Source organism: Melozone crissalis, unplaced genomic scaffold (genome assembly GCF_028551555.1).
Source record: "Melozone crissalis strain CALT ecotype California unplaced genomic scaffold, PUWL_Pcris_2 ptg000006l_1, whole genome shotgun sequence".
Classification (NCBI taxonomy): domain Eukaryota; kingdom Metazoa; phylum Chordata; class Aves; order Passeriformes; family Passerellidae; genus Melozone; species Melozone crissalis.
The window spans coordinates 10,944,597-11,190,327 of NW_026535784.1; the positions used below are offsets into that span (position 1 = coordinate 10,944,597).

General features: G+C 39.9%; 2 protein-coding genes across 3 annotated transcripts; one reads left to right on the forward strand and one right to left on the reverse strand.

The window, feature by feature from the left end:
- Positions 1 to 43,712: 43,712 nt before the first annotated feature.
- Positions 43,713 to 46,408, reverse strand: CYTL1 (cytokine like 1). The gene is made up of 4 exons (XM_054295737.1): positions 46,176 to 46,408; positions 46,025 to 46,069; positions 44,549 to 44,677; positions 43,713 to 44,343 (listed from the first exon to the last, which is right to left on the reverse strand). Exons 1-4 carry the CDS (start codon positions 46,389 to 46,391, stop codon positions 44,260 to 44,262), a joined length of 474 nt encoding a protein of 157 aa, XP_054151712.1. The 5' UTR covers positions 46,392 to 46,408; the 3' UTR covers positions 43,713 to 44,259.
- A 26,458-nt stretch (positions 46,409 to 72,866) lies between these two features.
- Positions 72,867 to 231,907, forward strand: STK32B (serine/threonine kinase 32B). Of its 2 annotated transcripts, XM_054294456.1 has the most exons (12): positions 72,867 to 72,942; positions 101,502 to 101,557; positions 109,310 to 109,461; positions 158,822 to 158,995; positions 181,889 to 181,926; positions 188,640 to 188,729; positions 199,949 to 200,052; positions 204,545 to 204,661; positions 205,784 to 205,909; positions 210,422 to 210,553; positions 211,322 to 211,386; positions 230,362 to 230,591. In XM_054294456.1, exons 1-12 carry the CDS (start codon positions 72,867 to 72,869, stop codon positions 230,498 to 230,500), a joined length of 1,269 nt encoding a protein of 422 aa, XP_054150431.1. In that variant the 3' UTR covers positions 230,501 to 230,591. The 2 variants fall into 2 exon arrangements, with proteins under 2 accessions (XP_054150431.1, XP_054150422.1); XM_054294447.1 differs by lacking the exon at positions 211,322 to 211,386 and having other exon boundaries at positions 230,362 to 231,907.
- Positions 231,908 to 245,731: the final 13,824 nt, after the last annotated feature.

Here is a 245,731-nt window from a genome sequence, read left to right on the forward strand (position 1 = left end):
GGTTCCAGGCTGAGAGCTGAGAACACGTAACAAGCAAATAGAAGTTTACGACATTATAATTGCAAATATTTTCTGCTTTGTTTTCATCTCAAGAAGGAGAATTTTGGAATGAAAGGAGATCAGAGGCTTGCCAGTGCGTGAAGTTTTATGGGCTTAAGTCCCAAAATTATAGCACCAGTCAGTGAGGAGCTACCTCAGTGCTTTGAATGCTGCTTAAAACCAAAGAAAATTCCAAATAAAAAGAATCTGTTTCTTTAGTAAATAGCTAGTACTAGAATAGATAATATCAGACTTGCCATTATTAACATCCTTGTAAAATGCAGAAGTGACAGAAATTAAAACTATATGGAATCTATCCTTCAGTAGAAATGTGAACATTTACATATGTGTCTAAAAGAACAGTCAAAAATTTGTTAAGTGAAACACTCAAAAATGAAAAAAGTCAGGTTGCCTATGACCTTCTAAGTATTCTCTAACTTTTTTTATTCACTTAACTGTAAATATAGTAGGTCAGAGTTTCAGCAACCCCTGAGGCAGATTGAGTTGCAAGCTATCCTGCTTTTGTCACAATCTTCTGTTTTTCTTTGAATTCCACATCTCACATATTAAAGTACTGCGTAAGAACTTCAGCTGTCTTTTTTCTCCTCCTATTGAATATGGATAAAATTTTTGGAGTTTGAACCCAAAAGTCTTTAAAACGCACAGGTTCATTACTTCAAATCCCTTTCTTATTTATAAGCCAGCTATTTGAGGCACAGCTTGCACCTTTGAAAGATGAATATCACCTTAAGCACGTGAAAATTAGATAGTAAATGCAGCAGGCACTATGTAGGCACCAGAATAGACGTGCTGGGTTTTCAACACCAGTTTTTCAGTGTGGTGAGAATTTGTAACTTCCATTAACTCAGTAAGCTCATAAAGGAAGCCTTAAACTATGTTTTTGTTTTAATGGAATACAGGTTGGTATCTTTATGTGGCAAGGCACATTAAATCTGTTTAATACTGAGACATTTTTAGTACTGAGATATCAAGACAGCTAACTGGAGAGTGGTAACCTTGTGAAAATACACCCAATATTTGCAGCAAGGGCAGATACAGTAAGGTCAAGATGGGAACCCAAAACTCCTGAAGCAGTAAACAAGGCTGCTTGCTATCAATTCAAGCTAAAACTTCCATGTTTTTGTCACTAGTCCATGAGGTGAAACTTCGCAAGCTGCCAAGTAAAATCTTTTCAAAGAAGCAACAAGTTAAGTTCAGAAGAACACAAATGATGTTTATTTTAAATGTCTGATAGCTTCAGTAACCTCAGAATAACTTAGTTTGCATTCTGGGATCACTTTTCTGCAAGGGGGCAAAGTTGCAAACAGTATAAATTAAAAGTGGTAAAAATATTTATTGGCAACCTAAGTTTTTAGGAGCACAGTTTTATATGTCTCTGTTTGCATAGCTTCAGCATAAATGGGGCAATATTAATACCACAAGAAGGTCTGTTTGCATGCTGCTCCAAGAATTTTCATGCAAAGGAAAAAACTTGCCTTTGCCATTATTCTTTATGACCAGAAATCCTGGTTAGCTTAAAAAAATAAAGGTTTTTTTGAAAATGTTTATGTGTTTTTTGGTTGTTTTTTTTTTTTTGAGATCATGGAAAGGAAAGATAATTACTTGGAACATCTGCTAAAGCTTCATATTAGGATAATCACATGAATCCTATTTATGTCTATAAAGGACATAATTCCTGAGCTCATTCTTTTTGTGGGACAGCACTTACCAAGTGTTACTATAAAACCAAAGCAAATTCCAAATAAAAATAATCAGTGCAGCTGTGGGGCTCCTCTAGGCAGAAGAAGGATGGGGCTGTCTCCTGTTTGGACACAAAACTTGCATTTGTCCTTGACCAGCTAGAAACAGCCTATCCACCTCAGTCAGCCCCTGTCTTGCATCTTTCTCCCAGATCCACTTTTCCTCGATGGTGTTCACCTCTTCAGCCAAACCCAGCTGGCAGAAAGCAGCACCCACCAGGCTCTGCCACCTTGTACCAAGCTGCGCACAGGGGCTGCTTGCACTGAGCCAGGTTCCAACTCCAACTCTTCAGCAACACCTAAGTTCAGACTATGTGAAAGCAGGCAGAGATATTTGCAAACTTTTGGTGAGAGTTCTCCTTCCTGTGCAGTACCAGTACAAAGAAATGTACTACAAAACAGGGCTGTTGGGTCAGGAAATTGTATTTTTTGCCCCTCCACATCAGCATCTGTTCAGAAGATGAAAGGATGGAAGAAGACTTACTGGCCCTTCTAATAGGCATGGTATTATCCATTCCCACAAGTGTTACCCAGTTTCCTGACATAAGGCTGTCACTACTTAGCCAGAAAATATCATAGTTTGGCTTTGCTAAGTGCTGAGAACACATCACTCAGTGATGCATCCAGACGAGCCTGTTGCAGCACTGATAATGAAACACACGCAGCTGCACTGGCTGCTTTCAAACTTTCACCTCACCCATTTCACTGGCACTAAAAAAAATTATTTCTTCAGAATACACCATCATGTGACCTGAAAATAAAACTGTTCCGTTAAATGGCATTAGGATGTTCTTGGGGTAAAAGGTTGTGACACACCTGAGAGAGAGAAGGCAGAAAGAACAGCTGATGACAGGAAGAAAAAATTGGGGTGAAAGCACAAAGGTAGAACAGAAGCTGGAGAAATTCTGGAGCAAAAGTGATACAATACCAGTGGCTGAGAAACAAAAGCAGAAAAAGTCTTTGGAGGGAATGTCTTTGAGATTGCTTTGAGTTCATTCAATGTGTATGGTGGGCTGAGAGCCACAGCTAGGCTGTGATACTGCCACTGTGCAGATGGACTCAGAAAAGGAAATTGTATTGTAATCTACTCTGTATTGTCAGAGTAGATCTACCATGAAGTCCCAGCCAACCACAAATCCATCACTCCTTGTCCTCTGTATGTCCTCATGGTGAGCCAGGGAGGAAACACAAATGGCATAGATACTTTCTTTGTTTTTGGAGCCCCTGTGTCTGAAATAAGGACAGGGAAAGGGGTGTTAATTAAGAAACTAAAAAAATAAAAGCATCTGTCTGGAAGGTTGTCTGATTTTTGACTAGATAAAATGTATAATGGCCAAGGTTTCAGGGCAATTTAGCCTGTAGGTGGAGGGTTGATGTTTTGCTTTTTGCCCTCTTTACTGTGTCGTGGCCAAGAAGTGAGATGATGGATTTTCCTGAGCAGTGGAGACTGTGAAAGACGGGACTATTAAAGATTAATGACTCATTCACCCATTTGCGGAGGTTCCAAGGTGCTTAACTGAGGCCAGGTTTGCATCCCTCCAAGGAGGAGGTGAGTTTTTGGGTGTGTAATGGCTGGTCTGCATAAGGCAGAGGGATGAACTATCCCTGCCTGGAGGCTGCAAACTTATTTGTCTTTGAGGTTGATAAGGAGAGAGGGGGAAGGTGCTTTTATCACGCTAATTGCTCTGCCTTGCACACTCACTGGGCTGAACACACCCCGGGAAGGTCTGATGGGGCATTGCAGGCTCAGCTGTGCCGAAGTGAGGGAGGCTGAGGAGGTGTCAGAAAGCACCAAAGAGCCCCCAAGCACCCCCTGACTCATTTCTGGAGCCTGCCACTACAGGACTGAAAGCTCCCACCCAGGTGCCTCCCTGGGGGCTCCCAGCCAGCCTGAGCCATATTTTAGCCCATCGGACTTTGTGTTTTGGGGGTTTCTTCTAATTCCAACAGATCAAGATGGATAAAAACCATCACTTTGACCAGTGGACATCTAAACTGCAACTACCAAGCCTCATCAAAGATGCACTGGTGGTGATTACGTATCTTTCTACTCTTACCCTTTCTTTCTTTTCTCTATCTTAAGTAATATTTTCATGCTTTCATATTCCTATATTACTGCAGATAATGCTAACTAAAACAGCTACATTCCTGCTTTCTATTGCAACCCTACATATACATTTTTACAAAAACACATCATTGGGTGTCTTTCCTCTCTAGTCCACCCCAAGGGATCTATTAACAAGAATTTGGGTTACTCCTGCCTCTGTGAAGGTGGATGGTCACAAGGCCAGCACTGTCCAAGGCTGGCTGATGGATACAGGGCAGTGCCATGATCCTTCCCCTGTGGATGCTGGGGAGGGCAGGTGGTAGGGAACTGGAGCCTCTGATCCACAGGATGATGAAAAGCCTTAAAGCTGCCTCTGACCTGGCTGCCAGGACCTTTGCTGGAGAAAACAGAGCTCAGATGCCAAAGAAATCATGCTGTGTGTCTATCCAGCTGTTTCTGTGTTATAGCAGCCATTTAATTCACTTCAGTTTTAAGGGTTTTAGGAGTGAAATTGCACAGGAAAAAATGGCATGGGAAGGATTATAGTTCTGACCAGTGAAGTTAACCTGTCATTACTCATACCCAAATAAATCAGACTGTTTTTCTATTGGTCACAAAAAGTAAGCTGTACCTACGATGCAGTTACTTTAGTTGTCTTAATGTGATCTGTGTGGATTTTTCTTAGAACTTAGAAAAAAAAAGTGACCCTGTTTTGCTTTGGTCAAGATAAATCAATAGCCTTGAAATTTGGAAACAATATATATTCGACCACACAAACTAATAAGGCACCAGTGTTTTAGCAGACATTATAAAACATAAAATTAGATGGAAAATTGCCTTAAGCCCCTGTAAATTAAAATTGCTCTTTTTATAGCAAAAATGAGCCTTATATAGCAACAAACAATTTTGTGATCTTCATTTAACTAGCCAATTTCATATGGCAAAGAGTTTTTATTCATCCTGCTCCAGTGACCTAACCAGCAATTTACAACGTGATGCCTTGCATATTTTCACAGCACTGTAAAAAAATGGGGTTCTGTAGATTTATTTGATCCCTGTTGAAAAATTATATTTTACCTCCTCCTAACCAGTGTAAACTGGAAATTGTTCTTAATGTAATTCTTTTGCTTACCATGCACTCATTAATCAGGAAACTAATTAGAGCCAGTTTGCTTACTCCAATTTGAAAAAGTGAAAGTAACATATGTTGACAGTTAATTTGGATTTTTTTTTGTTAACAAGCACACAAGGTTTTATAATGAAATAATATTTGATATTGATACAGAAGAACATGGCCTAATAAATTGCAACAGGCTGGGAAAATGCAGTATGTTAATCACTATGGGAATAATAACATAGATCATTTAGTGCTCCAGCTTTTCTGTTGACAATTTTCCATTTTAGCTATTTTTATATGGTATTACAGTGATTTGATTTGGAACTTCTCAAACACACGTCAATACAAGTTTGCAGCATTTTGGAAGTTTGTACAGGCCCAGTGCGATTTCTGAGACCGATTTACAAGAAAAATATTATGCATCTAGGCTCCATTTCAAAAACTTCTGTTGTCTTGGCTTTTTAAGAATGTCAATATGAATAAAAGGGTGCCAGCGACAGCCTGCAAGGGTCTCAGTTAAAGCTCAGTCTGAAGCCCACCCAGGTCATTTGCAGGCTTTGTCCTGAGCTGCTTTGTCACCAGGGCAGGTGACTGTCCACAGCACCATGAGCAATCCCATCTGAGCCACCTGTGAGCCAGGCACTGACCTTGACCCAGCTGTGTGGGAGCTTGTTTGAAGTACAGATGTCCCAACATGTGCAATCTTCAGCCTAGTGACAGCAGCACTGGTGACCTCACCCAGAGAAATCGGCCACCCCTCTGGAGGTCTCAAGGAATTATAGAGTTTATTCACAGCTCCCTGCCAATGCCCAGAAAACATAAACCAAGTAGGGGAAAGTGTGCTACAATGGCAACTGGTAGAGCTGGAAGAAGCAGAGACACTCTTGAGTGCAGCAGCTTCTCAGCTGCTTGACTTACAGTAATTACCTTCTCCTTAAGAACATTGCTTCTATCCTCAGACCATCAGAGCCACACCACTGTGCTGATTGTTGGTCCAGCTGGGCATCAGAACACTTTGAGCACAGGTAGGTTCTTTGTGGTTTATTCAAAAATAATTTTTTGAAGTGCTTCTCCAAGCTGAGCCAGCCTTTTTTTTCCTGCCCACAACACGCTTGATAATGTGCCTGGGCTCCCCTCTTGTGCCCCACACTCACACTCATGGCTGCAGTGATGGGAGCCATGGGCCCTGCTGAAGTACAAAAGGCAGACTGACCAAAAGCTCTCCACACAGGTATTTTCCAAAGAACAAAGGAAGTTTCAATGTAGACAGGTGGGGGTAGGTCTCTTCCACCGGGCAGCACTGACAGAACCAGAGGACACAGTCTCAAACTATGTCAGGGTTGGATATTAGGAAGAAATTTTTCACCAAAAGAGTAATTAAGTACTGGAACGCTCTTCCTAGGAAGGTGGCAGAATCACCATCTCTGGATGTGTTTAAAAAAGACTGGACATGGCACTGGATGTTACAGTCTAGTTGAGGTGTTAGGGCATGGATTGGACTTGTTGATCTTAGAGGTCTCTTCCAACCTCATTATTCTGTGATTCTCTGTGATTCTGTGATCTACAGGAAGAATAAATACCCCAAAATCTTCAAGCACTTGAGACATCCCCACACCAATGTTGGAAGGATGATGTGTTCATGGCAGACTCCTCTGCCTGGCTGTGGTGGGGTGGGTAAGAGGAGAAGGCCATGGAGGAGGGATCCCAGAGGCTTCACACTGTGGGCATCACACCCAGCAGGCAGGTGAGCGTTGGAAAGCCAGGCAATCCCGATGAGGGAGAAGAATGATGAAGAGGACTCCATCTTATCAGAAGGCTAATTAATAACTTTATCACACTATATTATTTTATACAATATTACACTATATTACATTACATCTAAATTGATTCTGCACAAGCACCCAACTGCACACACTGCACAGAATCTCATGACTGTCACCCAACAATCCTCACACACACACACACTTGGCCCTGATAGGCCAAGAAAAAAAAACACCCTCACTTTGGGTAAAAAATCTCCATATTGCATCCTACTTTTGCACAAACACAGGAGCAGCAAATGAGATAAGAATTGTTTTGATCATTCTTTTCTCTGCTTCTCTCAGGTTCAGAGAATGTGAATCCCACAGGTGGGGGCAGCAAGAGAGGAGGAGGTACAAGAGCCACTTTTGGCCTCACTTGGGTAGGAGATGAAGCTCTTCCCAAGGCAGTAAGGCAATTGGGGTTCCTCCTTAAGCAGAGCAGCTGTGAGTTGGTGCTCACACCATGCCCTTCCAGCCCTGTCCAGGACACATGCATGGACTTAACCAGCTGGGGCTTGGGATGGCTGCTTTAAAAAGCATAACTCCATTTCATTGTATGCTGAAAAACTGAGCTGTACCCGCTTGATCCAATAGGCCCAAGATAACACATGAGGCAGAGGTATAAATGTGCTACCAAATTAATAAATTATTCAGCACAGGTATTTTTAAAAGTATGTTTTCCAAAAAAGTATTTTAAAATGTGGAAAATGGAAATTTGCAGTTAAATTTTGCTTAAAAGGAACAAACATTTGAGTTTATCTTTTTTATCTTTCTTGTAAAACTCTAAGATGCTATCTGGAGGAGGCCTGGAATTGGCAAAGAAATGCATCAGGAAAAATGATACTTCCTAGAGAAATAGAGGAAAAAAGAATCTTTGAATCCATAATGAAGACTTAATCAGAAAAATGTGGTGATTTTTTTTCCTCTTGGAGATTTTCAACAACTTTAATTTTGACAAACAGCCACTAGAGGTCAGTTGTGCTTTTATTTTAGCAAAATTATTTCCATGTTCCATTCTGTTATTGCTGTATTTTTTTTTTTTGGTCAAAGCTAAACTCACAAACAAAATAATGACTGCCCTTCACTTTTGTAAATAAATCCAAGAGTCTACCATGTGAAGGAAAAGATAACAGGAGAATATTATAGTCAAACAAGTTCCTTTTACAGAGGTACTTTTCAACATTATGGTGGAAAATCTTCACAGCACAGTATGGCACACTGATGTAACTATTGATCAACTGGCAGATATTAGCACAGATCCATTCACTTCAAACACATGGCAGTAGTTGAAACTTTAACATGCAACACCAGTTTACTCTCTGCCAAGGATTTAGGTCTCTTTGAGGGTGACCTGGTTCTCTGACAAATCTTCAAATTTCAAATTTTTATATTCTTCCTTTAATTCTCTTAGTTGATGTTTTGAATGACCAGGTTTGAACATTTTAGGGCTTTCAGCTCAAACAAGATAAATTAATCCCCTTGCCTGCATTTCAAAGTCCAAGTGATTTCTCAGGTGTTTCACATGAATCCACAAACTGCCCATGCTTCCTCCCCCTACAAAAGTCTCCCTTGCATTCAGAGGCATGCAAGATTCCTTTCTTACTGAGTGGGAAATCAAGCCAGTACTGGGATGCTGGAGTGCTATCTATGTGGTTCTTTCCATTATTGCTTGTAAAGATTTATCTTTTTAGCTGTCCGTGCTGAAATCTCTTTTGAGTGCGTGCATGGCAGGGAAGCAAGTCAGGAGTTCCTAATGAGCTGGCATGTTTTTCAAAGGATGGAAATACTGCTTCCTCTCTAGCTGGGAAATGTGGGTTTTTATTTCAGAGCAGCATCAGAGGGACCCCACACTGTACCATGCAGCACTACTGTAGCTGACAATAGAATTTTGACTAAACTCTGTAAAATAAATTTTTACCATAATGTACTTTAATCCTGAGCTCTTTAGTGTTAAGCACAGCAAGGCAATGACTCAGCAAGGATTTAATGACAGCCTCCCTGGGAAGGGCAGGCAGGCAAGCCTGATACTGATTCATTTCCACTGGACACTGCTGTGTAACATCTTGCAAACAAAACTCGGGTGAATTACTGTACTTAGAATGGTTTGTGTAATTTATTCATTGCTCAGATGCATTACTCTGAATCTGTTCCCTGGCAGTTTTCCCAGGGAATTGGGCATGGCAGCAATTAGGATAACAGCACGTGCTCTCCTGCCTTCTTAGGCCAGAGAATTACCTGCCATTGCTGCCTTAATCCTCTGCTTTCCTACACTGGATGACAGATCCATGTTTCACAATGTGCTCATGTAATTTAGAGGCTCCAAAGGATAAGGGTTCAGCAGGACAAATATGTGTAACATGCCAGCAAAGGGAGCAATGGCACCATATGCACTTTCCATTTCAAATAATTCAACTTTGGTGAAGGTTTTGACTCCCTCAGCTTGCGCTACTCAGTGTGTGGGGCCAGAGATGATTGACTTGTTCATCAGTGACTTGGATGAAGGGGCAAATGCCTCCTCAGAAAGGTCACTGATGGCACAAAGCTCAGAGGAGCTTTGGGCTGATTGCCCTGAGTGCTGTGCAGCCCTTCAGAAGGATCTGGGCAGGCTGGAAAAGTAGGCAGATGTGAACCACCTGAAATCCAACAAAGGCAAATGCAGGCTCCTGCACCTGGGGAAGAATAACCCCAGGCTCCAGCTGGGGGCCGCCTGATGGAGAGCATCTCTGCCAAGAAGGACTTGGGCAACCTGGTGGACAGCAAGCTGCACCAGTGTTTTCAGCAAAAGATCCAATCTAAAAAGGGCAATTAACAGCAAAATTGAATATTTTTTTTTGTCTCAAAATCCTGAAGGGAGAACATAAAAGTCCTGGGAAAGCAGAAAAAAAGAAAATGAATCATTCACTTTTCTGCCTCCTCTGTGCCCCTATGTGCAATGCTGCATCCAAAGACAAGACACTAAACCAGATCCAAGCTGTTTTAATGCTTTTATGAAATTATTTTCTGACAAAAATTCCGGCCCAAGACTGGTGGAGTTTCAAGTGTGTGTGTTTTCCACATCCCTGGGATTCATATTGAGACTTAAGAAGAAATGGGGCTCTGTTCACTCCAGATACCCTGTAAGGACTGTGGTAAAATCATATGGCATGGAGTGCATTATTGTGGCGTGGTCAGCAGCAGCTTCAGCTGATAAAAGCTCAGGGACCAGGCTGTCTCTAGTTAAGGAGTGTCTGATCAAAGGGATCCTGTCACAATCACACAGTGCCGCTGCAGCAGGGGTTGGAAAAGTGTGAGTTCGAGGAAGGAGTAAGATATAGGTTGTTTTTTACCAGATAAGTTTGGTAGGACCCACAGTATCATCCATTAAAGCAAATGTGTTTTCACAACTCCTGTCTGAGCTTTTCTGGCAACTTTTTTCAAACTTCAAGGAGCTGAACTTTCCCAGCCAGAGCTGCTTTCCACTCATACTGTCCCCTTCAGTCCTAGCTTTGCTCAGGGCTGCTTTCCCATTTCCATTGGGTATGGCTGTGATGTAAGGTGAAAGGGCTGTAATTTGTTTGCCTCCAGAACAATCACTCTGCTGCTCATTATCTAACAGATGTTCATCCCAGACCTCAAATGTTTTTCTTCTGCTTAATCATTTCTCATGGCAGATTCAGTATCACAGAGCAGCTCATCTTCAGATGCACATTTTCAGCAGACAGATTAAGACATACTAGATTTTCAAACTATTTTCCTACCCAAGCATTGAAGCATGCAAAAGAAAGCAGCTTCTTTAATTTCCCAGTGAAGCTACCAATGGCAGGTTGGGCTACTCTCAGTCCATATCTCCCCTCTTCCTTTGTCATTCATTAAACTTTTTGTTTCATTTTGTTTAGAAGAGGTGGTGGTGGGTACTACAGATACCTGGCACCCAGAAAGTGGAGGGAGTTTTGTGGAGAAGTTCAGAGGAACTGAGGATATTGAGAAAAAATAGTTGATCAAACAGGATTAGGCTCCACAAATTCAATTGTTTCATGAAACCATTTCTAAGCCATAATTACATCCTCATCAGTTTCTATTACAGAGCAGGAGAAAGAAGAGCTTGTACAGAGTGATGGCTCATGCAGTATATTTAATACCCAAGGAAAAAGCAGAAGTGTGTACTGAGGTTGTGGGATAATGTCTCACTAGTGATTAGTGGCTGTTACAGTAGCAGATCAGGAGCCTGAACCCGTGTTTGAGAAATAACAGTGATCAAAATTTATGACAGATAATTCAATTTAAGAAGTCCTCATCTTTAAGACCTGACTAATAACTTAGTTCAATTAATGTCTGCTGCTTTTCAGATTATATATGTGGGATGACTTGTCTACAGGCAACCCAATTGTTCTTGTCAGTGCAATAAAGATGAGAATTCCAAACTGTATCACTTCATGATATTTAGCCATTGTTTTCTCCCTCTCTGAACTAGAGCCCAGAGGGGCTGTTCAGACACTCTTGCTGCTGGCAGTGCTTAGGCCCTGCAGTCACAGAGCAGAAACCATCTCCTCTGACACTAATCTTTTCTACTCTGAGGGTGACTGTGGACTGGCACAGAGTTGTTGTGGAATTCCTGTCCTTATTCAAAAGCCAGGACCTGGTCCTTGACAACCGGCGGGCCCTGCTTGACCAGAGAGCTTGAATGTGGTGATTTCCAGAGGTTCCTTCTAACCTTAGCCACTCTTTTGTTCTTCTCCTCCAACACAGTTGTTCCCTCAGGGAGCAATAACTAAGGCAGAGATAACTGTAATTTCTCTTCTACAATGTAACATCCCTTCCTAAGGAAGGTAAATTATCTTTTTAAACAACCCTTTTGTTTCATCTTCCATAATCATATGGGGCTAGACTCCCCCATTGGTCCAAAAGAAAATAATTCCTTCACAAACAGTGAAATGTAGAGTATATGAAGCACACTTTAGAATGGGTCTGTTTCAAGAAGTACATGCTTTTCACGTGTGCTGGCTATTTAAGGGGAATGAATATTTATAGGGTCACGGATTCTCTTGTCATAGCAGAGGCTTTTGCACTCTGAACATCTCTGCTATGACAAGAGAATCCCTGACCCTATAAGTGGGGTGAGATCTGCTGGCCCTTCCTCCCTGACCATGTGCAGCTGCACCACTAGATAGCAGTGTGCAGCAATGAATGCTGGCTCCAGAGGGGCCCCGGAGTGCTGGCTGAACAAACACAGCCTCTGCTCCCAAACTCAGGGCAGACACGGGGAAATGGCAGAAGGAGAAAGCAGAGAAAAGAATTCCCTATTACTTTAAAATCTCAGATGTTTCTCTCCTGTCTCAGTTTTCGGTTCATAAATGTTCCCTGCACTTGCTGAGAAACAAAGTGCTCTCAAAATCAGCCCACAAGGTAAAGGTAAAACTAAGTGTCTTTTGTTCTTTGCTTTTTCTTTTGGTGTAGAGAGGCTGCTCAGGTAGATCAGTACTTGCCCCAAAGGACACATGAGAGTTAACACTGATGCTGAATCCTACAATGGTTTAGTGAAAGAAGGTGTTGATGCTGGAGATGGCAGAAACTTCAAAGGCTGCTGGTGGTGGCTGTGGCTGTTGCCAACATCGCTGCTATGCCCTGACATCTGCTGTGGCCCTGCTTCACTGTTTCCTCTATGATAATCCCTTAAAGCTTGGTCCCCAGTGGAGAGAATGGAGCTGGTGTTTTTTAGATAAATACAGTGACTTGCATCAGATGTGCATCTATCTTAATTTACATGTGACTAATTCATCTCATGTGACTAATTCATCTTGGCTAGGGATCAGGTTAAATTGATTGGTGAAATTTATTTGTGTAGTGAAAATTGAGTGAGGATTTGAATTCAAAATGAAGTCAGTCTGTCAAAAGCTGCCAGACAGGGCAGCAACTAGTAAACAGCAGGACTGGTGAGTTGAAAAGCATGTCTTAAATCTAAGGAGGGAGACAAAGTGTGGTGCATGTAAGCTGATTATGTCTCTTTTTACAGAGGAAAAAAATCCTGTGTAAAGCTTGGAGGAAATAATTCAGAACTGTGCATGTGTTTTAAGTGCTCTTCCTGAGGGTAACCTTGTACAATACCTGATATTTGCTGCCTTGCTGTCATCTTAAAACCAAAAAATGTGGTTAACATGTTCTCTCTTAAATGCTCTCTTTCTTTTCAGAAATTTTGTATTTCTGCAGAGCTCTCTGCCCTGTAGGTCATGTGTTTAGAGAGGTGTTGAAATTAGGAAGGACAAAAAAGCCATGGAAGATGTGGGAATAAGTTGAGATATGGCTCTGCTTCGGATGTGTGGTGACATTGCAATGACCACCAAATTTCCTGGGAGGTGTCCCTTTCCCCCTGCTCCCTCTCCTGGGGGAATCCCTGTGTCCTTCCAGACATCCCAGAGACTGCAGAACATTCCTGTTCCTGTTCCACCCTGTCCTTGTGGCTGATCCTGGCAGCCCATGGAAGGGGAGGGCTGGATGTGATGCAGATCCCAAGTTATAGTTTTACATCTCCTGCTTGTCTGTTGGTGTGTCCTGAGGTTCTTACCTCTGTCAGGTGCCAGAGTGGGTAACCCTGCTCACTCACAGCACACGAGGGCACTGCTGGAGATCTTCCCTTGCCGCAGTGATGAGAGCATCCATCATACTGAGGCTGGGGGGATTCTGTAGTCCTTTGCTAAGAAGTGCATTACTCCATTCTTTTTCATAAGATTTTAGGTAATGGTTATGATGCTGAATTGATTTTGGCCTTTTTCCTTTATATATTCTTTATATTCTTCATACATTTATATTTGTAGCTCTGTAGCTCGTTATTGCATAACTACATAGATTTGTAGCTAGCATTTCTCTTACTCTATTGGACAGAAAGACAAATACATTCCCTAGAGCTCCAAGCCCCTGAGTTAAGTTTTCTGGGAATGAAGGTTAAAACCAGCTTCTTGAGACACTTCTTCACAAAGTTTAGTTTATGACTTTACTATCTAAAGGGGGAGTTTCAGAAAAAGGTCAAACCAGGGGAATTATCTAATCACCCCTGTCTCTGATTGGTGGTCCTCGTCAGTTATGCTAATTTGCTAAACATATTAAATGGTGCCCACTTTATGTCATGGTGTGCGTCTTTATTGCTTTTCAGCTGTATTCCAGCATGTTGTGCACCATAAAGATCCTTATAAAGGTAACTGCATTTTATCACCCAACTGTGTCTGGTTCATGATTCTTAGGACCAGGGAAAAAGGCATCTGTTACAAGAAACCTTTTCCTCTTTTATTTCCTCTCTGAGTGAAAAATATTTGATGGAAAAAATGCGGGGTTCTAGCATTTCTAGCATGTTTTATAGAATATGTAGATCCCACATGGATTATATTGTTAATTTCGCTAAGTATCTGGAAATTTGGCAGTGAGTTTAATAACTTTGTCAATGGAGATTTTGTAGACTTTTGGAGGAGGAACCACCAGGTTGCCCTGAGCTGGACTTAGACCCACACCACACAGTTCACATTCTTTATCTCTGTATGAACATGTCCAAGCTGTTGCTAGATGCTGTTCCAAAAGATAACAGTCCATGTCCTGGCCCTGACAAGATTTTAGCAGTCATCATGTAAGAGTCCTCCTTGTTTCTTGCTGTTTGCAGGGTGAGGAAGGACAAGGAAGCTGCTCCCCAGAAGGGACACTAAGGGTGGCTGGTGAGGGTTCCAGGTTCCAGCAGGTGTTGCTCAGGAGTGGGCAATGTAAAATCCTTCTTGACTGAGAGACACCAAAATTTGTGCCTTGCACAAGAATGCCCCCTTCTGTTCCAAGGAAGAGAGTGGTAGGAGCTGGAGGGTGAGGATGCAACTCTCCATGGATAGGCCAGGTTTTCTCTGGTTTTGGAACAGATAGAATCCTTCCCACGGGGGGAAATCCTGATTAATACTTATTTTTTTGCATTGTTCTGAGCTTGCCATCACAGGGAAGCAGGTGGAGTTTCCAGTTCCTAAAGATATCATCTCACATTATCTGCAAACTCAAGGAGATATCTTGGTACTGTATAGTAGAGGTGGCCTTTGAGTCCTAGTAAAATATCTATATTGTATTTGAATATCTGTATATAGTCCTTGCCCTGATAAGCCCCGGTTGCTCTTGATGGGCTGCAGCTGTGATGTCCTTAATTGGGCTGCAACTGTAGCTAGTGAAGATAACTGAGATAAAAGGGGGGTGGGCTTGGCCGGTTAGGGAGAGTCTGGAAGAAGCTCTGGCCAAGAAGAAGCAACAAGCAGAAGAAGTCTGTGCTGTGAAGAAGTGTCCCCAAGAAATATCACTGAGAAGGTATGGGACTCTAGAAATACGAATATAGCAAGTGGTGACTGTGGGATTTCTGAGCTGTTCAGATGGTCTGGGGAAAAGCCCAAAGATGGCCTTGGGCCCCCGGGTTCGAAAGGACGAGAGGAAGCTTCAGATTTGTTCTTGGTCTTGGTGTTTATTAATTGCTTATCTAAAAGATTTTCTCTTGGCCTGACAGAGTTCTGCTCAGCAGTCAGCCATGGGCACACACTGAAAGCCCCTGGGGCGGTCACCTATCTTTATACCCGGAGTTACGTATACAATATTTATCATTTTTCTCCAATACCCTCTACCCTTATTAACCAGTGTTCCCCTAGTAAGGTCCAATCCCGGAGTGCCAACATCACCACAGAAGATGGAGGTCTAGAGGAAGAAGAAGAAGGAGAAGGGCACGCCCCAATTTCTCCATCTTACTTCTCTAGACCCCCCTGTACAGAAATCTTAAGCCCTGTATCTCACACTCCAATTAACTTGTCCCTTCACCATTCACCCCAGTGAAATCCTCCCGTCCTCATACTGATGTCATCTCCCATGTGGGATCAAAGTCCAGCCACCAGACATCTCTGGCAGCATTCCAGGACTCCCGAGCCCCCCAGGGGGGGTCTTGTTCACCCTGCACCCCAGTTCTGAGAGACTGAGATCCCACATCTCCCCCTTCTGTTTGCACCAAAAGACACCCTTTTTTTTGCTTTTATGTGAAAACCCCCCAAAGTCCTTAGTTTCTTTTCATTTCTCTTCTGGGTCGTTTTTCGCAGCCCGAGTCTCGACTTCTGTCTGAGTACTCGTCTCTCTGCTTCTTGGATCAGCATTCTCGTGTTCTCGCGTTCGGAATGGTTTCACGTGCCGCGCTGACACCCACTTCAGACCTCGATCTGTGGAGATACAAGCAAAACCCTTTCCCCAAATGATTAGTTTGAAAGGACCCTCTATTTAACCTGTTTCTGGGTTTCTGATCAAAACCAAAGGATTTTCCCTTAGCTTTGCCTATGTGTTGTTTGAACATTTTTGAGCCTCCCAAAAGATGGGTATTTCGTGACATCAGCTTGCCACAACTGAAGACTTTGCAGCCCCCGCGGATTGATGGCCCCGGTAGAAGAAGGTGGCTGCACAAGCTGACAGTCTGGATAAGCACTAATGATCTCCCTCGCATCTGTAGCACTGTCCTCCTTGGGGGTTATTCTCTTCCTGCATTGCCGCGAGAATTTTGTTGATGTTTTCGTCCTGTTGATGAAGTAATTTTTCGAACATCTTCTCCAATGTCTTGTCCTCTGATTGCCCTTCTGAGCGTTCCTTTAGCTGTTTCTCCCATTCCTCTTTTAGTTCATCCTTTACAATCGCTGCGACGTGCTGAGGCGTCCCCACCTTGCTGCATGCCTCCACCATCTCTGCCAAGGATGGCCGTCCTGGCATGGTGCTAATCACCCGTTGACAATCCGGGTTGGCATTGCCGAAAGCTAAATTCTCCAAGAGAGGCCTCTTCACTTCTTCTGTTGTCACCTGTCGATCCACGGCTTGCGTGAGTCGGTCGATGAACGACATGAATGGCTCTGTGGGACCTTGCCTGATGCAAGAGAACGGGACATCCGGAGCTCCTGTCGGCGTAATTTGCATGATTGCCAATCGCGCTGCTTCTTTGATGTCGCTTAACACTCTCCGTGGAAGCCGCGCTGCTTGTTCCCCTGGATTGTCATCTGGAGGATCCCCTGCTAATTGCCCTTCTGTGAGGTTCGCATTCGGCCCACCTTGGTATCTGTTCCGCAACTCAGCAAGATATTTTCTCCACCTTTTTTCCCAGACAAGACTCTGTGTGTCAGTGAGGATCATTGCCACAATACTTCGAATGTCATATGGTGTGAGATCATACATAGAGAATGTCCCTCTTAATAGCTGTTTGAAGTATTGTGAGTTCAGCCCAAAAGTCTGAGCTGCCTTCCCTAGGTCTTTGAGTGTCTCATGACCCATCCTTTCCCACCTTGGATTCTGTCCCTGGGCATCATATGTCACTGGCATTGTCAAATCCCCTGATCCCGGGAATAAATGCTTTTCCTTTTCCAATGCTTTTCTGATTTGCCTCCAATCCATTGTCTTCACCGGCTCTTGAAACCCCTCTTCATCAGATTCCATTGGGATTTGCATGAATAATGGTGTTGTAGATGTCATCGGTGATTCATAGTGTCTCATTTTTTGCCTTGAGGTTTTTGGCCTTGCTCCTAAATCCGAAAAGGAAACTCGAGGATCCTGTTGATATTTCTTCTTTACTGCATCGAATGAATGCAAGAAGCTTTTTGCTGCTTCTGCTGCTGATAGCATCCATGTTGGGACACCTTCCGATGCTGTGATCCTTATGACATCTTCCCCTTGTAGCTGTTCTTCATCTGAGCTTTCATCATCTTCATGAAATCCCGAAGTGGATGGATAATCCCTTTGTCGTGTTAACATTGTTTTCTTCGAGGTGCTTTTCTTTTTATATATTGTTGGAAAAAATTGCTGCATTGTTGCAGTCTCGCCACGAGATGGCGCTGTGGCTCCGCCGAGCCGACCCGGCATGTCGTGCACTTCTGCCCTCCTGCCACTAGGTGGCGCTGTCACCGGCCTCCCTGGCTCGGATGACGAAGCAAGCTCGACTACCCTACTTCCTCTTCCGGCTCGGCGTCTCCCGTGAGGGGAAGGAACTGAAACTCCGAGGCTCGAGACTAAAGGCACCAGATCTGGAGACGGTGTGGAGCCGCGGGACGTAGAATCCCTAACACGGCCCCTCCTCACCCTCGACGTCGCAGGGGACCGGGCTCGGGCCCGCCCGCGTCTTACTCTCTGCGCGTGCGTGCTCTCTGAGCTACTTCCGGTGTCCCCCAGGGTGACGTCATCATCGTCTCCCCCCTGTTTCACCTCCGAAGTTCCCGCCCCTCGGTCTGTCCCAGAATCCGACCCCTCCTCCTCTGATGTTGTGTTCGCCTCCCCCGCCGGCACTCCGGCTCTACCCGCGATTCGAGCTGATCGTCGCACCGGCTCTGACATCACACCCGCGCGCCTCCTGCGTCCCGCCGCGGCGGCCCTCCGGGGCTGCGCGTTTTCCCTCAGCCCGCCTTGCGCGCTCGCCGCCCCCGCGCTGGTATGTGAGTCTATCCCCCGGTTTTTGCGAGTTTCGCCCTCCGCGGGCGTGTCCTCATCCTCACCGGCGCTGCTCGCGCCCGCCGCCGCCGCCGCGTCGCCGCTTTCGCCGCGAGCAGGCCCCCCCCCCGATCCCTTATCTTCCTGCTCCCCCCCTTCTGCTCCTGACTCCTCCACACTCTCTGGAGTTTCAGGACGCCCTTGGGGTTTGTTGCATTTTTTGATCGGGGGTTTTAATATTTTTTCCTGCTCTCTTTTTTCGAGAGCCTTTTCCCCCTGGCCTTTTAAAGCCAGAGCTAATTTTTTCCCGGAGCTCTGCCGCTCCGCCCCCTGCTCTGAGGGTGCCGCAGCTTCTCGCTGCTTTTCCAGCCTTTTGGACTGCACTAAAATACCTTGTAACATGATTCTTGCCGGCGAGAGTAGCTTTAACGCTGTCTCATCTTTTTTTGTTGCTAAAATATATAAATGCCTATTAATCTCTTGCCAAAACCCGACTTCGAACAACAGACAAGTCTCTGCAAGTGGGTAATTGAGCCTTGCCCATAATAACAGCTGTTTTAATTCTTTCTTTGGGATCCCTTCTGTATATAATTCTGCTACACTTTGTAAGGTGGATAAGATTTCCCGTTGTTCTTGGGAGAGTGTTGCCCCCATTATTTTTATTTTGGCCTTCTTACCGAATCTGTCGCCAGCGTGGTCTGGAGGCCCTTGTTCTCCGTCCAGCAGATTACGAGGGATGGATCAGAGGCGCCTTTCTGGTCCCAGTCCAGGCCGCTCTGCTACGAGCTGTCTTCAGCAGAAGCTGAGAGATGGGATTTCTCAGTGACTGCTGATTTTTGCAGCTTCTCCCGGCCGGTTTTTTCTTTTTCTTCTTTCTTTCTTCAGGCTTCCCTCCTCTGGAGTTATCAGTGCTGTTCTCTTGGCTCTTCAGCTCTTCAGGGCTTTCCCCCCCCCGAAAGGTTTGGTGGGAGATTGCCCGCACAGCAGACGCCAGTTGTGGGATTTCTGAGCTGTTCAGATGGTCTGGGGAAAAGCCCAAAGATGGCCTTGGGCCCCCGGGTTCGAAAGGACGAGAGGAAGCTTCAGATTTGTTCTTGGTCTTGGTGTTTATTAATTGCTTATCTAAAAGATTTTCTCTTGGCCTGACAGAGTTCTGCTCAGCAGTCAGCCATGGGCACACACTGAAAGCCCCTGGGGCGGTCACCTATCTTTATACCCGGAGTTACGTATACAATATTTATCATTTTTCTCCAATACCCTCTACCCTTATTAACCAGTGTTCCCCTAGTAAGGTCCAATCCCGGAGTGCCAACATCACCACAGAAGATGGAGGTCTAGAGGAAGAAGAAGAAGGAGAAGGGCACGCCCCAATTTCTCCATCTTACTTCTCTAGACCCCCCTGTACAGAAATCTTAAGCCCTGTATCTCACACTCCAATTAACTTGTCCCTTCACCATTCACCCCAGTGAAATCCTCCCGTCCTCATACTGATGTCATCTCCCATGTGGGATCAAAGTCCAGCCACCAGACATCTCTGGCAGCATTCCAGGACTCCCGAGCCCCCCAGGGGGGGTCTTGTTCACCCTGCACCCCAGTTCTGAGAGACTGAGATCCCACAGGTGACCCCGATGTGATAGGAGATAGGGCAGCCGAGAGCTGTGGCAGCCTGAGAGCTGTGGCGGTTAAGACAGCCAAGAGCTGTTAGGAATATGGCCTTTGAGCAAGGAGCTGTGTGTGTTGTACGTGGCCTTTGAGTCATGGGAAAATGTGTGTATTGTAATATGGCCTTTGAGTCATAAGTAAAATATATGTATTGAGTTGGGGAAATATAGGTGGCCTTTGAGTCACAGTGAAAAGTATGTATTGTAGAATATGTAAATATGTCTATGTAAAATCTGTTCCTGTAAGTAAATGAAAATGGGGGAATATAGTAGAGGTGGCCTTTGAGTCCTAGTAAAATATCTGTATTGTATTTGAATATCTGTATATGAGCCTTGCCCTGATAAGCCCTGGTTGTTCTTGATGGGCTGCAGCTGTGATGTCCTTAATTGGAGCTGCAGTTATAGCTAGAGAAGGTAACTGAGATGTCCTTAATTGCAGCTGTGATGTCCTTAATTGGAGCTGCAGTTATAGCTAGAGAAGGTAACTGAGATAAAAGGGGGTGGGCTTGGCCAGTCAGGGAGAGCTTGGAAGGAGCCCTGACTAAGAGCAGCAACAAGCAGAATAAGAAGTCTGTGCTGTGAAGAACTGCCCCCAAGAAATATCATCGAGAAGGTACGGGACTCTAGAAATATGAACACAACAGTACTGCTTAGCCTTTTACACTTTTGCTGGGTACTAAGATACTAAGATCTGGGATCTTGAGCCCATGTCTGTATTGCTGATGGTTTTACCTCTGTATGAGTTGCTGCATTACCATGTTTTCACTCTGGTCATAGTAATATGATTTCTAGCTAAGCAAGGATGAAAATGGGTTTTCCTATATTTTAACAAGTGGATTTAGGGGAAAAATATGTAGGGACACCTCAAATTCCCACAGTGCCCTCACATCTATGGCTGTTGAACATCCTGGTCTTTGGCTCATTGGAGATCCTGGCTGGCACGAGGAAAGGGTAGCAGCTGATGACAGGCAAAGCAGAAGTCAGATGAGGTTTGATGTTGTGACCCTGGTGGATTTTTAAAAAAACCCAAGGATTTAATCTCTGTGCAGCCAGGAAAATTGAACCCTTATGGAAAAAAGTTCTTGCACTCACACAGAACACTATCAGGCTGCCTTTCTGTTTTCTGCATTAAAGTATGACTTGTAAAACAGACTACATCTGGGTGGGACTGCTGTGGAATAAAGTGGTTGCTTGTTTCTGAAAAAGGCAGGAGAGGGATTGCAGGTCTGAATGAAGCAGCTTTGAGAAGAAATATTTCTCATAGATATTTCTGTGAGATGGATTTCTCTCCCACCCCACAGAGAAAGGACACCTGGGTGCTGCAGGATGCACTAACTGCATTGACTCAGTCATGTTGAAAACTGGGGATAGAGGCAGAGTCTCAGTTGTTACTTGTGGTCACCCTTCTGCCTGGGAGAGGAATTAATGACAGACCTTCTGTTTAGCATGGTCTCAGTAAGAGCAGCTTATTTATTTCACTTTAAGTTCCTTTTAGCCTTATGCAGTTTATGCCTGTCAGTTTGGGATAAACCTGAAGTACTGTTCCAAAGGTCATTTAATACCAAAGACATGAGATATACTTGTGTTTGGACAGCATGGAACAGCTTCATGAATTCAGGTCGACTCTTCTCAGGAGCATCTGTCTTCTTTGATTGCTGCTACCCCAGTGCATCAAGGAAGAAGAATTTCCTTAATAACTGAAGCAAAACTGTGCCACTGCTTTGTGGAGAACACTTGCTCTCAGCCCCATTATGGGCCCCTGATAGCTCTGGGGACAGTTATATGACATAGAAGCACCAGAAAAATCCTGCAGTTTTTAATTTATATCTTTCATATTTTTCCTCTTTCTCAGTCCTGAATCATCCCTATGGATGACAAAGGATTTGCTGTAGTACTGATCCTAGAGCTTGGCAGAAGTACAAGGTGATAATGATCCCTTCTACCCCTGGACAGGGCCAGGTTATCCAGCCCCTCCATCCTTGTCCTGGGGGTGCAGGCAGTCCCATCAACACTGCCCAGCATGGGAAGAAGGAGGGAATTCCCTGCTTCCATAATTTTTCAGTTATGGAGTTCACTTCTATTGTGCTTGTATAGACAGTTGTGATGTTTAAGCTGAGCTTTGAATATTTGAACAAAAGTATGGAGGGAAAGCCCCTTGGGCCAGATCTTTCTTCCATAGGCAAAGGAATGGACTTTTGTCTCCGGCTGCCTTCACAAGCCCTGACATCTGGCACATAAGATAAGACCTGATTCCTGAGATGGGAACAGTTTGTATTATCAAATGCAATGCCATTAATGCCAAAAGAAATAAAGAATGATAGACTGGCCCTAAGACAGCAAAAGGCATTTTATGTCTAAGCATCTGCCACACTAAAATCAACAGACATGGAAGTGTCAAAGGGAGAAATACAAGGCTGTTTGAGCATTAAGTGATTGTTTCTGTGTCTGGAGGTCTCTTCTATTTACAGCATTGTGGATGGCAATTCCTCTAAAGCGCAGGTTGAGAATTACCACCAAATGAAAGAGACCAGACCAGATGGACTAAAACTTAAACCAGTGTTTTAAATGTTTTGGTTGAAGTTTCCTAGGGTTGCTAATAAACAGTAGCTGCAACAGCGACTCTGTTACTTAAGAACTGTTCACTTGTGTTTAATTTGGGCCTCAAATATGTATCTGCTTTTCTACTGACATATTATCCTCAAACAAATTTGTAAACTTTGTTTGATGAGGTGAATTCCACTTTTCATTACTGGCAGTCTGCATGTAGTACACATGGTAGCAAAGCCAATGTGCTGGCTGAAGTACTATTTTAAGTAGTTCTGTGGGTTTTTTTTCTTGCTTGGCTTGATGAATGAATGAGCTATTGAGGAGAAAGGAAGTGAAAAACATGGGCAGACAAAACAGAAATTTGACTGTTTATTACCTTTCTGTAGTGAGTTCATTACAGTTCAAGTGATATGGAAGGGAGGACATCCTTGGGGAAAAATTTAGTCATAGCTATCAGGAATTTAGGTGGGATTCATGCAGATATGATCCCATCCACATCTTCTGCCTCAGGGGTTGCACAACTGCAAAAGTATCTAAATTCATACCTTCCTGGCCTGGTTAATTTCGTTACCCTCTGGAAATTCTCTTCCATGGAGAAAAACACGCTCAAAACAAAACCAAACCCTGCTATGAGATGAGAAGGCCAAAACTAAGAATTCTTCCTAAACAAGTGGTGTCAAACACCTAAAATGTGGAACAGTTAATGACTCAGTCACTTAAATTACTTTTTCAACATTGGGCCCATTTCAAAGAAGAAGAAATTACATTCTGAATGCAGAATTACTTCAAAATTTGTCACAAAAATATCAGTCGATTTATTTCTTATGGGACTTTCCAGTTATTATCTAATGCTTTTAAAGTCTTTGGCTCAAGAAGTTCTGAAAAGCAGAACTCTGTTTGTTGCATGTACCAGAGAGAATAACCCCTACCCTTCTGGAAAATGCTTTCTGTTCCTGTAGAGGCAGGAGGAAGATGAGTGGTGTTGTTCTTGTCCCTTGATCTCATGGATTTCTCTGTACAACCCTGGTGGGGTCTGTCTTAGGTCTTGTTTTACCCAGGGGTTCTGTACCCTCAGGATCCATCTGGGCAGGATGGAGGCATGACAATGGCTTGTTTGTCAGAAGGACCTGCTGAGTGGGTGCAGCTTGGACACCTAAAGCTGAGACATGAAAGCGCTTGGAGAGCAGGAGATGTGCTGTAAAAGGAAGGTACACTGGGGTATGTGTGCACCAGCTTTGGCAAGCAGCCTGAGGGTGCTCTACCAGAGTGGCACAATTGCCCTGACTGCACATCCTCATCTCCATTTGCTCAGCCTCAGTCAAGTCTCAATCTATTTTACCTTTCACTGGGGCTTGCTGCTGCCTCCTTAGTGCAGTTCCACATTTCCTGAGTAGAGGAAATTATCATGAATCATGATTTCCCAGCAGCTCATCCCAGTCTAGGTTGGACTCTTCTGCCCTCCAGAGGTGTGTGATTTTGCCTCCTACCCTGCCACTAGGACAGGCAATGGTGGGGTAAGGCAGTGCAGTAAAGGAGTTGTCTGAAAATCAACATCTTTTGTAAAGGATGGGGTGGGTGTGTGTGTCCAAGAGGAAAGCAAGAGTGTAGCAGCCCCACTAGATCTGCTGACATTGTTTTGAAACCTCTCATTTGTCTGAAATAGATGGAGAACATGGCTGCAGGGTATTTCTGCCTGCTCTGGCATGGTTGCAGGAGGAGTTGTGTACACCAATACAATTCTGACACCTAACCCTGGGGGTGAAGAAAGGATCATGTCTGTAGGACAGATATGTAAGGTGAGACAAATGACTTACCTTAGAGATTGATGCTGTGAGTTAAGCATTGAAAAAGCAATCTCTAAAGCATGTGATAGGGAGGGGAAATGACCTAGGCAGCCTGGCAGCTAGCCAGGAGGGTAGCCCCTGAATGAATCAAATATGCTTCAGCTTCTTGTTAAACACTGACCAGGTGGTGCTAAGTGCTGCCCTATAAATCCTTTCCCACAACAAAATCAACTCCAAGTGGAAGTACATGTTTGTGAAAGGGGACAATTGACAAGTCTGGCGCTCAGCTCCTGAATGGATGGGAAACACAGGAGGCAGGGGATTAACACATGGCTGTGTCAGCACCCACAGGGCTGCTGTCAATGAACCATGGGTGAAATGGTACCTGGTACCAGCAAGTAACCAGCCACTAGTCATATTCACCTCATATTCACTCGGATTTTAATAGCCCAGCTTCTGTGCTGTCACCTTATTCCCCAGAGCCTGACAAGGAGTTCAATTAGTGCATGTCGTAAAACAAGGCAAGGCACCATGTCTGAACTTCATACAGCATTCTTGCTCTAAGGTCTCAGAGTGGACTTGCATTCCTGTGGGGAATGTACTCCACAAAGGCTTCTGGAAAGCTTTTCTCAGCTGTGAGGCTGTGAATCAGTCTGTACTTCCTCTGGGTAAGGAAGTAGCTACTCTTGCATCGTCACCTTGCACCTCTGAGGAGGATTTTAGGAGTGCAATTTGCCACAGTTCACAAAGTGGGGCAGCGTGAACTTGAGCAGTACTTTCCTCTATCCCACCTAGGAAATCCTCATTCCTGCATTGCTTATCAAACAGATCAGATACCTCAGCTTTCCAAAACTGAAAAGCCAGCTGCCCATGTGAGCATCAAGGAGATATTAAATCCTGACACAAAGCTAAGAGTCTTGCACCTGAAATAATGTATCCATCCTTTGTGGCTGCATTTAATCTCCTTTTGTCCCCCACAGAAGGAAGAAAAAAGAAATTTTCATCTGCTAAATCTTTAACAAGCAGATTTATTGAGAAAAGAGGACAATATTAGAGTTACCACATAAACACTCCCATTGCCCACCCTAATATTCTTGCTGGGGCAAAAGAGATCCTTGAGAGAGGGAGAGGAAACAGCAGGAAGCCAAACATAGGTGCTTCACTTGTGTCTGGCTGCCTGTGCTGCCACAAGATGGAACAAGTCACTGGGTTTGAAGGAAAAAATGCTGGAGCTTTTTATATAAGAAGATCAAGTTTTCAATGGTATGTGCTACTGGTTGAAGATCTGAAATCCTAATTCCAAGGGAGCAGGAGTAAGAGACCTCTTTTACTTCACTGAGGCCTAAATATCGCCCCAACATTCACAAATATTGGAGAACTGCATTATTGTGAAGACACTGCCCTCTTTCCACACATTTCAAATAGAAGAGCTGAGGGGTTCTTGATGCTAAAGGTCTGCATAGCACTGATTTCCCTTGAATCCTGATACTGAAATTAGCCAGATACAAACTTTCTAACACAATTTTGAGTATTAGAAAGTAGGAATTGTTTACTGCAGCGTGCTGGTCACTCAGAGGATCCTTCCTCTAACTGAGTACCCCAAGCATCAGGTAAACAGAGTTTTGATCATACACACTGATTACATGTCTGTGCCCACTTACTTGATGTTTATATATTACTTTATTTTACACAGTTATGCCCCTTATTGGAAGTCCTTATTTCATTCTTTGGGATCCGTCTTCAAAGTCTGGTGCTCTTTTTAGGTGGCTGTTCCTTGACCACAACTTTTGAGTAAGCACAACATGGTGTTTTGTATAACTTCTGCTTTGTCAGCCTGGCAGAGCTGAGCTGGCGTCCTGCTTGTGTTTTGCATGACTCCTCTTTGCCTGAGTTACATCTTTATCTGCTGCTCCAAGGCTGTTCTGCTCTACTGTCCTCATCATCCTGCTCCAAACAAAGAAGTTCAGGGAAAGCTCAAATCCTTGCAATTTCAAAGAACTTTCTTCAAAGATTGAAAACTTAAGCTGTAAGAGGTGTGGGACAAGTACTGGGAACACAGAACTCCGAGCATCTTCAAAGATCAATTCAATAGGATGTAGTCATCAAACTGAAAAAATAAACACCCTTATGACTGAGAATGGAGTAGAATTTGTCTTTTATTTTTTTTCTTCATAATCTGAAGCCATCTTATGAATTGGAGAGTGCAGAAAGAACTGGATGTTCTTTGCAAGAGCTGGGTTAAACCTCAAAATAAGACTGGCTTGTGAATACAGCTAAAACAACTATTTCAGGTTTAATGGGATTCATTGCGTGTTTCCACATTTCTTTCTGGCCTGAATCCATTTTGAGAAAATGCAGTCTGAACCTAGTGATAACAGAAGGAAATAAATCTATTTTAATTAAAAATAGAATCACAATCCCCTAAAGCAAGATAATAAGCTGTTCTCTTGCACTGAAAATAAGCTGGCCAGATTTCTGAATGACAAATCTAGGGTATTGTGAAGCAGGTGCTATGATGTCTTATCAGAAACTGGAGGAAGAATGTTACACTGACAAGAGAAAAATTATTTTTATGGTTTTACATACAAGTAAGTACTAACTGAACACAGCATGGCTGTATGGTAAATAATTACATGTTTCTCTGATTGGAATTTTTATTGTTCCCCTTAGATTTTACAGTTTCCACACAAGTCTAGCCAAACAGCAATAGAAGCGTAGCTTATTTAGAGATCTATTATTATTAACAAGTTTGATATAACATGCCAAATAAAAATCACTGTGAAAGCCACCCATGGTGTTACATAATTTGGTGTGGTGGGAGTGTTGACAATGTATCCCAAGATAGAATCTCTCCAGTTTTAAAACTCCATTAAGCAGGAAGGGATGTGGCTATTGCCCAGGGTGACTGTGTCCAGATTTGATTTTTTCATATCAGTGTTTTGTAAATTATCCTACTTGTAGCTCAAATGTTTTTGTGCCTGCACAGGATATTTTTGCGGGGAATGCTCTTTTCAGAAAACTGTGGTGTGTGCTGATTTTGGCTGGGATAGAATTAATTTTCTTCACAGCAGCTAGTGTGTGGCTGTGTTTTGGATTTGTGATGGAAAGAGTGTTGGTAACACAGGGGTGCTGTAGCTGCTGCTGGGCAGTGCTTACACAGAGCCAAGGCCTTTCCCACCCCCATGAGGAGCTGGGGATGCACAGGGGGCTGGGAGGGGACACAGCCAGGGCAGCTGACCCCAACTGACCACAGGGATATTCCAGACCATATGGTCAGCAATAAACTGGGGGGTGAAGTGGGAAGGGGGATGTTTGCATCTTGGGGTCTCTAGCTGGTCAGAGTGACCCTGAGTTATTTTAAAATAAGTCTCTTTTCCCAGCCTGGTGATTGAAGAAGGAGTCAGAGCTCTTCATTTCTTGGTCTCAAGGTTGTTTATTGTCTCTTATCTATAAATTTTTTTCTCCTGACCTGCTGAGGTCTGCTCAGCAAGACAGTCAGAGGCACTCTGCCTGTCCCTGGGGCAGTGTTATTTTTTATAATAAAAACTATGTATACAATGTTTACAATTACTTTCCAATACCTATCACCTATGTTAGACAGTGAGCCTCTACTCTAAACCAGTCTGTAAGTGCCATCACAGCAGAAGATGGAGGCCCAGAAGAAGAAGGAGAAATGTTGGACATGCCCAGTTCCTCCATCTTGCCTCCTGAACCTCCATTCCAAAAAACTTCAAAATCTATTTTTTCACCCCATGATATCTTCACTATCATTCTACTTAAGCTGTTGTGACTTGCAGATCTTCATCTAAGGTTGGTCCCTTGCTCCATGGGTCATAATCAAAACCACAGGTGTCTTGGGCTCTGTGCCAGGGTCACTGAGCCCCCTAGCAGGGGTCTTGGCTGTCCAGGACAGCCAGAGGGATGTCCTGAATTCCAACATTTGGAGTGATGACTTTTGTCTTCCTAAGTCATTGTCATGTGTGATGGAGCCCTTCTTTCCCATTCATGAACACCAGCCTGCCCTTGGGATCAGAGGATGAACTCATTGTTTTGCTTTCCTTGCCTGCAAAGCTTTTGCTCTCCTATTAAACTGCTTTTATCTCAACCCACCACTTTTCTCACTTTTACTCTCTTTGATCTCTCCTCCATTCCAGTGGTGGGAAGTGAGTGAGTGGCTTTGTGGGGCTTTGTTGCCAGTTGGGGTTAAATCATGACAATATATCTGAAATATGACAATATATACAAATCATGACAATATATATGAAAAATGACAGGGAAATCTTGCCAACTCAGATGCTGAATAGGCATGTAGGTGTAGGGAGGTCTGTTCAACATCCTTCCTGCCTATCTACTGCTGGTGTTGTCACAACAGAACAAAGCAACCATGTGGTTTTACTCTTTCCACCCTTGAACTCTGACAACTTGTATTACATCCAGAGCTGCTCCTTGGCTGCCTTCAGCAGCTGGTGGAAGTGGGAATGCAGAGGTGTCAGGGTTGTTTGTGTTTGCTCTGGATCCAGTGGGCATTTGCACACGTACAGAAGTGTGGTTGGTGGGAAATCCCACCAAAATCAGTTGGATGCATGTGATTAAAATCCACCACAAGCACAAGTTCTCTCCCTTGGGACTGACACCGACTGATAAAAAAAAATGCATAAGTTCCATTACTACTAAATATCAGCATACAGAAGTTCTCCTTCCGGCATTCCTGGAGAGCTGGATAGTGCCTCTGTATTTGTTATTATTGTCCCTTGAGCATGGTTTCTCCTGCAGAGCCTGCATGGGTTGTGGTGCAAAGAGGAGGAATGTGGGGCTGGGATGGGGAGGTGCAGGACACCTTGCAGAGGATGCTTTTCCCTCCATCCTTGGAAGGAGAGATAAAATTGCTTCAGGCCCTACAAGACCTGAGTGACAGCTGAGCATCCCAAACACTTACAAACATGTGTGTCCTGCCTCTCCTCTCTGCAGGGGTAGTGGGAAATTTTGGTTCTCTCTATCAGTAGCGATTCCCTCGGCAGAAAAGGGATGACTAGAAAGTCAGGGAACAGATGGACGATTTCTCCCCACCATCCCTGGTGGCTGTGAACTAGCAGGAATTTGTGGCTGGATCTAAAATTAGCTCCAAGCAAGCCTGGAAGGGAAATACTGTTGAGAGTTGCATTTTTAATATGAATGGGTTTTTTAAAGATTTCATTCATAAAACATGAGGCAAAAGACAATGCTTTATGGGACCATGGAACTGGAGTCATCACATTCTAAGTGATTAAAGAACAGAAATTTTTGCATCAATTACTGTAAAAAATGTGGTTTTGCCTACATCCATGGGAGGTGCTTGAGGTAAGGAAGAAGAATTTTAAGGCTTTACAGCAACAGGGAGCAAAGCTGAAAAGGTCTGTGAAGAGATATGGAAGGGGAATGGGGTGGCATTTGGAGGCAGGAGGACACTTTTGCCCAGTTTGAGCAGGACTGAATCCTCAAAGGCTATTCAGGATCTGACTGATATCCACATGAGTTTTTCCACAGATCTTGCTGGCCTGAGTCAGTGTCACAAGAGGAGGCCAATGCTGGTCCATACGAGCCCATAAATGCCAGTAAGAGCATCTTCTGCTTTCTCCACAAACCAGGCAGAGAAGATTTGCAGACCCATTCCATGAAGGCCTGTCCATTTTCTGAGTTTAAACCTGTCGTGTTGGACAGATGATTGTTGGAATTGGTTCCCATCTCTCCTAATTTTTATTTTTAGAAAAGCCTTCCCTCTTCTCAATCTCAAGTTTTATCTCTATCACCCATTGCTTAGCACAAGGGTATTTCTAACACAACCTGCTCTGCTTTGCTTTGTCCAGCATTCGTCACTCTGAGCTACCCATAAATTACAGGTATTTTCCTTTTTCTGTCAGATCAGTGTATGTCAAAAAGTTTCACAAATGCAGCAAGTGAAGTCCTTAATGAATGTCTGATTTCACAAGATCAGTAATTGGAATGGGATAGTTCAAATCACACTTTGGTATAAGAATGAAAAGGAAACTTTAAGAGGCAGAACTATAGTAATTCAATAATCACTCTCTTTCCTAGAGTAGGATTTTCTATCTTGTCACTAATGTGCTGCCTCCAAAGCAGACTTAATCTCATCTTTATCTCAAGCCATAACCAATTAGTGGAGGCAAGAGTAATAGTTTAACAGGGGGCCTGTGTGGTTCACAGGATTCTGTGAACTGTTCTCACTTCAGTTGTTGCAACTGAAATTTTGCAGAGTTTATCCTTAATAATTAGATTTGACAGAACTTCAAGTTACTTAGTGTTACATGGATCAATTTGTTGGATTATAGGTCAAATATTTTTTCTTTCCTTTTTTTTTTTTTTTGTTTTTGTTGCAGTTTGCTTGCTTTGTTTTGCTTCATTTTACTTTGTTTTGATTTGCTTTGTTTTAATGGAGCTTCTAATTCTCTCCATCTAAGCCATGATATTGCCAGGCTCATTTAGACTTTGACCTGGTCTTACTGTGGAGCTTTGAACATTGAATACCAGACTCAAAGCAAACAGGAGCACTCCAGGTTTTGTGGGTATAAACATGATGGCCACAGGAGGACAGCTCTGAAATGAACTAAACAAGGTGGGGCTGCCCCCTGGCTGTGACTTTTCATTGGCCTGTGCAGGTCTCGCCTCCTGTGATGCTGAATAAAGCACATTTCTTTTCTGTTTTCTCTGCTGTGATAAGGCTTTATTTTCCTCTGTGATGTCTACCACAGGGAAAAAACCTGTATGAATCCTGGCTCATTGAGATGATTGGATGTTGTGTTTATGGTTAAAGTAACAAACGGCAGGTTTTGGAGGAAAAAAATTTAAAATGTACATATATGTAAGTATGCACATGTGTTCCTTGCAAAAGTTGGGCATTTATCAGCATCAATTAACTGAAACAAGTTTCTAGAGTGGGGGAAAGTTGAAGAGGGAGCAAAAACTGTTACACTTGTTCTTTAACAGCATTGAATTACCCTGTTCTTCTGGATGTGACCACACAAAGCTAGAATTTCTACTTTTCAGAAATCAAAGCTGTCTCAGAAATCTCTGAAATTGAAGCAAATATATCTGTTAGCTTTTTTTCTAGATATGTTATTTAGACCACAAGTAAATTTCATAGGCACAGCAGGACTCATCTCTGTTGGTGATTGCAGAAACTGTTTTATTTAGTAACAGTTGTGCAAACACCTTATTTCTTGCCTACACTTTTTTGCCTCAATGGTAGGACACATAATAGTGTCTAAATCTTTTTAAGCTTTTTCTATTCTTTTACAGTGGGTATCAATTTTATCCACACTTTCCTGACAGCTTCTATTACTGTGATACAACTCTTGAGATGCTTGTACCAATCTTGCTCAAGGTATTTGTGTGTTTAACCTTTGGAAAGTTTAGTGTAACTTTTCTGGGTAACTTTTCTCTTCAGAATAATCTCTTGAATTCAAAGGGATTGCTAAAATGACGTTTTTCATGCCCATATATCTGCAAAGTATGGTTCAGTTGCACGATTCCTCTAATTTATTGGTCTACAAGGTACTTCTAGAATTCATAAATGTTGACTTATTAATAGCTCCCTGGATGATCTCAACATTTATGTACTTGGAGAAAAGAGACTTTGATTTCCCTAGATACGAAAGGATTCATATAATTCAGGAGAACATATTATGTAACCTTGCTATTGTTATTCTCTTACTGGAACAGCATAAAGCATTAGTTTTAATAAGAAGATTATGTAAAATAGGCCCACCTTATATTGATGCATTGCCTGAGAACACATTTTCCTACAAAACTCTTCCAGTAATATCCATTTAGAAGTTCATTCTATGCTGTGTTTTAAAATCCATTCCAAATAAGCAGAACATTTAAGTATAGGTTTAATTAATAACTGTCTATCTAATTTGTTGTGCTGAGCCCACAGTCCTTAAACAAGGTAGTAACTTGTCACCAAGGTGAGAATTGGTGGCAAGTGTTTTTGGTGGGCGATCCAGCCCTTGTGCTCACTGTGGAACCACTTCAACACACTGTTCCTTTTATTGAGGGAAAGATACAGTCTGAGCTTTAGGGCCATCAGAAGGTTTTTCACATCTCTTCACATCATCCTATGCTGTCAAGAGGTGGTGATGGCTCTGCCTTTGATATCTTAAATCTCTTCTTTGTCAAGACTTGATTAGGAATTTAATTAAAAAAGGAGAGAAAAGGAAATAGTGTGTCCTCCCTAGAGGAATATTTCTAACACTGAGTATATGGTCAGAGAAAAGAAGGAAAGGGAAGTGATGGAGCATGGGAAGGCAGCAACTCATGGAATGAGCCCTGTCAAGTGCTACTCACCTCTCTGCTCTTGAAGAGTAATTGTGGGTTTTTTCAGTTTGTTTTTCTATTCTCAAGGAAGATTTCTGTCCTCCAAATAAAGACATCATTCAGGTCTCCCCACCCTCCTCTCTTCTATGACAGAAGCAACTGTTTCTGCTATTCCAAGCTGGACTTAACAGAAAGGTATTTGCAAGTGTAAAAACTAGCAAAGAGCTCTTGTAAATGGAAAATCCCACATGAGCTGTTTAAATAGATTAGACTGCTGCAACTATTCTTCTGACCAAGTCTATATTTAGTCCTTCTGTCAGAGAAACTAATAGTTTGAAGGAAAAGGTTCTAAGAAGAAAAGCTGCACTGGTGGAGTCTGTTATATAAACTACCTTTTAATGGAGTCCTTTCTCTGCTGAGAACAGAATAAACCTTTCAGATAGTTTTGGTAAAGATGCACTAACCCATATTCCTTAGAGATGCTCATCAGGAGCATGGGCCTGCAAAACCACATGGATGTCATTGCTGAATCACAGAAAGGTGCAGATTTGGGGAAAGTCTAATTCACCCCACATGCTCAAAGCAGAATCAGCTAGGACAGGTTTCTGAGGGCCCTGCCCAGTTACACTTCAAATATCCACAGAGACAGAAACTCTTCAGTCTCTCTGGTCAGCCTGTCCCAGTGTCTGGCCACCCTCAGTAGGAGTGAGTGGGGGAAGCAGAGGGGAAGGGTCACTTTCATCAGGCTGTTGGCAGCATTCCTTCCATTGCAGCCACAGCTGGGAATTGTTGGTGTGTGTATTTAATCTGGCGTCCAGCAGCATTTCCAGGTCCTTTTCTACAAAGCTTCTTTCTAGACTCTTGGTCTCTGCTCATGTTCCTGGGGTTGCTTCTCTCCAGGTGTGGACCTTGTACAACAGACCAAAACTGTTGGCCCCAGCATCAACCCTTGAGGTATGTCACTAGTGGCCAGCCTCTAGCAGGACTTCATTCTGCTAATAACAGCCCTTTGAACCTGACAATTTATCCACTTTTCAATCTATCTTATTGTTTATTTTTCTAGGCTGTGTGCCAGCTTGTTTTTGATGATATTAGGGGAAAGCCTTTTTGAGGTTGAGATAAACAGAATCCTCTGTTTTCCTCTCACCCACTGTTCTCATCAGCTGGTTGTAGAAGTCTGTCAGGCTGGTTAAACTTGATTTTCCCCTTCATTAATCCCAACCAACCATATCACCTACTTTCCCATTACATGTTTGGAAATAGTTTTCATGAGCACTTGCTCAGGGATGGAGGTTATGTTGACCAACCTGCAATTCCACAAATTCTTTTTACCTATTAAAAGATACAATTTTTGCTTTCTTCTGGTCCTTGGAGACCTCCCACAAACACCATTACTTTACAAAGATAACTGAGAGTGGCCTTGCAATGACACTAACCCTCAGCACTCATAAGTGCAACCCATCATGCTGCACAGACTTAGGTCGGTCCAGATCATCTAAATGTTCCTCACATAACTCCTGTATCCCCAGAGTAAGTCTTCTTTGCTTCAGATGCTCCTAATGGTCTCTGAGGCCTGACATTTCTGAAGTCTGATCTTACCAGAGAAGATGAAAAAGGCAGTGAGCACCTTTGCTCCAGCTTTGCCTCCTGCTGTTCCAGCAGTGACCCCATGCTGCTGTAGAATGTAGCTCCATGGACTGTAGGATCCCTTACAATCCCTTGCCAGATTCAGGACGAGCTTTGTCTTGCCCAGCCCTGTCTCTGACTGTTCAGGCAGTGCCTCTGTATTCCTCCTCAGTCTTCTGACCCCAATGTCAGCTCATGTGAGCTTTATTTTTATATTTGACTTTTGACAGGATCTCCTTGGTCATCCATGCAGGCCTTTAGGTGCTCTTGCTTTAGCATGGATGAAGATCCCCTCTTTGAAATGTGTGGAGCGCAGGGAATGTAATTTCAAGGGGAATAGATTTACAGTCTGCAACTTCCATTATATTATAGGATACTAATGAATCCCATTTTTGGGATTTTATTTATGGGAATTGACTGAAAGGATAAATGAACTCAGCTTTTATGAGATGCTCTGTTTTCAGCACATTTGGGACAAATTTATCTCTTGGAGTTCATGTGTCTTCTAGCAAAGAGAAATGAAATATGGCAATAAACTTTCCATGCTCCAGACTTACAGAGACATACCCAATCCTCATGCTTTCTTTTATTACAACAATCTTCCTCCAATTTGTCCAAAGCTATCTTCAGCATCAAGTAGCATCAGAATCTGTCTGGCTATTGTTAATAATAAACCCTGAGTCAGCTGTAGAGAGGCAGATTTCAAAATCAATGATGCTAAGTGGAGTGAAGAAGACAAAAACAGCCCATGCAGCAGCTATCTGACTTTGCAATCTGACTTGGTGAATTGAGTCATAAATTAACAGATGAAAAGCAAAAATGGTGAAATGCCAAAATCCTGATTGTTAAACCTGTTTGAACCGACCAGCATACTTAAAAACCAGCAAGGCTTTTAAGGGTGAGCTCAAGCTAAGGAAAAAACCAGAGTTGAAAGGTGTGAGTTATTATTGCTAACCTCACTGTTTTCACTGCAAATGTGCTGTTAAAACTTATGCAGCACTCAGTTTCAAGAGTTGGTAGGAGTGTTTCTGCTGTGTTTTTTTCTTTTGAGTCCAGCTCAGTGACTCAGATGATGAGACACAGCATCCATTTTCCGGACTGAACAGGCAATGAACAAAGGTTACTTACAACTCAACAGATTGACTGGCTTCAAGTAGCAGTAGTAGAAAGCTACAAAGATTTTTTTAACAAATCTTTGACCACTGCAGACCCTTTGTGCTCCTTGCTTAAGTTTTAGCATAGTGCCAGCTCATGAAGGGTTTGTGTGATGGAGAAAGGACAGGATGTTTGTGAGTACATCCCCTCCTGGGGGTCTTCTTGATGTTTGTGGGTGCATCCCCTCCTGGGGGTCTTCTTTTAGGTCCCATAGCAGCTGCAGTATGGCAGAACATCCCTTTAACTACACTGCATATTTGTGTAAGATGGTATTGATTACTCTGCACAGTTCATTAAAGGATATATTGCTGCCTGCTAGAGCTTCCTGTTTACTGGGATCCAGTACTTGATCTGATCTGATCTCTACCCTAAATTCCCAATAGCATATCATTACAGTCAGTACAAATCACACTTAAAATATTAGTGTTAACTTACAGTAACATAGTTAACACCTCTTGTATGTGTTGATTGCTTTCCCTCATTTTTTAAGAGGATTTGTCAACCCTGATCCTGACTGGACTCCTGACTTTCACCAGCTGTACAGTGGTATTGTATGAAATTGCATTTGATTGCCCAGGTAAAAGAGAGAAGAGGTGTCGGGCCTGTCTTGATGTCTGACTCCAAACATGCCATGTGTATGGAGACACATCATATGGTTTCAGTGGTGGAGGCTGCAGAATTGGCTTTTGAAGGCATTAATAATGAATTACTGTGCTTTTAGTGATCCGGCTTAAACAGTTTGTTATTGTTCTTCAGGATTTCAACATTTTTTAAGGAATCCGAGGCTGTTCTGAGGTTGTTGTTTGCTGCTGAATTCTGGACTTTGTTCTTTGCAAAAGGCAATTTGTAAAGTACGTTTTGCTGTGACCATCAGGTCTTTGTTTTTCAGTAGCATGAGTCCCATGCAAGTCACTGTGAGAGTATTACAGAGAACAGGCTGACCTTTCTTTGGCTTGAAAATAGTTTTAACATGGAGGAAATTTTTCTTCAAACTGGTTCTGGCACATATAATAATACATTTTAAATTTGGACCACAAACCTAACTTTGATCAAAAGCTTGCCAAGAACAATAAAATAGCAATTTGTTTGATTACCATGTAAAATACTGGTTGTGAGCCACACTCAGATGGTGTGAGGATGTGCTGGAGGAGAAAGCTCAAAAGGCATCTGTTTAATTTTTGTCACTGTCATCAATTTGCTGTCTGATTCTAGGCTAGCTGTTTGTGCTACAGTGTTCATGCACACATCCTCAAACCCACATTTAAATAACAAAATAAACTGTCTGTTTAGAAGCCTCAATGCCTCAATAATCTCTTTCTGAGTTGTGAGAGGTATTGTAAAATGTAATTAATGTAAATAAAACACTTTATGATCTTTTCTTCACCTGCCTACACCTCCATTCAGATTTTTATGCCATGCTGTTAAAAAATTCTAAGTTGAAAGCAATTACTGTGTGAATGAAGAGATAACTGAGAAAGCCTAATTGTATAATTATCCTTATCAATAGATTTTTTTGAAAGCAACTTTTTGTTGTCCTCCTTTGAAGACAGTGATGATTAGAAATGATTTTATTTGCATAATTTCTCTTCTGCATCAGCCTGCTTTATGAGGACATAAGTGATAAAATGCTATTACAGGAGACTGGAGCAAGACTGATGAATTTGCATTGATTGAAGAAAACAGTTTTGTGGAAATTTAAGTATCTTTCCTTGAAAAAACCAAGGAGGCAGGATATTATTTCCTAGTTTTTCTTCATTCCCATCCCCATTGTCTGCTCTCTGTTCAGCCAAAATGACCAAATGACCTTTAGGATCACGTGAAAATTTTTGACTCTGTAGGTCATGGCAAAATGACAAGGTTTATGTCAAGTTTGTCTCAGGCAGTTGGATCAGCCCATTTGTTCCCACAAGTGCTGAGCAGTGAGTGGGGTGTGGGAGAGGGGGAAGATGTGGCTCTGACCTTCTGTGTGCTCCTTATGGCCATGGTGGAAGTTTGCCCAGCCATCCTCCTGCAAACACTGATCCTGTATCATTCTTTCTTTCTCTTGTCTCACCTCATGGCATCTTTTACCTTTAATGCAGAAGATTTCAGGGATGCCATATGCACCCCATGCTCCACGTAATTTGGCTACAGACTTTCTCCTGGTATCTGTACAAGCCTGGGAAAGCTCAGAACACACAGCTAGGTTCTCCAGGGCTAGGATGGACTCCTAGGAGTTCTTCATCATGACACACTCAGATACTTAATGCAAATGAGACAGTAGTGGTTACAGGGAATAAAAGAAGGAAATGAAGAATGGTATGGCTTCCCCAGCTCTGAACCACACCAGCTGGATGTGGGTCAGGCCCAGGCTGTACAATCTGATGAGGGTAAAGGCTGAACAAAAGGTACCCAGGACATGTTTTAGTCAAGGACTGAGTTTGCAAAAAATTATTTAAAAAATCAGTTATGGCTGGTTATTAAGATTTCAAAGGAGGACACTAAGGCAAGCAATGTATTTCACAGCAACTAAGAGACAGATTGTTCTGCTTCAGGGCATCAAATGTAAAAAATTCCTGGATGTATGGCTAGTGACCTCTTCACTAGAAGAGGGAGGCTATAGAACAGCCTGAGTGTACGTCTTTTCTTCCTTGACCTGGCCTCTGTGTCCTGATCAAGGAAAAATTTTTGATAAACAACATACTTTCCAAACCCACATCTTCTAGCTGTCATAAGAAGACAGGAACAGCCAAGCACTTATGAACCTCAGAGAACTCACAGTGGGAAAAAACGTTTTAATTCTGCAATGGCAGAAAAAGATCCCTCTGTATTAAACAGTGAAACACAAACAAACAAAATAGGTTGTGATGTTCAAATAACTTTTTTTTTTCCTTTCTAAGTCATTAGTGTTCTGTCTGACCTTGGTTTGCTAAAAATGACATTCTTGCTTGCCTTTATCTCTCGGTAGGAGTAACACCTTTCTAACTCATTTATTTGGTACTTATCCAATGGCAAAGTCATCAGGAGACTGGGAAGATCTGGGGTCTGTTCCCTTCATTATTTCAGGGTTTGTGTTTGAGCTCAATAACAATATGAAATGCATTAACAATTTGAAAAGCATAGCTCTTCCCAGGAGAACAACTGTAACACTGTGCTCCAAAATCAGTTATTTATTTGCTCAGCGTCAGGAGCATTCCAGGTACTGAAGCATGCTTGGCTACTTGGAAATTGTTATAACAGTTCTGGGCACAGTTTTGACCTGGGGCAGATGTCACCGCTCCAAACAAGTTTTGGATGTGTTCTAGGGGATAGCATGGACCAGAGACCATTGCCAAGGAGCAGCCTGACTGCCGCCACTCTCATTAGGAAGACAAGTGTTTACTAGGTAGGACAGGACAGCAAAAAGAGCAGCCACTGTATTTCATTATCCACTGCTTTTGTTTGTCTCTTCCCCCAAGCATTTTCTTTTTTATGGAGCAGTGAGGACAACTTGTACTCTAACTTTTCATACTCATTTTAAAATTTAAATTAAAAAGTGAAAAATTGTCTCCTAATACTTGGAGTTAATTTTTCCTTTGTAATATACTGTTTTCATGGCAATACCAATAAATCTTTCTTTCTACACTACTTGACATTGATAAAGCCTCAGCTGGATATCTATATTTAATGTCAGGCACTGTGCCCTAAAAAGATGGGAAACAAGTGAATAGAGACAAAAGAAAGGCAACAAGAAGTATTTTCTAGACCTCTGATCAATGAAGAAAGATTGAAAGAATCTTATTTGTATAGGTAATAGGGAGAATAGGGAGAGAGAGATGGAAGTCTTTCAACTAACATCTGTTGTAAAGACAAGAAATAACAATACAATCCCCATTTCTGTGATAAATAAATCTGAAAGCAAAGGGTTTAAATTTTGAGAGGGTAAATTGGGTTCCAGGTAAAACTTAGTAACAAAAGCGGGGTCTAGAATGGATTGATTTGAACTTCTGTGGGCATTCTAGATCAACTGTTTCATAAAGTCTTTCATCCCAGCTGCTACCAGAAAAGACCTGTGATAGTCAGGCTAGTCTTGGGCTTAAGGGATGTAGTAGGAGAATCTTGAGTTTCTTTCTTGTTCTATGACTTTGGTTTTTCCTTCTATAAGGTTTGAGTATTAATGAAGTGATGCCAATATATTCCAATCTATTGCAAAACATCTTTGGAGAAATTTCTTTTCCCCCCAAATCAGTTTGGCTTCAAAATCCTCTTATCTGTCTGAACACATCCTCTTTACAGATCTGCAAATATGACACAAGATTTCAGGATTTATATCTATATAATTATTTATATTAGAAAAATAAATATTTTGATAGGTTTTCTGCTCATTGCTATATTATTCATCTCAGGATATCCATTTGCCCTATGCTGAGGAAACTTAGACTATGAAAAATCCCTTGATAATAAGACCATGACTCTTCTCTGGATGTTGTCTCTGAATTTTGACTTAGTTACCAAGAGCTCTCTTGCAGACAGGTTTATTTACTCTGGATGGCACAGGGTTCCTAGCCATAGCAAAAGAAAATTGTGAACCCAAAAGATTGCACAAATAAAGTTGCTGGAGCTTGCCCATTGCAATTTTCACTTGCAGTGCCATATGCTCCAAAAATGAGAAGATTTTAATGAGGATAAAAGTACTGGTCCAAGTACAGTGGTTAAATGTTCTTAAGGTTACATTATTTACCAGAATTTAACGTTGTAGCAAATTTTTGGAAAATCTAGGTCAAAATCTTCTTAAGGCAACCTGCAAACACCTCAAGCATTGGAAATGGTGCAATGGACAAATGGGCACTTCCAAATGTGGTGTTTGGACGAAGCAATGCTCTTCTCAAAGCGTACAGCCTAAAAGATCAAATTCCTCTCCAATGCTGCATTAATGCTTTCCCTTCTCATAACAAAAAAAAAAAGAAACAACAAAAAACCTCAACAAACAAACAAAACCAAACCAAACCAAACAAAAACCCCATAGTATTTGTACCACTTTAATTACTAGCAAATAACATTCTATCATCATCATCATGGAACTTCATCACCCTGAATGACCTAATTATTTGTTTGAAGTCTACCATCCTTCCTGATTTCACAAAACCCAGTGTATGAGGAGTTAAGTGATCAGAGTGCCCACTTAAGGAAAGCAAGTTTGACTGGGAAAAAAAGAGAAGGGAAAGGAGCTCGTTCCAGTAAAATTGATCTGTGAGTTTTTTGCAACGTGGAAATGGATATTTTTAATAGCTTTGCAAAGAGAGTACCCAGGATCTTGGGATTCCATATAATATAAGGGAGAGTTTAGCAGTCCTAGGGCAGGTCTTTAGTGAGGCTTCTTGCAGAGCCAGAGAAGTCTCCAAAAGAAAGCCTATTCCTAGGACTGACTGCTCCTTCCAGCAAACTTCCTTCAGCAGGCAAGAAAACAGAACAGATGCTTTGTCTTTCTACAGTTCTTCCCTAATCACTGTACAAACTGAGTGCACTTTCTTAATGATGTGCTTATAGTAAAATTCTGCAATAACTAGGCAAGCTGCCAGTTGGCACATTACAACAAATATGTCCTTCTTAATCCCTCCACAGTCTCCCTTGTTGGCCAGAGCCCTAATGAGTCTGGACTGCTGTGTTGCAGGAATAAATGCTCAGCTGCATGAATGGCTCCAATGCTCCTTATATACCTGGTGACTTAAAAAGTTGGTAAACTTAATGTTGTACTGAAAGGGAGGGGTGGATGTTTTCTTGCCAAATTACAAGTGTATTATATCTCTTTATCAGTGGGGTTTTTTTTGTCACTGGACTGTGAAAACAAAATACATTGTTCATAAAAAGGCTTCATCTAATCACAAATCTTATTAAGACAGTCTGAATGACAGGAGGTTACTGTGAACTGAAAGAGCTTTGCTCTCAGCACACTTTCCATTAAAAATGTCATATGAGATATAGAGAGAGTCACAGCATAAGCCATAGGGAATATACTTGTAAAAGCCCACCAACGACCAGAAAAACCTGATTCTGGGAATAAAATATACAACACCTGCAAACAGGGATAGGCTTTTAAAATCCTTTCAAATATGTACAGTCCCCAAAGCACCAACTTGCTCTTTGCAGCTTCTGCAGAACGAGGATGTACCAGGGCAGAGTAGAGCTGCTGGTAAGCAGCCATGCTGAGTGCACTGCAGAGTCTGTCCCTGTCAGTCATGAAAAAGCTAAACAGTGCAAATACAACAATGATTTCTGTTCTGTTTCCAATTCCAAAGATTTCTTGCAAGATATTTAGTACTAAAAAAAATTAGGTTACATTTTCTTCGCAGAAGTAATCAGCCTGAAACAGGTGAAAACATATTTGGAAGATGGTTGCAGGAATGGGAACATCATGGGAGAAATCTGGAGTTACGATCACACGTTTCATCAAAATGTCTAGGGAAGGCTTATTAGCCTCAATAAAGAAAAAGAGGAATTTTGAGAAGACCCATGAGAAAATCCCCATCAAATACTCAATTTCAGAGAGTGTGTGTCCCTGGGACAGGAAAGTGGCAGGAGCAGAAGTGCCACAGTCACCTGCACGTTCACCCAGGGTCTGTTCTGGGCACTATGGTATGAGCTTCTGCAGGAGAGGAAACACATCCTCCTCTGCAGTTTGCTTGCCAAGTGACAACACAAGCTTTACAATAGGCCAGTGTTTAAAACCTGTGACATCTGGAGGTGGAAAAAACAGCCCAAAATTAACAGCTTCTCCAGCCAGTTTCAGGCATGTGTACTGTCCAGTCCCTGGGTGAGCTCTGTAAGCACCACGGCCTGTGGTGACTGCACCACACTTTCTTGCAGGGTTCATCCATGGCTGGCTTTGTATAAAGATATGAAAAACAGAGGCTGTGATGTGGTTTTGGTACTTTTGTGGAAATGGATAGAACTTCATGTTATTCCAGCACTGCTTGCTTCCCCAGGAGGAATCTCACTCCCTGGTTAGAGGGAGCAAAAATATGAACGTGGAGTCTGACAGCAAATGGTTCAACTCTACCTTGATCCAGGGACCTGCCAGTGCTTACACACTCCTTCTGTGGGTACCAGGCTCCCTGCCAGCATGCTGAGGTGTCCTTATTGCAGAATGTGGCTGTTGTGGAAGGAGTTTGCCTTGGGCATATTCAGGTCATGCAGGAAAACAGGTATTGGTATCTCTAGAGTGTTGGGTGTTGTACAGAGGCTGTTGGCTTGGAGAGAAGGGTTCTGAAAGGCAAACCAAGCAATGATTTTCCTGATAGTAGGGCTGTCTGAGCTGTGTAAGTTTTTGAGTTCAGCCTGGTACTAGATCAGATTTGCTGAGTTGCTACTGTCTCTTACCAGATGCTTGCAGAGACACTGGAGTGAAACCACTGCAGGCAGAATGGCTCATCTGAAGGATTAGTAGGGTTAGCATTTGATGACTTAATCTTCAAGAGGGAATTACAAAGCCTGATAGGCATTTTCCTTGAATGTACACTTAAAATTGAAATGAACTGGAAAGAAAAGTCCTTGTTTACTTCTTCCCCCTGTACCTCTCCTGGGGTCAGATTTTCCCACCCTTATTCTATTCAAAGGCACAGTCAAAGTTTCTATTGCTAAAATCAGACTAGTAGTTTCAACAAAACAAGGTGATTCCATAATGAAGAAAAAACCCTTTCCTGCCCATCCCCAACACTCTTTTTGCTTTGAATTAATCTTGTTATTCACTTATTTACATAACAGTTGTCAAACATGTTGATTTGTACCGTCAGGATGTCAAATAGAGGAACTGTGATTGTTGTGCAAACACCCAGTTATGGAAGATGAGGTTTTTTTAAAATGTGGTGAGACCACTGACCAAGCCACCAGTGCTGGCAGTGCTGTAGATAAATGGTCAAATACTATTCTGGAGAGAGAGGAATTACTTGCACTGGGGGAAGGAAGGGATTCTCTGAGGTAACAGCAGCTGCTTCCAAGAATATGGGGAAGATATTTTCTATTCTTGACGCCAAAGAGCTATTGGTTGTGAAGGTCTCATGTGCTGCACATGCTGAAGACACCTATGACTTTGGAATTACTGTCTGGAAATTTTATTAATCCTGCTGGCTCAACTATATGGGTTATGTCTCAAAAAACCATCTGAAATTTTAATAGGCTTTCTGAGCCTCTGGCTCAGAATTTATCTCACAACCCAGAAATACTATTAAAAACAAAGCACTAATTTCATCAAACAAATTGTTTCTAGTATAGAAAAATTCTACTAGTAGAAACTTACTACTTGTGTCAAAGCATGCAGACACAACAAAGTTTGCATTGCTATGGAAACAAAGGTTATGCTGGGAAAAACAACTTGCAAGTGACTGTAAAAAGTAAGTTTATAAGAGTGACACTTTCAGCTTGATCTTGAAAGACATATTGCAACACAAGCACCTTGGATTAGAAGATTGTTTTTATTTAGTTTTCCACAGAGACATGTTTCTTTCACCTCTATTCTCACAAATCTGACATCAAAAACTATAAAGATATATATATATATACATATGAGCTATACAGGCAGAGAAATCAGTCAGTACAGCATTATTCTCCTTCTATCAAACATTCTAAGAAAAACAAATATGGTCCCTTCCATGCCCATCTAATACAAGAAAAACAGCTAAGTCAAGAGAGAATATATATATATGAGTCTAGTTATTCATAAAAGAGTAAAAATAAAAAAAATCTAGTTTCTGATGTTTAAACAAAACGTACTTTATACATTTGGCTGAGCTGAAATATTGTACCTTGCCAAACGAAAAACTGCTCCCTAATGGTAGGTTCCCTAGCAGCTCAGTAGGTATGCAAGGCATGCAATTCATTTCCTGCCAAGGCAGAGAAAAATGGGTAGGTCTGAGATTATATTGCTAGTGTGCTTGAAAAATATCTCAGTTGTTAATGCTATAGACTGCATATACATATTTTGATACTTTTGGTCTCCTTGAAACTTTCCCAGGTGCAACTTTTGGGTTAAGTGTCTTTTAGCTCTCAGTGATGGAGTGTTCAATGGGAGGTGAAATAGGAATTTCCAGAGCATTACAGTCGTCAGTGAGGAACACCAGGTCCTGGAGAAACAAAAAACAAAAAACCAAAACAAAACAAAAAAAAAAAAAAAAAAAAAAAAGAAAAGAAGGGTAAGATTTGTAAGGAGGAAGGCAGAAGACAGCACAGTGAGAAGCCAGGGCCTGAGCTTTGGTGGTCAGGGGACGGTGTGGAGACAGACAGGGCTAAAAGCAGGGACTCTGTCCCTGTTGGTGCATCTTGACCTACCCTTCTGCAGTAGGAGATCAGGATGGTGTACAGGCTCCGGGCTTTTTCCTTCAGCTCATTCACCTCAGGCACTCTGTCACAGCCAGGGTAGGCCACAAAGTCACGGAGCTTTGCCAGCACACAGTAATTCTGCAAAGCACGCAAAAGAGGTCTGTGTAACCCTGCACAAACACAGATTTATGTTAAGCCCACCACTTCCAAAATTCTTACTGCTGTGTGGGAACCTTGAATTCCTACCTCTATGTACATGTAATCTATGCAACCTTTAGTCAGGCAAATTAATCATTAGTATTTTATAACAAAGATGTTTGGTCCAAATAAGTGCTTGGAAAATTGCATGTATACGGTCTTAGTCTGCCAGCTAATTTCTCACATGCAGCAGCTCCAATGCAATCAAATCTGCTCCCATAGTAGGTGGAGTATTCTACAGAATAAGTGCACTCTCTCACTTTTTAGAGAGCATCTGATTTAGGAGATGAAGAGATTATCAAGGTCTCACGAACTGATTCCTCTGTTCCTGTACAATATGAGGAACCGTGACCAATCCTGATTTTTTCAAAGCAATTTTTACCTCAGACTTTGTGTTATCAAAATAAAACACAGACAACATGAATTTCACAATGTCCTTGTGAAGCAGGCAAATAAATATTCCAGCTTTTGCTTTAAAGCCAGGGAAACTGAGGCACTGGAATCACATTCCTTGGTCTTTGCCATGATGTGAGACACTGGCAGCTCTGGAACTGGGATCTAGAGAGTCCTGAATTACGAGACTTGGTGTAGTTGCTTATGAAAAAATGTGTCAGAAATTTGTTTTGTCTGATATTTTCTATTTTTTATCTACTCTGTTGAACACTGGAAAAAGAAGAAAAATGTATCAAATACCCCACTGCAGAATACTAGGATACTAACTGTGTGTGCAGGTTATTTTTTCTTAGCTGGGAGACAACTACTGGTTTGTTTTTTCCCTCAGTATCACACTTCCATATCCTCAGGCACACTTTTTCTTTCTGTATTTAACAAGTAGCTCTTTAAAAGAGAAAAAGCCAGCAAGGTATTCCTGCATTGCTTTTTATTAAAACTAACTGCCAAAAATCACTCAGGATATAAAATGATATAGATTTATTGAGTGAAGAAAGTTAATTCTAAATTTCTTCTTTTACACTATTATTCAAAGTTTTGTTTGCACTTACTTAACTTCTGAAAAGGCTCTGTCACAGTAAATTAATTGTGTGCATATGGTAATAACTTAAAAAACATTAATTTCCTAATTTTAAAATTTTTAATCAAGTAAAATCTCAGAAAGTCCATTGGGATAATAATAAGATTCAAACTTTTTTTTTGTTACTTATCTACCTAGTTAATTAAACTTTTAAATATCCTTTTAAATCACTCCTCTGAGGTATAATATTAAAAGTTATTCTCACTTTTCATTGACTGCTTTTCCCACACAGCAGTAAGAAAAGTGTGCAGACTTACGTGTATGTCCAAGTACAGCCTGGGCAGCGTCCCCACGCACGAGTCCTGCGGGAAGGAGGAAAAGCTCACTGAGATTTTGTTTGGAGAGAAATCGCTCTCAAAAGTGGCAACCTGCAGTGTCTGTGCAGGAGCAGTTTTGGGGTGGGCTCACCACGGTTGTGGAGGTCTGCAGCTCCCTGAAGGACTCAGTGATTTCCTTGCTCAGAGACAGCACCCTGGAGTAGCAGGTCGGAGGGGCTGCGCTGGCAGCGGAGAGCAGAGCAACCAGCAGCAGCAGCATCTTCATGGTGGGCAGCTTGTCCAAAGGAGGAGGAAGGGAGGGAGGGGAAAAATCACTCCCACTGGTTAGGTAGGTACTGCTGAGCATCAATGAGTAAGCTGGTCAAATCAGCCCTCAATTAAATAGTCTCCTGCATGAACAGGAAGAAAAGCCTGGGGGTGGTCCGAGCAGCGGCTCGCTGCCGTCTTGAATTTCCTGCCAGCCTGTGAGGCAGAGCTGCAAGAGCTTTCCTGCCCAGAGCAGGGAAAGAGGGAATGAGGGTAACCAAAACAAACACCACTGGCTCTTTTCTTTCCAGAAGGAAAACAACCTAGTGAGCACCTCAAACAACAGAAATACGTGTAAGGAAAAGCACTGGGTTCTCAAAGTGTCATAGGTGCAAATTCTGTCTCTTCCTTGAATTGGCTGCAGAATGAGAGAAATCCTTCCAAAAGGCAAACTTCCCCAGCACAGGAAGGATGGGGACCTGTTGCAGTGAGTCCAGAGGAGGCCATCAAGTTGATTAAAGGGATGGAGCAACTCTCCTATGAGGAAAGGCTAACAGAATTGGAATTTTTATGCCTGGAGAAGAGAAAACATCAGGGTGACCTAATTACAGCCTTCCAGCACTTGAAGGAAGCCTAGAAGAAATATAGAGAGGAACTTTTTACAAGGATAGGGAGTGACACAACAAGGAATGGCTTCAAACTGAAAATGAGTAGGTTTAGGCTAGATATTGGGAAGAAATTCTTTCGTGTGAGGTTGGTAAGACACTGGAACAGGTTACCTCTAGAATTTGTGGATGCCCCATCTGCAGAATTGTTGAAGGCTGGGTTGGGTTGCATTCTGAGCAAGCAACCTGGTCTGGTGAAAGGTGTCCCCATCTGTGACAGTGTGGTTGGAACAAGATGATTTTTAAAGTTCCTTCCAAAACAAGCCATTCTATGATTCTATTATTCCGAATTTGTCAATCAAACAGTAATGCTTGTGATGGCTGCTTGGGAAGACTCATGTACACATATATTTGTAGTCTCAAGCAAAGTGAATACTTCTCTATATGGCTTTGATAAAAGTATAAAAGTTATTTTGCTTTCTGGGTTGAATTTATGAGGCTTTGTTCTTTTATTAGATTCCAGACGGAGCTGAGAAATCCAGATGCTGGGATACAAGCCTGAAGCTGAACATATGTTGTTTTATATGTTAATTGTCCCGTAAAATGGAGGTGCCCTTGAATGAAGAACTGGTTATTTTGAAAGTTATGCCACGCCCAAATTTTTGAATTCAGATTTTAATAAGGTATTAACTAAAACAAAAAAAGTATCTGATGAAGTACTGCAGTCCCCTGACATTGTAGTACACCAGGAAGATTCGTTTTAAGGTGGTAAAACTAGTTTTGGAGAAAAGGACATACTCTATATGTTGCAGAGAATGAGTTAAATGCACCAAAACACCTGGGGGAAACAGAGAACAGGGCTGTATATTACTGTCTTTTTATGCACTTCTTTGCCTTCATAAAAACCAGCTGGTTTAGTAACAACATGTGCTCCTGAATGTTAAAGTGGTAGATCCTTGGAGAGGAAAGAAAAGCTGGGAGTCCTGGCTGTGGGAATTTTAGGAGTGCTGGATCCTATTTTTGGGAATAGTTGTCTGGACGAGTCAGTGAAGAGGCCAGAGGGAACAGGAAGCCTTTTGAGAGGGTCCCAAGCAGCCAGATCATCAATGTAAACATGTCCAAGGAAAGGATCCTACTGCCTGGGAGCCTTGCTGGGGAAGAAACAGACTCTTAATCACCATCTCATTGCTGTGATTGTAAAGAATAGCTGAAGGTAGGAGTGAAATATTATCCTTCTATCACAGTCATGTTTGGCAAGCTGCTGAAATGTTCTGCTCTGCCAGAGCAGCAGTTTTCTGAACAGCATAAATGGTCTCCCAGTACTACTAGTCAGCAACCCAGCTGCTGCCAAGGATGACTTAGGAAAGGAAAGACTGGATCCAGGCTTCACCAAAACACTTAATCAAATTTAAAAAATAAAAAATACCAACCAACCAACCAAACAACAACAAAAAAAAAAAAAAAAAGAAACCACCAAAAAAACCACCAAACCCCCCTGCCCAAAACCCAACCAAACCAAAAGCACCAACAAAACAAGCAAACAAAAAACCCAAAACAAACAAACAAACAAAAACCAAAACCAAACAAAAACACAAAAAACCCCCCACCCCACAACAAAACCCTACCCCAAATAGCTATTTTGTTAAGGGGAAAAATTGCTGAGACAGTTTGCTGTGAGAGTTTTGCTCAGCTACCCTCAGAAACAGTAGGTTTTTTTTTTTCCCCTGAAAAAACACAAAGTACTGGAATTTAATTTCCTCACTCACACCTTTTCCCTGGGCCAGATTTACTTGCATAGCTGACTCTGACCCAAATGAGTGTTATCCAATATCCAGTATCTCATCAGAACTACTGCCTATCTCAGCATGCAGAATCTGCAACTCAGTTAAACAAAGACAAATACTTTCTTCTCAGTTATTTCAGTAGCTTCTCAGTTATTTGTAGCTCATCAGCAAGATTATCCTTGATCTCTGAGTGCATTCCATTTATGGTCCAGGTATGAGTAAATAATTTCTTCTTTCTCTAAGAAGCTCAGTGGTGTCTTCAGGAGAACTTGTAAGTGACACCAGGCACTGGGAGTCCTTTCAGTCTGGGGCATCTGGCACATCTGTGAGCCAGATACACAGCTACCAAAGTCCTCCAGAATCTTTTCAGTGACTGTTTTTATCCCCTCACTTATGCAAAGCCACTTATTAATTCTGGTGCGTTCCCTGCCTTGGGCAGAGAAGGTCTTTAACAGGGAAACACAAGCTGTTCTTCACAAAGGCTAATAGCCTCTTACAGGCAATATTCAAATGGACATGGAAATGGAATTTAGAGCTACAGGGGGGGAAGAGGGAAAGGATCAAAATATATTATAGTCAAAATTTGCCTAAGGATTGCCTCTATGGAGAAGTTGCTGTTTACAGCCCTTCCAGTCTGTGGGGCAGTGCTCAGGCTGGCATTAGTGGGGAGCACAGCAGGAATCAATCAGTGTCTCCATATTTGTTACAACCATCACTCTGGGGATATCTCCAGCACAGACACATCTTTATCATGCTCTTCTTTCAATGAGCAAGGGGCTTCAAGGGCTCGGGACCACTCTCACAGTTTTGCATTAACTCTTAAGAATGATGATGTCACCATATCTCTGAGTGCTCTTCACAGTGCACTTATTTACTCTTATATCAGGAATATTCCATAGCAAAAGCAGACACATGGGCTGAGAAGAAACTTAGAAGCCTACAATGACATAACTATCTTTTTATTAAAAATGACATATTTTTATTAAAAGAAAAATTTGACTATATTGTCTTTTTGCTTCCAATTTACTGAAAACTCAACCAATAATATTTTTCTAAAAGTCTAGGGACTCACTATGCAGCCAGAAATTCCTCCCATGTTTGAGCAATCTACCAGGGTGTCCGCCAACTTTTGATAGAAGCCCTTGCAAGTTGCTGATTTCTTAATACCAAAATCCAACTGCTTAATGAAAATGTCGATTTTAAGATTGTTGGAGGCTGTCATGAGACACCTCATGAAATGAATTTCTGATTATATTGAAAAATAGGAAAGGTAGAACATAAAAAGAGTAAAAGAGAGAAAGCCCTGTGTATTTAAGCAGCACCTCAAAGCCCAAAGTGACTCAGCTGTTTGCTGTGGTGAAGGTGTCACTTCTTGCTTCAGAGCAGGGATTAACTGCTCTGCAAGCTTCCAGCTCAGGACAAGACTTTTTGGAAAACTTGGTCTTTTGGTAAGGTCTCATCTGTTTGTCATGTTTTTCCTTGCTGTACAACAGAACACTTTGCTGAGGCTTTCCATAAACATCCGCTGGAATTCAGTGCAGAGGTTTTGCAATCTCACATTTTCCTGAATGTGGGGGTGCTGGTGCACAGCACTGGCACTTTCCTGGCACAGAGGGAAGCCTGATGTGGCAGCACTGTGGGCCTGCATTTGAAGCTGGGGTTAATCCCATCCATTGTTTTGTTTTCTCTTCCTTGACAGCAGTAAGATTCTGCTGGTGATCTGTGTGGTGTGGCCAAGCAGTGAGCAGTGGGCAAGGCAGGATCTCAGAGCTGTCTCTGGGCTGGTGCTGCAATGCCCTTTCCCCATGATAATTAAGCAAAAGTCCTTTTTGCTTACTCAGTGGCACAGGCTTCTTTTTTCTTTCCTGTTATTGTTATTTTAAAAAATTTATATATATATTGAGGAAACTAATGCTACTGCCCAATAGCCTTTTCTTACATAAAATAGTTATAGAAGCAGGTAAAGCCATCTGGGTCAGAAAAAGAAAGTAGGTGTCCTGAAATCTGTTGGTCTTGCTAGCACAAACCTTGCACTGGGTAATTTCCCTGAAGGAAAACATCACTGATGTGGAAGGAAATGAGGAGTCCTGTGGGCCAGGGCAGAGACAGGACAGCCCAGCAGAGCTGAGAACAGGAATCACTTCCCTGTGCTGCCTCAGACCGGTTACATTTGCACTGTCTGTGCTGACCAGCCCACTCTGCAGGCAGTGCCCAGCCCACATTTGCAGCTGAGCAGGGGCTTGGGCAGCAGCAGCACCCAGAGGGCACGGGTGCTCTGGAGGATGGCAGAGCCCAGGACAGCACAGAGATGTCCACACCAGTGTCTGTCACTGCAGTGCAGGCATTGCCTGGCCTGTCTCTGTGCTGGCTGCTGTCTCCATGATGGGATAATGGTATTTCGCAGAGACACTGTGGGAACTCGGCCATCAGCACCAGGGAGATGGAGATTATGTGGTTTAGCCTTGTCAGGGATACTCTTTTCAGTGACTGCAAGGCCTATTGATTCAAGTAATGCAGGATTTAGAGGCTTAAGCCTTCACCGCCTCGCTAAGAAAAGTCAATTTTAGCTTGGAGTAACTTGCAGACCTCTCCAGTGAAATAACAGTGGTGCTTTCAGCCTGCCTCCCCCCTGGCCATGGCACAGGCAGAGCTGCCTTGTCCCAGGAACACACAAGTGCCTTGTCTGGGCCCTGCCTGGGCTTTGGGACCACTCCTGTGTGAGTTACCCCAAGCTAACACCATTCTTTATTAACACTGCAGTCAGGGTTACAATAGCAGGGTTTCAAGGAGGGAGCCTTGCTCATGTTTACAGCAGCAGTATTTCAAGTTATTCACACTTCCCTGCTGTGCCTTGCTTTCCATCCTCCTCTCTCTCTCACAAGCAAATGTGGCAGATAGCTCCAGGTCTTATCATTGCTGGTCAGCTTCCCACCCTCCCTGATTACCCTCCTGATGAAAAATTATGTCAGCCACCAAGGAGTGTACTGGAGGTGATAGAAATGTATTCATCTACCAAATTTGTCCCTGGTACGAGCCCTCTGGGGAATTCAGATGTTGAAAAATGCAGAGTCTAAGCTCTCTGCTGTCCCTCCAAGGAGCTCTTGTCTGCACTGTGGTTAATATGCAAGGAGATGAGGGACTATAATTTTTAGGACTGGTGTTGCAGCACCTTTCAGAACAATTATGCCGCTGAAGGAAAAAATTGATGAGACTGAAAGTGCAGCTCTGTATAACAATCCAATCCAAGCCAAACAAGAATCCAAAGAGACTTTGCTGAACCACTGCCTACACAAGAGCTTTTTAGTAGCTGCTTAGCATGCTAGCAGGCAGAGTTTTCTACCTTTTCTTGCCTAGAAAACTGCAAATGTCATAGCTTGTGTTGTTGTGTGTATTTCTGGATACAAACAGTACTCCCAGCAATTGCAAGGTAACATAAATTCTCGTCTCAGCTGGCTGAGAAGGCAAAATACAAGTCCACACAATACATCAGGTTTCCTAGTTCTGCTTTCTTCCTGAACATGGCTTTCAGGTTTTATAACTAAGCATAGTGGAAGAAATCCTGCCATCTCTGAAATCAGTAACACAAGTCACAGACTCCTGTGGATCCACATTCTCACTTTAGATTAAAACTTGTTCAGTTCAGTTGGCCCTAGCAGCACAAAAGCCCTGAAGCCAAAGTAAGAGTAAATCAGTCACAATTTTTCTTGTTTCTCACAGAGAAGCCTTTGGAGTCCTGTGAGTTGGTGACACAACACAGATTCAGAGCTTTGTCAGTCCCTTGAAACCAAATGATGTGACAAATATCTTGTACAGCTAAAATACTCTTCTAAGGAATATGAATGTATAAAATAGAGGGGGATAGCTGAGGATCTATTCTACTTGCTAATATCCAGAAGTGATGAAAATGAATGGAGGTTCATTTTATTAAAAAAGAAACCCATAAACTTAGTAATTGTATTTTTGTTCTGCCAGCTTGCCTTGAAACAAATGAAAAATAAATACCAGACAGTGTCAGAAACTGGTGTTAACAACAGACTGTGTTTCAGATGCGATTGCCACCTAAACCTGAACAGCATTTCTGTTTTAAATTCTTTTGATAAAAACAAAACAGAAAAAGGATCTCTTTTGCTTCTGAATCACATATTGACTAAGCGTCCCTACAAGTATGGTTTTAGTTTGGTTTTGTTGAAGTGGGATGACTAAAGAGAGAATGAGTTGAGGATACAAGGAGTGTAGCTGCATACATACATGGTACAGCTGATAGTTTGCTATGAGAATAAGACTGCAGCTTGTGGTGGGTCTTGCTGGAGATTGTGGTGGGTACACCCAGAGATTGCCCTGTGTCTTGGTTTGGAAAGACAGGAGTCTGCTAAGGAAGGCAGGAGCCTCCCCTGAAATGGAGAATGTAAACCCTCCACATCCCTCCACATTGCTATGAATTTTAAATTAAGGGGCTCTCAGGCAAAAAATATGAGAGCAGAAAATAACTGTTCTTTAATAGGGAAAAGAAAAAAAATAAAGGATAAAATAAAACCTAAAATAAAATAAAAATTAAAATAAAATACTCCTCTGGGGAATCCAGTGGAGAAAAGCCAATGTGGACGTCTCAAAAACCTCTGGATTATATCTGGGTAGCAATGCTTGGCTCTCCCTCTGGGTGGAGCATCTCACAATGAGAAGTTAGATCTTATCAGTCAGGCAGTGACATTCAATAGTCTGTTATCAGATGTCCCCTCCCAAGGGAGGAGTGATTGTGGTCACTCAAAGAGAGAGATAAGGCAAACTGCCCACTTGGCAAAGGTAATCTGCCATACAGATGGTAATTGAAAACATCTTGCATTACAATCTTCAACACCCTGTCATCCTCACAGGTAGTTTTGAGAACATTTGCAGGGATGAGGCGCTGGACAGGCCCCTCCTACCTGCAGGGCTGTTCTCAGGCAGCTTCCCAGAGAGAGCCCAGCTCTGGGTTAAGCCAGCCCTGGGATGAGCAGTGCCATGGGGAGCCCAGGGCAGCAGGTGCCAGGCCAGGGATGTGTGCCCATGGTCACCAGCTGGGGGGTGGCAGAGCCAAGGCTGCCTCAGGGGCCTTCCTCAGCAGAAGTGGCTACTTACTCTCACAGTTTTATAAACTTTTGGTTTATAATTGTTCCCGAAAGAAATAAGAAGTAGTGACACAAGAGTGAGACGACATTACAGCTGGCTAGTGTAGTGAGGAAAGCACTGAGGGATGGCACAAAGAGAAATATTTTGAATGAAGAATCACTCTAGTTGGAGAGACAAATCTTTCATGTGTAGAACCAGCCAAAGTCTTAAACATCTACACCTTTAATTTTGGACCATTAAGCTAATTTCCATTGGAAGGCTAATCAAATTAACATTTATTTTCCTCCTTTCTATTTGGCTGCAGCTTTTCTTGTTTTGTTTTGTTTGTTTGTTTGATGTTTTGGAAGGGTTGTGGCTGGGGAAGAGAGAACTTGGCCTGATTTAAGATGTAAATGCAATTCTATCAATCTTCCCCTTTGCTAATGGTCTGCCTGGGCATTTTAAGGGCATATAGTGAAAAGGAAATTGTGACTGCTAAAGAAAAGCTACCCCCTGCTGTTCCTGTTCATATTTATTTCACAATCAGCCCATTGAAATGGTGTGATTCACACTCTGATGCTGTCGTTGTCTAGCTGGCAAAGTCACTGGAGAATTTAAAGAAGTTTCCCAAGCTGAAAACTAGGCAAATTGCATTTGGGCAAAAAGCAATCTTATCAGGAATAAGAGTTAGTTATATCACTGCAGTGATCTCTCTTGCTGAGAGCTGAGGCTACCCTTGCAAATGAGAAGCTCTCTTGAAATAAGCAGCTGTCTTCAAAAAACTGAGAACTGTTGCTTTTGAAATGTAAAGTATCCTTCTGATATACATATATATAGAATACACAAGAGTTAAGTCACGCTAAAGTCTGCAGGGAAAATTTAAATGTTCTTTGTTTCTCAAATAAATAGCCCAAAAAGGGTAAAAGCATGAGTGAGTTCACTCATGAGGGAAAGAGCATTCCCAATTCCCCAGTAATCTTGAGGAAATACTAAAGGAAAACCATGTCTGTTTATCTTAAATTATCCAGACTTAATGTACTCATCACCTTGTAACCAAGCAGCTTGTATGAAATAATGACTTCCTGGTAACACAAAGACACACAGCTGAAGTTTTAATCTGTATTACTCACAATCTATCTTTGTGGCAAGTATAACCATACACCCTTCCACTGACCTAATGTCAACATTTAGGAGTCTGTATCAACATAAATGATCAGAAATAAAAAGCAGATAGTTAGAGACTGGATTAATGGAAAGAATCAAATCCAATAACACTATGTGTTTGTCTATGAGATTTCACATAAAATTTCTACTGTAGTGCAAGAACTCATTATATGTTGACTATGGAGGATGTAAAAAAAAAGGTTAATTACTACAAGTTAATTACTACATACTTGCTCATTAATCATGGGATAAATGCTAGTCACTCGTTAGAATTGCCATGAAATAGGTGAATTTAATCTTAGGATGTGTCAGAGGAGTTACAGCCAGCAGGGACAAAGAGATACTGGTGTCAGTATAAATGCAGGGATCTGCTCATCTGGCATGTTGGCCACTTTTGGCCACCCATAGCTATGGAGGATGAATTCAGGTTGTGTGGGGCGCAGAAAGAAACAGTGAGAACATTCAGTGTATGGGAAAGTTGGGATAACACATCCATATTTCCCTTCTACCTCTCTTTCCTTGTCACCCCAGTTACTCTTCCATCAGCTGGGTCCTTGCCCTGCTCTCCTGCCAAGGCCAGCTCTGAGCACTGGCCCAGCAAGGCCCATCAGAGCCTGCCTTGCTCACAATCCATTTTGCCATGGCTGCTGCTGGGAATTCTGTAGTAGGGGATGGAAAGGGAGGTGTTCCTGCAGCCCACTATGCACATACATCCCAGCCTCCCAAGGTCAGGCACACTGAGGCTGTAGAGCCCAGGCAAAGCTGGAACTCTGCCTCTGTGCCTTGGTGGCTGACCAGCAACTCTCACTTTGTCTGAGGTGAGAATTGAAGCTGCAGAGGCACAGGACAATGGTCCATGGCTTTCTAGGAGAGAGCTCACAGCTGCCTGAAATAGAAGCTGGAGGCCTTGGAGTCCAGCCCAGAGAAGGATGTGACAATGCCCTGGCCAGAGGAGGACAGTTGTCCCACCTGCTCTGAATGGAGCATTTTCAGTGCTGTGCCAGCAGCGCTGTGCAGCTACAGGGTGCTCTCAGAAAGGCTGGTTCTGCTCCTGGGGAACATGAAAAGCACATGTACAGGCAGCAAAGCAGCTGCTACACACACAACATCAACCCCTTTTACTCATTAAATATAGGCTAACAAAAAAGATTGGCGTCAACTTTGTTGACATCAAAAAGATACAGTTCCAATCCTCCCTACTGCATAATTTAGGTACATGAGCTTCTGTAATAATGCAACGGGCAGAGAATGATAGCATTGTCCACACCATTGTCTCTCTGACACCAAAGAGAAATGAAGCAAATGGAGTCAAAGAAACCAAACACATTCAGGAAAGTATCAAAGTGATCAAAGCAGACTCTTTGATTCTGCTTTACTCACACTTTTCAAAGAAGTGTTACATTTCCAAACACACTCTGTCCGTTCTTGATGCCAATAAACCAGCTCTGTTTAGCTTTATGCTTTGATAGGAGTAGGAACAAAAAAACTCTTCAGTGAGCAGCATTTTCTAAGCCTTTCCATCAAATGTTGAACTTGCTAGGAAAAGGCTAAATGTATTTGTTGTTCTTTGAGGAAGCTGAACCTTCGTTGAGGGAGACCTGGTGTCAGGCCTGAGTAGCCCTATAGACAAATCAGCATTTGCAAGCACGAGGAAAAGCTCTGAGCAGATTTTTTGTTCATCTGTATTTAATACACCTCTTTGTTAGCAGACTAAGCCTCAGGGGAAAAAAAAAAAGCCAAACTTACAAGGCATATAAGAGCATTTTGGAAAAGGTGTCTGACCATAGTCCTTTTATAGCTGGAAAATATTGATTATTTTTATGTATCTATCTCCCATTATTTTCCCAAAGACATAGACAAGGTTTCAAGGCACCTGATCTAAATGCACTGAAGGAATATACTATTTTTTCGATGTTATCATTTGACCATTAATGATGTCAAGCATGACATTTTCTTATACCCTGGCAGGATGTACTCCATTTCTGTCTTTGTAAAATCAAATTTTCTCTCTGTGCTGCAGCGACCGTGAAGCCCAAGCTGCCCCCAGGGAGGTATTTTGTTTAGCTGTGTGGACACATTCCTCCAGGAAATATTGAAGCCAAACCACACACACACACACACACACACACACACACAGGCCCTCTATTAGAAGAATTCAAAGCTTGAAGAGAAAACAAACCAGTCCTGGGTCTGGAATCTGAACTTCAGCTCATGTTGAATTGTGTTTTCACATTCTTTGTTTTTACCAGCTGGGCTGTGGACCAACATAGGCATTTTCTGAACACAGGCAGCACTGTCCAAGGACAGCCCTACATCCTCTGGTCATGTCAGAGTGGGAAAAAGAAAAAAACCAACATGGAAAAAAATATTTGCATATCCAGCACTAACATGTTTCTGCCATGTGTGAGACAGACACGGAGAGTGGTGATTGTTGTCATGAGTCAGAGTTGGCTGCACAGTATGTGGTTCTGAAGGAGAATCATTCAAGCCAGGAGGTAATCATACATATATGTATGTATGATTACTCTTTCATGCATTCTTCTCTTTTCACTCACCCAAGGCAGAGCTATGAGGAAAATCAAGTTCCATTTTATTCTTGAGTGGAGCCAGATGCTGGCATCCACCTTGGCAGCTGGTGTCAGGAACTGGACAACTGATACAGTAACTTGATTTAAACTATCAGGGTCTCGCCCTCACTTAGGGCTTGGCTTCAGCCCTGAAACAGAGCAGCTATTAGGCCAGAGCCTCTCTGAAATTCTATTATATTCTAGGGCTTTAATTTTTGGTTTATTTAACACTCTCTCTCACGTGCTATTAATTGAATTTTATTTATCAAGATTTTTATTATTTAACTTTTTTTTTTGGGTAGATTCTGATCGCAGGAACTAAAGTCACCAGGGATTTGTGGGCTGCTTGTATATGGTTCAGATGACCAAGCATGAGGACAAACCATGAGGTATGCTTGTCCTGCCAGACCCAGGCAAAGTCCCAGAGGACCACAGCCCCTCATGGCGCTGAGTTCAAGGACTCTCTCTCCTGGGGCTCCCTCCATTACAGCTTCCCCAAGTGCAGCAGTGGAAGAGTCAGAAGCTGCATGGTCCTGTCTTAGGTGAACAAAGGCTAAGAGATGCCAGATGCTGCAGTGATACAGAAAAAATACTCCACTCATGGTGAAAACGTCACAAGCTCTGGAATGGATGTTGCAGCTTCTTTTACTAAAAATCACTGGCATAAAGTTAGATAGGCATAGAGTTTTTATAAGTATTTTGGGCAGTGTTGAACACACCATCATTTATTAGCAAATGAGTTTATTAGAATTCTATAAGTAATTAGAAAGCAGATACTTAAAAACTAGGAAAAGACTAAAGTAAATGAGGGTGTTCCTTTCCCCTTCAAATTATTCTGGTGCTTAAGCTAACGTTAAACAGTAGATGTGACAACTATATTTTTAGAAGAAATACAAAATAATTTTGGGTTAGGCTGCTGACCTTTAGAGATTCTTGGCACAGAATTAGTGTATAAATTACTTGAATTCCCAGTGCAATCGCTGAAAGACCTTCAGCTGTGTTAGAGACCAGCATCAGATGCTGACCTTTTTTTCAAAGAGAGCACTGATTAAAAGATGATGGTGTTCTTTTTGGGGCACACCTCGAGGCTCACAGCCTGCTGGTGAATTCAGTAAGGGCACCCTCTGACTTAAAACTGTGTGCATGTGTGTGCCAAGAGCATAAAAAACACCTAGAAAAAGTTATGGACAAAGACTTGTGTACAACTACCTACTCAAGTGAGGAATGCTTAGGTGGACTCTGTGCCGGAGCTTTTAATGCATAATGCAGAATCTTCTTTAATAAATCATGTGGCCATTGTTCCTTCTGAAGCATAGGTGCCTTAGGGACTATAATGATTTCTCACTTTTTTTTTTGTTTATGTGTGCTTTTTAAAAAAATTCCTTTTGCCTGTTGGCTCACAGCCTCCAGTGAGGGAATGAAATCTGCTGTTAGGATAACTAGAGAATATCTGAAGCACAGAATAAGAAGACACTACATGTCATTATCTACTACACTGCTGAGGGTTGGAGACCAATTTCCAGATGACATATGCTGTTAGCACTGCTGTATGGATTACAGCTTAGGGGGCAAAGCCATAGATCAGGACTCCCACTGAGCTAGAAGCTGTGTAAACATGTGGTGAAAAGATGATCCCTGGGTCACAGAACTTTGCTGTAACCTCTGCACACTTCTGTGTTTAACCTACTGCCGTTTTTCTCCACAGGTTGTTTCCCTACAATCCATTAGTAATGATGTATTTTCTTGTCTGGCAATTGCATGCCTGCTTAGCATTTGTTTCATGAAATCAATACATGAAAAATGTGTGTGTTAATATGGTGGATTTCTCACTGTTGTGTCTACTGGCATCAATGAATCATTCCCTCTTGAGGTAGCACACTGAGAAGGTTCTCCAATTTCTCTCCCTTCCAAGAGCACACACATCCATCTGAAAAAGTCTGTAACTGATTTGGGGGTTTTGTGTACATGGGATTTTCACACTGGCCAGCTCCTCCTCCAACAGTTCTCCCTAGAAGAAGAAATGCTGCTTTTGGAGTTTATTTCATCTAGCAATATTTGGGATGAATAGCACATTGACTATGTCAGTCTTTGTAAATAGTTTCTTCTGTTTGGGTTTAAACCCAAAAAGCAAACCCTTCCTTTGTGCTAGCACATCACAGAGCAGAGAGCTTTCACAACACCAAGAACTTGGCTGTCCTGCTCCAGCTTGTGTATTCAGCTTCAGAAAGCCTCAGCTCAATTCCTGTCATTTTAATGTCCATAGTTCTCTAATGGAGGCTCATTTGGCACTGGACAGAGGAGTCCAGTGCCAGCCACTGGGCTGTGTGTGCCACGTGCTTGAAAGTTGTTTGCTTCTCTGTGGTGGCTTCAATCTCGGTGACGCTGAGGGCTGAAAATGAAGTATTGTGAGCTGGTGTCTGTCTGGGAGTGAGGATGAAAACCCTGAGGGCATGGGAAGTGGGAGAGCACAGAATGAACCATGGACAAGCAATCATGGTGGTAAATGACCAGCGAGTTCTGCACTGAATAAAGCAAGAGAGCAAACACAACTTGTGTGTTCAAGCAAGCATGAGCTGTGTGTTCAATGCTGCCTAAAAATAATTTCTGGTCTTTTTTGGCAAGAAAGTAAATGTTTTCACAAAATATAGGAAGAAAACACACATTCAGATGAGTTTCAAGGATATACAATGCCACTGGCTTGGAATGTATCTATTCACTAGCTGAACATACCACACCTCTTTAGGTACAGGTAGCATGTAAATCAAAACCAAGAAATAAATTCACAGATTGTTTCACCATATTTCACTCCAACTTTTACAAATTTTCCTCCTTTTCTTTCCTGTGTAATATTCAATTTCAAAAGCAGCTTTTAAAGAACGTTTAAAAATTGGGTTACTGAATGCTTGAGTAACTACACACACATAGAGTCCACACACTAGAATAGATATTGCTGGAGACTCATTTTTCCCTTGGTCAGTGCTGTACAGGAGTTGTAGTCTGACTCCTCTGCACATACTATCTTCTAAACAGTCCTGTAATTCTTAAGAAAATGAGATGTTTTCTGGTCTATTAATTTTCAGTGATCAACTGAAACCAAATTGCTTTGAAACGAGCAAGAGCACATATTTACTCCCACATTGCTGCCATGCCCACGGGCCACAGCAGATCAGCATGAGCTAGGGTGTTTGGCCCCTAGCACTCTCATCCCATTCTTGGGAGATGACTCACAAGAAACTGCCTGGATTTCTGGAAAATCCTCATTAGCGAGCACACTCTCAAATACTTTCTCCTGGAACAAGCTCCAGCACCCTGTGTGAGAAAAGGTCACTTTTGGGCTCATAGCAGGAACAGTTAATAACAACAAACTTCACCACCAACATAATTTTACATCAACATTTTCCTTTCTGTGTTTTTTATCCCCCTCCAAGGGCTGTTGGTTGGTCTATTGAAGATTCCTGTAATTTTACCAATAAGGCACAGCAGGCTCCTTTCAATCAATAGCAGCAGCGTCGCAGCAAGAAACAGTAACACATTTCCCTCCAAGTACGCACACTCTGACTTCATTCAGGCACACAAATGTGCTCCAAATCACAAATCACCCTCTCCCAGCCCAGCAAGACAAAGGCTACAAACAGAGTTGAAACAAAACACATAAGCAAGATAAAACATTTTCCTTCTGCAGAAAAAAGAACTCAACTATTTGCACTTTGCCTACCTGCAGGAGCTTCTGTTCCTTCCCATGGTCTTGCTGCAGTTTCGCCTCTCCAGGCTGAGGGGTAAAGCCCTTTGCAGGGTGAGCATCACAGTTCTTTGACCTGAAAAGTTCTCATGCTTTTCAGGAGACATGAGGTGACTCCTGCTTTTGGGAACTGTGTTACCAAATTAAACAATTTTCACAAACTGCCTTCAGTGACACTAATCAGATTTTGGCTTCAGAGAAATGGAAGCAGTAGCCATGTTTTCTTCAGCTTCTTTAATTATCAGTTCACCATTTGCGTCACTACTTTAGGCTCATTTTCCATCTTGAAGATGCAGTGGGGCTTTCCTTATGGAAAATACACACAAAGGCAGAAGCATGGATGTGGCATGTGGCAGTCACTGCTGAGCATCGACATTTGTAACTCTGCTCACAAATGTTTGTTCAGAAGCAGATGAGACAAACACCTTTATATGCACATAAAAAAAGCATCCTTCTGGAAGCTTTATCCATTTTTAAGGTTCTAACAGGAATGATAATTGTCTATAAATGTCACGATTCCCACAAATGTACTCTAAAGCTATTTTAAAACATCCTTAAAGGGAGGTAAAAATCATAAAACTCATATAAGAACCACATCTTGTGTCACCAGTTGTAGAAAATTTTGTGTGTTTGTTACTGTACTATTTCCTCTCTCTATTCCCTTTCATGAAAGAGTCCAGGAAGATAAAAAAGAATTCAGAAAAGATATAAAATAAACAGGCTTGAAGGGTGAAGAGCGCTGAAGGTTACAGTAGGTCTGAAAGGCCTTAAAATCTAGACCAAGTTGTCATAAATCTCATTTCTGTATCAGGACAGAAGAAGTTGGATCTCCATTCAGTGTTGGTTGTCTTTTTTCTCTTCTTTCCTGAGTGATGGTGTCCAGAAAAGTCAGAAAAACATCAGACATATAAAATGACACTAATAGATCTATACCTATTGAAAAGTTTAATTAATTTTTAATTACAAAATTATTTTTAAGGCATAAAAAGGCTAAAATTAAGCTATTTTAAAAGTATAATTTTACTGTAAATTTAACCTTTGACAGAAGTTTCTTTCCTGAATTTAACTATGCCATCACACAGATTTTTTCCAGAGGAAAACAGTGCTATAATATCTGAATAAAATAGACATGCAGAATAATAAGGAACTTCTTCACACTATAAGGACTCACAACTGCATCAAATCGATGGCATCTACAGAGCTGCATATACTTGGAATCCTGGAAGACCCCAGAGAGCATGAGCAGAGCAAATTTTCCCCTTCTGCCCTGACTAGTCTGTGTAGAAAGAGCTCCTTCCCCTTCCTAACCAAGCATGACTGAACCAAACTGGGTGTCCAATTCTACTTTAACAAGAAAAAAATTGCTGCTGTGAATGTGTGTTATCCTGCAGGATTCCCCCAGGAGCCAAACTCATTTCTCACATCTGACTGGCTCCCAGGGACAGCTGATGTGTCTGCCTGTGGTCTGCTCATCCCCTGCACCCATGCACGGTTCTGAGGACTCTAAATAGGCTGCCTCTCCTGGTACATTTGCACATTTTTCTCCTTCAATCATTGTTTGAATGTAAATTGAGATAAACTGGAGTGCAACAGGGAACTAAATGCTGTTGTGACTGTACATAACAAAAGAGCTTTATTCACCACTATTTTCCATAAGATGCATTTTCACATTCTTTTCCTTTTTTTAGAGAAAGAATGAAGAAAGAAAGAATAGATAAACTCTGCAATCGGTCTGATGTATTGCTTCATGTTCATGATAATGACAGAAACATTGGGAGTGGGGGTTTGGAAGGGCCCAGGGAGGCAAAACAGTAATGAAACAGGGGCTATAACATTTAGAGGCCTGGAATTGTCTTCTCTATCTATATTAGCAGTCAGATCGGTGCTGTTGGACCAGATCTGGAGTGGGAAAGGTTGGTGCTGAGGCAGTAATATCCATACTGTGCGTGTGTTTTGGGGTTCACTTGGATGACCTCCCTTCTGGTGCCCAGTACCACCAGGCTGCACAGGCTGCACTCCTGCAAGGCACCTTCGGGGTCTGGTGCCCCCCAAAGGAGTCCAGGCTTGGACTGACTCAGCTGTGAGGTTTGCTTGAAAAGTGCACTCCTGCGTCAAACCAAACCAGCAATGTCAATGCAGCCAGTGCTGGGGGATAAAAATGCATGTGGTCACAGTCCTAGGGACGTGTTTGTCCAGGACATCTGCAGCAGTTTCACCCGAGGGAAATACTAGGGCTGGGAAGACAAAGATACATTCCATGAAAGCTTTATTAGTCTCATTATTTTCATTGAACTAATGCATGACTGGGGGGTAAAGGAGCTCAGTGTGTTCATGGATGTATATTTTAGAGGGATTGGAGATGACTTTGCCTCTATAACAAGGTTTTGACAGAGAGCTGGGCTCTTGTGTTAATTGGATATGATTCCAGTAAATGTAATAGCAATGAGCAGCAGAATGCTTTCCCATGCTTATGTGTGACCAAAGGTAAATTGCAAGGTGTCAATACATAATTCCTGCTATTATTTATAAGGTGCAATTGCATAGCTCTAACTTTCCAAACCCATGTACTTCTCAAGCACCACTGAGCCTCACTTGCACAGCACACTTAAGCCTATCCCTCCTCCTACTTTGCCTCTTCCACAATCCTGTTGCACAGATTAGAGTCTTGTATGCATGTACTGAATGTACATGCAGCAAATCTCTTTATGAGACAAGGGAAAAGAGAGATTTGATTAAATCTGAAGCAGAGTAAAGCAAACAAATCAGAGAAAAATATAGATATCTTTCTTAGGACTACTGTGTTGTTCTTCAGCTTTTTGTCCTGAAAATTATCAGCAAGTATTTATTTTCTACCCTCTAAGCAATTAAAGTAGTGCAAAATAATAAAATTGCTAATTGCAAGAACACTTATAAAATCTTAGATTCTCATTTATTTTTTCAGCAGACGTGTGAAAACCTTTAAATTTTGTTCACTTGCTCTGTAAATTATAATGTGAATTTTCCCCTCCCTGCTGCAAACTTGAACAATTCATTAATGCATCTATCTAGGCTTTACTCTGACACATTTTAGCAAATGGAATGTGTTATTCAGCAACTAATGTTTTCCTTTATTTTATACATCCAATTATTGTTGATAACAGTTCATCCAGGTGCCACTTTTGTGAACAGTTGATTTTTCTTTTTCATTTCTCAGCTACCTGTGTTCAAAACCATCATGGTTCCTCAACTTGCATGGTTTTATCTTGTGACTTCAGCAGGGGACTTCAGTTTTCAAATAGCAATCTTTTATTTTCTTATCTCTGAGATGAGAATACACGTCTTGAGCAACTTTGGATTTTCATGTCCAAATTAAAAACCAAAGCAACACAAAACTAAAATGAGAAGGTGTAGCTACACTCCTGAGAAGAAAAGAAACAAGAGGTGTAAGTCATCCTGGCACGCCTATTTAAGTGTTTTGCTTTAATAGCCCAAATGTAATAGCTCTAAAAGAGCAGCCTCTTAACTATTCTTCTAAGTAGGGGCTCTTCATCACTTGAGCTACTTTATGAGTTCTTGAAAGACACAGTGCAGGCTAGGAAAGATTGGGAAGTCTATAATTTTCCATCAATCAATGCCGCTGATAAATTACTAGTCACAAGAAAGGACGTGACAAAACACAATAGGACAAGTTATTAATGGAGAATCCCCAGTGCTCCTGATACAGCTACATTGCTCGAAGAGAGGGAGGGAGAAATCGTTAAGCAATAAAGCTTATTAAACAGCTGAGATTGAGGGGAGCATAAAGCACACAGGGCTGGTGCAGGCTGTGAGGGAGAAGGGCAATGGCAGCACTGCTGAGCAGCAGAACAGCAGAGCAGCCTGCCCTGGGAAGCACAGATCCAGTGTGACCTCCTTTGGAATACCCAGCTGTGGGGAGGGGCAGGAGCTGTGTTAGGTGCTGGAACCAGTTTCTCTCTCTAAAGCAAGGAAAGGAGCTCCAGACGTTTTCATTTGCCCCTTCCCTAGGTTGCAAAAAGCCTACTTCAAAAATATACTGTGTACATGAAAACACCTTGTGAAAAGACAAAGAAGAGTGCAGTGGTCACAGAGCATGAGCACTGGAACAGGGGGATCCCAAGTCACAGTTTCATGCCCAAGCTGAATATGCTGAAGTACATGGTGTTGCAGAGCACTGTCCTGTGGTGTCCCAAGTCTTTTGTCCTACACCTGTTTGGACAACTTCAGAAGGCATAGAAAAATTCCTTTTTAACATCCCAAACACAAAACCAAAGGCTATGACCAAAACTTGTACAAGCAGAAGATATTTTGTCCATGCTTCCTGTTCACGTTCCTGCATGGAATAAAGACCAATCTCTTGACTTTTTTGTTATACTTTTTTTTGATCTTACATCACTTGACTCTGTTCCACCACAGCTGTTTCAGACCAGAGTATTACCAGGGATCTTAAGAGGACAACCACACACAATCCTGCAGAGAGATGACACCAAGTTTCTCACCTTCCAGCTGTACCATTGGGGTTTGCTTTCTCACACCCTGGACTCCAAAACTTCAGCCATATCAAGGAAGGTACTTAGGAAAATCTCTCACAAGTTTTCCATGCTCTTTCTGTGGGGAGAGAAATAAATAGCGCATACCACATTGAATTCCAGAGAAAACAGGTAAAAGCTGCAAAGGAACAAAATGCTCTCTGTTTTAAAGTGATTTCTGCTATATACTGCAGTGAAAATTGCTTAGGATTTATCAATCTGAGATTCAGTGTAAGAGTGTCAAATCACAAGATGGGCATAATGGACCTGATCAGGCTGTGACTGAAGCCAATTGCAAAACCACAGCTCAATAGTGATATGTCCAAACTGGGGCCAGCAATTCTGGACCTGTAATTACTTTTGATCTTAGATTCTGGTAACCATTTTCTTTTCACTCCTTGAAGAGGCACAGAAAGCTGACTTTCTTACTTTAGACAATCAGCTTCTGATGGACTCCAGTGGGTTGGAGACTCTTTTAAGAGAGCCAGTACTGGAATGGTGTTTGCTGTGCAAGCAGGCAATTTAATCTCATTTGAATACTTGGCTGGCATCCCACTATTGTACAGATAAAGTATATATGACAAATAAGACTAGAATTTAACTAGAAGCCCAGCCCTAAACCTACTGTTATTAAGACCCCAGTGCATTTGATATAGTACAGAACTGACTTCCCCCTCTTAACCTGTTTAGGATCTGTACAAACAAATTTTTCCAGTTTTGCTCTAATATATAGCTTACTCAGGTGTCCTTGTTCTTCTTGTCCTTTATGTCCTTTTAAAGGTGGTAAATTTTTCCTATGGTTTCCTAAGCTTACCTGTGATTAATCATTTTCTTTTTCTCCTGAAAGAAGGCTGAAGATACAGCAGGTCTGAGTAAATGGTCACTGTTGTGGTGTTGTGTTCACACTGATACAATGAAAATGCAGGATCTAGCTGACAGCCTTTTATAAATAACCCTTAGTGAAATCTGTCAGCCTTCCTGTAAAATGGATGGTGGGAAAAGCAACACTCACATTCTAACCATGAGATTTGGTTGTGCAGGACTTGTCCATGAATTTATTCCATACTCCATTATCTTAGCAATAGATGCTTGTAGCCTCACACAAATCCATGCCTGGTCACCCATACTGGGATTAGTCCAAAAGTCTGTTATGCTTTAAACTGGTGGGACTGTTTGGGGAATAGAGATGGGACTGCTGGGGAAGGAGCAGTTAGGAGAGCAGGTTGTGAAGCCAAACTAAGCCACTCTTTCCCAGCATTGTCTTAATCTTGGAAAAGGAAAGGAAACTTTGGTCTGTGCTTGGATCCTTTGTTGGACACTTTGATCTGACCTATGCTTCAACTTGTACTCTGTCTCTCACATGGATATGCCAGACAATGCCAGTTAGACTCACTGCTTTTCACAGTAAATCTCAATAAAACTCCAGGGGTTTAACACTATTTTGATAGAGTCTTAGGAGAAACAGTTTTCTCTAAAATCATCAGGAGTGAAATAGGAGTCAGTCAATTTGCAGAGTCTCTGGCCTTTCCTGGGAACAGCAAGCACTTGTGCCTGATGAGAGAATAGAAGACTGTCAGACTGTACTTCAGGTTCTTGCTTGGTTCTTTAGCAAATACTCCCAATGCATAAGTTCTCTAAAACAAAAATAAATATGAGCAGAGGCCATGCTCTGAGAGCAAACCATGGAAAGACAAAGTTTTTCTTCTGATTTCAGCATGTTCTGCCTTTAGCACATCCTACTGATCTGAAAGGGGTCAGAGGATAGTATATGTGCTTTGGAAACAGGGTTTGAGCAGATTTACCACTGCTTCAGCTGACATAGTGAACAGCCAAAGTGAGCTTACTGCAGTCCTGTGCAAAGTTTAGAATAGAATAGAATAGAATAGAATAGAATAGAATAGGTGACCCTACTGGTTTCCAAAAAGGGGACTTTATAACCCATCATCTTTCCTTTTAAAGTAGTCATAATCATAAAGTCAAAAGATGCTATTTTAATATCTTCTTTGTTAACTCCAGGATAGTATTCAAACACAAAAATGTCAGTGTAAACAGTCTGCAATTTAAAAATATTAGCATATCAACAAGGTGTGCTGTGAAATCAAGAATTGTAAGGTCACCCTCACCCCGTAAGTCTCATCAGAAGCATTTTAATACAAAAGCTGTAATCATAGAATTACTGGCTTTAAATCGCTGAATTCCCTGAGGGAAGTTTTATAATGCAAAGGATTGTAATCATATTTGATTTCTTTATAGCTAACGCTGCATGGAGATCTGAAAAAAAATCACTGTTAATCTAAGCCAGACAACATAGGCCTTAAATGAAAATGTAAAACCATATCTCAAAATGATGTTCATGCTGATTGCAGGAGGAAGGGAGAAAGAAAAGAGAGGGAAGAAAAGATCTCTATTTGACTGTCCTTTTTCCTTGCTGTGTTTTCTGCATAGGCTATGCAGCAGATACCTGCTAAAAATAAAATGTGTTTTTAAGCTTAGAACTTTGTTTATCTCAAGCAAAACCTGACTGTCTTTTCAGGGAAAGTATAAGCATGAGAAGTTTGATTTGGTTTTGGTATTGCAAGACTTAGAAACTGCTTTTAGCTTAGAAATCTCTGTCCCAGAAGAACATTAATTGTTCTGAGAATTCTCAGGCTTCAGAGAGCTGTACTGATATGCATGATGTTATGATAAAGAATTTCAGACTTATTTCTGGTTGACAAAAGCAATTGGAAAAACATATGAGTAATTGTTCTTGAAGAGTTGTTGCTAAATTTGAAGCAGACGCAATGGAATTCAGATTGTTCTGAGTATTTTTAAGAAAAAAGATGCTGGAGTTATACCTCTGTTCAGAGTTTAGCATGCATTCAGGGTTGCAAAGGACAAAGGGGAGCCCAGGACCATGTGAATAAGCAGCCCATGTGTCCAAGGCTGGACATTACTCATGTCAAAGGCACTGGAAACTGCCACTGGTTTCCTTGAGGCTTGGCTGGGCTCTGAGCACACATCCAAGCTTAGCACCATTGGACACCATTATAAACAACTTCTGATTTACTTGCAGAAACACTGATGCTCCCAGGAAGATGATGAGTATCATACAAACACATCTTAGTTCAGAGCACAGACACTGATGCAAAGAATACATTACATTGCTTTCAGAACAGCAAACCAAACAATTCTTGTCAGATCATCTTTTTTTTTTTTGTCTATTTCAACAGAAAATTACTGTGAAGGATAATGTCTGGCACTACTCAAGTGCAAGCATTATAGAGGAATATAATGTTATCAATTAAAAATAATATCTCATTAATACTTTATTACTAAATGTTAATTTTTCACATTTCATATGAACACAGAATGCCATTTGTCTTAACATCTTAGCTATGCTGACGTTTAAACATAAACCTGCACAAATCAAGGGCAGATTTATTGCAAAGCTGTCAAAAAGGAGTCAAAATGATTCACCAGTCTATTTGGAGTGGTTAATTAATGGATAGATACAACTCATTGTTCTGTTAATTGTTGGAACTGCTGTGGTTCATGATGGGCCTTGTCATATGAAATCAAGAAAGTAATCTCAGGAAACTTGTTAGTCTTATGGTCTATGTGAAGGAAGTCAGGCACAAAAAAGAAATGGAACAACTCTTGGAGGCAGTTTTGAGTAGTTTTCAATGAATTTGTATTTTCTGCATGCAGTGGGATACCAAACTGCTCCTGCTCATCCCTCATATCTATGTTCTATGGATGAGCTTCTCCTGTGTAAAATGATCAGCCTGGGGGCAAACCAGTTCCTCACGTTACTTGGAAGGCCACTTTGAAACACTTCCACGTGAATTGAAGCAGTTAGATTGACTGGATGTAAGCCCTTAGCTCAGGCAGAAGGTAACTCTTGTCAGCTGAAACCTGAGTGCAGTCCTCCTTGTTCCTGCTAAAGAAAATGGATTAACATCAAGCACCGCGTTGGTTAGGTAACCCAAAAGAGAGCTGAAGCTCTGTGATTTCTGAGTATTATTGCTGTCTTCTGGCTGAAGGAACACAAACTCAGTAACATGACGTTATTTCTGCTCCTGATTGGATGACTAAATCTTTGAATGGGTGAGTAATAAACAAAAGAATGACAAAGAGTAAGTCATGCTTTCCAGACTCCATTTTAGAAGAATAAGCACTGGTCAAAGTTTTGAAAGCTTCCCTATTTTGCAAATGTTTTCACATGGAAGTAATGATAACCCAAATAATTTAAGTAAAGGACGTCAGCAGGTGATACAATCTGTCCATGTCTACTTATGGAAAAAATATCACCATGTCTGAATTTATCAATTTTCTGGGTTTGTAGAGGCTGTAAGCTCTGAGTTGTCAGCCACACAGCTCAGGATCTTACTCACTTCATTTAAGTCTAATCAGCCTTTCCCAGAGAGGTTACAGCAGCATTACATAGGGTTCAAAGACAGGTCATGAGAGTAACTACGGCAGGTAAAAGTCATATACAAAGAGACTGAAAGTTCTTCTGCTTTGTAGTATTTGCTCCTGGGCTTTTCTAAACAGCTATACTGAAAGAAGGGTGATAAATATTATAGGAGAATGGTAAAGCCTTTCTGCCTCTATATGGAAATACATGTACCCTGTTTCTGCCTTCTCTTCCTTCTCCCTCTTCTCCCCATGTAACAGTGAAGAAGCAAAAATGCAACTTTCATTTGATTTTCTTTTCTGTCTGCAGGTTTCCTCTGGAGCAACTGCAAAGGCTTTGACCTGGATACAGCATTAATATAGATATTTAGTTTTTTTATCTGTTTCCCTTTGGAGGAAGTGCTGAACACAATTGTTTCTACTTCACTCAGAGGTTGCTAACGGTAGAATTTTTGTAAGGGAGCGATACAGCTATTTCTGTCTATAAATATCAACAGCAAGCCTAGAAAGCTCTCATTGTTTGCTACATGGCAGGTGATCCGTGTAATCCCTTTCCAGTGCTGGCAGTTTTAGCTAATGCACTTTTAGAGGGGAGAGATTTCCAGACACACACGTGTATGCATTTACATGGACACATATTTACCCATGTCCACCTCCATCTCACACATATGTGTATGCATGCACACCTGTTTACCTGTGTCCATCTCCATCTCCACACACACACACACACACACACACACACACGTGTATACATGCACACATATTTACCCTGTCCATCTCCACACACACACACATGTATATACATGCACACATATTTGCCGTGTCCATCTCTGTACACACACATGTGTACACGTGCACACATATATACTGTGTCCATCTCCACACTCACACCCACTCACATGTGTACACACACATCTTTACCCTGTCCCTCTCCACACTCACATGCACTCACACATGTGCATACATGCACACATATTCACCCTGTCCCTCTGCACACTCACACACATGCATACATGCACACACACACTCACACACATACACACACATTCATTCACCCTGTCCCTCTCCACACTCACACACACGTTTATACACACACATTCACCTGTCCCCCTCCGTGCTCACACACAGATGTGCATACACACACACATAGACCCTGTCCCTCTCCACACTCACTCACACGCATTCACCCTGTCCCTCTCCATACTCACACACACATGTGCATACACACACACACATTCACCCTGTCCCTGTCCACACTAACACACACACATGTGTATATACACATATCTTTACCCTGTCCATCTCCACACTCTCACACTCACACACATGCATACACACATACATTCACCCTGTCCCTCTCCACACACACACACACACACATTCACCTGTCCCTCTCCACATACACACACACACACACACATTCACTCTGTCCCTCTCCACACACACACACATTCACCTGTCCCTCTGCACACTCACTCACACACACACACAAGCACATTCACCTGTCCCTCTGCACACTCACACACACACGCACACACATTCACCCTGTCCCTCTGCACACTCACACACACACACTCTCACACTCACACACACACACCCCCACCCACACACACACATTCACCTGTCCCCCTCTGCACACACACACATACACACACACATTCACCTGTCCCTCTGCACACTCACACACACACATACACACACTCTCACACTCACACTCACACACACACGCACACACACACACGCTCACACACACACACTCACTCACTCACACACACACACACGCACATTCACCTGTCCCTCTCCACACACACACACACACACACACACACACACGTTTACACTCACACACATTCACCTGTCCCTCTGCCGTCCCCCCCGCCCCGCAGGAGCCGCTCCCTCCCGGTGCCCGCAGCCGCCCCGGGTCGGGGCTGCCCGGCGCGGCCGGCAGGTGGCGCTGCGGGGCCGCGCTCCCGGGGCCGCTCCGCCCGGGGAACGGGGGAGCGGGAGGGAGCGGGAGGGAAGGGAGCAGCTCCCTTTGGTTCTTTTTGCCGCTTCGTAAACTCAGCGAACTTCGGTCGGCCGGCCGCGTCCCTCCGGGCTGCAGGCGATGAACGCCCCCTCGCAGTCGGGAGGCAAAACAAAACCATCTGGAACCAGGGCAGTGCTCGTCCTCCCGCCTCTGCCGCGCCCCGGGAGCGATGGCCCCCGTGCTGCCAGCGCGGCCGGGCGGCAGGAGCGGCTCTGCACCCACTGCCCATCAGACACCGCCGCCGGGGGCCGGGCAGGGCAGGGCAGGGCAGGGCGCGGGGCCGGGGCAGGAGCGGGCGCTCCGCGCTCCCCAGTGGAGGTCTGGGAGGAGGGAAAGCTGAGGAGGGAGGATCCGCGAGGATCCAGGTAGATCCAGCTTTTACCGCTTACCAAAAGCCACCGGCAGCAGGACCTCCGCCTCCTCCTCCCTCCCCCTCCATCCCTCCCTCCTCCCCTAACTCCGTCCCTCCCTCCCTCCCTGCCCCTCCGCGATGAGAGAAGGGCCAAGTCGGTCTCTGCCAGGCAGCAGCGGTCTCTGCCAGGGGCAGACGGATCGCTTCCATGTCGCAGGGTGACTGCTAGCCCTGCGGAGCTCCCCCGGCCGGGCCGGGCCGGGCGGGCCGGGCGGGCAGGCGGCGGGCGGGCAGTGCCCCGCTCGGGGGGATGCTGGCGGCGGGGGATGCGGAGCCGGCCGCGGAATAACATGGGGGGCGGCCACTCCCACAGGGCGCCCGTCTTCGACGAGAATGAGGACGGTGAGTGCGGAGCTGTCCGCGGTACCGAGCCGCGCCTCTCCCGGCGCCGCGGCGGCCCCGGGCGGGTCCGGCCCCGCTCCGTGCGGGAGCCGCGGGCGCGGAGCCTCCCCGCGGGCTGCGGGTGCGGGTGCGCTGCCCGCCTTTGTCCTGCCGTCCGCACCGGCAGAGCGGGAGGCTCGCGTCTAGCACATCGCCAGCCGGGCTTTAAGCACATGGCAGGTAGCTTCGAACCCGCGCTTATGAATGGGCATCGCGAGTGAGATGGATGCCCACGCTTTTGGTTTTGTTTATAGTTGTCGCTTTGCCCACCTGCCTGTTTTAAATGGTGATGTCTCTCATACTCTATACTTATTCCATCACCTTTACTGTCTGAAACTTTTTTTTAGCGTGTTCCTTTTACTACGAGGTTCTACTCCCTACCTAGATAATGTGTCATAAGAAAGTATATCTTATAAAGTTTGTGGAAGGCAATGGAAAAGTTTGCCTAAAATGTGGTGTTTCTTTGCTCTTTATGCATTTCAGTGTAATTTTCCAATGTAGACTGTATTTAATTAGAATTATGTGAGTGCATTTCAGTTAAAATAATTTTGGGTCTTGAAGCAGAGAGAACACAGCACTCTCAGAGAGCAGATATTTGTACATTAATGTAGAAATGTTTTTAATGTTACTTATGGGATGGATGTTGCTGCCTATCTAGGCAATGAGTGCTTAATTTTGAGGAACTTCCCTGGAAGTTCCCAATATATTTTATTAGGAAGTGATTGTGCCCTAATAGACTCACATTGGTTTTCTGGGTTTCATAACAAGTCAAAACATGTATGTTCTGCCCTGTATGTTCAGGGCACATGGAGATACTCATATTGTTTTCCTAGTAGGGGGGAAATGTCTTAAATGCATGTAAAGTGCTTGAAAGGGTGACTGCATCTTGCATTTAAGATGAGATTACCATTTCCTATTCCTTGGCAAAGCGTGGTGAGGTGTGGTTTACAACATTCCATTGTTTGTGTGGGGAGTGGGAGAGATCGTGTACAATTTGTGTGTTGTGGAGCCATAGCTGCCATTTCCTTGTACTGATAGAAAATTTCAGACCTTTACCACAGGTCATGCTGTGCAAGCATACAAGTGGGAAAGAGCCCCCCTCACCTCCCCCCAGGCAAAGTCTCAACCATGCTCAGGTGGGGCTGCAAACCTTGAGGAAACTCGCTGAGAAATACTCCAGAGTGAAAGTATGAAAAGTTAATCTTGTCCAGACACCCTAAGGTAAAAAGATACCCACACTCCTGCCTTTGAAGACTTCTAATTGGGCTCTCTGAGTTAGCAGTTTCCATGAACTATTACCACGTTTATTTTTTTCCCCATGCTACAAAACTGTGATCAGTTTTTGAACAAAATCAACAAAGTTCAATAGTAAATTATTGCAGAAAAGCCTTCAAGGCACTTAGTTCTCTTTCTATCCAGAAAGCATTTCTGCAATGCAGCCATTATTAACAGCTAATAAAAAAAAGAGCACATGAAATATTTATGGATTTCAATTAGGCCATTATATTTATTCTTTGCATGGTTCTGTTTTGTTCTGAGGTGGTTTTCCCCATTATGAATGTTGCTAACATAATCTTTCAGTCCTCTTAATATATTTTGCTTGGCACAACCATCTAGTTCAGAAGAGTCCATTGCTCTTGAAACAATAACCAATTTCCAATAGTACTTACAAAATATTATTCAGAATGGCATTTTCCCAAGTACCTAAACAATATGGGGAAATATCTCCTGTTTGAAATTGTATCTAACAGGATTTAATGCAAAATTAAGCTGTTTTTTCTTATTCCCACTAGTAGCTATAAAAGTCACCATTTCCCACAATATTGGACTCAGCATATAATAATAATAATAAAAAAAAGCTAATGAAAAGTATAACAAGAAAAAGTGGATTTGTTTCTTGAAATGGTGTAATTGCTCAAGAAGAACAATCAATTCATAGAGAACTGAATAAGTAAGTTGTGTATGAATAGGAAGATGTAGGAATATTATAAACTAATCTATTTAGTGTATTGTGTAAAATGTCACAGCTGCCTCTTAAAATTATAAAAATGAACAGTAAAAAAGTATTGCCATTTTATATCCATGCATGTTTATGATGAGCTTGGAATAAAACATGAATTTTGGAAGTAGAGGTTTAAAGCCATTTTTCATCACTCTGGAAATCATAGAAAAAAGTTACTTAGTGTATTAGTTAATAAATAAATATATGAAAATAGTGTATACAGAGCACCCAGGCGCTGCCTGACAAGCTTATGGGGTTTCTGTTCCAGAGTTACATCCTGCTTTCTGATGAGAACAGTTATTGAGCCCCTGAGCAGATCTAAAACCTGTAAGCTGAATGTAGACTCCCCTCCATGCTCAGAATAATAGAAAAAATATTCTGGAGAACCAGAAGCCTGAACTTCATGCTGTTAGTTCCCAGTTATTAGAGCCAGTACAACACATCATTATCATACACGAATCTTTTTAAAGGCAGTGATGCATACCATTTTTACCAGCTACATTAGTTCTCTGTGTTCCAGTTTTATTAGAAAGATCTTCCAGAACTTCACTCTTTGAATGGTCGGAAGTATCTGTTTTCGTGACTAGGCTTCTTCACCTACTTACAAGATTTGTGTTGAATTCAAGTTTTGTTGGTTTAAAATGCTCTCCCCCTCCAGGATTATTCTGGGGCTTTGATAGACAGCAAAAATGTCCCCTCTCACTCTTTGATTTGCAGGGAAACCTTTCATAATTTTCTATTATTTCTACTGCTTTCTCATTTCCTGTGCCCTGCATCTGTCTGCATTTGAACCTGTCTTGGTTTCACACAGATAACCCAAATTATCCACAGAATTGTAGCTGAGTTTTCCCCAGGACCATGTGTTGGAAAGAATACATCCTGTTCTGTACTGGAAGTAAGTTCTAGCACAGTGTATAATTCCATGTGCCCTTTCCATGGATGTACCATGTGAATACTTCTGTCACCCTGGGGTCAGTGCCCTCTCAGTAACTTCCACTGATGAACTCCAATCCACATTAGAAGATTTTGGTGTTCATTTTGTTTGTACACCGCCTTTTGCAGGACTGAATTTTGGTCCACTTCTATTATTCATAGTCTCAAAGATGATCACTTACTTCTTTCCTTGCAACACTCTGATTCTTTTCAATACAATGTTTTAAATTATGACCACACAGTTCATGTCAGTTATCAAGACCACTGAACACTTTGTGTGAGTATTCAGCTGAATCGTATCCAGACTCAATCTGCTTTGCTTTTAACCCCTGACAGCCTCATATTTCCCTTTTCTAAATAATATTTTTCCTTTGTTACTACCATGGTTTAACCCAAGCAGCAACTCACTCACCCCCACACAGCCACTTGCTCACTCCCCAGGTGGGATGAGGGAGAGGATCAGAGGAACAAAAGTTACATGGGTTGAAATAAAGACAGTTTAATAGGGACAGCAAAAGCTGTGCACCCAAACAGTGCAAAACAAGGAATTTCTTCACTGCTTCCCAGGGGCAGGAAGTGCTCAGCCATAGCCAGGAGAGCAGGGCCCATCATGGGTGATGGTGACTTGGGAAGACAAATGGCATCACACTGAATGTTTCCCCCTTCCTTCATTATCCAACTTTACATACTGAGCACGAAGCCATAGGGATGAGGTATGGGATGTGGGATATCCCTGGGTCAGCTGTCCTGGCTGTGTCCCCTCCCAGCCCCTTGTGCACCCCCAGCCTCCTCTCTGCAGGGGTGGGATGATGGACAGGAAAGGCCTTGGCTCTGTGGAAGGGCTGCTCAGCAATAGCTAAAATATCCCTGAGCTACCAGCTCTGCTTCCAGCACAAACCCCAAACACTGCCCCACACTTGCTGCTCTCAGAAAATTAACTCTATTCCAGCCAAAACCAGCACAGCTCCCCACCTTGCCTTTTGTCAGTTTATTCTGACCTTATTCAGCTTTGCTTATACCTTCTTACGTGTCATGCCACAGAAACTGAGAAAAATTAAATTTAAGCCAACTCTACCATCTACAAAATAAGTTTGTCATCAATGAAAAATGTCTGGTTACTCATGTGCAAAAAAACTTCTGGTAAAACCATGTTGTATTTATCTAATTTTCTCTTCTTAGCCTAGGATAAGGCACAAGAACAGCTAGGAATAATCCAGAGAACAGAGCCCTTTGTTTGCCTAGACCTTGTACTCTGCCTAAAGATATAGAAAAATATGTTTCATTTCTTGATTTTTATTGCTGTATAGGTTGCATAGAGAACTACATCTGGTGTTATGCAGCACCACCACCCCTTACCAAAGCAAGACCCTTATATGGTGTGGAATTATAACATTTTTTCAGGCATTTTAAAGGAGCTTTAAGCAAGATTCTACACAAATTATGTAGTCAATTCAGGTAAAAGGAAAACAGTTTTACTTTGGTTAATACCACTGAAGCAAAGCAACTTGACTCTCTCCACCTTGAATATTTCCTATTCCCATAACAACTACCCTCTCCTGCATATGGATATCCAGTGCTACTATCAGGAGAGCAAAGAAGTAAATTTTTCCTCATGTTCAACTCTTCAAAACCAGCAATATTCTCACAAGAATGGCAATAGAAGTGTAAGGCTAATATTCACTATTGGTAAATTCTCCTTGCAAATTCTCAGTAAATATCACAAGTAATGAATATATTAGCAATAACCTAGTGACTGTAAAGAGTGTCTTTCATGCTGGATTTGCTTGACTGTGTTCAGTTAAAATTTCAATCATATTCGAAGTGTGAAAATTAAATAGTCAAAAAGAATAATTTAGAAAAGAGCTGACTCAGGAGAGATATTACTACTATCAAACAGGAATAATGTATTCCATTACACTATTGTATTCTATTACCACTACATTGTGGTGGAAGATACAGAGGAAAGGATAAGAAACAAAGGGTTAGAAGATAGAAGCTGGTCCTGCCAAGTGATATGGCAGTTGGATTTGATTATTTGGGGCTTTAAAAATCAACTTTGCTACAGTTACTTTTAGAAATAAGTATTCTGAACTTTTAAAGAGCTTGTTTTTGCTTTTGGTGTACATGACTTTACATTTAAGGTAAATATGTATTTCCAGTGAGCATCCTGAAGGTGCAGAGCTGGAGCACCCCTCTGTGGAGGTCACTGTGACAGCTGTGCCTCAGCAGGGTGGTCCTGTCTGTAGGGAATGAGGCACAGCCCTGGCTTATTCTCCACGGCCAGAGCCTGATTCACTGTAGTGCTTTTTTATCTACTTCAGGGAAGTGCTCAAGTCCCACTTCCCTGCCTGAGCCACCAGGCTTTGTTCTGCTGCAGTGCCAGAGCTGCAGAGCTCAATGGAAATCTTATGTACTAGAGAATATAGCATCCATCCTCTGGAGTTAAACTTCCAATTTGAAGTTGTAATTTAAAATTGATTTCTACCTCTCCTCTGCAGAAAAGCCTTCAGCTTAAATGAAGGATTTAAAATTGTTGGTGAGTGTCAGAAAACATCGTTATTAAATGGCCAGCTGCTGCAAAGACTTGTACTAAAAACCTAAAACCCAGATAAAGAGCCTAAGAAAAATGCCTGAAATTGGTATGGATTCAGGTAGCTAAATTCTGAACATAATGGCTGAGTTTATGTATAAGAGCAGTGAAAGCAGAAGAACCATAAAGAGACATAGGGAAAAATGACAAACAAGAGTTTTACTTAGAACCAATTTAAAGCAATGATTAGATGTCAAAGTGAGTCAGATTGAGAACAGAGCATTCAGTGTCCAGTCATTGTCAGTGATCTGATGGTGCTCATCATCCTGCTGGCACACAGCTGTGATGGACAGTGCCTGATGCAGCCACAGAGCTGCTGCACAACACTCAGATCATGAGGATAATAACACACTCTTTTCTAACTACTTGTTTCACAAGATACAGCCCTAAAGAACAGTAAAATAAAAGATTGGAACCTAAATACCTTCTGTTAGAGAGAGCAGCAAACATCATGTGGGATCAATATTTCTTCTGGATTTTTATTTGTTCATGGAAGTTCTGAGGTATGTTACATTGCATTTTATTTTTTCCCTTGCAAAGATGAATATTCCAGTTCCCTTTAGAATTGAATTGGATAAGAATACCAAAATGTGGTGTAAAAACTGCTCAAAGGCAGTTCTGTTGAAAACCACAGCTGTCAAAGGCATTATTTTATGCTGAATATCAATATTTTGGATAGATTAGATACAGACCATTGGATTTTCTAATACTTTGTTTTATGACCGTGTTGAATTTTATACAATTTTAGTTTGCATTTATTGAACTTTAGACAGGAATTCATCATTATGTGAAGTGAAAAACACTTCAGAAACCCTAATACCAGTGTCTGTACAATCACAGAGCAAAATAGATCAGTGTTGAGCTTACACTTACAGCATAATACACTTACAGCATAATATGAGACAGTGGGAGAATATAGACAAAAAGGAGAGCACAGAGCAATGTGATCATCTCAGGTAGCCACAGTGGTACTAAATGCCAAACTGTTGTTCACAGTTTACATGGTCTGGGTCCAAGGAGGTTCAGAAGGAATATTGTGATATTGCAACCACCATCAGCCCTTATCTTCCCAGCCTGGGCTTTGGTACAATGCACACAAGTAAAATGTGCACCTCTTCAGGCACTAAATGATAATTGGAGGTGAAGTTTAATACTATATCAGTTTACCTTTTTTACAGGGAGCTCTAAAGATGAATCTGGCACTTTCATCTTAGCTTCTTGCTGTCTCAAATGAGCTGCATCGCTGTTCCATTTGAATATCCTAAAAAAGTTGTACAATATCAGATTTACATCACACTGTCAGAATTAGAACAAAGATCCTTTCCAGGGACAGCTAAATCAATTGTAGTTAACTTTACATCATCCAGATTCAACAAAATCTCTGCCAGCAATATCTTAGAGATGATCCAGATAAATTTTCAAGGTCCTTCCTAACAATATTTACTACATTTCCAAGATTTAGTTCTTCAGTGGAAACATCCTTGTCAGGACCTCCATCTTAAACAAAGGCACCACGGAAATCATTGCTGCTGCATTTGTAGACTTCCAAAATTTGCAGAAGTGGTCGACATGACACCTAACTCTAAGAGTGTGAAGGAATTTCTTGTTGGCTTGTTGTGAGGAAGTGCTCAGGAGAGGTAACATTTACTCTTGTTGCAATATGTGTTATGTGGTGTGCCTGGATATCAAGATAGGCTTTTTGTGAGTAAGTAAGTATAAATAATTCAAAGTTAACCAAGCATTGAGCAAGGTAAACTTAGAGACTTCTCTTCAAGATCAAGGAAAAATTTGTGAAATAAACTCAGAAAACAAGATTATTGTCTCAATCTCAACACCATTGCTTTTACAATCCCTCCTTCACAAATTCAGCCATTGTCTCCCATCCCTGCCCACAGCTGTTGCTTGAAGTGAAAAGGCTTTGCTCCCTCAGGTGTGCTGTTGTTGTTTTCTGTGCCAAAGAGCAGACTTTCAGAGAGCTGGGCTCTGAAGGACTGGAAAAGCTGAATGGTGGAAGAGGTATCAACCTGAGAAGTAAATTTATGGTTGTATCTCAGGACAAATGGTTTTCAAATGTACAGAGATATTAAACTGACTCTACTGCTCAATACTGGTTTCACTTCCAGTAGAGTTCAAAAGATCTGACAGCTTCCCATAGAACAAGGGGGAACAGATCTACCTCACCCCACCTGGCAGCAGTGGGACAGACACTGAGCCCTGGACATGAAAGTGAAGGAGCTCCTTGATGTGGATGTGTGAATGTGGGTTACAAGGCCAGCAGTACCTACTAGGGGGCTTTTTGTGAACCTGGGGTACCACACTGTCCAATGAATGAAGTTCAGCCTAGAATCAAATGTTGTACCTGACTGAATTAGAAAATTTTTGGGAAATAAACATGGTAAGGAATTATGGTCTTGTTCATAGATCCTCAGAGAACTGCCTCACCAGAACTGTCTTTGTACAGTACTTTCTAAATGTGTGCATCAATCCAAAGAAGGCAGGGTTTTGTTGGCCAAGCACAAGACTCACTCTTTTCTGCATTTCTCATTAAAAAAGCAAGTTTGAGAAGGCAGAAGTTGAAATCATCCTGAAGCAAAACCTGGTGGGCAGTGACACCTGTGACTAAACACTGAAGGGTGAGATAGAGGAAAGAATGTCAAGTTATTTTGGTGGTTTCACAACATTTTGACTTAGCCAGGGTGAGCTGATGGGAAAGGTGTGGAAGAGAAAAGGTTGCTACTGAGATCAATCAATACAAAATAAAAATTCTTAGACAGTATTCAATTAAAAAGGAAAACTTCCAGTTCAGTCTGGTAGAGGAGCTCCACAGCATCCTGTCAGGGTAAAACATGTGAGGGGAAGGAACAAGAGGTACAGGACACCCACCAAACTCAGCAGGAAAAGCCTGGACTTTTTTGGAGGGGGAAGAGCAGCAGCAGTAAGCAGAGTGCACATCAAGGGTGTTATATCTCTCTTGAGCACAGTTCCACTTAGTTTCATGAGCTAGTTAAATTGATTACCTTGAATGACATTTCTTACTGCCTAATGTAGGCCTATGCTGAGCTGTTGCCTAATTTGCTGTTGTACTTTTGAATACTGTGTATGTAAGATTCCCTGCAACAGGAAAAAGATGATTATTATATAAACATGAAAAACTGAATAGATCAATAAAAGTTATTTTCTTAACTAAATCATATTCTGAGTTTCCTTGGACTCAATCAAAATCCAGCATGAGTGGCAAATACAGGGTCTTAGAAAAAACTAACAGGCAAATGTCTTCTTTTCCCCCTGTGGTTAAGGAAGAACAAAGTTGGTTTGCTTTCTAGGGTCCAGTGTCTAATACACTAAATGTTTTGAAGAATAACACTGGTTTTTATTTGGCTGCACTTGATCCCAGGAAACTATTTTCTTTATCAGAAATGTGTGTTCAAACCACACTGTATCTGCAGATGAGCACTGGTGGGGCCCAAGATGCCTCCACCTTCTCAGTACAAGAGGATGTTGAGCATAAATATGTTCATCAGGACTTAGAACTGATTCTCTTAATGCAGTATTTGATGGAACATCCTTGTATTTCATTTTAGAGCCTTAGAAATTAACATTATACTGTTTCAATTTTACAGTACATGTATACAGTACAGTTTTATAGTTAGGCCAAAATAGACTATTTACATGCTACAATATAGTACTGTACCTTTATAAAACACACATTTCTGGAGGAAAGAGGAGAGAAAGAAGGCATCTGTTCATTGTGAGTACTACCAGGCTTTCCCTTTCAGATTCCTCACTTCCTAAAATCTGACAAATAGAATGAAAGCACTGCCTGGGATGTGTGTTCAGCTTGTCCTCAAGAAAACCTGAATGTTATACGCTGGTCTGTTCCCTTAGGCAGTCAGCATTCACCTCAAATATCCATCAACAAGGGGATGAGGAGGGTTGTACTTTGTATCACAGAAATGAGGCCTTCTTTCCTTTTGCTCCTAAATAAGTTATTTTCCACTCCAATAATTAGAAGACTTATTTACATGCAGCTCTCATATGCTCAGTTTGACCTCATCTTTAACTCCTTAATTTCCACTTTGACTCTCATCTACCTGTATTTTAATAAGGAAATGAAACAGTCTGAATGGAAAGGCTAGGATTCGTGAAGTCACTGGACAGGTCTGGTTTTAATCACTGGAAATTGGAACTCTGCAAAAAGGTGTTTGTAAAAGTGTTCTTAGTTCATCACCTCCCTTCTAAAGACTATCAGCTTTCTGTATTTTCCAACCTGGCAAGGAAAGCTTACAGGAGATTGGGGCCTTATGGACATGGTTTAGTGGTGGAATTGGCAGCGTTATGTTTATGGTTGGGCCTAAAGATCTTAAATGCCTTTTCCAACATAAAAAACATTGTATGATTCTTTGGTTTCAGTTTATTTTACTGGTAGTCAGTGCCTCAAGGTTCTTCCCATTTTGCATATGATTTATTTCTGCTATACCTAATGGAGGATTCTTTATAATCAGTTTCTCTCCCACACCCTTTTTCTATGATTGCTGTCACAGGTCTTGACACAAAAGTATCAAACACTGCAATGCTTTTGTTCTTAGAAATGTTGTATTGTATTTTCTGATATGGATATTCAGTACAATGTAGACACCTAAGTTTCATTCTTCCTATAATTAAGACAGAGATATTTTCCTATTAAATTGAAGGATGCTTCTTAGAAAGATTTACCAGGGTTGGCAGCAGCTTATTTAAACAGGTTTTTGAGGCTCTAATGACAACTGAACATAGTTGATGAATCTGAAATTTAGTTCCCAAATCTTATATTCCCATAAATCTTTTCTTTATAATATCACAACATAATATAAAATCTTCTGTTCTATACTTAATTAAACTTTTTCTATTTTGGTCTATTTTGCAAAAAGCTTGTTTAGATATATTAATGAAATCTACTCTACAGTTTGTTTATCTGACTGAAAATATTTTTAAATCAATGCTTTTAACTTTTATCTGGTAATATTTTATTGATTTTATGTTATTCCCACTTTCTTTCTCATTTTCTATCTTTTCTTGTTCTTTAAGAAATAAATATCAATTCTAGTTCTTTGAAATTTAGAAACATTTAGATAAGTTCTACACCTGATGTATTTTTCTGCCCTATCATTTTTTTGCTTGGTATGATCCTGAACAAAAAAGAGCAGTGATTTCATCATTCTATTGTTAACACTGTTCTGTGTAAGAAGGACTAAGTTGTATTTAGTAAGGTAAATACAGTACAAGGCAACCTGCTGCAGTGCACAAAAAATACTTTCCTTCTTTTTCCTATTTTTGCAGCGATAAGGGAATGCCTTCTGTTCCTTATTTAAGATATAAAATGCAAACTGAGTTAATCCTTCCAGTAATTATAATTTCCTTTTGAGATTGTTCCACCTCCCTTGCTGAGCAATGAGAACTGTTCTTAGCTCCCTTGTTAAAACAAAGATGCAATATAATCACAAAATCACTGTCAGCCTCCTGAGTGTCCTTCACACCTTTCTGAAACTATCTTCCACTTCCCCTGGACTGCTTTCACATTATGTTAGGAAGATTGATTTTGTGCCTTTTGGGGTGAGGTTTAGATAAATCTCTTTCCAAGCTGTAAAGCCTGCAAATGCTTTTGGGGCAATACCACATCTTAAGGACTGTGAACTGCTACACAAAGCTTGAAGTCAAACAACAAGAGGTCATCAAAAGATCACTTTGAGAAGTAGGAAAAGTCATTCTCTGAAGCCCAGATCATATTAGACTGTTTTAGCATGTGAAAACTACAGAAATACAATCTTATGTGTGGGGAATTGCTGTAAAACCAAGTTAGCTTTTATTGAGATTGGTTTGGACATAACATGAGGAACAGATTTGCCAGAAGTTTTATGCAGATTCATGAGATTCTTCTCTGCCCAGTCTTTTCATGTGATTTGTCAGTAACTGCATGCCAATTATGCCCTTATTGCCACATCTTTTCCTGCCCAGTGAGATGTCTTTAAGATCTCTTGCTCAAGTTTTTGAGCTAAGTTATTAAACTAGAGGTTTTTTGTATGGTGCAAATAATAATAGCAGATGAAAAGTACTTTAGAAAGAGAAATATATTTTTAGTGTGAAATTCTCCATAAAAATCTCAGTATTGAAAGACTTTCTGGAAGGATTTATTGACCTTTATTGAACAAAATTGTCAGCACTAAGCGCTGTACAATTTTGCTGGAAAGGGCTCATAGTGTCGTTAACACTTGCTGTCTATCCAAATGTTCAGCAGGGCAATAATTTTTCTTTTTCTTTTGGATTTAGTGAGCTCTCTGTTGATAACAGGGGAAGAGAACAGCTACAGTAAAGTTGCCTGGGCAGCTTCAAAATAGCAAAACAAACTTATTTACAATCATCCAGTCTATTTTGTCCTTTTTTTCCTTTTTTATTTTAAATCATAGTTTGGGAAAAGGACTGGTCGTCAGGTTCACAGGTGTTGGCTGTGGCTGTGGGAGGCAGCACATCCAGGTAGAGGCAAATTCCAGCTGTTGCTGGGATAACATCTGCTCTCTGAATGGCTTCCACAACGCTTTTCTGAGAGTGAGAAGAGGTTCTGTCTGCTGTTTAGAAAGGATTGAGTAGTGTGTGGCAGCGCAGAGACATTTTGGTTTCAGTGGTTTCAAGCACTTAGGCTGAGTGCTGCCTTGACTTCAGCTCCTTGACGCTCCCGAGCCAGGAGCCGTCGGTCTGTCCCAGCGGTGTCAGATGAAGCCCAGTCATGGATTCTAAAATGCCATAACAGAAAGCAGCTCTTTCACTGTTGTAGCTGTCCATTTCAGAGAAAAGATTGTGGCATTCAGGTTTCTCACTTGTGAGATGCAGAGAATTTTAAGTGCTTCCCTGAGCGTACAAATACTTGAGAGTAACTGCAGGCTGCTCTCAGCCCTCTAACCTTCCTCTGCTGCTGGTGCATACACATCCTGTGATCCACAGACATATGTGGATCAATGATATCCTGGATTTTTGAATGACAGGATGTCCTGGATATTGTAAAAATCTTCCTGAAGCACTGCATTCCAATTTGTAAAAGAAGAATACACCCCAGCAGATCACCCAAAAAATATTGCTGGCAACTGTTGTATACGACATGTTTCTTCTAGTCTTTAATGATATGATTTCCAGTCCTTTTCACAACCTGTAAATAAAAAAAAAAGCCGTGATATCTATTTTTTTGCTATGTTGTAAGTTTTCCATTCTGTACTGTGAAGAAGCCGAGGTTGTTTAATGTTATTTTCATAGATAACCAGAAGAAGCTCTGATATATGGTTTGCCATTTTATTCTAGTTAAGAAAATATAATATAAACACACATATATTTTAGAGGCTATCTCTCTCTCTCCCTCTTTTTCTCTACATATACACAGAGGTTTTTTTATATACTTTACTCTCATCAAAACAAACCCAGTGTATGCAGTAGGAAACTCTAGAACTGAGTCACCAGTATTCATTATTTTCATCTAACATCTATAATTAAACTCATTTGAGGTTCTATTTCTGTGATTATACAGAACTGGTATGGCACATTTAGTGCCACTGAATGTTTTAGGCACTAAGCCTTCTGCTACATTGAGCAATGTTATCCTCTGCAGCTCACTATTTGTTTGAGCTTTGCACCTAATAACTTCTGTAGTTAAAATTAGAACTTGTGTTCTCTACATTAATATCTATCAGGTCCCCAACCTGCTTGCCAAGTGAATAGTTTTATTTTTGCCTGTTGTGAGATGATATGAGGTAAATCTAAGTTGTAGCTTAGAGTCTAATGACCTGCTGCTAATGCCAACACCCAGCCATAACCTGGGAATAGTTGCTGGTCTGAAGTCTTCCTTCTCTCCTCAGTCACCTCTGTACCAGCTGACCTGACGGGGATTTGGTTTGTTTCCCAAGTGTATCTATGTTTGCTTCGCTTGAAGTCTTTAATATTTCACTTCAGTTGTGGTTTTAATCTCAGATGGCAACAAAATACCACACACCTCCTTGCTCACTCTGCCCCCCTTCCCAGCTGGATAGAGAGGAGAATCAGAATAAGGCAAAACACGTGGGTTGAGATAAGAATATAATTGAAATAAAGTAAATTATAGTAATGATTATAGCAATAATAATAAACAACACTATAATAGATACAAAAAGAAAATTAACTCTATTCCAGCTGAAACAAGGACAACTCCTTATCTTAGCAGTGGGTAGATAAGATAAAGTGCCTGCTTTCTTTATTCATATTTACTCTTTTCTGCAGTGAACAGTCCTATCAGCTTTGGTGTAATTGATTGTGGAGTGTAAATAAGCATATTTATAAATAACTTGTAAATAAGTGTACAAGTCTTTCCCAGAGGTAAAAAGCACAATGATGAGAAAATAAATCATCAGCACCAAGTATAAAAACTTCTACAGTTAGATGGTCATTTTATGTAGTCAGCCCATTTTTTCAGTCTTCATAGAAAAATTACCCATTCCATCATCAAATATTCATCTGTAAACACTGATATGAAGAAATATGTCTTGCACTGAAATGATGGAATTTTTTATGAATTAAATATAGCTGTTATAATCGGTTTTCCCCCCTACCCTTTCTATACCACCCTGAATAGAAACAACCACAAAAAAGTGATGTATACAAAGGTGTTAATGATTATTAATAGGGCAGGATATCGCTTCATCTGAAGCTGGAAAAAATTGATCATATTTGATCAACAATAATTTAGTCTGGAGCATGTAGGTAAAAAAAAAAATCTTTTGTGAGACCTGCTTTCTTCCAAAATGGCAGAGAAGGTGGAGTGATTCTTTTGCAAGTAGATGATTCACACAGAGAAATATTATGAACCCTAGTAGAATCAAAAAGAAGCCTCTTCCTGGCTCCAGATAACTCTAAAAATCAGAACTGCCAAGATGAGTTCAGGTCAGTGCCTTTACAACCTCAGAGGCTGGGATTTGAGGTTCCATCTCTAAAATGGATTTTATTTTTCTAAGAAATATAACTTGGCTTGAAACACTTGGAACACCTACGAATAAAATGCAACTTGGGCACTGAAGTACATAGTGAAAGTCATTTAACTGCAGAGGATGGATAACTAAGGGTAGGCTAACAGATAGAATTGATGGAGGAGGTCAGCCCTCTTAAAAGTGTGCTGTGTCTTTTATTTAAACAGTCAATAGAAATCTGGCCAGTTTAAGCGGTGTCTAGTGTCTGCTGGACTCTGAGGTGCTACTTTGTGGTCAGCCAGTAATGGAATACTTGAAATTTTCTTTAATTTTCCTCTACTGGAGATCTGGCCCTTCAATGTACTCACTAGGTGTGCTGTGTATTTAATGAAATACTGCTTTTTTCCATGATGAGGAGCAGTTTTCCTGTTCACAATCCCCATTGTATCCACATCTAACGCTGTGTGACCCCACTGCCTGCAGCTGGATGCCCAGGCTGTGGCTGGGATGTGCCACAGCAGTGGAGCAGGCAGGGACACCCCAGACACACTTCTGCTGCCAGCTAGAACTGGTGTCATGTATTTGAAGCCCATGGTGATGGGTTTGGTTTAAAATCACCAAATGGGAAGCAATCCCAATTGAAATGGGAATAATTCTGATCTTTAGTGTCCTTTCCCACCCCAAGTGTTTAATTTGTAGTTGTGGTTAAAAATAGAAAAGATAATTTTTCAATATTCAGCTCTGGAGAGAGACTCCTCATGTCTTGGGTTCTGAATTCATAAGAGAAAGAGAACAGCTCATACTGTCTCTAGGTGTTTGAGTAAAATCTTCTTCAGGTGGGTCCCCAGCCTCCCATTAACACAGCACCAAGACTCATTTTATCTTCAAGAACAATTCCTTCAAAGGCACTGCCCGCAGGAGCTGAGGGCAAAGAGGTTTATTCACTTCCTCTGGCATGCTTGGAATTACAGAGACCTTTGCATGGATAAGATTGATGGATGTCTCACTCAGGATTTTGTTGTTAACTTAATTTAAAGAATTTTCCTTCACCTGGGGATCACTCTGATAAATTTTATTGCAGGAGAAAACAGTTTGGTACACTGATATTTGACATTTTATTCCCATAGCAACTTCCCTCAGAGAGCCTTCCAGTTCAGTTATTAATGAGGTTATTTTCATAGAAACTCTGAGGGAGGTGAATATTCCCACTTTCCAGCTGAAAAAGATGCTTCATAGTCCATTATGTGTATCCTGATCTCACAGGGAAGTCTATTACAGTAAAGTGAAATTTAGATTTTCTATATTGTAGCAATACATTTTCTCAAGGATTATCTTTTCTGCTGCTTATAGCTGTCAACCTGTTTCTCCTTGCAATGATTTCAGAGATTGTTTTTGTCAGCTCATCCATAAGAGAGCAACACGGTCGATCAGAATCTCTCTTTTCTCAACAAAAGGGTGCTGTGTTTTATCACTTAACAGAGGTCTTACATTTTATGTTGGAGCAGCTCCTGAAACTTTTCTCCTTAGTGTCAATGTCTTTTGAAAGAGCTATGAAAAGCATGGAGACTCTCACAGGCTTCCCTGCTATTCAGTGGCTGTGATAAGGGCCAGGACATCAATCCAGCTGGTCCTTGATGACTTCTGATGTTTCCAGTGGTGCTGCTAAATTAACAGCTTTTCTGCACCAAATCTCTGTCCTGTCACAAAACAGAACTGTTTTGATGGCAGCAAAAAGGGATCTTTAATTCACACTTTCACTGATATTAAAAAGTAATTCACTGACTTGTGGGTTTATAATAGCAAAATTTTGTAGATTGCTGGCTATAGTAGGATACATGGATGAGAAGTTCCAATTACTTTCCACTGAGCCAAATGAGTCAATGAAAAGAAACCTTTCTACTGGAAAATAGGTTACCTGAATGTTATATGCTAACAGAACACAGAAGCAGCCGAAACAGCTCTGTTATGACAAGCTAACCTCTGGTCATACTGAAGATTTGACACTGCCTGAGTAAATCCTGTTTGTTTCTGCTGTGTGACAGTGAGGTCAGGACCATGGACTCTGTTAGACAATGCATCAAACCTTATTATAACCTAATAATTCCAGTTATTCATGTCACTTAGCTTCAGTGCCAGCCAAAATAGAGAGAGAATCATGTTCTTTCATCGAATCATAGAATGGTGTGGCCATTTTCACTGGCCAGCTCCAGTGACCAGTGACACTGAGTCCTGTGCACAAGAAGTGAACACATCTGCCATGCTGTGTGCTGCTTTCAACTACTAGCAAATCTTTTCTAACTTCAGAAAAGTGTTAACCAGGCTTTGGTCATTTCCAGACATCAATATCAGTTATTTAGCAAAGGTGAGGATTGTTACCTTATTTCAGTCCATCCAGAGGAGCATCTGACCTCTCATGACATTTTTCATAGCCCTGAGTTATACACCAATATGTAAAATCCCTGATCAACTGCTACAGGCTTTTCACAACAATCTAGTGCTTGTTGAAAAAGTCATAGATTTGGTACTCAAATTCCTTTTGCTTTTCTGTTAAATCTAATAGTAAAAGCCTATGTGTTTGAAGTCCAATTGTTTTGGGTTTTTTTTTTAGCTCAATTTATGGATGTTTAACCAGACATCATAACAGAAGATAATGAGATGTTGAAAAGGTCTGCTTTAAAATTATGTTTCTGAAGGATTACAGCAAACTGACCCACACAATCAAGATCATCTGGGCTGACAGCCTATCACAAACATTCAAATTCTCATTCTCCATGGTATCACATTGTCAGACTGATCAGATCAGTGACCCTCCACCTCCACGGGCATGGAAGTAATATTAAAAGAGTGTTATTAGTGGTTGCCCTGCACAGGGTCAGCTCTGCACAGATCTCTCTTCTTAGTCACAGTCTGAGTCCTTCCCACTTTGTGCCTTCACTATGTGCTAGTTCTATCCCTTTCTGAACTTGCCTTTCAATTGATGACATCCTGGGACAGGAATTATTATAAATTTAATTGACTTTTTGCAGTATTATCCTCCATTCATGCTTGCCACTGTTGTATTTTGTCTCTTTTTCCTTTTAAGCCATCTCAGCTGCTGCTGGTTTAAATCTGAAGTATTTGTCAAGGGAGCTTCACCTTGGTAATTGCCTGCTCCATTAGTCATCATCAAGCTTTCTGAAGATCCTGCATTATCCCAAAAAAAGACAACTAAAACACATCATTGCTTGTGTTAATTTTTTTGCAGCTGACATCATCAGTGGTGATGTTACACAGTCAGTCATTCTTCCCTGTTTTGTACTGCACTGCCAATGAGGACATGCTATGAATTTAAGCTTGAGTCCTACTAGATGGTCCAGATTACTTTTTGCCATGATAACACATATTTCATGTTCCTTGTATCTTCTGCCAAGCTCTGACAGCAATATTTGACCTCCTTTTTGTTGTTGTTTATTAATAAGAAACAATTTAAAATTTATTAATTATTTGCCTTCAAATAGTAGCAATTGAACTCTATATTAGCTTAAATTTTCTGACATAGGATGTTTACTACCATTCTTTCTTATTTCCTGAAAATTAATTTGTTGCCTTGCTGGAATTGCCATCAAAGTCAAAAGACATGCTCAGCAGATAGTTTTAAGCTTGTCTTTATTGCCTGTGCTCACTTACATGTGAGGGAGAATTGGTGTCAGGGTGTATTAACATGGCAGGGATCAGAGTTTGATCTCTACTTTGATATAAAGCAATTCCTGTTAAAGTAAAATACACAAGTTCTATACTGATAGGCATTATAACTTCCCTGTGTAGGTGACCTTTCATTTCACTGCCCTTGCAGCCAGACTTGTAACCAAATCAGCATCACAGGTGTGTCACAGGGTGTCACAATCAGCTTAATCTAGTCCAAGCACCCATCCTGCCATCAAAAGGGATGTGCTTGTACTCTGCTCTGTTCCTGCTGCTGCAGCACACCAGACATGGTGTCTCTCTGACTGCCTGATTTTCTTCTCAGTTTTTCAAAGAACAAGTCTTTTCCTGGATGATGGTGTGCTCTCATCATAGCATCACATGAAAAGGTTCATTAAAAGGGTTAAAATACAGTGGGTGAAATGGACTGTGAGAGATCTTTGGTGTGGTGTAGGGCCCAAAGCATATGTTTCTGATGGTGGGAAATATAAATATTTTCTACTTCTCCTCATTTCAGGCTGTATGAAAATAGAAATCTTTCCTGTGAAAAGCCAAAAGCAAATAGAAAAGGAGAATTTCTTCAAATGTTCTCATTTTAGAAAAAAAAAAGATCAAAAATGCACTCACTCTAAATGGACACAGCAGTAATAGTGAAGCAGAAATCATCATGAGTCAATAGTCAGAAATTTTTCATTTCAGCTGAGATCAGTGAAGACCATTTGATTTTGTAGTTCTTTCTATTCCTTCTCCAATAAAAAAGATGAAAACGGAAACAAGGCACAAAGCAAAAATATGAGAAAGACTCCAAAACTAGGTAACTTTCTGTTTGCTTTCATTGGAGCTGAAGTCACTCATAGGGACAGAACTTTCATATTGCTTTGTGTCCTTCAGATTGAGATTATTTATTTATAATAATAGTTTTTTTCCCTCACCTCCTCCTGGATTTGCTCACACAAACCATCACAAGCAAGAATTGGCTTTTCATTTTCTCTATTTTCCCCCCAGCCACCTGAGAGTCCTGTTGTATGCCTCTGAAACAGAGTAACCTGTCTGAAGATGGAGGCAGTGCACTAAAATCTCCAATGAGGAATTATTAGGGTAAAAATTTGGTCTAGTTTTAAAGAGGCATAAAGATAAAAAAAAAAACACTTTATTTTTTAATCTATTGCTCCCAAGAAACACCATGGGAGAGAGATGCAGACACAAGAGCTCTTCTGATCAGTATAACTAATCTTTGCCAGTAAACACCTATCTGTGCTCAATCCTTCAGAAAGAACAGCTAATTTCATCCAATTTGTGCTAAAATTCTTGTGGAGCAAAGCATCAGCTAAACATCCCCACACCTTCCACAGAACAAGAAACTTTGATTTTTCCACAGGATAATGATAACAGCAGCCCCTCGAGTCACTGGTGCTGCTGGTGAAGCCTTTACTGGGCTACCATAGGGCAACCTGTCAGTAGATTTTAGGCAAAAACTGATTATTGTGTTCTTAGACCAAAACCCACCAATGCAGGATGATCCCATCATGGTGAATAATGTGCTCTGACTCCATGGTTTCAGAAGGCTGAAGAAATGCTTTATTAGATATATTATATTAGACTGATACTATACCAGAACTGTACTAAAGAGATCCCAGACAAAATCCCATGACTGTCTGAGGACAGCCACGACCCAGCTCTGGCCCAACTGGCCTGTGAATCCAAACAAGGCCCACCTTCAGTAAACAATCCCCATAACACATTCCACATGTGCCAAACAACAGCAGCAGCAAGTGGAGATAAGAATTGTTTTTTCTTCTCCCTCTGGGCTGCCTTCCCCAGGAAAAATCCTGGGAGAGAGAATTATGTCTCTCTCTGTTCAGAGAATGTGATGCCACAAAATCCTACTGCAGTTTACAGCAGTAAGGCTCTGTCCTGACTCCAGTGGCTGGACAGACAAATCCCTCCCTGTGGCTCACAGAGGTTGACACCCACGTCCCTGAAAGCAGCAGATGTCCTTTCTTGATTTTTGGTTTGGTGATAGACCTCCAGTTTCCTACTCAAGGTCTGGAGATTGTGGGGTGGCACTCAGGAGTTTCAGTTTAAACTTCCTTCAGAGAAAAGCTGTAACAATTTGCAGTCTGTTCTACTTTGTCCAAGGACCAAACTTTATTTTACAGGCTTCAGGTAGCTGCCTTATATGTTTTTCAGTATAGATGTATTTAATGGCAGTATCATTTTAATTTGGCTTATTGGCTTATTTAATAAGCAGCTCTGGAAAGACATTTTCGTTTGATCCTAGGTTCAAACAGATTCTTGTTTACCAAAGACTCACAGTTTCCTTGTGAATGCAAAATCTCATCTTATCTTTTTTTTTTTTAGCTTTTATAGAATAGCATTAGAAATACAATTATGTTCTTTTACAGAGTTAAAAAGGAAGAAGAGTTTTGAGAATCAGTACTTAGATCTTTTTTACTTAGCAGCTTGGTTACTTTCAAATGCTAATTTTCTTTAGAATTGCAATTTTACTTCTGGTTGTGGCAACACATGCCTGTTCTGTAACAGTGTAAATTATTAGCTGATTCACCAAATTCTTCCAGTCTGTTTTTATAGCATTTTGAAAAATGGAAGGCTCTTTTAGTTCTTTCCAGTATTCATTTTAACTAACACATTCAGAAAATTTCCCAGCCATTTAGGGAAAACCCCACTCATTTTAATGATGTGATGTGAGGTGGATTTCACTAATTACAGTGTAGAACCCCATGATGCTGGCACTGCTTTGGATGAACAAAACATGCATGGTCTAAATATTCTGTGAATTTTATCAAATGTGTACCTAAATTGCATGTGAAGTACTGCCTTGTAGGAGGATTGACATAAGGAAATCAGAATGTGTGTAATGCATCACAGCAGATGTTCTTTAGCCCACTCTTTTATCTATGGTATCAGCTATTTATTTATAGAATATAGAAATAAGAGAGGTATAAATAGAATCACATTGCTGCTTTTCCAACACCCTGGTACTGAGATTTTCTCCCCATTTTAATAAGGGAAAAGGTTACTTCTCCTATGTCTTGTTTGAAATGTGACATAGATGGAAGATAAGAAGAACCCTGTCATCCTGTTTTCTTTTTTCCTTTGAATCTGACTTTTCCTCTGAAAACAATTTTAATGGATAATTGAACTTGTTGCCAAATTAAAATGCTGTTACTTTCCCAGATAAAAATGAAGCCTTATGTTGGGAAAATAAAACCGGTTTTGAAAGCTTGAATGGAATTCAAGTTTACCTTTTCAGATCTCCTTCTGGCCCAGTTCAAAGCTGGACTACATTTCTGTGATGTGACACCTCTTCAAAGGCGTTGGGATCTGATCCTTGCATCCCTTGTGCAGACCCAGCCCCTGTTCACAGCTCCTGAGCCCAGCACCGCCAGCCCAGGGCAGCAGACCCAGGCCATGCCCAGGACAGCTCTGACAGGGACAGGCAGTCCAGCCACACACCCCAGCCTGCAGGTGCAAAATACAGAAATGAACTGTTGTGAAAAAGCCACTTTCATTTCAGAGCTCTTGGCTGATCCAAAGTCTTTTGACAGTACAGAAATGTTTCGCTTCCACTGAAGAAAGCGAAGTATGCAAACATGATCGGACTGAAATGCGTTGTACAGTTCAAAACAAAATTAGCTGAATTCTAAATGAAATTTTTTTGCATACAAAGATCTAAAATTCTTTATAATTGCAAATAAATTCTGAACAATTATAAAACATATTAACATAATTAGTTTATATTGAGACTAAAACACATATTAATAATGAAGAATTGAGACATTGTAATGCAATTTAAATACAAAGGCCCTAAATATGATTGGAAACATCATGATTCATCATTAGTGAGATAAAACCCTCTCTGAAACTTCTTTTTGATTATGTATCTCTATCTAACTAGTAAGTTTCCCAGTCAAATAATGTATAGCAATGCCCTATTTTACTCAGAAACCTGTGGAGCTATGCAGATTTGTACTCTTTATTCACTTCAAAGGCATGCCTGGCTTTATCATTCTGTCAGCAGAAATTCATTTCTTCCTTTATTTAAGCAGAGTTTTTCTTCACTAATGCACTTATCATGAACAGAGCATGATGGGATGTGACTCCTCATGACTGCCCAAACCATTTTATCATCCTTAATTTAATTTTTAGTCTCTGTTCATGTTTCTCCTATCTATGTTCATTCAAGCAGGGGATTTTATTAGCAGTATTGAATATGTATGTCTGCATATACTTGGTTACTCCTCCTATGTGTTTTGTGTGGAAGGACAGCAACAATTTTAACAAGATCTGATAGCTGCTAGGATCTACTGAGGTTCTGTCAGCACAGCCTCTGGCTCTCCCTGGAAAAGGCTGGAGCATCTGAAAAGCAGACAGACATGGGAAGAGGACTGCAGAACTAGTTTGAGATCCTAACAGCAGAGCTATCCAATGAGTCTCAGGTCAAGCCATACAGGCCAAATATAGAAGGAAATTTGGTTTAGTTATTATTCTGTTTTCCTGATTCACAGAACAGGAAGCATTAATCCACCCCAAAACAGACCTGCAAGACAGGGGTCAGACTTAAATAAAAATCTATTTTCTTGGCTAATGGCCACATCATATCTCCTTGTTTCTATTTTCTCTTGAGATCAGTGAAAATGAATATCAATGTGTTGAAAAGCTCATTGTGTTAAAAACATGGCTTTACTGTACACCTCCTAAAGCCTTAGTGCTCATGTCTGGTTTTGGCTACTCCCAGACAGTCCAAATAAATCAGTAGGACTCAACCAGGGAAGGAGAGTCTGAATTTAGCTTATCAAGTACTTCCAGAAAGGCACCTACTTCATTTTTCATTCTGCAAAGCATGTGCTTTGGCCACATTCAGTTGGATATTTTCTCTAGGGGAAATAAAGTTCTTTCAGGTAATGGTTATTGTGTATTTGGACTAATCACATATACATACAATAATTAGTCCTCAGGTGCAGTGAGAAAACAGATATCAGCTCTACCTAGAATCCACCCAATATTCATATTGCCTCTTTAGCTAGATGTAATTTACACTTGAACAACTATTGTACAACATGAGAATATTTTGAACAGTAAAACTGCAAGTGAAAGGGTCAAAATCTTATATTCCTTTGTAAGATCATAAATCAAACACATAATACATAATGGTGTGTTGCTGATGTAACTTCTTTGGGGTTTTTTTGGTTCCAGAAAATATGGTATTTGTGAATAATACAGCAGAGGTGAATGCATACACTTCATTGTTTTATTATGTGTATATCATTATGTATATAGTGCTGATTAAAAAAAAGAATAGGCATTTCCACTAAAACGATGCAATGTTTTTGCAGTGTGGTTATAAAAAAACAAGTCTGCGGTGTGAATATTTTCTCCAAATTATACTTTATCCTCAGGGAGCAGCGGAGAAAGAAATAAGTATTTTATCTTTCACTAGAAAGTTTGATACCAAATACCTACACCACCAGGGCTTGTGCAGTTTGGAGGATGTGCATGAGAAGGTGTGGAGTGGAATCTGGGTTCTGTTCTCAGCTCTGCCACAACCTCATGTGTGGGGTTTGAATCAATCCTCTGATCCCTGTACCTCTGCTTCCATGGTGGTGTAGACTCCTCACACTTCAAAAATGGCTTTCAGTGTTCATGGTGCTTTTATGAAGCACTATCAGCTGAATTGGCTTTCACTGCTCTCCCAATTACTTGTGTGTCTGAGCTCTAAGGTGCTTTCCATACCTAATTTTACAGCTGCCTGGAGATGTAATAATTCAGTTTTCCACAGAGAGCAGCAGAAGAATTTGGAGCACTCACCTAAGGTCACGTGAGAAGACTGTGGCAGCAGAGATGCTCTTGTGTATAACTCAGTCACAAACCCCAGCACCATCCTTCTGGATACTCCTGAGAGTTTTTGAGTACACTAATATATTTGACCAACTATCTAAAATGGTTAGGACCACATTTTTTTGCTTTTCATGGCAAGCAGGATGAAACCTTTAATTCAGTTGTGAATCCTGTTGCCATCATCTGGCTCTTATTTGTTCAAGATCAAATTACAGGAAAATGCTCTATATGGGGTTAATTTGAAAATATCTGATATTCTAATCCAAGTAAAGTATACTTGCATTAATAATTATTAATAGACAGTTGAATCTGTGCAAAGGAATGAATTGAAGGTTTATTTGAATATGACTAAATGGAAAGAAACACAATATTTATATGTATATATACAACACATTGCTGAAATTAACAGGCATCCATTGCTCTAATACCATAACATGAAAGAGGTGTCATAAATGCTGATCTGTTTTCTCTCTTAGTTAGCAAAATATCTGGTTTATTCCATATTCCCTCTTAGTTTTGAATCAATGGCGACATTTTAAGGGATGAAGGTGGGAGATGAGGGAGGGCAAATTATAATACTTGATTTTTCCAAACTGATTTTTCCATACTGATTTTCCAAACTGATTTTTCCAAATCAAAGAAACTGGAAAGAAACTCTCTCATGGTGTTGTTAATAAGTTTAACCGTGGGTTTACTTGCATGAAAAATTACCTGAGGACAATATAAACAAATTTTGTTTTCTGAAAATAGTTCATATTCCTATACTCAAATTCTGACACAATTATATTTCCAAAGTATGGTAATAAAATGAAAGAAGTGCTCAAAGAGTTGGAAAATATTTTTTTTTCTCTGTAAAAGAAAGTATTCTCTTGAGAATTGAACTATTTTCTCTTGAGTAAAGGAAACTATTTTCAAAAGAGTAATAGTCATATTACTGACACTGAAGAAAATGTCCTTCTGCCAGCCATACCATTATCTCAGTGGGGCTTTGCACTAGAAAAATGTCATTAGCTACAACACCAGGCACCACAAGAACAAGACATGCCATGTTTTGGAGGACAAGAATTTAATACTCCTGATGTCCTTGTTGCACAGAGGAAATGGCAGTGTTTGAACTTGATGATATTTTCAACATTGGAAAATGACAGAGGTCATGATGAGGTGTAATTCTTCTCAGAGTAAGTGGTGATATTTTGGCATTGAATTTTCACCAGAAAAGACACAAAAAGCACATACAGAACATGAAAAAAAAATTGAGATGAACAAAATTAGCCCCAAATTTTGAGAGTGTGAGATTAAAAACCTCTGAGGAAAACAGCTGGGGTGTATGGCTAACGTAGTACCAAGGTGACAGTGAACTCAGCTCAGCCTTTCACTGTTATCAGGGAGGTGCTGCTCTGTCCTAGATGGGAATGCTGCTTGAAGCACCTTAGTTTTACTCAGTGAATTTGGTATTAGTCTCAGCTGCAAAGTAGCCCACTTTTTATTCTGTCCTAGTATTCCAAAGGAAGAACTTCCTCAGTTTGTGAATCTGCAATGTTGGGAGTATGTTTGAATGATCAAAAGAGACTGAATTGTCTCTCTTCAGTGAATTATCCCTTTCCAGAGAGCCACAGTGGCTGCAAGCCTTGCTCATTTAGATGCAGGCTCAGGCATGTTTACATATTTCCTCAGTAATTTAAAATTGGCTTTATTTTCTCTTGCAAAAAATGCATTACAATAATTGTACCTTAATTTAAATAAGGCTCATGGGACTGTTAGTTATAGAAAAAAAAATGGGTTTTTTTAAATGAAGATGTGAAAATGTAACATCTCACTTTCTATTCAAGTTAAACATAGAAATTAAGAAAATTTGATCAATTGTTGCATGTATGATTTTTAACCACTTATTTAGTTTACTAGTAATCCATCTTCAACTCCATGTTCCAGTGCTTCATTTGATAATATCATTTGTATGGAAGTCAAATTTACAAATAATCTAATTAAAAAATTAAGTTGTTCTAGTCATCCAGAGCAATAAACACAGGAAAGATGAAGTGTAGAGAAATACAAGTTATGTGGACAATAAAAAATATCTTTTACATAGCTACAGATAAATGCTTAATCTTAGTTTTACAAAAACAAAATCATTCTTCAAACTCATGTGTTTCAAAACATGTCAGATTTCAGAATATAATATAGGCAAATATTACTGAAATGTGACTTGACTCAAATTGAGATAATTACAGACTCATTCTACAATTTCTCACTTGTTTTGGCAACTGGACTCAGCTGAATGACTGCAAGGTAAAGAACAAATTCAAAATAAGTTTTTTTAAGGAAGATTCATGTTAAGTCTTTAGCAAAATAAGCAGAAACATGAGAAAGTTTGAAAACAGAGGAGTGACACAAAAACCACCAGCATGCTGTGCTGAACTTTTAGGATTATTTTTTTCCCATCAAAGAAATTAATGAGATTAACATGTTGTTTAGGATATTTTCTACACTGTATTGAATTCCTACCTAAATTAAGGGTCATCTTAGACAGCCCAGTCATGCATTTGGGAGGGATGAGTGGTAGGCACAGGATTTAAATGGATGTAAGTTCGTGTGGAAGGGGATTTTGCTAAACTGGCTATCTTGTTCATCTGACCTGTACTGGCCAGCAAGAACTACAAGGGATTTTACACTGGTCTCAGCAGAGACCCCAGCTGCAGGTTGCTGGCAGCAATCCTGCTTCTCAAACATCTGGGCAGCCCCAACTCTCACAGGATTCAGCTCAAAATTTTATTCCAAATTTCCAGTTTCCAAACAGGTTATAAATCCTTTCCAAAGTTATAGATTTTTATTTCAGTATCCGAATCCTAAAGCTGCTTTATTCACCATCTTTGTTTCCTGCAGAACAGAGTCTGCTGCTCTCAGCCCTGTCAGCTCTGGGCTTGATTTGTCTCCAGCAATTACCAGGAAGGTGGTTGCTATGCTGCACTAATGAAAGGAGCAACCATGTTTCCTTGAAGGCAGTATAAGCAAGCATAAATAAACAAATTCTTTGTGGTGTTAATAGTGTAAATGAGATATTATTGCAACAGAGCAAGTAAGATATTAACCCATTTTAGAGGCTTGATAGCTATCAACCTTTCAACTTTCTATGCAGAGCTTAGCTTGAGATGGATAACTCTTTTCAGTAAATAATTATATTATGAGTTTTATAGAATTTTCTCCTCCATCTTGATGTGTCACATTTTTGCTGTGTTTGTTCTTGTTACCACATTTTTGGGTGGACATGGCCCAGGTTGCCCAGGGGGGCTGTGGCTGCCCCATCCCTGGAGAGCTCAGGGCCAGGCTGGATGAGGCTTTGAGAAACTGCTCCAGGAAAAGTGGCCCTGCCCATGGCAGGGGGGTTGGAATGAGATAATCTTTAAGGTCCCTTCCAACCCAAACCATTGTATGGTTCTTTGATTTTTCCAGTGATAGTCTGTCTCCACAATTTTGCTAGTTACTGTTACATCTATGACAGGTGCATAGGTGAAGGTCCATGGCCAAAGCCAGGAACATAAGTATTAATTTAAAAAAATCCTGTTATGTTGCACTGAACCTTGTCTTCTCTGGTTCACTGAATTTAGCTCTAAGTGTGACTTTTTTTGAGAAGTGACTGTAAAAACTGTATCACACATTGTAGTGTTTGTATTTCATGACTTTGCATCAATTTTGTTCAGGATGTTAGAATTTTTTTAAAAACACCAGATATACCAATGAAGATTTGAAGGTCATGCTGTGTTTAAACTCATGTAACACTAATAAAAATGGCATTTCTGAGAAGTGAAATCTCATTCACCCTACCAGCAAAGCACTTCAGTGTCTAGAGCAGGCTGTGCTGTCAAATCTTCCTGAAGTGCAAGTAAATCCATTCCACTTCCAACCTAAAATGCAATCTCTCAAAACAAACTTATGCTAAAATTATGAAATAGTCTTACAATATTAGCATTATGTATTGCATTAAGGTGGGAAACTTTGGTGATCATACTACCTCATCATGGGACAAATTTCCATCACTGTAACAAAATATAGGAATTATTCTGAACAGTGATAATATAAAAATACTAACCATATGTCATTACATATCTGTAGGTAGAGGGTGTTACTTACTTGAATTATTCAGTGTCCTTTTAATAGATCTCAATATTACTGGAAAATGCTGAGCAGTTATTGCTACTGGCTGAAAATGCTAACTTTTGTTTTGTTACTTGGTTAGGACAGAGATATATTTCTGTTTGGAGATGCTGGGCACTGAAGACATTGGTCCAAGTTCAATTGGGGAACAAAATGAATGCAACATATTTTAAAGCAAACCTCATTTTTGCTAGTTATTAAGTATATTTGGTGTTTTAAGAGGAAAAATGGAATACCACATTGTAAAAAGACATTAGTTGGACACACTGTAATTTCTTTTCTTATATGATGTCTGATTCTGACTTAGCACACTACAAACTATTTTACTTTTCTTCTCTCCTTTATTTTGCAGTTAACTTTGACCACTTTCAAATATTGCGGGCTATTGGGAAAGGGAGTTTTGGAAAGGTAAGAATCAATTTATTTTGAGCAGTTAAATGTCTAATAGGGAATACCTTTGTGTTTTGCTGGCTTGATTATGGTAAAAGAACATAGGTTTTGTAGCCTTTTCCTTCTTAAGGACATCTGACCACCAGTATGAACTGTCTCTTCATTAAATTATTTCTATTATAATCTATTCACAAAAATTAATTGAGCAAAAGTTATTATAATAATTAATTATCCCAAATGGAGATTAACAGAATTTAGAAATCTCTCCTAGAATCAAAAATCAACAAAAAGGTAGGAGCAGACTACTTCTTTAGACAGTCCACCAAAGTGATCTTGTTCTTAACTCCCTGAGCTTATTTGCGTCTTTAAAATAATTGCAGTATTTTAAAGGTATTTTACATAGAATAAATCCTCTTGGCACTGTGTAAACTGACATACAATATAATTATGATCACTGAGTAAATGTTTGTTCAATTCAACAGGATTTTTCTGAAACAGAGAAGATTAATGGTTTGTTTACACTTGAGTAGACAACATTTCTTTCCTATAAATAGTGATTATAACAAGGTTTTACATTCATAATACAAAGCCACATAGCCACATAATATACAAATACAAAGCTACAAAGAGAAAATACTATTTAAAAAAACTATTAGAAACCATTTCTCACAGGAATAGATCTGAGGGTGAAATATAACTGATAGTTAATCAGGTGACTGATGGAACAACAGCTGTCTAAATCTTGATTTCAATGATTCCTGAGTAAATGCCAGGTCAGTGCTGGTGAGGCACTTCTGTAGCCATGCATTAAGAGCACACAAAGGATTTCGCTGGTTCTTGGCCTCCGTGCAGAACAATGACTTTAATTTTAGAGAGGCCAGAAATACTTCTTGCAGAACAGCATGGTCCCTCATGGCACAGTCCTTATTCAATTCAGTAGTTTTCAGCAGAAACTGTCTTTGAGGTCAATAGGAGTATATCCCGCTCGGGCAAAAAAGTGCTTATAAACCCCTTAAAATCAGGGCAGCAGAGATCTGTGATTGTTTATTATCACAGTACAGAGGTGGAATACTAAGTCAAACTAAATGAAGGTCAAGACTGCAAGTTATGTACAGGAAAAAAAGTTAAAGACATATCCCAGTCATGTTGACCCTCACAAAGGAAAAGCTACTTAGACCAGAGTTCAGCATTTTTGGTTTCAAATTGCCTACTTCTGAATTCACTTGGCAAATTTTTAATATACAAATAAAACTTGTTTCATCAGAATTTATAACTTGGCTTCTTCCAATGGACATGGAATCACTAGTAACTGGAATATGCTAAGCATAACTAGTGTAAAGTTCTTCCACAAACAAACAAACAAACAAACAATAAATGAAAAATAAATCAAACAAACAAACAAACAAGCAATTTCCTGGTATTTATGAAGACCAAAGCATAAGCAAAGAGCTGCCTTCACCTACTTGGCAAAGCAAGGTCACTGAAGCCGGAAGGGCTCCTTTTAGAGTACCTGCACCTCACTTGGGTACCACTGATCCCTGCCCTGTGTGTGCCCCTTTGGGAGTGTAGCAGACAATGCACCAGCTCTGTGCCAGGTGTGTCTGCACAGGTAATGCCCCAGGCAGGTGTGTGTGTGCCCAGCAGTGTGGGAGCTGCTCCATGAGTGGCCACAAATGTTCTACTGCAGCTTGCCCATCACTTGGCTTGAGCAGAAGAACAGCCAGCTCACACAGAAGCTGTGGCTGAGATGGTCCTGGCAGACTCAGACCTCACCTCCTTCATCTACCCCTAAAAAGGGGAACCTGAGCTCTCGAAGGACACCTTTGGAATGACCAAAGGTGCTCTTTGTTTCCAGAAAAAGGAGCATGCTGGTGGTTTCTCTTCTCTCCACAAGCATTTCCTACCCTCCTCAAAACTGCTGTGGTGTATCTTTTCCCGAAAAATATTCAACAGTGTCTAGGAGACAGTACCTGCTGTTAAGGTGTCCCTAAGAAGGCTTGGGTACAGAGGCAGCAGCTGGAAGCAGGTGGCCACTTAGAAAAGACAAGAACTTGAGATGCAAAGTATTTGGTACCAAATGGCCCAGGAGTTCCTGTGACAGAAAATGTTGTGACTGTGGATTGAAAAGGCCAAAGGCAAGGCAGGGAGCTGATTTCTGACACCAACTGTGGGGACAGATCCCAGGTGCTGAGGCAGCCAGCCCCAGTGGAGCAGCTGAGGTGCTGAGCATCACCTTGAGCTCTGTGCACACGAGGGAGCTGAGCAGCACAGGGGCTCTGCCATACCAGAATCCTCCTGCAGCAATGCCCTGCTCAGGTTGCTGCGGCAACCAGAGTAATTTAAGAAATATTGAGAGAGAGAGACACAGGAATATTGTACCAAGAGCAATAAAATAAAAAAATAGAGCATGTCTTAAAACATCCTATTTCTCTCAGAAAACAGAAAAGGCCACAGAGGAGCCATAAAGGAAGCAGGCAGTTTAGGAAAGCGTGGCACTGAACTTGGTGTTATACACTGCAAGATGCTAAAGCACAGCAGACCCCGAGCAATAAACACCCTGCAATAGATTAACAGCCTTGCATCCTTTTTGGACATTTTCTGCTGCCAGGTACTTCCAGAAGGACAATAACAGGAAAAGTTGCCAGCAACGAGGCTTCTAAATGAACAATAAAGGCAGGACTGACTCACAGAGACAGACATTTGAAATGGTGACTGATTTACCATGTTGTGCTTTTGGCTGTGTTATAATAGGTCATTTTAAAATGGGCTTCTTTCTTTCCCTTGCCCATGGAAGGAAAAACAAGGTGATTTGTCAGAAGCCTGTACTCATTTGGGAAAAAGAAACCTGTTACACCAAGAGACTTTCCTGTTGCATTTGACAACTCTAAAAAAGGATTTAAGTTTAGAGGGAACTCATACTTTAAACATTTTCTCTCTCATACAACTCCATTTTCACCAATACAGATTCCCCAAAGCAGGGAACCATACTCATATAAACCTGAACCTTATAAACAAGAACCATACTCATATAAACCTGTAAAAAACTAGATATTTCTAGAAATATCATAGAAACATTCACCAGTTTCCTGAGTGCCATGGAGAAGAGTGGATCAAAATCAACCAAGCCTTCATAAAACAGACTTGTTTTATTTTCCTGCATGATGTGAAAGGCTGAGGACTCTTTTGCAATGGCAGAGACAGTAGAAACAGGGACATATGATATGTTAGAAGTGCTGTGTCCTGCTTAATCTGGCTATTTTTTTTTCAATATTGTTATCTGTAGAGCTATCACTCTTCTCAAACAAAATATTGCAAAAAATTATATATTTGAAGATCATCCAATAAGTACAAAGCCAATAAGGATTGAAATACAAGAATTCTCATTGTCTTTTACTGCAACAATAACCACATAATTGCAGGGTTACTGCTGCACAATAATTTGTATTCAGGTGCAACAACTAGTTCTCAGACATATTATAGTACCAATTTTCTCTGACTTCTCTGTTCACGGGGGCAGTTACGTTAAACAATCTCACATCCTTAAATTGAATTCAAATTATAATTTCAAGGTACAAACTCTCTCCTGTTTGTCTAAGATGCTGAGACACAAGACTTAGTTCTGATGAATTTGGTTGAATAAAACAGTGACTTCCTGTGTTGAAGTAAAATTGAAATTACAGTGGTGTAAACCAGATGGGAGCCCAGAATCATGTTAGCACTGATTGAGGGTACTTTAGTAAATAGTATGCAAAATACTTCAGAAAAAAATATGCTTCTACCCTAAAAGCAACATAACACACCACTGCAGAATATTAATATTGTTTGACAGTATTATGACCTGTTTTTTAGCTTGAGTTAATATGAAAGGATACTAAGCAGATGCTTTGGCTGCTCCAGATGTCATGCTTTGCTCAGGGTAATCTGGGAATGAATCTCCCTATTTAAAGGAAACCCCCTGGCAGCCTAAAGACATCCATCCTCCAGCCTCTTTGAGTAAATCTTGCCAGCTCTTCTTGCAGGCTAAGACTATGAGAACCAATTTTTCAGAGCACATGGGTAGGACATTCAAGGGAGCAATATTTCCGGCAGATGCTCCACAGCAGGTTCATCAATTCCCATCTGGAGTGTATCTGATTTCTGCCTTGTAGCCCTCTGTGTTGGGTGAGTGCCACAGCCCCTCTGCTGGGCTGGGGCTCCTCATGGCAGCCAAAGCTGCCCCATCTCATCCATGGTGTGAGATGTAAAATACCGTACAGCAGCATGGGTGAGGGAGCACCCCAGCTGCCAGCTCTCCACCCAGCAGTGGCCTCATGCAAAAGTTCTTCTGGCTGTGGGTTTGCCTCCCTCCTCTTTTATCACCTGTTGTGAAACCGCATCTTGTGTCAGTCTGAGAGGTCTAAGTACTCCTGTGCCAAATTTAGACCAGAATTGACGCTAAGTGCACCTTGTTTTTTCCACACCATGCACACAGCAGCTGTAAGTCTCTTCTAGTGGGAAGCAGGAAAAATCTGTGTTTTGCAGCAAGTCTGATATTTCAGCCATCACCATCTTTAGGAAGAACTTTGTTGAAGCTACCCATGGTTGCTCTCTGCCAACACAGCATGATACAGCTTCCTTCAGCAAGCTTCTCTGTTTTCTGCATGTGAAATCAGAGGAAATCCAAGAAGGTAGTTTAGAAATGGGCCACAGCACATGTTGCTCTTGAAAAATGAAGCTTAGCCCTGCAGCCATAATCTATTGGTTTCCTTCCCCAGATTCTGAGGAAAAGTGGCCCCAAGTCACTCTCTGGTCAAATTTCTTCTAACCTGATAGGTTTTAAGGCAACTCACTGTTACCTTCTACCAGGAATAACAAAAGACACCACCCTGTGATAAGAACTAAGTTACATTAAAAAAAACCCTTTAGAAAGGGAAGTGAGATTTTTAAAAATAGCACTATACCATTCCAGAGAAAATTAATGGGGTTCATAATGCCTGCCTTTAAACTTGTACCACACAGATGCCTATATCCAAGCTGGTAATCTACAGCCTCTTTAGGGGACATTAGAGGGAAACCATTCCAGGTACAGAGATAGTCCCCTGTACCTCTTTAGATCCACACTTTATGGAGGTGGCTGCTGTCCTTCTCTACTGACTATGAAGCAGGATAGTTGAGTTCAGAACACATATTTGCTCTGAATCATCACACTGTCTGGCCTTTGGTAAATGATATTCACAGAAAAATGGAAAGAGTGTGAGTGTCACAGGCTTCCATACTGATACATGTAAATAAGACATTTCTGCACAGAATTTCATCATAATGAGTCATCACAGAATTTTTTTGTTGAGGTTCCAGAGCACCTGTTTATCCCTATTTTAAATTGCTCCTTTGGAACAAAACACCCCCCAGCTTAAACATTTCCCATTCAGACTGTACATATGAGAAGGGCTCAAGGGCTTTTCCTTTCTTTCTTGCTTTAATGGAAAGTTTCAATCCATTGCTGTCCTGCTCAGGAGAAGAGCTGAGAGCCAGCAGGTAGAAGTGCCAGGGAGGATCTCCAATACCACCCAGTGCTGTCATAGCAATGTCAGGCATTTTTCACAATAACATCAACACGGATGCAGGTTGTGTTTCCTGATTTTTAGTAGGAAGTAGCTCCATTACATTCATTAAAACCCTATTGATTTTGTAACCATGTTAAAGGATTTGTGTAGGTACACATTGCTAGAAAATGTTTACTATCATTCTGCTCTGAAGCTGTGTGTTAGGCAAGCTTCTACCAACAACAGAAGGTCTGTTTCAGCTGTGCTGAACACCCTTGTCTTTACTGCCAGGTAAGGGAGCTGAGTGCCTTCTGGAGTCCCAGCAGCATTGCAAAACTGGTTTACATTGCATATTTTGGTGCTGCATATGATCTTGATTTGCCACATTGGTCAAAGGTGTAATTCTCAAACCCATTCTCTCCACAGTCTCTCACATCAATCCTTCAATAGGGAGGCTTTTAATGTAATGGACTAGGAGGTTTCTGCAAACACCTAACTCTTGGCCAAGTTGTACATGAAAATCATGGTGTTAACTAATGTACATGGCCTAATTTATGGACTTAGGTTCTGAGCTAAAATCCCCAAATGTTGCACTTTACAATGTGACTTGCTAAATTGGACTCTCCACATATTCTAAGACAGGATGTCAGGATTTGCCCCTGAAAATTCTTCTTATGCTTTTGAAGGACCTGTGGAAGCTTGAACAATTCATTTTCATCCCTACTTTTCCCACTTAATTTCAGCTCAATCCCATTTGCTGCTTTTTCTTCCCCCAAAAGGGGGGAATTCCCCATTGTTCCACAGCCAGGCTTCTTTCCATATAAATGTGAACCTTTAGTTATCTTAAGAGCATCAACAATTTTCACATCTTTCGTTACAGTCCAAGGTGAAAAATGAAACAAAACTTCTGTACTCAGCATTGTGCAACAATTAATGGGCTCAAAACAAAATGTTACCATCCCTGATTTCCTTAATAGCAGAACATCTCCTGATAGTAGGAAAGGTAATTAGAAACACTGCTTAATCATGCCTTATCATTATAGGTTAAAGGTACTCTATTAACTCCTCTATTTGCAGTAGATTTGTGCTCAAGGACACACTTTAGGAAAATAGAGTTTCAGAGAAATAAACATGGTTTGACTTCACTGGCCTTGTTCCTCCCAGTTTCAGCTGTGGGAAGTTGCCTTAGTTACTCCAGATTGTTCCTAAATATTGGGTGCATAAATTTCTTAAACTTTTGTCAGTCACAAAGGATTTCTTTTTGGCTGCCACTGTGTTGTAATCTGATCTCATAACATGAATTTATGAGGGCATAGTATAATTTTTTGTGTGTAAAATATGGGAGCATGTATGTGTATGTATTTAAATATACAAATAAAAAAAATAATGCCCAGACCAAGTGAATCCAGAATACCTTTGAACTTAGACACTGCAGACCTGGGGTACCTAAACCAGATGTTTCCAGTACATTCAGAACAATTGTGCATTTCTCTGCTTCCAAAAATTGTACTTAACATGATACTTGGTTGTGCCAGTCTCCAGCTCCATTCTCAAGATAAAATACCATGACAAAAAGAAATCCAGAATTCCTATGGAAGTTCTCTTGACTAAGATTTTCTTTATGCATTTGCATTATTTGGCTTTTGACAAAAAAATTATAAAGTAAAAGCATAGACATTTACTGCCAGAGACTAAATCATTGTAATGGTCTCTTGTGAATTCAGAAATATTATGATGAATACCTGTATAAAAATTCTTTTCCTTTCAACAGTAATTAAGGGAGCATAATTCTGATATTTAGATGAAATATTGAGCCTTGGGAACACAGGCAAGGTTTATGATGCAATAATCAAGATGTGAGTATTGACTTGTGGGAATGAGGACAATGACTGAGCATTTTCCTAGGCAGGAGGCAGTAATTTCTCTGAATAATTAAATAGCCTGTGATTTCAGCCATTGCAGCATATTACTCTCAGCTTTACCATGTAAGTTCTGAAAGTTGTGGTGTTTTTCTGGGTCCCCATTTCCTCTTATACAGGGTTGGGTTGGGTTTTTGTTAATTTTTAATTAGAATCTATTACAAAGAATCCTGCAGAGCTGTGAAGTGAACTTACTGAATGTGTTACTCAGTTGTAATATCCAGATCTGAATTATTGAAATATCATTAAAGACCTCTTTTTTCCAAAGTCACAATTGAATTCACTTTCTCAAGGTGTCAAAATCTTTCTTTTACTTTGCTGCCAATTAGGTGTGCATTGTACAGAAGAGAGACACCAAGAAAATGTATGCCATGAAGTACATGAATAAACAGAAATGCATTGAGAGAGATGAAGTCCGCAATGTTTTCCGGGAGTTGCAGATAATGCAAGGCCTGGAACATCCCTTCCTGGTCAATCTGTGGTAAGAAAATCATTAAAATGCTTTCATAGAGCTCTCATTTTCTCCTTGTTGCTGAATCAGTTCAGAATATGGAAGGCTAGAAAGCTGAAAACAACAAAAGATTTTTGGTGACTTCCTTTGTTAAAGGTATTAGGTTTCACAGGGAGTTTTATTTTTTCATTAATATTTTTAAAGTGTCTTTTTTAATTGAAATATTTAAATATCATATTCATCTGTTAATTTCTGCTTTGGTTTCTCTCCAAATTGTTACAATATTGTGTTGAAATGTGTTGTCCTGTCCCATTTGTTTTTGACAATACCTGGACTAAACCTCTCTAATAAAGCTGTGGAATAGCAAATACAACAATTTCTTTTTTAAGTCGATTCAGAGAAAATTCAAAACTCAATTACTTTCTAAAAATTACTGTCACAGGACAACAGAAAAGTGCCTTTTTGTCACCTGGAATTTCCCTTATCTTCTCCATGCTAGACACTGAATCTTTTGGTCACACACGATTGTGAGAAAATGCTGGTCAAAAAATGACTGGCTTCAACTACACCAGCAGCTTAAAATATTTGCTGGCTCTTATGCAGTGTGACAATACTTGCTGCCTTCTGTAGTGATAATAGTAATGGGATGCAGAGTTTTGCTCCTTATCTAATGACCTGCATCATTCAGAAAATGAAAAGGTGGAGGGGAAATAAACCATTACAATATGAAAATTATTCAGTCTGTGAATAGCTTGATTGGCTGCAGATGGTTACAGTGCCCATTGATCTTGTGTTTTGTGAGTTTTAGCTGTCTTACTTGAGGTCACTGCCCAACTACAGTGTTCTGCCCATCCCTTAGCTCACTCCTGGTGCCAGGTTAGCACCTTTCACAAATTAAAAGCCAAATTATGTTCTGTCTTGAGCAAAAACAGCTTTAGTATAATTGCACTCTGATAGAAAGCATTTAAACCCAAGATTGATTCCAGATTAGGTCCAAAAGGACCTAATTATATAAATACATATGTGCTCTTCACTTTATATGCATGATCTGAGCTAATCTAATACCTTGTTGAAGGCTTTAAAAAATACATCATTGTAACTGCAATACAAAACTTTCCCAGTATATTTTCCAAGGTTCCACCAAGCTGTAGTCTTGGGATTTCTTTACCAAAGATATGGTGTGTGTATATATATATGTGTGTGTATATATATATATATCTGTGCTTAGGAGGCTGTGGAGTTCTCTGTTATGTATTTATCTACCTTTTTTGAAATCCCACAAACTTTTATTCTTTATCAGGAACTGTGGAAGTTTCCACTGTGTAACTAGACACTGCACAGAAACAGTCATAGGTTAATGTGATCTGAGAGATAAACATAGCAGTGCTGAAAGACTGAAGATCAAATATTTATTGTGAAACAAAAAGAATGCTAGATTCCCATTACTGAGTAATACTCAGATGATAAATATTCTTTTACCTTTTCTTTTTCTATGCCAAAGATTAAACTTGAAATAAGCAATACCTTAAAATGCACTGGGCATTATGATGCCTTTTATCTTTCCTACACTTCTAAGATACCATCACAGGATATCAAGACTCAAATGTTATATTATATGTGTGTATGAGAAATGCAGAAAATGAAAGAGAAATATAGTACTCTAGAGTTACAAAACATTTCAGGCAAACAGGACACTATTCAAGAGGCTTCGGTGAAATATACAAAACAATGTTTTATATTTGATGTCTCTAGCAATGGTTGTAGTTGACCAATCCATCTACAAGCTCTGATCTCTTCACTCTCCTGACTGGGGACAGGACTTGAGGAAATGGCCTGGAGTTGTGTCAGGGGAGGTTGAGGTTGGGTATCAGGAAAAGGTTCCTCACCCAGAGGCTGGTTGGGCACTGGAACAGCTCCCCAGGGAAGGGCTCACAGCTCCAGCCTGACAGAGCTCAAGAAGCATTTGGACAATGCTCTCAGGCACATGGTGTGACTCTTGGGGATGTCCTGTGTAGGGGCAGGAGTTAAACTCAATGATCTCTGTGGGTCCCTTCCTACGCAGGGTGTTCAGTGGTTCTGTGATTTTGTATGAGGCTCTACTGACATTCAGGAACTCGATACAATTTGAATTGTAGAAATTTTAAAAAAATACTTTCATTGACCCTTATTATTTTGACCTGAAGTGCTCACCTCAAACATTTCATATTCAAATGTCTGGTGATTCAAAGATCGGACTCCAGAGTGAGCTACTGAACTGCTGGAGAATCTGTATTTCACCCAGGGAGAGCAAAGGGAAATCTTGAGCCCGAACCTTCCCAAAATGAATCTAGTCTACCCTGAATAACTCTTTCCTAGTATCAGGCTTAAAATATGTTTCTATAAAAAATTAACCTGGAACAATCCTAAATTAATTTAAATTAATTTGTGATATACTTCTGGAGTGTCTACACTTGCAGGCTACAGGAGAATTTTCCAGACCTCTGACTTCTCTGTCTCAAATTTCAGCTGAATTTCAGGATATTCTACACATTATCTTCAAATAATGACTTTTGTTATTGAGCTGCAACAAAGGCAACGAACAAAAATTATAAATGATCCATGAATAATGGTCACATCTGTTCAAGCCATATGAAGCTTTTAAACATATTAATTATATTTCATTTATTTAATATTTGAAACTAAATTTTTATTTCTACCATGGGAAAAGGAACACTGCAAGTATGAATGGAATAGTCATTAAATATGTTGTTCCCAGAAATAATTTCTTAAAATAACATTTTCATTGATTGTTGGTGAACTAGAAATCTGTTACTGTATTTCTACTTGCAGTTTAGATACAATAATGATTTGCATCAAAGTACATTGTATTTACAAGTTATATTAGATGATTGGCATGAATATATGAATTTTCCTTCTAAGAGTCAATTCCTGACACACTAATGGAAGGAAACAGTTGAATCTGCATTTCTTCTGTAGTAGTTGCAGCTAAATTAGTTTCATTTTTCAGAGTTGGATTTTGCTGTTTTGTTGATTGCACTGTAAATGTAACAGTGACTGTAACAGGAATGACTAAGCCTGGATCGCTTCAGAAAGTGGAATATCAATCTAAGAAGGACCAGTATTGTCATGGTGTATGGGGAATATGACAACTTCAGCTTGTTTAAATGCCAAAGGTCTTTTGGCCTAGTCTCTCTCTTTCCAGGCTCTATCACACTCTCTTAGGGTTCATATCAGTTTTTAGAAATCCTAAAATGGTGACTAAAATCCTGAAATTAAAATATTTTTATTTTTCATGAAGTATCATTTTCTGTAAGAAAAAATTTCAGTGTCCTATTTTTTTCATTGTGGTGTTTCTGCAGTGATGAATTGAAATTAAACCCTACATCTTTCAATTTAAAATGTCAAATCCTAAATCAATATTGAAAAGTATATTTGGAGGAAATTCCATCATGACAAGCTTTCCATGAGTTTGTGGTACTTTCCCTGATGTGAGCAGCTGATTTGCAAAAGTTTATAATCTGGATTTCAAAATAAAATTAAAATAGTAATAAATATCCTAACAACTCCTTGAACATATTAATCTTTCTTTGAGAAATTACATCACCAAAAATAAAAGCTGGCAGTTTAAGAAACAAACGAATACTGGAAAGTCCTTTCATTTTTCATGATGACTGAAGAAAGTAATGAGATGTGTGTATACAACCCTTCATCAGTTAAATTCTAGTGGAGAGAAAAAGAAGAGGAAAGAAGGTAAATGTTCTGTGGTGGGTGGTTCTGCTGCATCTATCACTGACCACAGCTTACACAAGAATACAGAGAAGCTCATATAAAACAAGGGTAGCATCTCAACTCTGAAAGGTCTCTATTAAGCCTTTTGAGGCTCATGCATCTTCTCTGAGCTTTATTAAATTTAACTTCACAATCTCAACTTATAAATCACATTATTTGAAGTATGAACTGTCTTTCATAACATCTGACACAGAAGGAATCATTCCTCTGTAAATGCTCATAAAAGCTTGGAGGATAACAGTGTTTTTCAGGAAGGGTTTTGGGTTGATTTATAATCTCCATTTTAGAAATGAAATTGTATAAATGCTTAAAGCCACTTTTATCACCATTAGAGGCATTTCTGATAACAGAGAAGATTAATGGGCTGCAGAAATGTCAGCTGCCAACTTGGTCCCACCTTGAGTCTGTTCCTCTCTAATATTCAGCACTTTCTCCATGTTCATCCTTCCCCAGATATCTGAGTGTCCCCTGGCCAAGATGAGTGATGTTTCTGAACATATTCATCTTTTAAATACATTTCTTACAATATGCATTAGGACTGAGCCAGGAGCCAGGTTACTTGCCAGGTACCAGTGCAGGCAGATTTGGCATTATGTGGCTTGTCCTCAATCATGGAGAGATATTTGAAGCATCCCCTGGCTGCTCTGAAAACAACATGGCTTACCACAAAAAACAGCTTTTTCGTTTCTCAAAAAAATCATGTATCAAAGGGGTTTCTAAGCTGATGAGGACCTGAAAAAAATGAAAAAAAAATTTCAACCCTTTCTCAAAAGTTTTGAAACATTGATCTTATTTTTAATAGCCTTGCAAATTTTTTTTTAACTTGCCAGAACATTTTCTAAAGCAATGGAGGGAGACGGATAACCATTTTCTTTTTTCAGCTTATAGGTAATTTTCCTGGTATAGACAAAATAGTATGTTTGATTTATTTAACAAGCCGTGAAGAAGTTTTAGTTGCATTCTCTGAGTGGCTATATACTGTGATGTATTTTTCTTTTCACTTATCAGTCTGTGGAAACTGCATGTGTTCCATGACAGAAGTACATTACTGTTGCAGCTACAGTAAGACTAAGTCTCAAATCCAGTGAAAACTGAAGAACACACATTGCAGCAAAAACGTTCATGCACTTCTCAGTTCATCTAATACCCCAACATATCTTCAAAAGAAAGAGGAAGTTAAAAAAAAAAAAGGATTCTGGGGTCAAGAAATTCTTTGTTCCGTCTCAAGTGTTGGGTGGGTTGCTCAATGTACATGTATATACAGACACACAACTGGAAATTAGCACTTGCCTGTGAAAGGTGCTCTTTCTAGAGTATTTTAGGAGTAAGATCACCTTGGACTGACCCATTGCATGGCTTTTCTTCTCAGGCTGGTATCAAAATGTGCATAAATCTACAAACTTAGGGAAACAAGAACTCCTCACCAAGTGTGCTGGGTGGAAATGAAGATGAAGATGACCAACCAAGGAACACCAATTACCTATCAGAGACCAAGGCAATGAGAGGAGGTGGTTTAGGTCCATCTCACGTGACCTTGTTTAGTGGCTGTGGTCTTGCGGCTGCTTAACTTGCCTTGATATAGGTGGTCTAAAGACTTTATGAGGGGTTTGAAAATTTCTTTTCTGACATGTGTTGTGACTGGTTTTCTGACTTCATGAGACATCACAATAATGGCTGTGACTAAAGTTCATGATCTAACAGAATAATTGCACTGTTTTTGGAAGGGAAGAGTTGTGTTCTTCGGGCTAGACCAGGCTGGGTGTTTGCAATTGGCCTGACAGCCCTGTGAGCAGTAAGAAATTCTGATGAAAAGGAAAGGTAAACTGTACTGATGTCCATCTGTCCCTGTCATATTTTCTGAAAAATCCCTTTGCCAGGATTTCTTCTCCTGGGAAGATGAGAAGCCTCAGGGAAAAATCAATATTATCTCATTTGCTTCTCCCTGGTTTGCTGCTTTGGAATGTGGCTGGAGATTGTTTACCAACAGGTGCATGTTTGATTGGTTTCATGGGAATTGTTTTTACTTAATGACCAATCACCATCAGCTGTGTCGGATTCTGAGGAGTCAGGCACGAGTTTTTCATGATCACTCTTGTTAAGTCTTCTGATGTATCATTTATCTTTCTTTAGTATAGTTTTAATAGAATAGAATAGAATAGAATAGAATAGAATAGAATAGAATAGATCAGCCTTCTGAGAACATGGAGTCAGATTCACTCATCTCTCACCTCATCCTGGGGACCTCACAAACTCAACATCTGTCTTCATAGTATGTGGTGGATTCAAAAAATTCCTGACTCACATTTTCAGTGTTCCTGGAGAATAATGAAGGTGCTTAATGATCTTTGCTCTCTGGTTTATGACTTGGAGCAGCTGGGTACAACCAGAGAGCAAAGACTTCAGTGTCATCCTCATTGGCTGCGTCTTTACCAGTAACTTAAAACTAGGTGTCCTCTCTGGGCTCTCTAACCCAATATTTCACATTACAAAGTGTTTCTAGGCTCACTCCCTGCCTCGCTGTGGATTGGGGCATCAGCACCATCCCAGAGGAGCCCAGGTGCAGCCAGGCTGTTCCCAGAAAGTGGGAAACCTGCACACCCTGTGCCTGGGTTTGGGAGCTGACCAGGAGCAGAATTTTCTGTGCCGTTTGGTCTCAGTGCATTTAGGCAACAGCCACTGCTGTGTTTAGTGAAGCAATGTGTGTTTCTTACTTTTGTGAATTTAGCTGAGGTCATGAATGCCAGGCTTGTAATCCTGGTCCTTTCCAGATATTTGACAGTGCCTAAGTTTCTTTTCCAGCCAAGAAAAGATTGTAAATCAAGGGGGGAAGATATATTTAGCATCTTGCACAGATCTTAGATGGGTGAATTATTTTTGCTAGAGATGAAGCAAAGGGTGAGTAGCTTTCTCAAATAGCTAGATTAATTCATCACTACATTAATGGAAATCTGAAATAGGTGAAGATATTGAAAAAGACTGAAAAAAATTTCTGTTCTCCAGAGACTTGGAAGAGATAATGATGGAGGAAAAAGGGCAGAGAAAGGTGATAAGGCAGCAGGAAGGGTAAGATAATAGGAAGAAAAGAGTTTAGAATAGATTTGACTTCAGATGTAAATGTTCAGGATATTATTTCCAGCTGTGGAAATTACATTGGACTCAACACTGCCAGCTGGTGACCTCTGGGTGTTTTTGCTAAATGAATGTTAGCTGTAACATCATCACCAACTGATGAAAGCGTGATCCAGCAGTTATTTATTTTTTGTGCTGATTTTAATAACCTAAGATAACAATTGACAGTATTGGGACACTGTCTGGATAAGTTTTATTCTGGTGACTAATTGTTTCCTGTGAGAAATTGCTGTCACCTTGAAATAATACATCTTTGGGCTCAACTTTAATACATTCCTCTTAAAAGTGAGAATTGGCCTTTGGCACAGTTTAAGTTTTGATCTTTTTTGCATTAGAAACTGCTGCACGAGATATTTCATCTCCTGTGTGTCTCTCTTCATCCTGGGACCCTTAGGATTGTGCCTTCTGCATCACTCTTACTGACACACACGCTTTATTTGCTGACCCTAATAAAATTTTCTCACAGAAAGCTTTCTCTGCAAGAGGAATCTTACTATAAATATTGATAAATATTGAACTGCTGGGAAAAATAAACCCTCCTGTTCTAAAAATTTTCATTTCCAGCCATGTTCCTCTTATGAATTTGCAATTCCTACCTTGTTTGTCCTTTGCAGTGGGGCAGCTGCTACCCAAAGCAGACCCTCTTGAGCTTGGAGGGAGTCTTGGCCATGTCTCACGTTTGTGGTATAGACAGAGGCAGAAATCCTGTGCACATTTATGTGGAATGAGTGACAGGAATGAGTGTAATTCCTTTTAGGCAGATGCAGAGCTCCAGTGCTGTGGCAGGGGCATTCTCAAGAGAGCATGAGAGCAGGGTTTTGGTGCTGTCAATCTAATGCAATGTGAAATAAAGCAGAAAAGCACTTAGATATTGCTTCAAATTCCTCAATTGCCACTTTTAGCAAGTAGTGCTTTTTTTTCTTTTTCTTTATTTTTTCCATTCTATACTTTAAAGGTTATGAATGCCAAACACAATACCTAGAGTGTGCAATTAGACTGATAACCAAGGTCCTGTAGGTAAAGTGGTTTTTGTGACAGAGTAATGAGCACATCATGTAAATCTACAGTTTTCAGTCAGGATCAACTCTTACCTATGCTGTGGAAATTGGGACTGCAGTTAGCCTCTAGTAAAGGCTCTGTTAAATGTGGATTGCACAAGATGCACCTCAGTGCTGTGTTAACAAAGCCCAACCACAGTGGAATGGCCTTCAGAGGGCAAAGCTGTCTTGGATGCACCGGTAAAATCATCTGAAGTAGGTAGTCATTGCAGAATAGGAATAAGTCCTTAACACTTGCACTGCAAAACCTTGGTACTGAACAGATCCTAAAGATACACAACTAGTCCAAAAATGTTACAACTGTAATATTTATAGAAACTTGTCCTGGTTCGCTTTTGAGTATATTTTTGGTTTTAGTGATGATGCTTTTTCATTCAAACCAGACAAAACACATAGGGGAATTCCTTTTTATTTATAACAGGCTGAAGTAAAAGTCAGAGCAGTGATACTAAAAACAAAACCAAAGCCCCAATGGAACTAGCAAGAGGTGTCAAAGTAAGGGTAATTGAATATCTATGTGCTTCAGGAGATATGTTATCTCTCCAAGTAATATTTCCTTTTAGTTTCTGCAAGGATGTCAAGGATATTTTTCAAGTTCCAAGTATTAAAAGTTGGGGATGATTTTTGCCAGATGTTCCAAAGGACAGAACAGAAGCCAAAACCTTGCACATAAGGTAAAAAAGATGTAAATACATTATTAAATAATAATAATAAAAAATTCTGAGTGCAAGGCAATTTAGAATGTCCATTGTTAGAATTGTATCAGAGTGAATTTAAAATGGAAAATAGTGCAATTAAACCAAAGCAGGAATTTCTGTAATGCATTCATTTTGCCTGCTTAGGAGAACCTTTGCTTTAACTCATTAAAATTTATCAAAGCTTTTATTAATTTAAAAGTCAACTACAGATTTTTACAGCATAAGTGAACTTTTAATTTCATTTTATTGAACAAAAATTATATTTATTGTACTTGTAAAGTGCAGTGAGAACCTGATACTAAGACTTCTGAAAATCATTAATGGCATCCTGTTTCGAGATTAATGACAGTTGTGCAGTGTAAAGTTCTAATGAGAAGAGGATCACTCTCATGTTTCATAAGTACATGACACATAGGGGAGGATTTAAGGTTCCTTTTCTGTGGTGATGTACACTTTACAAATTAACATGCAGAACAAAGAAAGGTTATGAAGATGACTATTTAAATTCCTCTGCAAAATGGATATGGCCAGTAGGAAAATTACTTTTGCCCATCAAATTCTCTCTAACTACCTGAACCAGAATTTATCCAGGGTGTAGAGAGCAAATTCTTTCTTGCTGAGATGGTGGAATTGAACCTTGTTGACAAATGAGTAAGTGAAATAGACCTAACAGAGAAAATTCTTCTTCTTGACCATAGCTTTCAGAGTCTCATCAAGAGATGGGCTGGGAGAAGGACAAGAGAAAATACAGGTGCAAAAAAAATGGCAATGAGCCTGGTGAGAATGTAAACTGTGGGCTGAAAGGAGAAGGCATTTTCAGTGGTACAAAGTCTAACCTAATTAGAAAGTGTAACCAATATCACAAAACAGATTCTTCAAGATACGGACTTCCTTTACTGATATTTGAAAAGAAAGCAGAAGAGAAAATCAGGTATTGTTTCTTGTCTCTCCAAAGAGAGATGAACTATAGATTTCTGTGCAGGTTGTTTTTTCTGTGGAAGTGGAAAACTCTGAAACCCTTTTCAAAAATAAGTGTGTTATAACATTTGTTCATCTTAAACTAGAGCACTTGAAATTCTCTCTTGAGGAAAATGTTCTTTATTTGAAGAAAATATTCAAAACCTAGATATTCCTTCATAGAGAAAATGTGGTAATTGATAAATGATCAAATGATGTGATAAAAAGGAACAGGAACTTTCCCATTTAAAAGGAATTTTAGGAGTCAAGCTTCGTAAGACTCTAAAAAATGTAGAGATATAATTAGAAGTGAAGATACTGACATCAAAGAAGAATAAAATATGTTATGCTGGTCTCAAGTATTATCCTTTTCATTATTGTTCATCGCTCAGTAAATGGTGACATCTGTAGCCTTGACAGTGCTGCATTCCTAAGGGAAGGATAAGCATGGCTTCCTTCCAGTCGCTACAAACCAGCTCTGTGGAACTGACAGGTGGGACAATTTCCATTTCTTGTACCAGCTTCACTGATGATCCAGGTTCATGGGGTGAGCACCTGCCTATTTTTGCTGGGTCTGGGAAGTCTGATGCAGCAACACCTTCATTCCATCTTCAGCCATGGTGGAGTTGCCTACATTTCTGCAGTCTGTAGCAAATTATGGTTTGGGCCAAGATATCTGCAGGGGTCCTGTCTCTCCCCTAAAAGTTGGTGGAATATTGTGCATGACAAAGTCCCTATGAAATAATAATGGCAAAACTCCGATTGTGATCCATATTTGGGATCACTAAATTGCAGAATGGCACTAACGAAGCATAGAGTTTTCCAGCATTTGTTCAAGTGGAAAGTGGAATTATAGTTGAATGAAAAATCTACACTAGCAATTAGCACACAAAGATATAAGAATGATAAGGTAGTCTTTTAAAAAGCAGTGACACATGGAAAATATCACTGTGAGTATCTGGAATGCCAGAGCAGAGGGTGTCTTTGTTACTGGCCTCATGCATGAGGTGAATGCCTCATGCATGAGTGCTACCAAGAAATGAACAACCCTTCCTCCACACAGAAAATAAAAATCTGTTTGACCATTGTGCACCTCAGCAGCCTGAGGCAGCTAAACAGCACAACAGAATCCATTTAGACTAACAGGGAAAAAAATAATACTCTTATGACTCTCTAACAAAGTTCAGTGCTAAAGAAGAGTTTTCACTTTTCTGCTGGCACTGCATTTTCAGCCAGCTTGTATTTAAATTTCCTTTGAGCTCTTAAAAGAACACCACACAGTGTCTGTCTGTTCCTAATCAATCATGATAGGCATTTTCCTGCTTGGCTAGGTCTGTCACTCACTTGTGACATACAGAGAAACACTTGCTCAGAGGTATCCCTGGGTTTATTCTGTGGCTGGAGGAACCAGATATTTTTTAATACCTCTCTCCTTCTGTTTTCCTTTCTGTAGATAATGCAAGAAAATATTATGACCTTTTCAATAGGGTTTGATATGCCAGCTTCAGGATGGCCCATCAATAAATATAGAACTGCCTGTGGTTCTTTCTTTAGCTGTCTATTTAGTACAATTGATGCCCCGTGCACAGTATCTGCATAACTAGTGGCAATGGTTGATACTCCCAATTCAGAAGAAATTTATTTGTAATTATTATTATTACAACCTTTGAAAAGTATAGCCTGCTTTAATGGCATCCTATATTCATTTTTCTGTACCTGTTCTAATTATACCTGTTCTACTTTTGAGGCAACTGAATTTTTTTTGTCACTGAGGGACTTGTGCTCTCCTGGTATGTCTGTGCTCTTTCCCAGGGACAAGAGAAAAAGAAGACCCTCCAGATTGCTGTCCAGCTTTTGTCTAAGTAGGAAATCCTGGCTGCACAATGCCCCTACAGCCTTGCAAGCACGACTTTGTTACAAACTACAGATCACAAGAAGCTAAGGATGCTGTCAGTGGCTTTGGAGCGGTGGGGCTGTCAGGCACGATGAGGCTGGGGAGCAGTGCTGAGCACAGGAGGGACCAGGAGCCATGGCTCAGCCTCCCAGCCAGGCTGACAGCCTGGAACCAGGCTCCTGTCACTGCCACTGACAGACAGCTTGGTGCACATCAGCAGAAATCAATATGCTCAAACACTTTTTTCCCTGCTTAATCAGTTGTGTGTTAAGTGATTCAGTTTAACATTGGGCAAAGTCTTTGTTTTATTCATTCATAACTCTGAGAAGAAGAGGATGGATAGTTATAATGAAATTAAATTATAGAGTCCAACAGGCATCTCCTTCCCTAAGACATGGTGGGTTTCTTTGCAATCTAGAATTATGGTAAAGAAAAAAATCTCTAACTATCCATTGTTTAACCTGGGGAAAAAAAGCATTATTCTTAATCTCCTGTCTAACCTACTTGCAGAACTTCATTGTGTAATAAATAAAAAGTTCCAGTTAAGCTTACAGGACTTTCACCCATGCTATCCTCTCGCATATTCTCTGTGAATACTGAATTTGTAACACAAAGCTGCAGCAGGGAATGAAAGTATCATGTGCACCATTGTGTTTGCAGAGCCTTCTGCAAAGGACAAGACTGGAACAGCAAGATGTGGTGGTTTGTACCACTTTAAATACAGAATCTTTGGGGAAAAATGAGATCTGGAAGTAAAGTACAGGGGTACCACAGTACACAGAAGACTGAAACCTGGCAGGTGACAAAGAGTTTAATGAAGAGAGATTCTTCTTTCTCAGTTTTTGCTTTAACACTCTCTTGCCACCATCTTGATGCTGCCTCCCCCTGCCAGCACCCACACCCTGACATCTCTCATGGCAGCCTGACAGGCTCTTGCTTCTAACCCAAGGTGATCCTTTATCTTACACAGATAAAGGGTCTGAATGCAAGAACATTTCAAAGTGATGTTTCCTCCTCTAAATTTACCCTCAAAATGTATCTGGGGGAAGAGTGGTGGGACAGACTCTCCTTTATCTATATTATACTTCTGACTTATTTCTCTTTTGAAATATTTTTATAGCAAAACGTTTGCTTTGGCAGAAATCCTTTAACTATGCATTTGAAAATCATGTTGTATGTGCTGTCATAATGTAACCAAGTATTGCCCAATACATCTTCTGTGCTGAAGAATGAGGAGATATTAATTAGGTTCCACTGTTTCTTTGCCTTTAATGCAGGTTTCCATGACAGCAGAGAGAGAGAAATCAGTCAAAGCCAGTAGTTAAAACTGACAATTTGCATTCTGGTCAGTAGTCCTAAAAATGCAATGTACATTTGAATAATTACATTGTCTGGGTGTTTGGTCACATATTATACTGCTGTGTCTTTATTTACGGCAGTCTTCTGTAAAAGTGTAAACTATTATGAGATGCTGATCTGCAGTTTTGACTCTCTATTTGCAGAATAGGCTATTCAAATGCAACAAGGGGTTTTATCCTAACTAATGCAGTAATAAGGAGTAATAAAACCAGGGTAGGAGTTGTTATGCTGTAGGCTAACTACATAGCTATATGAAAATCGTGCATAGAGATGCCTTAAAATAGTTTTAACAGAAAATGGCGTTCCAACTAAAACCTATTTTTTTTTCCTAAATGTCTGTCTTCTACTAGAAAAAAAACAAACCTGAACTCCAGAAACATCTAGATTCTCCAATGTTGGCATCAGTTCTACTGCAAATTTTTGTCTGTTACATTTTCTTACTGCTTCAATCTAGAGACAAAGATGAGAGGAGTTTAGGCACACACAGCAATCTAATCTGCACACATTGACATAGGTATTTCTAAAAAAAAGTTTGTATCTTGCCGTAAAAAGTGCTTAGGAAAAAAATTCTGGAAATATATGATTTCTATTCATATTCTTAATCATCAATATTAGCCTGTATCACAGGTATTTAAGATAGCTGCAGATTTCCCCATGGAGAACTGCAAAGAGTGGAACTATGAAGTCATTGTAAATTTTCTTAAGTGCTGATAGACAAGAATTTTGATATTCTCTCTGTCAAATGGATCTGATATGGGTCTACATAATAAATCAGTCAGTTGACTTTGGTGAACAGTGTTTCCCACCTTAAAATGCTCCTTCTTTTGTGTGTGATGGAAAACACTGAAACACACACATACAATAATTCCTCTTTTTTTCAGCCGTCTTTCTGGAGCATGCGGGTCTGAGTATAGCTCCAAAAGTTGCATCTGTGTTTCACTGGCACAAGCTAAAGACATTCCCACTTTTCCTAAGAGAAATTTTGAGCAGCAGAACTTTCTAAATACAAAAGCTGTGGTCAGATACCTGTGGGGCAGTTGTCACATTTTATGACAAGCTGGGCAAGGTGCCCAATTCAGTTGAAATAAACTTGTTAGCAGCTGGGGAGAGCTGGTTGAAGGGAATGTGACTTCATCAGACCCAGTTCTTGGTGGTATGTAAATTATCAGATTATGAAAATTGTGTGCTGTGCTCCCTCCCCAAACACCCTCAGCCTCACCCTGGGTCCTTCTGGACGTCATCTTAGGGATGTCTCTGAAGGCCCAAGCAACTGACTGCACTATTTATAGAGTGCAAGATACATCCCCACCCTGCTCCTCCAAAGGGGTAATGTGCTAGGCATAAGAAATCAGATTTTGTACCTTGCATCAGTTTCTGCAGATAAGGAAATATTGCATCACAAATGGTAGAAAACTGCACAATTTAAAATACTAAAGGACCAAACAAATACTAAAGGACCAAACAGCTCAAAGATGGACACCCTAGAGGGGGCTTGAGTAGTGGAAGGAGGAGTTGCTTGTTTAATCTGGACTTTTTAAAGGAAAACAAATATTGGAAATAGCTGCAATGGAAGAGAAGACAAACTATGCCAAGGATTTATGAGACAAATGGTCTCCACCAAAGGTTATCAGGATGGACATTATAAACCTTATTGAGTAAGTAACAGTGGACTGCAGAAAGTGGTTTCTGTTATTAATTGCCTTTAAGGAAAAAATATTTATATAAATTCTGCCTTTGACAATTACAAGGTCTGCTTTGTATGAGAAAGGTTTGCTTTGGCACACCTGTTACTTATGGTAACATTTTAGAAATGCAAAGCTTGGCTGTTGGAGAAAACAATTCATTTGTAAAGCCCAAGGATGGCAGGTAGCTCTGTAAAAAGAAAGCTCTGAAAGTGGTTTGATGTGTGAAGATGTGGTGAGAGTGAAAAGGACCAAAAATGAAACCTCAAATGGAACCTCCTGGTACAGGATGCATTGGAGAATTAGGTCATTACAAAAATGACTGAGTTGAACGGAATCTGATTACAGTGGTGACAGCCTGCCTTCAAAGAGAAGGAATTACAAGGGAGGGTTTGAGATGGTTCAGTGCTTGTGGGGATACTCAAACCCCTCCCCTTTGGCTCATTTTATTTTGGAATAAATCTGCCTCTCCCTCTAAGTGCTGCTGGTATCATTTGAGTACAGATAAATTAAAAGTAGAAATAACGACAGTGAGAATGGAAACGGGGGTTTCTGGAAAAGGTAAATGTATTGGGTTGACTCTGGCTGCACTGCAGGCGCCACTCTGTCACTGCCCACCTCAGCTGGATGGGGGAGAGAAAATAGAATAAAAGGCTCCTGGGTCAAGATAAGGATGGGGAGATCATTCACTGGTGACCATCACAGGCAAAACAGACTCAGCCTGGAGAAATTACCTTAATTCTCACAGAAGCCACACCTGCAGCAACCTGCTACCAGAACCTTGCTATGATAATCTACTGGAATAAGTCTTGGAGATGAAGGCTGTATTGATGCTTGGCCTGCAAGGGGATATGAAAAGAGTGTTTGGAATCCTTTTTTTTGCTGTACTCATGAGACTCATCTGTAGGGGATGTGATAGCATCGTTCATCTATGAAATCCCCACAGAGAGCACAAGTCTCAGAGGTAGAAAAAAAAATGGAATGGGGCCTTTTAAAGAACTAAATGCAATTCTAGAAACTTTTAAGTTGGGTGAGGCATAGTAGAGCAGTGTTGCAGGGGCTCAGAGAAATGGGAATGGCTCACAATTTAACCAGAAGCATATTTATTATGGGAAGCAACAGATACTTAAGCCCTTTGCCCTTGAAGGAGCCCAAATATTACAGTCATTTGGGGACAGGAACAATCATACTTCTAGTAAATGCTATCTTCCCTGCAGTGATGCTGCTTTGGCCTCTGACACAAGCCAGTCTAAATATCTCGTAAAGACTGTTTTGTCTCGACTCCTTTCTCTCTGCCAGAGAGAAGGGAGAAGAAAAGACCACACAAAATGCTGTGTGGTGTGTGCCCATGCCTGTCACTTCAGCAGCTCCTAGTGCTTGAAGAGGCTGTTGGCAAGGAGGGCTCCTGTAACCCACCCTCTGTGGTGGGGCAGGCAGGAGGAGGGCTGAGGGAAGAGCTGTTCTGGAGGAAGAAACTCCAGTCAGCCTCTTGACTTTGGCTGTATGACTGAGGGAGCAGGTGGAGCTGAAATCCAAATATGGAGAGAAAACTAAGGATTCTGTGCCAAAAAGTGGCTACAGGATGAAATATTTTATTTTTTAAAGCAGCTTTTATCTATATCTTTCCTTTTTTTTCCCAAGGTATGTTGACAGTCCTGACTTTTATTTCCCATACGAGGTCTACTTATCACAGCATCTCAGTAACTCACAGAAGAGCAACACCTTACACAGTTGAAAGTGGGGTCAGTTTGTGTAAAATCAGGGAGGACTCCTTTTGTAGGTGGGGTTTTCCCTGGTTTTTTTTTTCATTTTTATTATAAGATTGTTTGTTTGCTTGTTTGTTTTTAAGGGTATTGTTGTAAAGCAAAAGATGCTGTAACTCTGCCTTCCACTTTTCTGAATTCTTAGCCTAGTAAGTGTTTTATATTCTGCCTTTTGGAAGACAATATTTTCTATCCACATATCCTTCTATACTCAATCAATTTTTTATTTCATGGCTTTGAGAAAAGTAGTTAGAGCTCTTTCTTGTCTTTTGATTTTGTAGCTGTCCTACCATTTAAGTTGCAGCAAGTTGTTTATCAGATGAGCTTTTTCTAAACCAAGATGTCAAGTGAGCTAGTTCTTTTGCCTAAAAAAATGTGAAGGGGAAAAAAAGTCCAGTGTTTGAAACTACTGGAACACCACATTTTTAGTACAGACCCCAAAGATTGAAGGTTTTGGTTTCCCATAGTTCAGTTGGTCTTCTAGAACCTGTGGCCTCTTTAGTTCAGATCTGTTTCAATGGAGAATGAACTGTGGTAACTCAAGTTGGGATGTATTGGTCTTATTACAGAAAATTAAAATGCTCATGAAGTGGTAAATGAATTTACATATTAGTCCCTCTTGGAGAAGGATGAAAAATTGTTGCAGCCAACCATCAACAGCAGAGTGGTGGCTGGAAGGTCTGACTGTGTTTTATTTAGTTCTTTAGGCTGTGTCTGTGGCAGCCAGGAGCACACTGCTTGCCTTCCAGGAATGGATTTCTGGAGTGGAGCAGTATTTGCATTGATGTTTGAAGACCAATGCTCTACTCATTTCAGGGTGCTTGGCTTCAGTCTGGGTTTGGGGACTGGGACCGTGGTGTTGGACACTGGCACTCCCTCAAACTCCCTGTCAGAGGTTTTTTCTTGTTATTTCCAGGGCTGTAAAGTTAGAACCTTCAAGGGAAATGTGAAGAGATAAAGCTATGAGGGCACTGCACAAACTCTGTGTTGAAGAATCAGGCAAAGGCACACGCGATGGTTTCCCTTCAGGCAGAGCCCTGCCCAGTGCCTTTGGGGTGTACAGGTAGGGCAGGCAGGATGTTTGCCAATGAAAGGTCCTTCCTTAGTATCACAGTAATTTGATCAGCATGCAACAAATACTATTTTGGAATTGGTATTCAAGGCCCAGGTTGAGAGCAGTGAAAATCTTTAACCCTCATTAAGCAGTAAGAAACCTTTCATTTTGTAGATAACTCTCTCTGGCATTTCGGACATCCACTACTGATTTAAATGTCATTGTATTCAGCAAAGTCTCCTGCTAATTGCTGGTCTTAAATATCCATATTATACTGCTTCCAACACTGTAAAGTTATGTGATCAATATTTTATGATGGTGGCTTCTTTGGAGGCAGAACCATTGATTTTACTAGTTTAAATCAAAGATAGAGGACTGTCATAATTCAACAGCAGTAATTACCTCATAGTAATTAGATTTAGGTGTGTAGTGATAAGCAATAATGGGAGAATACAAAAATGATAACTGGAGGCTTTTATAATTAAAATTGCTAATGGTGAGTCATAAACAGCTGCTGAAAGGGAGGAAATGAAAGATGCTTTTGTGGAGCGCTTTCAACAGCCAGATCTGCTTCTGCTTAAACAGGAAGCAGCCAGGTTACTGGAGCAAATTTAGTTTCAGAGGAATAAATAGCTGAGAAGGAGCTGGTACCTGTCCATCCTTCAGTGAAGCATGTGTCTCTCTGATGAAGCTGCATGAACTCTCTTTTCAGATGAAGTTCTCAACCATAAAAGAAAAAATGATACATCTGTAATGCCAAAATTATTTATCCCTGCTGTAGATAAAAGATCAGGAGCTGGCTGTGGAGAGCAGAATCATTATTTACCCTTCATCTTCCTCTTTGAACTTCTTGAGTGTTGGGAGTCTGCCGCTGAGTGCTGTCACACGCACTGCCAGTGCATCACTGGCATTTGCCTTTCCTCTGGGTGTGTGCTCTTTGCTGGGAACACCACACTCCGGCTAAACTTTCTGAACAGTACTGCAAGGAAAACATAGCCCAGGAGTTATTTCACTCAGTTTCTATAACACTGAAGGACACATATATATGGAATAAAGATGAAAATTTCTTCCACTTCAGGGAGGGGCTCTTGAGATCCACTGAATTTACTACTAACAGTTTAAAAATTGTACTTTTTGTCTTCCACCTCAAGTTGTGAGCAGCAAGAATTTAAATATGACAGACTTTTTCTGTTTTTGCAGAAGTCTCTGCTGTTTCAAGCTTTATATAAATTCCCATAGAGAATAAGTGTGAAATTATTTCATTCATTCATGACAGCATTTTTATTGCAATTAGCAACATTCATCACTCCATAAGGGAAAGTCTTACAGCAGGTTAAAGGCAAGAAATTACCAGACATAGCTATTATATATTTTTGGGGTTTGGTTTTGTTCTGGATATATGGATGAGAAGATTTGCATTAAGTCTGAATTGTATCACCAGTTTTATACCAGTGTAATTTTCTGAGTTAATAAGGCCACTGTAATTTTGCTCTTAGCCCAGAATACTTATTCTAATCTCTCTTTCCTTGAGATGAATATCTGAAAGTATAGCTTCTCACAGAGACAGTGTTTCTATGTGTTGAAAATCTGTTCTTTCAGTTTTCTTCTTCAACATCTCTTGTTGTGATGTTTCTCACAAAGCAATTAAAATTTCTTGCTGTGGAAGCAAAGGTTTGACTCAGAATGACATCAGTTCCTGTCACCACAGAGCTCTTCTCCATTTTCAATAGGTTCTGAGACTTTTTGGCTGGGAATTTATGAAATTGAAAGCTGTGGAAGGCACAATTTCTCGTGTGCCAGTATCTGGACCAGTTATCAGAGGAGCCTCAGCTGATCCAAGTGCAACTGGTTCGTTCTCTAGACCTGACAATGTTCTGCCTTCTTGTCACCCATTTTATTTCCTCTCCCTGCCTCATTAATGTACATCTATTTGTATTATTAATGCAATACTTTCCAGAATAAAGGAAGGATAATCTCCCTTTCCCAAAGCTGCAAATGTCTTACCACTCATCCATCATCCTGTTATACATATTTCCTATTATATAGGTGACTAAAATTGTTGTATGTAGTCAATAATCAGCTCTGTTGCTAGCTGAATTTGCCAGATGTTGGTACAAGAATGACACTTAAATATCTGAGAGATCATTATATCAATTTTTAAGGATCCATCCCTGTTCTTGCTGTTGGTTTCAGCCTGGTGTTGCTGTGGTTGACTCACAGGTACCATGTACATGGATGGACTGTTGTTTCTGACTGTCCTTGCCTTGCAGGCAGCACATGGCCTCTGACAGCTGCACAACTTTTCCTTCCTCTGCCCCTTTCTTTACCTCTAGCTGCACAACTCTGCCTTCCTCTGCCCCTTTCCAGCTAATTTACAGCCTTAAAACTTGTCTGCAGGAATATTCAATGCTTCAGCAAAGGTCAGTATTAGAAACCCAGTTTGGCAGGTATTATTTATTTTTTAATTTGTTCAGTTTTATTTTGGCTAAAACATTCTGAAGAGATTTTTTTTCCTCATTTAGGCTAGTGCTGGGACTGTCTCAGCAATGTGTAAGTGGTCATAACAGACCAAAGAGGAGGAGTGTATTTTTTCATGAATATAAGAAAAATGTGTCCTGTAAGAGGAACATACAACGATTCACTGCTACTTAAATGGAAAATGACATCTGAAAAACTTGGTTGAATAAAATAAACAATTAATTGATCAAATTAACTGTGATATTTAGCAATATTCCACTGTAAGCATGAAGGCTTTAAGGCTGTAGAAATGTTTCTGGGAATAAAATTTGGTCTTTTTTCTGATGTTGTTGGTAACATAGATTATGATAAATGCATGCAACTTTTTGAAGTGCCTAAATGGTTTGCTTCCAGCAGACTCTACACAGACTTGGATTTTAAAACTGGTACACCTTTGTCAGTAGGTATATGCCATTCTATAGCCAGATGCTCTCTAAAATTTTCAGATCAGTGACTAGTTGGCACTGAATCTTTTTACAAGAGGAACGCATTGACAACACTTCCAATAACAAAATGTTAGGTCACAGTTTATTTTAATTTCCTTCATTGAGACATCATTATTTCCTTGCATTAACACTGCACAAAGAACACAGTGCTGCATTAGAGCAGTTTAATAACTCTGAGTCAGCTCCAAAGTGTCAATGGTGCTCTCTTATGACATATTAAATTTCTTTTTCCTAAAGGCTACAGCAATTATACTCTTCTTTGTTTTCTAGTAAGGCCATACTGATTTTGGGACACTTGCAATTATTGTATGCTCAAATCCCTGATTTTTGAAGATTTTATCATGCTAGTGTTCTATTATTTTTGTATTTTTTAGTAATTTTGATATTTATTTAGCAAATATTTCTGTAGGTGTCTTCAACTCCACTGGAAGATGGAAAACAGTATCACTTAATAAATAGTCATTGTTATGTATTTATATACATAATAGCACATCATCTAACAGTCTATATCACACAGTTCTCTATAACAACATCTAATATTTTGAAATATTTCATATTCAGTGAAGAAAATGTTTATATATTGAAAAATTATTTAATATATAAGATCACAATAAATACCTGAGTAGAACTGGGTGAGTCAAGTTAATTTTTGAATGACTCTGTAAATATATAGGGAAAATAAAGATAGGAATGGGGCAATACTGCTTTAATTCCACTACCCAAGTATGCTGTTTGTTTCAGGAATGCCAGAGGAAAGCTGGTGTCATAATTGCTTTTTCTGTTCTTGTGAAGTCTGCCCTAAAGGGTTTTGTGCTGCTGACAAATATCCATGATGCTGTCAAAGTCACAATGGCCAAATGTGTTAATCCTTTCCAAATTCATGTTCTGGAGTAACTGCTCAAAAGAATTTTTGGGGTCAAGTTGTTTGCATTCGTGGTATTTTGGTGTGTGATCTATCCCTGAGCCAGAATCTCTTTGGCATTCAGTCAAGTATTGACCATGTGGTGCATGGGCCCTTCATTGAGAGAGGGAGTCATTCTTCAAGGCAGCTCATTTTCTTGTTCCTTTCAGCAAAGGGTCACTATTCTGTAAAAATCTTTTAGCTTTAAGAAACTGTAAATCAAAAGCCTTTTTTCCTAGTGCAACAGATCTTTTTTTAGTAAGAGTGAAAGAACAGTATTTATGTCTCACTGGGAAACAAATTACTGATATGGATCCTCTTATTTTATTTTCCCTGTAATTTTGCATCTTGAAAAATGGATAAACTGCCATTAGAAGCTGTTTGTTAAACCTTCTTTCAAAAAAACCTCTCAGGCCATCAGTAGAATATAAAATATACTCAAACACCCAGACCCCCTCTACCCTTCTATGAAAAGAAAGCACAGAGTACCATGTAAATGAAAAAATGTGATAGAATAAAAAGCGGAGCATTAGCAATGCTAATGGTTGCCACTTCATATAAAAATATAGTCTCTTTTTACCAGACAGAATCATAATTTTATGTTCCTCAGTTTTTTACTGGAAAACTTTAATATATTTCTTGGTGATAGATATATTTCTTTGTCAAAAGAAAAAAATATAAGTGAGAAACAATGAAAATTAAATATGGATATTTTGGCAGATTTTTCCTAGTTTACAATATATGCAGGTTGTAAAGAAATCCAATAATTTTAATATATTGTGCTACCAGTCAAAATGATTCATATTAGTTTCTTCTCAAAACATCTCTCAGAATTCAGAATCCCAGAATCCCAAATAAGAAAAAACTTTCAACAACTTAAGATTGCATATTAAATGGAAAGCCCATTTTCCAAAAGTAAGAGTACTCACTTGTTCCTCAGACCATGCTTATTTCTTCTGTCTTTATAACTGTATCCTGGCACCAGCAATTTCAAAGTTTGCTTTCATCCAGAAAACCTCCCAGCCTGTTTCAAAAACCATTCTGATGCAAGACATGGCTCTAAGCTAACCTGCAAGGATAAGGTAATCATGGCTTCTGTTAGGAGCTTTTGTTTGTTTTCTTGCCATTCAAATACAAACATAAAGGAAACAGGAGCAAAAGTGACTTCATATGAATTTTAATCATAATCCTAGCTCAGTACTGTGACAAGTTTGCTTTTAATTAATGAAAATCTAATGACCCACATAATGAATAAATTAAATGGTTTTACTCATTTTGCACATGTTTCCTTACAAAAGTAATCAGAAATGGAGAAACTTGTTTAGTGTCTTGTTGGAGGAGGTGTTTATCAGTCTCCCAAATGCAATATTTGCTCTGTGTGTGTGTGTTTGGTTATCAGTGGAAGTCATTGTAACTGAGCCGACCCTTAATTAATGTTCTGTCACATCTCAGGCAATGTTTGTCTGGAAATCAGTTATTGCCATGCAGAGCACAAAGGTGTTTCAGTAAATTTTTTTCAGGAAAACTGAGAATGTCATATTCTCACTGTGGTGGTGAGTGCCCCACAGACCAGCACTCTCCCCTAGAGGCCAGTGGCTGTGGTAGTGGTTTGAAAGATGTCCTTATCTATTCCTGACACTCCCTTTGCTTAGCAAATACTTCTGTAAGAGCTGGGAGATTTCACTCTGATGTTGAGTGCAAAAACCAGGTGGATGTGTTACTAACTCCTACTCTTACTGTTATTTCAATCTTTTCAATTCTTTTTTCTCAAGTGTGTGTCCTTTGGATCAGCAGCAGGAAGAGGAGGGTGAAGTGAAATCTGACAGAAAAGTCCATCAATGTCTGTATAGACTTCAAAGGCTGATGGGTTCATCATATAGTCTCATGTAGCTTGGCCCTTTAGCATACCAAAACAGTTACATTGCCTAATGTGGGCACTTTTTATTGCTGTGAAAGTTACTATTTTCTGAATGTTTCATATTAGTTACTCACTTATAAGTTTAGGATATCTGATTTTAGCACTTTGCTTTGGTCAGATTGGTCTAAATTTTCTGATGGGAAGCAGTTTCAGTTGGAATTGGGAAAAAAAGTTAACTTTAGTCAGAAAGTTTTATTGATGTTTTTTGCCATACATACCTAACTTCAGGATTGACCAATTGGGCTGAAATGATCTTTAATTTTTATCTTCTTTTTAAAAAAATGCATATTGATCACAAAGTGTCTCATAATATAAACTATGGTAGCATGGTTTTCTTGAGATCTTCTAATATACAAAGTCCAGCTAGAGAGAGAATAATGTATTAAAAATTACATTTTCTGGTTTCTTTATTGCATCCAGAATGACAAAAATAAGCATTGGTTTGCCCCTTTTGGCCTTAGACTATCTTGATTAGTTTTCATATTTACTTGTAATAGGTCTGTGTTGTAGTAAAATAGGGTATGAGCATTTTTAGGGCAGAATAAACTCCCATGTGTTTAGTTATCACATCTTGTAGCAAAAATCTAATGTCACTGATATTCTAAGAGAGGGATTTTAAAGAAAAAAAACATAAGATGGTTTTAATCATTGGGCAACTACCATAAATTTCTTGCAAGACCTCAGCTTTTAATCATTTTAAGCCTGTTTGCACACACATGAAAACTTTCTGCCTTTTGTGAATACCAGCTAATGTGTGAACTCAATTTGTTTAAGTGCCTTTAAACTAATTTATATAGTCAAATATATAGTCAAATACTGATTATCACTCTCAGTAAATGAAAGCTTGAGTAAAGTGCTTCTGAATTATGTTGAGCAGTGGATGAGAGGAAACAACCCACTGGTTATTTCTAAATCCAAGATACATTCACAGTCCACAAAGAAAATAGGACACATATAATGAATTATGGCAACTATAATGGCAAGAGTAAGAATCTGGGCATCTAGGATATTCTGTTTTTCCCTTGTGCAGCTCTTTAAATTGCAAAGAAGTTGGGAAGTGATTGATCAAAATCAGAATTAATTGAATTCTGAGATTTAATCCCCCAGACATTATGATAATTTTTCTGTATAGAAAACCTATCCATTTTTATTGACTGGGGACTCTAGGATGTAGGGAAATACTTTGTCTTGGAGACAAATTGAAATGTCTTAATGTCTTGCTCACAAAATTTAAAATACTCCAACAAACATTATGCAGCAAGCAGGACTTGAATCTAGCCTGCAAACGTGAAAAACTAGAATTTCCATTCTGCTTTAAATGCACATCACAGCACAGCGATAGAAAGCAATCACTGCCCACCCTGCCTTGTTTGATACTTGCAAATGTTGCAGAAGGGCACAGCAGTAGAAAAGTAGCAAATTTGTCTGTGCCCTGGGCAGCTGTGGGTGTAAGATCCTGCGCTGGTTTTGGCTGTGGTAGGGTTAATTGCCTGCACACAGGGCTGTGCTGGGATTTGGGCTGGAAACAGAGCTGGTGACCCAGGGGTTGAGCTGGCGCTGGGCAGTGCTCACACCTTTCTGCTCCTCACCATCCATCCCACCAGTGAGGAGGCTGGGCAGGGACACAGCCACGACAGCTGAGCCCAGGGATGCTCCAGATCTCATGGCTTCATGGATAGAATCATGCTCAGCACATGCAGCTGGGGAAGGAGAAGGAAGGGGATAACATTTGGAGTGATGTTGTTCGCCTTCCCAAATCACTGTGATGTGTGATGGAGCCCTGCTTTCCTGGGTATGGCTGAATATCTGCCTGCCCATGGTGAATAAATTCCTTCTTTTGCTATGCTTGGACATGTGCCTTTTTCTTTCACTATTAAAATAACTTATCTCAACCCATTTTTCCAACTCTGGTTTGCTCCTCCATGGTGTTGTGAGGGCAGTGAGTGGCTGAGCTGCCAGCTGGAGTTACCCATGACAGGTACAGTCAGCACTGGCTGCAGGTGCAGTACACATCCTCCTCTGATACAGAAGAATTAGCTCTGCAAAGCTTTTCAGCCAGGAAGCCCTGGATTTTTCTCACCATTAAATTATTTAGGGAATTTAAGAATTTCTAGTAAATTTCCAGCACCTCTGACTGGGTCTCAATCTGTGTCTCTGAGTCTGATGTGGTTCTATTGTTCCAGTATCACTGCTCTTCTACAGAGGAATCCTGCTTAGTGATCACCAGCATTGTTTACCAATTACTCTGAGAACACAACACTCCATCCAATCTAGAGCAAAAAATTGCAATGAACAAGGGCAAAATTTATTTGGAAATTATTTATTGACGACAAAAGGTCAAAATTAATTAAAAGGGCTACTCAAATGTCACCATCCCTGCTAGCAGAACACTCATAAGCATATTAATGTGTGTTAAAGTCTGGAAAGTAACAGTGAAATGACACAATGTCTTGTCTTACCTAGATTTTGCCACTGAAATAACATCATCAAATGGGTTTGTTAAAATCAGATCAGTAAGATGCAGATAAGTAGGGATTTAAAATTATTCCCATTATAAAGGAAGTCTATTGCAAAATCTTACTGTTGCTGGCGCAATTTCACTTCTCTGAAGGCGAAATATCACTGTTTCTGACATGGGTTGCGAAGTGTAGCCATCCAGCAGAGCTCTGTGCCTCCAGGTCTCACCAGGAGTAAGGCTGAGCACGTTTTCCCCCCAGCCACGAGTAAACAAACCCTGCACCACACGCATACTTGTGCCGGGCACAGGACTGGCGCAGGCAGAACACACAGCACCCAAAAGCACCACCAGGGGCCTTATCCAGGATGACAGCCTCCTACTGGGAGATAACATACATGTAAATGTGCATACTCAGTGTGGATCCCTTTGGAAGTGGGGCTCAGACTTGGGTGGTGGTTGTATCTCCTGTGCTGGAGTTCTGGGAGAAGCCAGGTGAAGGGACAGTTCAGTTCTCCCCTGTCCTGTTGCTCCACTGGGCTCCTTTGGCTCCATACGTGCGGAGATCACTCTGGCCACAGAATTTCATGACTACCTTATCAGTTGGATGAACTTTTAAGAAAAAGTTTGGGTTTTCTACTGAATATTGGTTAAAGTCTAAATAAATACAGCTTGAATTGTGCTTCAAATGTGGGCCATCAGTGATGTTTCAGCCCCAGGATCACTTTGAAAGCGTGTCACTTTGTGCTGACTACATTCAGAATGGCTGGGCATGGAGGGGATGCCAGGATGATCCAGCATGCCAGGGGGATTGAGGGAAAATCATTCATACATGGGTAGAGTATGGATGAATCCTACTGCTCTACTGCACAAGAACAGGAAAGGTCTTTAGGCATGGCAGCACAGTGCAGGCTGATTTCTATTCTACAGAAAGAGTCAGCACCTGCTCTCCTGACCATTAATGCAAAACAGATGCTGTCTACCCAATGTACACAGCTGCCTACGTTTGGAAATTAAATGCTCCTTTTACTCAATGGACCAGAACCTCATAAATTGCCCTTTCTCTGTATGTCAGATCTTATAGGAAGGTCAAATATCAAAGTGACAGCATCAACAGACAGTGCATTAGGAGCTGCTTTTGGCTTGCCTTTTTTTTGTTGTTAGTTGGTAGGTTTTATTTTTGTAACCGTTTGTTTGTTTGTTTGTTTTTTGTTTGTTTTGTGGGGAGGGATTTTCCTTTTTTAAGCACTGACAAGTCTACTATGAGAACCTTCTTTCAAGAGAGGAATCTTCATCTCTTCTCTTTTAGATAATCTATGAATTTAGCACACTAAGCAGGACTGAAAGCAATTAAAAAAAAAGACCCCAAACCCAGAAGCAATTTTCCCGACTGGAGGTAATACTGTATGTACTTGCAGTGTCTGTCATCTCAGGCTTCACTGCCTGTGATGTGGGATGCAAGCATGGTTTGCTGAAGATCAGCTCACACATGTTCTGTGGCTACCAGTGGCATCTCCAGCTGTTATCTTATTTATAAACTGAGAGATCTGAAGTTCTTTTAAATGCATACAAAATGACTTGTTGTGGTGCTGTTCTTGCAAAAGTGTTCTCCTTGTGCTCTGGTCTTTGTTTGGGAACGTCTTCCAGTTGTTAGGAAATTGTTGACTTGTTTCATACATCACTATCTGCCTAGCTTTGACAAATAACCGAAGAATTCCCTGCTGAGAGATTTTTCTCCCTCACTGCTCTCCCTTTATGTATTTTCATGTGTTTTTCTCTTCAAAGTATTCTTCTAACATATAAATTAATCTTGCTTGCTCGATTTTGTTTTTCAGTCTTCCATAAAAATTGAAAAGCATGCAAATTAACTTCTCTTGTGTATGTTGATTCTGTTGCAGATTATGAGCTACTACTTTGCCTTTCTCTTGGTGCAAAGATGATACAGCCATTTGTAATTCAAAAGCCAGATTTGAGCTTGAATCACATTCTGCCTCCTGCTACAATTCTATTTCATTCCATTAAGTGAATAGTCAAGTAGAAAGTTCAGAACTAATAGTGCAACTGCTACCCTGAAATGAGGATATACCCCAGAGTTTCATACTTTTCTTTGATTCATGTGTGTTTGTCCTCCAAATGGAGGCTTAGATGTTCAGATCAAAGTCAGAATATGCAGTACTTCATCATACATTTTCCTTGGCAAGTGGAAATCAAGTTTCAGGGGTCAGTGACTGGCAAATTAGACATATTGACTGCAAAAACTGCATCTGTAAAAGCAGCAACCACTTTAATCAAATATAGTTCAGGGATATTTCTGGTGTTTTATAAGTAAAACAATAGACCCAAGAGACATTTATTGACTAAACTGAGTTTTGGACAAAATACATTTTCAGCAGGGGGAACAAACAGGTGAGTGGCACGTGTCACTCAGCTTTTCTGAACTATCCCAGTGCTTATAGGAGAAGAAATTAAATATTGTGGAGAAAGGGAGAATGAACCCTCATGAAGTATTCATAAAATATGAAAGAATTTTTTTTCCATGCATTGTTTTTATTTATTTATAAAACCTGCAGTTGAGGAACTGTGGAAAATTGACCCATGTCTGAAGCACATCACTTAATGTGTGACTATCATGTAGTGGTGAAGAGCTCAAATATACTAATTAAAAGCTTCAAAAAAAGAGAAGTCTGAAAAGATTTCTTTGTTTTTAAAACCACAATATTTTTCTTCAAATATAATAGCTCAAAAGCATAAGTGTCTCTGGTTTTATCAATATTGTCAGTATTCCCTACTGCCCAAATCCTACTGTGTCCTCTGTGTGATTAACAGAGAAAATATACTGCTGATCAATTAATGAAATTAACTCTGGAATTTTTTCTTACTAAATTTTATTCCAATAGTTAAATTCTTTGGTAAGTTTCAAACATCTTAGTTCTGAGACAGAACAAGTGTGAGTAAAGAGTGAACGTGGTACCATCAACCATCCCTTCTCAAATGTGAAAATGGGACCTTGCAATCATTTATGCTGTAGGGAAGCTCACCTAATTGATTCCTCACAATCAAAATACCTACTTTTGTCATTGGTGGCCTGAAAATACTAGGCATTTTTGTATAAATGGGTGATTTAGATCACTTGAATGTTTTTGTTAATGCCCTACAGGTGGACTGATGTTTTGTTTCTTTGACAGACTCATACACTTTACCCAAAAGTTCTACATTTTTTGAAATTTTTACATTAAACTTCCAGATACTCTCTCTAAATTATGTGAAACATGATGTATATGTCATCATAATGATGGATATTCATCTTAATTTATTTTTTGTACTGGCTTGGAATAATTTTCCTGAATAAACTTCTATTTTGACAACATTTACTCTGTTTCCCATGCTATAAAATCGCTTACAGGTCAGCTGAGTGGTAAGAAGTAGCACAAAGTGTTTGTTCAGCTAAAGGGATATGCCAAGGTTGACCAGCCATGATTCAAAATGAACATCCCAACAACTGTAGAGAATCACATGTGCAGATGCAATAGCCCAGAAGCCATTCTGTCAGAGCAACATTCATATTTCTATAAGCAGTAGCTGGTAATTATTGACTCCACTGATTAAAATCCAACACTCATTGAAAACAGGAACACCTTATTTGGATTATTAAATCTAAAAAATCTCCATTAGACTTTTAAACTCATTTGTTGGCCACATCACCTCTTTCACCAGTGAATTACAAATGTCCTGACTCTTACATCACATCAGTCTTTTAGAAATTTGATATAATATGAACACTAAAACCCACAGCATTACAGCATAGGATCAGATCATCTTTCTGCAATAATTGCCAAAATCTGAAGTTTTCATCATGAAATTTCCCTCTTTTTCTTTTGAAACACCTGAAATACCAATAAAGAAATTTTCTACCAGATTATTTAAAGAAGAGCTGTGCCATACTAATGAGCTGCTGCCTAATTAAACCAACCATTAGAAAGAAAGGCAATTACAGTTACTGAGTATTAAATATAATTGAAAGATACACACCAAGACACTGAACATCGTTTCACTGCATTTGATGTTAGAGCTGACCTGATCTCTTCTGGCCGTGTTCCCACAGATAGAGGAATTGAGAAATCCTTTCAATATTGGATTCCACTAACAAGATGAACAGTTCTCAGCAGCTTTAGGTTATCTTATTATTGCAAATGTATCAGTAGAATGGAGACATGAGTGTTACCCATGTAATTCACAGGGATGCTGTGAAACCCATTAAAAGTCACTAATCAGTATTGTACTTGAGGCCTATTAATTCTTTAATTCATATCAATGTGAGACTCCTCTTTAAAGCCTTTGAAGATTTCTCCCTTTCCTGCATAAAGATGATTGCTGGGAGGAGACTTTCTTCATACATTTAATTTTAAGAATCTCTGTGTATTTGTGCTGTATCTCATGACTCCTGACGTACAGGAGATAAACCCTGGACATAGAAATAGAGGGATAAGCAAGGAGTGGATTTACACAGCAGCTTTTCTGCTGGTAGCAACAAGTCCTGCCCTGGAAAAAAACAGCAACCCTGATGATTCTATATGAATAAACTGCTCCTAAAACTGACACAGGTTGCCTCTGTGGGTAGTGTGGGAGGAAAGAGCAGATAGAGCAGGTTGCCCATGTGTCTCATCCTAAGGGCATACTGTGGTTAGCTGACCTTGAACAGGGGAACTTGAAGAGCAAGGGAAAAGAAGGATATTACTAAAGATGAAAAATTAGTATTTGGAACCACACAGATAAGTGTGGGGAAGAGCTGGTAAGGGATGAGAACCCTTGACAAGAAATGGGTCTGTTCTGGGAGAGGTGACAATTATGATGATTTAATAGACAAGACCAGTGCTAATGAGTTGTGAACACTTCAGTTTCCTTTTAATGAAGGGATTGATTATCTGTGCTGGCACAGTCCCTGAAACTGGGTGTTCTCATTTGGAGCAGGAGAGGTTGGAAAATGAGATGGGTTTGAAATTGCTTGAATTCATGTCTTTTAAAGTTTGGAACCAATGTAAAAGTCACTGGTGTACTGATGTAGTAAAAGCAGTTTATTGTGAACTTAATATGGCATTTTGCAAATGGTATTTCTTACTAATTTGACTTCAGGAAATAAACTCTCAGTTAACATTATCTCTCTTTCCTCTGCTTCTTACTATGCTTCATTTTGACACTTGTAGGATGGTAATTGATATGACTGTGAAAAAAGGAAGAAGTAGAAGTTCCTAGAGAGTTTTACCATTCAGAATTCCCCAAAATTAAAAAAAATCAGGGTTTGACCCATTATCTTAAAATGCAGAAGCTGAGAGAGGAAAAATGAAACAAAACCAATCAATGTCTTCTTGTGAATTGCTGGTCAAATACACACAAATTTCTGTTAGTAAGCAAATGAATAAATACCCAGTATTCTGCAATTATATATAAGAAAAGTTATAAAACGCCAAAGTGGATATTCACCAATTGTTTAAAAGCATTTGGGTAATTTTTTTGTTGCACAGTGCAATTAAACACCAAAAAGCCAATCCACCTGTTAGAGGTAAAATTATTAGCCATCTAAACTACCTTTTAATTGCCTCCCAAATCTTAGCTCTTGATTGCTATAAAAATTCAATTTGCTTTAGGTGGGAAGAAAGTGCATATTTCAGAATATTTGTAAAATTCAAACCTACATGTCAACAGATCCGATAAATGTACGAACTGCATCAATCCTACAAAGGTTTTGCTACAGAGAATTTAGTTATAACCCTGATGTGGAAAATGGCTGAGGACCTGGAGAAAATACTGAATGACTTTCCCAGCTGTTGAGCTGTTTTTCTGGAAATATTTAGTTCAAGGTGTCTACTGCCCTTTTTGTGTGCTCTCTGATGAAACCCTGGTGCTTCAGAGGACTTCCTTCCTGCCTTTTAAATATTAATTTCATACACAATTTATGACATTGTCATGGAGACCAAACTTCAATTCTGCTGGTAACTTGATGGCCTCATGCTGCCATCAGCTGATTTTACAGTTTTCACCCTATTAACATTCCACTAAATGCTGATGTTCTTCTGTTCTCTTTCCAGTTCCCACTAGATCATGCTTCTGAGAATTGTCACCAGTTCTATGCATCAGCAGATGATGCACTTTCTGCCAAAAACAAAAGTAGCAAGTTATAATGGTAGCAAAGGAACAAACAAATTGTTTATCCTCCCTTGTAGATATCTAAATGAGCCTTTTAAATGTACATTTTTTTACTTCTGTAGTAATTGCTTTGTTTGCTTTTATTCAGTTCTTTGGGGCTTTGTGTGGTGAGCGTGAATGCATATTTTTGTTATTAAATATTTTTCTGCCACATTGTGAGAGAGGACTTGAGGCTGTGAGATAAGGTGATTTTCAGTCTGGCATTTGGGAAAGTGATTGTATTAGCCCCTTTTAATTTTTAATATTATTCTCTTGTTATTCATTTGAGGTGATTTTTTATCTCATACTCTGGTCTTATCTTTCTGAGCACAGACCATCATCACATCCACCTCACTATAAATGTTATGTTACAGATGAGACCACTTTTGAGCTTTTCTGATTAAATAGTGTTTTTCTTTCCTCATTTCATAAGTAAGAAAGTGCCAGTCACTTCTATGCAAAAACTAGTGTGCTTCTTTTTGAATGACCTGCCTCCCAGCAGGTGAGAAGGTTTGCTTAAAGCTTCTGGATCTGCTTTTGTACATGAACTATATGCACTTAATGACTGAACTTAATCACTGCTCAGTAATTAAGTCAGAGGTGCTTCACTGGAAAACAATTTGTGTGGAAGTGATTTGGTGCAGAGCCAAAATGGAAGGGAGATGCTTTAGTACAATGTAAATCTCTACAAGCAATGACCTGGGGTGGAGATCTTGGGACCCAAGTTGAGGGCAGCAGGGAAACAAAGGGAGAATGTGTAGTCCACAGGCTGGATGTGAATGAACACATCCAGCAGTGTCACAGCCCAGACTCCCCTCCTCCCTGCTGGCAAATGGAATCCTTTACCAGGAGTGAAACAGGGATAACCAGGGATAATGACATCGGTTCATGGGGCATTTGTTCTCTCCCTTCTACGTTATAAGCTGCTGGGTAAAGACAAAGAAATTTCATATTGGTTTTCTCATAAGTATCCATTGAAACAGACTGTTTCATCTCCAACCAGGGCTGTCTGGTGGTTCCTGCGCTGGGAAGTCAGAGTGAAAAACCTCTGACCTGGGGATCTGGCCAGGAACAACAAAGCTGTGCTCCTGTTAAAGTGGGATGCTGTTGACAAAATGCAGGGCAGTGACAGAAGGCAGTGTGTACCTTGCCCATTGTTAAAAACCTTCCTTTCTTTTCATTTCTGTTTTGCAGAGCAACCAGTCCTACATCTTGCAATACAATTTCCTTTCCTGGGGCAGAACCACAAACCAGAACAGTGGGGTAGCAGCCTCAGTAGGATGTGCAGGATGCTCTGCACTCATCATTTCCTCCTAAGGACAAGTTTGTGAGGGTGCTGAATATTGAAAACTAGAAAAGAAAAGAGAGATGACAGACAGATTTACCACAGTGGTGAAGTGCTCAGGGGTGTGTACAGGTGATTCCATATTTGCACACAGATGAACTTATAGATACGAACAATTTCCTGCTTCTTTCCTACCTATTTAAAGATGTGGCCTAAGAATTCAGAAGAATGTGAGACCAAGAAAAAAAAATGATCCCTGCTAGTTTTGGTTTTAGGCTGTTACCCAACTTCATTCTCAGAATTTCAGTTTTCTTGACTGCTTCCACTGCATTACCATGCCTGTACTCGAGATTGTAGTTAATACAGGAATTCACAGAGGAAACATCCTTTTTCTGCAGCTATTTGCCTCCCTCTGTCAGAGGATAAATTTGCATCTTCAGTCTACATATTTGAATGCTAAAAGTATCTTCCCACTTTCTGCTATTGTGTGTAAATTGCTATCAGCCTCTGCTAGAAGCTTGCTTAATGTGTTCAACAAAGTGATGCTTCTTTCTTGGTCCCAGTCCCAAATGCAAACGTTTTTCAGTCTCATAGAGCTTATTAAAGGAATATATTGTTTCCATTGTCCCATTCAATTTAGCTATAGCTGCCAGCCTTTGCACTGAGAGACAGATCCAGTTCAATTATTGCTTCAAATTAAGACAAATACTACTTGGGGGCACAGCTTATAATAATTTCCTCTTCATGTGGAGTAAGATAAATTTGCTGTTTGTTTGAACCTGGCTGAGACTTTTACAGAAAAATGAGAACCTCAATTAAAGCGAATCAAATGTTCAGAAGACATGTCAATTAAGAAAAAAATTTGTTGGAAACTTGCCACCTACATGTCTTGCCTGGAGCCAGACTCTTGACTCCCTTGCTAGTGGGTTGTGAAGAAGAAAGAGCTCCCAGGTTGGATTTCTGCCTTCTTCTCCCATATGCAGGCTGCTGGATTGCCTGAGCCAGAAGATCTACACCCACCTCAGTTCCTGGACTGCCCTGCTCTGAAGCTGTCATGTCACTAGGCTGGTGCCTTTCCCAGCTTTTGTAGTGTTTGGGCACACGTTAAAAATGAAAATAAAAATCTGATATTTCTATGGACATTTATAAGTATCAGTGAAACTAATTTTGAAGCACAGTTGCTTAAATTTCCTTTATTTTCTTTATAAGGAAACAGGCTAAGAGAGATTCAAGGTAAGATCAGGACATAGTCCTGAGGCAGGACAGGTCAGGAGGGGAAGCAACATCCCATCCTGTCTGGAGTCCCTGGAAACAGCAACTGCCCAGCCATTTGCTCATCAATACAGAGAATGGGCTGTAGCTCTTCAGCTGTACATTTGGCCATCCACAGCCATTGCATCCAGTTTATTCCTTGTCTCATCTTCCTAACCAATAGCACAGCCTGTCTCTGGCAGGTGGCTTGCAGTAGTGCAGAACATCCAGTCAGGGGAGTCCTCCTGACAGACATCATTAAGACCATTTAAATCTACTGTATTTAATTAATAACTTCTGCATTTTGTTCCATTCTTAACGCAGAAATAGTGGTTCAAGAAGCCCTGTATGTGGAAGCTGGGAAGTAATGCCTATGAGGCAGCTTTTAGTATTGCTCCTTCATGTCTGTTTCTGTTTGCATCTGGAAAAAAAAGATGTCTGATGGCAAAGGCCCTCTGTACAGCCCTGGATTTAGCTCATGATCCCTCCTCAGTGCAATGGTGCTTTTGAAGGTGATGTTTGCATTCATTGGGGTCTCTCCCTTGCTCCTGAGAGTTTGACATGCTCCTCCCCTCTGCACCTCTATTAACCTAAGCAATGTTTCCACAAATAACATGACTCTGACATGTTAAATTTAAAAAATGAGGAAGCACTGAAGGCTTGACAGACAATTTTGCAGAATAATTTAAATGTCTGGGGTGAGATAGAATGACAGAAGTTGACATATGAAGTTGCTTCTTTGTGATTGCTCTGAATCAACTTGATAAACTCAACTATAAATTAGAAAGGCAAGAGTTATCTCAGTTTTGTAACAAATCTTAACATTTATTATGCCTATAATTGGAATTGAAAAAACAAGATGCTGAATCTAAGGGTGGTAGTAAGGTTTGATTATTCATATTCTGAAATAAATTTCTGCAATGACAAAGACATTGCTTTTTGGCAGCAGTTACAATGAATAAAGAAAGTGAATCATTGAGATCCATTCCCAGAAAATTTAAACAAAGAGAATACAGGCAGAACTAGAGTTTGGGTTTGGGTTTTTTTTCCACTTGATGAGATCATAAATTCCCATTCAGCACATCCTCTCTGAAAAATATATTTGTACTCAGAGATTTGCTAATTCATGGATAAAATAAAGCAGTAAAAGGGTTTCCTCCCTTTTATTTCTTTAGAGCTATAGTTCTAACCATGATCTAAAAACTGTGTTAAACAACTTCTCTATCTGCTGAGAGCATCAAAGAATGTTTCCACATTGCAGAAAATAAGAAGACCCAAGAGGTCTACCAAGGGAAGATGTCCCACTCCACATGCTGGGAAAAGGAAGGGACATGAAGATGTGGCACACACACAAAATACAAATGGGAGCCTCAGTGCCTCCTGTGGCAGTAACCATGGCATGAGCGTGGCAAAGAGCTGCCATGAAACAGGACAACAACAATCATGGGTGTTGATTATCTGAGTGCTCATGCTCAAATGAATGAGCACAAGGTGCTGCTGGCTGAGAAATAACCGCAGAGATGTGCTGGTCTGGATCCTCACACTGCTGTGAGCCCGTGCAGGTCACTTTGGCACCAGCTGTGTCACTGATCACTGCTGAATGTGGAGAAAATCAATTGCTTATCATTATGTGGGAGTAAGATGTGTTAAACAGAAGAGATTTTTGAGCAGCTTTTCTTCCTTTGAGTTTCACTGATATGCTGGCGTTAATGCAGAGATAGCAATATAAAAAAAAATTTAAAAAAGCACAGAAGAATTGCCTATGTTTATTTAATTTACTTATTCCTATAACTGCTTAAAAGAATCTCCTTAATTCAGGATCCCTAACATGAAGGGCTCCTTAAGCTTTCCATACGCTTTACGCTGTCAAGCCTTCAGTGTTTCTCTTTTTTTAAATTTAACATTTTACTAAATCTTGTTCTTATTAAAGAACAAGGTGCCCTTTACATGGAGTTGAACATTAACAAAAAGCTTCTTAAGATGAGGTTGAGCAACATAGATAGAAAATTAGGGAAATTTTCATTATTTGCCTTTTTTCCTGGCCTATGCATCGTAATGTTGTGTTTGCAAGTTAATGACTTTCCTGTCTTTTTAACCTGAATAGATGAAGGTTTATCTTCCTGGAGTTAAATGTAAAATCAATTAAGTGATCAGAAGCAAGGTATGCACCACAGTTATGGAAGGAACTCAGAATGTTTTAAGACCAGCATAATTCAGAAAATCTGTCTTATACTTTTCTCTGCTGATCAAACAAAAACCAGTCATAATTTCTCTGACAGTCATAATTATCAACCTTTCTGGGCCAGTGAAAATGTACATGTGACTGTGATGTGCTGAGCATATTAGGCACTTCCTAAAACAAGAAAAAACAAGCTCTAGAGAACTTGAATTCTTCCTAGCTCACTTCAAACATCAGCCTCATCACCTTGGTCTGCCTCTGTAATCAGTGGGAAAAAGAGAAATTCCATAGGGCAGTTACCACAGCTGTGAGCAGGACGACAGTTGTCCTACTTACTGCACAGTGACCGTAGAGAAACCACTTTTGTAACCCAAAGTACATTAATCATGTACCCAAAGGTAATCTGGACAAAATTGGGTCGAAGAAACTCAGTTCTAGTAAGCTGTTGAGCACCTGCCCATTTGGATTTTTAAGGTTTCACCTAGGTTTCGTCTATGGGTGAGAAACAACAATAAAAAGAAAAGGTTATTTCATGCATGCTCATGCTGCTTGAAGGATCATTTAAATCACACTGTTATTTTACATTCCTTCCAGAAGAATTGGGTTTTACATGGAAATTGAATTTTGTAAGGAAATTTTTGTATGAAAGAAATCGTCTTTCAATTTAAACTGAAAACAGCTTTCTGTCCTCGCTTAAAATGACAGAGAAACAATAAGCCTAATTTGTTTTGCACTACATTCTTCACATTACTATTCAGATTTTTGCTTCATCTTTTGGGTTTGGAAAGCTAGCAAAATAACTTGCATGTCAATTAAGAGGGTAAGTCTGAAATGAGCTAGTGAAGATTTGACAGAGTGAGATGTGTTTTGGTCCATCCTGTTTAAATTATCTTAACATTTTAGAAATACCCACAATTAAGAAATAAGGTACATCATACGAAGAGGAATGTCTCAAAATGTTTGCATGCATCTACACGTGATTGAAAGCATCATACATCAGCACCACAGTTTTAAATTAACTCTATTATTGACAAAAATTAAGAGAAACTGCTGGAGTGAAACCTTTTGAGTAGCTGGCTTTATTCACCAGGATTATACCGAGTGGAGGAGATTCTCTGGAAGCTGATTGAAGAGTGTTTGTATATTTTTAACAAAACCAAAACAAGATGAACATTTATTTCAGTAGCAATGAGAAATTTTCCTTTATGGTGAAGTCAGGAAGAGGGAAGGGATAATAGGAAATTTGTCCAATTGCAGTGAGTAAATTAACCACAGAAGACTTATGCATGCAAGGAAAGACTGATCTGCCTTTTCTAGCTTTCATACTAGGAAAATTAAGGGCTTTGTGTAGCTCAGAGGAAAATCTCGTTCATGCCTAAATAAATGAAAAAGAAAAGCACTATTTTAAGCCGCTCAACCCATGCAGGGTGCCAAACACACAGAGATACACCTACACAATCAGTGCAGTGTCTAAGGTTACACACAGCAAAAACATATACCTATTCTTAACTCCAGTATGTGGTTTGTTGTTCATTCAATGAATCTTGTGCTGAAGATTAAATTTGTTATGATGGAAGCTTAATGATAAGTGCTGCAATTTTGATGTTTCTTTGCTTCATAAAACTGAAAAAAAAGGACACAAAATTGTCTCTAAGATATTACAGTGTTTTAAGTGAAAAATAGAAAGAGTTTGGAAATCATTTGTGGTAATCTATCACAAGTTTAGTTGCTCAACTTTGGATTTCAAGAAAGCATAAGTCCAGACCAAATAGTTTTCTTTCATTAACTTCTGTTGTCACAGCACAATTTTATTGCTCTGTGCTCCAATTATTTGGGTTATTTGATCAGGTACAATTCTTGTTAAGTAGTTAGCTATTAGCATTGGTAACTAATTTTTTTAAAACTTTCTACTAAATGAAGAATGGTGAACCTCAAATAATGAAGTTGTGAGACAGAGGGAAGAGAAACAGAGGAAATTTTCTATTGTCTCCAGAGGCAAACCTCTGCTCAAATTCTGTCCTTCAACCCTCCTTTAATTGTATGTAGTTTAGAAAGCCAGCTAGCTGCTGCAATGAAAAGGTTGCAGACTCATAGAATTGTTGAGTTTGGGAGTGACATCTTGAGCTCACCTGATGCAAAACCTCAGCTCAAGCAGAGTCACCTAAGACAAGTTTCCCAGTTGGGATTTTAGTATCTCCTCAAAGGGAGACTCCACAGCCTCTCTGAGCAACCTGTCCAACCAATGTTTGACAATCCTCACAGAAGTATTTCCTTGTGCTCACATGGGATTCATGTGTTTTAATTTGTGCTCATCACCTCTTGCCCTGTCACGGAGCAGCACAGAGAAGAGTCTGTCTCCCTCTTCTTCATTTCTGCCCATCAGCTGTTTGTACACATTGATGAGATCCCACCTAAACCTTCTCTTCTCCAGAGTAAACAGTCTAACTGTCTCCACCTTTCCTCATATGAAAAATGCTCCAGTCCTTTATTCATCTTTGTGGCCCTGCACTTTACTCTTCATGGACTGGAGAGCCAAGAATGGGATGCAGTAGTCTAGGTCAGCCTTGGCTTTCCTAACCCTGTCTCTGCAAGATCAGATAAGAGCTCTGTGTTCCTCCTGGATCACCCACTCTTATACACTTATATTTACTCTCTGAGCTCAGGTGGATGCCCTTGCTCATCCATGATGGCTTCCTTCTTCTCGTGCTTGATTTTCTACTTATCAGGGTGGACCATGTGAAGCATTGGAACATGCTCCCCTGGGAAGTGTTAATCATCCCTGGATGTGTTCAAAAGTCATGTAGATGTGGATCCTAAGGATGTGGTTTAGTGGTAGGCTTAGCAGTCCTGGGTTAATGGTGGGACTTGATCTTGCAGGTCTTTTCCAACCTAAAGGATTCTGTTATTCCATAATTTATGTATATATCAATCTCTGCAAGTTACAGACGGAGATCTTGACCTGCATCTCAAATGAGGTACAAGTTTTCAGTCCATTATTCCCCACGAGCTTTTTCCTCATCCACAAATTTCTCAGGCACCTATTTTCCTGGGTGAGCAGTTTCCTATATTGGTAGTGGGGCCCTTGTTTGTGTGAGCAGTTTCCCTGAGTTCGTCACACAAGCTGTCTGTTGCCTGCTTTAATTGGAAGTGTTTGAGACAAGCCAGAGACAAGAGAGACTCGTTGGCACTGCAGACATAATTGCTACTGCTGTAGTGCCACGTGCACATGAAGTGCTATAAATTGGCAGTGATAATAACACAAAGTGATAATGAAGAACTCGGTGAACATTGGCCAAGACACAGCACATCTCCAACACAGCTGAATGGAGTTCCGAGGCTGCATTCAGATGAGAGTATCAACAAATCCCAAGTGCCTTCTATATATATATGTTCCAATTCACTCAAACAAAATAGAGCTCTCATGCATAATTGTGATGTATCTATTTTAAAGTCTATAAATAGAACAGAATATAGTGGAGACTTTTCTTTATTCCACTCAACAAAAGATAAATGAAGGATAAAACACTTGGAAAACAATTGATGAAGAATGAAGCAGACTTTGGTCTCAGAGAGTAAAACTGAGTGAGGCTGGTGAAAGCTGCCATGCTTTTCATGAGAGCAGAACAATTAAAATGAGCTCTGAGGATATTGCATCCAAGTCTGCTAAAAATCCCAAACAAATAGACTGAGAAATGAGCTTATTTTGCATTCATTTGCAAGTCTTACTTTATCATTGGTCTAATAATATTTGAGAAAACACAGACTTTATCATGAGACTGTGTCATTAAGTCTACAAGTATATGAGCAAATGAGCCAGAAAAGTAATTAATTTTCTCCTGAAAAACAAATTATGAGAAAACACTTTTAGAGACCAGCCTTTTGCAAAAACAGAACTCTTAATATGTGGGAATAAAAATGTTTCCAGAGTCACAGTAATTGATAGCAGAGTGATTTTTTCCCCCGTTTCATTGTTCATAGTGTACCAAAAATTCATCCTATTTGTCTGAAATTTTCTAGGCCTTAAACAAGTGTTTATGAAAGTTTCAACTAATGCCACTTATTTTCTCAAAATTTACCTACTGCAGTGGTCTTCCTTGGAATAAGTTCATCCAGCCCTTTTCTACAAGATTTGAGGAAGCATCATTGTTCTTGGGTTGGAGAGCAAAGCAGGGACATGACACTGCTGAGCTGAGAGAGGGAACTAATTCCAGCCATTACCCAAAGGTGTGGTGGTGATGACATGAAGATGGAGAAAAACTCATGTACACTGAAAGCATGAGTGACACAAGTGACATAGGTCAGCAAGAGGAATCCTAACTAGATATAAGCAAAATGTTTCTTCAAGACTAAATGAGGCTGGAACATGCTTCCCTGAGAGGCTGTGGAATTCTCATCCCTGGAGACTTTCAAAACTGCCCTGGATCAGGTTCCAGGAAATCTGACTTAATTTGAAATTAGCCCTGCTTTGAGGAGGTTGGAATTTGGAATTCCTGACATCTGAAGAGATTTTCCATCCAAAATTATTCTGTGTGTCTCTTCTAATGGTCAGTGAACACTATTTAATCACAGTGTAAGAGATTTCACATGACCATGGGTCATATGCAAACCCTGGATCTAAGCTCTTTAGTCCCAGCCTAAAAGGAACAGAAAATTGTAAGAACTCTTTCTCATGTAGTAGATGACCACCTACATTTAATCATATGGTTTCTCTCATGGTTTCTCTACCATATCACCATGATGAAAGACAAACAAAATACCATGTTTTCATAGAATATGAAAGGTCAGGGTTGGGAAAGACTTTAAGGATCATCTACTTCCAATGGGCAGGGACACCTCCCACTAGATCAGGCTGCTCAAAGCCCTATCCAGCCTGGCCTTGAACATTTCCATGAATGGGTCATGCTCAGCTTCTCTGGGCAACATGTTCCAGTGCCTGTGAGTAAAGAAGTTCTTCCTAACATGAAACCTTAGCCTGCCCTTTCTCACAATCTACAGTTATTACCATAACCCACATCTCAAATGACCTCTTACTCCCCTAGCATTTGGAAAATCAGAGGCAGAAATAAAGAAGCTTCTTTTAGGTGGAGCAAAACATTCGTTGATTAGAACCAGGTGAAGGAGTGAAAGAAAATGTGCTCTAAAACAAACCATCTCAAATAATCAGGACTCAGAAAGAACTGAAACACTTCAAAAGAGCATTGATCAATAACTGTATTTTGTGCATGCAAAAATATAGAAATGAGGTTTATTTCATCAGCTGAAAGCAAAGTGCATAGTAATAGACCAAGCAACAAGTATTTTGCATTTTGCTTTTTCCTGCTTAGCTCATTATCACTTGCTGCCTGCCCATGGCGTGGTTGTGTGACTTGGGTATCTCAACTGATCCAAAAGTTGACAGTCCATATGGGAATGATCACAAAATCACAGAGAGGCATGGGTTGCAAGGGACCTACCTCAAGTTTCATCCAGTTCCACCTGCCCTGGACAGGGATGCCTTTCACTAGACCAAGTTGATCAGAACCATGCCAGACCTGGCCTTGAACACTTTCTGGGTAGGGGCATCCACAACTTTTCTGGGAAACCTGTTCCAGGACCTCAGCACCCTCACAGAAAAGAATTTCTTTCTAATATCTAATCTAAACTTGTCTTCAGTTTAAAGCTATTCCTTGTCTTGTCCCTCCATGCTTTGTTTCTTGTAGGCTCCCTTCAGGTATTGGCAGGCCCCAGTCAGGTCACCCCAAAGCCTTTTCTTTTCCAGGCTGAACAATCCCAATTCTCTCAGCATTTCCTCACAGAAGAGGGGCTCCATCCCTCTGATCACCTTGGTGGCCTCCTCTGGGCTTGCTCCAGAGGTCCCTGTCCCTCCTGTGCTGGAGGCCCCAGAGCTGGATGAGCCCTGCAGGTGGGGTCTCAGCAGAGCAGAGCAGAGGGGCAGAGTCCCCTCCCTGCCTGCTGCCCACTCTGCCTTGGATGCAGCCCAGGGCAGCTTTGGCTCTCTGGGCTGTGAGTGCACATGGCCAGCTCATGCCCAGATGATGAACAGTTCTTTCCCAGATCAAAGAGGATTTGTGGTCTTCTCAACCTCCTGGAGAGAGAAAATTTTCTTCCTTGTGAGGATAAATACTAAGCTGTCTCTAATTAATAATCCTTGCCTGCATGGGAGCTAATGGTAAATATTTACTATGCTAATAAGTCTCTTGCTGTCTTTGTTGAAACAAATTCTAGTCATCTTTCAACCTAATTTCAGGCTACTTTTTATTTAGGCATTTTTCTTACCGGTTTTATTTGGTTACTTCATCACTAAATAGACTTTGAGAAGGTATAAGCATGAACATCCAAATTCCTTATACAAGAAATTCCCCATTCTCAGGAGTTTTCTTAGACAATATTAAAAGATATTTTCATAACTTTATAAAGAAATATAGGAAGAATAAAGGAAGTAATTGTCCTTTGTTCTTAACAACATTTGTAGAAATTACTCTTGTCCTTCTGAGTTTGGAAACAGCGTATTTCCTTTTTTTTCCAACGATGGACTTCTATTATAGACTTTGCAAGCACAAATCTCAAATTCCAATAACTAATGTTTATCCATTTTCCAAAATAACTAAGAAATCTATAGAAATGTAAACAAAACTGACATTATGAAGGAACATTTCCAACATTCCTTCAAAATACTTGCATATTTGTATTTACAAAGTTAATAAATCTTAAGACTTTGTCTCTTGAGGCTTGTCCTTGGCTGGCAGAGCACACAAACTTCAACAAAAACATTAATTTGGTTGGCTTGGACACTTCATTTTATGAAAAATGTAATTCAAAGGTAAGTATTTGCTATTTGCAGTCGCAGTGGGTGTAACAGTTTTCAGCACACCTTTTCAGCCTAGGGCAGTTTGAAATGATTTGATGTTTGACTGATGAAAGTTGCTATTTTTGTCGCCTATATTATATCCTATACTTATGGCACCTTATATTACAGCTATATTTTATTCTACCATACCCATACAAGAGAGCCCTGGACTGTTATTTTTCTGCTCTGTTCTTTGGCAAATGTCAAATTATTCAGGCCTTTAAGTGACCCGTTCTTTTTCAATGCAGTAAATCTTGATTTAACCTGTTGCTGCTTTACAGTGGGTGAGGAGTATTCTGTGACATAATTACACAAAAATTGGACTGGTAAGAAAAAAAAAGCAAGGTAACCACATCAAGAAATGCCATCTACAGGGGGAAAATCTGCAGTTACTAGTGGGGGGTTTCTGTCACTGAAAAAATTCCCATGTCCCTTTAATGTTACCAGGAAAACTGGAAATGAATCCCTCTTTAATTTCGTAGTTAGGAGACACCAAGGATCAATCATTTGTCATATTCAGTGAAAAGCAGAAGTGTTATCTGAATGTATGAACTGTGCATACCTTGCTTTAACTGATTACCTCAAGATTATGAAGTTAGGTTTAGTCTTAATGATGAAATTTTTCTAATCTGCTTCTAATCTTTAATTTAAGTTGTATATAAAATATCCATCACTATGTCATTTTCCCCAGGTAATTCATATGAAACAAGATGTATTAATACTGGGTGCCTCAACTGGAAGGATTTAAATGAAAAATTACCCTGGTTAACTAAAAATAAGGAATGAAAGGGGGGAAAATTATCTTAATAATTCATCTGTAATTGCTTTTATGAAGACAGAGTTACAAATAATAAATAAATATATGATATAAATACTAAAAATTAGATATTATTAAAACAAATATACAGATATAAATGTGGAAACAGATACAACTTATTCAGACTACTTTGTTTAAATGTGTTCCCATCGAGGACTATGTTCAATAATAGTTTATCTTCCAGTCTGAAGATAATCAAAAATTCAATTCCCTGTTTGCTATGGAATTTATAATTTTATCTTAATTTGGAGAAAGATGATTACAATGCATTCAAACTTTTCTCCAACCAAGTGAAAGCAGGGGCTGGATCTGTATTTAGAACAGTTTTCCTATAATTGGAGAATGACACTACTTAGGAAAAAAACAAGAACAATTATTTCAAGTAATTTACTCTTTCATTTCAGGGAGGAATAGAACATTGTCTTTAGTATAACTAATAATGTATTATTGGTATTCAGTATCAATTTATTAATATTCAACATAAGTCACAATGTTACAATTCATTTGGAAGGTGTTTCTCCACTACCTGGTTAACATAAAAATCCCAAACAACCCCTGAATTTATTCCAAAACCCAATCAACCCTTTTCTATGTCATTTCCCTTGGAACAGATAAGAAGCTTACAAAAGTAAAATTACAGTGTTTGCTTGAAAACTAATCTCCATTGCTCTGATTTGCCACCAGCCCCTCCCCAACCAGCACCAACATTTTCAAAAATTCCTTTCTCCCATGGCAAGTATTTCACTTGTTTATTTCAATTCTTAGACCAATATATCAAATTCTACTTTATCTTTAAATACCGCAATAGAATAAAAAAGATAAAGGTAATATTTAATTTCTTATGTAAAGGCAGAATACTGGATTTGTGGGAGAGAGAGAGGCATAGGACTAGATTGCTTGTGACCATGACAAACCAAATTTGTCTAAGCTGGTACACAAAGTTCTATTAGCCCTTAAAGCAGGGTAGGAGGAAAATAACACCATTTGTTACCCAGCTGCACAGCAGGACCTGGAGAAACTCCTGCTCTGCATTCAGTAACTTAGAAATTGGTAGCTGCAAGATCTGCTTAGTGGAGTGCCTGACAGCTCCAGAGATCTTCCCCTGTTTGCCATGTCCAAGCTGTCCCCCAGGTCAAAGACACACAGTCTCACTAGGGTGAATTTCTTTACCTTCCAGGAAATGTCTTGGAGTGATCTTAATCACACTGTGGTCTGATCCAGACAGGGAACCACACCCATGAAGGTTTGACCCAGCTGGATCAACTGCATGGGGAAGACACCACTGCCCATGAGAAGAGGTGTAAGAGTAGCACCATGATGGGTGTCAGGTGTGAGAGAGTTTAGAGGGGGTGGGAAAACCTGCTGATACCATGCTGAACATGTGCATTCCTTCAAACTGTGCCTATACAGCTTTTGTCTTAACTGAACCAGTATACACAACACTTCTGGCAGGGCTGGCAGAGTTACCAGAGACTCGTATCAGTACAAAACAAAAATATAACTCTGAGTGCAAGAGCAGAAAGAACATCAGAGAGGATATAGGGAGCTTCACAACCTCTGTGTCTTGGTGTACATCATGCTACCTTCAACATCTATATAAAACTGACTTGTGCTCCCTCCACAGGTCATGAAAGATCACAGAACCATAGAATAAAAGGGTAGGAGGGTCTCAAGGATCATCTGCTTCAACCTTTCTCAGCAAATCAAGATCTAATCAAGATGGCCCAGACAAATCTGAGAAGTGTTCTATGTGGGAAGGCTGCCTAGTGCAAATATTAGCTGTACTTCTGAATGTCTCCCAGTTTAGTTTTGGTGTTGTTGGGGGTATTTTTGGTTTTGTTGAGGGTTTTCTTTGTTTGGATTTTGTGATTGGGTTCAAAGTATTTTGTTCTAGAGGTACAGTTATTCTGGAATGCCTTGTAGCTCTGTCCTTAGGGATTGCACTTCATGTCCTTACCTGAGAGGCAAGGCACAGTAGCAGGAGATTGATTCACTAGCAGATCTGACAGCCCTGGACAAAACCCATCTGTTGTCATCCCAGTCTGGATTCCCAGAAATTCCCTGAGGGTCCCAAGGCAGTGAATGGGTGCAGGTTGGTTGAACCCTGTAGGAAAGCTTTGTTTGATATCTTTCTAAAATCATTAGTAATTACAAATGCACAAAAGCTTCCCTGGCAGGTGACAAAAAACCACCATTCCCCACTCACAAGCACAGAAAACCAGAGTACATCAGCCTAAAAACATGTTTGGAGTGAAAATCATGTTCCACAAAGTGTTAGCATTTATCTGGATGTGAACAGGACTGCACATTCCATGGATGATTCTCATGGGTCTTTTGTCTAGACTAGACATTCACCTTAAAACATACTCATAATTAAAAAAAAAAAAGGGAATAATCATTGGATTTAAAGTTCACAGCAGTCACTCTTTACCCTGCTTTCACACTCTGCCCAAAAAAAAGACTAAGGACATTTATATCTCAAAACTAGAGGTGCATCACTACCATTCTACTGACATGTCATCATACGACTTTAGACACCAAGGGTACTCTTTAGTCCCAGACAAAACACAATATTTCACTTACTATTGAAGTAGAGTTTTCAATCTGCAATTTTTTTCCAGAAATTATTTTAATAATATAAGAAAGAAAGAAAGAAAATCTGTGCCTTACTTAAGTGGTAACTGAAGAGAAAAATTAACATTTTTCAGAGGATTGTGAGGCACTGGAACAGGTTGCCCAGAGCAGCTGTGGCTGCACTGTCCTTGGAAGTGTTCAAGGCCAGGTTGGATGGGACTTTGAGCAGCCTGGTCCAATGTGTGCAAGGTGTGCCCACACATGGCAGGGGGGTTGGAAGCAGATTATTTTTAAGACCCCTTCCAACCAAAGCCATTCTATGATGATGATTTTACCACTGCTAATTGCTACAATTTCTTCACCTAAAACAACAAGTGTCAAAAAAGAAAAAAAAATCTTAAATGTAATTACACTTTTAAGCTTCGCTTCTGCAATTGCTCCAGGCTCAGTAATGCACAATACTTGGAAGAATTTAAATATACTTGAAGTCTTCTGTTTTGTTATCCTGTTTATATGTTTGTGTGTTACAAAATTCTGGCTCTCTAGAGGTGAGCAGACACCATGTGCCACCTACTTTGCCATTTTGCTTCAGAGGTTTCACTTATTGAGAAGTAAGCTTCATGCAAATAAAATTACTTTCCCCTCCTGGCATTTGGCAGTCACACGGAAATGCAAGAGCAGAGTATGAAAGAAAGTCGCTTCTCAGAAGTGTGTTCAGAAAGAATAACAAGCATTAAATTCAAAATGAACCATCTGTGACAACCCCTGAGCAGTGCCTCATTTCAGTAAGTGCAAGCCTGGGAATGAAAGTGAAACCGTACGTAACTGTCAATTAAAATAAACTAATATAGACTTTTCTGCCTCTGGGGGGAGGGTGTGCACAGATTTTCTGCAAACCCTCTCTTTTCCATTTTCTTGGCATAAATTTTAAAGTTCAGGAGAACAGAATCACATCTGCAGCCAACATACATTACACACCTCATGGGAGCAAAAGTGCTGGAAGAGGCACTATCATTGTGGATCACTTCTCAGTATTCCATGTATAGCTGGCATAAGATAATATAGCTTCACATCAAAATTAATTCTAAAACAATTTATAAGAAAAGAGTGATTTCACATCAGAAATAAGGTATTTACCACACTCCATTTGGGGAATCTTATACAGTTGCATTTAGAAACTAAATCCAGAGGTTTCTGTCACTTCACTCAGAGCACAAAAGCCCAGAGCAATGGCAGCATAGCCAAGGTAAGTAGAAACACACGGAAATTCCTGCTTGCCCAAACATAATATGTGTATATATATACTCCACATTGACTGGCCTTACCTTTGGATTTACAGGATTTAAATCACATCAAAATTTGCTCCTCAGAGTGTTCAGCAGGCAGTTCTGGGAAAGGGTCCAGAAGAATTCAGTCGATAACCATGAAGACTCTGTCATTTTACAAGATATAGGTTGCTGACTGAAAAGAAAAAGTATTTTTAGGCAGTAAAATTGCAGTTTTACTCCTTATTGAATTTGGACCTACACTGCAAGCTGTAAAAAATACTCAGCTAATAGAACATTGTGTATTTTTATTGAACCTGGAAAATACCGCTGAGACAGCAGCTCTCAATGCTACCAGGATACTTTCCATAAACACTGAACTAGAGTTGTATGTGTGTAAATACTAAGTGTGTTTCAAGGCCTTCCATTTTATTGGTACTACTTCGTAAGGTATTTTATCACCTGAATGAGTGTATGGTTATTTAAGAATGTTAAAATCTTAAAGGTATTTTAAATTCTATTTTATCAACATTCAGGTGTTAATCCATGTTTCAAATAAGACAGTAGTATGGCAGTAGCTCAAGCTCTGCTTGCCTTCATGTTCTGGTTTCAGCTGGGATAAAATTAGTTTTGTTCTTACTAGAAGAGTGCTGTGTTTTGGATTTGGGATGAGAATAATGCTGATCACACTCTGATGTTTTGGCTGCTGCTCAGCAGTGCTCACCCTGTGTCAAGGACTCTTCAGTGGCTCCTGTCTGCCAGTGAGAAGCTGCACCAGGAGCTGGGGGGGAGCACAGCTGGGACAGCTGGCCCAAACAGTCCAAAGGGATATTCCACACCATCAAGTATCACGCTCATATAAACTGGGGGATTTGGAAGGGAAGGGCTGATAGCCCCTGGGGGACAGGCTTGACATCATTCAGGGAGTGGTGAGCACTGGTGTTGTGCATCACTTGTTCTTCTCGGGTTTTCTTTCTTTCTCTCCTTTTCATTACAATTATTACTGGTTTTATCCTTAGTACTGTTATTATACTTTCCTTTTTTTCAATTACTAAACTGTTCTTATCTCAACTCACAAGTTTTTACTTTTTTCTGGTTCTCCTCCCCTGCTCACTGGGGGAAAAGGGAGTGAGAGAGCATCTGCATGGTAGTTAGCTGTCACTGGAGTTAAAGCACAACACTTAAACATTTGGAGTCCCACCACAATCCAAGCCTGTTTGCAGGACTGACCTCAGCAGTGAGAATGCCTCTCTGTGCGTGCCTTTTGAGCAAATCAGGGACCTACCAGGATCTCATTAATGAGAGCCAGCCCAAGGCATGGCTGCGACTGCACCACCCACCCTGAGATCTCAGCTGTAACTCTTTCCTGCAGGTATTCCTTTCAAGATGAAGAGGACATGTTCATGGTGGTGGATCTCTTACTCGGAGGGGACCTGCGCTACCATCTGCAGCAGAACGTGCACTTCAATGAAGGAACTGTTAAACTCTACATTTGTGAGCTGGCCCTTTCCTTGGATTATTTGCAGAGATACCACATCATTCACAGGTAAGTGCATTTCATTTGAGGAGTGGGCTGCTTGCTTTTGGCAAAGCAGAGGAACTTTATCATATATCTGACTTTATAGTTCTGTTTATTCAAAACCCCTGTAAAGTTCCCATTGCTTATTCAAGGGTGGAATTTGGGTCTGGAACGTTTTCTTTTTAAGTGCTTTCTTTCAGTCCACAGCCATTCAGTAGCCTTGTATCCTTCTCATACTGCCCTTTTCTCCTGATCTCTTCCTATGATCTACATTTTTCACTGTGGTCTTCAAACACTAAATACAACCCATAATAGCAGCCTGATTGCTTTTAATTTATTTTTAATTCTCCAGTGCCCCAATGTTACTGAACACAAAAATGTTGTTGTAATCCAGTACCAGAGCTTCCCACAAGAAGATCAGGGAGCAGTTATAGAACCTAAAGCTGAGAATAATTCATTTACTGGCAGCATCTGCATGAAGGTCAGGAGGAAGAGAGGTGGGGAAGTAGGAATAATAGTACAAATCAATTGGAACAATGATAGATGCTGCATCCTTTTTGTACTTTTTATATCACAGCAATCTGTTAGGTTTTCTGCCATACAGTAGCAAAGATAGTATTCATTTCAAAAAATGTGTCAGGAATCAGGGTCTGTTTCCCTTAAACATTTTGGCATTTAACTGAAGTATCAGGGATAACTTCTATTTTTATGTCAACACAGTAACTATGAAATTATAAAATTATGGCTTGAACCTTTTTTTAACTCTTTTTTAGGCTAAATTCAGGGCTCTCTTTTCTGATTTGAGTGGTATGAATGCAAAAATACAGTTTTGTATATACAAAATCTGGATGTGGCTTTCAGAGACCGAACTAAACTAAGCTGTGCCATAGGTCTCCCAAATCCAATATGAACAAATTCCTTCAAATACATTAATGGAGAGTTTTCACCCCATCCACTTGCCAGAGCTGCCTCCTGATTTTGCAATAAAGATACAATAAAAAATATGGTCTGACTTTCAGAGGAGGAATGGCCAGCATGAAATCTATCTTAGCAGAGATGCAGTGGTAGGTGGGTATTTCATGTTACTGAAACTGTGCAAAATTCCAGTAAACATTGCAACACTTGCTTTGCTTGCAGTTAGAACTTCAAATATAATAAAACTTGCAAATATTGCAAGAAAATTCTTTAGTACACTGTTACTATTTTAGTATATTTCCATGAATTTTGCAGAAGTTTTATTTTCTCAGTGAGTATTTTAAAAGTGGAGCTCAGAATTATAGCTGACCTTTGTTCCTAATCCCTTAAGGAATGCTCTTGGTGGAAAACAGATTGGTGAGATCTTTTATGCAAATAGGCTGGCAAAATATTCATCAGATAATCCAGTTTGCAGCCAAAACTTGTATTTTGCTAGAAGTCTGTAGCTTAAAAATGTATCACAGAAAAGCCTGAGAAAGATGACAGATGTCTTGAAAGAATGAAGGACTGGATTGAAGTCATTGTGGTTGTTCATGGCTTTTTGTGACAATGTCTGCCTTGTCATGGTCCCACTGTGAAACTGGCTTGACACTTCTATCTCTTTTGTATTACTTAATCAAGTGAACACTCAATTTTTTTTTCCTTTTTTTGAGTCATAGTGGTTCAACACTTGCTGATTTGCACTGAGGTGGGGGAAGGCATGGCCATCCAGAGCTGGTTGTTGGTTCTGTTTGGGAGCAAGTTCTGGGATTTGGATTTGGCTTTCATCAAAAGTTTTGACAGAAAGATTGGACAAAATAACATTCTTTCAGGCTGCAGAGTGTCACTGACTGGTTGGCTAGGATTGTTGTCTAGGGATCTGCTTCAGGACCCTGCTGTGTTATGGAAGAGATGTTTATTTTGAAGCTTGCAGTCCTGAGATCTGCGTGTGTCTGTCCCACTTCACTGCTCACTGCTCAAATGATACAACTGTGGCATGAGTCTTTTGCCTCTCATCTAACACAAAATCCCAAATGATCCACTTGTCTATGGTCATGTTATTTAGCCAGGTGAGACCCAGAATACTCTGCCTTCTGTCTCACCACCACCTGGAACTGCAGTCTGTGGGATGGGTCTTCAGCTGCCTTAAATCTCTGTAGCATATCCAGCATCAAGAGTGCAGTGCTGACTCAATTTGGTGCAGGATCAGAGCCAGCAGTGATGCATGGTGAGGGCACATCTAGTCATTCCTTTATCACTGCAAACACACCATCTCATTTGGAGATGAAACCAGTGATCTGCTCGGTGTTTATACCTTGTGGTAGCAGGCCTCAGCAATATCATTGTTACCAAGTGCTTCCAGTCAGCATTCACATGCTAACCTATATAAGATCTTTCATTTTAAAATGAATGCGTTAGCAGCAAAAAGGAAAAAATGTTCGTAAGTCAGAGAGTCATTGAGAGAGCCTCTGAGAGACAACATATGCTAGATGTTGTCTTGGCTACAAAGAAAGAATAGTAAAAGGATTTATCAGACTGAGTTGGTGGATTTTCAAACTGCAGCATCACAAAGAACTGAATATATGGGGTGTGAATTAGGAGTTTAATTCCTCCTAATATACCATATTTATATGAAATATGTTCAGATTTCCATTACTATTGCATCCAGCACCATGGCAGAATGGGTTCTTCTAGGTTAGCCTGTGGCCCCAGAAGTTTGCCAGAAAAGGAGATGGTACTGAAGGGGACAGGAATTCCCAGCATGTGACGATGGATGTGGGAGTGTAGATATCAGTATTGTGCCCATTCCCCTTGGGGATGCCTTGCAGTGCCTCTGTGTTTGTTGATGTGGTTAGTGGTGTGTACTTTGAATGTGGCAATCATTTCAGCAATAGGACTATTGTTACTGCAGGGAAAAATTTAGCTATAAATAGAATAAAACTGTTCTGGTGTATTTATGAAACTTGCAATTTTTATTAATCACATCCATGTGTATAAATTCCGTATTTGTCATGCATAATTCTGCTGTAGTGGATTTATTTATTATGGTACAATAATGAATGCTGGTCTGTGTCTTGCAGCTCTATTGTAAATGTTTGCATTTGCATGGATGTTCACCCAGAATTATAAAAAACTTTAAAAAGAAAATATCTAAGTTTCAAGCTATTATTAGAAGGCTATTCTGAGTAAATTTTTCACTTATACAACAGCTAACTTAATGTTGAGATTGCTGGTCACAGACAAGAGTTACACCAAAACCCCTTATTTTCTCACAGCCTTGCTGTAATTATATTTTATCCACATTTCTCACATGAAAAAATTACTATTTTAAAGCTGGATGGGTGGCATTTCTTATAGACCCTTGGATCCCAGTACACCCAGAAAGGCTTCTTACAGTATACATCATCTCAAACATTGTCAAATTTTGGATCAAATCCGGAATTCTGCCATTTCAAGATGGTATGACTAAACACATTCCTTCCAGAACTTGTATAATGCCAGTGAATAATGTATTGGACAAAAGTTTTCTCATCAAAGGCTGAATAAACTTATTTCAGCCATGAGTAACTCAACTTTCTCCTTTTCACAAATGTTGCTGTTCATACATTTCAATAAAACCACCTGCCTCCTCACCAAAGCAGGCTGCCTGTTTCCATTCAGAGAGTTCTTCCTGCAGTAGCTCCAGTGTTGTCTCTTCCAGGATGCTCTTGCAGCTACAGCCCTGGCTCAGAGCAGTGCTGGCCCTGCAGTGCTGTGGCTGCTGCCCTGGTAACATGATCATGCTGAAAAAAATCACATTTTCTCTTTCTAAGGGACAAGTGTTAACTGCATTGCCCTCACAACTTTTCATCATCGTCTGGCTCCACTGGTTTTCATCTGCTTAGAGAGGAGGCTGGATGTGGCAGATGTCTGGAATGGAAATTGCAGTAACCTTCCAGCACAGTTTGAGGATACTGGACTAGCTCTTTCATCAGTGTGCCCAGGACACTTTTATTTTAGTGGGGTTTATTTAATGCAAAACTGTTTGTGTGTGTGTGTACATATGTAAGTATACATATAAAATTTTTTTGAGCACAATATGACTGGAATCAGCCTGGCTTGGCGGGTCTGTGCTGTGTGATCACCAGTCTGTTTTCCATTTCTCCAAGTTCTGCTTCCAATGGAGAATTGCACCAGGAGTTATTCCAGCTCTGAATAGCAGTGCAGGGTGGGCCAAACTCAATAACTCAATAGCAGAGCAGGGTGGGCCAAAGCTAATGGACAATGGTGGCAAATTGAGCATTGCAGTTTCCTTTGCCAGATGATCCACTGCAGGCTAAGGCTGTCTTGCTGCTACCAACTAGACAAGAGTTACTCTGTGTTCAGAACTGTTCATTATCATTGAGCCTGCCAAGTTGTTTGACAGTCTGGTGAAAGAAGAATCTACATCTAAATGATTAGACACTTAAAAAATGGGCCTTCCCTGTCTCACTTGTGACAGCATACAGCAAAAGAACAAACTCGGTTTAAAACAGTGCCCTTCATGCATTTTCCATTTAGTATGTAAGCAGTAAATAGTTTTGAAAATCACTTGGAGATGGAAAATTTGCCCCTAGATTTTCACAGGTGTCACAGGCAGAATAGTGCCAACCTGAGATTTAGCTGGCTATACTAAATGACACACAGTTCCTTACAGATTTCTGCTCATACTATTAGTCTTTTACTTTCTGGCAAGTGTGTGTAGATGGAGAAAAAATGTAGTAGGGTCTGAAGTAGATGAACTAGGGAAAAAAATAACCATAATACAGCTACAGCTTATAAGGACTATCAAAGATCACAGCAGATCAAGAGGCTCATCCACTGAATTTTCTTAGTTTGTGTTCCCATGTCTCTTCCATGGCATTGTATCATGTCCTTTAAGCAAGTGCTAGCCCACATTATTCCAAGGAAAAATTGCAGGAACTGAGCAATGAGCTGTGTAAGACAAGTAAATCAGAAAACATATCAAAATCAGTCAAAAAATAAGCACCATGCAAACCATAAAGCCCTGAACACCTGCTGAATGCTTATGTGCCAGCAAAGATGAAAAAAGAAAGCGATTCATAAATTCTAGGCACAAAGGGTATTTAAATTCCAGTCATGCCTTTAACAAAGAATTAGATACCACAAGACACAAATACACAGAGAACAAGCCTTTTGACTTCTGAACAGAGTTCTCTCCCTACAAGAACAAATTAATTTTACTTCTGTTTAGCTACAGAAAAAGTTATTTGATATACCAGATAAGATACTGCTAATAAATGAAGCTGGTTTGGAAATACAGAGAATTCCACACACAGAGTACATAAACTACAAATAAAGTAAAGCAGGCTGTATTGGGATGGAGACACAGGGAACACTCTGAGATGCAGGATGTCCCATCAGGTGCTCCAGTTCCTGCCACTGGCACAGATACAATCTTTTATTGTGGGCCTGATATGTTCTCCCTTCCTTACTGAGGTGAAATACCACAAGGTGCCGATCACTCCTTCAATTCCCCATGGCTGAGACATCTTCACTGAAGCCAGCAGGGAATTGCTTTATCCTTACAGTTTTCAAGTGAGTAGATGAAGTCCCCTCTTCTCCCTAATTTCATCTTCCCTCTCTCATTATTGGGAATAATAATAGGAACATGCTTATATGAAATCTTTTGTTTAGCCAAAGAAAACTCATCTCCCAAACCCTAAATAATTTAGAGTTTACATGCCTGGTCAATAGTGGGAGATGGACCATGTGACTTACAGACTGAGCTTGGCTGACCATCTTGCATTAGGTAACAAAACTAGTGGCTAAAGATAACCTAAATCAAGGCCATCTTAAGTGTGTGTTTGTGACATGCACAGCACAATAACTGGCTTTTTTATTGATTGCATCTCTGTCTGAAATCAGACAGCCAGGCAAAGGTAGAGATGATCTAGACATGTAGAAGTCCACAATACCCTAGTGATGGCATTGTGATTTTAGAGATTTCTCATGGGTTTTCTGCTGGTTGAAGCTAAATGACAATGGAGTGGGGGAGGATTCAGGGAAACCTTGAAATCAGTGTAAAAAAATTATGATTTAGACAACATTGTTTGAAATTTCTAGAAGAAATTTCTAGAAGAATTAATAACTCTTTCTTCTAGATTTGTCATACACTTCTTTGTGTCTAGATTATATCTACACTTGTCTGGGTCTCTGTTTTTAAACAGAGAAGCAATCAATAAGAAAATCATCTAATGTGCTGTGTACATCACAAACACAAACACTGGTTGCACCCCCATGTAAAGCAGCTCCCATCACCTGCCTGTATTCCTGCTTTTCCCTTCCTGGTTTTCTTCAATAATCCCTTTACATGAACTTTTAGGAAAAGCAGGCTCTAAGGCTCATGATATGTATTAAAATTCTACATATCCCTCATCTCCATAATTTAGCATCCTATTGATGGATAATAAAATTTAATGCTTTGTTTCCTTCCTTCCTCCCCCCCCTTGTCAGTATTGAAATTTCAATCATGAATCATTTTTAGACATTCAGACACTGAAGCAGAAGATGCTGAAAGAATTAAAGCAGAGTTTTATATTCGAGATTATCTCAGGTCTCCACCCACCAATCTGATCTGGTTAATGCCAGTTTTCTGCTTTAGCATATTGCTAGTTTGTGACCAGTTATAAGAGATACCTTTTTTTCACACAAATCCATTAAAATTGTTGGTTTTGCTTTAAAGCTTCAAGTGATTTTAGTATGGTGTCTGCTCCAAGCTGATTTATGCCAGCAAAGCCCACCATATTAATAGCATGTTGATACTGTTATGCTAAATATAATAATCAAGAGTATGAATAAATATATGCAAATAATTTTTATTAATAATTAAAATGATTAGGCACTCTTTCTACAGAGGCACAACATTATCCACTGTCTCATATGGCACTGCCTGGCTTACCCTGGTTTTTCGCCTTCCACCTCCTACCCCAATCCCTCCATGCATCTGAAAGTGGATGAAAGGCTGATCCAGAGAGATCAAATGAGCAATGATGTGAAGTCCTAACTAACAGAGTAGAGAACAGAGCTAACCATATGTGATACAACATTAATCCCTTTCCCCTCAAAGCTTTAGTGTTAGTATTGTAAATATCCAGATATCTTCGTATCTTGGAAATTTCGCACCACCATGACTCTGAGCAGGCATATTCTCTCCACTGAAATGGCAGATTTGCAGGCAGTGTGCTTGAATCTTTTCTGTTTGCAGTAAGTGAAGAAATCTAAAATCTTTGATTAAAGTATGTAGATGGAAAATGGAATATGGAAAAAGACTGTAAATTTAATGCTAAGCAAAGTATGAACCAAGAGCAACATATGGACAATTGTTTCCTTCTCCTGTTTCTGCTTCAGTGGTGGCAACATATTTTTCAATTTGGATGAGTAACACGTACATAAAGTATTCTATCATACCCTTGGAGATTTCCTTACAATGCAAGTTTTTCTAATATATGGCAAAATAAAAAAGACTTAAGAAAAAAGTTCACTTTTACTTGATTTCTCCATGCCTGCAGTAGTCTTCTGTATCTCCGCTGTTGAGTGAACTGTTCATTGTATGGCAAAAGATATTTCATTAATGGATATTGCAATTTGAGCTTCCTTCATGCCTTGGAAATGCATTCAGAAGCTTTCAGTATGGCTTTGATATTTTGGGTGAGATGCGGTCTCCTTTGCACAACTTTTGATTCCACAGATATACTGAGAGATGAGAAAGAGTGAGAGTTGTAATTGTGATCATCTGACAGTTTCTTCTTTAAAAATAAATTATCTTATGAGCAGGGACTGCAATTAAGACACAAATTGCCATCAGCTTTGTTATGCTGAAGTTGCCTTTTCAATTTTTTTCCCTTGCATTTCTTCTCTCTACCTCTCCTTGAATGCTCCTCATGACACTCCCTCAAGGTTATTTTCAAACATTTCTATATTCTCTGTAAAATCCTGTCCCAACTCCCCTGGATGGGTTTTAGAGAGGGGAAAGCACAGCAGCTCAAAGCTTTGATGTTGTATGACAGACAGTGTTACTGATGAGCCTCTGCTTCTCCCAACATGTGCACACACAGCTTACATTTATCCCAGGGGAATTTCCCAGGAAAATGCAGTGTGGATAATTGTGCTTTCCTGCAGCAGAGGAGACAAGGCAAACCTGCAATTCAGCAGCTGTGGTGCTCTTGCACATGAAGAAATACTGTCAGTGGGGAAAGACATTAAAACACTAGGTCAAACTGGGACCTTGCAAGGTGGGAACAGCACTTGGTAGGCAGTGCACTTTCAATAAACCAAAATTTATTAAATTGAGTTCAGATTAATTGGGTCATTCTTTATAGTGATGATCAAAATCATCTCCACAGTCTGACTAATAATAATGAGAAATAGCCTCTATCCAGTGGCTACCCATTTTAATTCAGGCATTTAGATCTTCATTTTGTTATAAATGTGAAACTTTTGTAGTGTTCTGAATGCAGAGGAGTTCCTTTCTAGCCCAAGAAAAGCACAATACAAAACCAGAGCATCTCTCTTTTTTTGCCTTTCAGAGTGGCTATTCTGTGTCTAATCCCATTAGAGTCTCAAATTTTATTTCAGTGATATTCTTAGTGTACATGTCACAATTTTTAAGTTTTGGAGTTTTAGTTATGGACACAGATACATTAGAAGATAAATGTGAGGGTTTTATGATAAACCTGTAGGCCGCCTTTCTATACTCAGATACTGTCTTTACTGTACTATCAGGTTGAGTTTAGATTGCAAATATTTTGGACATTACTCTTTGGACAGACAGTAGCAATAAAAGGGAAAATGGAGGTAAGATAGATTAATTTGAGGGCACCAAAACAAGGACATCATCTACCTGCATCAAGTGGGGCAGAGATGTCCAGAGGGGAACCAGGATGGCTGGGGGAAAGACCAGGGAGTGCAGAGTGTGCTGTAGGAATGGGCGAGAGAAAACTGCTGTGGAAAGAGTCAGACCCAAAAAGCCAAAGTTAGGAGTGAGCAGAGAGAGTGAACATAGGGGTGCAGTAACAGAGGAAATAGGGGCTTGGTGGCTTGTGTGAATTCCCAGTCAGTGGGATAAGATTTACTGAAGGCTCAGTGGTTTTGAGTATGTCTTTCTTTGTCATTGTAGGGGTCAAACAGCTTTATTTACCAGCTGTGAAAACCTCTGCTCAGAGCTCTGCAGATAAAAATTAATACACAGACATAAAGATCAATCTGTCTGTGTATTTCTAGAAAAGATGACGATATGGGGAAATGCGGTTTTACATTTCCTATGTTTCTCCCCCAGGTTGCTACAACAATTAAGATATGATCTTCATTAAAATCTCAGACCAACAGGACTACTCAATGACTGTCAGAGGTCTATTTTGAATGAAATCCAATAAAAAATAATGGATGTATTTTCAATAATCAGTAACAATTACTAATATAGTCACTTAACAAGACTTGCTGAGTGGAAAAGCTATTGCCAGGATGCTGCATTTCTCAGGTTTTATGCTAATTAAATGTATTAGTTATCTAGAGTTCTGCCTTTAAAACCCACAGAGAGTCACAGCTTGCCTCTTAATTTCAGATGCTGCAGAATTTTCCCCTGGTGGTGCTCCTTCAACTGTCTTCTGCAAATCTCCTAAGCCACAGAAATGTTTTACAGATGCACCCCAATGCAAACACATGCACTGACATATGTAAAGAGAGTTAACACTAATTAAAGTACCAGCTTATTTCCCTGAGTCCCAGAGTACCTCTGCTGCTGAAACTAAGAACTATGAGCATGTATTTAAGGAAGTACATTTCCAGCAAACAGTCTTTTATCCTGTCATTATTGTTTAATATTTGCTTTTGGAAGAGACAGTGTCAAAAAGAAATAGCATATGAGATCTGAAGCTGAGAAATAGAATTATTAAGCTTTAGTTGTCTAGATTTTTGAACCTATACATCAGACCACTGTAACTCTTCAGTTAATGGGGCCAGTAATTCCTGTTGTTGTTCCCTCCTATGAAACACTTGGTCACGAGTTTCCTTACATGACACAAGATCTTAACTCCCCAAGCAGAGGTATGGCTCCAGTTGTACACAAGCAATAAAAAGTTGTACCACTGTGTGGTATTTCCAGGTTCCCTGCATGCCACAAACAGCTGAGCTTGTGAAGTCCACCTGCCTTGGAGGGAAGCAAGGAACCCCCGGGCTCCTTCCACAGACATCCCCTCTGAGCCTCACACAGGTGGAAGACAATACAGAACTTCAGAAGGTTCATGCTGCTGTTGAGAAGTATGGGGTTTTTTTAAGGCAGCAACTAAAAAAATTCTGAAGTGTGCAAGGTGTTTTAAATACAGCACAATTAACCATGTATGAAGGATTGCGTTGTTCATGGTGTGAGATGACGTCAAACAAGACAATGAGAACTCGGAGTGTGACTCCTGCAAGAGGCTTAAACACCTGCCTGCACTTCTGTGATAACACCTTACAATAATTTGACTTGAAAACATCCCCAGTTTTTTTCATAATTTCACACAGCATGCAAGATTTTTCTTATGTCTTTAAAAACTTAGTCCACAGCTCACCAAGACTTAAATGAGGGAGTCTGTACTTTTATAATTGTCTTTTCAAAGAAGCCAACCTAGCCAAAAACATCTATAAAACTAAAAGAATCTATAAAGTTTTCAGTTCATCTAAAAATAGACAGTCATATGAATGGCTTCTGTACTCCAAAGACTGTGATGTTTATACATCTCAAGGTAATAAACGGGTATATAGATGCCTAATTCACAATAGAATCTAATCCAAGTGTTTTAACCTGAGATCAGAATCCCATATCTGTTTTCACTTGAATAAATAGCAAGAATAATCCTCATAATCATTTCAGTGCAAGTAGTTACTGTAGCAGCAGTTTCTCTGCACAGAGCCTAAATTCACCTTCAACCCTGCTGTGTTCTTGCCTAGCTAATCCAGTTAACCAGGCACTGTGGGCTCTAACAGTATTGCCAATTCCTGATTCCTCATCCAGATTCTTCAAGGGGAGTTAGAATACGTGGCTGCTTGATTTCAGGCAACAAGCAATATGTTGTTGACATCTCCTAGAATAGGGGAATTTCTTAGAAGGGTGGTGTGCTGAACTAGGAGTTGAGTTTGGGTCAAATGTGGCCTGCCATGTCTCATGTATTCTAAACAGCAATGTGCATTAATACACATATTTATTGCTCTGTGAGTTTGTTTGCAAATGTTCCTTCTTAAAAGCATACAAAACTATCCTTACAAATAGCTTATTACTAAGATACGTGAAGATCAACATAGAAAGGTGTCATGGGACATGCTACTGATGTTTTAGGTAGCAGCAGGTCAGTTTTATAACCATTTATGAAATATAATTTTCTTTTCTGGAATAGACTGCACCACCCTTCCTGGTATACCGCAGCAAACTTCTGCATACATTAAATCCATAAAATTACCCAGAAGGGGAAGAATATGCAGGACATCAAAGTTCACTTGTCTGTGGAAAACATTCAATATCCTCTTGGTGATATGTTCTGGTTGTGTATTTTATGGGATGCCAGGTGGTCAGTTTGAGGAATAAAGGTCCAAATACCCATACCCATGTCAGAGGCACAAGCCAGCAGGAGATGCTGTCAGTGGTGAGGGTGATTTGGGGCTTCAGATCAGAGTGAACCACGCAGCCTCACATGGCTGTTTCCTGGTCTGCAGCCCTTCTCCCTGCTGCACTGCTGCTGAAACTCAGATCAGCAGAAAATGTGCCTATTGGGAATTTTCACCACTGCATTGAGCCCAGGCACTTAGTGAAAGCCTGGAACCTTCAGAAGTTGCTGTTTCTTTGTTTGCCCTGCACATGAAGAGCACCATACTGAGACACACTTTAGTTGCCAGCCCTGTTGACCATAACTGGTTGCACTGTGGTATGGATGAAGGAAACAGCTGTTAAATAATGTGATAATATTACTGTGGGCACTGTTGTTCTAACAGGTGTCACATGAACTTTTAGGTATAGAAGCTGGTAGAGTGTTTAAGGTAAATATTAGGGATATTATACAGTAATTACGCACTTAAGAACAGTGGCTGACAACCACACCTGTGTGCTTGGAATTTTGTAAATTTTCTTTTTGAATTTGCCTGATAAGCTGAGCATACTCTTGGGGATGTAATACATCTGAATGGATCTATTCCATATTGCATGCAGAGAAAAACAAAGGAGCAGCTATATGAATTTCAGTCATGCAAAACACCACACTTAGGATGCTGGCTTTTTACAACAGATGAAGCCAAATGTGCCTATCAGTAACAATGTTCTCCTGATTTGTCTTTAGGCAGAGGGCAAATGTCATCAATTTCTTCTCTCATTTATTTTCACACATGGACTTCTGCCTGTGAAAATTGGAAGAGAGCCTATGCCTTCTACTGGAAGGAGACTGATAGTCTTGCAGTTGCTGGCAGAGTACACACCAAGTACATTCTCCCTTATTTCTAGTCAAAAGCTCTCTACACAAGGCCATGGAAGAAAGCAGCACCATTGCAATGCAGACACTTTCCTGCTGTACCAGACAATTCCCTCCCAGTGCCACGCTCCAGTTAATGCCTAATGAGTCGTGCCCTTCCCATGGTTATCAGAGGTGTCACCTGCTCTTAAAAGCTGATTCATTCAGAGTGGTTTGACCCTTGGACATGTACACCCAGAAGGTCTCAGTAATACTTGACTCTATAACACAGAAAATGTTGAAGTCATCAGCTGTGAGATTATCAAAAATTACTGCCCTGTGGTGATTTTGCATGACTCCTCCACGTGCTCTGAAGAAGGATTTGGCTGAAGAAGCTTTTTATTTGCAATGCAGTGATGCTTGGCATCATCAGTGTTGACAGCTGTCCCAGGGTCCCTTCAGCACTGCGTGGAATTCCAAGACCTGTACCTGTGTAACATTAACTCTAGGAAACAGTTCCAGCAAAGGATGTGTAACATTTGTCATTACTTTAAGTCCTTCAGGCAAAATGAAAACTAAGCATTAGATTGCCTGCAAGTTGCTTGTGCTTATAAATGTTTAGGTGAAAAAGAACCATTGTGTCAGGAAGATATAAAAGCTGAGTTTATAAGGCTGCAGTGGTACTTTCCAATCCCATTCTCTGAGATATCAGCACACAGGAGACAAAGTACAAATTCACAGACTCCTTTGGGCAAATCTTTCTAGCTTTTATAACATTTAAGAATCTTTGTCTATTTTTCTTGCTACTGCAGTATATAATTACCTCTGTGGTAAAGCAATTTTGGGTTATCCAATAAGAAAAATATAATGAAATAATCTGAGTTTAATATTTTTATTTTAATTTGACATCTGTGCAAATTCAGAAGTCCAAAGAAGACTATTATCTGGCTATATATACCCAGATATTTGAAAGATTAGCTACAGGATTCCTTTATTGTAGAAAGGTAATTTTCTTCAAGCTGGGATAACAACATATATTACAACTATTTATCCATGATAAAACTGACAAATACAGTGTTTCCAAAGCCCACTGGCCATCCAGACAAATATAGATATCATTACTGCCACCTATTGCTACAAGGAAAGAATTGAAGATGTTTTCATATTTGTATATTTCCACATGGGGATAAAATTGGAAAATAACAAGCTTGTTCGAGTTCAGGCATTTGTAAGTAAACATGTTTTGATATCTTCTTTGACAGTTTTATTTTCAGAGCTATATAAAATTGGCTAGAACAAGTCTTAAGTAAATCCAGCATTGTCATGGACACCTGGTAAAAAATAGTGCTAGACTAGAAACGCACCACACAACTCAGCACCACAGTAATTTGTTTTGAATAATGGCACTACAATCTCAAGCCTTGAGCCAGGTGTTCAGATATTCTTTAAATGTACTTGGGGAGAGGTAGGGCCTCCAGTCATGGGTGAGAGCTTTTTCACTTGTGAAAATTACTACAGCAGTTATGTTTCATACAGACTGGACAATGGTCTTGCCACACAGGTTGTCCCACAGAAGGAAACGACTCCAAAATGTGATAATGGACTCGATGGTGGGAGTTTGATTATAAATATGTAAATACTTGCTACCAGACAAGTAGTTGGAAGTAGTTATGGATTTTTTTTATTTCTGCATTAAAGCCCAGGAAGGGAAATTGCAGAGTAAAACAGAATACTCTAATACCTCATCTTCTCAACTTATTTTCAGTTTTACTGAATTGTTTAAATTTCAAAATTACAGTGATGCACAGGGTCATATACTGTCACAACATTCATTTGAGCAGGAACAGAAGACTCTGAAGATCTTTTTATGAAAGGACAGTAAGTGGCAGCAATTACCACTGAAATCTAAGTGAGTGGTTTGTGAACAGGCAATCAGAGGCCTGGAGCTGTCAGTCTTTCATTCCCATTCATCTAATTGTAAATAATAGTAAAGAATTCTGAGATTCTTACTATGATCTTTTATTAAAACCATTGAGCAGTTCTGGAAACTAGGAACAATGTTGGTCAGGACAGAAAAATAAAAAGATAAATGAGTGATGAGGTGTTGACAAAGGGAATAAAATATTCATCTCACTTCATTATGGCTTTTTCTTGAGCAAGTCCTCCTGGTAGGTGCCCTGCACAGTTCAGCTCTGGAAGATACCTCAGTTCTGGGCTACCCTCACAGAAGCAAAACATGTTTGGAAAAATTAATCTCTGGGTGTACAGTAGCTACTATATATTGAATTTTCCTTTATCCAAAGTGTCAATAAATTCAGCTACAGAAAACCTCAATATCTATGCAGTTACTTCTTTTATGAGCTGTATGCCTTGGATATTGGTATTATTTGTGAGTGTAATAAAAAAATAGGAAGGAAATAAGGTGCCTCTCTGTGAAAATCAGAATTTGTTTACATTTCTTTCCATAACTAGGAGAAAACCCTTTATCACACATTATATGGTTCACTTCAGTGCTCTAATCCAGTGATGTCTCATGTGAACTCAAATAATCCATAGCTGAAGCTTATATTTCCCAACTCATTGCCCCTTTTATGGCTGTTGAGAACTGCTATGCACCTAGTATTAATCTTAATGCCTATTTCTATTTAAGGAAAAAAAATATTATTATCGGACACAAACTGCACGATTAAGAAAAAACCTTTGACTCAATACTTTAAGGTTTATCCTACACAACAGTTGAGTTGTTAGCACTAAAGAGAAAAATGTACTAGAAAATCTTGTATAGAGTGGGAACAATGTTGGCTGAAGCCAGTGTAATCCTTCCACTGACCTCAAGGGCCTTTGTCTGAATCCTTACCCTTCGTTTGAATCCTAATCCTTCTTTTGCATCCTTATGAGAATGCAAAATCCATCTAATTTGATTTCTCTGTGATGTGTTGAAGCTATCTTTGAGAAAATAAACCCTTAGTGTTCTGCAAGGACATGGGTTGCCTTCACTGTCAGCCAATGAATTTTCAGTGATTCACACGTGAATTTTGGGTCACTACACCCAGACTGAGACAAGCATGTCTTGTGACCCATGGAGTTTTGCTGTCCATGGGCTCAAGGCATCACCACTGCCCTGGAGGAGGTGGTAGACAGTGTCTGCATTTGCTGTAGAAGTGCTTTCCTCAATCAATTAGATTAACCTTAGCTGAAGTATCTCTAACTGGTAGTTCTGTTATTCACATCAGAAGAATTTTTATGAAATTTTAATGAAATTATGTCTTGTAGCAATCAACTTGAGTTTAATTCTCTGTTGTAAAAATAAAACGTTTGTTTATCTTACCTTGGTTTTATGGAATATGAATCACATTCATGTTCCAAAAGCAAATAGAGAAGTTTTTTTGACCATGTAGATACTATTATTTGTCTCATTGCACCTTACAGGTCTCTGCTGCTGACTAAGAAATCAAATCTATTTGTTCTTTATTCAGAAGGAATTTTTTTGTTTAGCCTTAGATCTTTTCTTTTTTGTCTGTTTTCTTACAGATCCTAAGAAATTGTATAACCAGAAGGACTGATGTTATTTAAAATTACTGCATAGTACCTTTTAAAAATAATTTTCTGTAACCTACCCAAAGTTAGTTATTTTCAATGTGAGGTGGTAGCCATTGAACCAGCCATCAATGTTTTCTTGAGAAAAATGGGCAAATAATGATTGAATTCACCAGAGATACTCCTTTCTTTTGTAGATGGATATTTCTAGTCCAGTCAGTAAAAACAGAGACAAAAAGTTATGAAGTCCTGACTGATCACATCACATGAAACTTTTTGTGAGATTGTATTGAATTTCAAGTTTAGAGCAAGTGGCATCATCCCATGTTTTTCAGTCTTTTTATTATAATTATTTAATCTAATAAGGAACACAAAAGTGTGACCTCTGGAAGGTTATTTATGGTCATTAATTCAGGTGAGCAATTCAGATTCTCCTTTTGATGTATATATATATATAAATATAAATATATATATATATATATATATATATATAATTCCTGTCATTTTATCTGACACTAGCAATGCAGTCATCTAGATTAAGTCATTCCTACTGAGATTTCTCAGAATCCTCTTTAGGTGATATAATACTCATTCTTTTACCACTTACATAGATAATAAATACTGTGTTACAACTCTCCAGTGATGAACTGCAGGGCATCTCAATTTTAACCTCATTTCAGTATGAAGATAGGCTATTTATTCCTACTATTTTCTTCATGAGCATTCAAGCCCCATGATAGAATTTAAGAGGTGAAAGCTCTCACTAGCTGCCAGCTGCTATGGACTATGTCAAAGACTCACTAAATTCCCCATATGCAGTTTTCCCACCGCTTTCTTCAATTTTTCATGAACTTCCTAGTAGTCAAAAGGAGGGGAAGTAAGACAGTCTTTGAACTTGGATACATTATTTTTCATAGACTCAGACTAATTCAGGGTGGAAGAGACCTCCAGACACCTCTGGCATAATGATTTTCCCAAAGGAGGGTCAGCCTTCAGATCAGAACAGGTTATTTGGGATTTATCCAGCCAGGTCTTGAAAACCAACAAGGATGAAGTCTGCATGACTTCTCCACCTCTTGACTTAGAAACCCACTTCTACTTCATAGCATCAGAAGGAAACTGATGGAAAAGGTAATTAAGACTTCAGATTCTTGAACCTAAGTCCTTTATAACCATTGTGAGCCTTTCCAGGGAGGATACTCTGACTAGCAGATGCAGTGAACATGAATTGAGCCACGTGCATGGTTTTACTCCATGCAGAGAGAAAATCTTCAAGCACATGGGATGCACACGGAGCCTAGATGTTATAAAAGATACAAGTAGGTTATTAATCATTCTTTCCTACTTGGAAATTATATGCAGCATCTTCTAACTCAACTTCCATCCTTCAGGCAGTTTTATTTTGCTATTTGTAGCTAAGGCAATTGAAGAAATCTAGAAATGCTTTCATAGGCAATATCAACAAATGGCAATTAAATAGTGGGATTTTTATCTTTTTTTCTGTATTGTTCACACCTTTGAATTTCTTGAGCCAGTTTTGATGTTACTTATGCCTTGTCCTGTCACTGAGCAAAACACTTTGAAGGTTTCTCTACTCTCATTTCTATGTGGCTCTGATATTTCTGCATACAAAAGTAGTTGGAGTAGTAGTGATAGAGACTGACAAAGTTGTATTTATGAGATCAGTATCAAGGATGCTTCCATAGCTCTGCTGGTCATTGCTTGATGAGTGGTGAGAGAGAAGCCCAGGGCATGTCTGAATCCAAACTATGGTGAATGTGATCCTTGCAAAAGTCCTTCAGTTTCTCCTATGAGCTGGTTCAAAAACTTGGATTATGAAATGAATGCTTCAATTTATTCTCTTAACCAGGGATATTTGTAACAGGAAAACCCTGAAGTTAAGGTGCTGCATTTCGCATCCTGCTGTTTAAACATCTTGCTAATGGGAAATTTTTTTCAGGAAAATGGATGTGTAATCAAACCAAAATTTCACTTACACAGTATGTTTGAATTTAAACTGCTTAACTAAAGAGGATTTATCTTTTAAATTCACTAAAACAGTGGTTTAGTGAATTTAATTAGAGTATTTATCTAGAGAAATTAAATATAACAGAGTCCAGAAGCCCTCAGTCCTGAATACATCCAGTAAATTGTGATGCACCTGGGCCTGCCAAGTCTTCCCCTGGACCCCTCTGAACCTTCTGTGCCCTGCTCCTGGCTGGCAGTGCTCACTGCAAGGGCAGAGCAGTGCCCCTGCTCCTCTGCACTCTTTAGAGCTCTCAACTCTGGGGAGCAGAGCTTTTAGTGCTCGCTGCAAACTGGGGCCAAACACCCAGCAGAGAGCGGGTGGAGGACACACCCTGCGTGCATGGTGACACCCTGTGTGTGCATGGTGACACTCTGTGTTTATGGTGACACCCTGTGTGTGCATGGTGATGCTCTGTGTTTATGGTGACACTCTGTGTGCATGGTGACACTGTGTGTGCATGGTGACACTCTGTGTTTATGGTGACACTGTGTGTGCACGGTGACGCTCTGTGTGCATGGTGACACTGTGTGTGCATGGTGACACTCTGTGTGCATGGTGACACTCTGTGTGTGCATGGTGACACTCTGTGTGCATGGTGACACCCTGTGTGTGCATGGTGATGCTCTGTGTTTATGGTGACACTCTGTGTGCATGGTGACACTGTGTGTGCATGGTGACACTCTGTGTTTATGGTGACACTCTGTGTGCATGGTGACACTGTGTGTGCATGGTGACACTGTGTGTGCATGGTGACACCCTGTGTGTGCATGGTGACACTCTGTGTGTGCATGGTGACACTCTGTGTGCATGGTGACACCCTGTGTGTGCATGGTGATGCTCTGTGTGCATGGTGACACTCTGTGTGCATGGTGACACTCTGTGTTTATGGTGACACTCTGTGTGCATGGTGACACCCTGTGTGTGCATGGTGACACTGTGTGTGCATGGTGACACTCTGTGTTTATGGTGACATTCTGTGTGCATGGTGACACCCTGTGTGAGCATGGTGACACTCTGTGTTTATGGTGACACTCTGTGTGCATGGTGACACTGTGTGTGCATGGTGACACTCTGTGTTTATGGTGACACTCTGTGTGCATGGTGACACCCTGTGTGTGCATGGTGACACTGTGTGTGCATGGTGACACTCTGTGTGCATGGTGACACTGTGTGTGCATGGTGACACCCTGTGTGTGCATGGTGACACTCTGTGTGCATGGTGACACTGTGTGTGCATGGTGACACCCTGTGTGTGCATGGTGACACTCTGTGTGCATGGTGACACTGTGTGTGCACGGTGACACCCTTGTGCATGGTGACACTCTGTGTGCATGGTGACACTCTGTGTGTGCATGGTGACGCTCTGAGTGCAGGATGACACTGTGTGTGCATGGTGACACTCTGTGTGCATGGTGACACTGTGTGTGCATGGTGACACTCTGTGTGCATGGTGACACCTTGTATGCATGGTGACACTGCGTGTGCATGGTGACACTGTGTGTGCACGGTGACACTCTGTGTGCATGGTGGCACTCTGTGTGCATGGTGACACCGTGTGTACATGGTGACACTCTGTGTGTACATGGTGGCACTCTGTGTGCAGGATGGCACTCTGTGTGCATGGTGACACTGTGTGCAGGGTGACACTCACTCTGTGTGCAGGGTGACACTCTGTGTGCGCAGTGACACTCTGTGCGCACAGTGACATACTGTGTGTGCATGGTGACACTCACTCTGTGTGCACGGTGACACTCTGTGTGCACAGTGGCATTGTACTTGTCCTTCTCATCCGCCTCACGAATCCGCGCACCTCGCGCATCTCCCGGCGTGTGACCCCAGAGCAGCAGTGTCTGACTTAATAAACTTGTTTACCTTCTGGCTTAAAATAGCCCAAGACTTTCACTCGCTGTTAGACCAGTTTAAAATACCCTGTTTGAGGTCTGAGGCAGGGCTGTGAGTCCAGCAGGTTGCCTCAGGGAGTGGGGGGTTGTGCTGCTGTATGCAAGGCCATACGCCCTGTGGCGCCTGACCCCAGCTACAGCCTGCCCCGGAGCAAAATGAGCAAAGCCAACAGTGAGGAACATGACTCAGGTGGGAAAGGCTTTGTGGTTTGTGCACATCTGTATCAAGTATCAGCCTCTGCCTGAATTAGTCATGGAAGGATAAGCACGGATCTAATTTTACCACTGAATTTTCTGAACGTTACGGACACCAACTGAATGAAGAATATATTTGATGATACATACAGTTGTCAAGTGGATTTGTCAATGTCTTTTCTGGTGGCTATAAAAATGTATAGACTGTTTAATAATGAAATACCATAGCAGATATTCAAATTGTTTGAACTGATCTTCTTTAAAAAAAAAATGACAAAAAAGGCACTGTCCTGTAATGAGCAATCTTTGGGTGCTGTATTGTCATACACATGGCAGTAGCTCATAAAGATGAATTCATCCTTTTGATCAGTTTTATTCTTGGTGAAGTGCTAATGACTGTACAATTCTAATTCTTCATTTTCTTAATCTGGGGAAAAGAGTTTGGAGCGCTGTTGAATGTATCACTGATTTCAGGAAGCCACAAGAAGACCCAAATGTACATGTGTATGACCCCAATCTTTTTACCCACATGAGAAGTGCAGAGTCAGTTTGTGCTTGCTAAAATTTGGGAAGGCAAAGTTTAAAATATTCAATTCAGCTGTCAAAACTATTACTTACTTACTTGCTTCCATGGAAAGTTATTGTATTTTCAAGTCATGAATCAACCACAAAGACTATTCAACAGGAAATCACAATTCCAGCTCTTATCACAAAACTGTTATCAGAAACCAAAGACAAAATTGCCACTGGAAAATATAGAAACCATCTGAGCAGTAACTCCTTCAAAAACCCTCTCATCACTTGAGAGATTAGATAAAACATTACATTTAGAATTGCATGGGACCTCCTACGCTAATTTAACCAAATTCAACAAAATACAAAATTCCAATTTTAAACAAAACACAGACATGTTTCATAATATAAACAAATTTATTTATCCCTACAGTTTTTCTCACAACTTCACCCATATGAAATCAGGGAAGGAAAGATTATAGTGTTGCAAATGATATGCCAAGTGATTACAGGGGAAAGGAAAGAGAACTCAGAGTCTCGAAGATTTTGGGTGAAATAGGCTCTAGGACTGATGTTCTTTTTATTACACAAATAGCTAGAACTGCTGCTGAACCAGACAATTATAGGTAGCCAGTATTTCACACTGAAATATTGGTATAACTTTAAATTTCCATGCCAGATAGCTCTTCATAATGAGATCCTGTTCCTTACACAGACATATATATGCATATATATATGCATTCTACATTATTTCCAAATATGCAGAGAATATTCAAACTAATTTCTTATTCATACTGTTTCCTCAGCTTCCACTACACAAATTATAAAAATAATTTTAGAATACTTCATGATTTCATATGAATCTCAGCAAGGGCTAGAAAGCATGGAATCCAGAATGCTAAGGAAAGTGTAGGTTTCCTTCTTCTGTCAATAAAGATGTGGAACTTAGATGATGTCTGAGTTCATATCATGCAATCAATAAATATATTATAATTGCTTTTGCTATCCTATTCCTGTGTAATGTTGACTTTAGAAGTCCTTCTACTTTATATTTAGAAAAATAATATGGTGTAACCCATTTTCCTTTTGTGACACTTCACTTTTTTGATTATTTCATTTATGGACACATTGGGGAAAAAACTTTCCTAAAAAATGTTTAAATTGGAATAATCAAGCCATCTCTTATCTAAAAGAGATTACTGAGGCGGGAGTGTTTGCAGTCCATTTGCAGACATTCAAGAGCTTATTTTGCCAATTTATGGTTCCTTGCCTTTTGAGGTTAAGTGGAAAGTTCAGCCCAAGGGCCAAAACTGTTGCTCAAGTTGTTCAACTGCTGCTCTGCCACTCTGGCAATGCCTTACTGAGAACAAAGGGTTTCAAACCTGCATGAAGTGCAAACAAGGCAGTGCCACCCAGCACTGTCCCATCAGGCTCACCCCAAGTGCCAGTGACGAGGCAGTGCCACCCAGCACTGTCCCATCAGGCTCACCCAGCCCCAGCTGAGCCTCACCAGGGCCATTCTGGCCAACAAAGCCAAGACATGAATTTTCCCTGAGCAGCTCCACACCAGTGGCAGTAATTCTGGGCCAAGGAAAGAGGAAGGGAATGCCTGAAAGTGGTGGGGAAAAGTTGTTTCCATCCCTCCTCACAGCAGCATGAATTTGGGTGAACAGAAAATAATCCTGAAAGTGCAACTCTCTAGGGCATATTGTTCTCTTGTGCCAAGAATGGCAGAGTTGAGCTGATGCTTTAGCCTGTCATAATCTCCACTTTCCCTTATCCCTGCTCCTTTCCCCAGCATGGTATTTGGTCACAGACAGCCAAGTGGGGATCTGGGAGTGACAGCAGAGCTGCTGGACATACTCAATTAGCACAAGACAGATCACAGGGCTCTGCTGTGTGTGAGTGAGGATGCATGGCAGATTAGCAGGGTCTGGCGGACAGGGTAAACCACCTATGCTTCCAATTAAATTATTTCTGTCAAATGTGGAGTCCCTGAAGCAATCAGGCATCTTCTAGATGCAAGTCTGCCTTCTCATTTTACTGCTGCTATAAAGAACAAAGCACACAATCTTGAAAAGCAGACCCATGTCAATGCTAACCATATGAAAACAAAACTACAATAAATGGAAACCCAGAGAGACTCTTTAATATGCATGTTTTCTCAGGGCAGCAAAAATATGTAGATAAAAATAATTTGCCTTTATGTATTATATGGTTTTCATTGGGTTTGTAATGATTTAAGTGACTTAGTCCTCACATCCAAATGGGGAAAACTTTAAAATTGCAGATTTTCTTTGGGTACAAAATGTAATGCTTTCCTTTCCTTATTTTCCAGGGACATCAAACCTGACAATATTCTGCTGGATGAACACGGTAAGTGAGTATTGCTTTCCCTCAGAATCTCTGATTCCTGAGATCTCAGTGGCATGCTTATGATGTGCTTTGTAAATCAACCTCCAATGTTGAATTCCTACCTAAATCTGGGCTTTCTCAAAAAACTCCCTCAGACCATCTTGTGAATTTTGTAGTTTTCCCTCCTATTGCCAAAGAAACGTGCAGAAATTTTCAGGGTCTGAATTCAAAGAATTCAATATGAATTGAGATAAGCAGGGACATTAAGTAAAAAGAAGTTAGTATTTTATTAACAGGATTGTGTGGATCACTATAACCCCTTTTTAGGTGCTTACCAATAGAACAGTACCAAGCACTTTATTTTCTCTTTTAGAACTTCTGAAGGGCTAAGAAATTCCACATAGCAAACTATTTCTCATGTGGATATCTAAAATTATCTTTCTAGAATCTAGATAGGGATTTTGGAAATTTGACTGCAAAGTTTCTCTCCACACATGTAGCTCTGGCTTAAATAGCATAAAAAGGAATAGACAAGAATAAATAGCTTTGAACTTTTACTACTAATTCCAGGTTCGTAAAAATAAAAGATATGGTATGAAAGAAAAGCAGCTGATTCTTTTAAACTTAAATTTTAAACATATACTCTCTCCAAGAAGTATTTAGTTAAAATGTCATATATCTTCTTGCAACAGTTTATAGGGAAAACATGAGAAATGTAGGTAAAGAGGGCATTGATCTTGTATCAGTTAGAACAGAAATACAAAGAGGAAAAAGCCTAGCTAGAAAAAGGAGATGTGTGCTTGCTACCGTGGGAAAGTTTACTTCCAAAACTGATTAAAAGCAGAAAACCTCTGAGAAAATATAATATTGAAATTATGCCAATGATGGCATTATGTTTCAAAATCTGTTGTAGAGCTGCTGGGTACACAAGTAAAAGTTGATTAAAGAAGTAACATTCAGCATAGATGATGTTTGTTCCTGGGAACACAAAAGCTAATAAAACTAAAAGTGATATTGGAGTTTTAAACCATCTAGAACTTCAGCAATTTAATGCTTCAGATCCATAAGTGCTAATGTTCCCAAGACTCTGGTATCAGCAAACAAGCATGAAATAGAAATATCTTGCCTTTACCATCTTCCTGGTAAATTGAAGATGTCAACAGCAAAACAAAATTAATATGAGTGTGTTAAATCTCTAATTGACAGCCTTGGAAGCACAGTCACCTTTATCTCTCCCTGCCCCTCATCAAGGTCAATTAGTGCACAAAACCAGCCTCTTGTGGCTAAAAAACAAACTCTCTTGTGAGAGCTTTCCTATGGGGACTCAGGCATCACAAAGAACTTACACTACAGTAAGCACTATGATGCAAAATGAAGGGGATTTTTTGTGATTATAAACTATTCAGCAACAAAGTTATCTGCAGGCAGCTTGGAAATTTTGGGGGGGATGGCCTCTCTTCTGCAGAGCAGCAGAGTGCTGCTCCCTCATTGCACACCTGCAGACAAGGGGTGAAAGAACAGACCTCTCCAGACAAGCACACCAATCTTGGTCAGCAGAATTTATCAATTCGTGGGTTCAAACAGGTTCAAAGAGCTCTCACATAGTTGGGGAAGGAATTCCCTGAAGCCTGTAAAGGGTCTATACACTTCAACTCACTAATGTGGACAGTGTATGTTCCATGCTAATTACCTCGGGCTTACCTCACAGAACTGAAGCTCTTTTGCAAGAAGAAAGCTATTCTTGAAGTATTTAACAGCTCTGATTAAGCTGCAATGTAGCAATGTCATTTTAACAAAATCATCAGATTTCACTCAATGGAAAAATATGCTGAATATATGCACCACAAATATATTTGGCAACAGAGTAAGCGTAACAAATTCACCTAACATGAGCCTAACCAGGTGTACAGGAAGGAACTTTATTTTAGCCTGTGGCCTCTAAGATGGCACAACAGTTTCCTATGTGCTTGACTTTACCCCTAGGCCTTTCTTACAGTTCATTAAACAAATTATGCTTACACAAAGTATCAAGTAATTGGATATGCACAACATTTCTGACTGAGACTTTGTCTCAGTGACTCAAATTTCTTTGGCCTCATTGAAGAAACCTATTCTGGCTGAAGTAAAAATTTAGGGTCACACCATTCACATTACCTTACATCTTCAAGCAGTTAAATTGACTAGCTTTCATAGCATATACCAGTAATACATATTATAGATATTTGTGCTCAGTAAAACTAGTTTCACTGCAATTTATCTGTATGGCTTAGGGGACATACCTCAGGAGTACAGAAGTAATGAAAACAAAAGATTTTTCTTAAAAGATCAATCTAATTTACAAATTAAAAAAAAAAGACCACAAAAAACATATGCAACTCATTCAAAATCATTCTGGCAGAGGAATTCTGGCAGTCTGAATTTTTCCATATGCGTTTCATCAAAGCCACATCTCAGGACTGCTCATCTGATGCATGTTCTGATGCATCAGTGGAAATAAATGTTTGATGATCCTGAAAAGCAAAATGGTACATGAGAATGGGATAACCAGCCATTAAAAGTGGTGTTCAGCCCCTGTCAGGGGATGATTCCATGGTCTCCTGGAGAGAATACACATCCAATCTCTGAGAGAGAAAGTAGGGATGGTTTCAGGGTTCATTCTCTGAACCAGAATCAGACCCTCTAAGGAAATTAATTCAATCAATAAAGCTCCTTTTTAATGTTTTTTTCTCAGCTTTCCCAGAAAGCTCTTCCTCTTATGACTAACACTAATCTCTAATATTAGTAGTAATTCTCTGTTCTGCTAACATATATCTGAAATAGAATTATTCCAGTGACAGCTAAGGGACTGCCTCGTGTTTCAGGGGAGGTATTACAATTGTATTGTACAGAAAAAAGCCTTTTAGAATTCTCTCAGTGATAGAATTCTGGTTCCTCTTCTATTCCTTTCATTTTAATGGTTTAACACAATATAACTCAAGTGACAGTATTTTGATCTGGAATCTACTAAGTCTGGTCCATGTTGTATTTTTGTCTAAATATCAAAGAAATTAAAGATATCTTTAAAAGTTTGCATGATCTATTAACTATGATGTCAAAGAGACATAGAATGTCTTAAACACAGTAAAACAAGCAGTGGTAAACAGAGAAGTGATAAACAATACATTGACTCTTTAAAGAGACGATAATATTATTCCTACAGCTATTTGGTAGCACCATTGAAATTAACGTTGTTGGTGGTTCTGCAGATTACAATTTGAAATTACAAGCCCTACTTTTGCATTCAGGTTTAGCCTTCTGCTAAGCAACCACACCATCAATACAATCTGTTTACAAAGAGCCTGCAAGAGTTTGAACCCCTCTCAGGCAAGTTTTCCACAACATGGTTTCGTTCAGCAAAATCCATGCTTGGTTTACTGAGCAAGGACTCCCTGCTAGGTCAGATCCAAGACCATGGTCAGCATTTTATTGCAACTGGTGACAAGAGGAAACATTTCTGGAACATGCCTTTTGCCACTTTGACATCAGTGTTGCCTATCACCCACAATTTTTTTGTGGTAGGATTTTAGAGCATCTTTGCATATTCCATTTAGAATGTGAAGAAAGTCTTGTTACTGAGTTAGTTGCCTTCTTGAAGCTGCAGCTGATATTGGCCTTTACAATCCCCTGGAGCAACAAATTGTAGAAGTTTACCATCCCTTAAGAAAGATAATGTTTTCTTTAATATGTTTTAAAAGATTCTTAAAAAAAACCCAAACCAAACAAACAAAAAAACCCAAAAAACCAAAACAAAAACGAAAAGCCCCAAACATCTAGAATTCCAGGATTTGATGAATAATAACTTGCAATCACCAGATTCAAGATATTCAAAGATTCCTTCAGCACCTTCCTGTCAGCAGAAGACCCTCAGCTTTTTCAATGTCTCCCTACTGGGGAGGTGTTTTCTCTGTCTCTCGCTTGCCGTAGGTGGAGCAGCTCAGTGATGGGGAAAAGCAAAGGGGCAGCTTTTCCAGCAGTAAACTCTGCCCTGCCTCGTGCACAGGAGCTGCCTGTTTCTCTATGGGCAGCAGGATGCAGAGGAGGTGTTCAGAATCTACCTTCATGATCCATCCCTTACCTTCCAGAAAGGCATTTTAAACAAAAAACCCCACAATGAACACAACATTTCATGTGTGCTATTTTGGTTTTGCTACACGAAATCTAATTAAAGGGAGAGAAAATAATGCACTGCAGGAGAGGCAATTTTCATTGCAAATCACCTGTTTGGATCAGTCTGAATGGATGTGATGCAGCAGATGTTTTGCAATGGACAGTGACACTGGCACTCTAATGGAGCATCGCTTGCAATGCTGTCATTTAAGTGGCAGAACTTCATATATATTTCTATTTCTATTATCTGTCAAAAAAAGAGAGATAATATTAGGCTACCAAGATCCTTGCAACCTTTCATTCTACAGTGTACATAGAATTGCTTTAAACTACTGCCATGAGGTGGCTTTATGTTTTTCAGTTATGATTTTCAAGAAGCCTTCAACCATAGTGTTTTATGATGGCAGAAATAAACTGCAAATATGCTACACTCCAGCCAGCAGAGAGTAGGATACCACCTTGGAATTGTTATGTCAAGCTGGGCTGTGAACCCTGATTCTTGTTAAGGCAGCCTAACACTTCCCACCTTGTATAAAGAGATGCCTTTCCTTGGCTCACACTTTTTCTCTGCCATGTGTAGAGGGCTTCCTGGCCTGGGCATCTTAGGAAAAAATTGTTAATGAAATCCAGGCAGGTTTTTCAAAAAAATTGTGGAGAAGTGGGCAAACCATTTAATTGAAAACTTCTACTGTGCCTCTCATGTGGAGAAACATCTTAAAGTTTAGCAGTGGGAAGTACCTTCTTAAGTACTTCCCCCTTCAAAATCAGCTCAGATCTGGCCAAATTAGGGTCCTCTGAGAATTTCAGTTCACACATACACAGCTGCACAATTAGAGGTTGGCTGATACCTTTCCTGTGGTCCTTGAGCAGGACCTGGGTTAGATTGTTGGAGCAGCATGACATTTTGTTGAGACTGCTCTTCCTCCATCAGGCACCAGGGTGAAATCCATCAGTCAATTGTTACACTCTTCTCATCTCTGGCAGCAAACATGATTAAAAACCTCCCTTGCTTAACATGCCCAAAGCCTGATCCACTCTGTAGATTGAATGAGACTGAGACCTTGATAAAAAATACCCCACACAAATTTGTCACTCAGAAGTCTAGCTCAACACATGATATATTAATCATGATCTGAGTGCAGAGCTAAGATGGGGAAGGGAGTTCCATGTCCTCCATGGCACTGTCAGATGTAATCACAGCAAGAGTAGCCTCTGCATCACTCCACAACATTAGTCCTTGAGCAAAGATACAAAACCTAACAGAAGACTTGTCAAATTAAAGCTTTACATATTTTCAAGCTGGATTTCTATTCAGTTTACCTGCCTATAACAAATCAGGATTAACAGCTATTACTTCACAGTGGTGGAGCTATTGAACCCATGCTTATCATAAACTATCCCAGGAAAAGAGTAATGGAAGGTTTGGGCCGTTCAGCCTCATTAGTGCAGTTTGAGTCATGTCTGGCTGGTCAGGAAGCACATTCTCAGGCTGACTTCTGCCACTTACTGTTCATCTTGCAACCTGCTGTCAAATAAGTGATGATTTGGGATCTGCTCCTGCTATATGCACATCTTCTGCTACTGTGGATCTAATATTATACTTATTGTGTGACAAAAATGCCATTTGTCTTCTCCTCTCCCTCTTTTCCCTGAGAAGACTCAAAAAAGGCTGATGGTGACCTGTAGTGGATGCAATTGCAGGCAGTGTCACAAGTACCTGAGATGTGAGGGGTGACTGTAGCTGGGGATGAGGCAAATTTCACACCCAGCTTCACATCTGCCTCTGCATGTTAATTACTCTTCTGAGAAGACAGAGAGAATCACAGAATAACAGAATGGTTCTGGTTGGAAGGGACCTTCAAGATCATCATGTTCCAACCCTCCTGCTGTGGGCAGGAACACCTTCAATCAGACCACGGCTCAGAGTCCAACCCTGCCTGGCCTGAACACTGCCAGGGATGGGCATCCACAGCCCCCTGGGCAACCTGGGCCAGTGTCTCACCACCCTCCAGGGGGGTCTCTCAAAGGCAGAGAGAGAGAAATCACCTCCCTCAGCCTGCTGGCTGTGCCTCCTTTGATGCAGTCCAGGACAGGGTCAGCCTTCTGCAAATGCACGCTGCTGGGGCATCTCCAGGTTTCCATCCACCAGAACCCCCCAGTTCTTCCCCCCAGGGCTGCCCTCAATGAGTTACCATACCTCCCAATGTGTGTTCATGTCTGAGATTGCCCCCATCCAGTACCCTACACTTGGACTTGCTAAACCTCAAGTTAAACTTGCTAAACCCAACTTCAATGGGTTCTTGTGGGCCATTTCTTGTCTTTGTTCATGGCATGAGAAGATTCAGGGGTGATCAGCAAAAACAGTTCAGGAGCACAGACAGGTAGTGGGTGACAAGAAAACTATTCCATCACTGTGCTTCCAAATTGTTTTTCCTAGTTCAGAATAACATTTAATATTAAGTCTCTATTAATGTAACATATCTTTCAAATCATGTTTTTTTTTCCATTATTCCTTAAATGTTAGATAAAGTGAGGAATATTTGTATGATGTGCTATTTTAACTTCTGTTTTTACTTTGGTAATTGCAGGACACGTTCATATCACTGACTTTAATGTAGCAACCATAGTGAAAGGCTCAGAAAAAGCTTCTTCTATGGCTGGCACAAAACCCTACATGGGTAAGTTCTCAATACATTTAAAAATGTAAGAAAAGTTGCATATTAAGGCTGACTAATGATATAGAAAAAGGATTTTAAGTTGTAAAAGCATAAAATAGATGTGATCAACTTCTTTTTTTGACAGTATATATGTGTGTCAGCAGTGAAAATCTTCAGAGATGGATGTTCTTTCATACAGGAGCTTGATCTCTACACTCTTCTAGTCAGTTTCTGTTAGGTTTTGTGAATTCAAATTCAGGAGAATTTGTGTATTACTTTCTGTAAATCCCCACACCTTGAGACAAGAATATATGATATATTTGCACCACAAGAATATATGGTATATCTGCTTAGGTGAAATGTGCATGACATACAGAGCATTAGGAGGTCAAGGGAAAGATGGGAGATGGAAAAGATTTTACCTTTTCACACTAATGGATCTGGTCTAAGCTAACCTCAGCTCATGTAGTTGTTTCACTCCTGAAGCCTCCTCCCCACTCACCAGATCTCCACCATATCCATCAACCTCACAAGAAGAAACAGTACCAAAATATTCTCTCCTTTCCTTTATGAAGGCTATCACACCATCCACCAACTCACTTTCTCTTCATTGCACCTTCCTCACCTCCTGGAAATGTAAAGATGCTGCAAAAGCCCCAGTTGCAGTCTTTACCATTCAGAAAGAGCCACAAGAGTCACCCTTGCATTTATTTGGAGCTGTAAGAAGACAGCAAAGCTTTTAGAGCTGTAAAAATCCTCTGTTTCAGATGAAAAGTGATGGGTAAGGATTCTCTGTTGCACAGTTTGGACACCAAAGCTTCAACAAACCAAATATTAAGTGTGTGACAGATATGGTCAGGCATTCATTGGTGCTGCTTTCCTCCTTTAGTTTATATCTTTTACCTTGTGAGGAATTCTAACTTCAGTGCAATTCTACAAGGAATTTTCAGTTTGCAGTGACTTCTGATTGTAAGGCTGTATCACTTTCCATGTGGCTTCTCCTGAGATGTTTAGACTATGAGACAAATAGAAAAAAAACCAAAACTGAATTAGGGAGGTTGGCTTTATAGTTGCTGGCAAGCTTCTATTACCAGGAGTTCAAACCACAATTTAACCTTGGTATAACAAGACAAAGTAACCTTCAAGCATGGTACCTGCTGAGCACCAGAACCAAGGAAACTTAGCAGTTTCTATAAGATATGCCTTATGCTATGCTGATTTTCACAATGGTGACAGTATGAGATGTGATGAAAGCTATTTCCCCCTCTTGAAGTTTTATAAAGTCTTACTTTCATGTGGAGCCTGTTGTGTTTAATCAGATATGAGGGGACTCTCCAGCCTTTCCCTTAGCAGAGGCACTTACAGGATTTCTCACTTCTTTCTATGGAAAATTTAAGGAAATAAACAGAAAAACTTTATCTCTAAAGCCTCCATTTTTCTTTGAAATCTGATTGAAATAGGCTGAGGAATTGCTAGGGAGAGATTTGTTCACATGCAGCATGACAAAATGAAAATGGTTTCCAGGAAAAAAACTGAGTGAATTGATATTGTGTTGTAAAAATGCCCTAGCTGTTCTGATTAAGATGACTATCTTGTAATGCTAAGCATGGTGTGAGTCAGTTCCTGCAGCCTTTGCTTAATCCCACTTCACATCAGCCTTTTAGCCCCAAACTCTTTGCTTAATCCCACTTCACATTAGCCTCAAATATTTCAGCCTGAAATATTCCCAGCCTGTTTCCCTACTTATTAAAAGTTTATGCAGAATGCACTGTACCTGAACCTGAGTGTTTCTCTAGAAACTCTGTCAGTTTCCATGTCTCCCCTTCCCAGCCCATTCATTCAGACAAGTGAAATTCCCACCCCACATAGGAAAAAAGACTGGGACAGCAGTATGTGTGAAAGGAACAAGGCCACCAGGCTGTCAATGCGGGACAAGGCAGTGCAGGACAAGGCAGTGCAGGACAAGAAAATGCAGGACAAGGCAGTGCAGGACAAGGCAATGCAGGACAAGAAAATGCAGGACAAGGCAATGCAGGGTATTTCCAGCTGCTTCTGCTGCTTCTGCAGCTTTGCCTTGTGGGAATCCATAATATCAGAAAGTTTTGGGAAAGCTGCAAAAGGCAGGCCTCAGAGACAGTAGAACTGTGATTAGAGATAAGCAGCAGCCATGAGACAGGTCAGCAGAAAAATTATTTGAAAAGTAGAAAAGCAAGGACAAATAGAACAATGGTCTGTGTATTAATGCTTGTCTAGAATAACTCTCCAAGCTACAGAAAAGTTTATCTTGCAAGATATTAGGAAGTTTTAAGCTTAATAATGGAGCTCTGTCCATTGTGTTTTAAAGCTTAGAAGCAGATATTGTATTCAAAATAAGCAGGCATTGTTTTAACCAAAGGTATGTGCTTATAGTGGTTGGATAGACCTACTGTCAATGTGCTTTTGCTTTGTGTGATTGATTAAACAACTTATAAAGTAAGTTGTAACATAAAGTTCTTGGTCTGCTGCCTGGGATGTGAGCTGATGGCATCTTCCCATTGTCATAACCATGGAATGAGACTGATGCTGGAAAATAAAACAGCTCAAGGCATGTTCCAAGCAGTCCTGGCCAGTGATATTCCTCTCAAAGCCAGTGACCTGAAAAGCTGAAATGAGATCAACTTCTTAGAGTTTGGGGGTCCTCCAAGTTTGTCTTGTGTTTTCAGGTGGTTGGGACTGTGGAAGGCAATGTGTGCCCTCTGCTGATTTGGGAAACCTGTGTGCCACCTGTGCCTGATTTTACCTTCTCAAATTCACGGCTCAAACCTTTTACAATGCCTGTGACTGAGGGTGTTGTCAAGGCTTTGTTGTAGGAAGAGCTTTTTGTAAACTTGTAGAGTTTCAGGCTGTCATCCTGCCCTGGCAAGCAATGCAAAATGTCCTTTGGGACCAGGCTTTAGGCAGGCACAGCTGCTGCCAGCAAACCACCACAAGCACTGTGGAGGATCCCTCCATTGTGCAGGGGATGTGGGGCAGGAGAGCCAGGGCAGGCAGGGACTCCTTCTGCCTGCAGAGGGATTTTACTCTGGCCTCGGTGAGAAAGGGAATTATGTGTTTGCTGGCTGGAAGCACCTCTGTAAGGCCTTGCTACTTTCAACACTGTTCCATCTTTATGAGTGAAAAAACCCCAAAAACCAAATAAAAAGAAATTTCTTCAATTTCTCCCTTGTGAACAAGGGTGCAAGAAATATCTGTGTGTCTCAAATATGCTCTGTGCTGGGCACCCATCTGCAGTGATGGCCCTCTATCCTGCAATAGAGTGCTCAGAACCCAAAAGTTAAACAGTAAAACACATCTAGAAAACATGACAGGTGTCACCTTTCTTTTATTCCTCACTTTGGTAAATTTATGTGTTTTTGAGTCCTATAGCATAAGCTTTTTCCTTATTGAAATATTTTGGAATGATCAATTCTATAGATCTGTGTGTTATTTCTGAGTGTTGCAAAACCTTTCCATTCACAAGTTATATTCTGGGGGGTTTAAGTTTCGTTGGTTTTTTTTTTTTTTTAATGTGGGTTTTTTGTGTGCTTTTGTTGCTGTTGTTGCTTATTTTTGTTTTAGTATTTGGGAGCTTTTGGTTTTAATGGTAGCAGGGTTTGGGGGACCAGGTAGAGCCTTTGATGTTTTTCACAGCAAGAGACTGAGGATATTCAAATGATGCACTGTGACTTTACCTCAAATTGAACCAATAAAATACATTTTATTACACAAATACACCTGAAAAAAATCCAAAGTCAATAAAATCAGTCATAAATTATGTGAAAGGTTTCAGCTACTCCATTCCTATCTCACAGGCCTGTTATCTCAGGTTTTCACAGCTCCTTTCATAGGCTGCTGTCATGGTGAAGAATGACTGTATGCCTGAGATTACCAAAGTATTGTGGATTTACACTGGTCCACTGAACTTCTAAAATGTATGAGTCATCCATATTTATTAATTAATCCTCTGTAGGTGTACAATTGTACTCAGAGGAAAGCCAGTGGATGTCCTAGTATAAACCTTTCACATGGAAAAAATTATCCCGTTGAACTGAATTTGTTTCTCGGATGCTTAAAATATAGCAGGGAAAATTTTGAGTTGAGTTTTCAAAAGTCATCATTCTTTGGTCTTTCTTGAACTCATAATAAACAATGCTCTGAAATTAAATACTGTTTTGCAGCCCATTGCATTTTGAATGCAGTTAAGGCAGTGTTTAGGTTTTTAAAAATCCTGTTTTTATCCTACAGGGGGTTTGACTGCCTGTCAGCTGAGTTTCTCTGGTCATATCATTACCTGACCTTTTGATCCCAGGGAGATCTCATGATGTCAGCATGACAAGGGAGGCTTCTCTTTGTTCTGAGTAGCAAGAACGAAGAGTGGCTGTGTGAGACTCTGAGGTGCTGAAATAAATATTCCCCACACTGATGGGATTTTCAGCTTGTGCCAGGAGCTACGTGGCTGAGGGGATTAAACACACATCAGTACTTAATCCCTTAAACCCTGTGATGTTTACACACATGTAAACATGTGTGATTAAACATAGTCAGGTTTTGGTTCCACTCTGACACTAATGAGTAGGAACATAAGCAGATGAGGAACCCCAGGAGGAAAGAAGTTATTATCTATAGCTGCTCTTCACCTCCTTGTGCTCTTTGACCGGCTATGATCCTTTAAGATCTTCCAGCAGAACTACTAATATAATAATTTTTTTTACTATTTCAGTTAATAATTACCTCACTCTGAGTTCAAGAGGTAGTTTTGGTTTGGGCTTTTTTTCTTTTTGTTAATTTGTTTGTTTGTTTATTTATTGCCTGCCTAAAAGGGCCTGGTGTGCTGTGGAGCTCTGCAGGCAGATCTGAGGGGAGCAGAGGTGCAGCAGAGTTGGAAAATGCCCCAGCAGGGCCCTTCTGTCCCCTGGATAACTCCTGGTTAACCCCCAGGTTTTTGCATACAGAAACTGGTGCAAAGATATTTTCTAACCTGCTGGGAGAATGTGATGCAGGAGCATGGAACAGCCCTTCTGGTGTGTCAGGTACAGTCTGTCCTGCAAATCCCATTACACAGACCCACTAATTTCAGTACTGGGCAGAACAGCTGCTGGCTATACTCTGAAACAATCTTCCAAACACCAAATGGATATTTTTTGACAAAATCCCTTCTAAAAATTGCTAGAAAAACTGGCCCTGCAGCCACTGTGAGGTTTTTGTATGGAGTAACAAAGGCGCTTGTGTACAATTTCATGTTCAATAATGGGAGACCATGACTTGCTCATTGCTGCTGGGCTTTCTTTCAGCAGGGGCAGCAGCTCAAGGTTGTTTCTCTGGGGCTGATCCAGATGTTCAGCCACCAAGGGCTTCTCTGTGCAAGGTCAAGAAGTGAGCTCTGTTCAGTGGTTGAGTAAAGCAGGGGGTTGTATGAGGATAGAGGCTGAATAAGGGCAGGAGAGGTTATATAGCCATATGGAAAACTAATAAGGCATTCTAAATGCCATGTCTGTTTTCAGGTAATGGTATCTAAATTATTTACTTTGATTGAATAATTTCATTAAGTATGAGTATTAAAACTATTGAGGTGTATAATGTGAATAATGGTGCAAAATCAGTTACATGGCTGTAACAAGTAAAAATCTCATGCTAGAAAATTGCCATCCCAGCATGCCCAGGCTTTAAGCAGCATTTTGCCTTATAAAATAGAAGTTAGCAGCTGGCTAGTCTAAAGCTCTGAGTCAGAAGGCTGACCACTATAATTTAGACCTTTTTAGCACATAAGAAGTAAACACTAGGAGCTAAACTGATAGTTTACCAAATCCACATTTCTATTCAGGGAGAGGGAAATTGTTTTCTTCCATTTTGCTCTTGAAACAGCTTCTACTCTGGATAGAAGATCACTGGTTATCATTGTAGTTTGATTTCTGTTTTTTATTTAAATCATGATCCAGAAAAATTACTGACCCCTGAATTTACTTCTCAGGGGAAAGTGAAAATTACATTATTATCACAGTGCTGAGAAAGCAATTAATATTTCACTGAAACATCTCAGTTCAAGGTTCTTGGAATATTATTCCAAAAATCAAGTTCATTTTTTATTCAGCTCAATCTGTCATGCCTTAAGCCTGATTCAACAAGGTGAAACTATAAATGTGTTCTATACATCATCATTCACGAGTTTGTTAGATGTAAACATCCAACCTTTTAACAGCTTGTCCTGTGCTAGTCAATCAAAATATTGCTTATGCTGTGTGTATTGTATATATGGGCACATATCAATTTGGGCATATATCAATGGGCATATATCAATGGACATACATCAATACACACAATTTTTTCCCCAAGATCAGGGACTAAGATGTGGAAGGAGAGTGATAGCTGGCATTGTGATATTACGCTGAATCTCAGTTAATGACTCTGGAATGTATTTTCATAATCTGAAATCTCAGGCACTGCAGTAAGACCCACACCACTGAAATATGTTTTTTTGCAATGGCTACACCAGAGTGTGTTGCTTTGCAACACCCCCAGTAAGCCACAAACCTCTGATTCCCCTCACTGACATGCAGAGTCTCTGCTGAGCTGGAAATAGACATCAGAGAGTTGTAGCTCGACAACTGGATGAGCAGTGTCAGGGATCTCATTCTTAAGAAATGTTTTGGACATATCCACCTGAACTGGATCAATTAAAACAAACAAACAAAACAAAAACACTTGGGTTTTTTGTTTGTTTGTTTCATTTTCAGTTTCTCATATTGATTACATAACTGGCACAGGGCATTGTGCAGGAAGTGATGACCAGAAGTCATTGGCAATATTTAGCTTTTCATTGACAGTCAGCTCCTTACAGTAATCCCTCTTGCAAGACTGACTTGCAAGTTATGGCTTAAAGAGACTGATTTGTTAGTCTGTAGATGCTCCATCAGAAATAGCAGCAGCTTTTCTTTTTGCCAACCAAGAGATAGACCTCAAATTGATCATTCTGTCATGGACAGCATTTTCAAACTCACCTTTGAGCACCAAATTAAAAATAGTCTGAATTTCACAGACCCAGACCACTTTCAATTTATGAAGTTGTGATACCAATGAATACTCAGCAGATTTTCAGAAACCCTACTTAAAACATTTTATTCTTTGTACAAAATGGACTTTTACAATAGGAATAAAGAGTGAAAATTTTGTTTAGCATTATTTGCATTTACATTGATATTCTCTTGTATTTCAAGCTCATGAATCACATTATTAGATACTAATATCTTTCCACAAATAAAGGTAGATAATTACCAACCAGCTACATAAAATTTCCTTTTTTATAACTTTATTTTTATTGTAGATCCCTAGGAAAATATGTATGCAATATGAGATGCATCATCTACATAATTCACATTGCAGATCATAGGACTGGTATGAAAATTCCAGTGAATAGTTAAATACATGAATGGATTTGTCAAAAATTACTCCCTTTTGCACAAAACTACAGAACAGGAGTGAGGATATCCCAGTATGCCATTGCTTCTGAGATGGATGCAGACCCACTAGATTTGCTCTCACATTCAACTTGTTCATAGGTTTCATAGGTTGTCCTCTAGTATGGTTTTGTTTTAGAGAGAAATAACCATTTATTTACTTCCTACACTCTGCAGCAGTATGGCATTATTAAAAAGATACAGTGCAAAAGCATCACAAGATACATGTCTGAAGAGGATTTATTTTAATTTATTAGTTGGAAAAAAGTACCGACTGGAAATTTTTATTGGGGACAACCAAGAAATGCACTGAAGCACACAATACATTACAAATGTGGATTATTTATATAACTTTTCAAGAAAGCAAAGCAGGTAAACAGTAAAATAATGAAAGTGTATTATTAACAGAAAAATATAGATGTAGCAAAAAAACAATAGAAGGACTTCTAGCTTGGCTAGTTGCCAAAGTTAGTATGTGCAATTACTTGTTATTATATAAGACAGAGACATTCCTGATTTTCTTTGCTCTGTTAAAAAATTAGTCCAGATATCCCATCTTGGAATGGCATTGATATTTAAATGGTGTTTCTTTGTCATTTTCAAAAAGTTGCATGAAAGGTGTCAGATCACACTTTGCTATTACTTGACTTACCCTCACTGTTTAACAGTTGAGCTCCAGCCATGCAAACATCAGCTGCCTTTCCCCCAAGTGTGTGTGATTGCAACTACAGCTCTTGGCCAGAACAAACTGCAGGAACACACCCAATATTAACCCCATTTATTTTCCTGAAAAGCCTTTGTATAGTGGAAACTTCTAGAGGAAAAAATATGAAACTCTTTTTCTTGCAGGTACTCTCACACTTGTTCAGACAAACTCTTGAAGGCAGAATACTTCTGCCTATGGGATAAAAGATGAAGTATTCTTCTCATCCAATACCTGTTATCAATAGAGGATATGTTCACAACAGGCACATACAGCAGAGCTGTTGCCTTTGCTCCAAGCAGGCAAACTCAAATCTGATCATCCTTTGGAAGAATCTACCCCGAGCAGGCTGCAGGCTGGCTGTCCAAGCTGATCCTGGAATCAAGTTCAAATTTTATAATATTACAGATACTAAAGTAACGGTGTTAAAGAAAATCAATGCAGAATTTAATCTTTCCTTATAGAGTTTTTATTTGCTTTTATCCTAACCAGTTTGCACTCTGAATTGGTTCCCCAGGCATAGTTATTTAGTACAGAAAAATCTAATATTATATCCTGTATTTCATGGCTCTAGTTCTTCAGAGCTTGGTTAATTCCATGACTTGGAGGGTCTGCTGTCTATCTGTAAGATCATGCTCTGTTTCTGAATGAGCTGGCAAACTCCAGCAGTCTGCACACAGCCTGGAACCCTCTGTTTGCACCTAATGTCTCAGTTCAAAAAGACTTTTAGACATATTAAGCACAAGCTAAGTGTGAAATGGGTATTCAACAGCCTTGTCAAACTAAAGAAAGGTCTTTTGGCTTCAACATGGTTGAGATTTCACCCTGAGAAAAAACCTGAGTATAGGATACTGCAAATCATATTGCACCCTCTGCCAGTCCCCCCACCATGGGAAGAGAGTGTTTACAACCATTTCACTGGAGCTGATGGAATGCAGAGAGGCATTCCAGCTGGACTGAAAATAATGCTGTTGAAGTGGGCAAAAAGAGGCTTTAAAAATCAGGACCTTAACTGCTCAGATTCTGTCCTCAGAATGCCAACAGCTTAAGGTGAGAAAACAGCTTTAAAACTCCAGGGCAAAATAAAGCACTTGCTGCTGATCTGCTTCATGTAGGATGAGTTGACCTTGCGAATTTTAGAACAATAAAATAAAATAAAAGTCAATAGCTCCATCACTAAATTAGCAAAACAGCTGCACCATTCTGTCAATGTCATAGGTTACATCAATAAAGTACTTTCACCTCTCTCTCACAGAAATCAGATAGCGATCTGTCTCATTAATAAAATGTTAAGGCTATAAAAGAAATAGTGAAACCAGCATTATACCTGCATAGTTCAGTAAAAATGCCAAAAGGCTATTTTCTGTAATGAGATATTGTACATCATCTAGGCACAATGGGCAAAAACCATAACAAATGGGGCTAAGTCAAGGAAACCTTCACTACAAGGTTCCTGTGGTGATATTCAAAATGTAAGTTTGGTGCCTGATGGGCAATTTAAGTGCATTGATCAACTAAAGTAACAAAAAGAATCCTTCTTATGCTCTCACCACCTATGTGATACACTGCACACCTGTAGGATGTGCCTGCACACCAGCAGCACACAAATAAGAGCTAAAATACACATGAAGATATAACATGCCAGGGGAAGCTGTGTCATCTGGAGGTGAGAAAGAGTTAACTCAGTGTAATGACTTGTGGCATTTCTGTTTTATGTCATACTGGATCACATTACAAGTCTTCCTCTGCCAGAGATCCGTGGTCACCTATTCTCCAAACACAGGTATTCCAGAAAAAAAATCTGTAGGTGCCTACAGATCTCATACCAAACATGTTTAGACATGGTCCTGCTGGTCAAAGAGTGTAAGACCACTTTCATACATTCACTGTTTTTATTCTACAGATCAGAGTTTTGCCATAACTAACAAATGGATGCTGAAATCTTCTATTATGTTTGGCACTTGAAGACTTTCTGAAGTCAGGTCTGGAGCTGTAAATTATTAGGTTGCCATCCATAATGCAAGGCCTGCAAAAACTCTTCTAAGAGGAATGCCTTTCCATTTATTAAAGGTGCTTCTCTAAATGCCATAGACAGTAAAATCCCAAGCTGCCAGTCAGAAGTGTGACCAGACTGCAGCATTCACTGCAGTGTGCACACCACAAAGTGAGGCTGTGGAAATAAGTGCTAACATGGTAAATTAGCCTCAGTATCATGGTCAGGAGTGGCTCACATGGTAATTGTAATCTAGCTTGATGTTACAGCTGGGGACAGTGCTGTTTAGAAAATCTCCAGTGAAAATGTTGTTTTAACAAAGTGTACTGAGATTCTGCTGTTAAATCATTAGAAAAGCATGACCAAGTTTTCATTTCACTTCATTTCATTTCATTTCACTTCATTTCATTTCATACGCACTCTTATTTATATCTGGTTTTCTGAAGAAATTACAGTAACATTATTTAGTACAGTTTTTTTCATAAAATTAAGATAAAGTGGATCCTTGTATTGAAAATACCTTTTCTTTTCATCCACAGAAGTTTATGGAAGTCATTACTTCATTGACAGAGCGTTTTCTTCCATCATCATAAAATCAATGTCAGGATTTCTATCTACCATTTTCCTGTGTTGAATACCTCTAAAACCTTTCTGATTAGTTCTATCCAAATGTAGAATAAGGATGAGATTTACCATATTAAATGCCTTCATCAATCACGAAGAATCACCTCACTTGCAGATATTTCTCCCATAAAATGTTTACATTACCCTAAGTGTACTAAGTCACACTTCAGACCTAGAATTCTCATCCTATTACTTATTTTTATTCACATAACTTAAATGAACCAAGTAAGAATTAACATATGAAATTACTGACTTTTGAAATACCCTGCCTGGCAAAAGTTGCTTGTTACCAGTAAAACAAGGCACTGAAACTTCACCCTGAATATGCTGTGCTTCTAAATCTATTTAATTCCAGTTTGTTGAGTCCTTATTCATTTTTCAGCTGTGAAATATCACCCATAGTCTAACTTTAATGAAATGCCTTTTTGTTCAATTTGATTTACTATTTTAGCTCCAGAAGTGTTCCAGGCTTTTATGGATGGAGGTCCAGGATACTCGTACCCGGTAGACTGGTGGTCCCTAGGAATTACAGCATATGAATTACTGAGGGGCTGGGTAAGAATGATGGAATTTTTTGTTTTCTAACAAAAATCTCAAGTTTGCAGTGGCCCTGAGTGCGCTCTTCAGGATAAAATTTGAGTGTGCAAGGCCCAGGTCAGGAATGCTGCCCTGGTTCTTCCCCAGCTGAAAACACTCTTGGGAAAGTTTCACCTCCTACTCAAATTATGGAAACTTGCCTCAGTTTGGCAAAGGAAAAGCCTAATGTTTAACAGCTTCTTTATAATGCTGAATTGCAAACAATGGTATTTTTTTTAAAATAGAAGTTGAGTTACTTCACACTCTATTTTCTCTTTGATTCTCTTGGCTAATACCATAAGAGATCTAATCTAATTTCCTAAGATGCTTGGCCCAACTACAGAAAATTCTTAGTGCCAGTGCATTTGTTTCTTATCTAATCAATTATGTGAATAAGCTTAATGAAAAATCTTCCTGAGCATGGTTGAATATCACAGAAGATAATGGAAAACTCTTTTCCATTTTGGTCCAAAGGATTTCAGTCAGTTGCTTAAATATTTACTATTCCCCACAGAAAACAGTGATTTAGATACTATTTCAGGATGATGATGTAGCTAAAGCAGCTGTTTGGGGTTTTAAAAATTATTTTTCATGCCTGTTTTGGAAAGTGGATGTTATTGCATTGCAGTACTTTTTTTTATATTATGACACTAATAGAGTTTGGCTACCTTGTCAGACAATTCAGCCCACAAAGATCTCACAATTTCATGTAGGAGAACAGATAAAGGAAAATAGAAATAAGAAATAATTATTATTCTTATTTTTAAATGGAAAATTTAATTTCAGAGTGTCGGCATATTGTTACTTCAGAAGCGACTTTTTCCAAAGGCCTAAAATTTGGCCAATCTATTTTGTATTTCCATAGGAATAACAAAAGTCATGCTCCTGAAACAAAGATCTCTCCCATGCAAAGACTGTTTCATCCCTCAAAATAGAGGAGTATTAAAACCTTTCTTAACAAAAACAACAAACTGACAATTATTATCAATTTTTCTCTACCATAATTCTCAAACCTTAGGGAGTTTTTAGACTGACATTATTTCTGGAATGGAGGAGTTAAAGTCTGGCAGTGATAAGCATAATACATCCTCAGTCCTAGTCACAGACAGTAGTTCTAGCTGCACTTACAGCAAATTAAGAGAACATTTCTGATGGTTTTATATCAACCCTTTCACCAGTGACTGTCTCCAAGAAAGGAGAGCAATGATAGATTGTTAATGAAAGCTGAACTCCCAAGACTAATCACAAAAGATCACTTTGATGTGACAATTCACTTTAAAAATAAAAAAAATTATATATGATATCCATTTGCCGAGACCCATACAGTCTTTCCTGAATAAGTCAGTCTGGCTACAAACAAAGCACAGTTGAGACTGAATCAATTTCTTGTTAGGTTTTTTATAAAATAAAAATGTTGCCATCTGAACCTGCTCAAGCTACCCAAGCCAGCTGCTTGTTTTCTCCTGACGAGCAGCTCTTGGCTACCGAGCCAGCCAGAGGATGGCTTGGCAGCTCACACCACTGCATGGACAAGGAAAAGGTGTGTATTTTCCAAATTTCTGTAGTCTAAACAAGGCCTAAACTGACCCGAGTGATGACAAGAGGAGTAGCAGTGGGTTGAGGAGATGTGCTTAACCCGAGGCACGTCGCTGTCTCAACAACTGCGAGCTCGGGAGCCCCATCTGCCGCAGCAGCAGATGGCTCTGGAGGCGCAGTTTGCACACAAGGCTGAGAGCTAAACCTGCCGGCACGCAGTCCTGCTCCTCCAGGCGCCCACAGCTCTGTCCAGCAGAGAAACAGCCAGAGGGAACAGCCTCATGCCCCCTGAACACGGGCAGGCTCTCGGAGCAGCCCACCCGCGCCCGCAGCAGCAGCCCTGGGCAAGGAGGAGCTGTGGCACGGGGCAGAGCCACAGGACACAGGGCTTTCTGCAGCTGGAGCCTGCTCCGTGCTGCTGCATGGGAAAGGCAGGAGCCAAGGAAGGAGGCAGCAACAGAAATAAGAAACATCGCAAATTTGATTTTCCACCTCGGAGCTGTGCATAGCGTACGATACTGACAGCCTGAATTCAAGAGGTGATAAGGAAAAGAAAAATGAGTAAAAATTAGTTGTTTGTCAATGAGCTGAATTTTTGGTTTTATTTGCATCTGCTGCTCAGGGTGATCAAGGCATTCCAGCCATTCTCATTTCTGGCTTCCCACTGCTGGGCAGCCAAAACCATGTCCTGCTTAAAATGAGCCTGTAAACACAGGAGCATGCTGTGTCCAGTACAGAGCTTTCTGCACCATTTTTCAGTAATCCATAGTGTAACTAACATTTCTTAATAAGTTATAGGTACATTTTTCTCCTTATCCAGCTGCTGGTAAAAAAGCTAGCAAGAAAAATACAAATTCATACAGCTTTGCCTCAAACATCGATCTTCTCACAAAGTACAAGAAATTAAACTATAATTAAACTGTATGCTGCAAACCATGCCATGTGCCAGTCTGGTCCTGAGCTATAGACAACTGATAAAATGCTACAATAAATGTATATACCATGAATTCAGTAGAGACAAAGTGAAGGAATGAGTAGTAGGTGGGATTCCCAGATTCTGACTTTCACTGCAGTGTGAACAACTAACAACAAACCTTGACAAAAAATCCTCAACAAAAGCAAACCAGATTTCTTTCCTTTTTCTGCAAAATATAACTGAAGGAATCCTTGAGTGGATTGAACAGCTGAAAAACAGGGGAGATAGAGGTTTGAAGGGCCTCAAAAGACTAAACTTATAATGGCCATTTATAGTTTGAATTAACTAATAAAAACATTTAAAATGTCTGCAAATCTCAAAAATTCAAGATTTTAGAATGTCAATAATCTTGAAAATAAGGCAAATTTTAGGGATTTTCCTGTCAGGAAAAATGCATGGGCAGAAACATCCTTAACAGAAAAACTTTTGATGATTTGTAATTCCTTATAGTTGCTAATTTTTGAGTTAATTGCCATTTTCAACAATTAATGTACATTCTGACTCAATGATCCTATTGATCACGTTGTTAGATCAAGTTAAGTCAGCAGTACATTGCTTATCGGTGACAGAAAACATGCAAAAGTCTCATTTTTAAGAACTGTTTCATGGCAACATTACCACATGTAGAGGAAAGCATATAACAGACTATTTCTACTGACAATTTTTAACCCAGTTCAGGAAAATTATGCATTTAAAGTGATGTTTAAGTTCTGTTGAATTTATATGGACATGGTATAGCTAAATGATAATGGGCTAACTGAATGTGAATCAAAGCAAAAAGATTTAGACCCTCCTTGAATGTATTTTTAGAGCACCTGAGTACCTTGGAATGCACTTGGTTTCATGCATATGAAAGTTAAATATATGCATGAATTGCCCCAGAATAAGAACATGTCCTGGGTATTTATGAGGAGTTACTCCAATTCCTTAACAGATTAGATAACTAACACCTAGAAATATTCTTAAATTATAATCTTCTACCAGTACATACTAGCAAAAGTCAAGGGATGATTCATTTCTTAGTCAAGGTAATGAGTGTCTGCCCTTTGCTGTTCAGGATATTGGATTAATAGGTAATTCTATGTTGATTATGAATTATGATGCATTAATTTACACACTGTTGCTGGGATGGCATTTAGCTGCAGATCTCATATCACATATTTATCACCTGCTGGCTAAAACTTAATTCACTAGCAATCCACTCTCTGCACTTGTTTACAAAAATACATTAAGTATAATTATAACAACTTGCTTCAAATACACAAGTGTGTGCACAGAAAATAACAAGAATATAAAATTATATGTAGTATTTTATTTCCAAATTCTGCATGTAATAAAAGATAAATCAGAGAAAACTTAATGAATAAAGCACTGCAAAGATCAGAGCTTTTCTTCATCTATAAAAGAAATTAGGCACTGCAAACACATGACAGCAGATCTATGTAGTGTGTTAATTTTGGATTTTAAAAAAATCAAACAAGAAAAATTGGTATTTGGAGTCCTCTTTTTTTACTGTGATTCTGACACAGACTTTTGTAAGCACTTTTTAGTTTCTTTCTCTTCTATACTCAGTAAAATAAGGATGACAAAGCTCCTTTTGTCATCAGTTTTGTTGGTTTAGGTTGCAAGAACTGATCACTAGGATTACAAGCAAAAAGTAGTAAACAATCCACATTTCACATGGAACGCCCCAGGAACAAAATTATTTATTCATCTCATTTGAACTGATACTTCCTTTCATGAGAGAAAAATTTGCAGAGGAAATGCATCTATGAGTAATTACATTCATTGCAACCAAAGAAGAGCACACACACAAAGGATTAGACTTAAAATTGTTATACAATATTTTCGTGGGTTTGATATTTTCAAGACACACAATACTGAGCTCAGGAAAATGTGACTAGTCTGCACTCTTTTATCCATTGTTTTTGACTTGATGTTGATTTAATTTTATCCCAGAGGCCCTATGAAATCCATTCAGCCACCCCCATCGATGAGATACTCAACATGTTCAAGATCGAAAGAGTTCACTACTCATCCGCATGGTGCAAGGGCATGATAGCTCTACTGAAAAAGGTAAGAAAGCACAAATACCTTCTGTCCTCTTTTCTCTCCTCTTCCTGAAGCCTCTCCAGCTCTGGAAAAGGCATCAGACAAGCACACACATTAGGCAGCCAACATCTCAAGGATAAGAGAACAGAGCTTATTTCTAGCTGCTCTGAATGTGAGCGGTGTGGTATTTTCAGAAGGTGCAGTGTTCTTAGGCTTAGACTCAGGCTTTTCATGGCTTCAAAGTAAAAGTTTTAAATTTCTTTTATTTTAAAGCTGATTCACTAGAGATAGCAAAAGTTTGGGGTCAGTAATTCCTCTTTGTGCCCTGGCCTCATTACCCCCCCAGATATGAATATACAAGTGGGACAGGGAAGGAAGGACCACTCTGCCCTCTGAATTTCTGCTGCAGTTTCCAGACAGGGAGATTAGAAATTAGAATGGCTGTATTCCTTCCTGTCCCATGTTGCTATAGTTGCAATAACAAAAGTCAAGCCACTTTGCTGTAAACATCACTTAACCACAAGGCAGGGCTCTTTCTGAATGTATCCAATGCTAAAAATTGTTTTCTTCCTAAAATCAAAGTTTTTTGTTTGCTTTAATTGCCTGACTACACCACAAAGATAATCTCTCTCTTTTAGGTATTTCAGATCATCAATACTGATTCTTGAACAGGAAATATTTGTGAATGTCTGAATAGAGTAATAAAAAATATGTCTTTAGCAGCAATTAGCAATGTAGTCTTGAATAGATAGAGCAGTGAGGTGGATAATTTTAATTGTTGCCAGGATTCTCAGTGTAACTGTGTTTTCCAAAAAATTTAAGAGAAAATAAAAATTGTTGGGTGGCATTGATCTGTGATGTTTCATTTCATGAGGGCTCTTGTGTATTTGTAAGCAGACTTTTGTTGCTAATACATTTATACACTTCATGCCTGCAACAGCCATCTGGTGGCAATTAAACTGTACTCATATCCTGTGACTTATTACTTTTAATTTTTTTTCAAAACTGGGACTTCTAGCATCTGTTAGAAGATTCCCTAGCCATTTTCTTACTTAAAAATATGTAACATAAAATTCATATGTGCGATACATTTGCTGTTCTATATGACATGCAGTTCCTTAGAAAATGCCTTGTGCTTGATCACAGCTCCTCATTAAGGACCCAGAGTGTCGCCTTTCAAGCCTTGCAGACATCCAGAACTCTCCATACCTGGCTGATGTCAACTGGGATGCTGTTCTAGAGAAAGCTGTGACCCCAGGCTTCGTTCCTAACGTAAGTCAATATTCCAGGTGAACAGTGTAAATTCTGACTTTAATTATCACCACTGTTTTACTTGTTTATGCTTGTGTTTATTGCCCTTCAGTGATTTACTTTGGTTTCTGCTTTCATTTACTCAGTCACTGCTAAGGGAAAATTTGTCCCATTCCAATAGATCACAACAAAAACTAATTAACCTTGGTTCACTTTTCGTTCCTTTTCAAATAAAAGAAAACCTTTTCCAGACTTTGCATTTCAGCTGTTATAGTAAATGATTGTCAGAGTTAACTCTGAGACAAAGAATACCAAGAGGACTGTTGTGGCTGTGAAAGTTAGACATTTGAATACCATTTGGAAAATTTTTTAACATCCCAGTATGCTGTTACTTTTTCACTTAAAAATATTATTCCAAAAGGCTGACCTATTTTCTTTGTGACAGTTTCTTACAAATAAAACATTCAGATTCTGTGAGGGAATCTGGTGGTTTCTTTTTACTGTGGTCCCATTTTGTTGGTATTTTCTGGATATTTCCTTTTTGCTCATTTTCAAGTTAAATGTATTTGAAGGCCATGAATAAAAAGCAATGACTGTAGTGTTAATATGCTGCTTCACTTTTTTCAGCCATGTTGCACTATAATTGTTATCCAAACAACATATTTGTAGCATACCAAGGTTTGTTTCTGGGTTTTTATATTATGCATATATTTTTATATCATGTAAGAAAAGATGTGGAAGGTGGAATAGGTGGACCCTGTCTTCATCCAGGTGCGCATCAGAGTTCATGATAAACTTGATGGGGACAGGATCCAGCCCTTCAGAAGCTGAAGGTGAGCGAGCATTGCATAATGGAGCAAAGGTAGCCAGGTGTGTTGCAAAGACACTGTTCTCTGTGATTGCTGGGCCCCTGGGCACCTGACCAGAGCCTCTCTGGAAACAGCATCCTGCAGGAGAAGAGAGCGGTGGGTGGGCAGGCAGGGTCTCCCTCAGGGAACTGGGAGAAAGACCAGGAACACAGCACGTAACAAGCACACAGGAGAAAGGAAAGGCAGGCCCCTCTTACAGGCACTCCAGAGCAATGTTAATTTGTGGGGAAATTCCTTCCTTTCACTTGCTCAATCCTAGTGCAAGAGAGAAGCTGGAGAGGTGAGTGTCATATCTACCAGGCCATGACTCTTTCACTCTTACTTGATGCCCATGCAGCTGGAATAATTGCTGTGCCAGGCCAGGATCCTCCTCTACACCCTCTCAGGTCACTGTCCTAAGCAAAGCAATGCAGAACAAATCCCCTTCTTATCCTCCATTCTCCTGGTGTGTGGAGACTACAAGATGAGTGGAGACTGACTTTCCTCTTTTCCTTTTTTCAAGTTAGAGCTGCTTTTAGAGACATCAGAGGTGTGGACTTGCTCCTCAGGCAAAACTCAACCAATTATTTACTTCCTACTCCCAGCTAAAGGTTTAATCCACAACTGCAGCATATGGAAAATTTCACAACATAGTATTTCATAAGGGAGATCCAGTTCCCAATACCCAGAGATGCAACGTAGGTGGGGTTCCAGGAGTCTCAGACTCTGCAAAGATAGCTTTTCTTTTCACATTTGGATTCACTTTATTTGTGTTTTGGCAGCATCTATAAAACGGAAGGAGAAATCTATAATATGTGAAGCAAAATAATATTCCACATTTAAAAGGAAATAGGAGTAAAGTGTTTCATTTATCTATCCAGAATTATCTGAAAGTCCCATTACAAGCTCTACCAGACTCTTCCATGGAGAGTCTGATACTGCGGGGCTTGTTCCACCTGGTCGATCAAGTGTGTCAGGAAAGCAGTGAGGTGAGAACCAAAGTGTCTTTTCCAGCCCAACATTTCTTTTCATAGAAACTTTGCTGTTTCATGACACCAAGCTTGGTCACACATTTTCGAGGAACTTTTTATTTGTAGCATCTGCAAAACTTTCACTGATTAATTGAGGCCACACAACAGAATATTTCTTTTTTTTCAGCCTTTGATGAGAAGGTGAACTGAGGCCTCTGTGACGTGTTTTGAAACCAGAGGGTTTTATAAATTTTGACAGCTTATCTGGACTGTCAGGAGCTTGTCTGCCCTCTGCAGCTAGAAGGGCACACAGGAGGCCCATAGCTTAATTTCTAACAGCTTAATTTGATTCCATAAACATAGCTCTTACTTAACTAGCACGTGTGTTTCTTTATGGCTTAGTTAGATTCTTCATTTTCAGCTTAGAGTCATAAATTGTTGTAGGGTTTCTTAAAATACAATTTGCTTTTATTTTTAAAGCTTTGGAATTAAAGTGATATAATTTTTAAGTACTGAATCAAATCTAAAATCTATGTTCTACTAAAGCTGACTGGATAATATGCAGGAAAAGGCACTAGTTTGCTAGGAATAAAAATGATGGAGTGATCTGTAAACCAAATGTTTCATTGTAGGACACCACAAATTATACAAGTAGTTTCTGATGTGATTTTGCTGCTTAGTGTCTTTGCTTACTATAAATATCTGTCATTTATGTATGACTTATTTTAGTACTTCCACCTTGACAGTGACAATGATGTGATTGAAATCTCAGAAGTCCCAGAGGAAAATAGGTTAACATCTCCCACTACACAATTCAAATTGTTTGCAAATATTTTGTGAAGGACTTTCTGGTATAACAAAGGATCTTAAAATGTGAGTCAAGCATCAGAAATTAGCATGGCATTTTTTAAATAAAGAATCCAAAATATTTAAGTAATATGTGTAATGGATAAGGAAAACCTCAAGAAAGTGGATAGAATAGAAAAAGAATAATAGATTAGAATGAAGCACCTGATTGGGAAAAGCCAGCAATGATTCACCAAGGACAAATGGGATTTTCCAAACTTTATCATGACAAGGTAACCTGCTCAGCTGATATGGGGCAAGTGGTTCTCATTGTTTACCTGGATTTCTCTAAGGCTTTTGAAACAGTTTCCCACTGTCTCCTTTGTGAGATATTTATGTGTTATGGTATAGAAAAGTGATCCATGTAATGGGTGGGGAACCGGCGATGGGCTGCACCCAGGGGAGGTGGAAAAAGCTGCTCCTCAAACTGGGAGCCTGTCACAAGTGGGGTCCCAGGGATCAATATTGGGTCCAACACTGCTTAAACCCTAACAAATTATGTGGATCAAGGGATCAAGTGTACCCTGAGGAAGACACTGATGATACGGAGCTGAGTGAGAAACTGGACACCTTGGGAGAACTACCCTGCAGGAAGACCCTTTAGGAGTGGGCTAACAAGAACCTTATGAACTTCAGCAAGTGTAAGGTCTTAAACCTGGGAAAATATAGTCCAGGGTGGGATTTGTCCAGCTGAGGAACAGTTCCAGCAGCTCTGGAGGTCCAGGTGGACAGCAAGCTCAGTGTGGGGGACCAGGCTGCTGCCATGGCAAAGAAAGCCAAGGGGATGTTGGCTTGCATCAACAAGTGCATCACCAACAGAGACAAAGAATTCATTGCTCCACTCTACTCAGCACTTGCCAGGCCACACCTGAAATACTGTATTCAGTTTTGGTCCCCACTACACAAAGAAGATGTGGACAGGCTGGAGAGGGTCCAGAGAAGGGCCACAGAGATGATCAGAGGAGTGAGAAATAGGCCATAAGTGGAAAGGCTGAGAGAACAGGGCTTGTAGAGCCTTGAGAAAACAAGGATTAAGGGAGACCTTATCACCATGCCCCACTATCTAAAGGTTAGCTACCAAGATGGAGACTCCCTTTTACAGGGGGTCACATGGAAAAGACAAGAGGCATTGGGTACAAGTAACTCCTGGGAAGATTCCAGCTGGACACAAGAGCAAAATTTTTCATAACAACAATCAACCATTTCAAGAATCTGTCCACAAAAACAGTGGAGTCTCTAAAACTGGACTCTTTGAAGATTCACCTGGACAGGTTGCTGGGCTATCTTGTCCAGACTGGGGACTGTGGTTTTGCCCAGAAAAGTTGGACCAGATGATCCTTGACACCCTTTCCAACCTGGGATTCTATAATGCTCTGAACTCTTTTTTATATGAATGCTGCTAACCTAAACAGGCCTGCTCCTTCCTTTGTTCTCATGGACAGCATCTAAGTAAATGAATCCACTGCAACACTTCAGCAAATCAGATTTCAGCAAGGTCTTAGAGGTACTCCCCAGCTCTTCTGCACTATTGCTGGTGTCACTATTACTCTTCAGCACTAACTGATATTCTGATGAAGACCCTGGGCCAGATTAATCTCTCCCTGGGTAACATAACTTTTGTCACTGTAGGAATATATCTGTTTATAACCAGGAAGAGAATCTAACTCTTTATAATTGCTTTATAATATGATTTTTATCTTGTCTCCCTTATTTAAACTTTGATCATCACTTCAGGCCTAAAAAGACAGTTTTCATTTTACAGATGTGATTTAGGAGCTGGCTCATTATTACTGCTGTTAACACTTGCCAAGCAAATTAAAAAAACACAACGATGCTTCAAAGATTAACTGTGAATCCTTTTGTACCAGAAAGGAAGACTGAACTGTGATCCCACATTTGAACTTGAAGAAATGATTTTAGAGTCCAAGCCTCTCCATAAAAAGAAGAAGCGACTTGCCAAAAACAAATCCAAAGATGGAGCTAAGGAAACCTGCCCACTGGTAAGATGGGGACTGTGACTGCAGTCAGTGGCATTTTGCTTACACTCTAATAGTGTAATAATAATAGTAAACTCAGTTATGTTCAGCTTTATCACCTCTGAAAATATACTCAACCTCTCTGTCATTTTATACATTGCATAAATCACCTCCAAAGCGAGATGAAAAGCAACCATTTATTTCATTCAAATAGTAACAACATCTTTAAGCTAGAATAATTTTTAAGATTATCACAGATGCTCATTTAAAGTAAGAAAAACTGTTGCCGGTAGCAAAAAACACTTCCCACACATGCACAAATAGTTACAAAGAGTATTTATTTGCTACTACTACCCACAACTGAAAAGGCTTGTTATTTATAAATATGTTAAAGCTGTCTCTTCCACTCTTGACTAATGTGTGCCATGTAGAAAGATGCATTATATGAACAGTCAAGAGTACCAAGAAGATTAATAATAATTTCCAGACCTGAATTATCATCCCAGTGAGGTTTTATAAATTATGCTGCTACTCCTAATGATTTTGGATGTTCATGCAAGCTGTTCTTCCTAGAGCTATCAGATGTAAAAATCCTCAGGAATTCTTTGTGAGGAACTCCTTCCAAAAGAATGAGATTGATTGTGCTATCACAGCCCAATTTAATGAGTCTTCGAAATGCCTCTTGATAGCATTCATTCATAAGCATTTTGTTCAGTGTTGTTTGTGTTATTGTGATTTTTGTCTATGATTCCTCATCTTTTTTAATCAACCTATTCATGCTGTTTTTTAAAGAACGTACACCTGCAGCAGTGCTTGGAAACCGTTAGGAAAGAATTCATCATATTCAACAGAGAGAAGTAAGTGCATTTCTTAATGCCTCTTTAGCATTCAGTACTAAAATTAAATTGAGAACTATTTTTTTTCTCACAGTGTAAGGGAAGGTGATTAATGATCACAGCAGCAGAGCCTAAAAGACTGGATTTCCATTGATTTCTTCTTCTTATAGTCTCTGGTGTGATGGTTTTGTAGTTCTTGCATCTCTGAAAGCAAGCAGAAGACCTTGTGATGAAAGTATGTTAGAAATGTGAGGTAAATGTTACTGGAACTCCCCAGAGAAACTGTCAGTAATTAAGAAGAGGAATGCAATAAAAGGTACTGCTTTTTCACAACTCAAACAAAACCAAGGGAAGTCATAACTCATGAAATTTTAATGCTATTGACAGCACTGTTCTGACTTGGAAAAGCTGTTCATACTTACCCACTATTAAAAAAAAAAAAGTGTATTCCAACATTAACTATTTCAACAAAGCTAAGTATTACACCTCTACCAAACATGAAGCAAGAACTTCTAATCTAAGGGTCAGCCAGGGCTGACAGAAGCACAAGACTGATTCCCAAGGATATCAATAAACTTCCTACTTCAATTAATGCACTGCCTTTCTTGTAATTACTGCTTCTGAGTCATTGTGGACCTGTTTGTATTAGCAGATACAAGTCATAACAATGGATTTGTTTGTGTCTTTGGTCAAATTATTGCATTTCATTCAAGTGAATTCCATGTTTTTATTTGATCTAATTATATATGCGAGCCTTTCTAATAGAGTTGTGAGATGTTAAAAATTATTTTAAAAGTTGTGACTATTTTATTTAATGCATACAGTGCAGGTAATTACTGTCTCTGTAATTAAAACTGAAAAGGAACTGTCAGCTTTGCACAGTTCACACAATAGCACACAGGAAATTATGCCACGATCTACCTTTCTTCCTGTTACAATCCAAGGCACATTTCTGACTGATACAGACTCCTCACAGAAAATACAAGGTCTTAGAAAGAAAAGGAAGGTTCAGCAGATTCTTCACGTTATTTTGCATGATCTCTAGTACGAGGAAGCCACTGGTTTCTGTAAAAGCCATAAAGAAGAGAACCCAGACCAAGTCAGCCCACAGAAACTTTCAAGAAGCATCTTGGTGGGTTCCTTGAATCAGTTGAACTAGTGAATGTTTGAACTTTGTAGTTTAACCCACAAAATTAAAAATTATTAAGATCATATTAACAAGATTAGAAAAATATGACATTGGTTAATCAATTTAATGAGTTTCCTAGAAGCTGTTCATACAAGTAATTCATTTCCAGGTGTGAGTCTCCCACATACCCTACAGTCATATATGAGGCATATCCAATATGCAGCAATTTTTGGAAGTCAGAACACTAGATTTTGTAAGACACTCAAAATCTCATTGGTGCGTTCACTACCTTGAACAATGTTTCTTGTCATGATTTTACTGCGTTATTCTTAAATCTTTTTATGCATAGAAAATTTTTTCATTTGTTTCATATTGCACAACTACAGTAACAACACAAGCTATAAAGAACTCTGAAATCAAGAGAAATGGAGTACAAGTAAAATGGAAGCAAAGGATAAACCACATGCACTTCAACCAGAAAAGCATGTGTTTTGGTCATTGCTTGATTGGCTTTGACAAGGTAAAAGAAGAATATTTAGTTTTGACCTATAACAGATCCTGCACCAGATCACAACCATTTCTCTTTTCAATTGCATCATAGCTTAAGAAAGACATGGAGAGATTCCTGTAATATTTTTCAAGGAAAAAAAATGTTGAGAAGGGGGAAGCAGGAGTCAAATGTTTGAATTGCAAAGTGAATTCAAGTTAATGAGAACAAAACAGGAGCAGTGGCAGGCACAGCTGCCATATACCAGAAGCTACACAGCATACACCAGAGGAACTCAGGGTGGGCTTCCTCAGACCTTCTGTGCCCTCAGGACTGGATGAACAAGCTGAGGCTGTGCTTACATGAGTTTCCAAAGCCACATGGCCAACAAGTTCCTAGGAACAGCTGAAAATGCTGACAGATGTGAACTATTTCTTTCTACAAATATAATACATATTAAAATGTGATTGTATCATTAGATGAGGTGTCAATCCCAAACAGGCCTTTAAATCACTCTCAGATTAATGCAGCCAGACATTCTGATATTCCTCCATGTTCCTCTACATAGAAACTGTTGAAAGTATCTGCTTATTCCCTTAGATCTTCATTAAATTCAGCAGCAAAAAATCTACATTTTATTGTCACTTAAGCCTTCTGCTCAGTTTACTTCAGTGTCACAGAATGCTGCATAAATACAAATAAAGGATGGGAAAAAATACCTTGTCTTTCAAGGGAAGAAAAGAGACTCCTTAAACTACAAGGATGCAAGGAAAAAATTCAGATACTTCTAACTGAGCAATATAAAGTCAGGTGTTAATACATAGTTAATTTTGTGGTGTTAGCCATCACAGTTACACAACATCCTGCAATCCAATACTTGTAAAATATCTGCTATGAAAAGCAAAATCTGGTATTTTTGAATGCCTTGCTGGTAGTTCTACACTGTGCCTCTTTTCTACTGTGTGTCTTTCATCCTGCAACAGACACTGCAAATCTTGCAATGTGTCATACTGGCTTTCTTCTCAAGAAGCTCAGGAGATTATCAGAAACTCTTAGATTGCAGGCAAGAGGAGCAGGGGAGGCAGGGAAAAGGCCCACTATGCTAAAAAGAATTTAAACACAGTGAAAGAGACTGGAGTACATTAAAAGTTTTGGTTAATGAAGACAAAGACAGAATGTGCACATTTATTCTGTTGCTTTCTGTATTTAAGTAATGGAAAACTGGTATTTGTAGGAATGTTTTAAGCAAGGGTTTCATGGACAAAGACAGGAAGTTAGCGATTGTCAGCAGTGGGTAAAAAGTTAGATTTGTATCCCTTACATAATCCTGATTAGAGCGCATCTTCTGTTGAATATTTCAGTGGATGTGAGCTACAAATTAAAATAACTGTGTGTGTGTGTGTGTGTTTTGATGCGACATGGGGGTATGGCATCTGTCCACAGTGACATTATCTTCCAGTACCTACAAGAGAGGGGCACACGCTGCCCTGATCCAAAGTAAAATAACATAGGAAAATCCTTTTGCAGGATTTGTTTCCTAATGTTAAAAGTGTCAGTGTAGCCTCTTAGTTTTGAACACATAAACTAAATAAACTCTGATATACAAATGATCTACATACTGATTAGCTTGAAAATAGTATCTAAAGTAGTTTTCAAGGATCTATTTGTCTCCTTTTTGTGGCAAAATAATCATTTTTTAAATTTAATTTCTGTATTTTTTATTTTTTTAATATCCAGAAACACAGCACCAAACATTTTGCAGCATCTTAATGTGTATTTCCATATACTTGCCAGCAATTTTTAAAGAATTTTATATCATTTAGAAGCTGTAGGCTACATTTTCAAGTTTTCTTTTTTTGAATTTTGTGTGTGTGTCTGTGGTGGGGGAGATTGTACAGATAAAGCCACACTGTTTGCTTGTAGTTTTATTAAAAAGCTGATCAGAGATTATATTGCGATTTTTGTACTGTTATCACTAAACAGATCTTCACATACAACTACATCTCTTCATGAATAACTAAAATATGGAATGACCAGAAATTAAGAAAAAGACCCAATATTTGCATGTGATGAAATCATATTTCTTACCCTTTAAGGTCCTGAGTCTCTTCTTCTCCCTGAAAGATGCCTTTTAGATTGAAGATGTGAGAAATCAAAGAAGAGAGAAGAAAACACAAGAAATATTTACTTATCAGGCAGAATAATCCTTCAGTTAGATGCTTCACAAACTTAAAATAATCAGCCTGATAAAGAAAGCAAAATCAAACATCCACATTTTACTGAGTAGAATATATATTTCATATATCCAATGTACAAGAAAATGGGTTAGAATTCTGCAAAACTATTTTAACAAATGCAATGAACTGATTAGAAAAATATCCATGTTTTTAATAATTCCAGCAAGAACTTTCAAAATATTGCTAGTGATTTTGAATTTGGAGGTTTTTAACTTAATACTAATATGCTGCAATAGCATTGTTATGATATTCACCTGACTTGTCCCCACTGATCTGAACAGATTTGTCTCTGCCCTAAGTACCGATACGCCTTATTCCTCTGCTCAGTATTTGTTCAATGCTAGCACACAAAAAAATGTGCCATAAATTGAAGCACATTATTCTGTCTTTTCCTGCTATCATTCTTTCCATTTGAGCATATCTCGTTCTCTTATAAATGATCCCAAACAGCTCGAGGTGAACAGACAGCTCTCTGTTCCCAGAATAAACACCAAAACTTGAGGGAGCATATTTAAAGCATATTAAGGTGCGTAAAATCCTCTTGTCTGATTTTTTCCATATCATGGATGAAAAGCTTACTTAATATTCTCTGCATTTTTTTATAAGATCAAATTTATTATCTCTCTCATTTTAGTTTTTTTTCTTTCCTTTTAATTGTCTTTTAAGATTCAAATTCAGAGTCTCTGAGTACTCTCTTTCATTTCAATTTGATTGAAATTGAATATTCATAATGATTTGCAGTGTAATTCATTGAATGTATTTTTCTTAATATGTATTTTATGTCTCTTAATGTCTCTGGAGATATTTATCATAATCCTTCAAATATCTGAATGCTTTTTGGATGAGGCTGCAGTCCTTTTCTTGCCCCTTCTGCTGACCTTAATTCAGTTCAAATCCATTTCTTTCTGAGCGTTTCTAGTGGTTACACTGCTCTTCACCCGAACCTTTCTTCTCCCTTTTGTAATGGATCTGTCTGCTTTTGGAGATTGCTCTTGCAATTGGAAAGATACTTTTCTGAATGTGATGATTGAACCTGGTTTGTGTTTGGGCAGTAATAACTGTTGCTTGCCCACAGGACCCCTTTCACTTCTGCCTCTGATTCCTGCCCGTTATTACTGGTTTAGAATTACCAATCCAAATGTCACTCTCTTCTTAGTGAGCTAAGCTACCTAAAAGTTTGAGCATAGCAGTCCCAAACTGGTAATTTTTCTATAGGCATACCTTCAAATTCACTTTTTTTGGAGAAAGGAGTGGTCATAAAAATGCCGGTTTCAATAATGTGTTCCCTTCACAGTTTCATGGAGGGAAAAAAAAAACTACAAAGGGTAGTCACTATCTGGAACCTCATTTTAAAAGTCTTCCAGGAAAAATGGTCAAAGTTTTCCAAACAAGTACTGATGTCCTTATAATGGCTGCACTCCACCATCCAGCTTTGGGAATGAAAGTTGCATGGGGGTGCACATGTCAGCACATTCTCCGCCTTGAAATGTGGTCCTGGAAGAATCAGGATAACAGATGGAGATCCTCAGCACTGGAAGCCAGAAACTGGTTTCTATTCACAGAAAACTAAACACAAATGCAACTCATAAAAATGAATTGGAAGTCAATTCACAGGCAGAGGAAAGAGGAGTCTAAATTTGTAGATTTCAGACTTTGGAGGGGAAGCACAACTGTATAATCCTGAGTACCATTTTTTTAAAGCAGGTTACATGGGACAAATCATAGCTGTGATAAATAAAGGCTGCATAACAAGGCATGGCTGCTCCATTGCCATAGGGAATTACCTCCATGAGGTAATTACCTTTGCCTCTCTTTATGTCACACTCTAACATAAATTTTCCCTTGTTATGAGTTGCCATAAACTGAATCATGAAGACTGAACTCCTTGTCCTGTTTTAAGGCAGCAATTTGTGTCCAGTTGCTGAAGCAATGCAGAAACAAGCCAGTAATGAGATAACATTATTACTGCCAGTCACTCTGATGTCCATGTGTTTGTGGAACACATTCATAGATGAGTTGGAAAGGAAGGTGAATGCTGAGGTCACAAAGTTCACTTATGATACCAGACTAGTCACAGCTAAATCTGAGTGAAAAGAACTGCAGTAGATAATGATAGCCATGGTTCTGAGTTACAGAAAATGGCAGCTCAAATGGGTGAGAAAATGGCAGCTCAAATGGGTGAGAAAATGGCAGCTCAAATTCAGTGCTGATAAATGCAAATACAGTCAGAAGAAGAAAATCTAAATTTTATATTTAGGATAATAGACTCAAAATTAGCTTCAGTTATGAAGGAAGGAGAGTTTGAAAATACTGTGGATAGCACAATGCTTTGTGTAAGACTGAAAGATATTGAAATGTTCCTGCAAAAACCAGCCACAGATAAATGTATGTTCAATACATACACCTGCATGTCCATCCTGTGTACTGCTCTGCTTCCTCATCTCAAAAAGGTTAAAAAGGACTTAGAAAGTTTTTAAGAAAAACTGAATTGGCCAGGGGGGTTACATGGGTCATGTTGAAGGGTTTAATAAACTTGAACTTATTTAAACTCAGAGAAAAGGCAACTGAAAAGACAGAAACAGGATAAATAATAACATGGTCTGAAACTTATTGAGAAGATGACTAAGCAATGATTATTCACTCTTTGTAGTTACCCAAGGTCACAAAGTTATCAGGCAGCTGGGTAATAAGAAAATCAACCATGCTTTTTTGTGAAATGCAGCATTTTGCTCAGTGGTGATTTGGATGTTAAACATAGAAAAAGATTCAGAAGAGAATTAGAGAAATTCATGAGAAAAAATCCATCAAGATCCTTGAGATGTGAGGCTTCTGATGCAGTCATTGGTTCAGGAAATCTGGAAATGTCAAAAGTGAGGGGAATAAACCACAGCAGACATTTATCTCCACTCAGCTTATTTGTCAACAGCATGCCCTGGTGTCTGAAATGGGCCACTATGAGAAAGGGGAATCTTCATTAGCTGGAATTGCTGGGCATGTGCATTTATGGCTTCTCACAATTTCCAAGATTTCCATTTTCATTTAGTCTTCACAACAGCACAAAGGTTGAACAATAAAATATACATATTTATGCATACAAGTATGGATATATTGTATATATGCAAGTATGCATGTGTATATATATATATATATATGTGTGTGTATACATATATGTGTGTGTGTGTGTGTGTGTGAGTGTGTATGTGTTATACATATATCTAACCTTTTGGAAATAGGAAAATAAATGCAGACTTAGGTCAGTAAGAGATTTAGGTAAGATTCAAACTGTCCATTGCTGTGTTCCAAGACACATCCCCCATCCTTTGGGAAGACCTCTCATTTGCAGGTAATTTTCCTGTGTCCCTCCTGGGGCTCAGTCCATGCTCCTGTTGTGGGTGCACCTCACTGACTGACCTGGGGGATGTGGTGTTCAGTGGAGTGAAATATTGTCAAATAATTAGGCAGAGCCAGACTGATTTTAGAGATGTGTTGGCTCTGTCTGAGTGCCAGGTGCCCACCAAAGTCACTCGATCATGGCCCTCCTCAGCTGGGCAGGGGAAAGAAAATACCACAAAAGGGTCATGGGGTGAGGAAAGGACAGGGAGGGAGAGATCACTCACCTGTTATGTTATGTTATGTTATGTTATGCTATGCTATGCTATGCTATGCTATGCTATGCTGTGTTATATGTTATGTTATGTTGTGTTATGTTGTGTTATGTTATGTAATGTTATGTAATGTTATGTTATGTTATGTTATGTTATGTTACGTTATATCACTCACCAGTTCCTGTCATGGGTAAAACAGGCTCAGCTTGGGGAAGGTTAATTTAATTTATTGCCAATAACTAAAAGACCAGGATAGTAATAAGTAAACTCCAAATCTTAAACCCACCATCCCTCTACGCCTCCCTTCTCCTGGTCCCAAAACCTCTGCCTGCTCCTTGCCAGGGGCACATGGGATGGGGAATGCAGCCAGTTCACTGCATGTTGTCTCTGCTGCTGCTTCCTCCTCACACTCTTCCCCTGCTCAGATGTGGGTTTCCTCATACAGACTGCATTTCTTCATGAACTGCTACAGAGTGGGTCCCTTGACCTCCCTGTGATCTATCCATCTGCAGGTACCTGAACAAAAGGGTGCGCCTACACCCTGCAGGATACACACCAAAGGCAGGCTAGGAAATTAATGTATTTTTAAAAAATGATGGTTGGCCCACACTGCTGAGAAATATCCTCATTTATGGACAGGTGACTATAGTCTTAGAACTGGGTTTTGGCTAACTAGAAAGAAAATTTTTTCAGTGTCATCCCAAAAGGTCTGAAACACAGTAAGTTATTGGGACATTTCATAGCTACTCTCCTGTTCCTTGTAGATGTGGATCTGCAAACACTTCAAACTAGAAATTTTGTGCACATTTTAAAATGTGCCTGAACAAGACAAGCATTGGTTAGGATGCACCTGGTCTTGAAGAGATAATAGCCCACTTCTAAGAAGCACCTATTTTACAAATCTGAACTTGGTTTTAATGTTAGAGTTAATCACTTGGTTTAGTCACGATTTCTTAAATGACTGCACATAATTTGAAGGCTTCATTTATTTATTTCATGTCTACTTATTTTGCTTTATCAAATCCCAGGACAAACCTCAGATCTCCATACAGTACAGGTCAGTATACCATAGGACCCAGCACAGTTCTTCACTTGCCTTCTGCATAGTGACAGTATTTCACATGTCGCTCACACTGTGTGCACCTGAGCCTGCTAGGTTTGATTATAAATTGCTGGCTGATAGAAAATTATATTCACAGCCATTTACTGAGTGTAATTATTCAGCAGGAACCATCAACCTGAATCAATTATCCAAACTCTAAGAATGTTTCCCCAAGGATTTTTGGAAAGAGTGGGAGTAAATGCCATGAGTGTCAGTGATAAAAGAAGACATATGTGTTACATGCAAATACTGCCTCCAAAATTTTACTTTTCACATTAAGCTGTAATGAAGCATAACTTTTCATCTGAAAATCATTAATTTAAATTTAAATGGAGCTAAAATATAATTATTTGAATAATTAGTTGAGCTATCCAAACACATACATTACAGTGTGTTAGGAAAATAGACCTGAAATTTTGGCTGTTTCTATCAAATCACTCAGTACCAGGAGAGCATGTCTGGGGCCAAAGACAGCCTGAGCAAAATAGTGGTTGGACAGAAAACAACTCCTACACACAAGGTATTACAGAGATATCTGAATTAAATGGGAAGTAGATGACCAAGTATTTTTCAAGATATAGAGACCAAGTCCTGCAGAAGAGCCACTCCTGGCAGAGCCAGAGCCTGAATATGCTGCAGGCACATCTGCATGGATGAACAGGCAATGGCAGCCCTGTTCTTGTTGGTGATTTCATTGTCCAGCTCTTGGCAGAGCTCATCACCTTGTGCTGGGTTACAGACTGATGGGACCATTCCATTCCTGCTCACCTGAACTCTGTGGGCACAAATGAGCTCAAATCCAGCAGTAAATTGGCTCTGCTAAGCAGTTCAGTCTGTGCTGAGCTTGGAGGGCCACTAAACAGGAAGGGCCTTGAACCTGTTTCTCAAAGAGGGAAGGCATATAAGTTTTCCTAGAGATGCAACCACCCTGCATCCCTTTAAATTAATATATCTAAAAAAAATTTCTTTAGTTTAAGCTCCTTTAGTACTCAGTGAGGAGAGACTTGATTCTCTCAAGACTGATCTGTGACACATATATTGGGTAGCTTAGACCTGAAGAAATTAATCTAGGTTGGTAACTCTATTTACCCTGTTGAGAGAGCCTGACCTAATCTTTCAGTTTTCTGCAGTTAGCTGGCATAAAATCCATCCCATATTTGTGCACTCAGATAATTTCTAAGTGTCAGTTCTGCAGGCACAGGTGCTCTGTGGTCTGACCCCCTCTCTGTGTCAGGTAGTCAGGGGCATCTCATGCAACACAAAGCATCACTTGGGAGGCAGCTGCATTTGGCTGTATATTGGGATTGTATGCCCACAGCCATGGGGGCAGGAGACCAAGAACAAGCAAGCCATGGCTGGAAACATTTTCAAGGAAGTGCCAAATTTTCATGACATCCACTCTTGGCTACTGTTCGATAGAGTTACTGCTTGGACTCAGGTTTCCCAAAACACTCACCTTCTATAACACAGACAGTGGGGAGGATGGAGGATTGTGTTCCATTTAAAGCTGCTCTCCACACATTGGTTCTCTACACCAACTCCAGATCAAGGGGAAATTATCTACATTTACAGACTGATTTTCACTTTGGAGCTGTGTGACTCAGCTCTGATGTTGCTGAGTGATGAGTGCTGTCCCTGTTCCAGCAGCTCCTTGACTCTGCCCTGGTCTGCCTCAGGCTTCCTCTGGCACAGAGCAGGATTGTGCCTTCCTTGTTTACTCAGAAATGCTTAGAAAATTCATACACTTTTAGTGATTTCTGTTTTCCTGAAAAGACTTCTGAGATCACTCTGTGCAGAGACTGAAGAAAAGCCCACTATTAATTCTCCCATGTTTTCTTCTCCTCTGCTTGGTGTAAAGCAGGATTTTTAATAAACAAACCAAAAAATAAATTAGCTATATACAGCTGTCTTTTGAGATAGTTTTAATTAGCTATATAATTATTTCATTTAAATAATTAGATCTACATGGTCGGGATTCTTTTGAATCCTTCATAATTTAAAAAGTGTTTAACTCTCCTTCCTTCATTTCTACTCCATTTTCCCCCTGCATTTTCCACCTTAACTGCTGTTTTCTACCTATTTTTCCATACTGCTTCATTGTTAACATGTTCCTTGGCATAATTTTTTCCCAGGCCAAAATGACTCTCTGAAGCAAATCCCTTCATGTTTCAGGGGTTATCATAGACCAAAGGCTGCCCAACAAGCAGCTGGAATAGAGCAGCTCTGGTTTGCAGATTAGAGATCAGCCAGAAGGATGGAAGGCAGTCTGTGCCACTCACTCAGCTTCCAGGCATTGATCCCTACCTAAATGCAGGAATTGCATTTCCATGCAGTGCTCTGTTTGCTGCCTGTCATGAGAGCCCTCCCAGATCCCACTGGGGAATAGGAAATGCATGAATAATTTGTCAGATGTTCAGGATTTATAATTATTTCTGCTATATGAAGTTAAAGCGCATCTTTTCAAACTGGAGGATTTCATTGTATTTGGACAAACTTGTCTCTGTTCCTTAAGATTTACACTGAGCAAAGTAACTATTTTCTTCTTTATGAATGAAAGTGTAAATTAAGCAACTTTTCTGAATTTCTGATCAACTCATAGGCTCATTTTTGCTAATTTTTTTTTAAAACAAATCTAGGAATTTTCAGTGCTTTATGACAAATTTTATGGCTCTCAAATTTTGTTTTGAAAAGTAAAAATACTCTTTCCAAGATATTTATTCATTTAAAAAAATAACTTGATTGGAACTCCTTGCTCACTTCTTCCTTCTTTATTTCACCTTTTCACTGAAAGATATAGCTGAATGAAAACCTGACACAAGAGAACTAGTGAGCAGAATAAAGGAGATATACACTCATTTACAATTGTAAAACACTGCCAGCTTCTTCCATTTTCCCAAAAATAGAACACAGCAAGGACCAATTTATAAGAAAAACCTTAAAACATGCAGGCAGAAAATTATGAAGTGACTGTGTATCAAAGTCCATCCTTATTCTTGACAGAGGAAAGCAGATGACAAGCCAAGCTGCTCATTGTCCCAGAAGCCATGCTCCCTTATCAGTATTTCCACAATCATTGCCTGCAGTTGATGTTAAAATGATGGCAAAGAAATAATGGGTGAAGTTTTCAAAGTGAGGTGTGAGATGCATGTGCACACAGCCCATTATTTTTGAAAAGATATTTGTGCACTGCAGGACCTACATTTTATTTTCCCTGTTTTTGCAGTGTCTGCCTTACTGAAGTGCATGAGCTGCTATAAAGGTTAGACAGGGGTTTTATAAATGATCAGGTTTTGTATGATTTTGGGGAAGTGACTCTTCTGGCTAAAACATGAGAGATCATGGGTGCTGTGAACATTTATCCTCGGTGCCAAGCCAAGGGAAGAGTCTTTTGGGGCTGCTGGGTGAGCTGATGCAGAAAATGAGCTCATATGACCAACATCATTAATTTCCACCTGTCAACCACCCGCTTACCTCTGAATACTTATTATTTAGGACTGAGATGTAAACCAAAACTTATCCCTTTTCATGAGGGATATACCAACATGTACAGTTCAAACCACCTAGCAGCTTTGTTATAATTTTTATCACACTCAATGTGAGTCCTTTTGAATCCTTACAGTCCAAATATTTCTGTTCTTTCTAGAACATGTTTCTCTGCATAAAGCCACTTAAAAATGTGACTAACACAGAGATATAGTCTGAACTTGTTCCACAATAAGGAAATCTTATTGCCACAGTTAGACTCCAAAGTCCCATTAAGTTTTCCTTTTTATACCTTTTGACTGGAAATAATGGAGATGGATGGGGATATAGTCTGTGGAGCTCCATACTGCCACAAATGTTACAAACTACTTGGACTAAGCATTTCATCTTTCTTTTGTGTGGAACTAAGCCTTGAAGCCAGTTTCAATAACCAGCTGCTAACAACTTTTATTTCCTTAGGAAGCAATTTCTGGACCATTTGGTAAAAGTGCTTAGTTATCAGTCAAACAAATTAGTTGTGTTCAGGGACAGGCAGTGGTGGTGTGGGAATAGTTAAAGAGTCACCAGCTTGAGGAAGAAATTTTGTTGACCAGTTGTGATTTATTCATCCAGGCATTTTCTTGGTTCTGTTTGTACACAAATTTGGATGCATCAATACCACACGGAATAAAAATGAAAATTAGAAAAAAACAGTGGGAAAGAGCAGTGGTTACCAAACTGACATCTTACCTGCCCTCAGTGCCAAAAATCTCTCACTCCATCCTTGGCTATCTTAGCAACTTGCTCCCATCTTGGCTGGACATGCTGGGTGTCCCAGCTATGGCAGGATCCCTGTGAGACATTGCTGCTGTGGGGATCTTCTTACTTTGTGGAGTCCCTCTACAGAATTACACCACCCTGTAAAAACTATTTGGATGCAACTTTGTCAGCATGACAATATCCAGCAATTTTAGCTATATGGCATAACTTCCAGGTTTCTACTTTTTATGGCTGGGATATAAAAAATAGTGCCTATCTCTGTCACTTTCCAGCTTCTTTTAAGTCCTTCACAAAATGTCATTGCTAGATTTTTATATTTGTGGGATCTCAGTCTCTCAGAACTGGGGTGCAGGGTGAACCAGACTACCCCTGGGGGGCTCGGGAGTCCTGGAATGTTGCCAGAAATGTCTGGTGGCTGGACTTTGATCCCACATGGGAGATGACATCAGTATGAGGACGGGAGGATTTCACTGGGGTGAATGGTGAAGAGATAAGTTAATCGGAGTGTGAGATACAGGGTTTAAGATCCCTGTACAGGGGGGTCTAGAGAGGCAAGATGGAGGGATTGGGGCGTGCCCTTCTCCTTCTTCTTCTTCCTCTAGGCCTCCATCTTCTGTGGTGGAGTTGGCACTCCAGGATTGGACCTTACTAGGGGAACACTGGTTAATAAGGGAAGAGGGTATTGGAGAAAAATGATAAATATTGTATACGTAACTCCGGGTATAAAGATAGGTGACCGCCCCAGGGGCTTTCAGTGTGTGCCCATGGCTGATTGCTGAGCAGAACTCTGTCAGGCCAAGAGAAAATCTTTTAGATAAGCAATTAATAAACACCGAGACCAAGAACAAATCTGAAGCTTCCTCTCGTCCTTTCGAACCCGGGGGCCCAAGGCCATCTTTGGGCTTTTTCCCAGACCATCTAAACAGCCCGGAAATCCAACATATATTGAGAATGAAAAGTTTCTAGTGCTATGTTAGTTGCCAGCTAATTCTAAAAATATGGGATTTGGCCATTAGGAAATTTACCCATTTTTAAAAATCCCCTTGTGACTTTGCATCTGTGGTCCAGTAGCCAAAACACGACATGGTCAGAGACATGTAGTTCTTTCCTGAGAACAGTCATCCCCATGCCAGATCAGTCATTTTTTTTCCTCTGATTCTGACATGTTCAGAATTAGCTTTATAGCAAGGCCATCTGCACAAGCCACCAGCATTACTTCTGTGTAGCTGCTAAATCATACAGCTGAAATGGGTTTCTGATTATTTAGCAAACTGTCCTCCAGGACTCATGAATTTCAAAAAGCCAACATAGACATGCCTCATCTATTCAAATCTCAGTCCCCATCCCTTAAGAAAAATAACTGGGAGAAATATTCCACAGATTTATTTATTTATTGGGACTTATCCCAAGGGATGTAAAAGTTTTCATTAATAGGCTTTTGTTTCCTACAATAAAACTAGTTTCTATAATTCATTTTACTAAGCTCTTCTTTTCCCCAGACCAAAAGCAAAAGCATCTGTTTTCTCCAGCAAAGTGAAATATCAAGAAGCCAAGGTAAAATGCTAAATCTAGAAATGGCAAAGCAAATCCACTGCCCACTCAGACTGTTCAGTTTCCTCCACACTCGGGACACTTGATTTGCAACTTTGGCAAACTCACTTGCAGATTTTTCATAACAAAAAGAGTTTCCTTTAGAAGGTGATGAGTGTGGGAGTCCCAGGGGAGGGGCAGCTCTGCTGGCTTGAGTTCTCTTTTGTCAGTAGGAAGTTTCTTTTGTCCTCTCATGGCTGCAGAGAGCAGGACCACAGTTTGAAACAACTCCTGGCATTTCTGAGGCTTCAGTTTCACCCTGAAAGGTGCAGCCTGGCAGGACTCCCTGAGGAATGCATCAGCTGCCCAAGGTGGTACCACGCTCCAGGCAGTGTGACAGCCTCCACATGGCTCTCAAACACAGCAAGTACATTTTGCAAAGCCTGATGCCAATGCTCTCTACTGCTGTAGTGGGTTTGGACCCAGTATTTCCCCCTCTCCACTGAATTCCCTTCCACTGACTGATATCAGATTCAAGATCCAGTATCAGAAATCAATGCTGCAGGAATGCTATTATAGTATCAGAGTATTGAGAAAATAAGAACCTTGAAAACGAAGTTATGGCTCACACAGCTCTTTCTCTCTGTCAGAAATACTGACAAAACCAAGATTTGACTGTTACTGTTGTTGATGCATTCCTGTAGTGGCTGGAACAGCCTCTTTCCTCCTCACTGCTGGAGAGGAGTCTGCAATGCTCAGTGTCACACGCTGACAATACTGCATGGATCAATGGTGAAGAGAAGGAAAACTCTTTGTTGGTTCAGCCAAACCACTCTTAGTTCCCAGCATAATTGCCTCTGAGACTCCTTATGTATTTGCACAGAACTGTCATGGAATAAATGCAACAGACACTGTTCAAATTCATTTTCATCCTCTTTTCCCTGCAGGATTTTTATTTTTTTAATTCCATATGACTATATCCACTAGAACCACTTGTTCACTTTTTCATCCATAGCTGACCATTTTATTATTTAGTCTTAGTCAACAGTATTCAGCACAGGAACAGGTACCTGCTTCAGATCCACCACATCAATCCATCCATTTTCCCTGGGCCCTTATAAAGTTACCACAGGCTGTAGCTGCACCAGCTTAAAGGCAAGATAAGTCATTCACTGGAGAGCAGCTTCCTACAAATGATTTATTGCACTAGTGTCATTTTTGAACAGAATGGCCCAGACTGCATTTATTTTGCCATGATTACAGGAAACATGTCAAGGTACTCACATTTTTTAAAAGCTTAGAACATCTGACAGAAAAGTGCTCTGGGTTTGACATCGAGGAATCAAGAATGCACCAAAAAGAGAGAAATTTCACTTCTGTAACAGTCCAATATTTTGACTGAAGAGACTGTGCACACATATTTCTTTGTGTCTTGACCTGAGTCTGCAGTTTTGAGGTAAAGAGAAATACAAACCAATTGCTTTATTTGATTTTTTCTGAAACTGCAGTGCTGTTGGGAGGAGGGCTTATTCTTAGCAAATCTGAAATTTTGACAGTTATGTTGAATCTGCAACTTTTCATTCTTTGTCATTGAACTTATCCTACTACGCAGCCTAAAGACAAACTTCAAAATTCTTCTTCATCTAGAGAACAAAGCTGAGCTGCAAGCAATTCCCTGCTGGTCCCAAGTTTTCTACTGTCTTTCATTAAATGTTTGTGATTTTCTTTCTGTCCTGCCATAGTTGTTGCAGTCTTTTTCTGTTCAATATTTTATTTTCCATGCTAGCTTTTAGCCAGTCTGTTCTCTTTACTTTTGTATTTTTACATATTCAATAATGCATACAGGCATATTTATACATGCAGCATAATTACATTTTGGTTGATTATACATGCCAACTTCTTTTCTAATTATCACAGACACCAGACTGTAATTCCTTGTTTCACTCAGGCCTGTGAGACACAGAGCAGCACTTAGAGACACAAAGTTCTCAGCTTCCATCATTCTTGACAGCAGCTGCTTGGCATCTGATGAGAGAAGCTGAGACACAGAAATGTGCTGCAGTTTGTCCAAAGGGTGACAGAGATGGAAACAGAATCAGCATCTCCTGGTTCTTAGTCCAGTTTCCCAGCCCCAAGGGTACACTGGTAAGCAGGTTTTGGTATGCCCATAATAAATAAACCCCTAGAGTGAAATCCTTAATGTAATTTTAATAACTATATACAGTCATTAATAAATTATCAAAGAGTTAAATAGCAGTTATTTTTTACCTTATCATCAGGTTAATAACCCATTGCTTACTTTGATAGTTTGAAATATGCATAGTGAATCTAGATACAGAAAAAGTGTCTGAAAAGAGAATGTAGTGAAGCATTGCTAAAACAATATATTTCTTTAAGACTTCCAAATCCTCAATAGTAGACCTGGGAGTAGGACCAGGATAAAAGAAAATAATGGAAATAAATCAGTATTATTAACCACCTCTGTAGAGAGTGAAGATGGCCAGAGGTATCCTTTGAACTCAGCATGGGCTTCATTTCTCTCCTTTTTCCACTGTCCTCCTTACATGCATTCTGCCTTTGTGCCAGTTGGAGTGGTTCTCAAAAAAAAATTAAATTGGTGGTTTTTTGCTTTATGTTGAGAGAATTCTTATTTTCCTTTGAAATTGAGCAGTGCAGTAAATGCCTTCTTTTTCAGCATTTTACAAACAAAGGAAATAGACAATTCCAGGAAGAAAGCACTTATATGTCTTAGCCCAATGCAATGATTCCTCAGATCTCTATGGACCCTAAGTTTTTCTCACTGCACTGTTCAGCAGTTTGCAAGGTTTGCCACCCACACTTTGCAACATGAGTTTCCAAGCACTGCAGTCTTTTCTCTTGATGCCTACAAGTCATTATTCTTGTACCAGTAGCTCAGATCCTGAGATGTTTCAAGTCTCAAGTTGAAGTCTATTGCTCTCCTGGTAGTCTCTTGGATCTTTTTTGAAGATCTTGTCAAAAAAACCGCAAACCAACAAGCAAACAAAAATCACCCCAAACCAGCTAACAACCAACATCATCACATGCGCTCCTTCCATGATGCCAAAGCTGTTTGAAGAGCTACACTCTCCATTCAGCTGTGCAAAAATTACAATTTTCTTAAAGTGCTTACAGTGAAAATCCATTGTCTTGATGCTTTGTCAACATTAATTTAAGCAACTTGTTTTAAAGCTGTTTCACTGCTATTTTAACTGGAGACAATGGACAAATATCTCTTAAGGAAAGGAATCTTCCTCAGCTCGTTTGTCATGAACATTGGTGAAGATAATTAATTGGCTTTTCATCTGGGGACTCATATTTTCTGTGCTGTCCTCTAATAATTCACTCATACACTGACCTATAGATTCAATGGTATCCATTGAATTTCTCCTGCACTTAGAAAACTGCACCAAAAATTCTTTTGGCAATTTGTTCCTCTAATTTCTTGTTTTCAGTCTGCCTTGCAGCTTTTCATTTAATGTGTCTGCCCTTTTACACAGTGTTCCCTTTTTTTTTTTTTTTTTGCTTTAATAGCCTCCCCTATTCATCTGTTTAATTACAGTATTTTCATGTCCCATCACATTCTCTTCTGAGTGTTCAGTAAACATATTGTTTAAGGCTTTGAAATTGACCCTTTTAATTTGGTTTTTGCATGCTTTTCCACTAATGACTATTTCTTAGGTATTATTTGCAAAGTTGGGATTTTTTGGGGTATAGCATATATACCTTTTATAATTGCTGTACCAAAGAGCTCTTCCATAATGTCTCTGGTGCCAAGTCTTGGTGCCTTTTTGAGGAATACTATTTCCCATTTTGAGAAAAAAAAAAAAAAATAGAGAAAAAAATCCTTCAAAAAAGTAGCTGTTCCTGTTTCAAAAAGAAAAAAGTTTTCCACCGCATAGCATAGCTTCCCCATGAATCTTTACATCTTTTCTGAAAGTTACATCTTTACAGTGTTTGGAAGAAAATACTGAAGATGACAGGAATCACAGTAAAATCACAGAGATTGCTGTTGAGCAGAAATGCTGAGAAGCTCTTTGAAAACACAGTTGGTGGGGACTGCAGGTGATTCTAGGACTGTTGCTGTTCTCCAGAAAATTATGTAAAAAGAGGAGAACTTTGCTGTCCTGGAGCATAGGATTTTGTTCCTGATGTTCCTCGACACCAGTCATGAGGTTTGGATAACATGAAGTAATAACAAGAGGAATACTGAAAATACTTTCATCTCATGCTTTTTTTCTCCTTTACTGATGAAGGTTACTGATCATTTTTTAGGACAACAGAGGGGAGCAGCTGTTGTGTGCCCAGTCAGCAGCTTCCATCACCCTCCAGCTAGCTGGAGGTTTTACCAAGCTGCAGCCTGAGCAGAGGTGCTAAAGCCAGCACAATTCTCTGCTGGCTCTTTATGGCAGGCATTAAGGGCAGCAGGATTTGTCCAAGACCTAATTGCACGTATTTAGGGGTAAGCACTCATCAGTGTTTAGAGGAAATGGCAGCTGTAAAGCTCAAGCATTGAATACAGGTGAAATGATGCAGGAATGTTTTGCACCGGGAGGATGTGGCTATCCACAGGGCAGGCAGCAGCTGTCCTTCCAGTACAGCTACCTGCACATGACAGCTCTGTCCATGTTTTTAACCTCTGGCAGGTTAAGAAGACAGCAGGATCAAAGTGGGCAGACTTCCAGCATTGGCAGCAGAGCGTCTCTCCAGAGCCACGAGAAGCTCCAAGACGGGAGGAACAACAATTTGCTGGGACAGGGCTGCACCAGGGGCTGCAGCAGTTAGTGAGCCCACCCTGCTCCCACACAGGCAGGGAGGGTGGATCCTCCCTGCACCCCTTCCTCTGCATCCCTGCATCCATCCTGGCCCACCCAAAACAGCATCCCTGGCCAAGGACAAACCTGCACAACACACAGGCTGAGGTTCTCCACCTACAACTCTGCTCTTGACTCTGCCACTGGAAAAATGACCATCAGCAGCAAAATACAGTTTTTTAAGTAAGTGTGACTTTTGTTTTCAAAATCCTGGAAGAAAACTTGAAACAATTCATTAGGCAGCCTCTCAAAGATTGCCACATTCCTGGATATTTGCAAGAGACAACTGGAGCCAGCTTTATCTTGAAGGCTTTAATATTACCCCAATCTCTCTGTTAAGTAAAATGGTCCAGTTTGAAATTTTGTGAAACTGCTGGACACAGCTGTCTCTAAGCATCTGCCGTTGAGTTTATAACAGATGTACATGATGTAAATACATTAATGTAGTGTCAAATAGGCCAAACACTGAATAATTTCATTTAAATACCTGAAACTCATTGAGAAAGTTGCAGTGTAAGTGTATTCACATTGTTCTTTGACATCCTGTGTTCTGCTTTGTAATAAAAGGTGTGACCCTGGCCAAATCAAAGTTTTGCTAGCAACTTTAGTGGATGCAGGATCAGAAACACCTTTTTATTTGTAACAATAGGCTGACAGAGCCAGAGCTGAAAAGCAGCTTAGTAAGGAGAGCTAAAAACATTAAGAATTTGCTCAGATCCATAGCTAGGTGTTATAAAATGTTAAAAAGTTACATGTGTCTCTGTTTTCATTGATCTATTCTGGATGAAACTGTCTTGAATAGAAAGAAACCTACTTTAGTCAAAATATTGCTGACATGAAATCCTTTTATTTTAAACAGCACCCAAAATTCCAAACATTTATGTTATTTTACAACTTGTACATCCACATTTTGATAATAAATGCATGTTTATTCTGTCCCATTGTGCTTTTGTTTTGAAAGGTCACCACCTGTAAGCAAATTTCATTTCAACTTTTTAAAACAATTAGGTTAGGTTTTTGGAAGTGAGAAACATTTTATTTGAAATAATCTATTTTTACAGCATCATTTCCATTCTTTTAAAAAGAAAAGTTCTTTGTAATTGAATCTATTGTAAATTTTGGTTTATGTTATATGTAATTTTGGTCACAACTTTTTCACAAATACAGATTTTTATCACTCCATGAAATGATACAGTGTTCCACATCATCAACAACAAACAGTTTACAAATGTACAAAGGTAAAGATTTTATGTCTGTCACAAGTATGGTGTTGATCTTCTTTCTTAATTTGGTCACAGACTGAAATAATCATACAATCAAACAAAGGAGCAAAATTTTTCTGGTCATAAGAGGATAAATTTCATCACCCAGAATAAACTATTTCCCATCCATCCTTTCTTTATTTTATTTTTTTTTACTTGATATTCATTTCCCTTGGGAAGGACCAAACTAGCTAAGATTTCAGATTATTTCTGGAAACACCTATTGTTCTGTTCCAATCAAAATGCATGGTGATCTTGGACCTTGATCTGGATCTGAAAGAAAATCTTTATTTTGAGCAAGAAGAGCTGCTCTGGGTGATTTTATACATCAACCACATATCATGCCATAGTGCTAGCACCTTAACTGAGGCTGGGAAGGCATTTTTGAAGTAAATGCCCTAACCTTACAGCCTTACTGCATTTTGGTACATATTTTAGCACCCAAATCAGATGCTTTTTGGATGATACAACACCAGAAGATGTGTTCCATGAGAGCACTTATTGCCATCTTTCCAGTGTTGAGCCTGTAGACCACTGGAACAGGTGAGGGAAAATCTGAGATGGAACTTCCCCTGATGTTTCTCATGTGGATGTCAGGTCAGCAGAGCCTCTCCTGTCCAGCTGCACTGTCAGCCAATGAACACATAGCCCCCAAGAAGCCTGGATTTATAGGATGGGAAGTGGTGAAATGAAGGAGCTACATAGTGCAAGATCATCAGTGACTGCATTAAAAATCAGAGGAGTTCACTGCAATTTAATTAGCAGCACGATTCTACCAAATATTTGCAGCCTGATCTGTCTCTTGCTGGGTGTATTTGCCAGTGCTTTACTGAGCTGGTTTTGAGAGGAGATTGGCTATTCAATAGATTGCATCTACTTAAATATATTTGCACAGAGCATTGTGCATGAATGCAAGCTCACTCAGACACTTTAATTTCACGCTTGTTGCCACACAATCATTTCCCAAACTGTACTGCTTGCAAAAAAATGAAATCATAGCACCAATCAGCTTTATCCATAGTCCATGGCACTTCCACCGACTGAAGCTCTACCTTATGCTGCATATAATTATCTGTGTCAACTTATTACACAGATCAGTGAATTCTCTCAGTTATACCATGGAGACCCAATATTGAATCAAAGAATTGGGGAATGGTTGGGGTTGGAAGAGACATTTAAAGGTCGCCCAGTCCAGCTCCCCTGCCATGAGCAGGGACACCTTCACCTAGATCAGGTGCTCAGAGCCCCATCCAATATGGCCCTGATGCTTCTAGGGATGCGCCCCCATTTCTCTGGAACACCCACACTCTAATTTTATCTTTCCTTTCAACCAACCTAGCTGTAAGGATCTGTCTTGCCATGGGAAGCTCTGATAATGGTGTAGAAGATAACTGAGAGGTTATTTTTAATAGAATATGATTTGTGGGGACAGAACACATGCAACAAGGAAAGTCACAAAGCCCGGGAACATGCCGGAGATAAATGCTTGGTTTAGACTTGTTTCTCCTACTTTAGACAAAGGAAAAATGAATTATCCAGATCCAGGCTCAAAAGTAGAGATGAAAAAGGGAAAAAAAGCTTTTAGGATGTGATGCACTTTCCCTGTCTTGATTGTCTGTTTTAGCAGATGGTTCTCCCTGTAGCTCTGCCTCCATGGAGTAAACATCAGTGCACACAGCTCACATGTGGACATGCACATTGTGCACTGACATTTAGTCAGATGAATCTGGTTTGTGATGACAGAGGCAATTTGTCAAGCTGCAGTCTAATCCTTATGAAAAAATGGGATAATTTCTGATCTATTCAATGGGAGTAAGAGACATTAAACAGTTTTCATCTTTAAGTGCAGAAGTGGTATTAGAGTGACTAGAAAATACACAAACATACTCTCCTCTGGTGTTCCACCAGAAATGTAAACAGGGAAGTCCTAAATAAGACATAGAAGATTTTTACAATAAACTCAGCAAGATGGAGGACAAAAGGAAAGCAGGGCAGGCATAAATCCAGAAGAAACTCTTTGGGACTCATTTATTCTATACAGCTTTCTTGCCTTGCAAAAGTGGACAGTGATCTTGACTCCCAAAATCTCACCTGGTTTCTCTAAGTCATTTAAAAGATAAAAATATTTTTCTCCTTTCTGCTCCAGGGAAGAGATAAAGAAGTCTAACACAGCTGGAAAAGCAGTTTGCTGCTGCCATAGTTTATTGCAGTGCCTCTTGCTCTGTGGTGTTGCAGTTCTGATCCCACATGCACATTCCCACAGCATCACTCCACGTTTAAACTCTGCCAGATTTACCTTCTGTTCCATTTGCTCCTTCTATCTTGTGTATTAAATATTGGCACAGTACTGTAAATGTTTAATTACCAACTGTCATAAAGTACAAATGGCTCCTTTCATCTGTAGTCTTGACAAAAATGATTAATGTAATATTTCCAGAAGATTTTCCTGTAAATCTGGGGGAATAGGAGGGTTAGTTGTAGGTCTTGGCACATTATTTAAAATGACAGCTAAGTACATTATAGAGGAAATAATAGGCACTGATCCATCCTTTCCAGTCATTGAGATGTTTTCTGCTTGTAGGAACATGTGATTACAATTTCAAACTTATTTCTGACTGTTCAAACTAAAGCTAAATAATGCTGTAATGGGGTGTACTGGGAAGCTGAAGTAGGCTGAATTAGACCCAAAGCATTCTTCTGTTTTCCACATGGATAGATGTGCCAATACTTCTGCTACTAAAAACGTGGATGCAGCACAGGAGAAGCTTAGAGGTTTTGCACAGGAACATTTACAGTTTTGGTGGGAGCTGGAAAGCAAGGATATACTGAAAGTGCATTAATAAAAAAAACTACAGATTTAATAGTCTGTCTCTGGTAGCTTCACTGCTCTAGCACTGGCCCCAAGAGGAGACCTGGAACAAACAACTGCCCTGCAAGTGATCTCCATTATTTCCTTATTTGACCCAGATTTCATCCATGAAGAAGTGAGTCCATCTATGCAGACTCTAAATAAGAAGCAAAGGAAGGAAAAACTCCCCTGTCAGCAATGTTGGGCTGCTCAGATTCTCCGTTCCAGTGCAGCAAAAGGGACAAACAACAATTTGTACCACTTGCTGCAGTTGCTATCAGTCCTGCTGGGGACAGCAGGAATTGCTTTTTCTTACACATCCATTGCAGTTCAGTCCCTTAACACATGCTACCAACATGTCAGTGATGAATTTTGAATGAGGGATAATGTAAAGCTTTTAGAGATCCTTCTGCTGCCACACAAGAACTTCCACGATAGACTGATGTGATTTTTAAAGAGGAGCTTTGTGGTTCTTCTCCTGGAGAGCATGCTACCAGCTCAATGACTGATTTCTCATGCACACTGTGCTTCATCATCTCAGCCTTCATCAGAGTAGTTACTTTTGTTTATCTGTATTTTAGTGATTGAATCAGCTATGCTCTGGCCAGCAAGGAAAAATGTTTTGGTATTTTTAACCTTCATTTAGTGATGCAAATGAGCTTCCTATAATCTTGTTTGTGAGAAAACACATGCTACAATCAGGACCTCAATAATGACTGATATTAGCTATGCTCCATACATCAATGAAATTGGATCAGAGCCACAACCTCCCTTTTTTGTCCTTTTTAATTGGAAAGGAGCAATGTATCTAATCAATTAAACAATTTTTTTGCAATATTGCCCAACTGTCCTTGTGAGTCATTCCAAAGAATCAAAATTGTAATATAGGGCAGAGAGCTTTGCTGTTCCATGTTTGTGGGTTTCTTTAAGTCTATTAAAAACAACAAAGCAGGCATAAAAAAACTACTGTAACTTTCTATATCCATTAAAGGAAACACAACTGAGAACAATCATAAAATGCAAGTCCTTCTAAAATGTATGCCAAGAACACACAGTTATGTAAAACCAGTGTCCTTTAAATGGAATTAGATTTAGCCACAGACACTTTCATGGGCAAAACTATGTTGGAACTAGTGCTCTTGAGAATTTTTTGTTTCTTACTATCCATTGTTTTGATGTGCGCTATAATACAGCCCTGGAATTTTCTCACAGGGTAATTTTGTACTTGAAAAATCCCTCTTGGAAGAGTACTATGCAATTTAATTGTGACTTTTCTACACAGAAAAGTCGTGTTTTGTCGTGACTATAATATTCTCCAGCCTCTGTGCAAAGGTATTGAGGCAATTTTGTTGTGTTAATTAGTAATGAGAGAATGCTCTAAGTCTGCTCCAAGTCCTGAGTCCTATAATAATAAATCCACACATTAAGGTAAGTCAGACACTGTCACAGCCATCTTTTATGAAAAATCCTTTCCTTAGGATTTTTCCTCCTGAGAAGCTGAGAGGCCTCAGGAGCAAAATGTAAACCATAATTATCTGCTGCTGCGGAATGCAACAGGTGGATCTGTGATTGGCCCATGTTGGATGTTTGTAATAAATGGCCAATCACAGTGAGCTGGTTCGGACTCTCTGTCCAAGACAGAGCCATTGTTATCATTCTTTCTTTTGCTATTCTTAGCTAGCCTTCTGATGGAATCCTTTCTTCTATTCTTTTAGGATAGTTTTAATATAATATATAGTTTTAATATAATATATAAATATCATAAAATAATAAATCAAGCCTTCTGAAACATGGGGTCAGATCCTCGTCTCTTCCCTCATCCTAAGACTCCTGCAAACACCATCACAAGACACTGCTGCAATGAATTTACAATTGGAACCAGCTTTGTGAGATATACCTTGAAACCAGAGATAAACTAGAAAAAGTGTTCAGGGCAGCAGGCAACAGTGAAATCAGCTTAACAAATTTAACAGGCACTCATATAATGCAGATTTATGGATTATTTTCTACATTTAGTTATGTTCAATATCTCCTTTAAAGTCATAAATTTCCCATTTATATCCAAACCCTCAGGCATTATAATCTTGGAGAGTACAAGGGCTGGCAGAGCCTGCTGCAGCGACACCAGCAGCTGTAACCTGTGCCTCACCTCAGGGCAGCAGGAGCACACCAGGCTCCTTCTGCTGAGCAGATCACTGCATCTGCAGAATCCAGCTGAAGGCAGATGTGGAGAGCTGAAATGAAGTATGTAAACATGATGAGAGCTGCAACAGAGCTGGCTTGCTGCTTCTGCACCCCCTTGTCAAGACCTCGTGTGGTTCCAAATCTAAAAGACCCCTAAATCCTGCCATCCCCAGGGTCTGTCACTGCTCCAGGTGTGGGGTGAAAACCTCTGCATGTTTGTGCACAGAAACACCCCCCTGCATGTTTGTGCACAGAAACAAACCTGTGCATGTTTGTGCACAGAAACCTCTGCATGTTTGTGTACAGAAACAACCCCCTGCATGTTTGTGCACACAAACAACCCCCTGCATGTTTGTGCACACAAACCTCTGCATGTTTGTGAGAGAAACAAACCCCCTGCATGTGAGCACTGCAGCACAGAAATCCAGCCCTGCTCAACAGCATTCTGACTGACACACACAATTCCTGCCCTTCCAAAGCCCAGCCAAACTACATTCCCAGGCACATCCCCACCTCAGCCATGGGCAGTCATCCAAAACACCTGGGCTCCCACCTACTCTGCTACTGCTGAGTCACAAACTCGAGGAATTAAAGGTCTTGGAAATGCTTAGAGTCTTCTGATGCGCCACCAAGTCCACCAGAGTGTTTCAAAGTGTTTCCTGTGGCCAGAACTCCTCTTTCTTCAGCTCCTCTTTCTTCAGTGTTGAGCTTAATGTTACATTTTTCAGAGGTACACATTAATACTGAACAGCCAGTAAAATAAAAATAAGGTAAGGCTGCTTGTCTTGTGTTTCAACATATATTTTAAAGAGATTTCTGAAATGTTTTCCCCATCTTGTAGGCACAGCTATTTAAGTAAGTGTCATAGCTTCTTTTTTTTTTTTTTTTTTTTTTTGCGAATGGGAGGCATAAGCACACAGTGTGGGCAGAGAAATCAGAGAAAATGTATGTGACTGACAGTGTACTCTCAGACCACAGCACTAACTTTCATTACCTTCTTCTCATTATTTTCTTCAAGATAAAGTATCTGCTAAAGCTTGTAGCAGCAATATTGAATCCTGCAGGTCAAATTGTGGGAACTGTGTTTTAAAAATAATACCATATCATATTAACAGTCTTTTATTCCACTTTTTCTTTTTATTTGGAAGACTAATAGGTGCAGACAATAAGCCTTTTCTGGATCCTTCATTGCTTCATATTACCCTCACTGTAATTTGTCTCCTCTATAAAAACAAACATTCCCCTGGCAACACACACCACAAACATATTTCTCTGTTTTCCCCTCACAGTATTTTCAGTTTTCCCACACAAATGAAGATTTCTGTGTCTCTCAGACATTGTGCTGTCCCTATCTGGGAAAATCTTCTGTGTGAATTATGCTGACAGTTTGCAATTGGCCTGTAAACTGGAAGTTATGAGGCTGCATTATCATATTTAAGATGCATGAAATTGCTAATACTTCACACTATCCGGTTCCAGAATACTGTAGGGTCTTGGAGAAAAGAGACTTAAAGCTTTTTGTTTTGTTTTGTTTTGTTTTTAAGTGTGGGTATGCACAGCAGCTGAATGCACAGCAAAGCTCTGGGCATTTTATTGCATAGCTTCAGCATGTTTGTACTACAGCAATGTGTTTAACTCCCTGAGCCTGCTCCTTCCCACCTTGAGTGTGTCAATACTGATTTTCACCTTCCACTCCATAGTGCTGCCACTCTTCTTGGTAGGACCAAGACTATTGGTTTACTGAGTCAGTATCTATAGCAGGGACACAGCCTTGCTGTTTTTGAAGAGCATACATATGTATGAACCAATTATTTGACTCTATTTTTCTCTTTGAGGAAGGAATATTTATTTGTACTAGCTGAGAAGACCAAATTAAATCTTTTCCATTTAGTACACTTCAAAAATAATTTTCTCACTTCCTATCAACTGTTTAAATCTCTTCCTAAATGAATGCTATGAGATTTAAAAGGTGCTGAAAATATGCTTCTGTTTTTCTTGAAGACATTTATTCCAAAACCCTGTCCATTTAAATAAAGCAGCCATCCTTCTGATCTTTATCTGTGATATGCTCATTATGTAGCATATACATATTAATCTATAATTAAAAGGGGTGGCTGTAGTTCATTTTCCCCATGTTCATCAACAGATTTGGAATATATATCCATTTACAAATCATAAGCCACACCTACAGGAAAACATACACATGATAACAGTTACAACATAGACAACAGATTTTTCCTGTCCATGGATGGCAGAAGCCTCAATCTTCCAAGCTAAATAATGATGAACTATAATGAGACATAATGCAGACACATCTGCAAGTGTGTTAAAAAATAAATGCTTGCTTTCTCTCCAGGGATTTGAGAGCTGCAGATTTCCTGCCAGAAAAGTTAGAAATTTATTTAGAGTGGGCTGGGGAGAAGGCAGTGCTTCTAGGAGACAGAAAACATGCACTGGCCCAATATTTGGAAGCTGACAATGTTTTCTTGTTAAATCATGTCTTCCCAAATAAGGGTGTTTTGCTTAACATAAACCAGCAAAACTAGACATAAAAAAACAATTTAAACACATTTGTGTTGCTCCAGCCATAGCTTATTGTTGCCTGGAGCTATTGTATTATTAGAAAAAAGATTTTTGCAAAAAGCTTGCACATGATGAGCTTTCTGTCATGCTATCAGATAAATTTCTGTTTACATCAGAATTTAATTAATTTTATTTAAACTTCCCTTCTGCACCTCTCCATTTCTGCCCACTTTCAATGCCCAAGTGCTAAAGACCCTCTTCCTCTCAAGAATTTCCACTCTGAACTGCACATCTCTGCTTCCCACCATGTCTTATCTTCAAGTGAAATAATTTTTAATTATATTTAATGACAGTAATATTTTGTACTTCAAAGAAAGGTCATCATTAACCATGCTGGATGCCATTTCTGTTATTGGGATGTGAGATCATCTTTGGCAGCCCCTCCTAGAAACAGGCTTTGCTGGGTCCTTCTCTAATGAGGGATTTGAGTGGCTGAAATATTCAAGTGCCATAAATGTAGATGCCTGAGGCTCAGAATACAGGGATATCCAGGACCATGAGCTTAGAGCCTGCCTTTTTCTTTTAGTTGACAGGGAGACCTCACAGCCCTGCAGCTGTGTCAGACATGCAGAGCTCACCAGCACTCTGGGATATGTGTGGAATTCCTGCCTTTCCTGGGGAATGAGGTCTCCATCCAGCTCAGCCCTGCAGCTGTCCTGGTGATAGTGCACTCCTACACCAACAATTACCATGACAGCTGCACACTGAGAAAATTAATCCAGAAAATTCAAAACCTCCAGTTTGAAACTTTCCAAAGCTCAGGGAATTTAAAATATGTCCTTTCAGGACAGGGGGCCACAAAGTAGAAATAAATATCTTTTTTTGTTGTTGTTTTTTTCCAGTCTCTGAGAATCCCAGATTATTTCACAAATCTTCAATTCAGGGGGGAAATGCTATGAAAAAAAACACAATGTCCTTATATAGAGAACTGTAAAGAAGAGCACAACGAGTGCTGTACACAACATAAAATTAAGGAAAAATCTCTCTTCAATCATTCTGTTCAAGCACCACATCTATATTACTTGCTCTCAAGATCAACTACAGGACAAAACGTTGCTGCTCTCTAATCAGTATTCATAAGAAAGTGTTCAAACTGTAACTCAGAATCCTGAGAGACTGGAACGCTTCTCAGTTCCATCTTTTTAAAATGAGAATGAATTCCATTTCAGTGGTAGCTTTGATGTATTTCAAGCTTTTTTTCCACATCAGTTAGGAGAAAATTATTTGCTTCAACAAATCTTAATGTCTGTATGTTCTTGGGTTTGTCTTTCATTAGATGACAAACATTTTCTTAGATGGCAAACAATTTTTTAAACCATTTTATGAAAGCACATTCAAAACATATCCTGAAAGGAGGCTTGGTTTTTAATTTATATTATTCAAAACACAACCACATTGAATGAACCCTTTTCTTGGCTGAAGAATATGGCATAGTGAATGGAGTAAGTTTGAAACTAGGGTTTTTTAACAAAAAATGCAACTGGCAAGATCCTTCATTAACACTCATGCAGAATTTTGTTTTGCAAAAAGAATAGAAATGTGTATCAGAGCTAAGATGAGGTGCATAAGGCCAAGAAAATTCATTTCATTTGCTGCAAAAATGAATTGACAAGTAAACACCATTCAGCCAGGCTGTGAAATAGTCCATCCACAAAATTTAGAGGAACGAGAGGAATGTGCAGTCACCCAAAATAAGGAGCACTATGTGCTTTTCCTTTTATCAAGAAATCATGCTACTGAAAAGGTCTCTCCACTGTAAAGGACACAAGGGAAGTCACTAGTGCCATTATAGATCCATTTCCTTGGAAGATCAAAGCAGCAACATAAAAACAGGTGTCAGCTGAAGCATTTTCTTCTACTTTCAAGGTAAATGGTAAAAGCTGCTGAATGGAAATCTATCAACATCTTTTCTTCTGACATGTTGATGGCAATTTTCCTGACTGATATTAACCTCATTAAGTAGCCATCAGTGTCTGCTACAAAAGTGAAGAGTCCCTTCCCACAGTCCCTCTGAAGAAAGATGCCCAGTAATGAAAAATTCAAGTCTTTTACTTTCTGCTAAGCATGAACAGATGTATAGACAAATTGGACATGAACAAATGCATAGAAAAACATCACTTATATTGGAAATAGTTCTGGTCTCTTGCCTACTACTTCATATTTTAACCACTCAGTGATTGATGTTCTGTCCAAGTCTGGTATATGACTGCAGCTGACTTATTTTGAGATACACCTTTCTCCATTCTCCCCTTACTGAGAAGGAAGATACAGAACTGCATTTTACTATACTTCTCTTTAAGGAATGTGGCTTCACTCTAACAACTTTCTCACCTGCTCTCCCAACACTGCAAATTGATGTAAAGGAATCATCACAGCCCAGTTTGGGCTTTTTTGCAAAGGCCCAGTCCAACACACATGGCACCTGAGCACAACCCCAAGTTTACAGTCTAAAGATTTGTGTAAAATCCAGGCCAAGTGCTCCACAGCGTCATCCACAAGCAGCTCTCAGGATTCCAGTTTATCCAATTCCTGTGACATTTCTGCACCCAATTGCAAACAAGCTGTCACAAGCTACCTGGGCAGAAGCACACAGGTCACAGATCCTGCCTGATCCTCTCCCACTGGCATTTAGCATCAACTTCAGTAAAACCCTAGGAAACGTAAACCCAAAAGTCTATCCAAACATTCTTTGGTTTGTGGTTCACTGAATGCTGCTGTGGTGTGTTTGTGAAGTGAAAGAGCTGGAGCAGTACCTGGAGAAGTAGCAAAGGTGGTGGTGGTGAAGCAGAACAGAAAATACCTGGGCTGAAAAGCTGAAAAGAGGAAGAGAAAAGCAAGGAATGAGGCAAAAGTCTGAGATTACACAAGGAGATTGGGCTGGAGGTTAAGGCTGAGACACTCCAAGAGATGTGGAGCCTGGAACTGCTGGCAGAGTTTGGCCAGGAGGAGACACCCAGTCTCAAAAAACGCAACAGAAACCATTTGTAAAAACCAGCAATTCCCAGACTGTAAATGCCATGGGACTTTGGGACTCTGCAACAGAACAACATTCCCCTTCATTATGTATACTGATGGGAAAGAGAAACTGCAAGCAACAGCAGAGCCCTGCATCCCTCCCAAGGCAGCAGATGGGACAAGAAAACTACACTTGCAGAATCCCACAGACCTAGTGCACAATGAGGTGTGAGGGCCCTGTGCCTTGTGAAAACATGCAGTTGATGGACAGTGATTTGGAGCAATTTTCTCCTGAGTAATCAGCAGTCACTTCACCACAGGGAGAGGCTGCTGCTGTGCCTCTGCTCAGGGAGAAGTGGCTCCAGAAGGGATCAGCACCCAGCTCTGGTGCAGCAGGAAATGGGCACTGTGCTGGCTGATGCCATCAGACCCCGAGTAAAGCAGGAGTACAGGATTTTTCATTCTTATACTCTTCTAATCAATGTCTGGATTCAGCAGGATGGGAAGTGAAAGAAATCCCAATTTCCTAATCTTCCTTCAAGGTGATTTCATAAGGTTTAATTTGTAAGTTTTGATAGTCTTTTAAGTATATCCATGCTAAGATTAACTGCTTACAGTCCTATATTTTATACAAGTATTCAGCACTTGTCTTCCTCTAATTTTGATTCAATTTCTGAAAAGATATCCCACCTTTTAATCTTGCTTTATTACACAGCTTTATCAAAGGCAAGATGTTCACATGGAAAGTAGCCCACAAGAAAGAAACACTCCTGGGCACTGCCAGTGTCCCAGTGGATGCTGAAGTGGACAATTGCATGACCAGATAATTTTAATGTCTCAGTTGGGATTCAGGAGCAAGCATGGGAAGTCCTTGTTTGAGGACAAGTGAACACAATTGGTCACTTGTAACAGGAGCCCCCCAGCAAACACACAAATACATGTGCAGTGCTGTGCAGCAGATCCTGCTCATAAACATTTAGAGGTGCAAAAAATAAGAAACAGCCAATGACTAATGTTTTGTTCTGTCATTATATATTATATTATTTATTCTGACATTACACTGTCACTTTAAGTCAATATTATTAATACTTTCTTACCTGTGTGCCCGATAATTAATTGCTCTGATTTCCTGAGTTTGCAAGAATTCATTCTTGTCCTGTGTTCAGTTACACTTGGAAATTCAGCTACAAAGGAATCTTTAAGCTCCTAGGAAAAGGTTAATGACTGAGAAGTAGTTTTCTATTTTTAATATTTTCCTGGGGTCATAATTTAGGATAGCATAGGATGTTTTGTCAGAGTCACACGTGCCTGCTAATGTCAGCATAGGGAACAGATGGAGTATTGAACTCTCAGATGTGTAGGTTTCTAGGACACAACTCTCAAGTCCTTCCACATACTCTAAAGACTTTCAGACTTGCCTAGATCAAATAGTATTTCTAGTCTTTGGCTTTCTTTTAAAGCACATAAATGGAAGATTAAAGCAATGACTGAAAATATTTTATTCCCCTGTTATTGTTAATGTCAAGACATTGTCTTTACTATTTTTGATTCTTCCTTTTAAAATCCTACCCTTTTCATGTTACTATTTTTGTTATGTGTCTTCCTTCCAAACAATACAGCTGTGTTGCTGTTGACTTTTCCTCCTAGCTTATTAGGGTCAGCAAGAGCCTAATACATCCTTCTGGAACTGCTCTCTTTAAATGGAATTAAAATGTCATTGAAGATCTTTTGGTATTTACATCAAAAGAAGGCAACATAAAGCTGTAGAGAAAGTTGTAATCCTTTTGAAATCCATTAAAGTTTTACCACTGATTCCCATGGAACCAGGATTTCACTCTCCCTAGAAACTGTGTTCTGCCCTAGTAACCTCCTCCCTGAAGTCTGAGAGCCCTGAGATGCTCCAGCATTCCCTGGGAGAGAGTGATCTGCAGTGCTGCTAGAGACTGGGAGCAGCTAAGGAGAGAAGGGTCTCCTGGAGATCAGACACGTAAGGAGTGAGAGCCCTTTTAGAACTCATTTTAGGAGTAGAAAGCCATTTGTTGCTTCAGGTCCAGGTACTGTGGTCAAAGAGAAACAGGTCACCTACACAGAGAGGCTACAGCAGCATCTCCATTTCACTCTGTGAAAATCCAGTTCAAACACCACTTGTGAAATCCAATTGCATGTAATTTGAAATTGCCCATTTCCTATGGGATAGAGAGACAGAGATTTTTAGTTTTATCAACTATAATGTGTCTCCTATAGGAATCTTATCTTATAATCTTATCTAGACATTTTGTTTATGTTCCATAAGAGTTATGTGGTAGATGGCAAAAATTCAGATGAGTCAGGTTATATTGAGCATGAAAACCATGCAGAACCAAGAGTCATCACTGGGCTAGTTTGTTCTGGGAGTGGATTCTATGAGACAATATCATAATATTTTTTATTGCATCTTCTCTAAAGAATTCTTGGAATAGATGTCTAGTTATCAAAATTGCTCTTGAAATTTAAATAAATGTGCCATATTCTAATAATATTCATCCTTAGGCTTCATTGGAATTAATTCTGCATTAATATTTTATTTCCTAGTAATAAAATTCACAATTTTTCCACTATAAATAGAGATGAAAAGGTGGGGGAGGAAACCAGTTACAAAATGTGTGGCAGCCTATGGCAAATATAATAATTCTGAACTAAATCTCTGTATTTCAGTGAAAATTCCAAGTACATTATAGCTCAGAAAATGCATAGAAGAATACTGGCAGATTCAAAAATCAAAATTTCTCAGAAAAAAGTTCATTTATACTTAATTTTCATGATTCCTTATTCTTTTTAGTAAGGAAAAAAACTTGGGTTCTGTCTTTTGGGAATAAGGAAAATCAAACCTAGACAATTTTAACTTTTTTTTTTGCAGCATTTTTCAAAATTAAAACCAAAAAGTTATTGAAGTAGAAGAATATCCCATAAGATGTAAACTATGGTGAGAAATTTTTCTACCTAATTTCACTGTATAATCTCAATACTTACAAAGCTCCAACTCTTTTAAAATCATTTTACACATTTAGCATGCTGAGATTTAACTGTTGCTTAACAATGGTCCACAGGTTCCATAAGCACCTATGTCACAGACATCTTTTATGAAAAAGCCTTTCCTTAGGATTTTTTCTCCTGAGAAGCTGAGAGGCCTCAGGAACAAAATGTAAACAATGATTATCTGCTGCTGTGGAATGCAACAGGTGCATCTGTGATTGGTCTCATGTGGTTGTTTGTAATTAATGGCCAACCACAGTCAGCTGGCTCGGACAAAGAGTCCGAGACACAAGCTTTGGTATCATTCTTTCCTATTCTATTCTTAGCTAGCCTTCTGATGAAATCCTTTCTTCTATTC

Coding starts and splice junctions, on each gene's coding strand:
- CYTL1 (XM_054295737.1), bottom strand. CDS start 46,391: ATGCTCAGCAGTACCTACCTAACCAGTGGGAGTGATTTTTCCCCTCCC. Junction 46,070..46,175: donor TGCAGACCTCCACAACCGTG/GTGAGCCCACCC, acceptor TCCTTCCCGCAG/GACTCGTGCGTGGGGACGCT. Junction 44,344..44,548: donor TGATCTCCTACTGCAGAAGG/GTAGGTCAAGAT, acceptor TTGTTTCTCCAG/GACCTGGTGTTCCTCACTGA.
- STK32B (XM_054294447.1), top strand. CDS start 72,867: ATGCGGAGCCGGCCGCGGAATAACATGGGGGGCGGCCACTCCCACAGG. Junction 204,662..205,783: donor TGATAGCTCTACTGAAAAAG/GTAAGAAAGCAC, acceptor GCTTGATCACAG/CTCCTCATTAAGGACCCAGA. Junction 210,554..230,361: donor CTAAGGAAACCTGCCCACTG/GTAAGATGGGGA, acceptor AACCTCTGGCAG/GTTAAGAAGACAGCAGGATC.